This window comes from Coccinella septempunctata, chromosome 1 (assembly GCF_907165205.1).
Source record: "Coccinella septempunctata chromosome 1, icCocSept1.1, whole genome shotgun sequence".
Taxonomy (NCBI): domain Eukaryota; kingdom Metazoa; phylum Arthropoda; class Insecta; order Coleoptera; family Coccinellidae; genus Coccinella; species Coccinella septempunctata.
Window position 1 is genome coordinate 16920951 of NC_058189.1, and position 288358 is coordinate 17209308.

At 34.9% G+C, this 288358-nt stretch overlaps 3 protein-coding genes across 5 annotated transcripts in view; 1 reads left to right on the forward strand and 2 right to left on the reverse strand.

Annotated features, from left to right (window-relative positions):
* LOC123312771 (peptidoglycan-recognition protein LE-like) overlaps nucleotides 1-2145 on the reverse strand; it is a 16059-nt gene extending 13914 nt beyond the window's left edge. The window contains exon 1 of the mRNA XM_044897257.1: nucleotides 1772-2145. Coding sequence (XP_044753192.1) covers nucleotides 1772-2011 — 240 coding nt within the window. The 5' untranslated portion in view covers nucleotides 2012-2145. The remainder of the gene's footprint in view (nucleotides 1-1771) is intronic.
* Nucleotides 2146-5283: 3138 nt separating this feature from the next.
* Nucleotides 5284-230667, reverse strand: LOC123309380 (UNC93-like protein). Of its 3 annotated transcripts, none has more exons than XM_044892480.1 (7): nucleotides 230395-230667; nucleotides 110361-110393; nucleotides 46436-47138; nucleotides 44001-44217; nucleotides 17965-18395; nucleotides 9030-9368; nucleotides 5284-6453 (listed from the first exon to the last, which is right to left on the reverse strand). In XM_044892480.1, the coding sequence occupies exons 1-6, from the start codon at nucleotides 230413-230415 to the stop codon at nucleotides 9034-9036; spliced, it is 1740 nt and encodes a 579-aa protein (XP_044748415.1). In that variant the 5' UTR covers nucleotides 230416-230667; the 3' UTR covers nucleotides 5284-6453; nucleotides 9030-9033. The 3 variants fall into 3 exon arrangements, with proteins under 3 accessions (XP_044748415.1, XP_044748424.1, XP_044748408.1); XM_044892489.1 differs by lacking the exon at nucleotides 230395-230667 and adding an exon at nucleotides 200029-200457; XM_044892473.1 differs by lacking the exons at nucleotides 110361-110393; nucleotides 230395-230667 and adding an exon at nucleotides 88639-88962.
* Nucleotides 230668-237625: 6958 nt separating this feature from the next.
* On the forward strand, nucleotides 237626-239743 carry LOC123322798 (uncharacterized protein K02A2.6-like). The gene has a single exon (XM_044910817.1). The coding sequence runs from the start codon at nucleotides 237902-237904 to the stop codon at nucleotides 239741-239743; it is 1842 nt and encodes a 613-aa protein (XP_044766752.1). The 5' UTR covers nucleotides 237626-237901.
* Nucleotides 239744-288358: the final 48615 nt, after the last annotated feature.

Consider the following 288358-nt stretch of genomic DNA (forward strand, 5'->3'; position numbering starts at 1 on the left):
AACTCAATTTTTTTCGTGAATAAGTATATGATGGCCAAATAGGTAACGAGAGATAATAGTAGAGTGATGTTGGGATGAAAATTTTGAGTACTGCAATTCTTTTTTTAGAAAGAGTAAAAATAAAATTCGATCCATACTACTGTATAGAATTTAATTGGTTGAATGGCTTATCCAGTCAGTAAACTACATTAGGTTTCCCCCATTCCCCCTCAGAGAGTTAAACTAAACTTCTGGTGGCCAAAAATGAGTGTTTTCGTGTTTTTTTCCGTAGTATCTCCCCTGAAAAACTGAATATAAACAAAGTTCTATTTTTTGTTGAATTGTAGATCACTCAATTCTCGAATTTCGAATGAGGCTACGCTCCGCAATCCGTTTCCATATTAGAGTACATCAAAGTTGAGCCAATTTTCAGAGATATTTTCTAATCCAGGCAAACCACTAATACTTTCGTTCAGCTAGAGTATGGTCACCATGAACTTCCACTAAAATATGATATGACTTTCGGCAGATTTTGACCAATCGTAAGAGTAGTGAAATAAATAGGTTGATGTCAATACAATCCAGATATATTATGTGAAATAACAAATTTATGTTGATATTACCTACATCGAAGATTTAATTTTTTTCGGTGAATACTCACAGTCCCTGTGTTAACAAATAATAGCACTACTTTGTTTCTTTGAAAAATTCATGATCACTGGGAATATACATTGTAATTATCGTTTTTCATTGAAATTTCGCGGTACTCCTTTAGAAACATCTAAATAAGTGGAAGAAAAAGAACTCTTCAACTGTAACCAGTATAGCTGATTTTACATTGAGTAACAGGATTTTTCTCAGTGATATAATTAATGAAGATTCTGAAAATATTATGGAAGTTATTACCGATTTTGAATTTTCATCTATTGGTAATGAATTTCCTCCGTAGAGATCGAAATAAAATTCAAATTATTACATTTTGTAATTTTCATCATTTTGAACTTCATTATGAATTTTCGCAGAACATCAAATACATTTATCTATTTCTGAAAAAAAATTATTCTCTATGTTTAGGATTGGATAGGGCATCACCTTTCGGAGACTTATTATTTATGGCGTTTCTTATCGTTCTAATCCGCTATACGTTGGTGAAAAATCGTTGATTAACCTATCACCGGTTTGATAGTGATTCGGACAATGGACATAGGTATAACGTAGGTATAGATTATTTGATGCAAGAATTATAGTTCTTCTGAATACTCATAAGTGAATTATTGATCGAAAGCAAATAACATGGAAACGTCAATCAGATGTTGACTTCGGTATTAAGCTTTGCAAAACCGAGTTTCAGACTACTTGAACGAAAATTGGTGGACATAGTCAAATTTTTTGGAGATGAGGAGGATGAGCCTACTTCTTAACCCTCTAATGCCCAAGTTTTTTTTTCTTTTTTAAAATTATTTCCGTATAGTTTCAAATTAGCTCATGTAATCTACATCTTTTTTTCGCAAATAGTTAACTGATTTACATTAACACCTGTATACTCACAAAATGAACCTATACTGAAGGCGGACATGGGCAGAATAATTTTGTATCCACTTATATGCAACCAGTCTCAAGGCGGACTTGGGTATTAGAGGGTTAATCAGATTCATATAAATCAAAGCAACCTCCCATTCGCTCGACTATTTTATACTGTTATCGTACATCAGCCTGAAATATCACTTGCAACTAGTAGGCGATTGCGGGTAGATGTCTAGCGATAGTATAGATGAAAGACTTCCATACTCACATGTTTGTCTATGGTTATATTTCCTATCGTTGGTTCACTTGTGAGAAACTTAAATCCACTCTGCATAGCTGAATTCTGCGTAGAGTTAGAAGAATAAGTTAAATTAGAAGAACTAGAAAATTCACTACAGCACGAATTCGTTTCGAAACTATCATCAAGGGAACAACTTTCCAACCAGGTACTACATTTTTCTACTACATCATCACTAGACGTAGATGTATGGTCGTTTATTTTTTCCATAATTTCAAAGTAAATACAAAAGGAAGTAGGAGGAAGCTTAACGATGCCCCGAAATCAAACGATTGCTCTATTTAGTTAACAAACGGCATAGCTTTCAAGACACATGAATCATAATAACGATTATAATTATTATTCGCTATCTTCTTCCATGTTGTATGGTATGTATAGTTGTGCAAGGTCAGAGCAGGGGAATTCCTATAAGCGCTATTTATATTCAGTTGCGGTTTATTGCTTCGAATTTTTAGGAGTATTCTAATTTCAAATACAAACACTTATTTAACTGTTGATATTGTTATGTTAATTAGTTGATTAAGAAGAAATTTGCAACAGAAATTGAGCAATGATTCTACAAACTTGGACATAGATGGAGGGAATCAATTCAATAAACTTGAAATTTTACCAAAATTCATTAATAACTATACTTACTACCTACTATAGTGTGACATTGCCGACATTGGAAATATTGATCTATTTCGACTATTCTTCTCGAAAGAATTTAAAATATTAGTATTCAGACATTTATCTACTGTCCCTAGAATTGACTCCACAGTCCACAGTAGGTACCAGTAAGACTTTTCTCTGAATTGCAATTTGATTAAGAATCACTTGAAATCACAATTGGCGCAAAAAAATTACTAACAGCTATTGTATTAAATATCATTGACGATTCTCCCTGGGTAGTGTTTTAGATTGTGGATACATCTTTGTTAGCATTCGAGGCCCTTTTGAACACTGAAGAAAATTCAAGCTTCCACTGTGTACAGTCATTGGTAAATTCAATTTGGTACAGTGAAATGATTAAACTGAATCTGCTAGGATACCTTATATAAAGCTGATGAGATGCAAAATTGAAATCCAGATTATTTTAAACACAAGACTCATTCAATCTCTTGTTGAACATATAATTTTTCATGTAATTTAAAAAAAAGGAATTCTAAGTAAGGTATAATTCACATTTGAATGTGAGAAATTAGGTATAAGCTTATGACTTATTATTTAATTTTAATATATACCATATTATGATATTATACAGGATGTCCCAAAACTAGTGAATCAAACGTCACATTACGATAGAGTAGACCAAATACTATTGAATGACACCAACCAACATTAGTTCAGCAAAAATGTACCATTTCCAAAATAATTACAATTTTATGAAAATACCTGAAATTGCCTATTATTTTCAAACTATTATTTTTTTCAATCACAGGGCCAGTTTGTGATCAAGGATAGTGGATAGTGATTCCTCTCATAATAATCCTAGATTATTGTATTATCACCCTCAATAAAAATTATTTTAAGTAGTTCATCGGAAACCTTAATGAATGTAAATTAAAATTAAAAATTTTTTTTCTACATATTTTTTTTACTCAGAATAAATACCCTCTGGTTTGAAAAAATCATAATAGTTTCATAGACTCATTTTCTAGAGATTGAAAATTGGTAAATAACATTAACAATATTTTTCGATCAATTACTTAGAATAATTTCAATAAGGGGTGATAATACAAAAATCTAAGATCAATATACAGGGCGTTCTACAAGCTCTATGACAAACTTTGACAGATGGTGGATGTGCTTATTCTGAACATTTTTTTTTCTATGAACATATATCCGATTCGATTTTGTTTAGAAGATACAAGCATTTGAAAAATCAAATTTTTATGTTCAAATGAATAATAATCAATGGAAATTTTGAGACTGCAAAAGTGCAAAAATTGTTCAAAGTGTCCATCTTCGGTTTGAATGCAAGCTTCACATCGACGAACTAAAGATGCCGTTACTCGGCGTAGAGTACGTACCACAAGCTCACGACTCGACAGTAATCGCGTTTTCCCCTTTTTTCCCTACCTTATCTTTACTCTAGTAGGTGGAAATTTGTACCACAGATGATCGCTTTCCACTGTATGAACATCTTGTTAACGAAAACGAAAACTGTCGGGTGTAATTAGATTGCCGACAACACCTTATTATCGAATCCGACATCGATAAGTTGTCGAAAGCTTGTCGATCGATCGTGGTACCACTGCTGATTTGGGTCGTTTCGTAATTGGTTTGTTGCATTGTTGGTCCTCCTTGACCTATCCATTCATTCGGGAAATGTTCATTCAGCCAACGGACTACTTGTGTCTCCTTCTATCGTGCTGATACCACATATTTCCAACAATGTTGAGCTCTAAGTTATCAACGAAGTCAAAAAGTTTGTGCTCCAAAACAAATTTTTATACAAATCTGCATTTAAACGATCATTTATAACATGTACTGGCATCAAATCATTGTTGAAAATCCCACCCCAAACGTTTACACTGAAACGTTGCTGACATCGTCTTTGTCTAATGGCATATGGATTCTGCAGTGCCCATACATGTTCATTATAGTTATTGCTGATACCATCCTCAGTAAAAAAAGTGTCGAATGAATAATTAAAATAACGTCGATTACCATATCAAACGATATTTTCTGTCGGCCTACTTAATCAAAACATGAAAAAAAAAAATTTGAAATAGTTAAAACTCCTAAACGAAAACGAATCGGACCTATGTTTATAGGAAAAAAAAATGGTCAAAAGAGGCACATCTACATTCTGTCAAAGTTTGTCCTAGAGCTTGTAGAACACCCTGTATATGGACGGAAAACGCTATCAAATTGGCCCTGTGATTGAAAAAATAATTCGAAAATCTGCAAATTTAGGTATTTTCATAAAATTCTAATTATTTCGGAAACATTTTCGCTGATCTAATATTTCATTCGATAGTATTTGGTCTACTCATATATTTAAGAAAAGATATTGAAATCCCTAGTACATGCAGGAATGAGTGTACAATGGATGTCCATTTTTGGTTATCTATATTACGTCCATGAATGGATGTACAATGGTACAATGGAGGTCTATTATTTTGATTATCTATAGTACCAAGGAGGAATCTTTAATCTTTGATAGTACGTCAATTACTGGATGTACAACTGGACGTCCATTTCAGGTCCATGCTCATATGTACCAATTATGGACTTTTTATGGACGTCCTGTGTCTACTGGACGTTTTTACGGAAATTTTTGTAATAAATAGTAAAATAAGTATCTTTTGGGAACTCTATTGCATGACTATATCTTCGTGCGAAAAAGTACCACTGTCATATTTTCTTTCACAGTGGTTGTCTGAATGACCTCATTTGTGAAGAGGTTACCTAATTGAAATTACAAATGGCATAACCTTTCGAGAATTCAAGAATATACTCCGGGGGGGGGGGGCAATAAGAAACGAGGAAAACTCTTTGGTTGAAATCTTTTATTTCTACAGTATTACCAAACTAATACTGGGTAAATTCATTACAAATCTATCTATTATACTACTAATTCACTTATATAATAATTACAATTAATTTTTACTGTACACAGTGTTTCATAGAAATTATCATATGAGTAAAATAATATAAATTAACTAATAAAAACAAAAGTGAATTCATAACGTTCAACGATACTACATGACAAATTTCATCATTGAGCCACTTCACTCTCTCAATAAAGATCCTGCTGATATGCTTACATTTCATATACTTGAATGTTTCAACTCATTAACAGCAATTTGGTTATATCATTACTTGCACAGTTTATTCATAAACAATTGCTCCTCACTATATGTTTGGTTCTGTAGTGATGGCACATTTTGGAAAGAACATAAGAACAATTAATCTAGATTCAATTGACATTTTCATATGTTTCGTGGAAGCTGAATACTTGTAAAGGATAAGTAAAAAAGTCAATTCAAGCGAGTTTATGAAAAACTAGGGCAAAATTAAGAAGATCAGGGAATATTAATCTATTCAATAAAAAGTATATCACATTTGATTGTTTATGATGACCTTATAAACCTACAGTTTAAGGATTTATATTATTATTTTTAATAATAAAAATGCAACTAAATTATTAGTCACAGTCGAAGCCAGACATCCTGCCAAATCTCCATATCTATATATAGCAGGTTTCTGAAAAATACAATTTTGCAAAAATTGTTTTTCCAGAACACAACTAGAAGTTGCGATACGAAAGGAATCATAATACAGCTCAAAAACTAAATTTAAGAATTTTATTATAATTTGGTGATTTCGATCCTCAAACATCTTCAAGTATAACTAAGTAATTCATTTCTACATATTTTGGCTTTCTGGCATTACCTAATTCTTGCTCTTATTCGTCGCTATTATTAAATCTACTGGAATTTTCGATTAACAGATCTGTGGTTATCATTCGAGATAATATTAAATAGGATTCATAAATACGTATTATATCTTCCTTACAATAATGACAATGAAAGAAAACGCAGAAATATTTATGTACAATTTCATTCTTGCTTCGAAAGAGCCCGGCCAATACTGTCCATGATAATTCACCACCATTGGAGGTTTTGTACGTGCTGATATTCCTCAGATTTTATTGTGAGATCCTGTAAAAAAGAAATAAAGTAATGAAATGAGTTGATAATAAATTTTGGACAGCGGAAAATATTATTTGCCATATTAACAAATATCGAGGAATTTGGGAACTGACAGTCATTTTACTCATTGTATTCTGAATTCTCATCAGAATTTCTAGAACTATCTCTTTCCGAAACCTTTAAAATTATGCAAAACAAGAATATTTCGATGCCAACTGCGATGTTACAATCATTTATAAGGACCCCGTATTATAAGTACAGTAGGTAGCAGTTATAGCACTAAGTGGTATTACATATTTCGCTTCAGCTATATCGCTGTCTTTGATATTGTTGTTTCAGTTTTTCAGACTTCTCTTTTAGCTTGCTCTATATTTGTCGACTCAAGTATCATGAGATCCTCATCTTATACTATTTATCAACATAATTTGACGGGGTGGCTTGTGATAGTAAAATGGAGAGGCATATGAAAAGGGAAAAATAATTATTAAGTAGGTATATCATACTTAGTTTTCGGACAATATTTTTCAAGCGAACTTTCTGCTTCGTCTGTTCCATATTAATCTTGACTTCAATAATTTAAATTATTGAAAAAATCGCTCGTCATATTACCCAAAAATTCGAAAATGAAAGGTATTCTGAAATCCCGATTTGATTTGTCGACGCCACTGGTAGTTACAAGATATTGACTCATATCTTAAACGCCTTTTACTTCACCAACTATTCGTACTGAATTCAAGAATTATTGACATCCCGATCAGAAGTTGGTAATCTTTTGTGACTTATTCAGCGAAGAAAATTGAAAAGTGAAACATCAACGTGTATTTTTCATGATTTATACGAATGTACAATTGGAAAAACTATTGAAAATAGCCAGTTGTTATGGAAAAACCATTTTGTAAGAATGACTGAAGAAAGACTCCTCTGGTTTTCAAAATCATATGGTTCGAATAAAGAATTTCTGTCCATATTTTTCTTATTTGAACTTCCATTTAGGCCGAAAACAGAAATTTTTTGGCCTAATATATATCTACTTGAAAAAAATTTTCTCATATTTTATGAATTCTGAATAATATTATTTAAAATTACCCTGAGGAAATTGAATCAACAACTTCGGAAAGTATATCCATGTTTTCTACGATTCAATAAACACTTCAAGTCAAATATTGAAATTTTATCCATTTCATCAAATTTAACGTAAAGTTTTTTTCTATAACCGTCCGAAAAATGAAACTTTCGGTAAGATATGTTATTGTCGGCGCTAGGAAAGATAGTCGAAAGAGTTATAGCTAGGAGGCCAACTGAAGAAACCTGAACCTCATAAAACAACAGAGAGTTCGGATTCAGAAGAGACCCTTCAACGGAGCAGAAATTACTAAGACTCACAGAATACATAACATAAGGACTCCAGAATAAATAATCAACAGGCCTTATTTTACCAGACGTCGCCAGAGTATTTGTCATAGTGTGGCATGAAGGATTAATATTATACAGGGTAATTCATAACTATTGGGGCAGATTGTTTGGACCAAAATATGGCGATAGGACCAAATATACCTCAATAAAATATTGCTGCGGAAAAAAGATAGAGGGCGTTAAAGTTGAAGATTTTACGTGAAAATGGAGGGAGAATGCTCCACAACCAGATATGCGGAAGCTGGAGTGCCTCAAGGGTTCATTACTTGGGCCACTACTGTACAACATATACATTCACGGTATACCAAAGAATCCAAGAACAATGATATTGCTGTTTGCAAGGCAGCGATGAATAGGCTCTACCCACTGATAGGTAGTCACATGCGCAAGGGACAATATTGAAGATAATCAAAGCCGTTGCTAGACCACATCTGACATATGGATCAGGTGCTTGGGGATTCTCGTCAAATAGCCATATCCAAAGAATTCAGAAAACAGAAAACAAGCTGCAACGATGTGTAATAGATGCGCCTCGGTTTGTCAGGAACAAACAGATTTATCGAGATTTGAATTGGGAAACCATCATCAAATTTATGATGAGGAAAGCAGAAAGGTTATTACATGAATTGATATCCAAACGGAATAGAAAAACATGAACCCCAGTACGGTGTACAAGAAGAAACCGACTAAGAGACCAACGGTTTGAAGGCAAATGCCCGGAACCAATGAAAAAGCAGGTTTAGGTTTTAAGCCAGATTCAGATAAAGCACAGCTACTCGCTAGTCAAACCTAGCCACCGACTCGTGCACAAAGACTCTTCCTCGCTCCGGTCTTCACACGACGCGCAGGCCGTGCTTTAATCCAGTGGCTTGATCAAACGATACGCCGCATCTTCTTTGATGCACGACTAAAAATCGACCAACGGCGGCTCACCCTGAGTCTCCTCGAGGGTGAGTGGCTTCATCACGAAGAGCACACTATACGAGGTAGCACAATATACGGAAGCGAGGCTGATGTGCGAATAGATGCGCTTCGTGACAACGGGGCTTTAGCTCAGGAGAGTAAGTAACCCCACACTTGTTTGACAGGGTGGAGTTTGTCTTGGGGATGATCAAATAGACCTCTGAAACATTGTTTCACTGTTGTGTCATTCCTATCCCTCTGACACTTACCTATTTACAAGTGCGTAACAATAATATCGTCGTCGATATCGTCTTTTTCATCGTCAGTTTCTTCCGGTTCATGTTGAACCACTTGCTTGGTAGCTGCCTCAATAGCTGCAGCCTTCTTCTCTTTCTCCTTCTGTCTGCGTATCTTGCGCATATGGTGGAATTCCACCATCGTGTACATTACCATACCAATCCAGAGTACACCAAAGAGTGCGTAAAGTTTCATTTTTGCACAAAGATGTGTCGAATATGCGTAAGCGATGACGAAGCCCACACTTTCCCATAATCTGTAGTTCGAGAAGGCTGCTTCTTTGTTTCTCCTGAACAGGGTACCATACAAACCTGAAATGGAAAGTGATATTATGGATTTACAGAACATCAAATTTGCCATGGAAAGGACATGTCACGGAAATGATAATTACCTATCATCTGACTATTGATTTATTGGAAAGCTATGTATATCTGAACGGTAGAATGTTTTAGTAATGATTACAAAATACCTTTACAAATGTCCAAAACAACATCGTTAGTGATTTGTGAAGAAAAAATTCAATCCTCCATATGAATACAGAAATTGGCCGATTATGTTCAAATTTGGAACATGAATTTAACTGAAATGCCTTCAACTAGTGGATGAAACCAGTATCAGAGTCTTTTTTTTTCATTATGAGTTTATAGGAATGAATCAACCTGTTTAACTATGAACAAACTGAGCTCAGATTGGAAATCTACATAAAATATCCTATGGGAACTCGTTAAAATAGTTTCTGGCATCATTTCAGCGATTCTGTTGAATATCATTATTTTCTATTATTGAAAAAATTACAGATGCATATAATAGTGTGAGAAGCGGGAGAAATTACCCCCAAATTAATTATTCGAAAGTTAGGGAATTATTTATTTCCTAGGGGCGCGATTTCAAAAATATATTGATTCCAAAGCGATTATTGTTTTTACAAAAAATTGTTGTTCGTTGTGTTTTATTTCAATGAATTTAAATTTAACAATATGTAAATTTGATTTACAAAAAATTTCGTTTAGTCTTTTTTATTAAGTTCCCATACGGTTTTTTCAGTAGATTTCGAATCTGCAAACGAATTATTGATAATTGTTATACTAATTCAGTTATTCTTACAAGAACTCAACATAAAAAAAATCATTCTGGTCTTTATACGAATTTATTCTTCAGTTTGTTTTTCGGTTCAGGAGATTATTTTATAATGTTTTACTTCGAAATTAGTGAAGAAAATAACAATATTCATGCCTCGGTTTCGTTAATTTTTATTCTATTTATTAAATTTTCGAGTGAGAAGAAACTAATAATTTATTACAGAATAATTGAAAAGGTGAATTTCGTATATGAGCACAGATCTTCTATGATTATTCTACAGGGTGGACTAATATCACATGAATTTATCATGGAAAAAATCATTCTGTTTCTTATATTGGTTTCATTCAAAAAACTACTAGATAAAGCCTCTTATTTTAATTCATGTACCAAATGTGAACCTCTGTATTCGATATGCCGGATTGAATTTTTTGTCTTACTTCAGAAACCACTCAGTATTTCAGACAAGTTAAATCGCATTTTGCAGTAATATTGACGTAATGTTAAAGTGGCAGACGCCAATGTTTTTCAAGTTGAGTAGTCTGTGGCTCAATTAGAATGCATATCATCACAAAATTACTTTTTTCTCGAAAATGGTGCTCTGTATGCATTCAATGAAGAATACTTTTTTCTTCGAAAATATTGGAAGATTCTTCTTCTTCGATTGAAATTTCAGTTTATCTAGAAACATTGTGATGAACTCCAGTTTTCTGAGGAAAATTGGAGTTCATCTTAGTGCATTTCTTTCGTTTTAAATTTCCGTCTTTGAAAATATTTTAATTCTCGAATATTCCGACAGGCAGAGTAAATGTAAAAAACCGCTTATCTGTATTTCACGTTGTTTTTCTTACATGCCGCTGAAGATTTCGACGTTTTTCATCTGTTGATATGCGATAAACCGGAGCTGACGACGTTTTTCATTCTTGTCGTATTCTGGAATTTTCAGATTTTTACCGTGAGAGGGGATATGCCTATAAAAGCAAATTTTCCCCCCGCGACGGTCACTTTTCGACTGTTACTTCAGTTCTTCGGCTCACTTTTGAATTTTACTTCAGTGCTTTCCTTTCGCTTGAGTATTTTAGATTTTTCGCTTTCTAACGTGGTGACTTTTTTTTAGATTCAGTTAATTTTCGGTATTCTTTCGCCGTTGAAGAATAATCATTTTGTGTTGGCATCAGTGCTTAGAGTTAATTTTTTAGTTTTTCTTTTAAATCCTTTGAGTTTCGAGTGTTTGAAACAAAGGAGGTAGGTCCCCGTCTGTACCGTTCAGTTTCTTTGTTAGACCTACGCCGTTACTTCTTTAACTTTGACACTGCTGTACTGTATCGTTTTCTGTTGTATTTTATCGTTCTTTACCCTGTTGCGCGAAATAGACATTTTCTTCGCTGTCAGTCATGGCGTGCTATAACCCTTGGGGCAGCGAATAAAAGTCTCGAACAGATCCGCCCTAGCCCTTGGGGTACTGAAGGGAAAGTTCCGTCAACCCCCCTGTCCGCGTTCCGCGTCATAAGTGTTAAATCCGAAATCTCTTCTTTTCTGTCAGTCATGGCGTGCTATAACCCTTGGGGCAGAGAATAAGAGATACCGCACGTAGTCAGTGAAATCCCGTAGTTGCGTTAAAAATAGACATTTTCTTCGCTGTCAGTCATGGCGTGCTATAACCCTTGGGGCAGCGAATAAGAGTCTCGAACAGATCCGCCCTTATTGTGTTTCATTTCCGGAGAAATACAACTACATACCGATACCGTATAGCAAGTCCTTAGCATTCGTCAGTTCTGGTTGGCGCATTTTTATTGAACCGTTAATTTTTCACTACACCCGGTATAAATTTCATAAAGTGCTCGTGACCGGATAAGATTTCCCGAATGTATTTTCACTTATAGAATCACTCATATTTTATATCACACATATCTCCCTTGTACATATAACTAGTTTCCGAAGGTGTGAATAAACTTTTACATAATTCGATTTTGACTTCTTCGTTGTCGCTACTACCCTAGACAACACCGAGCTCTGTCTCCGGCTAGCAGCTACTCTGGTAGGTTTGCTATTCTTCCTATTGAAAAGAATAGCTGGCGCTCGAGATTAAGGCTTCTCCGAGAAACGCACGTTACAACATCTATGTACCGAATTTTGATAAAGCTATCGCGAATTGATTGGTTCTTGGAGGTCATGAGGTTCTAGCATCCGTGAGATGCATTTTAGGACCTAAGTTGATATTTTCTTCTCATATTTCCACTTCTAGAATCACCCGCTGAAATATATGAGCTTATATATGACGATAAATCCGAACACCCTCTTTTTTCAGTCGTACTGTTTTTCTTTTATTTGAATTATTTTCAAAAATGCACCCCTGACGCATGTGCGTATAAGGACTATCGAATGAGAAGTAGAATGGAGATCAGTTTTTGCTCTGGACTTCGCCTGGCTTCGGGCACTACTAACATAAAAAAGACTTGAGCATGTGAAAGAATATTACAACCCATTCTGAAATCTTTATAATTTATATTTCGTAAAATGGTATATCAGAAACGAATTAAAAATTCATCCATCGTCTAAAATTCCTCTTGAAAACTGCTGGAAGTAACTACAGAAAATTTGCTACCATTTTTTGCTTGGATCGATATGTTTTGAAGGTTGAAAATTGCGGAATAAAACATAACAGTTTCTTTGAATTTTGTGAAATTACATTCTTTAAGGTCTATTCATGCAAATTGGGTTCTCAAGAATGAGAATTGATTTACACTCGCATTTTTATATTAGTCATCTGTTCGTCCGGATCTTGGTTCTTATATAATTTTTTTGATGCCACCGTATTTCCACTTACCATTTTTGAGCCGCAGAAGATATTGGAAAATACTTATCCGCAATGACGTTTAATACGGAGAGATAAAGGAAGTTTTCCGTTGAATACTTTTCAATGATTTTCAATTCGGATTGGAAAATCGGTTGTTGTCATCAGTTTCTACATTTGTGAATACATTGTGTAATACTGTAACTGGATAATTCAGAAGACAATCAACATGCTCATCTGTGAAGCATCATTATACCGGTCGTGCATATGTATAATTGAGAACTTAAGTGAGGGAATTTGATTTACACAATGACATCTTCAACAATGAATTGAGCACAAGGATAAAGTTTCATCGATATCAAAACAAATGAATTCCAATAACTGAAAGGATTTGAAAATCAAGGCTCACATCAACAATTAGAAGCGAACGATTCGGCCCGTTTCAGAAAACATATACTGGAAATAGGTTGATTGATCAATAACTTGATGTGATATAGGAATTTACGCCAAAGGAAATTCTGTTTTTATTTCTTCTTTATTGTGGCATTTTATTGGTTTGAAATTGATGCATAGTGCTTGGTATTGAAAACTGAGGCTTATTCATCAATTGAAAAAGTAAATTGGATCGGTTGACTTCATTAAGATGGCTTGTTAGCATAGTAGGTATATTTAAAAAAATTGTTTTCAATGAGTCAACATCTAACTTCTGAAAAAAAATGCTGCAGTAGGACATAAGAACTAGAGGCAGTTGTTTCACATCTTAGTAACTTTTCGCATACAACTTTAGAAGACGAATATTTGCAGACTCTAGATCGGAACAAGGCGTTCATCAATTAAAAATCTTTACCTATTTCTGACATCAAACTATAATTTTTTTTAATCAATTAGCTGACTGGAACAAAATTGAATTACATATTATGTTTTTGATGAAAGAATAATAACGTCTTAACTGGAGGCAATTAATCAATAATAAGAATTAAGATGCATACCCCCAGATGAAACATATAACCATTGTCTTCGTCTGGTTTCAGAACTGGGGAGGATTGAACCGAGAATCTTGTTTCATACCAGATGGCCTTCGAGTACTTCGATAATACTCAGAAGCTGCTGCTGGTATATAATTAGGGTCCGTCAATTCCAAGCGTTTTCCGTCGAAGAAGGAGTTGTTCTGCTCTGACGAGGTCAAATAAGATTAAAACTTGGTCAGCATATACTCGATTTCGGTGGAACGTTCTCCACTTCGTTGTCCACACGATGACAAATTCGCTAGTTCGATTCAGATCGTAACACTTGTTGATATTCTAATCAGCGGGTGGTATGCACCTGAATTATTTCTTATTATTATTTTTGTCAACAGCATTGAAAATGATTCCGAACGATGATGAATTATTGTACTGATGTTCATTTCTATTGGATTTGTAGTTTTACCGATATCTTGAATTATTGTTATATATGTAATTAGTAGTAGCGATACGCAGAATTGTGCAAAATTATGTGAAGATCCTATCATTATTAGAGAATGAAAAGAATTTCCGAAATTTTTTTTTATCGCCTAAACGCCATATGGTGCTCAGATAAAAGAATGTGTTTCATTTTCTGAAAGATTTCGCAGACCGATAAACAGAGTGTCCGGAAAAATGTGGGAAATCTGTCGTATTCAGATGACCCATAAAAAACAAGATGAAAAGTTCCATCATTTTCTTCACAGCGGCCCTCCCTACGGAGAAATAGCTTCCTAAATTTCGCCCTGGAAATCCATTTTACTTTAATAAATCTTAAACTACCTACTTGATTATATTTAATAAAAATTCGATATAGTAAACAGTACAGTAAAGACCTCATAAAATACTGCTCTTAAATTTAAATTACCTTGTTTAGTTTACCAGGGGCGAACTAGGTTGTACATTTTAGTGCTTACATTCTTAACACCCTGTATGATGAGCAGTTAAAAAAACAAATTTGGATACCTTGAACATTAAGCTAAAGAAAAGGTACTCTTGTTCATTGTCGATAAAATGAACCGATTTCGGAAAACAAAATAATGAAAAAATTAATTTTTTATTTCTATTAAAAAATACCATGAATTGTATTCATGGTTAATGTTAATGATTAATTTTTTTTGTCTGCAACAAAGTGTGATACGAGAGTTATTCAAGGCACTAAAAAGTTTTTTTCTTCTTCTTCAACGTGCGGTGCCCCACTAGGCTGAACTGAGGCCTCGTGACCCATTGTCTGTCCGCTTGTAGTTGGAGAGACTTAAACTCTATGACATGCTGACAAAAAGGCCACAAGTCGACAGAGAGGTGTCCCTCTCACCATAGGAGTTGTGGGTGTTGTGTTTCCTAGGTGTGTCATCCTTAAGTCTTCAAGGTTGATACAGAAGAACAGAATGTGTTCAACCTTTTTATCCGTGCTCCTGCACCAGCGGCACAGGGAACAGCTAGTCAGTCCCATTATATTTAAGTGTTCATTAAACAAATGGCCAGTCATTGCTCCAGTCACTAGACTCAGTTGTTTCCTCTCAAGAGCTAAGAGTTTTTTTGACTTCAGGCACAGAGGATGGTCTCTCAATGAGAAGCCTCGACTGCCTAAGACCACCTCTCATGCTCCATCCAGAGGAAAGTTTCCTGTTCAGCCATCTATTGAAGAAGTTCTTGACAGATGTACGACAGATAGGCAGCGCCGGTCCCGGACCAACAAAAGCTGAGCGGGCTCCCCGCTTTGCAAGTATGTCTGCCTTCTCGTTCCCCAGAAGTCCTGCGTGAGCCGGGCACCAGATAACTTTCACAATGTTATCAGAGCCTAGCTCCCGCAGAGCCTCTCTGCATTCCTCTACTAGGTGTGAGTTAACCCTTTCCTCAGAAAGGGATTTCAGGGTTCCCTGACTGTCACAACAAATATAGATGTTTTCCGGAGTAACCTCTGCGGATATTCTCCAGTGTGCAGGCTAAAACAGCATACAGTTCAGCCTGCACTATGGAACAATCCTTCCCTACGGGGATAGAAATATTGAAACGAGGTCCCACTATTCCCACTCCAGTCCCTGTGGGCATCACTGAGCCTTCGGTGAACCAAGTGGGACCTTCAGGCTCAAGAAGCCTGTTTGGTGTAGACCAAAGGTCTCCGTCAGGGACAATTACCCTGTGGGTCTCGGCAAAGGCTGGTGTACGCGCGGTCCCCTCTATGGAGAACGGATGCGTTGGCATCCCTCACCATCTTAAGAGCCCTCGAATGCCCCCTGAATAGTCCTCTATGGCGCCATTGTCCCTGTTCCCAAACTCTAAGAGCTGTCTTCATAGCCACCTGTGTAACTACAAGGTCCAAAGGTGGTAAGCCCAGCAGACACTCCATAGCTGCCGTAGAGGCGGATCTCAGAGCGCCTGTGATGGTTAGACATGCGTTCCTCTGACATCTAGTCATAATGGTGCGGCTGGAGTTCTTCCCCATGGAAGTCCACCAAACCAGAGATGCGTAGGTAAGGATAGGCCTCACCACTACAATGTACAACCAGTGCATAATGTGTGGTTTGAAGCCCCATTCTATACCAAGCACTCTCCGAGTAGACCAAAAAATTACATTAGTCTTGCTCGATTGAGTCTCAATGTGTTTGTTCCACAATAACTTGTGGTCCAGTGTCACACCGAGATATCGAACTTGCTCGGATAGGGTGAGCCTAATCCCAAACAAGCTAGGAAGCTTGATGTTGTGGGACACCCTCCTCCTAGTAAAAAGAACCATGTCTGTTTTACCAGGGTTAACCGAGAGTTCGTTCTCTAAGCACCATCGTTCAATCATACGCAGAGCATTCTGCATCAGATCGAAGATGACAATGATTACCTTACCTCTGATCAGTAGGACAAGGTCATCCGCATAGGCCACAACAACGAGCCCAGCCCTCATCAGCTCGACCAGGAGCCCATTCAGGACAAGATTCCACAGTAGAGGTGATAAAACACCTCCGTGCGGACATCCTTTTTTCGGTGAGCCCCAGATTGTCGAGCCGCCTAGCCGAGCAGTTATGCTGCGATCCCTCAGCAGAGACCTCGCCCAACGACAAAGTGTCGGTTCCACGCGATGTTTGGACAACGCAGCTTGCATCGCGCCAAACGCAGTGTTGTTGAATGCACCCTCTATATCCAGGAATACAGCCAGTGTCCATTCTTTGGACACTTTGGGGTGTAATGGGTACGCCTGTAACGCACCATCCCTGTTTTAGTTATGTTATTGAATCCCATAAATTTACAAAGATTCTTAACAATGTAGTTTTGACCGAGAAAGGCACCTTTACCAAAATAATTTTTAAGATATTATTTAGAAAGCTCGCAACGGTTGAATATAAATACGGATTCAATAACATAAACTGAAACTTTTTGGTTCCTCGAATAACTTTCGAATTACACTTTGTTGCATACAAAAAAATTAGAATTCATGTTTTTTTTAAATAGAAATAAAAAATTACTTCTTTTATTATTTTGTTTTTCCTAAACGGTTCATTTGATCGACAATGAAGAAGTTTTCCAAATTTGTTTATTTTAACAGGGTGTTAAAAATGTACGCATTAAAATGTACAACCTTTTCTGCACCTGGTATACTAAACAAGCTAATTTAAATTTAAGGGCAGTATTCTAAGAGGTCATTACTACTGTTTATAATATCAAATTTTCATTAAATTATATTGAGTAATTTAAAATTTATTTCAGTAAAATGGATATCCAGTGGCGTAATTTAGGAGGCCGTATCTCCGTAGAGTGGGCAGCTAGGAAAAAAAGGTATGGGAACTTGTCATCTTATTGCTTTTCGAACTCTATACTAATCTTTATTCCTTTAAAAACATTTCTATTTAGTTTCAAATGGTTGAAAATAACGGATAAATCGATGTCAAAGAGAAGTAACCTCGTTATCCTTTTTCTCTGGCGATTCTTCTGGAATATTTCTAACAATTTTGCCACATGAGTTCTCATCTTTAGATGATAATGAAGGTAGGCAATGATTCACTTCTTATCTTGAAGGTAAGCAATTGAGATTCGTATACTCACCGTTAACTTGTGTTTGCCACACGGCATCCCCAACTCCCCATAAGCCTGAGGCCATGTAAAAAAGTTTCGAATTGTTGATATTCGGCTTCCAAATGAGGAACCAAACCACCAGTCCACTATGTACAAGAAAACCAAGTCCAATGATGGGTGCCCTACCAACGTATTTCATGACGGATCCGAAGAGCAAACTGCATAATGCATTGACTACACCGAAACAGATCATGACATAACCTACCGAAGGAATACCCAAGGCACAAGAGACGTAGGCCTGTGTGAAATCTGCACCAATGAACGCTTGCTCCATACCGATAAAGATAGTTATCGGTATAAGCAGTTGTTGGTATGGTTTCTTCAGTTGGTTAGCGGTTGCGGAGAGTAATTGAATGCCGCTCAATTCAACGGTACTGGGCCTTCGCTGTCGTTCACCATACCTGTGCAAAAATACGTATGATTAATCGACTTGCAATGAGGATTTGCCTGTAAAAATGATTCGGTGTTCTACGGCTACTCTTTGGAATCGAACAGACTCATGCAGAAATCGTACTGTGCATGCATGATACAGTCTTTCTATTCATACTCCCAATGAGGGTGAATGGGAAGTTCTATTGGGATCGAAACTTTTCTTGACTTTTGTATCGATGGGTGTTATGTGTATCTGGATTTTTGACTATTTTTTTCCGCCTTGAGATTATTTTTTGTACATCACTTTCTTTAGTTTATACAGGACGAATCTTTGACTTCTAAATTTAAATCTGAGGGTTAGGTTCTTCTCATTGAAATATATCTCATTTTCTCATCTTCAACCTCAGCCAGCTTGAAATATTCAGTATTATGGTGTTATGATGAATTTTAGGTCTAGTGACCAGTATATAGAATCAAAATCAAAACTATCTTTCTTGTATTGAAATAACTGAAAACTCTGGGTTATTATATAGTTTTCCGTTACCAATCTAAATCGTCTAATTTATGGTTTCTTCGTTGTTATTTTTGATGATGTTTTTGTCAAAAATTATTATTTTTATTCAATATCTAAAAAATTTAGGTTCTTCATTAAATTAATTTTATTTCTATCGATTTCAGGAAAAATAATGGATGATCTTCATTTCTTGTGTTGGGAGAGAAGAGAGATCTGATGAAGATTCTGAGGATGCAAGCTCCTAGTAAAATATTTTTTTATCATCATTTGGTGGTTATCTTACCAACCTTCGAGTAAATTTTTCGAATTTGGCGAGAAACTGCTAGTATTTTAATTGGAAAAGTTCGTTCATATCGATACTAACACTAATGGTTAATGGCACATTTATATTCTTTAGATCTTCAAATAATTTGGGGGTAAGAACTAAGCAAGACGTTCAAACAAAGGGGCTTCAAAATTTCTTGAAATTAATATTTTTTGAACGATCGTTATAACAACAATTGAGTATTAAACTCAGTGTGAAAATAGGGGTGAACAGAGCCAAAGTAATCTGGAAGGATTCAATCTTAGACGCCCCGAACTACTAGTCTTTCTGGAAAAAGCCAATTCGTGATTCATAACTTCATGAAGCAACTGTGGCCAACAATGTGAAGTCTGCTGCACAATGAAATGGGCTAGCTCTTCAAGGTTAGGAAATATTTCACTCCAGATCAGACTCTTGTACTCGTACTAAAACATTAATTGGCAGTCTCTGATTCCATCAGCTTAGGACTCTGTGGTTGAAATATTTTAAAATAGTATCTAATCTTGAAGAGAATATCGTTGTCGATCCTCTGCTCAGCTGAAGAAAATGGTGCTTGCTGCTGCCAAATTCTCCCGAAGCATATTGTGCACAATCCTATACTGTTCAATCAACAACTCCAAGAAATTTTGTTCGCAGGATTCCTTGTCATGGCTTTCTAATGATGCAGATCATAGAGGGTCTAGGATGGTATAGGGATCTATTTAATGGATGAATCTTCAACTCTGTCGTCTTAAGAGTTATGTATAGGTCATTTTTGTTGTAAGTCTTTATTTTGGGGAGTACTACCTTTCCTTGAAAAAACTCACCTCTAAAACACCCTGCATGAGCCTATAAATATTGCAATGCTTCGCTTGTGAAAACCGTGTTCATTGAACCTTCGAATCTCTATCTATCGTTTAACTAAGCCCTTTATAGCTCGCCTTCCAGATCCAGAGATCTGATGAGGTATTGGATTTCATCAGATCTCTGGATCTGGAAGGCGAGCTGTAAAGGGCGCGATGAAAACAGCTCTGTTAGGGGGCACAATAGACCTTAAGGTCGCAGTGAACTGTAACCCCTTCTCACTATAACTATAACTATATAACTAAGAATGGAGAAAACTATAAACTAGGTTGAATATTGTAAGGCAAAACAGATAAAGTTAAGGTGATTTGTCTGGTCTTTGAAGATTAAAGGTTCCTGTTCCTATCTATGAGTGTTCTCAGATCAGAATATAAGGCCTAGACATATATATTCAGCAATCAAATGAGAAAAAAACGTTATTAATTATTTGTATCAACATATATTAGGATGGTAAAAGGAAGACACACTTGTTTTTTATAATGTGTGGTGTGGAACAATCCAAGAGTTCATCAATTCACTCTACAAAATTAAATTCACTCTAGATATTTCAGAAGAAAATACCATCAACTTCTTAGATCTGAACATAACCCTAAAACCTGATAATACGTTCGAGTTTGACATCTACAGAAAGCCTAGTCAACATCCCACTATCTAAATAAGTGAACTATCAAAGAGAACTAGATAATATTTGCAAAGTAGCAACAGAAAATCACTATACAAAACAATTTGTCTATGATATCTTAGCCACTGTAATGAAGAAAAAACTTCTTAAGGAGATATATCCACAAACTTCTGTCAAGACGACATACATAGCCGTCCCCTACTTTTCCAACCTCAACAGCAAACTGCAATCATTACTAAAGGGCTTCAACTTAAATCTCGTTAATACTTCACATGGGACACTAGAAAGAGTACTAATCAATAATAAGCCCAAAAAAGGCAAAACCCAAAAAAGCGGAATATATAAAATAACCTGCGGTATCTGCCCTGCTTTCTATGTCGGTATGACAACTAGAGCTTCAAAGATCAGATTCAACGAACATATCAAGAATAGACCTGCTTCGGCCATGGGTCACCATCTATTTGAGAGCAAACACTCTACTTCTCTCGATTAATTAACTTCACTTCATCAGCATAGTGATTTCCATAAGTTAACACTCCTAGAACAACTGGAAATTCTAAAATGCAAGAACGACGAACATCTCCTCAATGATATTAAAGATTTCCCGACGGTCAATCTATTCAAGATGATTCACCCCCCTGCTATATAGTCTTTTCCACCTGCCTCCATATACGCGTTCATGTGTACATGTATACATAAAACCAAGAAGAAGAATTGAAAACTGTCGAGGTGTTTTTCATAGGGAATTAGAGATTATACCGACTTAACCTAGAACATCAAAAAAAGTAAAAAACGAATATTCAAAGGAAGACTATAATTTATAATACATCTGATGTCTTTTAATTGTACATGTTTCATTGACGGTGAGTTTGTGATATATTGCTTCGTGTTTATCAGAGAATATTAATGTGAACAAAACACTTGTAAAAATTTTACGTTATTTGACGTCTTGTTAACTTTATTATCTATGTCTTATTTATATTTCAGCTGACCTGATTATGGCCTAGTGCCGAAATCGATAGTCAAAGTATATAATTATAAAAGACAAGTGTGTCCCCTTTTACCAATTAATGATTCATCAGACACACTCATGGAGTTTTTCGTTCAAAATATATATTAGAATGGTTTTGTATTAGACTTCAAAACAACAGTCCTATAAACATACTGCAAAACATATAACATAACTGAAATGAATATTTACAGAAATTGTTATTAAATTGGTACAACAGTATATTCAGTGAGATAAATCCCATTTTCGTTGTAGCAACCGTGCTACTGAGGTTATTAGATACCAATTTCATACTTATACCTATACGTATGCTATTGCTCTTTTGGATTGTTGTATAAACGTCGATACAATAATTACAGATAATACTTTTTTTACTTGGGTAATCTATTCAGATAAGAATAGAACTCAATCAGCGACAAGGGATGGTTTTATCTATCTTCAATAACTGAAACGATGGATATATACCAATACCTAAAGGCTTATGAAAACAGTCGTAATCAAACACCTTTTACTTTCTCACTAGATCTAACGAGAGCTTCGAGCTAGGCGTTGAAGCATAATTTGCACCTAGTGAAAATCGAAAAATTTCTCAAGGAAGAAAATAATATATCCTGTGTGATGAGATAATCATTAAAAACCAATGAAATTAAATTGCATTAATTGAAGTGTAATTTGAGAAGCCTTGTTGATCATGAGTTTACAGTGGCAGAGAATGATGAAATATGTTATGAAATATGATTGTCACTTGTCACGAAGAGAAATGAGAATTGGGTGTATTCAGTCAATTTCCAGCATAAATCGATTCCGGAATATTCCTTAAAACTTTGTAGAAACAAAATTTATGGCAATTGGTGCTCAAGCAATTACTTTTTGTGTCTAATCAATACTCCAGAATTATTAACATTGTAATTATCTACACGCGTATTACGTAATAAGTATGGATTATAGGTATGTATCTTCGTTATAGGATATCATTATCATTACTTCAGGTGATGCTGCCTCAAAAACAAAAACTTTTGGCTGTTCGAACAAACGGTAGGGTAAAGTGGGATGTATGGGATGAAAATCAAGAAAACACTTTCCAACTCCACATTCCTTGAAAAGGGTGTGTTTTTGACCGGTCCATCATACTTGAATAATACAGGTCCTTATAAATGATACTGTAAAATCGCAGTGGGCTCTGGATTATTCTTTGCCGTTCTATACTGAAAAATATCATGGAATTTCCAAATTGCAGTAATTATATTTATTTGATTCTCTATTTTTATTGAGATTTCGTGAACCATCTGTTTCCAAAATGGTAAAAATTAGTAAAATTGGCAAAATATTATAATCGTTTATAATGACCCTGTAGATTTCAGTATATCGGTGGAAGTATTCATATCACGATATTTTTCAGTGTCTTCATGGGACCCTCATGGATTCCATTTAGGTCCTTTTTAATCACATATACAAATGAGGTTATCAACAGTTTCAGGATTTTTAAAATACTTTCAGCAGATGACCTCCAAATGCATTCATGTAATACATTGATTGTCTTACTTTTTGACTTTGTCGAATTTTGTTATTGGAGATATTGCTTCTCAATACGAAATTGAGAGGTGTGTGGAAATAACCGAATGTTGAAAGTGAATTTATTTGCAATTCTCTAAATTTTTCGAATTGTTTTATTATTGTTGAAATTTAAGAAGCAAGTGGAACTTGACATTTCAAGAATCCCGCTAATTGAAGTTCCCAATTTGATTAAATAATTTATCATTCATAATAACCATCACGACTCTCTGTACACATAAGATGTATACTATTACAGTTACTTCCAGGAAAACTGAACGATAATATCACGGCTTCATGGCAGAATAAATGTTTCCTAGAATGCTAAGATGTCATTCATCAAATGAATTCTTGATATGCAAATGAGAATTGGATATAGAAATTCGAAACAACTTGAAACGAGAAGTAGTTTCTCTGGTATCCATCTGCAGCATAAATGACCGACTATTCAATGGACTTAGTGCTGTTGTTTTTTTTATTGTGTTTATGGTCGTTGAAGATTTTGAAGAAGGGCTTCAATGATCAATTTTATGAATTACTCGTACATATGAGTTCAATATTTTTAACAATTCACATTTTTCACAGATTTCTGCAGAGTTGAAATGTCATAATATTCACAGAGAGTCTATACAGGGTGTATTTAAAGGTGAGGCTTTTTTAACAGAAGGTAGAACTGGTCAAAATAAAGCATTTCCCTAAAAATCACCTATACAATTATCGCAAAGCAGTGGAAAAAACTTATCTCGTGATGATTGACTCAACCATATAGTGTCTTTTAGTATATTGAACGTTCGTTTTTTACGTGGGAATGAAAATGAAACTTAGGATTGTTATATTTTTCTCAATATTTACTAACTTAGACTATTTTATGAAATAAACACTTTGCATCATGAAAATATCAGTACCTACACTAGTGACATGTTTTCCATGCAGGAATTCAACGCCAACTCTCAAAAGCTTCATACATATTTAGTTACTCTTCCAGAAATTGTGAACATTGCACACATGAACTTAAAATTCGAACCGATTCTATATTCTACCGACCTATTAATAGTTACAGTACCTACCAAATTCCAAGGAATTTGCGATATCCTTGAATCTTGACGTAAATTGAAGGATTACAAGCATCAATTGAGAGCTGACTTGCCCTATGCATTCTGTCTATCATTTGTAACTTTCACAATTGAATAAATTTTTTCCCATGTTGAGTTAATTTATTGAAAACAAATTCACCCAAGAAATTCAAAAAAACATGTGAATATTGCACCTATCGTATATGTAGAAAATTTATATTTCTTATTTTCTATAAGAAATTGCAAGATAAAATGAATTTTGTTTGGTAAGATACATTCCACCAAAAACAATAGTTATTTGTGCAAACAGTTGGGAGTAGCATTATTTTTTCGTTATGATCGTACGAAAAATACCCGAATAAGAAAAATAGTGTGTACACAATTTTTTTTCTACTTTTGAATAGGATGTGACTGTGAATTCAAATTGAAAATGACATATTGTTTTTAAGTCTTCTAGTGAGGGAAATGATTAATTTTTCACTTCGTTACTATGGAAGCAAGTATCTTTTCATCGTCAGAAATATTTAACTTTTCGTAATTGGTTTCTGTCAAAATTAGAAGAAATTATTGAGATACTAAAGTGTTCTTTCAAATTTCAAATTCATTCAAATCATATTATATTTTGAAAAGAATTATAATAACTCATTTTCTCACTGTTATAGGCGTCATCTCTTTCAGAGATATCATGTTCTTTTTCTTCAATATTGCCTTGATCAATTTGGACATCATTTTCATCATGATTGTGTGAGAAAATTGGCTTCATCTTAACAGGCGACGAGAATTACATGTCAGTTAGTCCACTATACAAGGACCAACTGCTCTTTATTTGCCCATTGCATATGGACATTCAACGTAATGATTGTCCGAAGGCTTTTCATGTAACATATTTTTTTGAAATGTTCCAAATATGGACAGAATGCGTATTAGAAGTCTGTTCCTCCATTGAAGAAATAATTACGTGGTACAAAAAGTTATCAATTATTGAATTAATTTCCGATGTCTAATCATAAAACTAAAAATAAGATCATCATCATGGTTGAATATACGTTTAACACTGGCGCCTGCGCCATTTTGTAACTTATATACAGGGTGAGTCTTTGACTCGTAGCAATATTTTGGTAGTAGAGTCTTTTTTTCTTTACCATTTTATTCCGAATCGGCTCGGTTTAAGAAAAACTGGCCGGTAAAAAAACGAAACACTTTTTTGGAATACTTTTGCTGAGGAAGTTTATTCCAAAGAATCTTCACCATTTTCGATTTTTATATTATGGATTCTGCTGTTTGGACCTATAACATATAGGCTGTTTATGAGAAGATCATCAAAGTCATCAAATCTCAAAATTTTCAAATTATGTACCATCTTTATAGTTTTCATTAATTGTTTTGGTCAATTCTATGTAGAGATAAAAGAGGGGTTACCCAAGTAAACCCTATATGTCAAATGAAAAGTCTAAGAGTTATCAAAAGAAACGTCAAATAATGAAAAACACTCAATTCGAACTGCTTGATTATTCTGTGACTTCCGAAAACCATATAAATACACTAAAATTCGATGTTTCGATGAATTATTTTGACATTTCATGAATTTTTGATTAATTCTCAACAATCCCGACCGCTCATTTTATTTTTCTTCTATGGTTTTCGGAAGTCACAAAATAATCAATTAGCTCAAAATGGCTTTTTTCCCTTGTATCATGTTTTTCTTTGATAGATCTGAAAGTTTCCATTTTAGTAATTTATCTCTGCATTTTAGCTAGAAGGTTTATTTAGGTAACCTCCCCTTTTTATAAACACTCCGTATATTATAGGTTTAAACAGCAAAGTGTGTTGTAATACTTTGTAATGAAAAACTCGAAAAGGGTGAAGATATGGCATACTGTTGAAACTGACATCAAACCAGCTATCTAACTATGCAGAAATATACTGGATCTGTCATTTGGTAATAAGTACGTAGTAGGTTATTTCTTGTATAATCGGAGCAGTAAAGGTCCGAAAATATTTCGGGTATCAATTCATTGTCGAAAGTCGCAAGCAAATTTTCAACACAAAATTTTGATTAGTCCCCATGACGTCCATAGCCATCGCAGTGAATAACCCTGTATATTTATCTAAAAATCTTTATCTCATCACTATAACTCTTATAATTTCGATATGAAGGTTATACATTAGGAGTAAGTCTATATTTTGAACATTACTCATGGTGAAATATATAATATAGTGTTAGATCACCAATATCGTATTGGAGTGTAAGGGCCCGTAAGATTAATCGTAGTTTAAACTTCCGATTAAGAAATCTCCGATTAAAGTTGATCTATGGTTTAAACCGTCGTGTTAAGATTAAGATGTCTAAAACACTGGTGTGTGCACTTGTTACTTTTTGCAAGCATCAACATTTCAGAAAATCGGGGATATGGTATCAGTTTCGTGGCGGCGCCACCATGTCATTTGCTTCGATCTATCCTTGTTTTACCAAAGGAAGTCCAATGATACTCTCTCGTTTTATTTTGTTTTGCCGGTTTTGCGTTGATATCGAATGTCGATCAACGAGTTCAAAATATGAACTCGTCCATTTTGTCAGCTGTTAAGGAATATTTATGCTTTACAGTTCAATTTTCGTTGTAAAAACAAATCTGTCAATATAATATAATAAACTACTTGTACTTAATGGACTCTTTTTATTTAATATCTACTCTACATGTTTCGCCTTGTTAGGGCATCTTCAGGAGTTCTACAAAAGGAAAAAGGAAATAGATATGTGATCCCCTTACAACAACAGAATGGGGACTTACTTGTCTAGTGAGTAACTTGTTAAATCTGTCAATATTTCAACACTATCGAATAAGGGTTCGAAGGAGGATTTACTGATCTTCTTCAAGATGATTTCCGTTTGACATTCGTGAGGGGGGTAATTCAATATGATTTTAATGAAACACAGTTGATTGGTCAAATGCCCAATATATTCAGTTGACGGAAAGGGAATTTTCACTATATCTACTCAGGAAGAATATTTGAAGTAACAGACTCGAATAGATTATAGATTTATGTATTTATGATTCTCAATACATGATCACAATCCACATTACGTATTTCCAATACAGTTTCTTGGAAATATTGCTGAAGTTTCCATGAAACTTAGATATATCGGTCCCGAATGTTCGTTCATCTGATTTGGTTCTGCTTCAAATTCCAACAACACCGAATTCTTAGCTGTAGCTCTTGATTGTCCATACAGAAAACTGAACTTACTGAACGACATGTTGAATAAATGAATGTTCTACACCCCTTTCTCGAAACTAATATATTTTCACACACCAATAATCGCTTATAAATACAACATATTCGTACGTCGTAGGAAAGTATTCAAATTATTTTCAAATATCAAATGACAATGCTCTGTCAAATTCTAAACAGCGCTACCTACAGTGGGAAAAACGAAACTGATCCCATATCCCCACGAAATTAAAAACAAAATCGAATCAGTGAATACACCATAGTTTTAGACATCTTAGTTAAGATCAAGTATAAAATGAGAAGAGATTAACTAATCCTGTGCAGTTGCCAAAATAGTTGGCTATTTGAACTAATTGTGACTCATTGGTTGTCATTTCTTAGTTTTCTGTGTTGATCTTTGGATCAGTGCTTCTGTCAGACTGCAGCGTACAATTTATTGATTTATTGTGTTTTGTTGTGATCTTTGTATCTGCATTATTATTGTTATATTATTATGTGTGAGGTAAAACCTATGGTTCATACATAGCATTCAGTGCTTCGTTTCTGAAAATATCTATATTTAGTAGGTATCTAACGAAAGGCAAATTTCGAAGTGGAAATAAGGAATTGCTTTTGAACATAGCAATTCAGAAGATGGATTGCAAGTGAGACAAAATATGAAATTGAATGTTGATATTTCAGGTGGGGTGGCTTATTTTTTTCTCAATCTCACGCAAAATTGCTTTTGCAGAAGTTTTGGAGATCGAATGAATTCGATATCATCCCAATGATTTTCTCGATCACGGATAATATATGGTCCATCATGATACCTATTGAAATCATTCAACTCGTGCGAGATTTCAATATCTGAATCCGAATCACTATCATATTCTGATTACATGTTCATTTTCAAACATTGAACTCAATAATTCTCTAACCGGCAACACAAACCTAGACACAATTTCTTGAATCAAAACAAACAAGAAACTTCAAAAAACTTCATAGAAGCAGGTAGAAAATAGTTTCGTAGAATATATAGGGTTTAATCCCTTTTGGATGGTTTAAACCTACCGTCCCGAAGGTTTAAACTAATCGATAGTTTAAACTATCCTTGATGGCTTAACTATGTTTGATCTTAAGAAATAATCGTTATCCAAAGTTTAAACCCTCATTCTTGGTTTAAACTACCATTAATCTTACGGGCCTAAGTCGTACATCTTTTTTCTTTATATGTTGGCAAATACAGAACCCCAATGAATGCAATATTGTTGGTCAGCAGATAACTACCTATTACACTATTACAGAGTTGAAGGAAATAAAATCAATATGTACCAAAGGTTCGACATCCCTATAGAAGAAAAAGTAAACACCTACCTAAAATTCAAATTATTCCAATATATCATTGAGTAGATGAAAAGATAAATGAATATTGCTCTCTATTTCATCTCAACTTTTAATAGCCCAAACTCGGTCGAAGAATATGCGAAAAGGTATATAAAAAATATGTTTTTTCGTAAGATGAGAATTCTTTGAAAACATGTGTAGAAGCTTTGGTCTTCTTATTGTTCTAGTACGAATGAATGAAGAAAAATTACATCTTTATTTCAGATTTATTTACCGTATTAACGTTTTTATGAATACCAAAAGTATTATGAATTCATTACAATCTATAGTATAATATTTTTATGCGATGTAATTAGATCAGAGTACGTATCATAAGCTCACGACAAGCGCAGGACTCGACAGTAATCCCGTTTTTCCCTTTTTTCCCTACCTACGTCGAGTAAGTGGTAATTTGTACCACATTACCACATATGATCGGTTTCCTCTGTATGAACATCTTTTTGACACGAAAATTGTCTGGTATAATCAGATTGCCGACAACGCGTTATCGAGTCCGACATCGATAAGCTGTAGATAGATAGTCGATCGATCGTAGTAGGTACCACTGCAGATTGTACTTCCCATTAATAACATCCTCTGTGTATCTAAAATGAAATAAGTATTTATGCGATCTCTCGAAAACATGTAACTTCTCCGCCTGTTATGCTATTTCAACAACATTGCTTTTTCCCGATATTTTTCCCATTGCCTTGTGAACCTGACCATACTCTACCTATATATGCCGAATAACTTCTTGTCTGGTTGCACAGGTGTATCACTGCACAAAATGGAGAAAAAAGCAACTAATGTATCTTCATTGCAAAGAATTTCTATTTTTATCTCGTGGTCCGTGGAGCTACGCCAAATATGTCCGTCCGTACAAGAGAGGAATTGCAGGTGAGTGTTATATTGAACATGGCACAGTCGCACTAATTGTTGAAAACAAGTATTTTCTGTTTGAACATCTTCGACAACATTGTGAGCGGAATTCGAATGAGGTTTGAGTTTCTGAGACGAAGCTAGATATCTTATAATTCACATGAACTTTCATCTTTTTTTTCTAATAATGCCCTAAAGATAAAGAAGAGAAGACTTATGTAGGTAGCAAACCCAGAAAGAAGGAAGTTAGCTAGCATTTGCACAAATTCAGAAAACCCTGTTGAGTATTATCAATGTCAGAAGCTGAGTCAGCTTATTCTTAATGACATTGCTAATAAGCTGACGAAATTAAAGTTGTGTAGATGGTCTTAGCAACCAAGCACGTCTCAAAGAGGACAAGAAGAAGAATTATTTCCACCAAATATACAGCATTAGTCTTTATCTCGTACAAATATTTCAACAGTAGATTCTTGAGGTCAAAAGAAACACTATTTTTTTTACCATTTTTTCCGAATCGGCTCGGTTTAAAAGATACAGGCTATCGAAAAACCATTAAGAATGTTATTTTTGATGGCTTTATGGTTTATTTTTTAGTTTCTGACAAACGGTTCTATCGAATAAAAGGAATTTCGGAATATAGTTTTTTATTTATTTGATGAATCTTTTTCGAACTTTAATTTTCTCATTATGACCCTTATGTATCATAATACCTAATATTCTAAGTGTTCGATCGTGAATTGGGATGCCTGACTCCGGTTTGTCAGGCGTTTGTTGACCAAGTCGCTCCTGACGTTATGCGGAAGAAAGAGAAACTTCGTCGTCTGTCAATAACGATAACAATCGAAACCGTATGGTAGCCGTGCGCTACGAAAAAATAAAGTACTCCTCTATTATATCGCCTCATTTATAGCACCATTTCATCTTTTTATCATCTCAGAAATCATCTATATATTGGTGATATTGAGCAACTTTGAAGTGTGCCTTGTGTCAACTATATCACCGAGGTTAGAACCACGAAGCCGGTACAGAAGGAAGGTTAGTCCTTGTTTTCCTTCCCTTTGGAACCCCCTTTCTGCTACCAGGCTAGTGGAGAATCGCCAGATTCCTTCTTAATCCCGTAGGGGAAAACATTTTCACCAGTTCAGATGCTCAATATCCGCAATAATTATCATCTGAAATTGGTCGCAAACTCTTTCCGGCCAATTACTAAGAAACCTACTCTTGAAACTGAGTTGGTCGCTATCTGATGAATATTTGAACGTTCTGTAAAATAAGAGTATGCTTTATACTTTCTCGTATACAGTGCCTTTTAGGAGTAATTTGATGTTCAAAAATTAAAAAGTAGTGCAGTGAAATCTGCAAAATTGGGTGCTTTTGAATACAACTCTGTTTAAAAGATCCACAGATTTGTAGTGACACAGATTTAGCTAGTTATTATGTTTTATTAAAATATAGCTATATATTTTTATCAAGGCAGAATCGGAAAAATGGTGTAGGAAAAAATTTTTTTCTCTTGACCTCAAGAAGATACTGTTAAAATATTTGTACGAGTCAAAGACTCACCTTGTCTAAGAATTCTTTTTTTTGCTTGATTTCAAAGGGTTAGAAACGAAAACAAAAATAAACCGAAAGTCGGCAATGTAGCGATGAACCGTATGACAAATAATCCTGGTATCTCTGCACTTCCTCTTCAATGTGGCAGTTGAAACATATGAAATATGTCACCAAAATTTAGATTGGCTTGAATTCAGCTATTCACTTTCAAGTGCTTTATTTATAACCAATAAATCGATGATGCATCTTTGATCATCTCATGAATTATGGACTGCGACAAGCCAAGGACGTTCGATATAGGAATTTCCGACTAATATTTAAAATTCAGTTTCAGATGCCGTTGCTGTATCCAAAACGGGCATTTGCATAAATTTATCGTTTTTCGATATTCAACTGAAGTTTTGCGGAATTCAGAAGCGGTCTAGAATTAATTACAATCAGGTTGAACGACAGAAGATGATCTGTTTATCACCGAATAAAATCTGCATCCCGGAGTTGGAGGACACCATGTCACATTTTTATAACTGTTCAGTAGAGCCTATTCTTCACAACTCTGAGCCATTAATATTTGTTTCTTTGTTGATTAAATATATTATATCCGTCATTTATGGAAATATTATATAATGCCATAAACAATTGTAGATATCGAAAATTCCACATTGAGAATATGGTGTGAGGTCCAATCAACAGAAAATCCACATGGTGCCATTCCCCTTCGGGTCACAGAAATGATAAATTTTCTATGCATCCAGATGCTCACTGGCGAACTAATCCTGAATATAAGAATCCAATTCTGTCAGACGTCTGCAACGTACGTTGCAGCAAAGAGATGGTTTGATGGTTCCATGTGCCTTCCCTTTCTATCTATGCATGAAATACGGTCAAAAAAAGTGACAGAGAGAAACTGAACATCGGGCATGCAGTTGTCTTTTTCCAGAATTTTGATTGGTCCGGACTCACCTCTATGTGAACACAAAAGAGACAAGTAATGGACCGACGTACATTTCTCTCTTTCTATAAAATAGCCAATCTCTATGTCTATGCTCGTTACGAACCACACGGAGGAGAAATATTATTGAGAAAAATATTATTATTATTAAGAAAAATGTTTTCATTGTGTACGCGGCAAAGAGACTCTCGGTTAACGTTAAAACGTTGAAGCGTACGGTTCGCACATATATTCCATTAACTTTTATAAAAGTACTCGGTTGGCCATGGAAATTTGACACATTCCACACTGTATAGTACGAAAATATGAGATTATGACGCTTGTCAAAACATTTTTGGGTTTTAAATCAGCGCTTTGTTGTACGTTCTACTTATGGAGGGTAGAGAGAAGGAGAACAAACTTCGGGGCTTTTTGGGCCAAAAAGTCTCCGCAAGAAACTGCCAATAGGCCAGTTGGCGCTGGCAAGTAATGTCAAATGTCAAAAACAAATGTATTTAGTGATTTTAACCTAGATATTGGTAATTTAGTAATTTTCGTAAATAAACCTTCCTGGAATTTGAATTTATTACATATTTGTTGGAAGCTTGTGTTAGCAGTTATGAAACTGAGGGAAAATTATAATTTTTCCAACCTAATGTGGGTCCAACATTTCTTATATTGTAATCGGCTTAATTCATTACCTGTAATTTTTTTTCTATTATTCCTCTTACTCAGCAGAGACCCCCTGAGAAGCTACAAAACTCTATTGAAACCTGAACGAGTTCAACGAAAACCAGAAATTATGCTACAATAAATGGAAAATGTGCAGCAGCATGCAGAACAAGGATAAAAAGTTCTCGATACTTGTGTGCAAATAAATAATAATATATTAAACAAACAGGTGTTTATCCCAAAAAGCAAAGAAAACACATAGATGGCCAAATAGATGATAGCCTTGCATAAGGATGTTTATTGGCACCTAATTCCAAAAATAAAGGAAATTGATTGAAAGCTCTCAATAACATAATCTTCATTTATTATTACAACACTTTCAGTTTGTCCATTGAATGTGAAGGAGTTACTGTTGGAGCTGATACGTACAAGAAAAGCTGACCAAATCCTTGATGTGAATCATGTTATCTTATTTAGCTAGAGGTTGAAGACGTTACATCAGTTGTTGAATAAAAAAAAAAAACAACCCAAAGATGAAATGCATCTGATGCATTGGTAGGGATTGAGCATCTCACAATTAATGGATAATTACAAAAATACATTGAATTCTTCAACAAAAATCATCTTGCAATCTCCCAATAGAAGGAAATTTTTTGGTCATCCTGTTCATTCATAACATTTCTGATTGTGGGAACATTCAGCTAAAATATAAGTCGTTTAGATTCAGATGAAACATAAGGTGTATTTTAGAGTCAACATTTTTCAAAAATATTTCGTAGGCTTTGAAAGATACGTATTTTAGCGTTGCAACGTTGACCAGATTCTTGCATAGTTCATCATAATATAGGGATATGAAGCTTTCAAAACTGTTCATTTTGGGCACTAGCGGCGTCACGCAGAATTCTTCTGAAAATATTTTTGAACACAGTTCAACGTCAAAACACAGCTTCAATATTAATTTAATTACATTGAATATATGTTCGATGATGTCTGATATACAGGGTGTACGGTGTACCGAGTTCGAGAGCGTATTAGACGTTTCTGGAGAACTGGACCTATCTGGAATCTCGAAATTGGGATTATGATATTGTTCAACATCACCTAATAAGCTAAAATATTCTTGAAGCTTTAGCGCTTTCAGTTATACAGGGAATGATAATAAATTTTTCGAAAAATGTTTTTTTTCTATTGTAAGTGTACATTAATGGGAACTAGGAAGGTAAAAAAATCAGCAAATCTTAGCCAATGCTTCAGGTCTAAAAAATACAGATTATCGTGCAAAAAAAAAAACGACAACACACACAGAGGACAATAAATAAATCAACATGTATATATAATAAAATAGACAATTGCAGAGTCACGATCCGCACTCAGACATACTTACCAAAGCCAAATTATGCTTACATTGAGAAACTTATTCTCTTGTCAAATCTTTGTCAAATGAAAGAGACAGAATTCAAATGAATTTATGTACACAGTGCCACCCACATACATATGTCCCACTATCAGATACCAGACCGATCCCCTTATCGTTCTCTGGTTTTGAAAATTTCTAAAACGTTCTCATACATAAAACTCAAATTGTAAGTGTCCACTCCATTATTATCTGTCTCGTTCAACCTTATGAGTACCATAATAATAGAATGATCACGTCTAAACAGGGAGGCAATGAATACAATAATAAGGATAAATTCAGATGCATACCACCCGCCGATATGAATATCAACAAGTGTTACGATCTGAATTGAACTAGCCAATATACCATCGTCAAGGCTCCATCGAAGAAAAGCAGATGCTGACCATGGTTTCGGTCTTATTTGACCTCATCAGAGCAACATAGCATTTTGCTCCGATGGAGAACGTTTGGAATAGATGGAACTTTATTCAATATTGGCACGTGCTACTGGGTACTATACAGTTACCCAGAGCGCCATCCAGTATGAAACGGTGTCTTATGAATACCATTTCGCTAATATTGCGCTTCAACCAGTTGTCCTTAAAATCCAAAATCTTGACATTGTCGAAATCAAAAACTGATGCTCCTGAAAATGCTGATTGGCTAAAGCAGTTTTTGAGTCTTTATTTTTATTATCCTCGTTGCAATCATATCTGATTCTGTTCCTTAAATGTTGTTCAGTTTGATCAACATAACATTTATGGCAATTCATGCATGTTATTCTGTAAACGCATGAATTGCCATAAATATGATACTCCCAATCACACCAACATTTTTTTACGTAGATGGAAGGGCGAGGATACGGACAGGATATGGAAGGAAAAGTGGGAATTGGAAGTTGTATGAATTTGGTGTGGATATGGAAGTGATAGTAGGAATTGGCAGTTGGATAAAATGTGGTATGAATATGGATGTATGCACATACATCCATTACGCATTACTTACCTATACAATATTTTAGGTAGACGGAAAGGATATGATATGGAGAGGATGCGGAAAGTACAGTGAAAATCAACCAAACCCAGAAAAAGGACGTATGAGTATGGCCGGCTATTCTCGTTTGATTCCATAGATTGCTCGAAAAGAGATGGTTTTTTATGTCGAAATTCACCCTATATTCTGTATTCCATATTGTATATGGATATTGGATGGTATTCTGATTAAATGACCTATGTTTCAATCCGAACACGTGTAGTAGTTAGTAAAAGTGTGATGATTAATAGTATAATTTTTTTTACTCCGCAATAAATTCACATGGTGTGACCCTGAGTCATGAACGATATATTTCTTCAAAACATTGTTTGTTTATGGAAATTTTATCTCAGAGTTTCTTAGTGACGACTTCAAAGCTACTTGACAGAAGTGTAAATCTCACTTGTCGTCGGTAAAAACACGAATAAATTCAATGTTGAATACCGAATAAAGATATATGGTCAATAATTACAGCATCGATAATTACCTTAATCCTCCTTTTGTTCTAACAGAGGTTATAAATAATTGGATGGGAATACTATGTTGTTTACAAGATGAAAACGGAAATATGACCGATTCAATAGATTTCGAATTCAACAAAGCGAAACATTTGTAGTCTAGATTGATATGGGAAATAAGATTCAGGATTACAAGAATGAAATTGATTTTTTTCTCACAGCTGCTCGATTTCAATGCACATAACACATCACTAAGTCTCCGGTCCAACTAAGAAAAACGAATTCGTTTTTTTGGTTTTTACTTTATCTCTTTCAAGAGATGTCCCTTTAATTTTTCACCGGCTGCTGTTCACTCAGCTTTCAATCTTTTTGATTCTGGAGTGTAGTGGTGGATATATACTTCATTTCAATTCGCTTGGACATCACCAAAAATCAGCAGTCTGAATTGTTGACGAGTTGTTGTTTCTGGTCCGGCAAACGCGGCACGCACTTCGGAACCAACTTAGGCATGCCTAAATTTTGATGTAAAATTTTAACGACCCTACCTTCTCATATTTTCACAGTATAAGATATTCTACACAACTTTTCTGTGAACATTTGTTATATTTTCCGGAAGAACTGCCGATTTTGGGCAGCATTATCGGTGCTTTTAAGGCCGCATTCAAATTCAGCATAATAGTTGATTTCCCTGATGCGGAGTCCCCATAATGCTTGCTTATCAAGCCTTCAACAGTATTTTTTTCTGTCACAAAATAGTCTTTCATCAACGGATAAAATTGCTTCTTATTCATTGTCTTGAAAATTAAAAAATTGTGTTTCATAACATTGTCTTGAAAAAAAAAATAGTGTTTAATTATTCTGTAGATATCTCAGATTTCACGACAGCGGTCTACTAGATTTCCCAAAAAGCATACACATTTTATATTTTGCAACATATTTCGCAAACTGCATTGTACACCCACCAGCCTTATACAGGGTGTTTCCTAATTGAATGTTTATATTTATCGGGGTGATTTTTGGGCCCATTTTAAGAAAAAAACTCCATATGAACATATGTCCTAAACGTCTTACCTTTTGAGATACAGGGTGATATTATTTTGACAGTCAGTGGCACGCCACTGACTGTATTCAACTATGAGCAAATTTGATCTCTTGAATTTTTTTAGTCCTACGAACGGTTTCATCTGAAAAAAAACTACGTATGTCTCTGTATGGTGATATTGTCAAATGTATGTATTAAGGATATTGTTATGACCATGCAGAGAAACTATTTTTATTTGTTTAAGCGGAAACCGTGAATCGGATTGAAAAAAGTCAAGTGTTGCGTACCATCAATGTCTGCCAAAATAGGAAGGTCAAATTATGTACGAACGCCACTGGTGGAAATTAAGAAAAAAGTGATACATTAAAAAATGCCTCTTGATTCATAGTACACATGTATGACAAATTTCATTAAAATTTTTGAAGTGGTATTGTAGATATTGGTAATAAATGATTTATTTTTGAAAATTTTACCACCCTGTATCTCAAAAAGTAAGACGTTTAGGACATATGTTCATATGAAGTTTTTTTCTTAAAATGGGCCTAAAAATCACACCCATAAATATTGACACTCAATTAGAAAACATCCTGTATAACCGAAAAGCCCTCAAAAATGTCATCCAATGATTCAGCAAAATACTTTGAAAAGAATTATTGCAATTTGAATTTTATCATTTAAAAATATGCTCAGGTATATTCAGTTATATTCAACAGTAGAAGTTTTCGTGAATTATCTCTCGATCTCAAGCTTTTGGAATAAAAATACTACCACTCTCCATTTTTACGTAAAAGGTGGAAAAAATTGATGACACCTGAACTACAACTTTTTAACCCAACGAGATAGAGGAAAATGAATGGCATTGTCTTCTTTTTTCGAGAATCTTATAATGGCATCAACTACATTCCACAAACTTTTTTTGTTTTCGAGTTATAGGCCAAAATTGAAATTATCTCCGTTTCTGTTTGTGCTAGGATATTGAAATGAAACTATTATGGAGACTCTTTTCTGATAACAATTCAGTGGCGTACTATGATTTTTTCCAACAGGTTTATTTGCTGAGCTATAACATAAAGTTGTGTTTTTTCGTATGAAAAAAAATGGTTTAAAATGTCTTAGAAAGAATCGCTATTTTTTCCCGTTTCAGAAATATATCATACATCGCCCTCTTTCTAAGTCATTTTAAAAAACTGTTTTCATGAGAAGAATATATCTCTATTTATAGCTCAGCGAATATACCTGTTGGAAAAAATCATAGTACGCCACTGGATTGCTGTCAAAAAATTGTCTGTATAATGCTCCATTTCAACATGAGGATCAAAGTTGAAATTTTAATTTTGACCCATAACTCGAAAACAAAAGAAGATAGAGGAATGCAGTTGATGGCATTATAAGTTTCTCGAAAAAAGACGACCGTAATGTGCCATGCATTGTTTTCTATATTGATGAGTTGAAAAAGTTAGTAGTTCAGGTATCACCAATTTTGCCCACACTGTACATATATTTTTGATATATGGTCGTCTCGTCGAATGAAATTATTTCTTCAGATTCTACTTCGTTGGGAATATACCCAGGTTTCATAAAAAGAATGAGACAAGAAATAAATATTGAACTAGGATTAGAAAAAAGGAGAGTTATGATACTATCGTATGGGATCAACTGGTCGTCATATTCCACATTGCCCAATTATATTCTTGACAAAATTGAATTGATGATATCTTGAGAATAATCGAAAGGAATAGTATCATTTATTGCTATCACTATAGTAGTGAACGATGAGAATAAATTTTCCTCACTTGAAAGGTACAGGAAAAGAACCATTGATGTCAATTTTTGTCCGAAAATGAGTTAGAGACACCATTCGATTCAGAATGAAAAGTAGTATATTATGGTATATTAAAACAGGCATGAAACTAGCTCAGTCATACGTTAAATCGCTTCCGAAGATTTACCGTGCAGGGAAAGAACTAACGATGTCGATCGATATACGGAAAGAAAAATATCCAAGTTATTACATGTAATGCACTCATTTTATGTATAATAATATTGATAATGTTCATTTCGAGAACAATAGTATTTAATTTGTCATATATCAAATAATATGAACGGATTTTGAAGTTGAAAACGCGTGTTTCTCAGCTATAAGGGAAATTGACATCGATGGCTGTTTCCCTGTACCTACCCTTCACTTGATCTTTTTTACAAAGATAAAAAATATTACGAACACTTCATGCATCGATGACCGAAAATCGAATTTATTGAGGAGAATGTTATTTCGTTATTTTATTCAGAATTCGAATACTTTTTGCGCATTCGTGTGTGAATAACCCTTTATGAGTATTGGAAATCTTGAGAAACTTCTATGAGATGCGAGAGCACTTATAAAATAATATAAAAAATAACATTCATTAGACTATTTCTTGAATTCCTTGTATTAAATACGTACCTATACATTTGAAGCATAGATTAATCCTTCGATAGATCGACTCCTACCAACCGTAATAGATATAATTATTCATGCAGCTTTATACCACTTCTGTATTCCTCAATAATAATCATTATTCCGGTTTCATACTTTACTCATCTTTTTGTCTATAAAATTCTCGTGTACAATCAATCAACGAAGCGATAAAAAGATAAACTCTCAGGCAGGTGGCTATTCTTAAATCGTTAAATCATCCCGGCAAAAAAAAACACCTCCGTACGAATGAAAAACTGACAAATAACAGACGGGTAAATCCTCTTATTAGAGATGGCAATCTTTCGCTCGGTTGCGTTCTCTTTACTCGTAAGAGAAGTTTGAATGTCAGGGGTCTTCAACCTCCGCTATTTTGATGGAGGTTTGAAGGCGATGTCTGGAGATCTGGTTTTCCTAGTAGTAGGACATAGGTATATACTGAGTAATAATGCAATCATTTGCACTCTTGTTGGCTATCTTTATGTTGGTTCGTCTTATCGCTAAATCAGACATCGTGTTAATTTTGATGCAATGGAAGTAACAACAAAATATGTGAAGGAAATAGGAGATCGGAAGTACTCGGGGTAACTCGGGTGTCGTCACACACTAGGTCACTCTGGCGCCTATTAGCATAGCAATCATAAAATTTCATCACTCTTTCAAACGGCTCTGAATTGAATAGCGCCTCCTTTCTATCTCTTCTTGCGCAGCAATATATACATAGGGTGAGTCTTTGACTCGTTCAAATATTTTAACAGTAGATTCTTGAGGTCAAAAGAAACACTTTTTTCCTTTATCATTTTTTCCAGATCAGCTCGGTTCAGAAGATACAGGCTGTTGAAAAACTATAAAAAATGTTATTTTTAGATCTTTCTTACAAACGGTTTTAATGATAGAAATGAATTTCAGAGTATTTTTTTTCATTTATTTGATGAATCTTCTTCGAACACAAGATATCACATACGTCTTCCAGTTTTCGAGATCTTATACCCCACATAAAGACTACTATGATTGCAAAATGGGAGGAAATCTACAACACTCAGACAAACGCTAAACATTATAAATCAATCAAGCCTACACCGGTGAAACACCCTTGGTTCAATAACAAACAATTTACTCGCTCAATCAATGAAGAGGTAGAATCCAGAGATTTTATCCGAATTATATCAAGATTGAGAAGTGGTCATACTATATGCCCCAAATATTTGTACCAAATCAGAAAAAAGACTGACAATCTATGTGATTGTGGAGAGATTGGAGATTTGGAGCATATCATTCTCAGGTGTTCCAAAAACCGACGCAATCTTGAGACGACAATTGTAAATATTTGTTCGATTCTTAAAACCAAATACCCTTTTAATCTCAGCAGCATAATGGCTACCAACAACACAAGGGTATATTATGAAGTCTATAAAATTGTTAAGAATAGTGATCTGCTTATATAGGCAGAATGTTATATTCAGTCCCTTTATTCCCTTCCTCTGGTCCGTTGCTCAGTCTTGTTAGTGTATGAAGAAAAAATCGCTTTGATGAGCACCTCTGCGTATTGTATCCTCGTGAATCCCAAAATGTTGAAATCCTATGTATGTATAACCCTAGTATTTTTAATGGCTAATCAGATGGCTGATATCGAAGGATGAGCCAAAAACACTAATTAAAAAAAAATATCTAATTCACCGTTGAAGTTGAATATTATGCATATATACATAAAGGGTTAAAAAAATTACTCGAACGGTCGATTATTTCAAAATATCTAGAAATGTCTTATAAAAATTACACTGCTGCTGAAAATCTACATATCTGAGATAAACTGAAATATATAGGCTCGCCCATAAAGGTGTGAATAATGGTAATTAATGCAATAATTTGTATGACTGATGTCATTCAGTAAATGCCGGGGCATTTCGACACTTATTCAAAAACAGAACCGTTTTGCCATTATTTGTCATACGTTTTTGTTTGAAGTGAACCTATTTGATGGTCTCTCGAAATTTATTGCGTAGAGTAGGTAAATGATCGAAATATTTAGGAAACTAATGACCTTAGGTTTAACATGTGTTTGATAAAAAATGTTTAGAATTGAATCGAAAACAATAATATAAAAGATGTGCCATCAAAAAAAAACAACTGCCATTATTCTTCACACCTTTGTTGGCAACCCTGCTCATTTCAATTGATCACATACCGATATTCTGATACTGAGGATTTTCGCTGTTACAGGGCTGAATTGAAGTGTGATGGGATATGCTTTATTCTGACCTTAAGTAAACCATTTGAATATTTGAAACTCATAGGCGTCTGAATGGAACGGAAAAATTTCTGGTTTTAACCAATAAGGATGTAGAATTTTCCACTAAATCCGAATCTGGAATGAAAAGATGGGTTTGAATTTGAAATTTTAAAGTTGGTCCTCATATCTCGTATAAGGCATCATCGGGCCCAAAATCTGATCGGACAATTCGATTCTTTGGGCGAAAGACCAGTATCGAAATTTCGAATTTCCACCAGTGCGCCAAATAAATTCACCGTTTCCAGACTTTTGGACCACCCGATATACTTATTTGGTAAGCACCTAGTGGGGGAGCAAGGAGGGAGAATGAGTGCATTTAGAAGGTTTGGATAGTGCTCTATCCGGTGTGTGCGCCGGACGCTTGTAGCTTTCGATTATCCCTGCATGCAACTTTGACCTAAAAGCCATATTCTGCAGTCACTGCATGCGTTTGACGCACAACCGAAACCTTAACCTAACAGTGTATTCCTTTTATTTTGCCAAACAATGAATATTCCCATATTGTCAAACCTTGGCCAAGAAGCAAGCTTGAAATTTTCAATATACCACCCTGTGTTTGATATTTAGGGGAGGAGAGATCCTCTGAACCCTATGGTACAGTTTTTCCTCAAAGTTTAAGGGGCTTGGAACTAGCAGACAGATCATCTCATTTTGCCGATGCCTAAACATGTACAGAATTGTTCTTATATAGCTACGTGGTCGTCAAACACATTATTAATGCTTATTCGTATAACAAGTTCATGAAATTGCTTGCGAATCGCATTTTTTCATGCTTGGTGTTGACTACTAAATTTGACGGTAGCATTTTTAATTTTACGTAATTACATATTGTGTGCACAAGGATGAAACTTTCAGATAGTACCTATAGTTCAGTGGTGGCACAGCATATATAGAGATAAGGTTTCTTTGTCATTCTTCTGGCAGTAGCTACTCCCATTACTCTTTTTTTCAGTATTTCTACTATTATCTTATCCCAACTTTTTCCCTCTTCTTCTCTACGCTTCCCAAATTCTTTTAATTTACTCAATATAACTTGCTTCACATGCCCTATAATGTTAATATTTTGTTTCCATCATGCAAACTATGTTTTTAAGTAAACTTTTTTGTAGTCTCAATACGTAATTACTTCTGACCAATTCATTTCTAATTCTCTCCGCTCATTATACTCCCTTGACAATCACAGCTAGTTCCCACTGGACTACACCCCTGATTTTAGCGAACCTATGTTTCCTATGTCATATTAATCGGAATTATCAGAGTAATTACTCAATTACATCATTTTACTTAATATACTAGATCGTCAGATTTCAACGCTTGTGTCAAGATAAATCTGAAAATTATCCATGAAATGATGTTTAATTGTTCGATAATTAGGTTTAATCTCTGTACATTCTTAGAAGTAATAAACTATTCTGTGTAATGTTGCTCTATTGATATGGTATTCTTATATTTATATTCCACGTATCTACCATAATACACAATGAAGATTATATTTCTGAGATCATTGAAATGTTTTTTTTTTTCAGATGAATGTTCTCATTTGCAACAGCTAAAAATTTTTTTCCTATTTTATGGAATAGCAATTTTTATAGTACAGAAATTATCTGTTTTAGTATTTTCTAGAGTTTGATGGTTCATAACGAAATTTTCTATAAAACTATATGCAGAGGTACCTCATACCTTATGATGATATATTTAGATTTGATGTCAACTATTACAATTTCCTTCGGCTTGTTTTCACCAGAGTAGACTGACGCATATTTAGGTCAGATCACACTGCCTGATATATCTATAGTCCATTCAAAAATGATTGACATCCCAGTAGGCATTGAAAGTCCAGACGCAGCTTAATATCTGATCATAAAAGATCTTCAATACTATCTGTAGTTTCAATCACAGAACTTGAATATATAAATATAACCTAGAGAAATATTTGAAAAAAAGAAATATTCAAATTCAGAGCATATTAATCCGCTTTAAAAATTGAAACAATTATGTTTTCAATCTATGCGATTGAATTGAGAACATAAACAGCAGTACAAAATTCAAATTATTGTTGGTCAGTGCATAGATTCACATATAATGGGTCTATAGACCACTGTTTATTCACAGTACTAATCTGAATTCCACAACACAAAATCTTAACTCTGGGACTATTACCAACTTAAATTTGATTTTCCATAGCCACTCGAGATGTCAATCATTCTTGAATGGACTATAATTTAAAGAATTGACAAATATACAACTTCGACACAAATACGTCAAAAAACGAAAATATATCAATGGAACACTTCAACTAACGAAAACCTAGTAGGGACATGGTGTTATCATCGTATGAAAATACTCAAAAATTTTTATTATCTGAAATTCCAAAGAGTATCCGCGAGAATAAAAAATTTAAATAGATGAGGTTACTCACCTAGACAATGGATCCACAACCAAAGCTATCAAAATAACTGCTCCTAATATACAAACCAAGTATATCGTCATTATTTCATAAATTTCTGAATCAGGTGGTCGTTGTAAATTACCATTTTTGTCACTGTTCACCACACAAAATTCAGCACCGCAATAGTTAACTGTTGAGACATTCTGTGAGGAGCCACCAGCACCACCATGTGGACTGCTACTCAAAACTGAAAAAGAAGTATAAAAATGTAGCATAGTTGTTAGTCCAGTTTTTTATACGAGTATTTATGTCTTTATTGAAACAAGCATTGCTAAAATGTGAAGTTACAACAATAGGTTGGGCAAAAAGAAATCCCTTATTTTTTGTGACGTTCGACTTTATTCGACATGTTTTGGATTGTGCGATCTTTTTTTCTTATCCTCAAAGCAAATTTCCCAGGTAGGGTCCCCACTCCCCTGATACATCAACAGAGACCAAGAATCCACGTAAGGAAGTTTGTGATATTGCTATGAAAATATGGAGGAGACAACGGTTGTAATGGGCAATAAACATCTTTCAACCATATATAAATCACCAGAAGTGAATGAAATATTTTCAGTACGTAGTAAGAAAAGGAGGAGATTCTTCTTCTTTCTTAAAAGAAAATGGAGAATGTCAAAAGTACCCTGCATAACAAAAGAAGATGAAAGATGAGACTTATCCTGGATCTTTCAGACCCATTTAACATCATTACTACTGGAAACTAGTGGATTCTACACAATAACAGAGAATCCGGAGAATGCACCACTTTACGAGTGACAGCATGCTTACAAGGTGAGCTTATCAACAAAGACTACTCTGTATTAGCTGACCGAAGTCAACCCAAGAAATCTGAATCATAAAGAAATAGCAACATTATGTGCCTTCCTGTCGAGTTTCCTGTACATATCTGGGGCACAACACATGTATTGGTCAAAGAGGCACTGAAAAAAGTAGTAGTAAACAAAACCAATATGAAATGGACGTATGAGAAGAAAAATAACTGTGGATAACCAAACCACTTCCAGAAGGAGTGATATCTTTAATTCTGGAGCCTAGTTGTGGACGATCTGCTCCGTAGGTTTACGGAGCTTGCTTTGAATGTATAGGCAAAGAAGTTCCTCTTTGGTATAGGCTATGCCGACGAAATAGTATTCTTCAAATAGTAAGAATAAAATTCGAGAGCATCCTATGCGATTTAATGCAAAGGGGTGTTTTTCTGTAGGGCTAAGCATCAACCCAACCAAGACCACATTTATCCCATCAACCTGGAAAAGGTTTGAGCTATGAAAACTCCCTCTCTCTAAATGGAGACATCATATAGTGGTAGTCTGAAGTTAAATATCTGGGAATAGCTCTTGATAGCAAGGTTATGTGGAATATGTATACTGAGATGGCTGCTAGACAAGCAAGAAAAGCCTTGATGGCGTGCAGAAATCTAGCTGGTCAAGCTTGGTGATGTGATCCAAAACCACTGGGATGGATAAACGTCATGATTGTGAAACCTAAAATGTTGTTTTGGAACAACAGTCTTGCACGCCAAGGCAAGTTAAAACAGTACAGGAAAAATTCTTGATGGAATACAAAAACCTGTGTTTGCATCACTGGAGATATGAACGTGCTCAACTAGGGCACTGGAGGTCTTCAATATAAGTGATTCATTCAAGAAATAGAAGGAATTTAACGGGCATAACCCCCTGAGGTTATGTTTCGAACAGTTCCCTCATTATCCTACGTTTTATAATTTAAGAAATGATATTTGTATTTGATGAAAATGACCCTTTCCATGATCCCAACTAAAACCACTTTGATAATAATTATAATTCTCCATTATTCTACTGTTTGCTACAGTAATTCGAAGAGAAGTAAGATAACACCAACGTAAGGAAACGTTAGGAACCGTTCAGTTTCACTTATGGTGCCATAAAATATTGGCTCTCTATTTGAAAACAGGAAGTAGAATGCTGTTTTCGGTGCAGAAGAAAGTCAGATCTCAAAATAATTGAGTTGAATACAACATTTCCGATCAATTGCTTCTAGATTCTAGTTATCCCAAATACATTAGTAGACGATCTACATCAATCATCCTTAACAATTATTGTTTCTTGGAACCTTTCCATATCCACATCGGAAATTGCGAATAAATTTTGCTACTCATACTCTTTGTCAATTTCTATATTGCCGTTACAAAGCTTATCATCAAATGTAACCTTGTTTGAAGGCACACGGTTATCATTAAAGTGACGTCGTAGTGGGCGTCAAGTTGGAATTGAATGATATTTGAAAATCTTTCAGAATGGAGTTCCTGAGAATTATTCCAAAGTAACTGTGATCTTAAAATCATTTATGAACACCTACTAAAATCTCCACTGAAATCAACAGTGAGTAAGAAACGTCTTCGTTTACGAAAATAAATTGGAACTTACCTAATGATGAAATGAGATTTCCCCAGAGCTCGGCAGTTTGCCAAGCAAGGAAGAAGAATCCAAAGAATCGTACGATAATTCCATCCACTGCCTGATCTGTGAGTTTGGCGTACACTCCAGCGACCTGAGTAAGATAGGTTGCTTTTGATGCCCACATAGGTGCAGCACCAATACCTAAGAGGATACCAGCTGGCACGAGTGTGTAGAACTCCGGATAGAACTGAGCACCGATGTAGCAGGCGTAGGTTAACATCGAACAACACAAGGTCCATTTAACCGTTAACCGTTTGATTAAGAATGTAGGAACAAATATACAACTCAAAACCAACGCGGCATAAACGGCACACAAAGACACTGTACCGAGTCCACCCTCAGCGTTAATACTGCTCTGTAAGTTCGCCGTTCCTTGGAACGCTGTGAAATGAATCATGAAGGCACACGAAAGGGCTGAAACGTTCTTCAATATTCTCCATTTTTCTTGGGTGGACACTTGGAATTTGCCTTGGGAGATTTCTTCGGCAGTGAGCTTGCGATTCGGGAATTTTATGGGATCGCCATTCGTGTCGTCCCTTTTGAAACCCTGATTTTCGTATGCTCCTGTCACTGACACTGTGTAAGCGTTCTCGTCATTGCCTTTCCCGTCTGAGTTTGGCGGGTTGTCCAGGGACGCGGTCATCTCGTGGCCGCGATCACCCTCCTCTAGCTGTAACAAGAATGAATATCAAGGGCGGCTCGTCAGAGGAGGCATGATAAGCAAAATTCATAATGTACATACATTTCTAACCTATCATAATTTTCATGAATAAATTTGAACTGAATATTTTAGAACGCCTGGAGTAGATATTCAGATGAAAATCCTCCGATTCGAACTCGTGAAAATGTAGCATCACATTTAGCGGCTGTGGCGCTATCCTGCAATGTGTTGCATATTAGAGGAGACTCTTCGGCAATTTGACTTCGCCGAGAGCGTAATGCACGAGATCAACGTAAACTCAGAGTTCTCATAATAGAGTAAGATCCCAGAGCGACCAGACATGGTGACTAAAAATAAGTGGTACTTAACTTATTTTCACATGGATGATTTTTATATATGGTTTAAAGAATATCATTCTGAAGTTATATTATAAGTACCAGACACTTTCCATGGGCCAAAACTCTTGCCAGACGCTTTGAAGATGCACAAAAATTGAATGAACTTTACTTATTTTCACATGGCTGATATTTATATATGTTCTAAAGAATATTATTCTGAAGTTATATTATAAGTGCCAGACACTTCTCATGGGCCAAAACTCTTGCCAGACGCTTTGAAAATGCTCAAAAAATAAATGAACTTTAATATCAGATACGCTGTATTTATTTAAAAATATTTGGAGCCGGGCAGCATTAACATCAAGTATACCAGGAATATAAATTTCGCAGATAAATTTTTGTATATTGTTGAAAATATCTATTTGTATTGTCCTATTGGTAAACGACTCTGAATCTCCAAACTGCATAAAAGCTTGCTGATACTCATATTTTTTCATCAATGTATTAAATGGTCTTTGTTTACCTTTTTCAAAAAATGCTGGATTAAAGTCGCATCCAGTGAATGCATGGAATCCTGGCAAACTTTTATACACAAATATGGACCCAATTGCTCGTAAAGCTTTGTTAAATTTAAAAATCTTTGATTAATTCCAGTGCCTGCGTACAACCATACATTTGAATCTTCATTTTTCAAATTATGCATATGTCCTAACATAATTATCACAATATCGGTATCAGATCATCTTATAACAAAATTTGCTTGAGCGTCTATATTACAAATATGAAAAACAATTTTAGTGTCAGCTTCTTGAAGATTGTTTAACAAGGAAAAGCTCAGCAGTTGAGGTGGATGGAGTGGTGGGGATTCACCTATACTTCAATGGCATGTTTTATAATATCAGACATGTGAAAATAAGTAAAGTTCATTTATTTTTTGTGCATCTTCAAAGCGTCTGGCAAGAGTTTTGGCCCATAGGAATTGTCTGGCACTTATAATATAACTTCAGAATGATATTCTTTAAAACATATATAAAAATCAGCCATGTGAAAATAAGTTAAGTAGCACTCATTTTTAGTCACCTTTGCCACCTGGTACCTGCTCAGGTGTCACCAGGTAAGCTCCACAAGTTCGCAGGTATTCAAATCAAATGAGACTCTACTGAGATCCTAAAGTTTCATCTGTGTGAAAATAAGTTATGTTTGGTAGCTCTGGGATCTTGGACTATAAGCTTGCCGACTGAATGGTCAATAGGGTGAAGGCACAGATTATAGAGTTAGTAACTCTATAATCTTTGGGGTAAAGGAGGCAGAGCTCCGTTGGCTATTTACCGGTTCATTTCAATTAAACTGCTTCGTGGTAAACTCGAATTCTGTAATCTTTGCGATTTTGCTGTCAGGGGTCGGATGGATCAAGATATATTGGATATAATAGAGCAAATTAAACATTTCATATCACTATTTCAGTATATTTCAGTTTTATAGGTGATAAATACAGAATTTAATTCATACAATAAATATTGCAGAATTCATCAGTTTAAGCAATTTTAGGGTGACCAGACGACCGTCAATCGTCCACCAAGAAGTCCGTCACTGGAAAACGTCCGTCAAAATGTCCGTCAAAATCTTGAATTTATTTCAGTATTTTTCTCAAGAAAATTTGAGATGGATAATAAAATCAGGAAGTGCAAATTTACGGAAGATCTTTCAAAAGAATTTCCATTCCTCAAAAAAACAAAACTCAGTTCAATGTACGAAGGGTCAATTCAACATTGTATTTGGAGAAAGAAGGTATATAAACATTTTTTGTGGGGGGAGGGACCCCTTACGGAGGTCTGAGGTGACCACCCACAAGGTAAAGATGTTGAGTGGAGAAGTGGGTAAAAATTCTAGAAATGGCTAAAAACGACGAAAAAGCTCAAGAATAGCTGTTTTTACTGCTGTTTCCGTATTTCTCATTTTCTTCTGGAGAGTGGGTCACCATGGATATCTAGTGAGGGGGGCACGGCCCCCTTCCTATTTCCGCCTATGATTATACGGCATGTTTCTAGTTACAAATATAAAAAAATGGTTAATGCAGCAGCGTCTTCCTCCCTGATCAAATATTTCAGACATTCAAATTTTGGGAATGAAGAAGCTTCTCTAGCAACGCCTGAAGCCCTCTTCTCATTCCACAGTGTAATGCACAACCATTGTATTAAGATGATTATTTTTTCGTTTTTGTGTTGTGATGAATTATTTTTTTATCACTATACGGGGTAGGAGTAGCTGGAAGCATATACAGGGTGAGTCTTTGACTCGTACAAATATTTTACAGTAGATTCTTGAGGTCAAAGGAAACACCTTTTTCCTTTACCATTTTTTCCGAATCGGCTCTGTTTAAGAGATAGGGGTTGTTGAAAAACATAAAAAAAATTTATTTTCAGTTCTCACAAACGGTTTTATGGAATGAAATGAATTTCGGAATATAGTTTTCGAGTAATTTGGCGTTCATAAAAATAAGAAATATCTGTAAAATTCGAAAAATTGGGTACTTAGACCTCATGCAACTCTTTTAAAATCTATATCTATCTTTTTATCGGGGCTAAATCGGAAAAAATGGTACATGACAAAATTTTTTCTTTTGACCTCAATAATCTAATGTAAATATTTTTTTTACGATTCAAAGACTCGCCCTGTATATAAATATATACACATTCACCAGGTCCCTCCGTCATTGAACTGGGGATAATCTGGTCAGCCTAAGCAATTTGAGTAATCGATTCCAAGTATTTCCGGTCAAACAATGCTGTAAGTTGAAAATATGATAATTGTTCTGTCGAAAAACTTCTAATGCGTTCAAAATTCAATTTCATTCCATTCCATTATATGTGGAGACATTTCAGACAACTTGCTGGGTTTCATGCCTTTAGTTTCAGACCTGATAATGGTCATGTCGATTGAAACATGTTGCCATAAGTTTTGACACAGTGGTTTTTTTTTACGAATAAATAGCTATATAGAATAGACAGAGCTGTTTGACAAAACAATACGGTTTCCGTTCTAAGCTTCGATGAGGAAGGGTGTAATAGTTTTGTTCGTTAGCTACATATCAATATTTAGGAATGGGAAATATAAGTATACTGGTGCACCTACGGTTCTGCAGGTTCACATCCAATATCCTATGATGATGAAATTTTTCCTCGTAAAATGAAAAGAAACATAACGAGACCTCATCAATTCCTCATTCGAACGCAATGGAACTTTCCTAAACTTGAATTCAAGAGTACAAGCCTAACTGTCATAAAAAAATTTTGCTTACCGTTTGACCGGATGCCATATGTGTGGGGATTTGTACGGGGTCTTTTTGATTGTAACATCGCAGTTGGCTTTGAAATTTTCCCTGCCGTTTATTTCTGAAGGGTTTCGAACCCTTTCACAGAATTTCAAATTGACAACTACTACTACAGTCCATTCATGAATGATTGACATCTCGAGAGGCTATGGTGAATTGAATTCAAGTTGGTAGTAGCCCATAAGTTGAGATTTTGTGTTGTGGAATTCAGATTAGTACTGTGAATAAACAGTGGTCTATAGGCCAATTATATGTGAATCTGTGTACTGAGCGAAGATAATTTGGATTTTGTACTGATGTTCTTAATTTAATCGAGCAAATTAAAAACATAATTGTATCCATTTGGATTGCTGATTAATATGCTCCGAATTTGGATATTTCTTCCTTTCGAATACCTACTTTTCTGGGTTCTATTGACATAGTACAGTTCTGTGATTGAAACTACAGAAATTATTGAAGATCCTTAGTGACCGGATATTAAGCTGCGTCTAGGCATTCAAGGTCTACTGGGATGTTCCATTCTTGAATGAACTATATGTTACAATCATTTATAGAGATTCTTTTTGAGTAGAAAACTACTTCCAAGCTATCTATTAAGATAATAAACGAAAATTTCATCGAAATGGCATTTAACTTTAGTATTCCTAAATCAAATAAAAAAACAGGGTTTTCGAAAGGTGCGTTTTCTAACAACGAATAGAGATTTTCAAAATAAATCATTGCAAGAAATACTGCCTAAAACAAAAGATGACGGATCTATTATACCCTAAAGTCGAATGATATTTCGTGAAATCTCGAAAACGAATTTGTGGGTAGAATACCGTGACGTCATTGTTAGTCAGCAAACTTGACGAACCTGATCAGTGTCATCAGAGGAATCAATTGAACAGTGGACTCAACTTTGTTACTGTTTCTGATTAACGTGAATTTGTTGAGAGATGGATTTACGAAAATATTGAAATCGATTCTGATTTATGGTCAGTGCAAGCAAGAAACGACTGTTCTTTTTTGAAAAACTTGGAGAAAGCCCGTGACGCCTCATGATGAGGAACAAATTCTGAAAATAGCCTCGGTATATAGGGAGACGTACAGTTTGAAAGAATCGGGGCAAAATTTGGAAATTGCGAGTAGTCAAGATGATAATATTGCTTCCGTTTTTTTGTCCCACTGTACGTCGAGCAAAACTGCGGACATCAAACTGAGAGTGACAGCACATGTCACATACGACCAATATATCGATCTTTTTTTCCAGTTGGGAATTTTTTATAGGTAATTTGCTATTAAACGGTTCTGACAAGTTATTAAAAAAGTAACCATCCAATACAACGTGATGTCATACCTCATCTTTCATATGCAATGTTCGACTCATAGATAGTAAATCTGAAATAAATCGAATGAACTTCAGGAAGCATTAACGAATAATTGCGATTATTCATCTGCCACCCGGTATTTAACGGAAAACTGCCCATCTCATTCATTATAGAAATAACAGCTCATTTTACGGGTTGGCGCTTCGAATCGCATGGAAGTAATCGATATTCCTAAAACGAGTTTTCTACTGATAATTAAAATTGACCAAACCCACTGAACTTGGTATAATAGGAACAAATCTAATCTAAAAGGTATAAACAGTTACCAGATTTGTAGGTGCGCACAATGATCGTACACCGTGTATCCAAGGCCGACGGGATGCTGCGAGCGCGGCCAACAACCCTACCATATAGAAACTGAATTATTATTATACGTTGGTGCCATAATAGGCAATAAAATTACAACAACGTACACAACGTGTATGTACGATCCGAGAAAAAATTTATCATGATCTTCTCCTCGGATGCTGCTGTCTTTTTACCTTAAGCGGGTTATTTTTAGAATGACATTCGTTTGCATAACGGCTCGCGTTGAAGAATACTTATTATATACAGGGTGTCTTCTCCGGTGGGACACGCATCCGGAACGAATACTGTTATTGTATCTAATGTATTAGGCTATTTTGGAAACTAAAAACACTTTGAATTCGAAGTTCTTCCAGTAGACCGATTGATTGGGAGGAGGGAATTGAATAGAATGCAAGAGTCACTTACAAATAGTTAATTTTGCAGAAAAATCACCTATCATAAATATGAAAAACGTATTTCGATGAATTTGAAATACACTTATATTCGACTGTTAAATAGATGATACTGCGGCAGCTTTCGACATAGAACAAAAAAGTATGTTAATAAAAACAAATCAATTGATGTTGTCAGTGGTAACGTTGTTGATGAGAAAAAAATCAGCTGATTTAGAGGGTTGGGTAATCGCCATCTGTGAGAGAACCGCTGCATATTGAAAGCCGTAAAAATGCCAAATAAAAGGCGAATACAGGTAAGCGTTCACAGTTCCGCATCCTACGCAACGCACGGATCGCATTAAAAGGATGAAGCGATGAATCCGGGCAGTACGATACATATCAGTGGAAGCACTTATATGAGTTTTTATACAAAGCATTCTGAAATACTTTCGATGCGATCCGTGCGTTGCGTACGATGCGGAACTGTGGACGCTTACCGTAACTCGAGCGTTTCCAGCTAATACTTCCGAATCGAAAGTCACATTGGAAACAAGGAAAAAAAGCAAGAAATTCGTAATTTTTTATGTCAGCCTAACGCAAATATCAACAAATCTACGTCAGTCGTCAGTTTGACACAAGTTGACATTATTAAGGGTGGCGAATGACGGTCATAGGAACATATTCGCCACCCTTAGTGAAATATATTGGAACGAAATACCAAATTGACTTGTTGACATTATTGTTATTATTATTACCATTGGGGAAATGCCGCAAAGGTAATGCATGTAGTTGCCGAAAATGAATTTCGCTGCTGAAAAGTTTTTTCAAGGTGTTCGTTCTTTCGATTCTTTATTTCGTTTGACACAGAAAATAGTATTTTAATAGGTGTTGAATATATAGAATAGTTGGGGAGCCGACGATGCTAAATCGGGATTTACTCGAGCGTAGTGGAGAACTAGTATATTTTGAAGATTAGATGGTAGAAAGAAAAAAAGGTTATATGATGTATGCACTTTCAGCGGTAGGGAAAGCGTCTGCAGGGTCTCAAAGATGTAAAAAATATCGTCAGGTGTACATATTCGAACATGTCAGATTAAGATACTGTATATGCCCTACGTGTCTGATAATGAATTCATGCTCATCTGACAGTTTGCGCGGTGGGACTGGCCGTACGAAAGAGTTGAAAACGGTAAAAAAAATTGTTTTCCAGCGTGTCTGATAATGAATTCATGCTCATCTGACAGTTTGCGCGGTGGGACTGGCCGTACGAAAGAGTTGAAAACGGTAAAAAAAATTGTTTTCCAGCGTGTCTGATTTTTGAAAGATATCTTAACTGGACCCAAAGGAAGGTACTTTTCAAGGGACTGACAATTCGGACGTGACGCAAGGTCACAGCGGTCCTTTGAAAATGTAAAAAAAAATCGTTACTTGTACATACTTGAGCGTGTCAGATTTTCATAAAGATGGTTAATCTCGGTGTTGTAGACGTGTTGACCCATTAATCTGACACTAATCAGGGGGGGTTTTCTTAATCTGGCACTTTGAAGATGATAAAAATGCTTTTTTTTCGAATATTCCCCTGCCTCCCTGCCTGTACCTTGTCAATGTAGAAACTGTCTAATGCACATTCATCGCTATATATCTCGAAAACGTTCAAACGTAGGAAAAAATTGCTTAGGAAAAATTTTTAGAAAATGTTATGCTCTACAACTTTCATAATAAATGCGAAAAAGATTTGAGGCCCACGGGGGGAGATAATTCAAAAAAACTGATTTTTGTGATCTTTATGGCCAATTTCGGCTTTATGGTAGTTTGGGCTTGCTGAAACTGTCAGATTATATTTTTTCCGTTATTCTTGAATCATTAGCTTCAAAATAAGAAAATACGCCACTGCGCTCCAGAATGTACACGGACGAATTTTTTTTTGCAACTGCGGCGCCCTCCCACACATTTTCGACACGCTTGAATTGTCAGATTAAGAGAATGTATACTTTTCAACATGCAATTAACCACATATGTCTTAATTTTACACGCTCGAGGATGTCAAATGACAGGCTCTCCTAGACATTTCCCCCTATATAAAGGTCTAATTTTTGGTAGAGGTACTCTACAGGGTCCAAGGCATGTCCACTTATATTAATCTGACACGCTCGAGTAAATCCCGAATTTCCCTTTTCGGCTCCCCAACTAGGAATGTCGGCATGTCTTTGGAGTAGATTTCTTAAATAAAGATCTCGACCTATCAACTGTGAAGAAAAGTTGACTCAAAGGTCGTTAAAAATTAACATCGCATATTCTAACTTCTTGAACCATACCCGAGGGATTCGCATCTTTCTGTTTCCTCTATTTGGCTATACACATATTTCGGACGAACTAAGGAGTTGGTCAGAAACTTTTGGCAAACTCGCAATTGGGTAACTACTTAAAAAAACTCTATCACTAGAAACGCATTTTTTCTAAAATTCTATCTGTGCTTTGCGGTTGCCAAGATCATAACAATTCTTTTGGAATAATAGCAAATCTGTAGGATGAAAATTTATATTGAAATTTTCTTAGGTGAGTCCGACCCTACTTGGACGTTTTTCCAAGTTTTTCTTCCTCTAAGTATAACTTAGCTACTAAAGTGTTCTATGGTTTTCTGATAGAGTCGAAATTTTATATCACCCCCTTGCACAGTTGCAATAACGGCCAAAAGGTGTGCAATTGATTTTATAGGGGGAGTTTGATAATTGATATGAATTTTGTAATATTGGTATTCAAGGATTTATATATTTTTCCAAATGAAACCTTTTGATATTGTATAATTTTTTTCAGAAATAAAGTTTTTTGATATTAATCAATCAAAGCTTTTTCGCTTTTGCAAAGATAGTCCGATGAAATCTAAGTTTTAATATAAATTTAAAGGGTGACTCTGATAACCCAAGTAAAATGTTACCGCATACTCAAAATCAATTGAGAAGATAGTATAGATTGGCATTGTGGTGTTGAAGGAAATGAAAATCCGATGAACTTGCAAAAAAAAATCAAGCTTAACACCTGCTGGAACTGAGCCTTTCTGAGGGCTTGGAAAATACCAATGTGAAGCAGCGGTTCAATAATGGAATCGAAGAAAAGAATAACCCTCTGGAGAAAAATTCCTGGACTTACTAAGTCAAAGAAATTCGTGATGATTTCACCGACCTACACCAGAAAACTGCTAAAGCTGTCACTAGCTGAGCTTCGGGTGATGGTGGGACTGCTGACAGGACACTGTCGGTACAAAAATCATTTGTACTGTATGGGAAAGTCAGCAGATGAGATTTGTAGACTCTATGGATCAGAAGCAGAAACAGCTGAACACATGGTCGCAGTTCCCCAAAGGCTAATCTTGCCACAACGACCCCAGTGCAAATTATAATAATAAGAATGGGCTTTTCATTTTTTATGACTAAATATTATTATTGAAATTCTCTTGATATCTTGAACGTCTTGCATACTTGGATTTCGGCGTATTTTTTTAATATCGAAATTAAATATAGTTTCGTAATGACTGTTAAATTACCCATTATCACATACCCACACCTTACCTAAAGTGTTATGTGATAAAACCATAATTGTGGGTCAGTGGCGGATTATCCCAGAAGCGCACTAAGCGCGCGCTTAGGGCCCCCAACTAAAGAGGGGCCCCTCGGCTATCCGAAAAATATCCGTTTCCGTCGGACCGAAAACAATGTTATCAGAATTTCATTACAGATCATAAGAATTGCACTCCACCTGACCATGCTTTCTTATCCGTATGGGGGCCTCCAACTATAGCCCCCCCCCGGCACTCCGAAAAATCCCTTTTTCTCATATTTTTTAACATTTTTGAGTGAGTGAGTGAGAGTGAATATGAATAGAAAGTATGAATCAGGGGCTGAAAAGCGAAGAAAACGGAGACAACGAGAGGAGCAATGTGCAAAACAGAAGAATTTCTTATCTTCATTTTTAGTGGCTGCTGAATCTAACTCTGTTTCAAAACAGGGAAATGAAAATTTGAACCCAGGGAGTACCAAAACGCAGTTGAAGGAGAAAATGAAAATTTCGACAACCCCAGCACGATTATTGTTCTCTATAAAGTGAGTGTACTACCAATTAATAATAATAATAACTGCTTTTTAATGGCCATCGACCGAAGCCCTTCAGCCTATACTACCAATCAATGAACCAAATAATGCAACCTTTTCTCATGACATAGCTTCATGGCCGGTAGAAAACACTGATAAAATGATTGAATATCATATAATCAATAAACCCTGTAATATTGGGGATATTTTGAAAATAAAAAGTGAATATACTGAGAGAATTAGGATTTATCGAAGGCTGTTACAAGAAGCAAATTTTACCACAGGGAAAATCAATGGTTCGAAAGAAAGACGAGAATGGCTGATATTTTCAGAGACAACGAATGCTGTTTACTGTTATGTTTGCAAACTAGTTTCAAAAACCACAAAACTGGCAACTGGCTTCAGGGACTTGAGAAATATGTTCAAATGAACACATATCTGCAATGTGTTCATTCAGAAGATGATGCATGACTGTTGGACGCATTGACACAGAATTAATGAAACAGTTAGATGCAGAGAAAAATTATTGGCGTGAAATTCTAAAAAGGATTGTCGCTACTATGAAACCATTGTCTTCTTAGGGAATCGCTTTTAGAGGCCACAGGGAAGGAGAACAATCTAATCGGAAGGGAATTTTTTGTCCTGCATTGAATACTTATCTAAATTCGGTCCAACAGCCTATTACATACCTTGTGCCAGCCACTCTCTCAATTTAGTGGGGAACTAAACTAGCCGAATCATGTCGAGGTGCCATATATTATTTCTGTTTCGTTTAGAATTTATATGTTTATTTCTCTGCCTCAACAAAACGATGGAATATATTCTGCAAAACAGCTTGATTGACAAAGCTAAACATATCAAGAGAATCTGCGATACTAGATGGTCATCAAGAGCTGATGCAGTTTGTGCCTTGGCTGAAAGCTACAAAAATATTAGGGAGGTCCTATTGCAATTGAGTGTAAGTGATCACAAGAAACCTATGTTTATTTATTTTTCTTATTAATTTTATCCCGACTCTTTATTTTTGTTCGTATTGAAATAAAGATATAAGTAAAACGTAGCCTAACTCACTTCATAGACAATTGAAAAAAAGCCCTCGGTATGTATTCACATAAGATATGTCTGTGTCCTACACTTTATTCTTCAAAGGGGCCCCAGGTTTGTCTTGCGCTTAGGGCCCCCAGTTAGGTTAATCCGCCACTGTTGTGGGTTTATGCAGGCTTATTTGATAAAGCAACCAATCTAATTGGCAGACGGTCGATCTACCAACTTTCTATAATGTCAGTTGGATTTTAAGACCGGGAACCATTTTGACAATTTCTTAATTCGGTATCAGAATAGCACATACCTAAAGAATTTGAAAAAAAATGCATTTCCGGTGATAAAATTATTTCGAGTATTCACAAGGATGTGAAGTTTAGGAACTCGTCAATTAAAAAAAATATCAACGTTAAAACTGCAAAATTAATTCATTTTCGAATGCTGGCAGAAAGACTCTTCCATATTCAATAGTTTCAGTGATGCACCCTGATTTATATTTCCATTTATATTCATGATTGTTCACTAAGACGACTACTGCCTTATTCGGCCTGATTCAAGTTATCTTACCCTCCATTCCGAGCAGACGCTACTTGTACCTGCATCATAAATTTGAAAGGTATTTTTAGCAGCCGTACATACAGAATAATTCTCATACAGGCGTATTTCGTAATCCACCTCCTGTCGTCATAATTCATCGACTCAGTCGAATTTCTTAAATATAAGTAGTTGGGTGTTACCACGACGCATCCGTGTTTTATGTGGTCATTCAATTTCATTATTTTTTCTTATTATTTATTCGATCGGTTCAAAGACCTCAACTCAAGTTCAGTGCATGTAGAAGCTGTTACAGGAACATAACAAATTCAACCTTATCTCTCAGTCAAATGTGAATCCTTGAGATTTGGTACAATATACCAAAAAAAGACACATACTAATAGATATTTAAATTTTTATTTCAATCACTGAGAGGTATTATTAAAACACTTTATGATAGAGCTAATTTGATTTCATCCACACCCCAAATTATAAATAATGGTATTGACTTATTCATTAAAAAATTCCTTAGGGATAATCAATACCTGATAGATTTCATTGAAAAAACAATTTAGGAAGAAAAATGTCCTAACCTAACTTAACCCAAATCATAATAATGATCAGGAACAACCAACCGTCAGGAACAACCAAATTTATTGAATGTGATTCCTTAAGGTAATGGTCTTTCAGAAACAATTGGAAGAATCGGTTCCAAATTCAACATAAGAACTGTTTTTAAAAAACAAAATGATTCAAGATCTATACTAACAAAAACTGAACCTTTGAATGGACAACAAAAATCAATAAATTGAATTTACAACATTTCCTGTATTTGTGCTAAAACTTACACAGGTGGAACGTCTAGACCTCAAGAAATAAGAAACATAAAAATGATATTAAAAACTGAGAAATTAATAGATCGCAGATTATGTTTGTTCTAATACAGGAAACCATAGGATGGATTGGAAAAAAATTTTAATGACAGAACCGGATCATTATAAACGAAAGATTAAAGAGTAATTTGGAATGGATCATATTTGGATTAATTCACTGAAGAGAGAACTGTCATTCCGTAATTTCAAAATTAAATGAATCAACGTTTCTGTGTATCGACTATTAATATCAAATAAATAAAGCTACAATTCCAAAGCTCTTCAGAAATTCCTTTTTTCAGTTCATTGTCAGGCAACAATGTTTTCTACTTGATTTGCTCCTGACAAATTAGTGCAAGAATAAACTCAGGAGCAAATCGGTTATTTCAATTTTTTAATTGATTTTGTTAGAGAGGTTGGAAGTGAAATGCCTTAAAAAGTCCAGAAAATAAAGAACTGTATGAAGATATTTGACTTATTGAAAAACAACAAAATAGTTTGTTATTAATCATCTAAGTGCAATTTGAATCGAGATCGGTTTCATCTACTGAAATTTAAATGTTCAAGATCAAATAACAGGAGAAATAAAATAACTTGGAGTGAAAATAAAAAGTTGATTGTACAAAAATTGTCGAAGATCAATATCTATCAGCGTAAAAATGATCATGACCATCAAAATGAAAATTGGACGTATTCCTCTTACACTTCTTTTCAGTTGAGTAGTATCGAAGGGATTCAAGAGTTTTGAACTTCTCAAATGCCTTGTCTGGTGATGAAAGACTTCTTCGGCAATTTTGGTATTGAATTTTATGAAATTGAACCACGTTTTTTTACTACAAATTGCCCCCATCTTAACTCTGTTACAAAAAGAGATACTGTTACGATCCGTTTTATTATACCTTTATTTTATTTTATACATAAACTTGATATTCAAATCAAAGGAATCGCAACTTATCGAAAATATTTAATTCTCAACTAAAATAAGTGACTTTTCTAAAAAATATTCTGACTGACAATTATCTACCTTTTTTTTTATTTTTTTTTCTTCTGATTCCTATTACTCATTGGACATTCTAAACAAAACAATATTATATTGGAAAAACTCAAACCATAACAATAAATTCTGTTGTGCAAGACCAAATTAGCACAACTTGGAAGGCTTTCTATTAAATAATGACTTTTTCCATAAACTATATTTTGACAACTTCCTCTCAAACTCTTCTCTAAATACTATGTTTTCATATAACAATAAATAAAATACCCGCTAGAATAGATACATAAAAATATTTTTCACAAAAACTGTACGAAATCAAATGAATTTTCTCAAAATGAAAACGCTAATAAGAATATATACATGGAGAACAATATATTGAACATAACTTTTTTTTTATATAGGACACTGCTTATTTTTCCATCTTTTGGTGGTTCGTTTTCTCCTGCTTTCCTATATATAAGGTGAGTCTTTGACTCGTACAAATATTTCAACAGTAGACTGTTGAGGTTCTGACGATACCATAGAAATGTTATTTTTAGTTCTATCACAAAAATAGTTTCATCGAATAAAATGAATTTCGGATAATAGTTTATCATTCATTTGATTAATCTTTTTCGAGCACAAGATATCACCAATGTCTTCCAGTTTTCTCATTATGACCATCACGTACCATAAAAATACCAAAAAATTCAAAGAAATCAACTCTTTAAACTAAGTTGAATGGCAACTGAGTATTGAGCTGGCCAGGTGGTTCTCAAAATTTTAAACTATGTAGTCCTCAAAATAAGGGAGATAGGACGACAGATGCATATATATTTGAGATAAGGACAGAAACAGCTTATCCAACAGATGAAAAATAAACAGGGTGGTACCCTGTAAATATTTCTTTTTGTTAAATCATTTTGATCAGAATTCATTTGCACACAAAAATTTGTTGTATTTTTATCTATAACGAAGTTAAAGGGGGTCAAATTATTGTGGAAAACCCGGAACTAATTGGAAGCCTCAGGAGGACTTTCGAACATGTGTAATCTTACAAATTATGACAGACACCCCAGTTGTTGAATTTAGCTAAGCTCCATCTTAGCTTGGCTCTAATTTGTCTCAGGCCACTGAAGAACCGTACGTATATCTGTCATTACCTCAGGTATATAAACATAGACATATAGACATGGATTGAGCAATGCTCGCATAAAATTGGCTATTTTATAGTGAGAGACAAATGACCGTCGGGCCATTACCTGTCTCTTTTCTGTACACATTAGGTGATTGTGGACCAATCAAAATTCTAGAAAAAGACAACTAGCATGCCCGATGTTCAGTTTCTCTCTGTCACTTTTTCTGACCGTAATTTATGCATGGATAGAAGGGGAAGGCACAGTCCATGTCTGTATGTCTATGTGTAAAAAACAGTTCTCTTTTGCTTGCTATCAGTAATATTTTGCCTTTGCTGACAATGTTCCGCAATAGCAGGCTCCAATTGAGTTCGATCTTTTAGTATTTGAGGTTAATACCCAATGGTTCGATGGCAAAATCGGCATATTTAGGGTATACTTACCCTTCGTCTGATTCGCAAGAACCATGAAAAGAATTATGCGGAGAAGGTTAACATAACACGTATGCTATGTGTGAGCATTTTCAGTGCTTTTTCAAGACGAGAACATTTCGACTGTGTCGTGATGAATTGTCTGGCTGAAATAGATTTTGAAATAGCCAAAATGTCACGAATGTTTTTCGCGTGAACGAAAACATAATAAACGTGGAACGAAGTGATAACATATCAGCCTTCGGTGTTTCTCTTGAATATGCCTTTATGATTATTCATTTTCTGAGCTGTTGAACATTTAGTGATCTCCTTCATCCTTTGTAGTGGATTAATAAAATTTCATCAACTTCCAAATTAAAAGTAATCAAATAAATTCAGTCGTTAATTTATTCGGAGCTTCACGGTCGGAATGAATCACACCGGTTGCCACACTCATTTCAATTCAGTCATTATCTTCAATCTTTTAGTATCTTTTGATTCTATTCTAGTCGAACGCCCAACGATTACCATTATGCAGGTTCTTGCCAATTCACCATGCAACAGATCATTCTGCCAGTCGTAAAAGGAATCTGCGATATTTAGCATAATGGGAAGAAAGAATATTTCATTGTTTCATTCTGATGTAACTCGAAAAATCTGTTTCGATTTTCAGAATTATTCCTTTCATTTTACGATAGAATAGAAAAATATATTCTTCGTAAAAATAATTGTTTCAAAGCTAAGAAAGAAAAGAATCGGAGTTCGATGAGATGAATGGCAAAACAGTTTTATGGAAAAACCAAGTTTAATTTTTCTGCCAAATTTTGAATGAATTTTCATCCATCGATAGATATTTTGATCCAAGCTTGAAAAACGAACGTCATAAGGCGCATTTATACCAAACGAGCATTATTCGCGAACACTGTTTGCAAACAGTAGTACGGGCGGTGTAAACAGTCATCGGCGCCGAACAGAGTTCGCAAACCCTGTTTTCGAACGTTTCAGAGAGCTCATTTCGCCACATACCGGTAACGTTTCATTATAAGGCACTGTTTGCGAACAATGCTCGCAATATGCACAGGGGGTGTAAACACTCTTCGACGCCGAATAAAGTTTATGAAGCCTGTTTCAAAAAGCTCGATCTCTTTCCATCTCATGTCGGTTAACCGACGAATCATCAAAGGGATTCGGATTTTCTTGCACATCTGGCGTCATATCATCGAAATCACCGGTGGACCGTGATAAGTTATTGGGTCTTGGTATTTAATTTATTTTGAATTTTGATGAGATCTCTTGAATCGTGATTTCATAATTAATCAATCCATTTGAAATGCAGTCCATTTACGATGGCTTCACGGACAGACGGTAATAATTTTCGATATTGATGGTTTTGAAATTCGGTAAAGGTACATGATGAGACTTACATATGAATCTTCTGTAGCCAAAAATCGAAGTGTTAGTGCCAGTCTAACCGACGCTGGAATGCTCTCTCGATAATTTGTCTTTCTTGACACTTTTTTCTCAATTTTGGCGAGTAATATCTTAAAGTCCGATAATGACATGCGGCAGAAATTTCTAAAAAGTTCAGTTTCGTCCGCTCTCAAGTCATCTAGCAGCTGGGTATAATTTCTTCCTTTCAGAAAAGGATCCACCCAGGTTTTTCGTCTCCTCCTTTGCGTAGTTCTTTTATTTGAGAGAGTATTATTATCAGAGACTCTGATTACTATAGATTCAGTAGAAATTGCAATTTTAGATAATGAGGGCGCCATGTCGGTGCACTTTAGAGAGACCTAGTTGAATTATCAAGAACAACCGCTCGTTCGGACAGGCGCGGGCTGTGTGAACACCTCCCATTCTGAGTTTTCGAACGTTTGAAAACATTTCAAAACGTTCGAAAACAATGCTCCTTTGGTATAAATGCACCTTTAGTCGAATTTTTTTTTGTTGCCTGGATTTTGGTACCGTTCATATCATATATATAATCATAATAATTTATGAATTCTATTTCAAGTTTTTGTCCCCGATTTTTTGAACTTAAAGCAAATTATCACCCAAAGAGTACAGGATGTCCCAATATTAATGCAATAAAATTTGTTCACAGATTCTCCAAACAAAATTAGAAGCTGCATAATTTTAATTTTTGCCAGGCCTATTTGCATCTCTTGTAAATTGTTAAACTGTTAGCAAGTATATTTAACAGAAAAACTTTCTCGTCCCTTGTATTTTTTCATGCAATGCAGGATTTTTGAGAGCAATCTAAAAATCTGATTAAACCTCAGCTACCTGTGATTAACAAGTAGACTTCCATACAAAATTTGAAATGCGATCATTTTTAAATTATTTTCGAAAATCTTGCGTTTCATGAAAAACTTGCAAGAATCCAAGTATTTTAATTGAATAGGCTATCTAAATGTTTGGCTATTTTCAAGGATGTTTCCTCTAAACCCTTTGGCGTACACCATTATTTCAGAAATGAAATGATATATGTTAGCAAATGTTAATTTGACCCCCCTTAAAATATACTGATAATATCCGACGACGAATGTCGAAGGAAGAATAAGAGTATAGAACCTATGCTCTGTGAACTCTGTGCTCCAATGTTACCTGCTCTCTCTTTGGCACAGGCCGAACGCACTATTACTTGTAGAGGTGGGAGTTCTAGTTCACTCAGAGGATATAGTTCACTAGTTCTCGTTCACGATGGTGAATAGTTCACATGAATCGTTCACTAGTTCACAATCGTTCACTTCCATTATGAATCATGGAACGATTGACGGTTATTGGTATGCTATGAACTAGTGATATGCAGTCGTTCTTTCATGTCTGGAACTGGACTAACGTTGAATTGAAACTGAACTCTGATACGGGTTTCACGAGAAAACAAGTGGAAGTGTACATTATTTCAAGCCTTATGCTTTTTGCTGGGTTCTGGGATTTGTTTCGAGAATAAAAGAAAGAAGATCAATAAAACGAAATATATTGAGGTCAATAGTTATAAAATAAAAAATACAGTGAGATTCGATGAACTTTTTAGGGTGAGGGAGATACGAAAACGTTGCGAACTCATCGATCGTTTCTGTCATTCAGGGAACGAGTGAACTATACTTCGAACTATTCGTGAACTAGTTCCTTTCGTTCCTTACACGGAATAGTTCAATTGAACTAGTTCGTTCACGAACTACACACCTCTAATTACTTGAACTTCCTTGTCGGGCGGTACGCTTTGTACCTGACCCTTTGTTAGAGCACCTCCACGTGCTAGATAACCGACCGCCATATTACTTTGTGAATAAAAAGTATCAACCACGTGTTTTATTAAATCTAACATCAGAAGTGGGATTAAATTCCTTCTTTCGAGAAAAGAAATTGAGGATCCTATTTTGTGAGTGAAAATCGTTTGTGTTTTGTCCGAATCTACAAGAATAAGCCAAAATGGACCAGCAAAATCTCAACAAAGCTCCCAAAGAAAGTGAAGCCATTTCGGTAATGCGGATAATGGAGAACCAGGCCCAACTTCAAATGGAGATGATGGAGTTGCTAGCCAACATGTTTAGTTTAAGGAACGACACCGACCACGTGGTGACCGCATAATTATCGTTAGCCCAGTTTGACCCCGACGATACATCCTTTTCAACCAAGGAGTGGATTTAGAAGTTGTTCAAATTAAATTCGAAACAGGTACGTCTGATACTGTTGTAGTATTAAAAGCTGGGCAAGCCCAAGCTGAAGGCCGTGCAGCCAAAATTTATCAAAATTGGAAACCGATTGTTAGAAATTGGTCAACATTTTCTAGGAATTTAGAGATAGCGTTCCCTGAGAAAGGAACTCCGGCCACGAGGCTTAGAGCTAGCATGTTGATAAGTAGTGCAAATTTTAGTTCGTTAATAGAGTATGCTCATGCCAAGTTGAATTCGATCAGGAAATTTTGTGATAAGTTTCCGTGAGAAATAGTGTTGAGCTTGATAGCACATGATATCACTAATGTAGGAGTTAAGAATAGATTATTAGTGCAAGAACCTAAGAATGAAATGCAGCAGCTGAAATTGCCTTCTTCATAGGATTCCGACGCTCCATATTAGTCTCAGATAAAATAGTAGAAAACTAGAAAAATGAAGCAGCTACTGAAAACAGAATCAGACAAAACCTTTCATGGAAATTGTAAGAACTGTGGAAAATGTAGGCATAGAAAGTTAGATTATTGTAAAGAAATGTTGTTTTAATTCTAATCCAGAAAATTCCAGTCTTGAATGTAATTTCTGTCATAGAAAGGGACATACTGAAGATTTTTATTTCGTTAAGAAAAAGAGAGAAACAAGTTCAGTCAAACTTTAGTTACCCAGTGTTCGTAACAATCAATTAGCACATTAGATTTGAATCTAGACTTGTCAGGATTGGACGAGCGATTAGTGTATTGAATAAATCGAATATTCTCAAATAACAAAAATTTTCAAGCATGTCGACTAACTTAGTCAGAACTTACCTAGTGAAAATAAGATACTGGCGCTTTGTTATGTTTCAGGAAAATCAAAACCAATTGCAAAAGTTTGATCTGTTTCGTACGTGAATTCTTATGAAGATCTACACAAGACAAGCGCTCTCAAGAATGTAAAATGTTCCCGTTGAGCAATCCAGGAGTATAGTATAACGCCGGCCAGTCTCGAACATCAGGTTAGGTTACCGATTGATGTTAAACAGAAAATTTCCATGAAGGTGACATCTTTCGAATGAAGAAAAACTGAAGCCAACATTTATTGGACCTTTCGAAGTGCAAGCAGTCCTACCAAACGATCTATATGCCTTGAGAAGAGTAGGAGTCCAGAATAGAACTATATCCGGCCAAGAACCAATGAGACCTTGGCCTAAAAAAAGCAAATAGTGATGAGTGAGTGCTAGTTTCAATGATGCGCCATGATGAAGTGAAATATTCTCATGTCCATCAGATTTTATGTTCTATACTGTTCCTTATGAGATTCTTATTGTTATGTTATGATCCACTGTATTGTCTCATGTTCATTTTATGTTGAATGTTTTCTAAAGCACTTGAAATTCCATGATAAGTTTTCGGTACTTCAAATACGAATATGTAAAATTGACAAGTAAGGCCCGGACGGGAGTCCCTAGTTGAGGCTAACCTCTGTGCAATTTCACAGTAGTGATATTGACAAGTAAGGCCTGGACGGGAGGTCGCTAGTGAGGCTAACCTCTGTGCAATTTTACAGTAGTGATATTGACAAGTAAGGCCCAGACGGGATGTCGCTAGTGAGGCTAACCTCTGTGCAATTGACAAGTAAGGTCCGGACGGGAGTCCCAAGTTGAGGCTAACCTCTGTGCAATTTCACAGTTGTGATATTGACAAGTAAGGCCTAGACGGGAGGTCGCTAGTGAGGCTAACTTCTGTGCAATTGACAAGTAAGGCCCGGACGGGAGTCCCTAGTAGAGGCTAACTTCTGTGCAATGTCACAAACCTAATTTAACAGTTTATATGTTGTAAATGACAATTGTATCAACTTTTGAAATTCCAAGTGTTTTGCTGACCTGATCTGTAAACAGTAAGCGGTGGTGGTTTTTTTCTCGCTTGGCTCTTTTTTCCACCTATAATAATGCCGCAGCGCGAGCCAGCGCATAAAACAGAGCCATGTACACAAAGATTCAACTGTTTTATGTTTACAAGCTCCCTTTAACAATGTTGTTTGATATTAAGATATTGTTTATGCCTACTAAGTGAAACGAGGACGTTTCAGTGGTCAGTATGGCCGTGTTAGCAAATGTTAATTTGACCACCCTTAAAATATACTGATAATATCCGACGACGAATGTCGAAGGAAGAATAAGAGTATAGAACCTATGCTCTGTGAACTCTGTGCTCCAATGTTACCTGCTCTCTCTTTGGCACAGGCCGAACACACTATTACTTGAACTACCTTGTCGGGCGGTACGCTTTGTACCTGACCCTTTGTTAGAGCACCTCCACGTGCTAGATAACCGACCGCCATCTTACTTTGTGAATAAAAAGTATCAACCACGTGTTTTATTAAATCTAACATATATGATATTCTCATATACAGGCTGTCTGCAGACAAATGCAAAGGACTTAGGGAAATGATTCCTCGATGAAAATAAGCAGGTGTAGTTCCTATACATTTTTTTCGAAATCGACCTCCCTTCCACAATACAGCCTTTGGAAGGGGGTGACGAGTTGACAGTTTTTAATTTTTTTACATGTTCTAAAGAAACCGAGTCATGAAACTATACATAATATGGAGTAGATGTTACTCGCACAATTTTTTTAGTTCTCATAACTTTATTATTAGGGGTTGAAAATTACAACCCCTTTTGATTTTCCTTCAAACATTTTTTTTGGGGGGATAGATTTTCGTGAAATAAAATTCTGATTATGATTGTGATTATGATCTCCCATTCAATTCTGGAGAAAAAAGGGGATTAAAGCAATTATTTCCGAAAAATATACAAAAATGGACTATCTTCATATGTTTTCCAAAGAAACCATTTAGGATTTACTGTGTTCGGCTAACTTCACACGACTAACGCCTGTGATAGCCGATCAGTTTTCTCGAATTGAATAAGTACATTATATTCCGCATGAAACGTCGATCGTTTCTTCTATTTCAAATGATCATTATGCACCTGCAGAAAAATAAATTTCATTATACAGAGTGAGTTTTAAGTATGGAACGCCTCAATTATCTTCGAAGCGGATCGCACGATTTTATAAATTTTGGTGTTCAAGAATATTGTGATATGACCCATATAATGGCAGTATCCATATTGTTTTATTATTTTAACGGAATAATAATGAACTCTGATATTACTACCTGTATATTTTTTGCCTTTTGAAATTCTGAAGAAATACAGAATATTTTTCATCGCATGTTCCCTAAGTCTAAATGAAAAATATTTAGTACTTCTTAAGGTTTTTGAAGGCAAAAAATATACAGGCTGATCAGAAAGAGAAATGATCTATCAACAATATAAATACCATCATAATGTAGGCCATATCACAAAATCCTCGCCCACCAAAATCTATAAAAATCGTGCTACCCGTTGCCGAGTTTATTGAGGCGTTCCATACTTAAAACTCACTCTGTATTTTTATATTCGGCAAAGCATCACTGAAAATCGAAAGAGGTTCACTCGTAATTATCATTAAAAATATTATTTTTCATTCATTAAAAATAAATTCCGCTACCTTTTAGCGAAGTATAAATTATTTAATCATTTGATGACTCTAAACCCTGAACCTTCTAAAAGTATCCAGTGTAAAATTATTCCATTCAATAAGTCCACTCATTACGAACAATATCAGGCTGCTGTCATCGAAACACTTCATTCGATTTACCTAGAATCCGACTAAATTATCATCGCATATCCTTGAAGTATCTCGATGTATCGGAAACTGCACAACATGGCTACATTGCCTGAAAGCAACAAAACGGATAGGCAATTTGTTGAGGATGAAAGCAATTTAGTTCCTTTTCGGACAGACGAACTTCTAAATATAAATGAAAAATCATTATAAACAGGCAACCGTGAAGGTTATGCGCAACGGAATCTTCAGTAGGTAGTGTACGTAACAATGTAACTATAGATGAAGAATTGAAAAGGTTGCCAACTTCTAGACTAGTTTGTTATTATTGCCAATTCTTACTCTTTGTTTGTGATCGGTCGATCATAATTGTCGCCAGATTAAAAACCCATTCAACAGATCGAGAAATCATTATCAATGAATAGGTAATCACCAAATGTTTTAACTACTCTGCATTGGAACTTTAAACCTACTCTAGAAATTAGGCTTAATTTTCCTAAGGGCCGACAGGATGGATGGTCAGAATTGCTCTTGACCATATACCGAGATATCGGATTTCAATTCTCCCATTTGAGGTGATATATGCGAAGGACTTAGAGAGATGATTCCTCGATGAAAATAAGTAGGGGTAGTTCCTATAAATTTTTTTCGAAATCGACCTCCCTTCCAAGATTTTTTTTATGGATTCTAAAAAAACAAAGTCATAAAACTATACATAATATGAAGCACTAAGTAGATGTTACTCACACAATTTTTTTAGATTTCATAACTTTATTATTAGGAGTTGAAAATAACAGCAACGTATGATTTTTCCTCTAAAAATTGTTTTTGTGGAATAGATTTTCGGGAAATAAAATTCTTATGGTTTCCCTTTCAATTCTGGAGAAAACAAGTCTCTTGCAAAATTTCGATACACTGGATAATTTTCTCGGAATAAATAAAAACTTATAAGCAGTTCTGATCACTGTTCATTCCATTTCCGCTCAAAATACATGTTGTTATTTTCAACCCCTAATAATAAAGCCATGGGATCTAAAAAAATTGTGATAGTTAAATCTACTTAGTGCTTCACATTCTGTGTAGCTTCATGATTCAGTGTTTTTTAGAACGCGTAAAAAAAATTGAAAACTGTCAACTCGTCATCGCATTCCAAAGGTTGTATCTTGGAAGGCAGGTCGATTTCGAAAAAAAAAATTATAGGAACTACCCCTGCTTATTTTCATCGAGAAATCATCGCCTCAAGTCCTTCGCATTTGTTTACAGACCGCCTGTATAGGTATTTAAAAATGCTTTAGCGTAGCATTTGTTAGTTTGGAAACATAAACTCAATAGTCTGAATCTCAAAAACATTAGTTTTCCGAAGAGAAAAACATAATTTGGTATATGAACAATCAGTTTTTCAATTGAATGTAGCATAATCTAAGCACCAGACGAATATCATGATCATCAGTTGATGTATTAGAGAGATAATTTGAAAACACAACTCATTTATTACTTTTCGTAGTGAAACATCATTCTTAGTTTTCAAAAATTTTATGTTTACATAAAAATAACTTACAAGATTCTAGTTGTGCCCATTGAAACAACAGACGTGTTGAAAAATCTGAGGACTTTAAAATATTAAACATTCCTTCTTCGATACGCAATCACAGCTATGCTATTTTAAGTTCCTGGAAAAAACTCGATGTATCGAAGAAGAATTTTTTACGGAACATAAAAAGACTCTTTTTTTACCTTTCGAAAAGGAGCAGAATGATGTAGCGAAACTATTTGGGATATTTTTTCATGCAAAGAAATTCCACCAACATGCTCGTCAGTTCACGCAAACTTAACGATTTTCAATAATATTTTGCGTTTCAGAGAAGAAACGATGTAAAGTGCGAAACCTTATGCGATTGATTGTATCGATGTGTGGTTTTCCAAATTAGAACAGGGAAGTTAGTAATCTAGCAATATTAAAACGTCCACGGAAAATTACAGATTTTGATAGTCAGATTGGTGAAAGTAGTAGTTATACAATGCGCCTGCAATGCTAGCGAATACACTTATGAATATACCAATAGACTAATGTTACCAGAATAAAATCTCTAGAATAAATACGCCCATATCAAACAGACTTTGTGGAACCGTGCATGAGTTCAAATTCCTGATCGATTCGAAAACCGTTTATATACAAGCTGGCACACATAAAACAGTCAAACAACCAATTATTTTCCTGATTATGGAAAATGCATTCAAGTTTTTATTTTTCATTTTTCGAATGAAAGTTTGTGGTGGAAGGTTTTGCAATTCTAACGTTAAATATTCTGAAAAATATCCGATGTGATATGGTTTGCTAAAGACTTGTTGGAAGTGATCAGTGAAGTGCATCAAATGTGGAGTGTCTGAATGAACTGCCCACCGTTCATATCTAAACAGTAATAGCGTGCAACATTTCCTCTTACATCATGAAACATTTCAGATGTTAGTAAATGCAAACACTTGTTAGTGTTGATCCTTCGATCGCAACTGAAGAATAATAATTTGATTGCTACCCTAAACCAAAAGATCAACAATTTCAAAATCTCTATACATAAAAACATTCAGCAAAATTGAAAAGTGAACCACCAATATTATGTGTATGATGAATTTTTGACACACTCAATCAAAAGGGTATCGTTGTAACAATCCAGCATAGGTATGAAAAGTTAGTACGACATAGCCGTTATTTAAAAAAATGAAAGCTGCCGATTTGACTGCTCTTTCTCGAATGAATGTTAAAGGGACAAATTCTGTCAATTTTTTTTACTTCAACTTCAACTGCTCACCATACCCATAAAACAGTTTCTCTATATTTTCTGAATTCTCAATTCCAATATAATGTTTGTTCTATACAAATTTATTTCAACATATATTATGCCTCGTTTTATTCAAAATGATCCGAGAAAATTCAAAATCGAAATTTAGGAAACATAGGTATCCATTTTGTCTATAATTCAATAAACACTTGATGTAAAATTTTATCCATGTTGTGCATGGTCCAATGATCACTAGATCACTATCAAATATATGATCCATACAAAACATGTCAACACTGCTCGATCAGTCGAAAACTCTTAGAAATATCGCACTAAGAAAATGATTCGAACTCTTGAGGAATCGAGTTTACATAAGCTCAAATTATTTTTACTTCATAGGCTAGTCCGAAAGTGCTGAAACGATACCACTCTGATGGTTTTAACTAGGGATCATATCTTGAGAATCGTTTGGGGTGAATGTATATTTTTTTTTTAATTTAATTCCCGAAGAGTTTTCATTTCTTCTGTAGGTTTTCGGATCACTTCAGAGTTGGTCCCAAAGACACTATAATTTGTCCGAAATGACCCAAAACTTTATTTTCAGCATGCCGTTCTGTCTGTTGGATATCCTGGTGGAAATTTTTATTTTTATGGAAACATATTAAATTAACTGTAGAGTAAACCGCAAAACTAAAGAATACTTGAAAACTCTTTTGGAATTCGAAGAAAAAATCATTCCATGAAAGTGGCCTACGTCATAAAGGCACACTTATGACTTATGACAATTGAGGTATTTAGAAATCAGAATTTCATATAGAGAGAAGATGATATAAAAATAGGATATTCTCATTTGAAAAATCAGGGTAGACCATATTTCATCACTTTCGGATCAACCTATGTAGTCAAAAATAATTTTACCTAAAGTTTGGGTCATTCTCTTAGCTTAAAATTTTAGAATTATTGACCGATAGATCAATGTTGACTCACCCTTTATTTTCCCAATGTTCATTTTGAATTTCCTGTGTGAAATTTGGAATAAATTGCTTGATAACAATTTAAAACTACCATTTTAACTATATATTCGAATTGAGAATTGATTGAAATTGAGAATAAAATTTTTTTCTATATCTTTTGATTGTGAAAACCAGTCAAATGTGCCCAAAATTTGTTTCAGGAAAACGGTTTTTCCGTGATAACTTTGCATGCCAATGTTCGATAGTTCTTTCGATAGCATATTTCAAAAGCATGAAACACACTGTACTGCAGCCATCATCCAAACGAAACGAAAGACAAACTGAAATTTGTTTCTATATTCATCAATAGAATCTCTCGACCCCTATTGGCAATTCAGATTCTTAACAGGGTTTTTGATTCCGTTTACAGTGAATATGCCCTATTGGCAATTCAGATTCTTAACAGGGTTTTTGATCTGGTTTACAGTGAATAAAATAAGTTGATTTGTATCGGCGTTTGGTGGAAAATTCAAACATATGGAAATATCCAGCTGGAGTCCTTCATGTAGACCACCCGATATATTGAACTTATCATCATCGCATTTTTTGGCCACTCTAAAAGTAAAATGAGTAAAACTCATTTCATCATACCTAATTTTCGTTCGACGTAAAGAAGTAATCAGTCAAAATATACTGGTTCGACATCAGCTCATTCAAGTAACATTAAATTTCAACGTTATCTTGAATATTTCCTAAGTAGGTTTGCTTTATTGCAGTCATAATACTCATGCCCGAAAACAATATCGCATTACTAACAATTCGTTTCCTTCAATGAGAAAATCACCATTCGAGGAAAAAATTGCTCACCCTACTCGATACTTGTTTTTGTCGATTGTTTATGTTATCGTTTCCAGCTCTACCCAATTTCGATGCGTCTATGCATGCTTTCGAATGATTGAATGAGAACGATAATTCAGACTATGAAAGGTATAACCTGATAAATATCCTCTAGAGAAATGATTGAAATATTTCAGTGAATAATAATAATTGGATTCGAATATTATGTCCGGTTTGATTAAAAATATACACTTATAATCGAGCTTATAATACTTATGTGTTTAGCACGCTAACTTTATTCGTCAATTCCATTTTTTTTATATTTTGCAGACTATTCTGTTTTTACGTAATTTGCAATTGATGCAGGCATCATGAATTCAAAACAGTCAAGAGAAGACCTGAAAAACTTTGCTTCTTTTGTCCGACAATTGAAATGTTGTGTTGAAGCAAGTTGAAACAGAGAACATATCAAAATTCTCTTCACAATAGTCTTCAAACTTCACGATTTCATCTACCTAATAGTTACTTATTACGAGTTTAGATTTCAAAGTTTTAACTTATCCACAAATATTCATAACTAGTGAAAATATCGGCAATTCGAGTTACGTACATATTTTGAAGAAGAATAAATTCCATCCATGAAGAATTTCTTGTTGATTCAAAAATTGAATGAAAATTAATATCTTCTTACAAATAATATCATTGACAAATGCTTCAGAATATGCTGGAACGTTTCGAACAAAAGTTTGATTATTGTCCAGTCATCAGTTTGTTTATTCGATCAAATTAGTAATTAGGGAGTAACTAAAAGTAACTAAAAAAACTGAATCATAATTTACTCTGAATCGAATATTATTATTCATACATCATTGCATCCGTGCGTCGTCCACAAACTTAGTACCTATAACCTTCACCCTGAACAAACTGTTGTCATAGCAAAACACGTGTAGTGGTAGAAACCTCATAACTAAATAGAATTAAGAGTTCAGAATATATTCTAAGAGGCTCTATGAAATTTTAAATTCGAAGGTCATCTTAAAGTGAAGAGCACGAGCTTTCACATAAAACAGCAAATAAAAAATCAAAGCAGGTAGGCTACCGTCAATTACTAAGTGAAGAAGAATGTTGTATTCGGTAAATGAAAATTGTTTAATGTCTGAAAATTTTAATATAATGAAAAATTTACGGCATACAGACAAGAATTGTATTTAGTACTATTGGAGCAATACATAGACCATAGACCAATATTCCATTTAACTATTTATAACCTTGAAAGTTGGTTGTAGGACTTGTAGGAAGATTGGGATGTATCGCTTAAGTTTATCATTTTTCTATTATAAACCTTTGAAAAGGAGCCAAAAAAATTATGGCTATTCCTGAAATTGTTAGGTACACTCTCCGTTTTGGGATATGAATTTCAAAATAAAAAGGAAAGGATCGGTTCATACGCTGTCCATACCATCAAGACTATTTTTTGAAAACTATTGGTGACAAGCTGATGATATTTAGCTGCTGCTAATTAATTATTGAAAAAATAATCAATTTTATTATTATTTATTCAAATGAGAGTTGCGGATTACACCTTTAAACTCACATAAAAAAATAAATTTAAATTGAACTCCTATAGTCGAACTCAATACATATGATTGTAAATAGCAAACAAAAAATACAGAAACACCATCATTACGATGAGGTCACCTATCTATCAAAGCTGTTCTTGAATACATTCACTGAAGATGATTCTACGACGGATTCAGGCAAGAAGTTCCGAACATTGGACACTCGGTTTGAAAAAATATTTCTGCAGATTTGATTGCTTTTCAAAATGAAATGGTTTGGTGACAATTTCTGACTATTTTATTTCAATTTCAAGTTTTGCTCTTTGGGAAAACTGTGATATTTTTACTACAAGATACATCGACAAAACAAATAATTTATTCAAACATGAATAACATCAAATTACCTCAGGATAATATTGAATAAAATTTCTGAAATAAGGCGTAAAACTATCATTCTATATACGAAGTCCTTCTGAAATAGATGGTAAAAATTTGGGAGCATATATAGCAATGAAAATAATTGTTTAAAATTCCAATGAAAGTTTTCTCTAATGTGACCCCAAGAAATATAGTTTCGATGTATTATCCTTAATACCTTTGATGGCTTTGATGATTAAATCAGAATAGTATAATACATGCACTAGTTATTTGATACTTAAACCCGTTTGCACCGACTTATTTATGACAGGATTAAGTTAATTCGGTGATTGCTATGGTAACTGCTATAGAAATCAGAGAAGTATTAACGTAAATCTCGCCTTAAATAAGTCGGTGCACACGGCTGTTGATGAAATGAAAATCACCCTTGAATTCAATTCAGAGTTGTTTGAAAAGGGGTAAAAAACCTCAACATTACTGTATATCAAATATTCACTAATTCTATACGAAATTATGATGTTTCAAGATTTCTTAGATGAAAAAGATACTCCTATTCGAATTGGATGATAAACGCCATTTTCTGCAAAAATTTATTTTTATATTTCAATTAATTTTTTATTGAGGTTTTTGTCATATTTTTATTGCTTTATATGTTCTGAAATTTTGGCCATATATTTATTTTAGAATCACCCCGTATATTGGAATTGAGTATGGATTGAGAAAATTTTCGAATTTCTACGCGTTTATTTGAAACAAGATTTTATTGAAGAAAGCGTGAAAAATTGGTAGAAATTTATTCTCCACATTTTCATGAATCGAAAACATCATTGGTTGTGACTAACGTGGGGCTATACGAAAAAGATTTTGTTTTATGACATAACAATGGAATAATAAATGAAAACTCATAAACAGGCCAATAAAGATATCATGATTAATGACTTCCATTCAACCATATTCAGCGTCAGCGAATTTACTGGAAAAAAAGAAGTGAAACGTACTGGTTATCGCAATTCGTCAGCATTTTTGGTCGTTTCATGTAAAGTTCTGTTGCGTGGGATAGCGGTCCGGAAAACGTATAGAATTAATTTCAGAAAGAAAAAAATGCACTGTGTGTTTCTATACCGTTTCATTAAATTGATTGTCGTAAATTTTTCATTTAACACTCCAGTACTCGCGCGGGGTACTACAATACCCCAGGCTCCACGTATTGCTTATGTATCTATCGGACGCGCGAGTACTGGAGTGTTAAGCAAACGATATCGTGAATTGCTGCATAGTATTCTAGAATAGAGAACGAGATTCAAGCTTTCTTCAACTCATTTTTATATGCTGTGGCATTTATGTTACCGGAAATGAGTTGGTATACTCCATTCACTTTTATTTTAGCACCTCAACGACGTTTCATGAGTGCCAACCTTACTCCGTTCTAGTTACAAAAACTTGAGAAAATTATTTCATGGCCAACCGAGTGCTGAAATAAAAGTGAATGGAGTATTCAAAATTCAATTTTTAAAAATTTGTTTTAGACGAAAAGCAAGATATTAATATCTTTTCCGGTATACCCTCCTCAAAATTTGAAGTGAATATTCGAGAGAATATTTCCGCTCTTAAATTACTTGTTCAATATTGCTTTACCTATATATAACAGCTGGAGAAGCGTATGTTTTCACATAACACACATTAAAAAATATGGTCCTCATGTCACTGAATGACTTAATTGAAATTAGTGCCGGTTGCATAAAACAACTATCCGTTCAATTGATACTATATAAAAAAGGTAACTTAGTTCTAACTTTTGATACGTTGCTCATCGGGTACTGAACCTTCGTTCAGGTGAACTACTATTATATTACGTTGGCATTACTGCTATTTCGGAAATTTTATATTTTTCAACAAAGCATTTGAGAAATAGGATACTATGCAATTATAAAAGAGCTAAATTCGAAATATTCAAAATTTTAATAAATAATAATAATATATTTTCATATTCAGATGTAGGTGTATTTGAAAAAACAGTCGTCAATAACATAACGGATGAGAACCCTCAGATCTGAAAATCGGCCGAAAGATACTCCATTAGTGGAGTGCTCTGTTCTAAATCAATCAAAAATTTTAATTGGGATTCATTCTGGTGCATTTATACGTAATGAAATAGACTACCTGCATACATAATTTTTCGTGTTGCGTGTTGAATTTCTTGAGGGATTTTTCGAGTAGATTAGCATCGAAATCCAGATAATTGAATCGATGTAAAAGCTAATCATATTTGGCACCTATATCTAGATACATAATATAGAGTATATACAGTCCCTGGCCAGTTTATTAGACGCACTGAGGATTTTTTTTTATATTTACTGGTATTGCTCGAGGAAAAAGCAGAATATTTGAATTTCATTTCCACAGAATGTCAGTTTTATCTACGACTCTCATTAAATTGTTCTATTTGGCATTTTTTTTTGGATGTTGTAATATTAGTAGGTACTAAAGTATGAATCAGTACTCTGTCTTCCAGTGGACGTCTTGCATGCTGCAGGTTCGCACGTTATTTCGATAATCCACATATGAAATCATCATCCTCGAATGCAGCAAACCGAACCACTCTGCATTGATAGTATGAAGCTCTCTTAGCTACACAGAGTGGCTCAGCAAAATATTAGAATTTCATGTTTAATCATCAATAAATCAATATTTTTAATTGAATATGATATATTATATGTATGTGAAAACCATTTACAGATGAAGTCTATATAACTTAGGCCCAGTTGCAGGAAAGTCCATTAAGATTTGATGTCTCATCAAAATTTAAAACTGTCATTTTTGAAGGGGAAAATGGAGGATTAAGATTTTAATGAAATTTTAAATTTTAATGGACTTTCCTGCAACTGGACGATAGACATTCAATTTAATAATTCAATATTCAAAAACCAATAACCTAATAACAAATTTCAAAGCGTGTTTAATTGAGATTTTGCATCGAATTAATGCGTTTAATAATATGGCCAGGGACTGTATGTGTATCTGTATAACACCCTGTTAATCTTCGGTATAACTATTCCGGGGGGGGATTTTCAAGGAATTTTATACCAAAAGCCCACCTTAATTTTACCACAGAATCACCCCCTACATTTTTTCGGTGATATTCAGATAGACCCTGGGTACATTGTCTTTTTGATTTTATTTATGAATACTTCATTGCAAAATGGCGAAGGTGCCAGTAAACAGATTTATTCAATATATGACAGAAAATTGTTATTACAAAAATCCTATTTGAAGATTGTCAGCGATGACAGGTTATCACGAAAAGGATTGCGGAAAATTTAGAAAATTTTTTCGATTTGGTTCCAATTTTTAATGGTGGATCTGCTTAATTATCAACAATCACGCCTGAGGTTAATATTATTGACATGATACGGTATTTTTTAATTGCTGAACAATAAATTTATTGGTAATGTGGGTTGAGAAAATTCGACGATTGATATTTTGTCTTCGTAACGCTCAGATTTTGAAATTTGCGTTTATCTTTCAAATTTTATAGAAATAAGTATTTTTTTTGGGAGACTTTGAGTTAAATTGGATTCATGTTTTTGGCATTTTTTTTGTGGAATACATTTAATATTGCTGAAAGTATCAGGGATAGTTATAGTGATGTATGTATTAGAAAAAAATCCTCAGAAAGGGATAGAGAGGCGAAACAAGTTATAATAAGTGATGTGTCCCATTTGAAATAACGAAGTTTGTTGTAGTATTTTCACGTAGAAGCGGAAACATTGAAAATATTTCATTCAGAAAGATGGGAAGCGTACACAGTAGTACCAAAATTTTCAGAACAATCCGTTATCCGTAAACATATAATATGCACCCACCGTGGGAAACCCTGTATATTCATTAATTTTCTTCAATATTACAAGCACGTTGATTGATATACATATTGGTATGTGTACAGAGAAAGTTTAGCTGTAACAGTTAAGACTTTCTACTGACCACGATAATTTTTCAATTCCTGTTCAGGATAATCGCCCAAAACAAACATAACTTCTAGAAGATAACTATATCAGCTAAATCAGGTATATTCGAAATCTGCAACAATTCAACTGATGAAATTTAGATGAATCTATATCATCTGAATAATATAGATACGTGAGAAATCATATCATTTGAATATGTGAAAAACAACTTCGCTAAAATATGTATAGTTATCTGTATTCAGTCAGGGCAAATTGAATGTCTACTATATCCTCCTCATTGGTATCATCAAGCTTTCGGCAAATAACTTTGTCTTTTTCAGGATTAGCAATTATAAGATCATCGAGGAAATGAAATAACAACCATGGTTCTTAGAGAATGGTCAATGTTGAAATAAAATGAAACCAGTGAATCATCGAGTCCGCCTAACCTCGTTGAAAGCTGAGACTAAAATGAATATTCTTTTAACGTTTGAGTGGCTTTCTTTGAATAAAACTTTTCCAAACAAGAAAAATCTCGAAGATACAGAAGTGTAGTGTATGGAATGTTTGAATATTACGACTAACGGGAAAAATATTAAAAAAATTGTTTAACGTTGTGTGAAAAATTAACAGGGTTGATCAATATGACCTACTTAATTCTTGACATGATTTTCTCATATTCGTAGTGACATTATCAACTGAAAGTTTTATCTTATGATTTATGTGAATCACAATGCCAACATCCTTAATGAATATTCCCGAGTTAAGCTAGTGTTGACATGATGACCCCAAAATTTCACTAGAAGCTTTACATCATTATCTTATTGTCACATGAAATGCGGGAGATAACACTAATTTTCGACGAATTTTAACGCCACTCAATGTCCTTGGTTCTGTCTTGATGCAGTTCGGCTGAAAATAATATGCTCCGAAAATATTTGAATATGGATTATCCCTTATACATTGTTTGTGAAACAAGTTTTGTTTTTTAGGTGAAGGAACAACTTCGCAATTGTTGGAACAATAAAATGTTGATCCTTTTCTGCTTATCGGACTTACCGAAGATTGGCACATGAGACATAATTTCAGAATATGTCGCGATATTTTTTACGAGTTCCTGTTTCCCAATCGACTTTATGGATTATAAAACAGACTTGATGATCACGGAAAAACACGTTCAAAAATCAAAATTGTATAATAGAATCTGAACGTCAACAAAAATAGAGTATATCTGAGAGTATTGCTGGGTACACCATAATTTTTCATGAAACAAATCATGGCTCCCTAGTGATCAGAATTGAATTACATTCAATTCATACTTTTCGTAAATTGTATGAAATGCACTTTTGATATTGTTCGGGGGGGGTTCGGGGTATTGATTCGGTTAGGTCACAAAGGGTTCAACTACTGTGAATTCGATTAAATTTGATATTTTATGTACGATTTTGAGAAAATGTCCAAATAACTTGCTGTAGCTATAGAATAAATAATGAAGTGAAACCTACAATGTAGGCAAAATAAATATCGATAGGTACATTCGTTCAGGAACAACTTTTAGGTACTCTAGGTATATAATTCAAATGTGAATTGTTATGTGATGAAGTTTCAATGTGATCGCGTTGAAACGAATGAGTGAAACGCATTATTGAAAATATGACGACTTTTCCGATACATTTCCCAATTTCCAGCCATTAGATGAGTTTAATTATAAATTGTTTATTTTGAAAACATTCCATTCTAATATTATGAGACGGTGCAAATAAAGGATGAGCCAATTCATGTTAGCGAAGTGAAATAATCTATTTTCAATATGTCCAGTGCCTCGGCACTTCTTGACTCCTTCTGAGTTGCGAATAAAGTTAGTAAAAACAGGAATGCTGAGTTTTTTGCTTACAATGCTCACCTGCTAAGATATGTTCCTCCAAATGGTGCCACTATAATTCAGTTTTTTGTGATAACTTCTGAACGACTCAACCGATTCTGGTAGTTTTTTAAATTTTATTCAATAAAAATAACAGTAATGATTTAATTCCAATACATTCGCCATTGGTGTCCATTCACGATGAACGTAAGTCGTAAAGTTGTACTAAACGCAATGTTGTCATTATTCGTAAAGTTTTCACAATGCAAAAGTAACTTGAACGTAACTTTTGTCGAAACTTTATGAAGTGTCAAATATTCTTTCATGTTTAACCGAATAAAAGCTACGGCCTGTTTCATAATCAAACTTTAAGTCGCTTTAATTTTAAAGCTTCCTACAACCCTACTAAAAATGACATTAAAGAAAGCTTTAAGCTTAAAACGACTGCAAATTTGATTATGAGTTATTACGATATTGCTCATTTTTCAATATTAATAATATTATTGAAAAAGGAGCCAGGAACAGAGCAGTCGAAAAGTGTTTGAGAACGAAAAGTGAATGCAGATGAAAAGTACTTCTTGCCTTGAGAAATGGTCAACTTTTCTTTCGGCAATTAGTACATCAAATGTCATTTTTTGTTTATTTCGACGATATTCAATCATAAAAATGCTGGCAACTCTGAAACTGTGCACCTTTTCGATGTTGCACCGCCATTCCTTTTTTTTTGCAGAATCAATGATAAAATACATAAATGGATAAATTTCTCCGACCAAAACAAGATTCTAACCATTGAGTTCCCTGTCAGTCTGTTTCTGTTGATCCTGAAGACTTATGGTGAAGGTGTTGGAAACAACATATTTGTATTGACTTCAATTCAAAAAACTACCGAAATCGGTTGAATTATCACAAATAACTGAATTATGGTAGTACCATTTTGAGGCTCATATCTTCGCAGGGGGGGGGGAGTTGGGGGAAAAAATAAATTGAAGCATATTCCTGACTCGTTTTTATATTAATTATTCACATCCAGGAAAGAGTCACGTAATGACTTCACTTTCACCCACCTGAAGATGTTATGATAATAGCGAAACACGTGTAGTGATTTAAAAATTCATTTCGTGAAAATCGTATAATCTGTTTTAAGTTCAATTATGGATTTTCATCAAGTATAGGCCACATAAATTCAATAAACATTTTATGCTTGTTTCGTATATCTCTCTTTATTGTGTTTGTTACGGTTATTGTTTTTACAAAGTTTGTTCATTATGGAACGTTATATTTTTAGTTTTCCGCAGTACTAAATTCGAGATGATCGAGATAATTTTATAAATGCCATAGAACACTTGTGTAAGATGAAGTGTTTTGTCAACAAAATTGAGTTGAAATTGATTATCAAATGACTGAGAAGAGTAATATTTGAAAAATAAAAATTAATTGTTTTCTGAAGATAAGCTATGATCATTCAATGGCCAACATTAGATTGAAATTAGGAAGTTATGCAACCTTGAACATTTCACTTGAATCGCTGTAAAAATAATCAAGTTATGAAGAATTGTCTGTAATGAAAAATGCTATTTTTCCCGGTTTTCTCGAAAATCAATTACGTCAGCTCGAAGGCTCTTTGTGAAAATTTCAGAAAATAAAACTGTATTATACATTTTGGCCTTAGAATTGAATACCCCCACTGGGCAACGAAGTGTCCACCAGTATTTTTCTTGAGTACCATTGATCACGTAACATACGATCTCCACTTCTAATTTTTTTTTTGGAGATTCAGGTGCAGAAAATGTGAAAAAAAATGTGTTGGCAATATTGACACTATGTGTAAATTTTGAGATTTTTAAAATGGAATTCATAAAACAAGAAATATTATTTTTTAGTTCTTATGTATAAAGATCATAATTACTCTTGAAGCGTTGAAAACAACGGGAATGAATATTAGGTACTACATTATTCACATTCGAGTAATGCTCAATCAGAGTGTCCACAAGTTTAAAACATTCTTCAAATATTCATCCCTCAGACCAAATTTTCATCTTTGCATGTAATTCATTTAGTTTTAATCAGTCCAAGAATAATTCCTAGCTTTTTAGTCAGCACTTCCACTTATTAGGGTTCATGAAAAACTGGACTAATTAAAAACGTGATAATTGGTGACTTTCGTGCGGCTACTCTCAGAACAATTAAACCTTGACAAAACGCGAATCCCAATTGCAGACGATAATTGTTCAACTGTTTCGAACTGGTAACAACTGGCACAACTCCTCATTTTCATGAATAAGCTCAATTGAATGTTGTTGATACAGTGCAATGATCTAAATGAAGTGCAGGATTAATTGGCATCTTTGTCACCCGAAATGTGAGCCCAACTGTTTAGGATATCTGAACGACTTGTGGTGTGGATAACTGAATATTTCCGCTGAAGTTTCGGAATCGAATGCGTCGGGTTACATTGTATCATTCCGATGACATTCAGGGATAGTCTTCGACTCGTACAAATATTTTAAGAGTAGATACTTGAGGTCAAAAGAACCACTTTTTTCCCTCACCATTTTTTCTGAATCGGCTCGGTTTAAAAGATGCAGGCTGTTGAAAAACCATAAAAAAAATGTTTGTATTCAATGAAATGAATGTCGGAATATAGCTTTCAATTTATTTTATTAATATTTTTCAAACAGAAGATATCACCCACGCAACCATGGACGCCACCTAATGAATATTTGAACGTTTTGTAAAATAAAAGTATTCGTTATATTTTCTCGTATAATGTGCTACTTTCGAGTAATTTAATATTAAAAAATAACAAATATTTGTGATATTAGAAAAATTAGGTACTTTTGTTGAATGCAACTCTGTTTCAAAGATCCACAGTTGTGAAGTGTCATAGATTAAGGTTGTTATTCTAAAGGGAATTGTTGTTTTTCCAGGAGTGGCACAGCTCCAGCTCATAATGAAAACTTAAAATGGCTATATCTTTTAATGAGAGCCGAAAAGGAAAAAATGGTTAGGAAAAAAGTGCTTCGTTTGACAAAAAGAATCTGCTGTTAAAATATTTGATACGTAATATACGTAATAGGTACATACGGAAAAACATTATTCGAATTATATTATTCACAATAGTAGGTGAGCCTATTTATCTATTATTTATTTTAAAAATATTGAGGTCCTTCTCAAAATTGCCCAACCAAAATAGAAATTTCAGAATCGCCTCCGCTTTTCCAACAATCGTTCAGGATTGTCCAAGGGGTTTTTTCAGAATGTTTCCAAGTTTGCTTTGTGAGAGTTGAGACGAATAGTTTCGCATTCCGTAAATTTTGTAGAGAAAATTTTAAATACAGGGTGTCCCAAAACTAGTGAATCAAACGTCACACCACGATAGAGTAGACTTAATACTATTGAATGGTACCAATATTAGTTCAGCGAAAATGTACCGTTTCCAAATTATTCAGAATTTTATGAAAATACCTAAAGTTGCCGATTTTCGAACTATTTCTTTCAATCACAGCGCCAGTTTGTGAAAAAGGATAGCGATTTTAAATCGTATTAATCCTAGATCATTGTTTTATTACACCTAATTAAAATTATTCCAAGTAGTTGATCGAAAACCTAAGTAAATATAATTTAAAACAATTGTTTTTTCTACATAATTTTTATTACTCAGAATAACCCTTTCTATAGGGGTGATAATATGGGCGAAAAACACTGTTCTTAATCACAAATTGGCCCTGTGATTACAAAAATAGACCGAAAATCGGCAATTTCAGGTTAGGTTTTTTTGGAAACGGTACATTCTCGCTCAACTAATGTTGGTGTCATTCTATAGTATTTGATCTACTCTATCGTGGTGTGACGTTTGATTCACTAGTTTTGGACACCCTGTATATGCAAACAATGGATTGGTGGCCAGAATTCTTTCCATGAAAATCAAGATGATTGATTTGCGATGAATCATAAGAAGAATTCATGGAAAGTGAAGGGTTCTTGGTAACAAATCTTCCTGCCTATTCTGTCGAATTGGCTGTTGCCCGATAAACGATTTGACAGTTATTCGGCTTCTAGAATTGAATCATCACAACTGTTTGATTCGTATTGAAGAAGTAGTAATTGTGAGTCATTAAATGGATAAACAAATATCATAATTGGGTGCAACGATGATATGCTGAATGTCCATTAATAAATTATCGACTAGAAACAAATCTATATGGATTTGTCAATCAAGCGGTGATTCTCTGGCCATGCTTTGTGAATTCGAGCATAATAGTGGGTTTAAAAAAAATTTTAGTGACATTCTATATTGCAGTTTTTTGTAATTTTAAATTAACCATTGTTTTTTCGGTATGTTCAATGTGAAGAAGAACGTTTACTCTTGAAAGTGAATATAAATTTTGTCGTCTGCATCACGTAAAGACGTAACTGACAAAATTTAAAGGGAAACAACACTTGGGACTTCGCTTTGGGCACAAATTTCATAATACGAATTGACACGATGAAGACAAGAACTCACGAACATCGACAAATTAATATTGAAATTTTGAGATATTTTAGAATGTATTGAGAATAATGGATACTTTTTAGTTTGTTTCGCCGTTAAATAAGGATTTTTAAGTTGTTATAGCTATACACAGTTATTATATCTCTGAGACTTAATAATTCACAGTTTTTTTCAGAGTTTTTTCTGTAGCTCAACTATTTAATAAACTCTATTATTATTATTCATGGGGGTCAATTCTCAAAGCTTTCAGTTACGTTGCTTCGTTCCATCATCATAGATTCGAAACGAAGTTTTTGATTAATAATTCTTGAATGTAAATGAAAAATCAATCGTTAACTATCCACTTGTGCGACAGCATAAATAAAATATTCCGAACTGAATATGTATAATTGTTAATTATTTGCGAAGAATTATCATTAACAATAATCGTGTGCACGTATCTTGATCTCTCATTAATAAATTTTAGTTAATATCGGGAGGATTCGATTCTTAGAATAAATTGTACGATTGTTTCGATTCAGGTCTTGCATAGGAATCTTATAATTTTTCTTTACGTGCATAATTTGAATTTGATTTCAAAGTCAGGTTTCGGAACCCCCACACATCTTTTCACACTATGAAACATGATTTCTATATGTAAAAACAATTTATTCAAAAACAACAATAATTTTGAAATTTGGCAAACCGAAGGAAAAAAGGTATGGTGAGATATTTTTGGTGAACTCTGTTGATACTGACGAGAAAAAAATTTTTTCTAGATTAATTTTATCATTATCTCATTCACTGTTCGTGGAATAGCACTTCGTTTTTATTTTTTTTGTTATGAAAAATAAAAATGATTACAGCACTGATTTGAATTCGGCAACTTAAAGCTACCCTCTCGTGGAAAAACGATCGATTGAAAATTGGTATATGGTTTTTAAAAACCATCTGGAATATACAGGATGAATCTTTGACTAGTATAAATATTTCAACTATAGAATCTGGAGGTCAAAAGAAACACATTTTCCCTTACTATTTTTTCTGAATCGGCTAGGTTCAAAAGATACAGGCTGTTGAAAAACCATTATATATTTTTAGTTTTATCTCACAAAAGGTTTTATCGAATGAAATGAATTTCGGAATATAATTTTTCATTTATTTTTTGAATTTTTTTCGGACACACGATATCACAGACAGTTTTCACATTATGACCATTACGTACCATAAAAAAATTAAAAATTCAAACAACCCAACTCTTGAATCTATGTTGGATGCTTTTTAATGGATATTTGAACGTTTTATAAAATAAAAGTATTCTTCATGTTTTCTGGTATTATAAGCCATTATCGAGAAATTTGATGTTCAAAAATTAAATATCTGAGATATTTGGAAAATTGGGTACATCTGCTGAATGCAAATCTGTTTAAAAGATCCAAAGATGTGTAGTGTCATAGATTCAGCTTGTTATTCTGAAGGGAATTTTGTTTCTCTAGGGTTGGCATAGGTCATTATGAAAACTCAAAATATTTTTTTATCAGGCCGAATCAGAAAAAATTGTTTCTTTTGAACTCAAGAATCTACTGTTAAAATAATTGTACGAGTTTAATATATAATATTTTTTGGGTAATTTTTTTTAGTGCTGGAAAAAATGTATGGATGCAATTTAAGCAATCAAATCTTGAGTTTGAGATTTAGCGTGACTATGTTGAAATTGGTTTGTTGAAGGATTTGAATGAGAATTGTCTCATTCATAGTAAAAATAACAAAAATGATTTGACAACCCCAATGGTTACCTACAATTATTTTTTTTTCAATTATGATTCATGCTGAGCCAAATGTTGAAGTTAGGTATATTATTATCAACTATTAAATTTCTACGGCTCACTTGACGACCAATTTTGATGAACTCTAGTTATTATATTATTTCTGATTTTTCCATTGAAATGCCTATTCCGTGTAAATCCTTTTTCTGATGAATTACAGAATATTTACAATCGTCTTCAGTTTCTAATTCTTTATTGAATTTTCCTAAAATTTTCGAAGACAAAGACGCATATTATTCTCATTATTCTGATGTATTTTAATGAAAAAACTGCACCTCGATAGCAACGGTCAACCTTATCATCATAGTTCCACGAAATTACTTATTTCAATTAAAATTTTATGAACCTAACCTCGTTTCCAATGTTGTTGATTCATGAAACAATTTGGTGTATAACCAATCAATTTTCCATTTGGAATTTCACCGAATTCGTTCGAAGGAAATTAATTTGAGAGAATTTTCCTGAAATCTAGTGTCCCTTCGTGGGAAAACATTCAAAAATCAACTATTTTTATGGAATTCAAAAGCAAACAAATCGATCGGAATAAATAATGATACCGATTCGATGTTATATTAAAAATTTAATGTTATGAATTCCGATTCGGTTTGACAATCATAAGCAGTACCTACTTGATTATACAGTGTTCTCAGATAAATACGTCGAGATTTCAATGTTTTGTGCTCTCAATGTCGATTGGTAGAATTATAAATATCGGGAATATTCTGTAGGTATTCTAACCGGAAACAGATTCGCGAAAATGGGAGAAAATTGCAAATAATGGCATTATAAATCAACGTTATATTTACCATGAGGGACATCCAATAGAAACTTCTTATAGACATTCTTCTCGGCTGTTGTTGATAGTTCGTTGGTGGAATATCATGGTGGTTGGAAACTGGCGGTACCGCTAGGGAATGCGCCCGTTTCTTGGGGATATGGACGTTGTTATTCATATTTGAAAAATACTCGCGAGACAAAAAAAAATCCGGAACACCACTAGACGAATCCGAACATAGCAAGAGCAGGTAATTAGACAATTAGTTATCAACGATGCGGGTGCGCGGAGCGAATGAAGCTGAGATGTATGTAGCTCGAGCCTCCGGCCAGTTTTAGATGATACTGAACATTTTCAAACATGAGTGCTCTGCAAAACGACGTACTGTTTGATTCCCTTTAGTCTTAGCCTTGAGTAGTAAGCTGAGTTTCATTATGAAACAATACGTCAAGGTGTAATAGTTAATGCCAAATATCGTAGTGCAAACACTTGACCGATCTTCAGTCGCGTGCTGTACGAGCTACGAGGTGTTTGCATTTCCTTACGGTGAGATGCGTGCATTACGAAATTAACACAACTAGATTCGTTCTAGGTTAAGCATGCAGCTTACCGATGTCTCTATGAATTCTAGATGGGAAAATGACGAAAGATAATTACGAAATTATGGTGATTCGTACATTCGAGGAAGGTTCAATCACGGAAGTGCTCGTGATGATTCAGTTTATAATTTCTGAAAATAGAAGCAGAGACGATAGTAAAAATCAAAATTCGTCATGATATTTTTACAATTCACGGTTTGTGACATTTAGATAAGAATAGAATAGAAGAAGGAGCTGTCTGTTCACCCGTTTTTTCATCCAGTGCTATTTGAAATAAGGATTCATTGAGTCTTCAGTTTTTCCGTAGACTGGTTTTGAACCAGAGCTATGCAGGGCTCCGAGGATAAAGTCTCTTCGGGCCCTTTTCCATACCAACTACCTCGAAAATAGGAAAGGAAATTTTTTTCAACCTAGCAAGAAATTGTATGAAAGAAGCTTTCTTATTATTTTTTAATATCTGTAAAAATTGTTCGGACCCGAATAATTATCATCCTATAAGATTATTCAGTGTCCCTTTAAAATTTTTAAAGATATTGATCCAATTTAGAATTGAAACATATGTTGAGGATAATTTACAAAATTGCATTTGATAGAGAAATAATTGGAGGGAACGACTTAGCAGATCAAGCCTTTTTGAATGGTGGAAGAAATCTTTTATAGGCTGATAATGATAGCTGCGCTTAATTCTTGGATAATGTACTCTCGATTGAAAAATAAAATCCTTCGGAAGTTTTTTTGTTGGGCTTGCCTATCAGAAAGGGGGAAGATAATGAAACACATCTCTACGAAGGCGTAAAAGGGCCACATAATTTTTTAAAAATATTCTTTAGTTAAATTCCGACTTTCTCAAGCAGAAGCAGAAGATATATCCAAGAACCTTCTGTATACATAAAATCCTTACATTGCCGTAGCCGTTTTTTTTTGGGGGGGGGGGCTGGGTGCTCAATGTTATTTTATGGTTACTTTATCAGTACTGGGGTGCGGGGAAGTTGTGCCCAACCTGGCCTCTACCTGTCTACGACCATTAATTCATAATTATTCGAAAACATGTACCTATGACCATTTTCTCCAATAAAATACATCAAGTTATTTATTATATTTATTAAAAAACAAGGTGATTATTTTGTGAAATCTGAATCCTCTCATGAATATCTCAGTATATTTGGAAATGAACCAATTCATCATAGAACAGTCTACATGAGGTTTGCTAACCGTTGTAATGAACTTCTCATGTAAGAAACCTAAAGAAACATCAAAACACACCGGGTGTACTGATTTCTTTACCATTGATATAGCCTCTCGAGTACATATGTGAAAGAAGTTTTGTCATAAAACATCCGGAATATACCTAAAAAAAGATGCATGTCGTTATAGAACACCCTGTAAAAGGTTGTCATATCATTGTTATGACCTCTCATAGAAGAAAACTCAAATAATAATGTACACCCTGTGTACATAATCATCCATTCATCATAAATGTGGGAACCATAATATTATATGAATTAGAATATTTGTAGAAAAGCAAACTGTATTGCAGGAACTGATCTACGTCGTCGCAGAACACCTTGTAGAAGTTCGGAACTAAATAAAATTCCAAGTTTGAGGTCGGAATTTAACGAAAAATATTTTAAGAATATTATGTGGCCCTTCTACGCCTTCGTACATCTCTTTACATTTACCTCACGAAGGAGGAACAAGAAGCCGTTGAAGAGATTCACAACTAACGGAAAATAAACGAGAACAAAAACGGTTTTCCAAGAGTGCGACCTACCACTATGTGAAACATGCTTCGCAGATTATCACACGTCATAATGATTTGGTTCAGTCTTTGCGGGACAGAGGGCGCATCGGGATAAGAATTTCTCAAAACTACGCACCGGTCTCGCCACTTGAAATATTTAGGAGTCACTCTTGACAAGAAATTGAGTTTCAATTAACACACCAACGAAGTCTTCAGCAAGTGTTATGCATCAATCAGTGGCGTCTTCCATTTATTTGCAGAAAAAGTAGACTCAACCTTACTTCTAAAATCAGTATTGGGCCTATTAATCTTAACGCAAATCCGATATGAAGTATATATATATATTCTTTTGAAAAAGAGTGTTACAAACTTTTACAATCTGAGAATAACAATGAAGCGGGTGTAAAGAAATGGAACAAGAGACAGATCCTAAAAACCTGTTTCTCGTTCCAGATCTCAGTGTAAGCAGAGGAAAAATGTCAACGGGGTACCATACATATCTTCGTATGATACATGAAAAAACAGAGATAAAAACCTCAGAAAAAACTCTCTGTTTGCCCGTATAAATGTAATGATGATGTATTTGTGTAAAGAATAAGCTGAAAATAATTGAAATTGAAGGACATCTTCTTCATATGACAAAATCCAAAAACTTCTTCCTATTCTTTCTACTATGATGGTTGACGAAGAATAATCTGAAAACAAAAAAGAAAGAAAAAAAACGAGAGGGGTGTATTGAATTTTATATTACTCATTAAATAATTTTGAAATTAGTAACCCAACTCAAAAAAGAATCGGTAACCGAATGAATACCTTCGAAACCACCCTGAAAACGATATATTCGACAACGATATGAAGTAAAACAACAAAAACCAACTATGACAAGCTCCTACGGGTACAAAATGAATTATTCTCAATAAATCCAGAGAAAAAAGACCACCACAAAGTATCTAATACTGAATTTCGCCAAAATTTTATGAATGAAGAAATATTCTGTATTTAAGCTAAAAATTACCAAATTAGAAAAGACATCCCATCTTAGAAACAAGATCCCATTGGGAAGCTGAAGCATAGACTAATTCAGCTTCTAATTTCTTTTCAACCCATCTGAGCGCTAGTTCTGTTTTCCATTCTAGCACTCGTACATGCCTCAGTTAAGATTAATACGATCCTTCAAAACTTAGGTGAATATTCTCTGAAATTTCTAGACTATGTAGTTAGAATTGTGAGATTAATATTTCATCTGAAATCCAGTTGCTCTTGTAAACCCATATTTCTTCTTATTTCTATTCTCACAGTTCCTTGTATATACTTGTATAGTTGCTTTATAAACGCAAAACAGAATGTTCACCAAATGCATAAGCTCTCTAATCTTCATGATTATAACACCAGAGACGGTGAATTGCTATGTATTCCGAGGCACAGAACATCGAAATTTCAGTCTCCTGTTTATCAGATTCAAGAACTTGCCTGACACCCAATGCAAAAATGCCATAACGCTATTTCTTCTGGCAAAATGTGTAAACTTTATGTGCCTTTTTATAATTTATGTGACCTTGTATAATTTATGTGACCTTTTATAATCTACTTGTAATCTGTCTATATTGTGTGTTCTGTTACTTATATACCTATGTTATTATTCTGAATTTTTGATATTTAATTGTTGTATTTTCATCATGAGTGATATTTTATTGTATTTTTTCGTATGACTTCTCCTATCTAGCAAAGCTAGCATAAAGGATTAATAAATTCATATATTATTATCATATATTAAGCCATATGTGAACATTGTATATATCCCCTTGTATATATAACCCTGTAACGTTGATTTTAAATTACAAAAAAAAAAATGTTGTGTTTTTCATTCGGAGGATTCAGTGCTACACTGTACTGACGAGGGACAATGATCCCGAAACCGGACTATAGTTGCACTTGAATGTTTCGACTAGCTCGCATTATTGGAACGACAATTCTTTGGGAATTGTTGTTTCCATGAATATTGATGATTTTCAAATGCAAAATTCATGTTTGTTCACAACTGAAACAGTCACTGAATTATTGATATGTTTTATATACGAATACCGTCTGAAGAAGGTTAAAAATTGACCCGTCTCTTCATTCATCAGAAAAAATAATTCAAATATTCGGTGGTACTCTTTCAAGCAGGCCACGCTGAAGAGCCATTGCCCCATTTATCCCCAGACCAGTTATGTGAATTTGAGTCCTTAAACCACTCTATTCTTCTTTAGCTATACAGCCCTATGTGGGCCTTGGCCGCCTTGGATTAATCAACAATACTCCGCCATATTCGTCTGTCCAACGCTTTCAGTCTCCAATTTCGCACCCACATCTTCTAGAACGTCGTTGAACCATCTTTTTTTAGGTCTTCCTCTGGCTATATTGTAAAGTTACAACTTCGAAATTTAATTGTTTTGAAACGGGTGTTAAAAATGCTCCTGATGCCATTCGACACATAATATAATCAATTCAACATCTAACTATTTAGTATTCGTTCAGGAACTAAATGATGATCGCGCATCACTTTCGAAGAGGTTTCATACCGAAATGAACGCCAAATAGAATTTTTGCAGCTTGTCCATAAAAAGAATTGCAGAACCTTCGAAATGATGTGCCACTCGATTCCTAATAATTGTCATTCAAGGTTCTTCACACTGTTTCCAACATTGAACTCAAGTTCAACGGTTCCCATTTTCCCAAACAACTTGAAAGGCTGAGTACAGCCACGAAGTTACAATCAAAAGATGTACTTCTACAAATGAAAATTGACCTGTCCCAGGGTGAATTGTTTCATGTGGGTATACAGTATACATTAAGTCAGACATATTGAGTCGAAATGGCTTACGTTGATTTCATTTTTGAGCGCCTGCTTTATAGGAATGAGAGCGTTATCATTTGGACCAGATTAACGTCTGATAATTTAGAATTTCGAACCGAAAATATTCTCAAACAGTTTGGTTTGACTGATAGATACAAAAACTTGTGCAGAATATCAGACATATAAGGCGAGAATAAGAATTAAATTTTGTGTGCCAGAAACTATCCTCCAGTTATGGCACGAATTTCCAAAGTCTCACCTATTTTGGAGCCAAGTACTAGTTTTCATCTTGGTCAGATCTGTTTAACTGGAAATTTGGGAACCAAGCATCTCTGGGTGTTTTCAGTATCGATCTGTTAATGAATCTGTAAAAGCAGGAAAGTTCTTATGATTTCACGTCGTTGCTTTCCTCACTTTTCAATATTCGTATGAGCAGATAATTCTTTTCCTTGTTTAGTTTTTCAATGAGTGGGTATAAGTAAAAAACTTGGCCGTTTTTGAGGTCTCATTTTCATTGATTTTCCCTAATGACCGACAGTATTGTAATATTGAGGTGAATCGAAGGAAATATTATCAATCATTCATTCAATCCAATATTATAATAATAAACTAAGCAGCAAATGGAATGGGACAGCTGAACAATTGCCCAAGTATGACTAGTTATAATTTCGACATTACTTAGGTGATGTTGGATTTTCAATCCGAGATACAAATTATTTTTTTTGCCTGTATGTCATTGGCTGAGGTATTTTTTTAATATCTTCTTGTTGTATCTATAGGGTGTGAATGTAAGACAGCCAAAACATTCCGTGTTTTCGACGAAGAATTTGGAAATAGTGAAAGGCCATTCAAAGGTTTTTTCTATGCTGGATGTTAGTTCATCAGCTCGGGACATCTTTGTGTCACCTTTCAGGTACAATACAATATTGCTATGGCAAAATCGCCATTTTATAAAATCAACCCTCATTTTCAAAATTTTAGATATAACTTTGACATTTTTTCGCCACTGTTCGATTTTTCGTCAGTGATGTAGTGCTCACGAAACTGGCAAACGGTTTTTTTTTAAGCTCTTTTTGTGTGCACATAGAGTTGAAAAAATGTCAGTTTTCTGGTTAAGAATATTTTTTAAATATACTGCTCCAGTTTCGTGGAGATTAAGGATGGTGTTCACATCATTAGCGAAAAATCCAACATGGATGTGTTAATGTTATAGATAGACTTTCAAGGAAAAAAGGTTATGTGATAGAATGGTGATATTTCCGTAGCAAAGCAAGTGGCGAATACATCTCGAGGTGTGGACCTAACAATATATCCATAAATAACTTTGTGAGGCCCCCTACCATTCCCAAATTCTTCGTTGAGTCGGAAGTTTTCGGCTCTCCCTCATTCACACCCATTGAACTAAAGAAGTTTAGGTCAATGTTCACACCATGTACAACAAGAAGAGATAAAGAAGAAAAATACCCTGTGTCAGTACTGCCAGTGGCATACAGATGAAAGATAATACTTTGCAATTCGAGGTGAATATGCAACATTACCAAAGTAAAGTAGTCAAACTTAGGCAATTGTTCAGCTTCCCCACTCTATTTACTTCTTAGAAGGAAAAAACGTGTCAATATTATCATTGTTCTCTTGCAAAATTTATGGCAATCGCTGTATATCTCGGTGTCCAAATAATATATGTGTAAAAATGTTTTGTTTTATCATAAATTTTATTCGCATTCCAGATATTAATGAAGAAAGTAGAAATATTTCAATGTTCCCTCGTCCCCCAAATTTTGTAAACATTTTATATAAACCGATTTTCGATTTTTGTAGATCAACAATTACTCGCAAATTGGTGAATGCGCTAGTGAAAATTGAGGGGAACTTATAAATTTATAGGTATATATAATAAAATATTTCGTAATTTACGGCTAGTTTATTTAATCATTTCCTGGAAAAAAGTTCCATGGCCGGTGTCTTTATGTCCAGAAACATAATACAGCTTTTCAAACAATGGTTGACCTGTTCACATAGAATCTCAAGGAAAATTATATGTACGTAGGTACATGCAGTTATTTGCACCTTCCCAAGTGCAACAAAATCTATTCATTTTAAGGACAATTATTATATGTGCTCTATTAGATTGAGTAATGAATAGTAGTAGCGTTTTATGAATGAAGGAATATAACTCCAGATGATTTATGTATGCTTCGCTAGATAATGCTAATGAATATTAAACACTGGTTCTATAATTAACGCAGATTGGTTGAATTTTAAACTACTTTTACAAGCTTTCATTTAACTCCATATGACTTTGTCCATTTCAAATTTGCAAACCATTTTTTAACCACTTGCTGGAATCTGATTGAGCTGAAAATTTGCAAATCGAATTACAATAGAATATAATGATTAATTAGAGCGGTGCACAATTTTTTTGGCGTGGATCTTCGGCACTTGTTCGCGTTGAATAATAACAGTCTTCGTGGCCACAACTACAAGTTGGCCAAGGAGCCATTCAGGACCACTTGCCGGATGAATTTTCTCTCCAACAGAGTCTTCAATGTTTGGAATCATGTTCCGGGGGAGGTGGTAGGTGCAACATCTGTGAACGGGTTTAAAAACGGGTATGATCGGTGGAAGGAGAGATTTTCCTGTGCGGGTTGAGAGTTGATTGTTTTTTTTTTTTTTTTTTTTTTTTTTTTTTTTTTTTGTTTTCATCATATTTAGGTGTAGGCTACTAGTTTATAAGCAGAATACTTTTTTTTTTGGGTGTATAGGTGTTTACCTCCACTTTTATTGTAATTTAATAATAATGATAATAATGACGTCACAGTGTTGCTCTGTTGATGCAACCAGAAGACAATCCTGGGAAAACCAGTGATGAAAAACATGGGGTGTCAAAAATGGAAATTTTTCGGATCACCGAGCTTTTTTTTTTAATTATAATATATCAGGAAGCAAATGATAGATATCTTGATTATATATGTTACGGAGCGTTTTTGAATACTTACTATTCTGAATGTTTAGCTCATTGATCTTGTTTCATTTTTCAGGTTGTCTTTTTTCAGTTTCATGAGTGTACATTGCTACTTCTATCTGATCAGAGGAATTAATATCCATTAAATAGCTATAAAGAAAAATAGGTATTTTTTGAATGGACACCTCATATGATCCATAAGTTTTTGCCTCAGATTCGTTGATTTTATCATCACTCCACCAGTAATTCATAAATGTCAAGTTATTTTTGACTTCATATGCTGGTCCGAAAGTGGTGAAGCACGATACCACCCTGCTTTTTTAAATGAAAATCACCAATGTTTATCTCATATTTTATCATTCTTATATGAAATTCTGATTCCCAAATATCGAATATTATTTTATAATTTACCTTTGTGCTTAACTAGAAATCATATATTGAAAACCATTACAGATAAACGTATGATTTTTTTTTTAATTCTAGAGGAGTTTAAAAGTCTTCGTCAGTTTTTCGGATCACTCTACAGTTTGACGGCAGACACTGCAATCTATCGAAAATTACCATTTTGTCCATAAGTCAATTTTTTCAAATGGCATGCTATGAAATTTTTTGTTTTAGATACCCTAGTGAGTGGTCTTCATTTTTAAGTAAACATTTCAGGCCTGAAAATAATAGTTTCTGAAATTAATTTTCACCATGAGTGACGGACAAAGTCGAAAATATCAGACTCGTGTACTTACTTAATTTTTATTTGCACCACTTCTTCACATTCTCGTGAATCTGATAAAATAACATGATTTCATATCAAATTCCTCCGCCAAAAACATTCTCTACTCATGAAACAATGCCGTGTATTAATGGTAATATAATACTTGTGTCGTGTGGGAGTGGGTACTTCATTAATTAAGTCTATTTAAGTATACGTATATATATAACATAATATATATGTTATTATGGCGCAACGAAAAATATAATCGTTCCTAATATTGCGAGCTCTGCTTTATTTCAAGATAATATCATATAGAACATAATATTCACGATATAACTTCATATACAGGGTGATTCACGAAGACCGTTCGTTAGAATATTTCGAATAAAGATTCGATATAAACACTTGTAATTTTAAAGTTGAGCTCTGTTAAGAAAGATGAATTCTTGGAAAAAATTTCAGATTCGATCTACTTCCGGTTTTACCGGAAATGATAACAACTTTCATGTTTTAAATGTAATATACCCAGTTTTTTCATTGATAATCAGATTACCCATTGAAATTCACATTGTTTTAATGTGTAACTTACATATTATTCTCAGAAAATATGTGTACAATCTGGAAAAACCCTTTAAATTTTCTCGAATGGGGCCTCACTCCAATGGTAATAACCTGTAGATTTTTGCAAGAAAATTCCTAATTTTTTAGCTTCTATCAGAGATGTACCAATGCTTCTCCCTTCGTTAATTAAAATCTCCATTGGACATACAGGGTCTTTCTATTTCACTGTCAAAGTCAGATATGACTAAAACTCATATTTTTCAACGAAGAACCCATTTTTATTGGTCAGCTGGTATCTACGTTAAAAATAGTGTATAAGTGTAATACATGCTTAAAAATGCTTATTTTTGAATTTTTTATTGAATTTTCATCCATTCCTCAGAAGTCATGGTGGAGAAAAGAATAAGAATTTAGTAATCAATATTATATTTTTAATCTTACGTTCCACCAAGCTCATTATTAACTTTTTAAGCGAAGTATTGGAAAAATTTTCAATCCACTAGTTTCAAATGGATGGAGCGCCAGCACATTCCAATATAGAAATGGATCTCGGTAGGGAAATAGTGGTCCTTTTCTCTGGCCTTCTCGATCACCGGATCTCAGTCCTCTAGATTCAATTTTATGGGGTCGGATCAAGGAATTAGTTTATAATGATAATATTATGAATTTCCAGTAAATTGAAATTGTTGTGGCTTTCGATAGTTCGGATCCTGCCGAAATTCGTAGAGCAAAACAATCTGTTGGAGAACATCTTTTAAAATGCCTTGATGGAAACTGTGATTATATCGAACATTTGTAATTAAAACCTCATCATTATTTGTTTCTTCTGACCCTCACTCTTTGAGGAAAGAAAACTGAAAAAAAAATTTAACTTTACCGAATATCTCGGGAAATAAGTATTAAAAGCAATTACTATGGAGAGAAAGAGAGTTTATTGGTGTTCTTACAATTTCATGAATTGCTCACACAGGTCATACACTTATACACTATTTTTGACGTAGATTCCAGCTGAGTGGTAAAAAAATTGATTCTCATTCGAAAAAAATTAGCTTTGAGGTTTTTGTCGTGACTGACTTTGATATTGAAACAGAAACACGCTGTATATGTTAAATGGAATTTATAATATAATCAATGAACCATCCTTGGTACGTTTCCCGATGGAAGCCAGAAAATTAGGAATTTTTATGCAAAAGTCTACAAGTTATTAACATTGGAATGAAGCCCTATTTGAGAAAATATTCAGGGTTTTTTCAGATTTCAGGTGAACTGTTTGAGGGTAATAGTGAAGCATTAAAATAATTCAGAATTTAATGGTTTTTTTGATTATTAATGAAAAAATTGGATATTACATTCAAAAAACGAAAGTTTTTTTCGGTGAAACCGGAAATCAAACGAATCTGAAATTTTTTTCGGAAATTTATCTCTTCTAACAAAGCTTACCTATCAAATTCCAAGTCTCATCATTCATCTTGAGTATTCCTTTAAAATATTTAAACGAACGTTCTTCGTGAATCACCCAATAGATTGAACTAATAGAAACCAAAGAAGCCAATATTGAAATGCGTTTGTTCCAATATCGGTTCTGTTTATTTTATATAGACGATTACATGTCTTGTAGTTTACAGACTATCTCAAATAGTCTCGTTTCAAATCGTCTCGTTCTTCAAATATCTCGTTTCAACTAAATCAAACAAATGCAGTATGTAGACATATAAAAACTGACTGAATCGATTGAGATTGTAATTTGTTGTCAAACCGTTTCCATTGGAGAAGACCTGAAAGTTGATCCAGTTGACATGAGTTTTTCCAAATTTAAGGACCTCTATCTATAATATTGGATCGAGTGTTCTAAAAATAGCGTGTTTGATCTCAATCGCCGCTGAATTCGAAGATTTTCCAGAAAAATCAACGTTGTCTTATTCGACGCAAAATGCGTGAGGATATTAAAATGTCCGGCGGAAATATAAATATGTAAAACCACTTCACTTTTATATCAAACAAGATTCGAAGGTGTTTTTAAAAGCCAATTTTGAAACGAACATTTGAAAATATCTCCAAAAATTTGTCTAAATTTGCGGTTTTCTAGTATAGAAACAGGCTGTTCAAAAACAACGCTTGATTTCATTCGACGTATAATTTTTAGTGCCCTACAACTTTCATGCAAGGAACAGAAGTAGCTAATTGGTTTTTTGGACATCCTCGAGATATACTGCTAATAAATCATAAATACACTGCTTCTGACGTCACATTATTCAGACATAGCATATAGCCTTACTACCACTAGTGACCCATTCAAATAATAAAATTTTTTGTAGTAATTGAATCCGAATCTGACTGGACTACAATTAGTGAACAAATATCAATCCAAAATCAAAATTATCCAGACAATCTGTATAAGGTTACAAATATGAATTGAGTTATAAATTTTTGTGGAGTTGTGAAACATTAATCCATACATCCAGGTTCGCCTAAGAAAAATATTAAAAAACCGGAAGTTTTTTAATTTGAATGATTCTTTCGACCAGAGACGTATCAACTGGTTTGAGTTACATTTTATAACAATTTGTACAATGCTTCGATGCTTCATTATGGGATTCTTGGAAGTTACTTCTATCAATTATCACTTCCTTCCTCTCAATAATTGTTTCAAGATATTCAAGGTTTTCTCATGATCCAAGAGCCGTATAATCACGAATTTCCTCACTATTCGGAATAACCCATATGTCATCATTAATTTGTGTTTTAAAAAGACAATTCCTAATGATCGATCTATTAGTCGTTCACAAATTTACGAACGTGAATTCTATATCTTATATGAATCCATTGATGCTGAAGAATTATTGAATTTTGATAAAATTCGGTTCAAATATATTCATGGTATACTCTACGTCAAAGAAAAATTCATATTAAACCTATATTCGGAAAGACTCCTTCTAAAATTTAGTGTGTTTTGTAGAGATTTTCTGTAATAGAATCTATGATGGTTATTTTTGAAAAACAATGAATAAAAAGAACTAAAAGCCTTTATAGCCACTTCATCCTGAATGGATTGCAAACTATAATTAGTGACAGATAGAAGCGGGTAGGGTTTTCAAAATAATGAATTTATTTTCCGCAGAAAATTTTTGTTATCTCGAGTATGAACTACTTTCGAGGTCTGATGGTAGGTTAGGTTAGGACTGATAGTAGGATTTATAATAAAAATATATATAAAATAATATGAATCTATTTTCAGACATTTCTCATTCCAAATAGCACACCTAGTCTTTCTTTAAATCGTTAAATAGCTTATTCGATGGCGATTTCAACAGTATAGGTATCTTGGATATAAACTCAACGGCTTATGAGTCATTGAGATTCTTATGAGGAAAATCGTGAAAATAGGTAGTCACTCTTTTTGTAATATTTCTGCCGAGAAGGTTTTTTCAAAAATATCTTTACCATTTTAAGTTTAGTGTTTGGACCTAAAATGTACAGGTTGTTTGTGAGGAGATCATCAAGGTGGACTAATAAAATTCATCAAAACTCCAGATTTTCAGATAACAGCCTATATTTTTCATTGTTTCAGTTGATTCTACGTGAAAAATGGGAGTGCGTTATCTTAATGAACTCTATACCTATGTAAAATGAATACTTTCAGAGTTAACAATGAAAAACTTGAAATATGGGAAAAAGGCCATTTCAAGCTGCTTTATTTTGGCATTTCATGAATCGATCGTATTTAACAAAACCGTTAGTTGGGATTGTTGAGAATTCATCAACAATTCATGAAATATCAAATGTATCGATCGAAAAACAGAATTTTTGTTTTTTCTAGGGTTTCCGAAGGTCGCTGAATAGTCAAGCAGTTCGAAATGGCCCTTTTTCCTTATTTCAAGTTTTTTCTTTGTTGAAAAGATGAATTGCTGATGTTGATGAAATGCCAAATAATCCACGCGCTATGAACCACACAATAAGAAAGCGATTTGAGAAAAGAATGAACAAGACAGACCTTTATTTCATCAGAACTTGTTATTATCTTCTGTTCCTTTTGATCGATCTGCTCTGTTTTTTAATTCCCACGTTGAAAATAAAGATCACATGAAACGAAGAATAACGAGAGAAAAGTTTGAAAAAAATAGGAGGAGCGTTTCGGGCTTTCGGCATTCATCAGTATGGTGAAAAAGTGCAAAGATGAACAACACCTGAATTGGTGTTGATATAAATTTTGTTTCACTCTTCCAGAAGTAAAATACATTTTTGCAGAGGATCCCGAAAACAGTGCATCCTTCTGACTTCGTGTAGAAATGCAGCTGTTACCAGATCTTCTACTCAAAATACTCAACCGAAATAATTAAAGATTAAAATAAAGCATTTTTCATATTTTATATAATATGAAAAAATATGTACGGAAGCATGTACCTAGAGTTAGATGTAAAAAAAAATTTCCTATATTTTACTCGAAAGAGCTTATTAATACTATCAGGAGCAAACTCAAGGTACATAAAAAATTTAAGATCTATAAGAATAAATCCGATTATGATCATTTCAAACATCTCAGAACACTTTCTAAACACTTAATGGTGAGAGATTTTCATAATTATTTAGATCAGGTTGAACAAAAGCTCTCAAGGGATTCCACCGAGTTTTTCAAATTCATATCTCATAGGAAAAAGCATGGTAAATTTCCCTCACGAATGAAAAGCGATAATGTTGAGGCTTCTTCATCTGAGGATATAGCCAATCTCTTTGCTCAATTTTTCAGCGGTGCTTTCGAATCATCTGCGAATATCCATAATGTTTCGAATGAGGTCCAAAATCTTTATAATAGTGTATATTTGTCCGAAATCACTTTGACAGAGACGGCAGTGAAAGAGGCTCTAGACGCTCTTAATCCAGATAAAGGTCCCGGCCCAGATGATATTCCACCATTGTTGTTGAAAAAGTGTAGCATAAACATAGTGAAGCCACTCACAATGATTTTCAATTTGTCCTTACATTCGGGCATTTTCCCCCATAGATGGAAACTCTCGAAAATAGTACCTATTCACAAAGGTGGCGCAAAAAATATTATCAAGAACTATCGTCCAATTTCCATACTGTCAGCTATTCCTAAGCTATTCGAGTCACTAGTGTACGATTTCGTTTCTAATCATGTAAAACATATCATAGTGGAAAATCAACATGGATTCATCAAAGGTCGCAATCTTGAAACAAATTTATTGAATTTCCTTGAAAACCTTCATGATGGCTTTGAGAACCAGTGTCAGATAGATGTTATTTACACAGACTTTAAAAATAAATCATGGTATTTTACTGCGACGACTGGCGGAGGTGGGCATATGTGGAAGCTTGTTAAGGTGGATACAGTCCTATGTTCTGAATAGATCCCAATTTGTCTGCGTGAATGAGCAAAACTCGAGAATTTTTCCGAATGGATCAGGTGTTCCTCAGGGATCTCATCTGGGACCCTTGTTATTCATAATTTACTTAACAATATTTCTTACTGCTTTAATGTTTGTGGATAGTTCTCGTTCCTTCCAGAATTCAGTAATTGATAACTTCCTGAGGAAGGCGAAATATAACGCCGAAACGTCGCTCTAAGAGTCCAAAGAGTTTTCATCCAGTTCCTTAAACCGAGAAGTTATCAATTACTGATTTCTTACTGCTTTCGCTATGCTAAGTTCCTATTATACGCCGATGATCTCAAAATATTTCTGAGTATAAGGAGATTCGAAGACTGCATTAAGCTTCAGGAGGATTTAGACAGGGTTTATGAATACTGCTGTCAAAACTTTCTATATTTAAATTTCGAGAAATGTTTCAAAATATCTTTCACTAGGAACGTTAATACCTTTGCATTCGATTACACTTTTGATCAGGTGATTGTAAAGCAAGTGGATGTTGTTAAAGATCTGGGAGTACATCTGGACTCGAAGTTAACATTTGTCGTACATATTAAATGAGTTATCGAGTCATCGAATAAAATGCTCGGGTTTACTCTTAGACATGGAAAGTTGTTCAGGAAAAATGAAACTCTACTAACCCTTTATTATTCATTTGTTTTCAATAGGCTTAACTTTGCAACGTCAATATGGAGTCCAAAGTATAGATGTTATGTGAACAGATTAGAAAGTGTACAGCATAAGTTTCTGAGGTTCTTGTCTTTCAGAAGTAGAATTAAAATTGTTGTTCATGATTACACCGAAATTCAACAAAGCTTTGGAATATTGAGCTTGGAAAATCGAAGAAGATTAAACGATATGTGTATGCTTTTCAAAATAGTTAATGGTTTACTTTATGTCCCGAAAATTCTCGAATCTATCGATTTTAGAGTTCCCGAGAGAAGGCTAAGGTCCCGTGAATTGTTCGCTATTCCATACCGTAGAATTAATATTACTCAAAATTCTCCACTCTGTAGAATGCTATCAACATTTAACTTATATTCCTGTGGTGTTGATATTTTCAATATAAAACTCCATCAATTGAAGAAATTTCTGAAGTTAAAGTTGCCCTACGTTTCTTAGTTTTCTCATCTCTTTTAGATTCATATTATGTTTCGTTTTTAGTTTATAGAATAGTGTAAATTTTCATTTCAATGATTTGTTATTTTGTATGATATATATATTGTTAAACTGTGAATGCTGTATTGGGTGTTACCACCTGTTTGTATTCCTATTTGTCTTAAATAAATAAATAAATTAATAAATAAATAAATACATTGGAACAGTTTTTCACAGGGGTTAGGACCACTAAAGAAAACAACTTTATAGCAAAGCCGACGTTTCGTCCATATATTTGGACTTCTTCAGGGCTGCAAGGTAACAAGTACACAAATTACAAACAAATACAAAAAGGGGGCACTAATACATGGTTAACTCACCGTAAGCTAAATGTCGTTCAGTGTTGTTCTCATCACAATTCAGAAAACAACGTGAGAGGAACGGAAATTCGTTCAAATTTATATAAAATAAAACCATGAATGAACAAATAACAAAATCGTCAGTCAAACCATCAGAATATCACAACAAGAAATTATTCAGAATGACAATTACTATCAGTAGGAAAAAAAGAAAAACAACAAACGAACATCAAGACCTCATGCGCAACGGCAGATGGTATCTACATAGAATTACAATATAAACCATCGAACAAAGAAATTATGAGTTTTCAGACTTGCACTTATTCAATATATTGCAATAAATTGAACTTAAACCCTGAACATCCGTCCTAGAATTTACACAATCATTCAAATTAATATAAATCATCTCACTAATACACCTTTTTTTGTAATTTTCCTCCCTGTCTAAAATTTTAACTCTAGTAAAATCAAAATTATGTCCCACTTCAAAATGATGTCTAGACAATGCAGTTTTCTCAGTTTTTTCTATGTTCTTAAAGCCCGTTTATTCGAGATTTCCATATATTTCGGGATTATCAGAGGGGCTTAATAATTTGTTCAGGAAATATTCCACCTCTTCTGGGTTTGCCTTTTATTCTTTGAAAACTGTCGGCTCTTTGTTCTCGACTCTGAAGAGTGTGACCCCAATACTTCAATGCTCTAATTTAATTTATTATATACCATGTACAAATTGTGATAAGGGATACGTAGGACAGACCAAGCAATATTTGCATAGTAGAATTGCCCAGCACAGATATGATTGTAATATTAAGAACATAGAAAAAACTGAGAAAACTGCATTGTCTAGACATCATTTTGAAGTGGGACATAATTTTGATTTTACTAGAGTTAAAATTTTAGACAGGGAGGAAAATTACAAAAAAAGGTGTATTAGTGAGATGATTTATATTAATTTGAATGATTGTGTAAATTCTAGGACGGATGTTCAGGGTTTAAGTTCAATTTATTGCAATATATTGAATAAGTGCAAGTCTGAAAACTCATAATTTCTTTGTTCGATGGTTTATATTGTAATTCTATGTAGATACCATCTGCCGTTGCGCATGAGGTCTTGATGTTCGTTTGTTGTTTTTCTTTTTTTCCTACTGATAGTAATTGTCATTCTGAATAATTTCTTGTTGTGATATTCTGATGGTTTGACTGACGATTTTGTTATTTGTTCATTCATGGTTTTATTTTATATAAATTTGAACGAATTTCCGTTCCTCTCACGTTGTTTTCTGAATTGTGATGAGAACAACACTGAACGACATTTAGCTTACGGTGAGTTAACCATGTATTAGTGCCCCCTTTTTGTATTTGTTTGTAATTTGTGTACTTGTTACCTTGCAGCCCTGAAGAAGTCCAAATATATGGACGAAACGTCGGCTTTGCTATAAAGTTGTTTTCTTTAGTGGTCCCAACCCCTGTGAAAAACTGTTCCAATACTAAATGAAAGGACGTGAAAAACTATTATAATGTATATAATACATTGTCTGCTTCGTCCTGATATATAGGTTTTTATTTAATTTCCTTTCACAGCGAGTTGAAAGGGTACAAACTTGTTGGAACTTTCACTTGCTTTCTTTCATTCTCTACTACAACCTGTGGGTATCTCAAAAACGAAGCTTTTTCGTATATTCAGGTTGGACGAAGAGGGGAGATTCCTTAAGTAATTTTTAAAAAAAAGGTCCAAAAATATGGTATCGCCATCGTTTAGTTTTCAAGATACAGTTTGTTAAACTTTGAATTTTTTTTTAGTTTTTCCCCATAGTATCTACACTTCACAAGATAATCAACCAAAAGTTGGCACATATATTACAGTTGAGATAATTGACATGCTAATTTCGAAATAAAATCTACAGGGTGATATTGTTCCGGAAAACTGTCCCCGGATTTTTTTTTTGAGCCACTGTTAATTTGAAAAAATGTGTTTGTTGTTATTCTAAATTTTATGGTCTTGTACTATCTGCTACCGATTTCGAGAAAAACATTTGAACGTGTTCTTGAACTCCTCAGAAAAATCCAAATTGTCATAAAATTCAATTAGTAAGCTGTGGTGACTAAATTCATTATTAGTTTTGACACATCTAATCAAATTTTTGTGCTAAATATCTTGTGAAGTGTAGATACTGTAAGAGAAAAACTGGAAAAAATTCAAACTTTAACACAGTGTATCTCGAAAACATGATTCCATTTTGTGACTTTTTTCTTAAAATTACTCAAGGTATCTTCTCCTTTCGTTTGTAACTCTAATTTAGGAACACCCTGTAGGTATATTTACATGTTATGCATAGCACATACAGGGTGGGCTTTTCAAAACGAAACCTTAATTGTTGAAGAAAGTAATTACCAATAATAATTATTCATTTGTCTAATGTTGACAATTAATGGTTACCATCGTAACCACAGAATGAATTAGTCATGATGATTTCACATAGTATGGTTAGCGGAATGACTGGTACTGTACGAAATTCGAAATTGAATATCTCAAAAACAAATGCATTGAATAAGAAAAAAATTAATACGCTGAATTCAGGATGAAAAGACCTTTCAAATGAGGTATCACTCACCCTATCTTTTCTATTCAAAATTTAGGGGTTGGAGTTCTAACACTAAGGGTTGAAGCGATATAGTTGTGAATTTGACCTCAAAAGTTGTCCCCCTCGAAACAAAAATCGACGTGTCCGAGCATTTTTTCTAAATAAATTTATTCCTTCCGTTATTTCGTCTGTTTCGTTTTAAAAAGCCCACCCAGTATAACCTGAATAATAGATAGAAAATACACATCCTAATCGAAAACAAAAAACTCGAGGTTAAAAAGATTTCGTTTGCAAATTTTACTTCACACAAACTATTCACTACAAGAGTCAGAAAAAACTGCAATTTTTTTTTTTCAGAATAGAAATGACGAAAACCTAATTGAACAAGTGAAACAACGTTTGCCTATTCGATAAGAGTCCCCAATCCTGTCTCCTCAAACAGCGAAACAACATACCTATTTAAGGAAATCTTAAAGGTTTTAATACCGTAATATTTTTTCTTGGATACAGGAAGAGTAGAAGCAGGAAATGAAAAGCTTGAAAATATTGGACTCTCAACTACTTAATCTGAGATTATTAATATTTTATATCCTATTAAATTGACGATGCCTTGTTGGAAGCAATAATACTTAGGAAATACCTTAGTGAATCTTGAATATGGTATTTTATCAGAGAGGAACATTTGTTCAGACACCTTAACAGACGTCATAAATTAATGAAAATGCCGTAATAACAGCACACGAGTCTCATATCAATAAACCACCGAGTCAGGTTTTTATTTCGGCGGAGATGCCTCTAGGGAAGGCCGTTTTTTAATATCGGATATAAAGGTGCGCCTGCAGCGATAATACACGCAATCGCCTGCAGTTGATTTCCGTACTCAAGTGAATAATTACAGAAGAGTATACAATTTACGAAACGAAGAATGCGCAGTTGCATCACACCAATCTTTCTTGTCCTCGCAATCCTCAATCACATTCACCTCTATAGGTTTCGATACCATATGATTTCAGCTTTAGTTATTTTGATGGTATTGTGAATAAGTTGGAGAAGATGTCATGAATTGGAACAATGATATCTATTCTTTATACAGGGATGTGCGTCCCTTTTTCATATATCCCTCTACTTTCGAAACCAGCGAATAGACAAAAATTCGCAATTCATAATCATATTCAATTGCACATACCGATGAACAGTAATGATCAGGGACGGATCTACACTTTTTGTCACTGGGACAAAGCTGACAATTATCGAATTTTTTCAATATGTTTTTGGTAGCTGGTCAATGATAAATAATTCACGTGTCTCACCAAAGCCAAATTCGAAAATAGAGCCCGTTTGCTACAGCCGAGAATTCTCTAGAAAATTTACTCGAGATTTCATGCGCCGTGAATTCTTTACCGTTACATACGCACTTATTCTCTGTTCAAGAATGTTCAGTTGCATACAAAATAATCTCTGCCGCCGTTTTCTTACCAAAATTTGGTAGAGAATTCTCCAGAGAATTGTCGGCTCTTACAAACGGGCTTAAGATTTAAACAATCTTCCTAGAGATATAAAAAACGGGCAACACAGTAATTTTCGGCATTTATATAATAATTTCTTAAGCACCTTGGGGGGGAGAAACAAGAGGGGAAAATCAGCTGTTTCAGAGGGCTATTTGACCAAACCGCCGCGTTTCGTGGTTCAAGAAAAAAAGCAGGAGAAAATTTTTATTCTTGACGTTTACCGAACGTAAAACGTAAATGTAAGCAAATCCACATCGTACAACTTCGAGAGGTGACATCATCTCTGCTTTTTGTCCGGGAATCATTATATTCGAAATGTAGCTCAGACAATCTTCTTGAGATAAGAAATAATTTAACAAGAAGGTATAGAAGAAACAGCTTGGCGAATAGCAAAAACTATTTGCATAAATCAAAGGCTTCCTCTGGAAATTGCTACAGAGGTTTTCAATGATTATTTCTCAACAATTTCAGAAAAAATAATATCACAACTTCCCAGACCCACTATAGATTTTGAAGAATCATTCAAAACGCAGTTACCACTGGAAATAAAATTCACATTCTGTTAGGTAAGATTTAATGAGGTACCTGAAGTAGTGAGGAATATAAAAAATAGTAGAAGTACCGATTACTATGGCCTCTCAGTTGAGATAATTAAATCAAATATAAACAGCATTATTCTGCCACTCACTGAACTTATGAACAAATGTTTGATAGCAGGTTGTTTTGCAAAATGCCTGAAAATTTCCAAAGTAGTCCCAATTTACAAAAACGGAGATGGGGAAGACGAAAATAATTGCAGATCAGATTTTTGAAAAACTAATAGCATCCCAATAGCTGTCCTTGTTTACACTCTCTTCACTACATGTCACATGGCGAATTCACAGAGGGAGTTTGGAAACCAGGAGGCCTGTAAAACGGTTTAAGGATATACTGCTCTTCTGAATTTAAAAGGAATAATTTGTGGTAACCCTCATCATCAAAGCAAAGCAATCAAAAACTCCGAAAAAATTGATTGTCCATCTATAAAGTAGACACGTTGTAGTAGGGACACTGTGTATGGAGAACAACTTTACTCCTCATGTAATTCACCCATATCAAGTAATTTTATGCACAAAAAAATTTGGCGGGTCTACAAAACATCATGAATTCATTCATTTTCACATTGAAAAAACCGACTTCTCAGTATTCAGGATGGTTTGAAAAATCATAACAAAATGAAAATTGACTCGGGAATACCTCATCCTTTCTGGGAATTCAGATTATCGAAGATCTTCATTGTGATGTCAATGAATAAAAAATAAGGTATTATGCAGGTAACTGCTGTCGAAATAAATCACGAAATTCGACCAGATAACTGATTAATCTGATGCTTTGCTATAAAAGCAGAAAGTAATAAATATATTTGTCATCTTACCTTTAATAAGTGGCGGCTTTTGTTGAGGCTTTCCTGCAAAAAAAAAAGTTCAAGATTAGGGAATGTTAATTCTAAATATTGAATTGTTGTGAATGAATATTCGGAATGATGGAAATATACACACACCGGCAAATTTAAAGGAATTGAGATATACTTCCGTAAATGGAAGATATTTTTGCTTTATTTGGTTTTTGTGCTGCCTAGGTCTAGAAGCCATGCCATTCTTACACAATTGTCATTCATTTTGCACGTTTTTACCAAGTAAGTCTACGTCAAAGCCAAATCAAAGTGAAAATATCGGTCGATTGATACTTTACATTTGAAACGCGTATTTTCTCCAAGTAGAATTTCCTAGTTTTTTCGTAAGTGATTGTTTGATTTTTGTTTACTATCATTGCTTTGATTGTGAAACTGTAAATAATGAGTGATTTAGCACCCACTGAAATCGCTTGGGCAATAGCAATGATCAAAAATGGTCGATCTTATAATGATGTTGCCAACATGTTTGGGAAATCAAAATCGATGATCCATCGTAGTGTTTTGCGATGGAGTCAAACTGGAGAGTATGTGAGAAGACGAGGTCAAGGCAGAAAACACTCAACCACGGCCATATATGACCGATTTATCACATTACAAACACTCCGCAATAGGCATCGAACTGCAGTTCGAACAAGAAACGAATTGGAAGAAGTTCGTGGAACCACCATAAGTGAGCGTACAGTGAGGAGAAGACTCAAATAAGTTGGTTTGAAGTCATATAGGTCAAAATAGCACCATAACTCCAGAGATGTCATCGAGTAGCGCGACTAGCTTTTGCTCGAGAACACCAAAATTGGAATGATCTCTGGGGTAATGTTTTGTTCACGGATAGCCGTTTCTGTGTAAATTCAATAGATGGGAGGGAAAGGTTTTATCGTCGTTCAGGAGAACAAAACGAATAATATAATTTTACTCCTACACTCTCTTTCATTGGAGGCTCAATTATGGCGTGGGGTGGCATATGTTTAGGGGCACGCACAGAGTTGGTGGTAATTGATGCCGGCGCTTTAGCGGCAGATAGGTACATAAGGGATATTATGTAAGATCATGTGATACCTTTTGTCCCATTTATGGGGGCAGATTTTCTCTTCATACAAGACAATGCTCGCCCGCACGCAGCTCGTTGTGTAACTGAATATTTAAATCAGGTTAAAATATCGAAAATGAATTGTCCTGCATGTTCTCCAGACATGAATCCAATTGAACATGTCTGGTACATGCTACGCAGACGACTTAGGTCAAGAATTCCTGCTGTTCGAAGCTTGGCAGAAGCAAGAACTGCTTTGATGGAAATATGGGAGAATTTGCCTCAAGAAATGATCGACAACGTCATCAGAAGTATGGTAAGACGAGTAGTTGCAGTTATAAGGGCTCGTGGAGGAAATACATGTTATTGAAAAAAATGTTGCTTGTGATTTTGTGTTACCATTAAATGTTTAAGACAACAATAAGTATCCATTAAAATTCATTCTGGGAGAATTCTGCATTTCCTGAAACTTTTTAGGGTTTTCACTCCCAATCTCTGGAACAAACAAAATCAATTCCTGCGTAAATTCTTGCACCAATTTTTCAGCAGCAAATCAACTGGAAAAAATTGTTGCCTGACTACCTTTTTAGAAAAAAAAACGGAGCTTCTGAGGGGTACTTCGGTACCTTCGGAGAATCAGGATAATATAGTATATAGTATATAGTATATAGTATATAGTATATATAGTATATAATACCACGACCCCTTCAATATTCATGTCTGTTACGTATGAAAATAGTGGACATCGGTTAAAATTTTCACGAAGAATTTTTCCAACCGCCTCAGATTGTTTGAATTCTTGTGATCCAATTCAACGTTAAATGCTTTTCCCACTTCCATAGCCTACTTGACGACGAATTCATTTGAACGCAAGTTATATGAGAGCGTAAATACAGGGTGTTCCTAAATTGAAGGTACAAACGAAAAGAGGAGATTACTGGATTAGTTTTATAAGAAAAAAAGTCTCATAAACATGGGAACACGAACAATTCAAGGTATTTCAGTTGGAATTTTTTTGCAAATTTGTAGTTTTGTCGCATCTGCGGTGGCATTTTTTCTCGAAATCGGTGGATTTTGAGATAATTCTATAATGGATGTATAATCCATCTTATTCATTTGTAGATAATTGACTAATTGGACAAGATTTTTAATGTGTACACAAACATTATTCGAAAAGATCGCCATCGCCCTCCTTTCGAAATAAAATTTGATATACACGAAAACAGGTTTATAATTAATGGTGGATGCGATAAGCAAAATAAATTTCTATGAGTAATTTTTTCAAAATATAGTACAGGGAGTACCAATAAACGCTAGTAAAGAATACTGTTCAAGGTGCTAAGCTTCTGATTCCTATTTTAATTTATTCACAGATCTTTGTTCAATACATTTTTGTTTCACATTATTGTGGAAGTTTTTCAATCGGTATCACTACTAGTTCACAATGTTTTCATGTTGGTCCTATAGTACGCAATAATTTAGGGAGATAATTCTCAACCGAAGTATGATACAAGAAAGTAAAGCAAATTGGATTACTCAAATATGCTATTTCGTTGGGTTATTGCGTGCGTTGATTATTATCCATATTGGGGGTTACTTCATTCACAAGTAATACCAGAACGAGTGAAAGTGATAATTTCTACTCATGAAATCGAAAATTTCAGAGGAATTCGTGTAAACTATTATATTGATGCGTTCCAAATTTTGCGCTCAATTGCAGCTATTGATAAGCTGGCTTTTTGTTCTTCGCAATTGGGTTATGAAGTTTTCTACTTCAGAAGGAAGGTGATGACAGAGCGTTAAATGCGTAACTCCTTTTAATTGAGCGAATTTTGAATATCATCTGAAAAATATCGGTCCCGGACTTGTTACAGAAATCGGGTAAATGATCTATAGTATTCAAACAATATAACCTAAGGCAGAGTGGCAGACCCGGGGTAAATTGTTAATTTCTTACAAAAACCAGGTCGAGAATTCATCGCGATATATGTAGATATAGAATTTATTTATTTTATTTATTTATTTCTACACATACACCCAAGAAGGTAATTACATATGCAGAACAACACAAAAACACTATCAACTACTTAACCTAGGAAAACAATCTTCTTACATTTCTCGAACTAGTATTAAACAAATCCAAGTCAAATTTTTCAATTAACTCATTGCATATAAGCATCATTCAATTGATAGAAGATGAACTACCTGGCGTTACATGAAGAGTTTCCCTATTTCTAAGCCTCAGATATAAATTTCTTTTTTGACAAGATCAACAAAATTACAGTCTTGAAATGTTAAATTATTTAAAATCTTGAAAATGAAAAGAACTGCGTTGCACTTGCGTCTGTTAATCAATGTGCACATATCGAAGTCTTCCAACATTGAAATATATGACTTCATGAAAGGATACTCATTGTATTTTTTCAGGTATAAATATCGAAGAAATCTCTTCTGCAATTTCATCAATTTTCAATCATGTCAACATGACATGGCATCCAAAGCACTGAAGCATAATCAAGGTGTGGTCTCAAAAGAGTTTTATATATAGTCCATTCAAGAATGATTGACATCCCAGTAGGTATGGAAAGTCTAGGCGCAGCTTAATATCTGGTCACAAAAGATCTTTAAAAATTTCTGTACTTTCAGTCACAGAACTAGAATATATTGATATGACCTAGAAAAGTATCTGAAAATAAGAAATATTCAAATTTGCAGCATATTAATCTGCATTCAAAATTGACAATTTGTACGATTAAATTAAGAATATTAACAGCTGTACAAAATTCAAATAAGCGTCGGTAAGTGCATAGATTCACATATAATAGGTCTATGGATCAATGTTTATTCACAATACCAACCTGAATTCCGCACCACAAAATCTCAAATATTACCTCAGCTATTACCAACTTAAATTCGATTTTCCATAGCCACCCGAGATGTCAATCATTCTTGAATGAACTATAGTAAAATAGTAATATGGGAATGGTGGTGGAAAAGGTCAAAATATTCGGGATTTAAACTTCCAACTTAGCCAACGTTTCGGAAATTATATTTCCATCATCAGGGCACTGAAAATGAGAAAACAAACTCTGAAAAGTCTCTCCCTTCACGATAGTGAGACAAAAGTGCAAAACATCAATACAAGGATACTTGTTACTTCTTAAAAAATTGGTATAAAAAGTGATTAAAAAAGAAAATTACAAAATTACTCGAAATTACAAAATATCACAAAAATAAAAATGACAAAGTCAAAATCAAGAAGCACAGCACAGAGGAGAAGGAGAAGAGAAAGAAAACATGTAAAAAACAAGAATTACCAAATATATGAATATGCATATAAATATCAATAAATAAATAAATTAATAAATTAATAAATTGAAATGTAAAAGAAATCACAGATCAATTGATACTCACAAGATGAAATTGCTTTTCCCACAGTCATTGAAAAATATCATATATAAAATTCATTAAAACAAAACAATGGTACGCTTTCATCGAGGTAAAACAATGACAACAAAGGGAGATCGGGAACATATGAAGACAAACACAGAGAAATGTGGACGGACACCGAGAAATGTTCACGTTTTCTTTCTTACTTTCTTCAATAAATTATGATATATTATAGAAAGGTGCTGTATGTCGGTTCTGGAATTGACAGAATCGTGAACCTTGATCTGGATCATCTCGTGCAACAATCGTTTGCCGAGGAAAGGATGTCTTCCCAAAAGAACAACATCATCGAAATCAAAACGGTGTCCAGTTGACTCACAGTGGTGGGCTAGTGCAGTCTTAGGGTTGGTGATGGGTAGACTAACAGAACGTTTATGCTCCTCAACTCTAATTTTTAAATATCTGCCAGTCTGGCCAACATATACTTGGGAGCAATCATTACATCTAATCATGTAAACAATGCCGGACTGTAGGGAAACAGGAGTTACGTCCTTGATACGGGTGAAAAAATTAACGCCAACAGTGTTCTTATTTCTGAAAGCTACATGCAAAATATCAGATTTCAATATATGCGCCAACCTTTCCGATAGGGACCTAACGTAAACTAGTCCGTAGAATTTTTTTGTTGTTAAGACATCCCCAACACCATCAACCCCCTGGGAAGCAACCGGGACATTAATCGGAAAACCCTCACCGAGAATACGGTTTATAATAGAAATAGGATAATTATTTTTAAGAAGTATCGATCTTATGTATTCTAAGTTTTTCCCCCAGTATACCTCATCAGAGAGGTAACATAGAGCGTTACACCTCTCTGATGAGGTATACTGGGGGAAAAACTTAGAATACATAAGATCGATACTTCTTAAAAATAATTATCCTATTTCTATTATAAACCGTATTCTTGGTGAGGGTTTTCCGATTAATGTCCCGGTTGCTTCCCAGGGGGTTGATGGTGTTGGGGATGTCTTAACAACAAAAAAATTCTACGGACTAGTTTACGTTAGGTCCCTATCGGAAAGGTTGGCGCATATATTGAAATCTGATATTTTGCATGTAGCTTTCAGAAATAAGAACACTGTTGGCGTTAATTTTTTCACCCGTATCAAGGACGTAACTCCTGTTTCCCTACAGTCCGGCATTGTTTACATGATTAGATGTAATGATTGCTCCCAAGTATATGTTGGCCAGACTGGCAGATATTTAAAAATTAGAGTTGAGGAGCATAAACGTTCTGTTAGTCTACCCATCACCAACCCTAAGACTGCACTAGCCCACCACTGTGAGTCAACTGGACACCGTTTTGATTTCGATGATGTTGTTCTTTTGGGAAGACATCCTTTCCTCGGCAAACGATTGTTGCACGAGATGATCCAGATCAAGGTTCACGATTCTGTCAATTCCAGAACCGACATACAGCACCTTTCTATAATATATCATAATTTATTGAAGAAAGTAAGAAAGAAAACGTGAACATTTCTCGGTGTCCGTCCACATTTCTCTGTGTTTGTCTTCATATGTTCCCGATCTCCCTTTGTTGTCATTGTTTTACCTCGATGAAAGCGTACCATTGTTTTGTTTTAATGAATTTTATATATGATATTTTTCAATGACTGTGGGAAAAGCAATTTCATCTTGTGAGTATCAATTGATCTGTGATTTCTTTTACATTTCAATTTATTAATTTATTAATTTATTTATTTATTGATATTTATATGCATATTCATATATTTGGTAATTCTTGTTTTTTACATGTTTCCTTTCTCTTCTCCTTCTCCTCTGTGCTGTGCTTCTTGATTTTGACTTTGTCATTTTTATTTTTGTGATATTTTGTAATTTCGAGTAATTTTGTAATTTTCTTTTTTAATCACTTTTTATACCAATTTTTTAAGAAGTAACAAGTATCCTTGTATTGATGTTTTGCACTTTTGTCTCACTATCGTGAAGGGAGAGACTTTTCAGAGTTCGTTTTCTCATTTTCAGTGCCCTGATGATGGAAATATAATTTCCGAAACGTTGGCTAAGTTGGAAGTTTAAATCCCGAATATTTTGACCTTTTCCACCACCATTCCCATATTACCATTGTTGATGTGAGGTCACCAGTTTACAGATTCATATAGTAAAATAGTAGTATTCCAATCGAAATCTTTGCTATTTCTAACAACTAAACCTAGCAACTTGTAAGCTTTGTTGGTGATGAATTCAAAATGGGTGTTAAATTTCAGATTGTTTTGAAATATTATATCCAAATCCTTAATTTCTGACTTGCGTTCAATGATTCCCGATTTAATTTCATAACTGAAATATATCGGGTTGGATCTTCGAGTGTAGGTGACAACATGACACTTCTTTATGTTGAGAGACATTCTATTAATCTTGAACCATTGTTCCACCCTACTCAAGTCCTCCTGCAATAGAGAGCAATCAAGTAGACTCAAGACCCTCCTAGACAACTTGAAATCATCCGCGAACAACAATGCCAATGAGAATCGCAAATAGGCAGGAAGGTCATTAACAAATATCAGAAACAGCAATGGCCCCAGTATACTACCTTGAGGAACACCAGAACTCTGTATTATATTTTGTGAAAACTCATCCCCAACTTTCACAACTTGTATTCTTTGGTGCAAATAGGATCCAACAAAAGTACACGCATTCATAGCAAGTTTATTGACTGGAAGTCTGTGATTGACTCTATTGTGGTAAATCAGAAAACGAGATATATGTGCCTATGTACAGGATGGGCAAAATTCGTTGTCTACTGAGGGGATCTCGAGAACTATAGCAGCTAAAAGAAAACGGATGACACATTCTCGAGCTCTTTTTTCTTGATTACTCCAAAACTGAAAACAGATCCAGCCTAATGTTCATATATTTTGAGCTATGAATGAAAATTGAGAAATTGTCATTTTCAATGAAGCTGAATAACTCGCTTATTTGAACTCGTATTTGAAATCCGTTGTTTAAGGAATTTTTCGATCCAGTCATTTTCGAGATACGACAGGGATCTGATTTTTCAAATGTAAACTATAGTTGAAAGTTCTTTCATCTTACTGCAATTTTTTCGCTGATTTGAAAAATGTATCAGATGTTGCTATTCACATGAAGATAACGTAAGGAAAAAAATTCAATACTTTTTCCTGCTTTTCGATTCACTGTTGAATTTTCTGTAGGCTGGCGTAACCATAGCGACCGTTGAAAATGCATTATGGTTCGTGAACTCCACGTAAATCCTATGTGAACTCAACATTTTGCGATAGGAATCACCGACTGACGAATAATTATTACTTTTATACATCGATATCGAGATCGATATCCTTTAAAAGAGAGTAAAAGACTTTCGTCCGATTATTTGAGGAGAAAATTTATTCAATATTCGTTTTTCTATTTATGAAAGAAACTTTGAGGGTCAGTGATATTATGAATAAAATACGATAGCTATCTATAATTATAATTTTACAGAAGTAAGATGATGGAAAATAGGTACTTCTGTCAACGGTACTGTCAACAATAGTTTTGAAATTTTAAACCATCGTAATATAAGCATACCAAACATCGCGAGAACAAACGATGGCAAATTAAGCATTGAAATATTTATTCAGCAATCCGTAATTCCAATCATAGAGGCTCTGCTTTTTCAACGGTCGCTATGGTTACGCCAGCCTACTGAAAATTCAACAGTGAATCGAAAAGCAGGAAAAAGTATTGAATTTTTTTCTTGTGTAACATTTATGTGAATAGCGACATATGATACATTTTTGATATCAGCGAAAAAATTGCAGCAAGACGAAAGAACTTTCAACTATAGTTTACATTTGAAAAACCAGAAATCCCTGTCGTATCTCGAAAATGACTGGATCGAAAAATTTCTTAAAATCATATTCAAATTCCTCATAAAAAAGTGCCTGTAGCATGTAACAACGGATTTCGAATAAGAGTTCAAATAAGCGAGTTATTCAGCTTCATATAAAATGACAATTTCTCAATTTTCATTCATAACTCAAAATCTATGAACGTTAGGCAGAATCTGTTTTCAGTTTTGGAGTACCTAATCAAAAAAAAAGAGCTCGAAATGTGTAATCTGTTTTCTGAGCTGCTATAGTTCTCGAGATTCCTTCAGTAGACAACGAATTTTGGCCAACCTGTACATACAATATTGGACAGGGAGGATCTTTCTTGTGTTCACAGCTTTACAGATAATCAATTACGTGAGAATAATGGTTTTGACTACGTAGGACCGGTATTTTCAAGCTGGAAAGGTGAGTGTTGAAGAAGTGGAGTTTCATGTTGGATATGATGCAAGTCTTGAGTTAAAAGGAAAATCGTTCAAGTTTAGACGATAACTCGCCCATAAGAGCTTCTATATCAATTGAATATTCGAAGATGGCGTTGTAAGAAATAGTAGGTACACTATTAAGTATATTCAATTAATAGCAGAAATTCAAGGCTAGAGTGTGGAAAGAGAGCACCGCAGATGCGGAGAGATCAGGAACCCAACGAGCACTAGAAACAAAGGGAGGAGGAAGGCCCCAATTGACATCAGGAGGCCGAGGAGCGGCCTGGGCCCGACCACCACCATGAGTCCGAAAGGCTCCAATAGAGCTTAATACTTTTTGATATCTGAGATATGTGAATGTTCCTCTGGAGAGGAGTGTGAATAATGCTTTATCGATCCTGTTAGACATCAAACAATGTTTAGGACAAGTCGCATTAATCAGACCGTTACAATTGATCACATAAATATTAAAATATTCACTTACTGAGTAATAAAAGTTCGTCAAAAGCCAATCTTTAACCACTTTCTTCAGAAACTTCAGATTGAGAGATCTTACATTCCCAGAAAGATTATTGAAAAGTAAGAATTAAATTCAGATGCATACCATCCGCTGATATAAATATCAACAAATGTTACGATCTGAATTGAACTAGCCGATTTTCTATCGTCAGGACAATGAACTAAATGGAGTACGTTGCACCGAAGAAAAACAGATGCTGACCATGGTTTCGATCTCATTTGACCTCGTCAGAACAACACAGCTTCTTCTCCGATGGAAAAACGTTGGCACATTGAAACTTAGTTGATCTGTGTTTTGCAAAGGAGAGCACTGTTTTATTTCTGGTGTTGTAATTGTTAAAAAATTTTCTATAGTTCTAACAACCATTCAAATTTTGCATTTGGATCATGTGAATACAATACAGCGTTCAGTAAAACGTGCCAAGGTGGTTCTAAAAACTGTATAAGTAGTAAATGATTGATCTCCAATAGTGAAAAACAAAGCTGCCCTGTACGTCTTTTTCATAAACTAATATAAATAATAAAACGAGGCGACAATCTTACCTCACCACCACTGTTCTTAAAACCAAATCGACTCTGGAAAAATGAAACTGACAAATGGTACGATAATGTACCTGTTGCAAGAAATACTATACATGGATGGACTAAATCTGTTGCTGAGGCAATTGGCTTGAATGTAAAGGACAAAAAAATAACTGCTGTTAGCGAATTGGCAAAAGTGGTGTAGAAGAACAACAATTGTTGAAAATTACTGGTCATAACAATCAAAATTCTATAAAACCATACTTAAATCTAGATACAGAACACCACAACAAGATCATAAATATTATGCGTGGTAATAAATCTTCTTTAGTAGAGAACAGCAACGAATCTAATGTTAAGTTAAATTTTAATAATTACACTTTCACTAACTCTACTTTCAATAAATAAATAAATGTTTTGTTGTGTTGAGTTATGAATTTTTTGTCAAAAAATTTTCCGCCGAATATCCCTCGGACATTGACAAATGCTTTATAATTTTCTGACAAATTTCTTAAGCTCGTTGCTTGGTAACAGCCCGAGCTTTCGATTGTCATAAAATTATCTCGTCTATTTTATCAATGTCCTAGGGATATTACTACTGGAAAATAAGACAGCTGATGGTTTTTATTCTCTTCAACGTATAACAAGCACTTGAAAATGAATATGGAAGCGACACACAAAATATTGTTCTGCTTAAAAATCGGCCTACATGAAAGGCGAAGGTGCAATGAATATTAAACATCATGCGCAAAATACTCTGTTGAGTTATGAAACTCTACCAACGTCCGATGAGTTACCCCATAACATAATATTATAAGAGACTAGCTGACCCGGCAAACGTTGTTTTGCCATATAAATAATTTCCATGTTGTATCATAAAAAAATAGAAATTAAAAATTTTGTCTAAAAAATAAAAATAAAATTTAGGGGTGGACTACCCCTAACATTTAGGGGGATGAAAAATAGATGTTGGCCGATTCTCATAGATAGCTGACCCGGCAAACGTTGTTTTGCCATATAAATAATTTCCTAATGATTAAATTACTAAAATGGCTATTAAAAAATAAGGGTTTATTATTTATTATTTATTTATTAGAAATAAGGAATACAACGGACTATTTAAAGTCCACTACTGTATCCACATGTACATAAATTGAGGTATAACATCATATAATAATGAATAAAAGAAAAACAACTCAATTGAACTCAATCCAAAAATGAAACATCAAGAAAGAGAGAGAAGAAAAAAAAATAGCATAGTACAAAAAAAAACATATATATAATTAAAGAAAACAAGAAACGATACATTCATCGAACTATTATAATGAATAATGATTTTTCAAGGATTTCTTTAACTGTTTAGATTTATTGGAGAATAAATTAAAATGATCATTCACACCGTTACACAAATGAGTCATTCTCTGAAGTGGCGAATTCTGTGCGCATCTGGTATTTCGAAACTTGAGATGGAAAATATCTGGACGTCTGAGTCTCCTATCGGGTACATTAATATCAATTTGACGCAAAAGGTTACTATCATGAAGCTCGAAGTTAAGGAGTTTGACGAAGAATAAGATGTCATTAACCTTCCTGCGATCCTCAAGACTGATCATGTTGAAAAATTTGAGCCTGATATTATAATTTTCAGTATTTCCAGGAACAAGGCGAAAAGTACATTTAAAGCTTAGAAATCTGAGAAACCTTTTCTGAACATTTTCAATGCGATTAATGTATGTCAAATACTGGGGGCACCATACAGTTGAAGCGAAGTTTAATTTGGAGAAAATGAAGGAGTAGTAAAGAGTTCTTAGAGTAGTCAAATCACTAAATGGGCGACATTGACGAATCAAGTACCCAAGCAGTCTATTAGAGGAATTGACTACTGCCTCCACCTGAGCGTCAAAAATCAGTTTAGAGTCGAAAATTACTCCAAGATCTCTAACTTGGCTTACTCTACACAGTTCTTCACCACCAAGACAGTACGGGTATTTTATAGGGTACTTATTTCTTGTAAATGTAATAAACTGACATTTTGAAATATTTAAGACCAGATGATTTTCACGACAAAAACGTATTAGGTTATTAAGCTCACGCTGGAGCTGAACACAGTCCTCAAGGCTCCTCACCCTCATAAACAACTTAAGGTCGTCAGCAAAAAGTAAAAATTTGCAACTCTCGAAGCATTTTGATATATTGTTTATATAAATCAAAAAAAGAAGTGGCCCAAGATGGGAACCTTGAGGAACCCCAGAATTGGTTTCGAAAACTCCAGAGGAATAACCACTAACTGACACAAACTGTCGTCTCTTCGTCAGATAGGATTTGAACCATCGCAACACGACACCACACACACCGACACCAGCAAGAGCCGATACGAGCCGTTCAATACTAATTTTATCAAATGCCTTACTGAAGTCGGTATATATGGCATCGACTTGAATGCGAAGGTCCAAGGAATCGTGGAAAAACTCAGCAAAATCAACAAGATTGGTCTCAACCGATCTCCCCTTCAGAAATCCATGCTGTTCCTGGATTATTTGGTCACCAACTAAATATGAAAGTGAAGTATAAATAAGCTGCTCAAACACTTTTTCAAAAATACACAATTTGCTTATCGGTCTATAATTCATTACGTTACTTCTGTCCCCACTTTTAAATATGGGAACAATACATGACTCCTTCCATCTGTCAGGAAACACACCACTTCGTAAAGACTGATTAAAAATTAAAGTTAGTGGATACTTTAACGAAGAAGAACAAAAAAAGACAAAGTATGAGGGAATGCCGTCGGGTCCAGCTCCCTTATTTTTATTTAGTTTTTTCAGAGCCTGTTCAACCTCATCTACAGAGAACTGAAGACCACAAAAATTTCGAGAACAATGTGAACTCCCAGTTAATTTCGATGATACCTGTGAGCTAGAAGATGGTTCAACGTAAACACTTTTGAAATATTTCGCAAAAAGCTCACATGATTCATGACCTCCATTAGAGATTTCGCCGTTCAAAGTCATAGCGCTGGGAAAACTAACATTTTTTTCTTTAGTGGTAATGAACGAAAAGAGCTTCTTAGAGTTAAGAAGCTCTCAGGTTGATCGTAGAAGGGTGAAAATTGAGGATTGTATGTATTTTTGTATGTTGTATCATAAAAAAATAGAAATTAAAAATTTTGTCTAAAAAATACAAAAAAAAATTTAGGGGTGGACTACCCCTAACATTTAGGGGGATGAAAAATAGATGTTGGCCGATTCTCATAGATAGCTGACCCGGCAAACGTTGTTTTGCCATATAAATAATTTCCTAATGATTAAATTACTAAAATGGCTATTAAAAAATAAGGGTTGATCGTAGAAGGGTGAAAATTGAGGATTGTATGTATTTTTGTATGTTGTATCATAAAAAAATAGAAATTAAAAATTTTGTCTAAAAAATACAAAAAAAAATTTAGGGGTGGACTACCCCTAACATTTAGGGGGATGAAAAATAGATGTTGGCCGATTCTCATAGATACCGGATAAGCACAAAAAATTTCATCAAAATCGGTCAAGCCGTTTCGGAGGAGTATGGTAACGAAAACTATGACACGAGAATTTTATATATTAGATATGGCTTTAAACAAGACTGTAGTAGACATTCATTAGTGATTGCAGAGGAATATAATCTCTTATTCCACTCATAGCGTAGTATGAGCTATTAAGTTTCTTTACAGACATTATCAACACGAGTTCCGCCTCAAGTTTTCATCTAAATGAATCCCGAAAAATTTTGCATGACATCCAGCTTGTATGCCATTTTCCGAGTACCGCATACTCCGTTTTATTAATATTAATCATAATATTATTCTGTCTGCACCAATCTACAAAACAACGCATCAATACATACAGTACCTACTGAAGAAATTTTATTGTTATTTTCGTGATGGTTCATATCACCAATAATTGATTCATTTTGTTTTTGTAAACAAATCTAATGCAATTTTTGAGCAGTGTATTTATTCTCAACCTATTTCAATCCGATTTTCAAGGTCTAGGAAATGATATTTTAATAAGCTAGCGGTAAAATCACTCTGGTGAACATAGTAGTGTGGACTTTATCAATGTAATGGATTATCGAATGGAAATATTTATATACAGTTATACTTGTCATCTAGATCCGTAATCGATTAATTCTACCGAATTTCGCGAATGACTGAAGCAGGATTGTCGACCTGAGCATAACTGTAAGTTTACTATTCAGTTTATACCAAAATTTTTAATGCGACATCCGGGATTCATTATGGTCCTCACTAAATGAGGGTATTGTGTCCGAGATTCAGTGAACCCGAAGAATTAGCACATATGTATTTATTTTTTCGCAGTTCTCAGTTTTCATAACCCTTGAACATTGAAAAATGTTTCAATGTTATGCATCAAATCAACAGAAAAAATGTTCCGTGATATTGAAAGTGATACACCCAGAAAGAATAATGAAATTTGCGAGAAATATTGTCAACACTGTGTGATCCAAAAAAAAATTATATATAACAATCTTGTACTGCCTGAATAGACATCGACTAAATGCGATGATAGATGATTGATTGTGGCACCTCATTCCCAGCTACTGAGAATTCGTAGGCACGACAAAACATAATCCCCCCCCCCCCTTGAAGACAGTTCGTTACTCGAAGAGTAGTGTCGTGTGTTGTCTTGCTGGAGGACATCATCAACATAACGCGAGTTGTCATACTTCCTCAAACAAGAGGATTAAAATGGGCTTCCATATGCAAATGCAATAGCAATTACACAAAAATGTGTAAAAGTCTCTCAGCAATAAACCCAATATCACGGTGCTCTACTGTTTCATCTCAACATTCATCGTCCATCAGTCGTATCCAAACAAAATTGCAAATCATCGCTGAAGGTAATGTTATTTATATCATTTGTAGGGGTCGCCAAGTTCTTGAAAATTTCAAAATCTTGTTTTGAAATCAAGACAAAAAGTAATTTCAGAAATTCAAGACAAGACAAGAAATGTTATGTCAATACAAAAAAACAAGAATAAAAGAAAACAAGAAATCTTGAAATATCTTGCTTAACAATGAAAACGCTAAAATTTGTTTATTTGTGAAAAAGATAACATATTTTAACATAAAATATGACCATTCATTGATCACATTTTTTGCTAGAAAAACGTTAATTGAAAATAATTAATGATAATCTTGTTGAACCTCAAATTTTGAACTAGATTTGCAATTTTTTATTTTCAGGTATACTCTTTGTTATGTTCATGAAAACATGGTTGGAATTTGGCTCATTTATTATTTTTGCCGTTGGTACTTGTGTCCACCTCAATTTCAAAATAATCACCGAATTTTCTTTCTGTCAGTATTGCCACTAGAGCCACTATCCTGCATTGCTGAATTGTGCTGCTTTTTCCTTTTACTGCTGCTCTATCGCAACTTTGGTTTCAGATTCAGTTATTCAGTTTTATCATTTCCACTCACATTAGTCCAACTGATCATTTTATATTTTTATTAAAACTGTAAGGCTTCTGTTTACTGAAGAGTCAATGTCACCCATGGTAAAATAAAACTACCACTTTGTAAAAATAAAACGGATAGAGAAAGAAGTTGTAAGTCAGTTCAAAGCCGATTGGTAGGGTAATGACGTCAAAGGTGGCACAGTCAATTTAAATTGACAGGAGTGGGTCCGTTAGCAGTTGGAACTGTTGCGTAGCGTTAATAGTAATAGGTATTCATAAAAAATATCGTTTTCGCAGGAAAGTTGGTATTTATATCTTTAAATCTTCTCTCAAACTTTACCCATTGTCTATGTTACGCCATTGCTAACGATACCAGTACATTTAAGTTATTACCTTTCTGACGAATTGCTGAATTGCACCCTATTTCTATATCTTCTTGGACCCAAGTTTTTTCGATCTCCTATTACGCTTTCTTTCTATAGTTTCTTGGTAATAATAATAATCTTACTTAACTAAACAGGGTAAAGAGTGTAGCCATAGACAAATAATCCCTCAGTTTATCTATGAGTGTAGCTGCGCGATTTTCGTTTAGTTCGTCTGTTCGTCAGAAAACAAAACTGTACAGAATCATTCTCCCCAAATTGGTATTTTTGAATCTCAAATATCTCTAAAACGCAGCAAAACAGGAAAATATGAAAATACTTCCGTTTTCAAATAGTCGAATATTCAATAGTGAACATTCAAATTACTCATCACATCTAGATTCCGAAAATCATTTTATTAGTAGATAAAACCGTTTGTGAGATATGAATAAAAATAAACTTTCTTTATGGATGTTCAACAGCCGGTATCTTTTCAACCAACCCTGTCACCAGGGTGTCTCTGCTGATATGGGAAACATTTTAATGGGAGATGAAGGAACCCTAGAACATCACGAAAAATCCTCAACTGAAGTATCTAGGAATACTAGGTTCTGATTTAAGGCTGTTGTTCAAATTTGAATGAAAATAAGAACAACTACATATATCTCTTGAACGAACTATCAGATTTATCTGCTTTTTGAAATGAGAATAGCTTCCCACGAGATTCAGGAGTGTCGAATATCATTCGATTTGCAGGACCGTATCTCAAAAATTTGGACAGTTCTATAAGAAGTTCGCCAAATCACCCTGTATAGCCATTTTTATGATACTTTCGATATCTGCGTATACTGTAGAATTAAGTTTTTCGATTTTTTGAATAATATCGCATGCCTACGCCAAAGTTGACAAGGACTGAATTTTTCTTCTTTCTCTCTTTTTTTTTTCTTAATTGAAAATATACAGGGTGTCCCGTAAAGACCACGTCAAACGAAAACGGAAAGTAGATCAGAATGTGCTCTACCTGATGTGAAAAAATCGTCCATATGAAAGTCTCACACTTTTCGAGATATTTGATGTTTTATGAAAATGTTGAATTTTTTCACTTCAAATGCTTTCTCTCTTGCGGAAGCTACAATTAAATACTTTTCGAATCAGTTTTTTTCCGTAAATTTGGTTGAATGATTACTCCAATTCGTGCAATGAAAAATACCACAAAATATTATACAGGGATTCTGAAAAAAAAAATTAAAATTCATGTTCTGAAGGAAGTGTTTTTTTGTGCTGAATTCTATCGGACGTGGTATAAAAAAAAGACACTAGACCTTTTCTGCATATTACGTTGAAAAGTTGCCCATTTTGTGAGGATTCCGAAAAGGTTAAATACAGGTGATAACCTTCTTCACGAAAAAAGATATTTGAATGTTTATCGAAAATGGAGCATTTCTGTGAAAAACTGATTTTGTCACCTTTTCCACAAATTCTTTCATTTTGCAGATTCTGCTGTAACATATTGAATGATTCTCTTGAAAAATGTCAGTTAGTCTTTAAATTACTTATAAAATGAAATTATTCATTAATTGCAATGATATAATGTAATAACGCACAGGACCTTCAACATCAACAAATCTATTGTGGAGAAACTTTATAAAAATATCAATAATAAAAATTCAGGATTCTTATCAGAGCAAATGCTCAAAATGACCACCCCCTTCGCTAATACATGCCCTGCATCTATTGAGAAATGACCTTTTCAAACCATACAAACTTCTCCCCGCTATTTTGGCTGCTAAATGCGATCCCTAAGTTGTACTTCATCTCTTATAGGATTCGAATAAATTTCATTTTTTAAAAAACCCCAGTAAAAAACTCCAGAGGATTTAAGTCTGGTGAATCATTGAATCGCATCACATCATATCGATGTTCGAGAGTTCTTTAGGCAAAGAAAAAGAAATAAAAAAACTCAGTCAGTGAATTAGCATCTTAATAACATTTTATTGATTTGTTGATTGATTATTTTCAGCAGGAAGTGCAAAATGAAAGTATTTATGGAAAAGGTGACAAAATCAGTTTTTCACAGAAATGCTCCATTTTCGATAAACATTCAAATATCTTTTTTCGTGAAGAAGGTTATCACCTGTATTTTACCTTTTCGGAATCCTCACAAAATGGGCAACTTTTCAACGTAATATGCAGAAAAGGTCTAGTGTCTTTTTTTTATACCACGTCAGAAATTCAGCACAAAAAAACACTTCCTTCAGAACATGAATTTCAATTTTTTTTTTCAGAATCCCTGTATAATATTTTGTGGTATTTTTCATTGCATGAATTGAAGTAATCATTCAACAAAATTTACGGAAAAAAACTGATTCGAAAAGTATTTAATTGTAGCTTCCGCAAGAGAGAAAGCATTTGAAGTGAAAAAATTCAACATTTTCATAAAACATCAAATATCTCGAAAAGTGTGAGACTTTCATATGAACGATTTTTTCACATCAGGTAGAGCACATTCTGATCTACTTTCCGTTTTCGTTTGACGTGGTCTTTACGGGACACCCTGTATATATATATCATATATATGAACTCAGTTTCGGATGAAGAATCCAAATATGGTTCCTATTTCCAGTAGATCCTGTTCTCTATGTACTAGCCTTAATTTCGAATTCTAGTTTTTAATTATGACTTCCTTAAAAGGTTGATCAAAAAATTTCAAATAACCTATTCAGCTCCGGGAGTAAAAATATCACCTAAAGCAATCTATCTTACATCGTATAATTTTGGGCGTTAGAGGACAGCCTTGTATAGAATGAATTATTTGCGAATGAGTTATTTGTGATCTATACTAATAGATACTTCATTCATATTCGCATATAGATAATGATCTACAATTGTGCGGAATAGCATGAATACGGAAACGTGTAGTCATAGTACACAAGAAACAATCACAATACAGCCGACATTGTTGTATTTATTAATTTTTTTTCTGCTCCACTGGGACGGAACGCAATTTCTGCCTCACACAAGACGAAGATATGGACAACCTTGGCATTAACCATTCTGAATGAACCTCGTTGGTTATGATGGTGTTTTAAATTCTTCCATCGATTCAAGTGTAGTAATTTGAGTTCGCTAAATATGGCGATACCAAGATTAAAATTTGCTACCTAGTACGCGGAGTTATTATCCAACATGTGATGCTGCTAGAAAAGGTTAATCGTTGCAAAAAAACTTGACATAATGATTCTATATTACGGATGAAAGTGATTCTGATTACCCACTGTTCATCCTTCTTTCTAAGGGACTGTCAATGAATAGAATGTCAATAGCATCGAATTATAGTTGGTAGAAAAAAGACACGCATGACCTGTATACATCCTTCGATAAAATTATTATTGTATGCAATTCTCGAGCTCGAAAGGCTATAAAGACAATTTTTATCGTAACTCTATTACTTTGAATTATCGTTGACTTAAGTAGGATTAGACTGCGTCCAACTATAGGTTCATCACGTTAAACCGACATGAGTGTGAATCATCACTGATCTATGAAAAGATTATTTTAAATATTGAACACTGATTGTTGATTTTTTGTGGAGGATGTTTTTGCGGAGGGTGTTTTTGCGGAGGATGTTTTTGCTCCACATTGGTTCATTACTCCTAATTCAATGAACTTGAAGGTTTTTCGAAATGCTTTTTCAACTGATTTTATTCTTTGATGAAATAAAAATTTTAACATTTTAAATTTGCAGCATTTTTTTTTGTTCTTTGAGGTGATTCAGCGGCTGGCATTTTCAGAGAAATCTCTAAGATTGTACATTACCGAGTTATTACTCCGAACTGATGCAATTAATGTCTTCCGAAGGAATTATTATACCCTACCCTGGGTCAGCATGGCAGCGAAGCAGACGTGGCGTTTCATTCTCTCCATTAAGCAGTGGTTTTATATTCGTTTGATCAATGACTGACAGCCAAGCGCTATGTACTTCAGGAGCCTTTTCTTCTGTTGATATTATCTTCATATTTGTAGATCCTGGAGCCTTTCATATCCCTCTTCGGATAGTGACTCTCAATGTGGAAAATAATGCATGTTCTCTAGAATATGACGTTGTGCATATATTTCAGGGTGGGCTGACTTATCTGTCCGATGCAATCGATAACATATATAGGGGAGACTGGGGAGGGTTGATACGTTTTTTGGAATTTTCATTCTGGAAACGGAATTATATGAAGAAGCAGGACTTTTCTTATATTATATAATTCTTCAATTAATCGCTCAACAAAATAAATATAGAAGTCGCAAAACATAAACATCTTATTCTGTACAGAACGTTGAACAGAAAAACATGCAAACTGTCTCAAGCCTCCCCACATATGGGAGGATTGATGCGATGTACTGGGAGAGTAATCGAGAGGATTATTCAGCTCAGTAGGTAGGTCAGCAATGATACTGGCTTGCTTTGGTCCTATAGGTGTAGAAAAATCAGGAAATTGTCAGTTAGTCACTTCCACACAAGAAAAGTCGGCCTCGTTAAATACATGGGGATTGTACGGTTTTTAAAAATCCCTTTGATATGTTGGATGGTGAAGACGCCTTCATGTAGGCCTATCCAACTAGCTACGGAATATTTTTTAAGATTATACATGTATCAGGCCTCCCCACGACAAATGTCTCGAACCTCCCTGAAAGCAATTTTTAAAGTGATTTATGTTTTCATCTTATACCCATATATTTTGAAAAGCGAATAAAACTGTAAATTGAGTAGTTTTATGCATATTTCCCAGTGAAATGTTTGTTTATGAGGAAGAATTAATGCATGATCATAAAACCCTTAGGTAACTTGAGTAAAAACTTACAATTTCTCACCTCGAAACACTCTTCGTTGAATATTTCAAAAACAAACTACTGTTAGACCTACAGATTAACGTCACGCAATGCCCTCTGCCAAAGAATAGTGTTCACTAGTATAATACTTTTGAAAACGGCTACAGATCGCGGATATAAGCCTGTATCAAGCCTCCCCATGTATCAATGCTCCCTAGTCTCCCCTACTATTTTCTTGAACAATGGTAAAAAAACTCGGAGATTTATAAGATTCTCATCGCAACCGGCCGTGAAAGCCTTCATCAGTATAATGAAAATATCGTCCCAATAAATTATTTACACTATTTATCATCCAACAACCATCATATTTGGTTGGTTGGATTCGTCTGTGTCCAGAATAAATACTAAAACATCGGAAACCTTTATGAAACACAGTTCACGACGAAAACTAATTCAATATTTTGGTGGAAATCTCAATCAGTAACGGAGCTAAATTATTTCCATCTGATTTCTGAACACGAAACATCTTAGGCCTCATCCTCATACTCATTACATCAACTGCTGATTTGGTAATGATTTGTAGAAATCTACCATGTCGTCAGCTTCGCAGTGGACAGCATGCTATTATCTTCATATAACAATGACACACCAAGAGAGTCCATACATCCATCTTTTTCTTGGCGTGACGTTGAATTGGTTGATATGTTGAGAGAAAATATGACCAATGTTGAGCTGCAAATAAGCTGGAGTATCCATTCCCAGTAAGAAATAACTCTTCCCGGATCCGACTTTTTTACTTTTCAAGACCCACATCAAATGAGGACTTAAATATTGCTCTTATATTTGAAGCTTAAAAAACATTTATTGGAACATATTCTATCCAGGAAGGAGCAGAACTGAACTGTCAAATCGGTTTAATTTTCCTATAGAGAATTCACCTCTTGCAGAAGCTTGCACTCTAATTATCACGTCGAATTAGGAAGGGTATGGACCATATTAAAATCTTACCATTCACCCTAGATTGCTATACAGCTCAATATGGATATTGTTTTTAGAACTGGTATAACTAGTTATCAGGACGTCTACGTAGGCTTCTTTGAGTGGTTAACCTCATTTTAATACTGAATATTCCTCAAAACTATCATACTAATTATTCCGAGTCTGAGCACTCACTCCATTGAGATTAAAGCAAACGGAATCTCCAAATCGTCGAGAAAAACTGAAGTTGCCATTCCCTCAGTGGGAAATATTTACCTTCTACAATATTGGTTATTAAGTAATACTCGTACTTCATACTTGACGACGTATGAGTGGCTCCACCGACAAACTCATAATTGGCTAAAAAAATTGGTTGGTTACATAATATAAAAGTCTCATTATCGTCATCAATCTACGGAATATTATTGGGAACCTTGGTCTATGGAAGTCTCAGAATTATGATGGTTTACTCCTAAATTGAAAATTGCATAAGTGATCGAGCTCTGCGATTTAAGTAAATCTAAATATTATCTATGATTTTGGTTATACCATTTCTACGAATTTCCATTAATTACATAGATTACGAAGGCTCCAAACCTCGTTTTATTTTACTATTAAACGATTCCTTGAAAGAAACAGTCAATCATTGTAGAAACTTTTTCGCAACACGATGACCCAATGCAAAACGGGTACTAAAGTTTGTGTTGTATCTATATTGTAAACCTGACAGAGATTTTTCGATCACAATTTTGCAGTCCGAAAGACATACTGTGTTGCCCTGGTAGGAGAATGTGATTTCAGTGTTATTGTATCCACAAATTGGTAGGACTGCTTGGCCTTCGAATATTACATGAAATGTCATTTTTTTCCTCCTTCCAACGGAACGTGTACGGTAGTTCTCTGAAGATGACAATAGTGGGCCCGTGTTTCCTCAGATAACAGTTAACAGTTACTAGTCCAGTAATAATAGACATGATATTTTCTCCAAGAAATCTCATCATGCCCTTAGTCGCTTAAAGTGTTCCTTCTTTTCGTGTCGCCTGACTAAGTTTCACGCTTTCGAAGTGTTACAACCAGAAAAACTCATAAGTTTTGAACGAAAAGGTCGGAGAAAAAGAGCAGGAAAGGTGTGTTGATCTGTGTGATCAACTGATTCAGTTCCATTCGAACTTTGATGTAGGATTGATTGCACAATTTAATTCTGTTTATTGTCAATTTGAAATTGATAAATGCCAGTTTGAACTCGATTATTGCCAATTTGCTTCTGTTTCATGCCAGTTTGAAATTGATGTTCCCAATTTGATTTTCACTAATGTCATTTTGATTCTGATTAGCGCCAATTCGAACTTGAAAACGTATAATTAAATATTCGCCAAAACGAACAGTTTTGAACAACAATTTGCGGTTCTAACTATGCCAGAACCAGCTTTCAATATTCATGAAATATTTTCGAATATTTTTGTGTGTGACGAAATATTTTCGGAAAATTTCACGCCAAAATACGGCTGCGAACGGCTCATATCTGCAGATAGATTATTCTCTATGCATTTGACATCTGAATGACGAGTGCAATATCATCAGCATATACAGGCTGTTCCACAATCTGAGGTACAAACGAGAAAAGGAGATTCCTACCAAATTGAATTCACATTTACATCATAACTGTTAGATATTTTCGTAATCAAAAGCTTAACAAGAGACCATCTCTTAAAATCCAAGTTGTCGAAAAACTACCGATAAAAAATTAATGAACTTAATACCCCAGTTTATTTCAACGTATTCGTCTATGCGCCATTATTATCAATTCAAACAGCACTCCATTCTGTTAGAATTCCATTCAATATAGTAATGAGTGGCGAAAAAACACGCGTTGGATACTTTGAAACAAGCGGTACGTGCTTAGCAATAATACCAGTCTTCTTCTTCACCTATTAAAACAGTTAGGATTGCTTCTGACCAGCTAGGTCGGTTCTTGACTTTTCTCATCCTTCGCCCATAGAATAACTATATCGGTGTATAATATTTGCATACAGCGGCATATTTTCGTGATTTTTCCCTCGGTAGGTACTGATTTTCCTACCACCTTCAATTTTATGTGTGATATCTTAGAAGAAAGGGAATGTGGATTTAAAATTTTATAAAATAAGATGGATGTATTCTTCATAAAGATTGTGATGACGTAATGACGTGTTAACCATCAGGTTCCTTTGCACCTAATATTATAATCTTAGATGGTAATTAGATCGTTCTAATCACGATGAAAATTTTCTAGTGTACAGGGTGGACAAATTTCGATGTTTCAGCGATACAGCTTCAAACCAGAGAAGATAAAATCTGATATCCCATTCTGGTTCTCTTTTTCTGAGAACCTAACAAGAGTAGTAGTCATTTTTGGCCACTTTCTTTTGTTTTCGAGATATAAGCGAAAATTGGAAAAATGACGATATCGAAATAACTTTATATCTCCGCTAATGATAGAGCTGTGAAATTAAAACATTGTACGGGCACTTTTTTACGTAGAATACAGTCGCGTGCTCGCCTTTTTAGCAGGATCTTCAATCACTAAGCTATGACCCAAAGATTTTTTTTAATGGAAACACTAGATTTCTGTGTAATTATTTGAAAGCTTAATTTTTACTGATTTGAAAAATATATAACATCATATGGTTTGTATCAATATAAATAATAAAAAATGGCCAGAAACTTTTTTGCTCAATATTTCTATGGTTTCAACTTCTGATGAGCAAAGAAAATGTAGCATCGTAAGATAACCACAGTCTCCTTCTATTAGTCCTTTCATTTCTATGATTCTCACTCGATTTCTCCAAGATTTAAATATGTGAAAATTGGTAAAAAGCATACACATTGTTGGAAGAAGACTGCTCTTGTTATAGGAGGCTCTATTTTTGTGTGCTCGTCAAAAGTTAAAACCTTAGAAATATTGAGAATATTGAGAAAAATCAAGGTTTTTGACCATTTTCTATTATTCATGTTTTTATATACCATATATATTTTGGAAATCAGTAAAAATCAATTGCACAGAAAGTGTGTCCCCATTTGAAAAAACATAACTGGATCATAGCTTCGTAATTTATAATCCTGCTAAGAAGGCGAGCACGCCATTGGATTTTCCGTAAAAAAATTCCTGTACATATATTGATTTAATTGCAGAGCTCTATCATCAGTATTAGAGGAGATTTAATTCATTTCGATATCGCCATTTTTCCAATTTTCGCTTATAACTCTAAAACAAAAGAAGGTGGCCAAGAATGACTACTACTCTTGTAAGTTTCTCATAAAAAAAAGAGAATGTGGTATCAGATATTGTCTATTTTCTCTGGTTTAAAAGCTGTAGTGCTAAAACATCGAAATTTGCCCACCCTGTACACAATTTTGTGCGAATGGAAGAGTTATGCTGTTATCCCCAGACTTTTCGTATGATCTAGCTATAGTGTAGGGAAAAACGAAAAGTAATGGTGGTAACAAGAGATTCGGAAATAATGAACCATTATGTAACATTATTTCTCCAAATCAAAAAAAATGCTCAGAAATTGAAGTGGATATTCGAGGATCTACTAAAATTTTGCACGAAAATATGGTCCTCATGACACTTGAATGTTTGATTGAAAAAAACTAGGTAGTCAAGTCTTGTAGGTGTATGAAATCTTTTTGTGGTTCGTATGGGCTATTGCAACTCATCAGGTGTTGGTATCAATCAACTATCTCGGTACCTATACCAATAAACGGAGGACACAAATACCAGGGGATAATGATGAATTTATCAGGAAACGTGATTGCTTAAGGAATTAAAGTTTTCATAATGTAAAACGAGTTGTGAAGAATTCTTATCGATATACACTTATTATCTATACAATTGGAAATCTAAAATGCTCTTTCACGTTCTACCTTTAGATTTCCCATGCGAAAGTCGAAAGCATTTTGCAGAATACCGATGATGTCATGAGGAGGATTCAGAGATTAGCGGAATTATAATAATTATAGAACAGCTAATAATCCTAGTAATGAGAGATATGATCCTTGTCCCAAAAAACGCCACTGGGTTGGTCTATGATATGGACATTCTGAAGTACCGGATTAAGCAATTGAAAACGCACGACGAACACTACGATAAATAAAATTATTCACTGTGGATTGGAACTGGAAAATTATTCATGAGTTGTTATGAAATAGTGCGCTTTCGAATTTTAATCGATGGAAATTTTCGTACATTTTAAGTCCATTACGGTATTATAGAATCAGAATTGTATGTGTAGATAGATAGATATCCATATCAATAAGAGGAAAATCATTTTTTTCGAATTTGTCAATGAACAAATATCTTAGCTTTTGGGGCGGGATAATTTTATTTTTTTATTTATTTATTTAATCATATTTTTATCATATTTTTTGGTTGTAAACGCATATTTATGAATAAGCCTCCAAAAATGCGGCTATGATATTACAACCTGTAGAAACAAAGTACAAAACAGAAAAAACAATCTTGCCGATTCTCTATTCAATGATGAATAAGAATAGCATTCACTAACAACTTCTTTTCCTCAAAGGGCTTGCTCAATAGATAATCACATTTTTAGATTCTTTATCATAACTTCAAATCTTATGACCTTGATTATGTGACTGCAGTGATACTCCAGGATTATTTGAGCTCATTCTCTTTCCGGAATAACCAGAAAGACGGTCATAGCCACTTGCTCTTTAAGGACGATGATTTTCAGGAAGTTATACGCCTTTCCGTTCCGATTTTGACGAAAGAATACTATAGATAGGGTAATCGCAAAAGAGTGGCGAATATCAAATCGAATTCTCATCAAAAACTGAAAATTCATATTTTTCTTAACAAAAAATAAATAATGACCTATCAAACATATGTGCAACAATTGACAATACACTGGAAATGAACTCCATGAAAATATAATGGGTGGTTCTCCGTATATTTTTGCACTAACATAATGTATGACACTTTTAATCTTGGCGTTTACAATTTATGTAAGTTATGGACAATTCTTCAGTGAGTATACCTGATTATTGTAAATTAAAACAAGACTTTTGTACAAGGATATTTATTCCATTAACATTATTTTAGTTCTGCCATTGTAGCCATTTTTAAGAGGCTTTCAATGTTTTGCCGATCGTATAGAACTAATCAGCTACTGTCCATCCTACCAATATATAATACATAAAATGAAGCTTATTGATCTTGTGAGAAAAGGAATTTTCTCTTTTTATTTTCCACCAAAAATTTCAGTTCCTATCCTATATTCTGTTATATTAATTAGTTCGGTTAATCGACACCCTGCTCTACTAAAATAAATTATAAATTAAAGGATTCCCTATATCAACTCTGCTCTTTATAAACGTGGGTTCAAAAAAATTCGTCGCCAAGTAGGCTGTGGAATTTTCAAGGTTGATATTCAATCCTTGAACGTGACGATTAGTTTCTGTAATAACATTTTGTAACCTTTCGAATTTGATGAAATTATCTAGTAAATCTTTCGAATTTTTAGAGTTTTAGAGACTCAGCTAAGAATTTATCCTAAAAAAATTTCTTATCGAAAATTTCGCCAGATATTATATATTCTAGATATTATAATGTCATTGGTATATTAAAATATTTTCACTCTTCGAATAATGTGGTGGTAGAAGCTAAAGGATACGTTTTGGCACAAAATATCAACCTTCACAACTCCATAACTCTTTCGGCAATGAATTTATTTGAACGCATGTTACTAGGCTCAGAACAACTGAAGAGAAAAGGCTCAATCAGAATCGTCATGAATCGTTCAATATGAGTGATTGATGGATTTCTACTGCATTTCAAGACAACAAATGAAATGAAAAATATACGAGGCACCCTTTTTTCTATTTAAATTCATAGCAGAATTTTTGCTCATATTCCGTCAGTTCTAGCAAATAAAGACATTACCGATAGTTATGATATTATTTTCTATTCAGAAATAACATTAATGTGCATGAGCCTTTGGAGTAAAACGATTTTACTATATGATTAAATTCATATCACAGTAATTGTTCATGAGGAGAATTGATGACCCTGATGACTATAAACTCTTCATGGATCTTTCACGTTTCCTTCTTTACATTCTTACACCCTATAAAGAGAATGGAATAGTCAGATATTGAAATTTCACAATTTGCTTCACCTCCAAAAAAAAAAAGAATTATGTTGCCTAGAATCTAGGCTTCTAGACGATCAATTTTGTTATTTTACCATACTCTTCCAGTCTGGTTAACTATAAGTGGAAATGGAATTAATTAAAAGTTCATATTATCAGGTTCCTTGACTGACTCATAACCATCCATGAACCTAACAATCTATCTAGTTAGATTGCCAAATTAGCCATATTACTAAGAAGACGTACACTTAGATGAGTTGAAAAACTGGACATTCTGGTTTGCAGCGTAACTGGATCACTTTTTCAACCATCTCGATTATGGCAGATTAAGAAGGCAATGGAGTACGGCAGGAGAGGTGAAGGAAATATTTCTTTACCAATATCCTATAGAAATTTGGGAACAACGGAACTTTTGCGAAATCGAAATTATGTTGGAAAATGTGTCAAACAGATACAATATTGGTTCGATAAAATCAACTTCGAACACAAGCACCATTTAATAATATAAAAATATAAACAACTTCGAAATTATGATACATTCTGTCTATACAGTACCTACATCTTGAAATCAGAAATATCGGAATCGTCCAAGGTATCTTGTCTCCATGAAAAATTTGCTTCAAATCGCATTTCAAAAATATCCTTTCGAATGATTATTTTTATTTTTATAATGCTGAAAAGATGTGAATTTTAGTCATAGTATTTTGTTTTTATTGTATTGATTTATATCATCATTTATTCGATCGGTGGAAATTCTCCACTACCCAACACAGTCAGTATGTTGTGTGGTCACTTAAAAACAATAAATCGAAACATTAAAGGCATCAATAGCAATTCCATATAATATGCATACTGAATACTCATTAATTTCGTGGAGGTAATATATAGATACAATATTCCTTATTATGTTCTCGCAAATAACAACATCGTGAGAATGAATCATCGAACATTGTTCAAATGGAAGTTTTTATTTAATGCCAATTGATTGAGTTCGGATTAAGAGGTTTAATTTTCATGATAAGAGAATTTTTGAGAATTTGATATCTATCTGTGTAGCCCTTTGCAATATTTTATTGCTCCTCCATCTTCATGCTGTGCGAATGTATTCGTCAAAATATAGGACAAGATGATAAAGCTTATATACATAAGCGTGGTATAATCTTTGACTTTCACCAAAATATCATTAGGTAATATGTAGTGTGTGTAAGTAATCTCTGGCCAAATTTCACAGAGCAATTGTACAGTCAACTGACAAAAAAGTTCCTATAGATTTTGGTCCAATTATCTTATCGTAAAGTTATATTTGGTGATGTTTCACACATTTTCAACTGAAAACTATAATTTTAGTCAAAATTCATTTCACATCATAAGACAAATTTCCAATTAGGTTGAAAATTTTCAAGATGTGCCTTATTTTGGGCGAAAAAATTGTGAAACTTTATACAAATATCAACTTTACAATGATATTTGGACCATAATACTCTATAAGAACTTTGAACTAGAAACAGAATTTTATGATTAACACAACATGAGCTGTTTAACCAAGAAACGTGTTACGCTACCGCACCAGCATCTTCAGGTAGGTGGAGGTCAACTGAAATGCATGTAGTGGTTAAAGAATTAATTCAATTAGGTCCTTTCGTCTGCATAAAAAGTGTAGCACTTTCCTACACTCGATTTTAGTATTCGTTTGCTAATTAAATTTACACCAGTGTAGAGGAAGTGCAGTTTATCTACATCTCCTTTTGACTATGTGTAGACAAACTACACTTTCTCTACACTGGTGTAAATCAAATCGAGTGTAGAAAAGTGCTACACTTTCTTGCAAACGAAAGGACCTATAGTGTCCCTATTCCCTATTCTACCAATTCATTTTTGTTGGAAATAATCAATGAGCCATTGCCTCACTAGATGAAAGCAATGAGTGGAGTTCCATCTAGTTGGAAATTAAGTCTTCTTGTAAAAGCAAAACGATGGAAATGTGATTTTAAATTTAGTGAGGCAATTGACTCGTAAAAATATTTTAATGTAGATTTTTCAGGTTAAAACACTTTTTTCATTTACCATTTTTTCCGAATCAGCTAGGTTTAAATGAAACAGGCTGCTGAAAAACCATAAAACAATAATGTTCTTTTTAGTTCTATCTCACAAACGGTTTTATCGAATGAAATGAATTTCAGAATATAGTTTCTCATTTACTTGATGAATCTTTCTCGAAAATAAGATATCACTCACGTCATTATGACCATGACGTACCATAAAAATACGAAAAACTCAAAGAACCCAACTCTTGAAAATAAGTTGGGAGCTATCTAATGAATATTTGAATCTTTTTTAAAATAAAAGTATTTTTCATATGTATAATGTGCCCTTTCGAGTAATTTGATAGTAATTTGTTGGTCAAAAATTGAAAAGTATCTGTGAAAATTGAAAAATTCGATACTTTGACCGAATGCACATCTCTTTAAAAGAACCACAGATGTGTAGTGACACAGATTTAGTTTGTCATTCTCAAGGTAATTTTGTTCTTCCAGCTCATTATGAAAACTTAAAATGGCTATAGTTGGGATTAGTTATCGGGTGAAAACGGAGTCAGAAAAGCCACTATTGGTTTGTTTCTCTTTATTGATTCCTCAATCAATAAAGCCAATAGTGGCTTTTCTGACTCTGTTTTCACCCGATAACTAATCCCAATTACATTATACGAGTCGATAATCTTCCAAACATAGTTAAAATGGCTATATCTTCTTAACACGGCCAAATCGGAAAGAATGGTAGGAAAAATGTTTCTTTTGACCTCAAAAATCTACTGTTAAAATATTTGTACGAGTCGACGACTCACTGTGTATAGATGAAAATATAAAGATGTGCACATTGTAACACCTACTGTTCGGAAAAAACATCCAAGTGGATAGCTGGGTAGAAAAAAATCATGGACCATGTACGCCTCCCTTGGTCAAATATTATACAGTGTGTCTGGGCATGACTTAGCGATATTTTCTAATATAACTAATTGTATCGTCAAAAACACCCACATTGGGGGGTTTACCCCCATATTTTTGGAATAGGTGCCATTTTAAATTAATTTTTTTATTTTTGTTGACCCTTTCAAATATCATCGATTTCTTTGGACATGAAGTTCCTATAGATGTGAAAAAAATATTTTTTGAAAGATAATACTATGACCCCTCATTGAAGTAGAACCATATGGAAACACAAAAATGTTATAAAAAAATTCTTTGAAAAAATTTTTGTCAAAAAATTTACTGAAATTTTCAGTGAATCTTCAATAGTACAAAATCTAGCACACTGAAGTATAATGTTTTTTTCAATGAACTAACACGCAACAAGGATATAATTAGCTACAAACGACACCAACATCATTTCTCAAGTTACATAATTTGAGAGTTATTGCTGTTTGAACATGACCCTTATGAAAATTGATGAAATTAAAAAAAAAATCAGTACTGTACTTTTGATAATTTTTAATGATTAAACTAATAAATTAATCATAAACATTGCTCAAAATGTCCTGCTCACACGCCCGACTATCTATTGTGACAAAAAAAAAACAGTTTAGAGCGCTCGCGTAACGGTCATATAACAATAACTCTCAAATTATGTAACTTACATAAATGGGGTAGGTGTCGTTTTGTAGCTAATATCCTTGCATGTTAGTTCTTTAAAAAAAAATTATACTTCAATGTTGCTTGCGGATTTACTAAAAAATTCTATAAATTTTTCGACTATAATTTTATGACATTTTTAACTTGAATGTTTTTTTATTGTTCTACTTCAATAAGAGGTGGTAGTATTATCTTTCAAAAAACATTTTTTTCACATGTGTAGGTCCTTCATATGCAAAGAAATCGATATTATTTGAAAGGGTCAACAAAAATGAAAATAAAATAATGGCGGCTATTCCAAAAATAGTGACCGGGTGAACCCCCCAATGTGGGTAATATTGTCGATAAAATTAGGTATATTTGATGCCCTCAAATTATGCCAGACACACTGTATATGTTTAAAATAGTGAAGTATCAAAATGTGTTCCTTATAATATGATCGAAAAAATTTAGTTGCTATTCTTGATGAGCACTGATTGCGAAAAAATACAACATGAATGCCTTCGGTGATAACAATAATCACTCACGGATGATGCACAACCTCGCAAATTTAATGAGTAATATTATATTGTACTCCGAACGTGCGCTCTGACTATAACGGCTGATTATGAAATCCATTCCTCTGATCAATGATAATTGATTTAAAATTAATATTCCGATTGAATAGGACGAGGTTCAGAGACAGCGTTTGTTTACAACGTGATGCTAATTAAACTGATTCATTTTCAGAGGATTAGACAGTTCTCGCCGTGAACTCTGACTTTGAACTGCCTCAAAATCTGCGTTGCGGTATTTCCATGAATATTTGAAATAAACTCTTTAGAAGGAAACAAAATGCTCTTCTGAAGAAAGCGTACGACTCTTTCTTTAGCAACTCACATGAACAGAGATTCAGTGACCTTTTTTCTGCATATTCTTTCAGTTTTATTTTCAGCGGGACGGAAGAAAGCGTCAACATTATGAATCTGGCAATAAATTCATAGTCTGATACCTCAATTATCGACTGAAGGTATACAGTATGGTCCAACTAAAACTCAACATCTAGGTTTTCCGGCTTTCAGAAGAAAATATGGAAAATCTCTCAGACCCGTCAATTTCTCTTTCGAGGGGGTACAACTTTTCCGCTTTTTGTATCCCCGTAACTGCAACCCCTAACGGAGGTGAGCAAAACCCTTTGTTTTCGAAAAGGGGGGGGGGTGTTGCGATACTTCATGTTGAAGATCTTGTCGTGTACTATCTGATCCTGAGTTTCGCTTCAAAATTGCCATCGATAACGAAATGACAAGTAAAATAGTGGAAGATTATTTACTTCTGTGATTTCTTTATTTATTGCTCGAAATGGGCAACATTCACTTTTATGCAGAAGTATGAGTTTTGTCGAAAACGTTCACGTCCATTACTCAAGATTTCTGGTGTAATTTGACGATATCCATTAATGATCCGAGTTCGCAAATTATTATCAGGCTGGGTAGCCTAATCTTGGATTTCAGCGTCCAGTGGCGCCAGATCAGGTTATCTGGGTGGCTTCTCAATGTGTTCCCTTCTTCCAATACAGGCATGAGGAAAATTTTCATCCAACAACTGACGCACCGGTTGAACGAAATGAGGTTACTACAGGATTTTTCATGAATGTCATCGTAGAATAAGTTCCCGAAAATTGATTTTTTTATTTTTCATTTGACTTGTTCTATACATTGTAAATATTCTAAGGTACCAATAAATGAATAATTATTATTATAATATCAAAGTATGTACTAAGATAAACAGCCACAAATACGAGACAATTGTCCTGTTTATTGTTAATTAATGTGAAATTTTTGTTCAGAGGTGAAGTTCCTCTCTACTTGAAACTTCCTTTAATTCCTTTTATTTCCAGTGACGCAAAATGATTTTTGTTGAAGAATTTAACATTCTTGTAATAATCTGTTAATTCCTTCGAGAGATACACATTCCCAACCATACTGCATCATATGCATTTCATATTCGGCTAGATATTTTTGAAATCGACAACTGATGCAACGTAGAGAAATGTTCTCCATAATCCACCGAATCAACTCTTATACGAAAAGACAGGAATTGAACCAATAAATCAAAGAATCAAGAGACTCAATATGAAGTTTCATTCTAAACTGATAGAACAGCATGATGTAATTATACAATACCACGACGATGAAACGAATAGGACTAAAAGAAAACATCCCACACAGACTCTTCTGAAAATGTTGAATACCAACTAAAATAATTATTGTACGATATTGTATTGTATATATAAAAAAAATTATAAATAAAACTGTAAATTTAAAAGGCTGAAGGACCCTAGGTCGATGGCCATTTGTTTAAAGACAATAAAGAACTGTTATATATATATATATATATATAATTATGTTTGTCACATACTTTTCGACTTCATATTTTCTGAAGTGATTCGGCATTGTGTTGAAATACGTAATTACTGAGTCTTTTACGTAAAACGGACAACATAGCGTTGATTTACAACAAAAAAATGTTTTGACCAGCGTCTTAACCCCACATTTTCGTACAATACAGAATGAAATGTGTCAAATTTCCATGGCCAACCGAGTGCTAAAATAAAAGTGAATGGAGTATAGTTTTGACTAAAGTTAATCATTTCACTGACCACTTCTCGGAACTGGAGTCGGCGATCGGGATCATCCTCATTCAGTTCCTGAAGCAATAGTATGTTTAAGGATTCTCATGATTGTTGTTCGTAAAACGCCAAATACATCGGACAATTTCCTAATACTAAAGGTCGGATTCATTGCTTCATGACCTAAGATAGCCACGTCCTCACTTCGCCTCTTTCATGCATCCTCTTTTTGTCTCCGACAACACAACGTAAGCAGCGGATACATTAGGGTATTGCGGCGTGGAGAAAGATTTTTGGAAAAAAAAATGTTCGAACCAAATTTATTTATTGAGAATATGGTGGTACTACTGACCAGGCATTTCAGGAAACTCTGTATTAAATATTTACAGATCAAGATAGTGATCGGATAGCTCAATACAATAGAGGAACAGAGAGAAGATTAAATTTTCAATAAGGATAAGCGTTTGAGGCAGAAACACATAATACCGATTTCACCATATAGAGTGAGTTAAAAGTAACGCACAAAGTTCATCTTCAGTATAATGGTAATAGATATTACTGGAAAAATGCACGAACAGATCGATTTTAAATTTAAATCAAGCAACTTATTTTGAATTAATAAATTGATCAGATTTTCCTAGATAACATAATTTTATATGGAAATGATCGGTTTTCTGCGAGATTCATAGTAAGAATCTTGAATTTTCGAAAATTCATTTTTCCTAGAAACTTAGTTTTACATTAGCATTGATTATTATTGAAATGCCTATATACTTAGCCTATACTTAATGGTTCTTGCACGAACATGTTTCTTCAGCATATTCTGTATATTGTGATGCCCTGAATTATTGAAAAATATTTCGACTTGAGATCCAGGGGGATTATTTACTTCCCTAGATTTAAAAAATATTGATTCAACATAAAAACTAAATTCTAGAACAGGTTTTGTCATGTTTGTGCAAACATTGCGTTTTATCAGAGAAACTGTTGTTAGTTGTTGACCTAGTATTGATCTGTAAATTCATATCTGACTTACTCAGAAAAGGAGGAACATAATCGACGTTTTTAAAAAATTGCGCATCCGTAATCCAACACATACCTTCAATTTTAAATGAGGTGGATGCCTCCCCGCTCCCATAAAGTCTTTTTACGGATACATGTTAGGTACTTACTTACTACGAGATTTTAACAGTAATGGATAATGGGATGTAACTCTCATCTTGTTGCGAATAATAATGATTAATCAGTTTCAGTATTTCTGTAATTGAATGAGCACTTAAAAGAATTGTCATTCCGAAATCGTTCAATCCATTTTGTACAAATACATGATTTTAATGATGAGAATTTGTAGTTTCAAGCAGTTTCATCTGGTAAGATGAGTATATATTCGATGTCAGTTTTATGTACGACGCATCATACTGCAGTAGAAGTTTCCGAAGGTCAACTCCAAAATATTCTCGGATGTGCAGTCATTAATGAGAATGCGAACTTTTTCGCTAATTGACCTCAAAACCTAGATGGCTACGGCTTCGTTATGAAGAAGAACAAATCATTGATTCATGGTCGTGAGACGTTGTGATGAACCTCTTTTTCGATGGAAACAAAATAATTCGTTGCTTTTCATTGTTGTTGAAATATAGATTTCCCAAAACTAATTTAGATTTAATTTTATTCGAAACTATAAATACTCAGAAGAAGATCATTGAGTTTTATTTGCAGAACAGAAATTTTTAAAGTGTTATTTCGCCAAAATCTACCTTGGCTTCAAGAATCATACTTAGAAGTTTTATTGTTGCAGCTCATATTCTCAGGATAAAAGAAGCTCCACTTCCATGAGGACATGCTGATGTTGCTTCAAGGTTGCCTTTTATTTTGGTTTGTTATCGGAATATGAAGGCAAATACGTAAATATTCGATAATCGTTTCTTTAATCGGCAGACAGCTGTTTGATGGGTTCATTGGTCCATTTCAGTGAGAAGTAAATTATTATTTATTATATTATTCATGCTATGTTCTTTCATTACTTGTTGAGCCTGCACTGCATGTAGTCAATTTCAATGATACAATTCTTTATAAAGGCTTATTCAACAGTAGTGTAAATTCTAAGTTTGAGTACTTTTTAGTACTAAAGGATTCAATTAATTTTTTATTACAACATAAAGATTTGGGACCACATACACCAGCGACACACCTGTATAATGTCAAATGTCCACAGATACATTATTATGCCTTCCGGTTATTTGCATGTGTATTCCGCTTAATGTTATGTCTGTATCTAGCAAGCAAGGATATTGCAAAACGTTGATTTTTCCAGAAAGATAGGTAGTGGGCTAGGTTTGCCACTGTTTCTGGTATTCTTTTTTTTTTATTCTCTTATACGTTATTTACACAATTTTTACCACACCTCGAGTAGAATCAGGTAAATATTTTGTTTACATAGGTAGGTACCTTCATATTCATAAACAGGGTGAGTTTTTGACTCGCACAAAAATTTTAATAGTGGATTCACTTTTTTCTATACCATTTTTTCCGATTCGACTCTGATGAAAAGATATGGCCATTTTAAGTTTTCATATTGAGCAGTTCAACCCCAGGAAAAACAAAATTACCTTCGGAATAACTAGCTAAATCTGTGATACTACACATCTGTGGATATTTTAAACGGAGTTGTATTAAGCCAAATTACCCAATTTTTAAAATTTCACAGATAATTTTTAATTTTTGAACATCAAAATGAAAACATTGGGGACGTGGTTAATATCTTGTGTTCGAAAACGATTCATCAAATAAATGAAAAACTATATTCCTGAATTCATTTCATTCGATAAAACCGTTTGTGAGATACATATAACTGAAAATAATTTTTTTATGCTTTTTCAACAGCCTGTATCTTTTGAACCGAGCCTATTTGGAGAAAATGGTAAGGAAAAAAAGTGTTTCCTTCGACCACAAGAATCTACCGGTAAAATATTTGTACGCTCACCCTGTATAGTATATCACTTTCGTACAGACCAGAGTATCACAATTCATTTTCGAAAAAATATGTACATATAGATTGTTCGATGGTCTCTTTCGAATCATTAGATAGGTCACCTAACTATGACCAACCAACGTTTGGACTATGGTTCACCACATACCCTGTTATATAAAGTGATTTAAATTACCTCACGTTTTCTGATGCATTGAATATCGTCTCTTGAACATGATTTGAGCATTACGATTATAACGATATTTCTAGAAACCTACGAGACGATAAAATAAAAACGAATTATAAGAAATTATTGATGTTGGTAATGCACAGGTTATTTCAAAAGATAAATAGCAAAATTATCTCAGAAAGACAACGAGGAACATGTTTACATGGTTAACGCAACGCTCCTAAGAACTAAGAAGGGAATCAATCTGATGGGCTTACACCAACGTTATCTGCCAATAAGTTTGGTTCCTTCCTTAGGTTTCCGGGTATACTCATGCAAGGTCGTTATATCAGAATATAACGTTGTTTTAACGTTTAACGTTGTATAAATGCTTCAGGAGAGTTTCTATTTGATTTTATGATCAACACAGTGAGAATGACGAAGACTATGATAGCGACGATGATGCATCAAGAGAGATTCTTTGTAATAATGAAATAAACTCCTCAACAGGGAGGCAATAAATACAATAATATGAATTAATTCTGATGCATACCACCCTTTGATATGAATATCGAGTGCTACGATCCGAATTGATCTAGCCAATTTGCCATCGTCAGGACAACTAAATGGAGAATGTTCCACCGAAGAAGAGCAGATGCTGACCATGGTTGGGGTCTCGTTTGACTTCGTCATAAACACAGCTCCTTCTCCGATAGAAAATTTTTCCTGCAGCGCGCTGGTACAGTTATGAAATACCTATTCATGAACATATCAGATAGGATGAAGATTTTTCGCGACAAGCCATCTTCTCTTAGCAGAATCTCCTGCTTATACCCCTTATCACAACTATACTTCAATGCTACGTAAAAGCGAATAATCGACAATGTACTGGCCGCAAGTCGGCTGAAGAAGTGATATATTGTTTTTTGAAATTCATATTATAGTTGTATGTCTTTTCCTCAAATTCAATTGAATTAGTTTTGCTAAAGTGTAAAGTCGCAAGATGTTGGTGATGCACTGTCACGGTCAGAAAAAACTAGTAGGGCGATACCTTCACAAGGAGTAAAAATGCAATGGGCTGTAATCTGTGGTATTGGGTATAATGGTGAGCAAAAATTATAACTATATAATCTTGGATGGTGACTTTAAGAAAGGTACAGGGTGTCCGAGTTAAAGTGCCCCTATTCCTTATTGTGGAAACTAAAGGAGCTAGTAGACACAGTTGAAAACAAAACTTGTCTGTAATCGATTGAACTTTTATTTTTTATTACCCACCTCAATACAGGGTGCTCCGTTTTTTTCCTGTTGGTATCAACTTTCTTATTTTGAATGAAATGCCCTTTATATTATTGCATTTTTAAACTCGTAGTCAAATTTTAAGATAACTTTGGTATGACAACCATGGTCCTATATAGCACCGATTCTGAGATATTCGACTTTTTCCTAAAATATCGACAGCTGTAGGTGCTCACTAAAATAGCTGATACTAGTTTTCTAATGAATGTATCAAAACCAAATTTTGCCCAGCTCTTGTCTACATAGTGGGTCATACGTTACATATCTATTTTTAGCAATCTGATACACAGGGACTTCAAACATTAAAGTTAAAAATTCAAATAGAAGTTCAATCAAAACTTAATTTTCTCAAATGGCAATCTATATTTTTTTAGTGTTCATGTAGAGCAGGTTGTGTTAAGTGAATAATAATTTCACAAATATGGACGAAAAAGTGTATCTTCCTGTAAGAACCAACTTTAATTAATTAATTAAGCTGATAGAATATGGTAACTATGGAAAGTAGCACTTATTCAATTGTATATTTTCGAGTTTTGTTTTGTGTTGTCATACACCTACTTTATTATTTTGAGGAAAATGTATTTGTTAGTTTGGTCAACCTTTAAAATTGAAATAATTAAATTTCATTGGGAGCGAGTACTGATTATGAGTGAAAGAGCCTTTTTGTCTTTCACTAGTTAATCTAGTTAATCAAATTTATCATAAAAAATCCAAGCCAATCATATAGCACCAACACTAATTGAAAATAATTGATGGTTCTTACGAAAAATGTACTTTTTCGTCCATATTTCTGAAACTATTTACTTTACAGAAAAAGTTTGGATACATTTTTTGCTTATTTTAATTTGCTCTACAGATACACTTTCCTCAAAATAATAAAATATGTGTATGACAACACAAAATAAAACTCGAAAATACACGATTAAATAAGTGCTACTTTCCATAGTTACCATATTCTATCAGCTTAATTAATTAGTTATAGTTGGTTCTTACGGGAAAATACACTTTTTCGTTCATAATTCTATTATTCACTTAACAGAAAAAGTTTAAATACATTTTTTTCTTATTTTAATCTGCGCTACATGATAAACACGAAAAAAATTTAGGTTGCCATTTGAAAAAATTAAGTTTTGATTGAACTTCCATTTGAATTTTCAAGTTTTGAAGACTCTGTATATCAGATTGCTAAAAATAGAGATGTAATGTATGATCCAATATGTTGACAAGAGCTGGGAAAAATTTGGTCGAAGTCGAATATCTCAGAATCGGTGCTATATAGGACCATAGTTGTCATTCCAAAGTTACCTTAAAAGTTGACAAGGAATTCAAAAATGCTAAAATATACAGGGTGTTCCGTTTGAAATAAGAAAGTTGATACCAACATCCAAAAAATGTAGCACCCTGTATTGAAGTGGGTTATGAAAAATAACAGCTCAATCGATTACAGACAAGTTTTGTATCCAACTTTTTCTTCTAGCTCCTTTGGTTTCTACAATAAGGTATAGGGACACTTTAACTCGGACACCCTGTACCTATCTAATTGACAGACGGCATCCACATGTTTGCCACCTTCCCATGCGATTGGTCCCTTTCTTAGGTATTTTTCTATTCTTCTTTCCTAAGTCTGCATAATCTCACCATAACAAAACCACTCTGTAATCTGTGAACAGAAGGATATAACTTCGACTATTCACAGTTATTACGTTAAATTTCTCGTTTATACCCATTGAACTCTAAAAGATCTTTTAGAGTTCAATGTTTATACCCAATGATGACTTATCTATGCAGGTGACAAAACAATAACAGTCAAAATAGTTACTCAATTGAAATAATGCCTTTATGATATAACAGGTAAACGCAGGCCTGTCCTTGATAAAACAGAAACGCCAGGGAAAATTTATTAGCTGATCGCTGCTATCGCATAGCGTCCCAAAAAATTCAGAAACCATTGTATTCAAATTGATTGCAATTCCCACAGAAAGCATCCGAAAGAACTGCCTCTATTTTGAAATCGTTTTTTAGCAGCTGTCCCGAAAATGAAACTTTTGGTACCCATGATTTATTTAATCGAGAGTAACACTTAACTAAAACAGTACCGAAAGTAGCATTTTCGGGACGATTTTGCGCATCTATGAGACTGATTTGACAATAACATAAACCGATGATGAATATGAAAATTGAGAGCCCACCATGTATATTTTCTATATTTTCTGACAAAATGTGTCAAGGCACCAATAACGTGTGAAACTAATACGGTAGTTTCACCGTTTCCTCTAAATTTCGGACTTAATACCAGTAATTTCATTACAGTGATCACATTGGATTATTAAGTCTTCTATGTTTACTGGCCTATGAAAATCATGTATTAATATGAAATTGTGCATAAAACGAGGCCATTATGGTACTATTTCGGGTAAATATAACTAGAATGTTTTTTGAGGTTATCGGAAAAAAAATATCAATGAATTTGATAATATCCGGCATAAGACTGGTTTAGTATTGATTTGTTGTGAAATCCAGTTTTTCTGAGTGAGTTAGTAAAAAGAGTATGAGCAAAAAGACACTTTTTGGTATGATTGCTCACAAATCGTAGGTTTTCGTAAAATTCTATTTTTTTCCGACATCCTAAAGTTATTCAAAATTCCGAAACTATTAGGTCACAAAAATAACACTACCTAATACACTAGTTCCTTGTGTCTACCAACAAAAGATTTTTATTGTTAAATTTCGATGGAGGAAAACTTGGAAATAATTAATTCGGGTTCAATACCCCATTCGGCGAATTTGGTCCACAATTCTTGTACTTACTAATTGGCTGTACTGGACTTAAGAAGGCGCTCTTTCACATGCAAATGAACTGTAAACATAAATCTCACAGATCGCGATAAGGAACACTGAGGGAAGTCAAGAACCTGTTGCTGCAGAAAAATAAAAATATTCGTATACAAATATTGCGTGAGGATCAAGAATGTTGCGGTAACTTTGACAACTTATCTCGATTCAGGTTCCAGGATCGGTGTTTCGAGTGGGCGACCAATTTTATTCGCGGTCCAGTTAAGGTTCAGCAGGTTCAGCTTACAAACAAACGATGCAAAAATAGCTCTTCGTTTAGCGGGCCTGAAGAATCTGATGTCCTGATATTAACAAACTGTTCTTCTTAACATTCAGTACTGTCTTAGGCATGGATAATGAAAATTTTCACATTTACGAATTTATATAATACGATTTGACGGGTTGACGGGGAAGGAAATTCTTCCTAAAAAAATTCCTTCTGTGGAGATTGGGTAATACTCACTGAAATTCGTCAAAAAATTTGCGTTAGTTGTTTTACTTGAAGTGAACTTTCACTGAATTTATGAACAAAATCGGGAATTTGATACTGCTACAGAATTTATTGAACGATTTTTAGATAATATGCAACCACCAAGCTGATAATCAGATTATCAGCCGGGCAGCCGACGATGATAAATCGGGATTTACTCGAGCGTCGTGGAGACCTAAGGGTTAAGATAAGATGGTAGAAAAAAAAAGGTTCTATGTACATATGCACTTTCAGCGGTGGTTTTCAAAGATGTAAAACGTCAGCTGTACAGGCTGGGCAAAATTCGTTGTCTACTGAAGGGATCTCGAGAACTAAAGCAGCTAGAAGAAAACTGATAACACATTCTTTCTTTTTCTTGACTAATCCAAAACTGAAAACAGATCTAGCCTAACTTCATAGATTTTGAGTTATGAACGAAAATTGACAAATTGTCATTTTCAATGAATCTAAATAACTCGCTTATTTGAACTCGTATTCGAAATCTGTTGTTACATTCTACAGGCACTTTTTCATGAGGAATTCGAAAATGATATTATTAAATTTTTTGATCCAGTCATTTTCGAGATACGACAGGGATTTCTGATTTTTCAAATGTAAACTATAGTTGAAAGTTCTTCTATCTTGCTGCAAATTTTTTGCTGATTTCAAAAATGTATCATACGTCGCTATTCACATGAATACTGACAAGAGTCAGTAATATAAAAAAATACGATAATAAAATATAATTATAATTTTTGCAAAAAATAAGATGATGAAAAATAGGTACATCTATCAACGGTAGTGTTCGAATTGTGAACCGTCGTTAGAAAAGCATGACAAACTAATACTACATATGGCGTTGCCGATGTGAATATTGGTGACTTCTCTCAGGGCGTTTTCCGTTCTGTTTCTTAATTGTTCATAATTTTGTATTCTTGTTTCGTAAACTTTATTTTTCAATCCGTGATTCCAATCATAGAGGCTCAGATTCACGAAAGATAATGCGTATTATTATATTAACGGTCGCTATGGTAATGCCAGCCTACTTATAATTGAGCAGAAAAAAGTATTACATTTTTTCCTCGTGTGATATTTATGTGAATAGCAACATATCATACATTTTTGAAATCAGCAAAAAAATTGCAGCAAGATGAAAGAACTTTCCACTATGGTTTATATTTGAAAATTCAAAATTCCCTGTCGTATCTCGACAATGACTGGATAAAAAAATTCATTAACATCATATTCAAATTCCCTATAAAAAAGTGCCTGTAGAATGTAATAACTGATTTCGAATACGAGTTCAAACAAGCGAGTTATTCAGCTTCATTGAAAATGACAATTTCTCAATTTTCGTTCATAACTCAAAATCTATGAATGTTAGGCTGGATCTGTTTTCAGCTTTGGAATAGTCAGGAAAAAAGAGCTCGAGAATGTGTCGTCCCTTTTCTTCTAGCTGCTATAGTTCCGAGATCCCCTCAGTAGACAACGAATTTCGCCCACCCTGTACATACTTCAGCGTGTCAGATCAAGATACTGTATATGATTTACGTGTCTCTGATAATAAATTCATGTTGATCGGTAAGTTTGCGACGTGGGGCTGGCCGTACGGAAGAGTTGAAAATGACAAACAAAATTTTTTTTTCGATCGTGTTAGATTTTTAGAGGATATGTTAACTGAACCAAAGAATGTTTCTCCTCAAGAGGCTGATAGTTCGGACGTGACGCAAGGTCACAGCGATCTTTCGAAAATGCAAAAAAAAGTTACTTGCACATACTCGAACGTATCAGATTTTCATACAGATGGTTCTCGGTGTTGCGACGTGTTGTCCCATTAATCCAACACTAATTAGGGGGGGTTTTCTTAATCTGACAGTTTGAAGATGATAACAAAGCATTTTTTTTTAAATATCTCCTGTACCTCTAATCATTTCTGTATTCATTATGAAAGTTGTAGATAATAAAATTCTAGCCAACATTTGTCTGAATCAATTTCATATACTCAACCGTTTTTGAGTTAGAGGGCGATAAGGGCGAGTAACTTAGCCACACATGCGAAAGGCCAAGGTCAATGTACATTCAACGCCATATATTTCAAAAATGTTCAAACGTAGAGAAACTTGCTTCACACAAAATTTGTAGGAAATGTTATGCTCTACAACTTTTAAAATGAATGCGAAAACAATTTGAAGCCTAGGAGAGAAGAAAATTCAAAAAAACTTATATTTGTGACCTATATGGTCAATTTTTATTGTTTTGGCTTACTGAAACAGTCAGATTAGGTATATTTTTTCAGTTATTCTTGAATCATTAGCTAGAAAAAAAGCCACCGCGCTCAAAAATGTGACTTTTTTTGCAAGTTTGGCGCCCTTCCACACATTTTCGTCACGCTTAGATCGTCAGATTAAGAGAAAAATGAGAAAAAAAAATGAGAAAATCAGTTTCCTGCTCTCGTGTTCTTTCGTTTGGATGAAAATTTTAGTTTTTGTTTTTTTTTTTCAACTTGTTTCGAAACATTTTGATTTAAACTTTTGTTCAAATGTTTTCACTCCTTTAGCCTTATATTCATTTTTCTCTTCCAAGTCATTTATAATAGAGTGCAAGTGGGCACTTTTTTCAAGTTTTTTTTTTAACTATTCTGTGTTCTGCAGTATTCGGAAGTAGCAAGTTTCTTCGAGATTATAACAAACATTTTTGTGCGAATTTGTTCATCAAAAATATTTTCTTTTTGACCATTGATTTCTTTCTGCCTTTGGTGGATTGTGCTGAGCTTAAATTATATTGTTCGTTGATCTTTGTTGGAGTATTTTGGTTTTAAGGAGATTTTCTAGAACCTAATTCCTTCGGCATTTAACAAAATATTGTAATTATTTTTGTGTCCGGTCATGCCCGACATGCTTGTGTCCTTGTGTCCTGTGACACCCGACATGCACCTTGCAATCAATTAGCCATTTACTGGGGACATATTTGAAATGAAGGTAATTTGTACACGTTTTCATTCTCACTACTCATCAATGCTTGCACTATGTAAAGGAGACCATCTGAAAACCTACCAATCAAGAGAAGAGAGGCCTCAAAGTTTATTCTGTCCATGTGACATAAAATATCACAATTTAAAGTTTACTTCCTAAACGGCTAAGGTCAACTAAAAATATGTTTGGGCTCGCATAGAATCAGTTCGTGTGGCAAATTTATGGGAAAATATTGACTTCGAAACTCTCAACTTCAAATAATACTGAAGCGCACTAAGGCCCAGTACTTTCACGTGCGAATAACTAAATTTATTCGATAGATAAGTCTTATTCTTAGGATAAGTAAAAATGCAGTCTTTTCACTTTCAGATAGTGTTATTCATCGAATAAATCTGTCATTGAAACTTAATTAAAAGAGTTTATTTGTCATAGACCGAATGTCGGTACGTCATAATTGGTTGAATTTTTTAGATTCTTGATATATGGTTATTCTTTGTGTGATTTTCACAAAATATTTGCTTTCTAGTTGGAATGATGACAATTTTTACAATGCGGTGTCTTATTTTACATTAATCAGTGAAAAGTAGTATACCGTGTTTTCATAGAATTGCTATTCGTCAAATAATTTCATCTGAAAGCACCGGAATAAGGTATCCTTCAGATAGGAAATTATTTGACGGATACTTATTGACAGTGAATGAAATTTATTCGAAGGTGAAAGTACCGGGCCTTAATCAGATATCAGAAGAAACAACTTGTACAGGGTGAGCTTTTGAAAACGAAACAATCGAGACCACACGAAATTAACTAAATCCGCAAAAATGCTCGTCGATTTTCGATTCGAAGGGAGAACTTTTAAGATCAAATTCACAACCATGAGGTTTTAACCCTTGGTGTTGGAACACGAACACATAAATTTTGAATAGGAAATATGGGATAAGTATATCATTCAAAAGTTCAATCTATTCAGATTTCAATTCGATAGTAAAGCAGTCTAGTGTACTGGTCAGTCCGTTAATAATGCTGTTTAAACCCATCAAATTTTGAAATTTCCACTGATTCATTCTGAGGTTTCGATAATAATCGTTAACTGCCGTATAAACAGGACATAAAAACAGAATAAATGATTGAAAATTCGATTGATTTACAGAGCATTGGGAAAACCCAGCAAGGGAAAAATGCAGTGTCGTTGAAAATTTAAATGGAAATATCTCGAAAACGATTAAATGAAAAAAATTAAATATGATGAACTCGAGATGAAAAGACCTTTCCAATCAAAAATCGAGCATTTTTTCGAAATGAATCATTTCGCCTGATGTTATCCAGTCTGTTTCGTTTTCAAAAGCGACGATATATGAGGCTTGAAAATAATTTTCCTATTGGGATTGCTGATTCTTGTGAAAGGTGTCCTGAACTATTCGGCATCTGTTCAAACATAATTTTTGTATTAATGAAAAATGGGTGAAAACAGCGAATTCTTATCGATGCAGTACTTTTCAACACAATCCCACAACCTTCTTGTTATTTTTTTATCACGGTAAGTTAAACAAATTATTATCTCTAAAATATCGACTTCATTGAATTGATTGCATGGGTTCAAATGTTTAGGTGAGTCAAATTCTGAAACAATAATATTAGTTTCGCATGAATGGCGAAATGACGAAGCTCAAATTGTGTTCCAGAACACCAGACCACTGCATCCGTGAAATTAAAAATGAATTCACCGATTCAAGAGTTATGGTACAATAATGATAGACAATTCGAAGAATTGGTGACCACAGAATAAACAACAAAAACTGCAAGATGATTTTTTGAATAAGAAGTGCAAATTTCAACATAGTAATAGGTATTAATTCCATTCTTCTGTAATTATGCCGCTGCGAGTGAATTAATGCGAACTATTTTTTTAATCTTTTTCAATATCTAGGAAAGTGTAGATTTTTCAAATAGCCTTATTTCTTCGGTATTTCCCTGAAATTTATATCTTCTTTGGTATGATATGCCACGATTTCATTTCTGCGTAGGATGTTATTTTACGACCGACATAATATACAGGGTGTTTCATCATAAACTGGACAAACTCATATGACGTGTAGAGAACATCGGGAGAATCATTTTTTTCTTATGAAATATTTCCCGTTTTCGAAGCATAAGGGAGATACACGGTGTTTAATGTCATTTTCGAGCGTTATTATATTGAGTGTGGTCGGTTATGTATAAGACTGGAAGTAATGGTTTCTTGTCATATCGTAGTATTTTTGGATGCTTCATTCAGAAATGGTGTAGAGCACCGAAAAAAAAATTACAAAATGGCGGAAAACCTGCAATGTTCGTGATTTTTTTTTTTCGGTTGCCAAATTGATTTTCATTTCCTAAATTAACACAATTTTTAAAGGATATCTGTGAAAAAATTTTTTCAGAAATCGAACACAACTTTTTTTTTACATGTCTACAGCGAAAAAAAAATTTCACTCGAAATTGATGAAATTTTTCACGATTGTACTTACTTTCATACCTAAAACGAATATCAAAACAGAATCGAAAAATATCAAACGGTTTCGTTTTTACAGCCATTCAAATGTCCCGTTCGAATATCTGAAATAATAAAAAAACATAACACAGCTTGTGTTCTTAGGCCCATAATTTTTGAATTCGTATGTCGAAACATTTCAGATTACAAAATGAATTTAAAAAAAATCAGTGAAACTTCATTGAGAGTCGAACTCCCTGCTCTGAGTTAAGTACCTATTAAAATAAATGTGGAATCTGAATTGAGACTGTTCAAAGGTTTTTAATTTTCGTTGCCAAGCAATGGCAGCTCATAGAATTTGACCGAGTATTTGAATTTAACTGAATATAATATTGCAACTATCTTGAAACCAATTTATGCAGTTTGAGTAGAAATTGGCGGTTAATACTTCCCAGATATTAATGGCATGGCATTATTGCGGAAATTTCTACGAATAATTCCACAATTTCACAAACGCAACAAAAAAACCTATTAGTATAAAATTTATTCATAATTCGTTCTCAAAAATATTGCCATTTTTCAGGATACACTTTCTCGCCCTTTTCGCCACACTATCCACCGCTGAACGAACCATTTCCGGGTTTCGGCGAATCTCTTCGGCGGTTGATTCGATTCTTTGAATCAGTTCTTCTCTCGAAGTCACTGGAGCTCGCTTATCATAAACAAGACTCTTCATATGACCCCAGAAATAAAAATCCATAGGTGTAAGATCTGGAAAACGAGGAGGCTATGCGACAGGTCCCAATCGGCCGATCCATCGGCAAGGGTATTGAGAGTCTAAAAATTCTCGTACACTCCTCACTGTGTGAGCAGGGCAACCATCATGCTGGTACCATATTCCTTGAAAGTGACTCAAAGGAATATCTTCCAATAGATCGGGCAGAGTTTCCCTCAAAAATTGATTATAGCCATTTCCAGTCAATGTTTCAGGAAGAATGTACGGTCCTATAATGAATCCATCCTTCATTCCCGCCCAAACATTGACAGAAAATCTCTTCTGGCTATTTTTTGCTACTGTTGCATGTGGATTTTCCCTTTGCCATATTATATTATCTTTTTTGTTGAAGAAACCATCTCTGTGGAATGTTGCTTCATCCGTAAACAGTATGAGACGTAGGAAATTCCTATTCTCACGTGTCCTCCTTAAAATAAATTCACAGAATTCTTTCCCCTTCTCAAAATCACCTTCTTCTAAGGTTTGACATGAATGGAAATGGTACGGATTGTAGCGATTTCTTTTCAAAACTCTCCATACAGTGGGTTTACTCTTATTCACACTTGGATGTTGGATGATTTGTTAGAGTTCTCGTTGATACCATCGGATTTTCACTCACTAAATCCAGGATACGTTCTTCGTTATTTCGGATTGTTTCCTTCTTCTTGGGGTGAAGAATACCTTCTTCACGTAATTTACGCACTGTTTCTATGAAAGTTTTAAAATTAGGAACGTTTCGGCTTGGAAATCTGCGAGCGTAAATTTCCCTTGCTTTTCTCCCTGAGGAATTCGCTTCATAATAAGCCTGAACCATATCATTTTTTTCTAAAAGTGAATATTTCATTTTCGTTTGCATACAAATCGTTTCAATATACTCGAATTATTCAGTTAAATTCAAATACTCTGTCAAATTCTATGAGCTGCCATTGCTTGGCAACGAAAATTAAAAACCTTTGAACAGTCTCAATTCAGATTCCACATTTATTTTAATAGGTACTTAACTCAGAGCAGGGAGTTCGACTCTCAATGAAGTTTCACTGATTTTTTTAAAATTCATTTTGCAATCTGAAATGTTTCGACATACAAATTCAAAAATTATGGGCCTAAGAACATAAGCTGTGTCATGTTTTTTTATTATTTCAGATATTCGAACGGGACATTTGAATGGCTGTAAAAACGAAACCGTTTGATATTTTTCGATTCTGTTTTGATATTCGTGTTAGGTATGAAAGTAAGTACAATCGTGAAAAATTTCATCAATTACGAGTGAAATTTTTTTTTCGCTGTAGACATGTAAAGAAAAAGTTGTGTTCGATTTCTGAAAAAAATTTTTCACAGATATCCTTTAAAAATTGTGTTAATTTAGAAAATGAAAATCAATTTGGCAACCGAAAAAAAAAATCACGAACATTGCAGGTTTTCCGCCATTTTGTAATTTTTTTTTCGGTGCTCTACACCATTTCTGAATGAAGCATCCAAAAATACTACGATATGACAAGAAACCATTACTTCCAGTCTTATAAATAACCGACCACACTCAATATAATAACGCTCGAAAATGACATTAAACACCGTGTATCTCCCTTATGCTTCGAAAACGGGAAATATTTCATAAAAAAAAAATGATTCTCCCGATGTTCTCTACACGTCATATGAGTTTGTCCAGTTTATGATGAAACACCCTGTATGTATAATTTACTGCACTATTATACCAGGTGTTGAAAAACAATGTTTCAATATTTTGGGAACTAATTCTAGATCGCAAAATAAGTGAAAAATTTCTTATAGACATGGATCCACAAATGAGCCGTTTCGGAGATATGAGCGATTTTCGGTTTTCAAAATATTACTATCAATTACGAAAAATTACAGAAGATATTTTACAAAATGTGGCAGTTCAAATTCAGGAATAATATATAACTTTTTCTTAACAACAATATAAAAAAAGTTAACAACTCTAATCGGATGCAAAATACTCAACAAAAGTACGTAAATATCATATGAAAAGCAAATGTTTGATGCCAGCTGTGATTTTTTTTTAAAGAACCTACTGAAAAATAATTCAATTGTAAGTTCAGTAAACAAGACATCTGAAAGATGAAAATAAATCAAGTATTGTATTTTTTGGTTGTGCTAGTATTTAATTTGAAAACCAAAAAGCATTTATATCTCAAAAACGGCTCATTTGTGGACCCATGTTTATATGAAACTTTTTACTAATTTTGAAGTCTATAATCAGCTCCCAAAATATCTATGTAAACTATGGTTTCATTATTTCTTAATAAACTTTTTTGGGTTTTCACTCCCAATCTCTGAAACAAAATCAATTAAAAATGAAATCAACGATTTGCTCCTGCGTAAATTCTTGCACTAATTTGTAAGGAGTAAATATAACTAGAAAAAATTGTTGCCTGACAATGAACTGAAAATAAATAACGTTGAAATTATAATTTTAAGTGGTAACGTTTCGGAGTCTATATCAGACTCCATCATCAGACGAAAACTCTATTTTCGAAAATCTTCTGAATTGTGGTTTTTGTTTGACATTAATTGTCAATACATAGAAACAGAGACTGCATAGAAACGTTGATTCATTTAATTTTGAAATTACCGGATGACAGTTCCTTCTTTAGTAAATTGATCCAAATATGATCTATTCCTACCAAACAATTTGTCAAATTATTATCTTGATCTAATAGAATACACGTAGACTCTTTAATCTTTCGTTCATAATTTTCTGGTTCCGTCATTAAAATTTTAGTGTTGTTCCAATCCATCATGTGGTCTCCCGTATTAGAACAAATGTGATCTGCGATCTGTGATCGATTAATTTCTCTATTTTTAATATTATTTTTATGTTCGCGTTTCCTTATTTCTAGAGGTCTGGACGTTTTACCACAAATACAGGGTATGTTGTAAATACAATTTTTTGATTTTTGTTTTTTGTTCAAAGGTCTAGTTTTTGTTAATATAGATCTCGAATCATTTTGCGTTTTGAAAACAGTTCGTATGTGGAACTTCGAACCGATTCTTCTTATTTTTTCTGAAAAGCCATTAACATAAGGAATTACATTCAATAAATTTGGTTGTTCTTGACGGTTTGTTGGTTGTTCCTGATCATTATTACGATTATTACGACTAACCAAAATCGTAATAATGATCAGGAACTACCAACAAACCATCAAGAACAACCAAATTTATTGAATGTAATTCCTTATGTTAATGGCCTTTCAGAAAAAATAAGACGAATCGTTTCGAAGTTCAACATACGAACTGTTTTTAAAAAGCAAAATAATTTAAGATCTATATTAAAAAAAACTAAACCTTTGAACGAAAAACAAAAATCAAAAAATTGTATTTACAACATACCCTGTATTTGTGGTAAAACTTATACAGGTGAAACGTCCAGACCTCTAGAAATAAGAAAACGCGAACATAAAAATAATATTAAAAATAGAGAAATTAATCGATCACAGATCGCAGATCATATTTGTTCTAATACGGGAGACCATATGATGGATTGGAACAACACTAAAATTTTAATGACGGAACCAGACCATTATAAACGAAAGATTAAAGAGTCTACGTGTATTCTATTAGATCAAGATAATAATTTGGCAAATTGTTCGGTAGGAATAGATCATATTTGGATCAATTCACTAAAGAAGGAACTGTCATCCGGTAATTTCAAAATTAAATGAATCAACGTTTCTATGCAGTCTCTGTTTCTATGTATTGACAATTAATGTCAAACAAAAGCCACAATTCAGAAGATTTTCGAAAATAGATTTTCCGTCTGATGATGGAGTCTGATATAGACTCCGAAACGTCACCACTTAAAATTATAGTTTCAACGTTATTTATTTTCAGTTCATTGTCAGGCAACAATTTTTTCTAGTTAATTTGCTCCTGACAAATTAGTGCAAGAATTTACGCAGGAGCAAATCGTTGATTTAATTTTTAATTGATTTCGTTTCAGAGATTGTGAGTTAAAACCCTAAAAAGTTTATTAAGAAATGCAGAATCTTCCCAGAATACATTTCAATCGATATATGTTTTTAACACCCTGTATACATCACATTACACAAGAACAATTTTCTTCTACAGCTGTACAAAAAACATCAAAAAGATATATATATAATAGAACAATTCGTTATCTTTTTAGACTTACACCTAAGACCGAGCAGTGTTTAAAAAATATCGTTAAGGGCGCTTAACGTTTTGTATGGTCGAAATTAATACAATGTATTTACTTTATATTTAAACATTCAGACATGAACAGAATTAATGTGAGTCAAAATAATATTCAGAGTACGTCTATATTTTTTAAAAACTCATGCTTGCACATTTACTATTTCCATATGTACTTATCCACTGTGCTTACTTCAGATTTTTGTATCATTACAGTATATAGTATCCATAAAGGGTGCTTCATTGCGGATAAATCCGCTGTATTTCGGAAACCATAACAAATCCTGAGATTTTTAACAAATCCGGACCGAAAAAAGAGTTGAAATATTTTTAAATTCGTAGTTTTCCAGGGAATGATCTATTACTAATGAAATATATTCGAGTTAAAAAAATATATCCTATTTGAGGTTAGTGAAAATTAATGAACTTTTTTATTATTTTCTCCAACAACTCAAAGTCCTGAAAAGTGATCTCACTCGAGAACATTGGTTCATCCACACCTTCCTTGTGTTAACTTGAGCGCACTCAATACATAACTAATTAACCACAAATACAATGAAGTGCACGAAAGAATACGTAAGTTAATCGGATGGCATTAACGAATCTTGGTAATCATACGGACGAGAATGTACGATCAAATCTTCAATGTTATCCTTTGAAGTGATGATAATGAAACTATTCCACTTTTACCTGTAGTTACTTCCAAGTCAAGTTGCGAAATCTTAAAATAGACGCACACTTTCTAGAATTACTTCTTGCTTCGTAGCCGTTAGCTTCATTTACGGCAAGACGGGTCCGAGAGTTGTTTCGCGAATTTATTTATATAACAAACTCTTGAACAACCACTGGTACATTCTTCGGAACGCACTGATGGTACACGAAGTTCATCCTGGACCGTTAAGGATATTCTATTCATTGAATATTGGGAGAACAGTTTCAGAAAAACAAGATTTTTTATGGGTTCTTAAATCTTCAAAAAACACTCAGAGACCTCAGGTGCAATTTCCTAATTGAATACTTCGTTGCGAAAAAATTTTAAGGGTGGTTCCTTGTAGAAAAATAGTGAATGTCTCTCTTAAGAATTTCTTCCCTCCTCCACGCTAAAAATGACACCTGAAGAGCAATTTTTTTTAAAAAAGAGAGAGAAATGAGACTGAGAGAAATGAAATGCAGCAGACATTATACAGGGTGATTCATAACTATTGGGACATAGGCTAAGAGCAGATTGTTTGGACCAAAATATGGCGATAGGACCAAATATACCTCCATAAAATATTGCTGTGGAAAAAGATAGAGGGCGTTGAACTTGAATTTTTTTTTTTCGTTTTCTGCTAATAATTTTCACATATTTTTTCATCCGTTTTTAAGGAAAACGCAATTGAACAGTTCACAGCATCGGAAGGGGATTTGAAGTAACGATTTATTAATTTTATTTATTTCGACGATAAAGCATAATTAAAAACAATGCAACATAAAAAGAATAAACTTAAATTGAATAATAAGGATAAATTCAGATGCATAACACCCGCTGATATGAATATCAACGAGTGTTACGATCTGAATTGAACTAGCCAATTTGCCATCGTCAAGGCCCCAAATGGAGTACGCTCCACCGAAGAAAAGCAGATGCTGACCATGGTTTCGGTCTCATTTGACCTCATCAGAGCAACATAGCATTAAATTAAATGTTCTACGTGGCCTCCTTCGACTTTTATGCCTTTTCTAATTCTTTCAATAAAGGACTTTCGAACTTCGAAAAAAATATTATTCTGTCTCCTTATAAAAAATTCAACTTTAACGCCCTCTATCTTTTTCCACAGCAATATTTTATTGAGGTATATTTGGTCCTATCGCCATATTTTGGTCCAAACAATCTGCCCTTAGCCTATGTCCCAATAGTTATGAATCGTCGATTTCATTTTTGATTGATTTTATTTCAGAGATTGGGAGCGAAAACCCTAAAAAGTTTATTAAGAAATTCTAATTTTGCCCACCCTGTACAGTAATTTCTTGCTTGAAGTAACAGTTTTGGAGAAAAAAATATAAATAGGAAGAGTTGTGATGAGCAATCAGCACTGTAGGCACTAATCACCGACTAAAAGAGCTCCCGAGTACCCAGACCTAAGCACCGATATCTCACAGAAGGCTCGCGGTTATTAATAATCACTTTCTTAAAGTAATTCTATCTTTCGAGAACTGAGCATTGTTCTCAAAAACTTTTGGAAATTAGATTTTTTGAGATGAAAACCGCATTCGATTTAAAAACCACACCTTGTATATTTAAGACGACTAATCATTGACAGATAAAAAACAGAGTGAAGCCAAACAAACTTTCATGAAACGAAAAGTCAAGTTCTCTCTCACATATGAATTTCATAGCCATATCAATTTTTCATTTCGGGCATGCATTCATCTGTTTGAAAAACAGGTATTAAAAAATGTGATAATGGTGAAAACTGTTTTTGATTTTTGGACACAAGATCAACACATGGAAGAACGTATTAGATGAAAAAATAGGATCTTCTGGACATTTGTACAATTTCATAACCACAGCGGTCGATCATTCAGGTATTGAACATGGCCAAAACTGTTTGGAATCGAGAAGAATACTCTTCGAATAATTCCCAAATAGGTGCTCCGTTCGAATTGGAATTTGGTACTTAGCTTCAAAATAGTGTCCTAAATGTTCTCTTCAGCATTCGAGAGCTATCTGCTGAACGGCCGCTGATGGTTTTCTCATATTTTTTAATGGTACGATTCTGACGAAATTCTGCCCGAGTGTTATCGGCTATGTACAACCACTGAGTTTCAATTTATTTTGATCGGTGTTGTTGAAATATTGAGAAAAGAATTCAGATACATAATAGTTTTTGTGAAGGGCACATTTTTTTGCGTTATTGAAAATATCGAATTTTTTTGTGCACCCACATTCAATAACCAGTATCACAGAATCAGTTCCTGCTTAATGCAAGAACGCTAGTACCGCACTAAATTTTATCGAAATGAAATAACACTACCGCAATGATGAAGTTGGTATTCGCTTGAAGGTCAACGTGTTGGACAAAAGTCTGGTAAGTATGTCTCAATATTCATTTCGAACAGTCGGAGAGACTTCCTCAATCTTCACCTCATCGGTGTGTAAGTAGGTAAAGTAGGTACGTTTTATCGGCTGACGCGACAAGCCAACAGTTTGTTTTGTTATTCGGTCCAACTCTGTCTCTGCGCGGACTCCCCCAAAAGAAGCTTATATGCTATGTTGTCCCTGTATGTTACTGTAACAGCAATTAACAATTGAGTTTGGTTGAAGAAAATAGTTGTTGTTTGAGAAACTGAATTCACACAACAAGAGATGAATTCAGATATCGATTGAAATTTATTTTGGGAGGATTTTGCATCTCTTCACAAACCTTTTAGGGCTTTCACTCCCAATCTCTGAAACAAAATCAATTAAAAATGAAATCAACGATTTGCTCCTGCGTAAATTCTTGCACTAATTTGTCAGGAGCAAATTAACTAGAAAAAATTGTTGCCTGACAATGAACTCAAAATAAATAACGTTGAAATTATAATTCTTCGTAACGTTTGTCTGACATTAATTGTCAACACACAGAAACCAAGTCTTTGGTTTTAGTGGGTATGTGTCTATATATTTCTGTGTGTTGACAATTAATGTCAGACAAAAAGCGACAATTTCAGAAGATTTTCAAAAGTAGATTTTTTCGTCTGATGAAGGAGTCTGATATAGACTCCGAAACGTTACGAAGAATTATAATTTCAACGTTATTTATTTTGAGTTCATTGTCAGGCAACAATTTTTTCTAGTTAATTTGCTCCTGACAAATTAGTGCAAGAATTTACGCAGGAGCAAATCGTTGATTTCATTTTTAATTGATTTTGTTTCAGAGATTGGGCGTGAAAGCCCTAAAAGGTTTGTGAAGAGATGAATTGCCATCAACATTCAAGAACACCCATAAATCCTTGTATTGGAAAATTTTTCGGTATTCAACTATCTATCGTACAGTTTAAGCATCATCGCTCACTATTCATAAATATACAGGATGAGTCATTCACCGTCAGCACAAGAAGAAAATAAATAGAAAAAATTGCAGGCAATTTACTTGTCAGGTGAGGAATATCAAACGGTATATGATATAAAATTAATTCAAATAGAAATTTGGGAAGAGCGAAAAAACTAATGATCTGTTTTTTGTTTGAATGTCACTTGACTTCATTGCAGCAAGTGCAAGTTTTTGAAGATATAATGTTATTTAGTTTTCATTAAAATTTGATAAAGACTCGCAATACCATATTGGCGAACAATGCAACCATATGTGACCCCATAGGTTTTGACTGCACACTCTCTTAACGGAAAACCAATAGGTAACGAGAATAGATATCTGCTACAATTAACTTTCCTATCGAACATAAAGAAAGAACTGTCGGACCATTCATTTGACTGTTATTATTTAACTCATTAAAAAAATGGCTGTGACTAGAGTCCCGACTGACGTCATTGAATTCGGGACTGATATTCGGTCCTGAACTCAACGATTTACTGCACTGGTGCTTTGAAATTATTAAGCAGTGAAAGGAGTAGCGAAAAACTCAATTTTCAGTACAGATCATAAGCTTATACCCAGGACAATAGATATGATGAGTTGTTGAAGATAAATATGTTGTTGAAGTATATTTTATTTTCAAATCATTACATTTATAAAGAGAAAGAAGAAAAATCATGAAATGAAACATTTAAGGTGAAAATTTTAAACAGAACTTTTTTAGCTAAATTTTCATACACTTCAAATTAAAATACATTTTATTGAGGTGCCGCAGCATTTTATCGTTAATTTGTATAAAATATCATACATTGACCAAATATATTTGGCAGCTTCCTTCCTCGATCACATTTTTTTTTTAGCCAAGAATGACCGTAAGGAAGAGGGTCACTTCTGAATCAATGATGACATCTGGAAATTCCTCTGGATCAATTTACACTAAGCAATTCTCAACTTCGTCACCAGTTAGAATTGCATACTTTGCTACTCCTTCCATTCTCAAATTCCAAGATAGTATTTTCTCCTGTCTTCTCAATCTTGATTTAGAAAAAGCCCACACTATTTTTTGATGAGGAATAAAGGAATCACTCCTTGAATTTTGTCGCAACTATTCATAATTCGTCAGCTTACTGCCAAAACCAGATAAGAACATTTAACATTTTGTTAGTTTTGGGTTTTGTGAATTTAAAAATTCTCCTTACAATAAAACAACTACATGAAAGGAAACTTTTAATGTAAGTGAAAAAATAACATAGATTGTAGTTCTGCGTGAACATAATTATGTAGTACATTTATATACCGATTTTGGTAACGAAAATGCACTAACACCAAAATCGTAAAAAATGTACTTATCTTGTTTTGGCAGTAAACCGACGAAATATTATACAATTCGCGAACATAACCTCAAAACCCTTTTACAAAGTCGGGACTGGACAAGGATCCCGAGTCCGGACTCTAGTCACAGCCTAAAAGTCTTCAATCTTATTGTTAGTTCATGAAAACTGTTGTTTGAGTGGGGTCCAAAAATGTTTCTAGTCATACTAGCCGAAAATGAATTCAGAATATAGGTGAAAAGTGCGATTACCTGAAAATTCCAAAAATTTCGACGGCTTTTTCACGGAAACGCTTTTTCACCATTTCACCGATAACGGTAATATACAGTCCCTGGCCATATTATTAGACGCATAAATTCGATACAAAATCTCAATTAAACACGCTTTGAAATTTGTTATTAGGTTATTGGTTTTTGAATATTGAATTATTAAATTGAATGTATATGTTATATATACTTCATCTGTAAATGGTTTTCACATATAATATATCATATTCAATGAAAAATATTGATTTATTGATGATTAAACATAAAATTCTAATATTTTGCTGAGCCACCCTGTGTAACTAAGAGAGCTTCATACTATCAATGCAGAATTGTTCCGTTTGCTGCATTCCAGGATGATGATTTCATATGTGGATTATCGAAATAATGTCCGAACCTGCAGAATGCAACTCTTCATAAACTTTTTAGGGTTTTCACTCCCAATCTCTGAAACAAAATCAATTAAAAATGAAATCAACGATTTGCTCCTGCGTAAATTCTTGCACTAATTTGTCAGGAGCAAATTAACTAGAAAAAATTGTTGCCTGACAATGAACTCAAAATAAATAACGTTGAAATTATAATTCTTTGTAACGTTTCGGACTCTATATCAGACGAAAAATCTATTTTCGAAAATCTTCTGAATTGTGGCTTTTGTTTGACATTAATTGTCAATACATAGAAACAGAGACTGCATAGAAACGTTGATTCATTTAATTTTGAAATTACCGGATGACAGTTCCTTCTTTAGTAAATTGATCCAAATATGATCTATTCCTACCGAACAATTTGCCAAATTATTATCTTGATCTAATAGAATACACGTAGACTCTTTAATTTTTCGTTTGAAATGGTCTGGTTCCGTCATTAAAATTTTAGTGTTGTCCCAAAATCCTCCCAGAATAAACTTCAATCGATATCTGCAGAATGCAAGACTGGAAGACATAGTGCTGATTCATACTTGAGTACTAATACTACAACATCAAAAATAAATGCCAAATAGAACAATTTAATGAGAGTCGTAGATAAAACTGACATTCTGTGGAAATGAAATTCAAATATTCTGCTTTTTCCTCGGGCAATACCAGTAAATATAAAAAAAATCCTCAGTGCGTCTATTGAACTGGTCAGGTACTGTATATAGAAAAATTTTGATAGACTCCGTAAAATTGAAATATTCATTGATAAAATGATGAAACAAGTAAAGTTGTGATAGATCCTTCAAATCGGTGAACTATGGCAGAAAAAATGTCGAAGTATAGCTATAATTTTAAGAAAGAAAAGGTTATTTCATGAATAGGCGACACATTATTCCATAGCAAAGCATTGTATCCGAAAAATGGCGGAAATATCACGTGCATAGATATACTAAACTATAAGTTATATAACTATAAGTTATAATTTCTATGGTTAGGAGGTATTGACCTTGCAATTCACACCGCATCAAAATAATCTTTGGTGGCCCTCTACAATTCAAGAAATCTTCGCCTAAAAACGAAAATTTTTGTCATTCACAACCTGGACAATAAGAAGAAATTGAAAAAAAATCCTTGCATCAGAAGCACACAGATAAAGAACAAAACCCTGCATCTCGGAGTGAAAATACTGCAACATTACTCTGGAGACAGACAGTCGAATTTATTGCTCGTCAAACTTATGCATTGTTTTAGCTGTTTCACTTCATTTGCTCCTTAGTTCAATTTCGAAAATTCTCAGTGCTTTTATACATCAAGATTGATTCTAAGTTTTAGCTATGAGTTCTTTCCATTAGTCTGATGAATTGAGTAAATAACTCATATTTTGTTCAAACACTCAATCAGTTAACACATAGTGGTAAATTATTCATGCCCGGAATTTGTCAAAGAGATACGCCGTCGAAGTATGTGTTGGGGAAATCCAATTTCATGACATTTTCATGGGGACAAGTATTTCATTCTATTAATTTCAAGTATTTCAAAATTAAGTAATACTCTATAATATTCTATCATGATTTTACAACACTAATAATGTATAAAAAAATGTTGATATCAGATTGTTTGTTCGACTTCTATTAACTCCTAAACGAAACCATAAATTGCCATCCTTTTTTGAATGTAGGAAGGTTCGGACTGTTTTTTTACCCTTATTCAATCAGCGTAGGATAGGAGAAAAACTTTTTGAAAAAAATCCATTCTTCAGATTCAGAAAGGTGTCTTCCTCTCCAATCAAATCAAATATTACCCAATAATTATAATTCCCGGCCCTCTTCAACTAAAAAATCCGAATCAAGCAGTTTTTGTGGGCATGCCTAATGGAAATGCCACTTTCAGCACTGAATTAGTTTTTTTATGTAACGTGCGTTCAAAAAACTTCGTCGTCAAGTAGGTTATGGAATTTTGAACGTCGATATTTAGTGCCTAAACGTAATTCTTAGCTTGTGCTGTATTATTTTACAGGTTATAGGTTAACTGTCAAGTTGAGCGTTTTGGACATAGACATAGACACTATGTCTATATATCTATGGTTTTGGATTGTTGTTAAATCAAAATCATCAGCAAATAATAAAGATGGTTTTTCCCGACGTACAAAATGCATTCATTATTGAATCCTATTTCAGGAATGGGGAGAAAATCGAAGGCGAGTGCATGGAAATACTCTCTTGAGAAATGTTTCAGCGACTTCAGGATGGAGTATTCCAACGTTGCTATAGATTACTAATCTTTTCAAATTACTGTTTCGCGATGTTACTTTTTTACATAATTGAAAGTACAAAAAACATAATAAGTTCAAGAGTTCAAGACTCATGTCTGTGACTTATGAAAATTTTTCCAATCACCTCAGATTGTTTGGATTCTTGTAATCTAATTCAATGAAAAAAAAATGCTTTTCGCAGGTTGGAAGAAATCATTATTGAATGTGCAAGTAACTTTTTCTGAGAAATTGCCTTTCAAACAAAATAACGATATATAGGTTAATGTCATTAATTGGAGTGGCAGTGGAGTGATTTAAGGAAAGAATTACGTTCAGTCACCGAACATCAACCTTCAAAATTTCATAGCCTAATTGACGACAAATTTTCTGGAAGCAAGTTAGGTATTGACAAATTCCATTTATTCAGAAAACCTAAAAGTAGATTTTTCTTCACCTTGAACATTATGTTATGGGGACGGAGAGGTTGAATATTCCAAAATTCTTGAAAATGGCTATGGTAGATAATAAAAATATATACAGCGTGCCAAAAAGTAACGTAAACGTAAAAGTAACTCGTCAATCGATTCTTGTACAAAAAATCATTGAGGAAAATCCTGGCACCCATCGATTTTTAATTTCAAAAGCAATTTATACTATGCTTTTTTGAATTTGATATTTATTTTTTCAAATGGGAATATATGCATTGTGATACATCAAATGGCAGATAATTTGAGCACCTATGCTACATTCACATTTTTTTTAGCAGTCGGTTGGCCATGAAATAATTCTTTCAAGTTCTTGAAAGTAGGACGGAGTAAGGTTGGCACTCATGAAATGTCGTTAATGCCATAACGCCGTTGCCACAACTAATATCAATTTTTATTACGAAAATGCCGAAAGTGATTGAAAAAAAGAGACAGGGTTTCAGGAAGTGCTATTTAGAATTCAGGTCCGCTCATTCAAATAGTTACACCCTGATATTCTAAAATCCACAATACGTCAGACGGTAGCGAAGATATTCAATGTGAGAGAATTTATATAATTTGGTATGCCTTCAATCAGTCTGTATAAACTTCAATTATGTTCGTCACATATTTTCCGAAGAGATTCGACATTGTGATAAAATACTTAATAACAGAAACTTTTATGTGGAATGGGCAGCATAGTGTTGATTTAAAACCCAAAAATGTTTTTACAATCGTCATAACCCCACATTTTTGTACTATACAGAGTGAAATGTGTCAAATTTCCATGGCCAACCGACTGCTAAAATAAAAGTGAATGGTGTATATTTAGCGATGTGGGTAAAAGTGGAATTGGTTCAGCGTAAAGGGTGAGATTTCAAATTCAAAAACGCAGAGGCAGACATGCTTTCGAAATTACAAATCGATGGATTCGTGGATTTCCCTTAAGAATAACGATTAAAAGAATAATCGCAAATTGTAAATTATTTCGTAATTTTTTAATGAAAAACGGCACAACCAATTCTACTTTTAGCCACATCGCTGAATGGGTAATCAAATTACCTTTTATTTGATGTATCACAATCCATATATTCCCTCGTATATTCCCAATTGAAAAATAAAGTAAAAGGGTGCGGGGCCTAGGGGATGAGAAATATCAACTTCAAAAAAGCATACAATAAATTGCTTTTGAAAGTAAAAATCGACGGTGCCAGGACTTTCCTTAATAATTCTTCGAACAAGAATTGTATGAAATAAACGTGGTTTAAGAATTTAATCATTGTTTAATGAAACGGAGCAAACGGTCGTTAGGGTAGAGGACGTAGTTTGGAGAACCCTGATCTACAATAAAAAGGTATTGTGTAAAATGAGTGTATTACCACACGATTGTTGTTCGAACTGTTTATAGGTATCACCTTGATCGGCAAACATTGAGAGGAATTAAGTGCTTGCAGAATTCCTATAAAGGCGCATTTATACCAAACGAGCATTATTCGCGAACACTGTTTGCAAACAGTAGTACGGGCGGTGTAAACAGTCATCGGCGTCGAACAGAGTTCGCAAACCCTGTTTTCGAACGTTTCAGAGAGCTCGAGCTCATTCGCCACATGCCGGTAAAGTAACGTTTCATTATAAGGCAGTGTTTGCGAACAATGCACGCAATATGCACAGGCGGTGTAAACACTCATCGACGCCGAATAAAGTTTACGAAGCCTGTTTCAAAACGTTTTAAAATGCTCGATCCCGTTCCGTCTCATGTCGGTAAACCGACGAATCATCAAAGGGATTCAGATTTCCTTGCACATCTGGCGTCATATCATCGAAATCACCGGTGGACCGTGATAAGTTATTGGGTCTTGGTATTTAATTTATTTTGAATTTTGGTGAGATCTCTTGAATCGTGATTTCATAATTAATCAATCCATTTGAAATGGAGCCATTTACGATGGCTTCACAGACAGACGATTATAATTTTCGATATTGATGGTTTTGAAATTCGGTAAAGGTACATGATACCATAAGAATCTCCCGTAGCCTAGGCTGACCAGATTATCCAATGTTCAATGACGGACGGACCTGGTCAGAAGAAAAATTTTTTTTACCATTTTTTCCGATTCAGCCCTGATAAGAAGATATAGCCATTTTAGGTTTTCATAATGAGCTGTGCCATCCCTGGAAAAACAAATTACCTTCAAAATAACTAAATGAATCTGTGACGTCTGTGGATCTTTCAAAAAGAGTTGCATTCGGTCAAAATTACCCAATTTTTCGAATTTCACAGATATCTTTTATTTTTTAACTTCAAATTACTCGAAAACTATATTTCCAAATTCATTTCATTCGATAAAGCCTAGAAATAACATTTTTTTTATATTTTTTAACAACCTGTATCTTTTAAACCGAGCCGATTCGGAAAAAAACGGTATAGGAAAAAAGTGTTTCTTTTGACCTCAAGATTCTACTGTGAAATATTTGTACGAGTCTATAAGACTCACCCTGTATATGATTCCAGCTACTCAGTTTCCTACAAGGTATGGCGATAAAAAAAATCTATTTATTGAAAATAGAGAAATAATAAAAGTCTATTACAACACAAAAACGAAAATTTAATAATATTAATATAATGGTTGTGCATTACACTGTGGAATGAGAAGAGTGCTTCAGGCGTTTCTAGAGAAGCTTCTTCATCCCCAAAATTTGAATGCCTCAAATATTTGGTCAGGGAGGAAGACGCTGCTGCATTAAATTTTTTTTTATGTTCGTAACTTGAAACATGCCGTACATTATCTCTTCTTCCTCCAAATGCAATCTGAATTGGCCCAAACACTTCGTACATTGGACTTCAGAATCAAGTTTTGTGTTTTAAAAAATGGAAATTCTTTCGAAAGATCTTCCATAAATTTGCACTTTCTTTTTTTACTATCCATCTCAAATAATCTTGACAAAAATACTGAATTAAATTTTGACGGACGTTTTCCAGTGACGGACTTCTTGGACGATTGACGGACTGTCCGTCACAATGACGGACGTCTGGTCACCCTACCGTAGTCAAAAATCGTTAGTGCCAGTCTAACCGACGCTGGAAATGCTCTCTCGATGATTGGTGTCTTTCTTGACACTTTTTCCTCAATTTTGTCCGATAATGACATGCGGCAGAAATTTCTAAAAAGTTCAGTTTCGTCCGCTCTCATGTCATCTAGCAGCTGGGTATAATTTCTTCCTTTCAGAAAAGAATTCACCCAGGTTGTTCGTCTCCTCCTTTGGCGTAGAGTTCATTTGAGAGATTATTACTGTCAGAGACTCTGAGTACTATAGATTCAGTAGAAATTGCAATTTATTGCAATTTTTACTAATTGCATTATAGATAATGAGGGTTCCATGTCGGTGCACTTTAGAGAGACCTCGTTGAATTATCAAGAACAACTGCTCGTTCGGACAGGCGCGGGCTGTGTGAACACCTCCCATTCTGAGTTCTCGAACGTTTGAAAACATTTCAAAACGTTTCGAAACGTTTTGAAACGTTCGAAAACAATGCTCGTTTGGTGTAAATGCACCTTAATAAGATTCATATATGGAATCAGGAAATATAATAATGAGTCAAAGGAATTGAAGGAGTTGAACGTTTGGAATATCGTTATCTCGGTCTTTTCCTTAAGTATGCAATGAAAAGAAATCACTTCATGTGTAAAAAAGCTAAAGAACTGATAATCACAATACCACTTAAGATTCGAAGATTGCTTGAAAATAATGATACCTGATGTCTTGTTTTCAACTCGATACTCTTATAGGTCTTGTCTCGTGTGGAGTCTCGAAGTATTTACGTCAACATTTAAACAATAGAGAATGCTTCCGAGCTTTAAAACTTTGGGATCATTTCGTGTGCATAAGCTTTATAAACAAGGGAACCGAAAATTCTATGATTATGTTCAATTTATCTAATGTCGTAGCATATAGTAATACCTCAAGCAAGAATCTCCATTCAAAAACGGCATTCACTAGTTGTTAATTTACGCTTTCATTTTGTACGTCTTGTTATATTGACTAGGACAAGATTATGCGATATACTGTAGAGACTATCGCAGTTTGTTCGGCTATTTGGATAGCTCGTGAAAAATATTATATAATTATTCACTCTTTATACAGGGTGATTCTTTTGATTCGTACCAATATTTCAACAGTAGATTCTTGAGGTCGGAAGAAACACCTCTTTCCTTACCATTTTCCACATTGGCTCGGTTTAAAAGATACAGGGTGTTGAAAAAACATGTCATTTTTCGTTTTATCTCACAAACGGTTTTGTCGAATGGAATGAATTTTGGAATAAAGTTTTTCATTTGTTTGATGCATCTTTTTCGATCACAAGTTATCATCCACGTCTTCCAGTTTTCTCATTAGGACCATCAAGTAGGGGAGACCGTGGATAGTTGAACAACTTTTAGCTAAAAGGCTTCTATTTTAAGTTCTTTAGAGTATATTAATTCAAAAACGGGTTCAGTTAATAGATTGACTATTAAGCTTTGAAAAAAAACCGACAGAAAGTACGTTATTCATTATGGTATAGAGTGCAGGCCAGTTCTTGTTTAATTAGAAAAACTAGTCAACCTACCCCATGCCTGGGCTAGGTTGACTTTTCACCTGGTGTAAGTTGACCTATGAAGTTAGAAGGGCCAAATCTATGAGGAAATCGGATGAAAGACACTAAAAGACCGGTGCATTGCTGCATTATTGAAATCAATAGGCAATTTCTGACACTTTTTTTTTCTATTCCACTTTTCCATATACAATAATATAGGACCTATAGGGGGCTATGTTGCCCGTACATAGGATGGCCCTCACAAACTAAAATGTAATTAAATTTATCTAATATAACATTTTATTGATCCCGATTTTTGTACTTTCTTTTTTCTCCTTTCACACTTATATTTCTATTGAACACAATAAACTTGAAAAGTTAAAAAAAAATGAACAATCCGACGTTTGAAAATAACGCAATTTGAGTACCTGAAGAAAAAACAAGGTAAACATAGTAGTTATCGAGTATTCAGAACAAAACGAAAGAAATTTGTCCATCGCGTGCTCGTTTTCGTTTACAGGAGTCCATTCCTTATGGCTCCTCTACACTACTCGCGAAGTTGAATGAAGTTGAACGAATACGATAGTGTATACAGGGTGTTCCTAAATTGAACGTACAAACGAAAAGGGGAGATTCCTTAAGTGAGTTTAAGAAAAAAAGTCCCATAAACATGGGGTCGCAAACGTTTCGTTTTCGAGATACAGAGTGTTGAAGTTTGAATTTTTTTCAAGTTTTTTTCTCATAGTATCTACACTTCACAAGATATTCAACTGAAATTTGGCATAGATATTACATTTTAGAGTTCTCACCACGTGACATGGCAATTTCGATAGAAGATCTACAGGGTGATATTTTTTCTGGAACACTGCCACCTGTTCTTGTGCAGAACTTTTTTTGGTGAGCAACTGTTAATTTGAAAAAATGTAAAAAGAAGCTTTGTTCTCAAACTAAACTTTTCGGTCTCGTGTAGTTTTGTCGTATCTACCAACGATTTCGAGAAAAAAATTTTGAACGATTCTCTCGAAATTCTCGTAACTATGATAGGAAGGCCAGTTTGTAATCTGTGGTGAATGAATTCAGTGCCAGTCCTTTGCGGTTACTTAGTTTTCTTATTATGATTTTTTTTTCAGTTTTACGTTTCTTGTTGTAATACATTTTTTGTGTTGATTATACGAGTTTATCGAATCTTTATGAATCATCGCTACAGATCAGGAAAATTTCCATAAAAACTGACACTGAATTCATTCACCACAGCTTATAATGTGGATTTGGATTTTCACGAGGATTTCGAGAGAATCGTTCAAAATTTTTTTTCTCGAAATCGTTGGTAGATACGACAAAACTACACGAGACCGAAAAGTTTAGTTTAAGAACAAAGCTTCTTTTTACATTTTATCAAATTAACAGTTGCTCACCAAAAAAAAGTTCTGCAGAAGAACAGGTGGCAGTGTTCCAGAAAAAATATCACCCTGTAGATTTTTTATCGAAATTGCCATATCACGTGGCGAGAACTCTAAAATGTAATATCTATGCAAAATTTCAGTTGAATATCTTGTGAAGTGTAGATACTATGAAAAAAAAACTTGAAAAAAATTCAAACTTCAACACTCTGTATCTCGAAAACGAAACGTTTGCGACCCCATGTTTATGGGACTTTTTTTTCTTAAACTCACTTAAGAAATCTCTATTTTTCGTTTATACGTTCAATTTAGGAACACCCTGTAGAGGCACTTCGGTTTACCTCGTCAAACTTTACTTCTACTTACTCCCGGACTTCGCCAAACTTTCCGAAGTACTTCGCCGAGGAACTTCGCGAGTAGTGTAGAGGAGCCATTAGACACAATTTTCCAAAACTTTTTCACTCGAGTCGACAAGATATTGAATTCGCGTTTAATGTTGTTCCTGAGCTTGGCCAATGTCGCTGGCTCATTCCATTTGACTAAAACTTCTTGATCAGAAATAGGTACCTATGTACGTGTAGAATACGGGTGGTGATAAGGAAAATGATATCGAATAACATTCCTACAGAGAAATATTTACTTAGTGTGTTATCCATAAAGACTACGCATACATATATCTAATGTTCATTCATCAAACACAAATGCAGATAATGCAAAACTCCAAAGAAGCACAGACGAAAGCTGTCGAAGAAACTAGATATAGAAGCATCATAATTTTTGGTCTGTTCGTTCCTCAACATACAGAGTTCATCAGTTCACCTCGTGTTCAGCAGCGTTTACGATTATCGCTCGAAGTTGTCTGATGCGGGCGCATGTCGAGATGATGGGTTGATATGAATGTATCCTCAGCATCTTACCTTCCCAACAGAAAGTATGAAACCGTATATTCTAGCGGAATATTAAACTTCGCCTTCTCATATAGTAGGTATTTATTTCAACCTTGATATCGGTTACAATCCAATAATCACGAAAGTGTCTTAGACTCGTATTGGAAAGCCAAACGGAGAGTTAATCGCTCAACTACTCCTTTGCATTATTCGAATCAATATAGGTTCCTCTGTTTGTTATTACAGCCAAGTGAATTAACATTATGAAGTGAAAGTGGTTTCGCTGCATGCCATAATTTCTGCCCTGTTGAAGTATATGCAGTTGTTTTTGGAATATTGATGAAATGGTTCATTCATTCCTAATTGACTTATTACTTTATTCCTCAGTTGTCCGAATAGTAAGACGAGTAGTAGTATAAGAGGTTGAATCGCATAGATTTATTTCGAAGCGAGTAATGACGAAAATGTGTTGCATTAACAATTACCATCTCTTGTTCTTGTATTGAAATAAAAAGTGTGAAACAATAAATTTATGGAAATGAGTACCCAAACTACTCGTAAACAACAAATTAAGTGGGACACCTGAAAAATGGCCAGCTTACTGTAACTTCGACATTACTTTGATGATGTTGGATTGACACCCCGAGACGCGAAGCCTATATGTCACTGCCACAGAGTAATTTATTTTAATCTCTTCTTGTTGTACAGGGTGTAAATATGAGGCAGCCAGAAATTTTCTTCTTTTGGCGAAGTCACGTACTTGTTTTCTCTTCTCGCTGTTCTTAAATACGACAAGTAAGCATTCCCGAATGTCAACTGCTAGTGCTGTCAATATTCCTAATTGTCGGAATTTACCTCTACAAGAAGCCATAACTATCATCCTTAATATTGTTCTAACAGCTCGTTTTTTGTAATTCGAAAATTTTGCTTGCATTTTTTGAACTTCCATAAAACATAATGCCATATCGAAATTTGGTTTCAACAACAGCCTGATATATGACTTTCAGTGCTTGTATATCTAAATATCTTCTCAGTACACTCAGGGAGTAACATGTGTGGGTAAACTTGTCTGACAGATCTAGTATATGGGACTCCCACGTAAGCTTTTCATCCAACTTACGGTGGTATTCTGCTTTCATCAGTAAGCCAATTTGTAACTTTTCATAAGCTTACTGGAAAATTGTGCATTTCTGGACGTTTTTAGTGATCTGTAGCTTACAGGAATTCGTATCTATTCACGATAAGTAGTTCAAAACTAACAATGTAAAGAAGATAGTTACAGGAACATTTCCAGAATTGCATTATTTACGAATCTGTCAACGGGACACAGACAGATCGATCGTACGCTACAGATTTGTAACTTACAGATGAAAAGCAGAATACAAACATTAATTCCCAAAAACCTTGCTCGCTCAGACAATTGCACAGAGTTGGCAATATGTTGTGAAATCTCTAAGGAGTGTAAGGTTTTCATTAGCATGGCCTTTGTTTTGTTGAGATTCATGCAGATTTGATGCATGTTCTACTTGTTTGTAGAAGACCCTCTGCAATTTCTGTTTTGGAAAGGCTAGTAGGGTCTTTTTTGTGATGTGTGAATTGTTCGGTCGACACCTCGGGACACGTTTGCCACTTTTCGGATACAATAGGTTGCTATGGAAATATCGCCATTCCATCAATTTTTTTTCTTCAAATTCAGGCTATAACTTCGACATTTCTTCGCCTATTTAGGATTTTTCGCCTGTGGTATCAAGCACATTCCTTACTTTTCAGGTAACTGCCACATATTTTTTTTCAAGCTCCTGTCGTTCTACAGACTGTGAACATATAGAAGCGAAAAATTTCAATTTTTCGGCTAGGAATGTAGATACTTTGGGTGCCTTATAAAGTATTCCTTTCTGTTGGGTGGATTATTAGGTCATTACCTTGGTACATTTTCGTCATTTTCTCGATACACCCTGTATCTTTCAAAAGAGGCATCGTAGACCCTTCAACAATGGATTATTTCCATATTATTGTCCTCTACCCGCAGTTGATCTATGTACACTCAACTATGAAACACCCTGTATATGTCGGTATATTACTTCCTTAATCAAGACAAATCACCAGTTCAGTGTAATTTCAATTTTTGATGGAATTCTATGAAACCATTCACCTCAAAATTGTTTACTATCGATAATTCTCCATCTCTATGATACGAACCAAACTTTCCATTCATAGAATTTCCTCTGTTAGCTGAAACATCTATAACTTCAATAAAATCATGTAATTCATATTACATTCAATTTTGATAAAAATCGAGCACGATTTCTATAATCAATTTCAATAAAACGCATAAAATGTTTCCAAATTCAGCATCATTATTCTGTAAAGAAATTCAATTTCTTTTTCTATTCACAACTGCATAACGTGGGAAATGTGTCTGATGGCGTTCCTGACTCTCTGCTCTGAATCAGAGGGATTGATATCTGGTGATCTTGCTGGCCAGGCAATAGGACCATACGTTCCCATCCACTGATTATTTGAAATAACGAAGTAATTTTGTTCCAAAAATAAATATCGTGTGAAAAAGTGCCTGTAGAAAGCTTATATCGTTTTAAGATATTTTCGAAAATAAAAACAGCCAAAATCAAGCAATTTGGTATAGCCTGTACAGGCTGGGCAAAATTGGTGATACCTGAACTACAACTTTTTAACCCAACGAGAGAGAGGAAAATGAAAGTAACGTCTTTTCTCTTCATTTGTTTTTGTGTTATAGGCCAAAATTTAAATTTGGAAGATTTAAACTTTGGTCATTATCTCCGTTTCTGTTGGCGCTACGATGTTGAAATGGAAACACTTTTTTGGTAGCAATCTAGTGGCGCACTCTTTGATTTTTCCTACAACTATAATATAAAGTTTTTTTTTTCTTATGAATAGAGTAGTTAGAATGACTTATAAAGAATCGCCATTTTTTACCGTTTCAGAAATATATGATACATTGCCCTCAGTCTTTCTAAGTCATTTTAAACTACTGTTTTCATAAAAAAACACATCTTTATGTTACAGCTCAGCCAATATAGCTGTTCGGAAGAATCATAGTACGCCACTGGATTGCTATCAAAAAAGTGTCTGTAAAATGTTTATGTTTCAACATCCTAGCCTTAACAGAAACGGAAATAATGACTAAAGTGGAAACATTTAATTTTGACCTATTACTCGAAAACAAAAGAAGATGAGGAATGCAGTTGATGCAGTAGTATTTTCGCGAAAAAAGACGACCGTAATGTGCCATGCATTTTCCTTTATCTCGTCGAGTTGAAAAAGTTGTAGTTTAGGAACACCAATTTTGCCCATCCTGTACATACCTACCCACCTACTAATAAATTCAATATACCAACTAGGTATGGTGCTCTTTGTAGAGACATCGTAGATACCTACTCATATTTCTGCTCTTCTCATACAACTTCGCAACCAACTGAATTCGGTAGAGTTCAATGATTACTCGCATTCAGTTATACAAATATTTATGAAATGGATCAGCCGACAGTCATAAATGACTATGTTTTGATGAATCACGCATGAACTCCACCTCAGGAGTGTAAGTGACTTGTATTTGTCTTTGCGGATAGTATAATAAGTTGTTTTTCTTTATTCTCTCCTTTTATGAATTTGATCAATATGCATTTTGAAGTAAAACTATTTAATCTCCTGACTCAACCAGTTCGTAGTCAGAGTAGAGGAACGTTGAAAAATGTTTCGAAAAAAGACTACCAAGTTCGTGGTTAAGAAGACCAGTCTATCATTACTGAACAAAAGAACCATATGATAAGCAGTTGTACAGTGCATCCCATTTTGGCTGAGACAGCCAGGTTTCTCGCTTGTTATTCAAGATAAAGCCTTGCGGTTTTCACGTTCCTGTCCTACTTTTTTGTGAAACCCAAGTTGGCCTAATCAGATTTTGCATATCTGTTTCCGTTTATGAGATACAGGGCGATTTTGAAAATTGATACTTTTCGGACCCTTCCTTTATCTCCAAAGTTATTAGAAATAATGCTGAGCTATAAACTACGTCTGATACAGAATTCTGCGTAGAATCCATGGGCGTACTCAATATTTTTTTTCGAGGTATGATTTTAAAGATACGACACAAACCTATATTTTTTCAATGGAACACCCTGTATTTTCTTACTTTGTTGAATTCGTTATTTTTTTCCATTCAAAATGATGTATAATATTATATAGGTACGATGTTAAGAAACGATAAAAATCACTAAATCATCACATAATGATGATTTTTTATTAGTGGGCCATAAATTTCCCAAGTTTCAAGAAGAGAATTATTACTTTTGATTATTAAAAGTAATGGGTGATAAACACATCCTTGTTGTTATGTTATTATGGCTAATATGCATTTGGCAGCATTGTTTTATCAAGTAGGCATTTGAGAGAAAAAAACAAATCTGATCTAGCTGTCATCGCTATGGATTATTATTGTCTTTCAGACACAACAGTCCCGAAAAACTTCGTGCATCAAGAGAGGCAGCTTTCCAGGATTTACAAAACCACCCTTTTTTAATATTAAATGCACTCATCCGTATATTGAAAAGGTTTGTCAATTATGTATTAGGAAAAATGGACAGCAATTTGAACAGTTTAATTGGTAAGATATTATGTAATGGTGAAAATTTGTATCAATGATAAATATTTTATTGGGTAGGTATTTCTTCTCTATCTAATTTGTATTATGATTTCATCTCGGTAGGTACCTACGTTTTGGTTTTCGTATTAACGATAAGTGTATTATCTTTGTTCGCTTACTATCCTATGATTAAAAATCACAAATGACAATTATCGAAATGATTCATCTTTTATATGGGAAATCCATGGCCCACTAACAGAAATCATCATGATGTGATGTTTTAGTGTTTTTTAGCATTTCTGAACATCCTTCTTATATAACGTCATTTTGAAGGGAAAAAAATAACAAATTCAACGAATTAATAAAATACAGGGTGTTCCATTGAAAAAAATATAGGTTTGTGTAGTATCTTTGAAATCATACCTCGAAAAAAATATTGAGTACGCCCCTGAATTCTACGCAGCATTCTGTATCAGAGGTAGTTTTTAGCTCAGCATTATTTCTAATAACTTCGGAGATAAAGAAGGGTCCCAAAAGTATCAATTTCCAAAATGGTCCTGTAATCATAAACGGAAACAGATATGCAAAATCTGATTAGGACAACTTAAGTTTCACAAAAAAGTAGGACAGGAACGTAAAAACCGCAAGGCTCTATCTTGAATAGCAAGCCAGAGACCTGGCTGTCTCACCCAAAATGGGATGCACTGTACAATTGGGCGACAGCATTCATTACGTGTAAAAAATTCTGTTATAAACCTGGGGACTAAGGTGGCACATTTAATCCCTATGCGAAAAGTTTGTGCAATTTTCTGATGAAAGTATGTACTTTAGTATCGTGCTTTATATACTATTTTATACACTTCAGGATAGGAAAAACTTAAAAGAAAATATTCACGGGTAATATGAAAAATAGAAATCTTTGTTTTTCAGTTCTGTTTAAGGATTTCTGGTAAACCTAAGTTCTTTGAGCCTAGGAATGTGCATGATGTGCAGCCCCTGTTGTGCGGAAAGCTAGCAAGTTAATATGACATTAAATTATAATAACTTAAACTAAATTTCGCCTCATGATCTTAATTCAAAGGATACGAAAGGCCCTTCATTATTATTATACGCTCTTTTCTGGACGAAATCTAAAACTTGGCCATGAGAGCAATAGGTACAGGGTGGCCCCTATCCCCTGATCTGAGAAATTGTAATAGCAACAAAAAAATGTTTCAGATAGAAGTTGTTCATGCTGCTTCGAACTTTCCTTTTTTGATGAAAAAATTTGAAAAAATAAATGACAGACAGGGTGGTAACATTTTGTTAAATGGAACATATATGATTAGATATTTGAATAGTTCTCGAAAAGACATTTTCAGAAACATAGGACAAAGAGGGTCTACAATTTTTTGTTTTTGACTTATAAGCATTCATCTGTCAAAAACTGTCCAACTTCAAAGGCCTGTAAAATATATTCTATGGAACATAGAAAGTCCTACCTGGTGTCAAAAAAATTGTAATTTAGTCTTCTTCTTATTGATACTTTTAAAATTGGGAATTTACTAACAAGTAATCAGTATTGCCAACATCTGAAAATTGTAGTTTTTCTCAATTTTTAAAGTGGAACACCCTATATATTAATACACTTCCGCGTAAAGCGTTCCAAGAGCTAGTTGATGATATAGCATATCATGGCTTAAGAGTTAACTAATTTACTTTGGTAAATCTAGAATATTGGTATGATTCAGTAATGAATGAGTAAAATCATATCCCTAGCAACGCTTTCTATTTAAAAATCTGCTAATAAGAATCAAATTACATATTTTTTCAACATAAATTGATTAGTAGCTCTTCAATTAAGACTAGGAGACCTATGATATGACACATTAATAAATAGCTCTTGAAATTCTCTATTTGAAAATGTATTGATATATAGGGTGTTACATTTTTTAGATAAACTGCAACTTTCAAATGTTGGCAACACTTATTACGTGTTGGTAGTATTCGAAATTTGAAAGCATTAATGAGTGGAAGACCAAATTACAAGTTTTTTGACAACACGTAGGACTTTCTGGGTTCAATAGAATACATTTTACAGACTTTTGGAGTTGGATACTTTTTGACAGATAAATGCTCATAAGCCAAAAATAGAAAATCACAGACCCCCTGTGTCCCATATTTTTGTGAATACCATTTCAAGCTCTATTCAAATATCTAATAATATATGGGATGTTCCATTTAACAAAACTTAACTTTTTACCACCAGCCTGTATATAATTGATTTTCTTTTAGAAATTTATCAAAAAAATAAAGGTCGAAAGAGCATGAACAAATTTTATATGAAATTTTTTTTCGTAGCTATTATACTTCCACAGATAATGGGATCGGGAGTTTTAAACGGGCCAGCCTGTACTCAAGTTCTGGTTTGATCTAGACCCATGACCCAAATCGTTTTCAACCGAAAGAGTGAACTACATATTCAAAAACACAAGGAATCGCTTTCAACCCAAGAAGGTTTTCTTTTTAGGGAAAAAATTGTAAGACTTGACGGTTCTATCTATCAAATCATCAACGAACTCGCTTCATTTGTATATTTCATTGATTCGATTAGTAACAAAGACACCTCTCGAATGCTGAAGGAAACGTTTTATATAATAACCCTATACACTAAACAGTCCATTAGATCCTACTACAAATTTACCACCCTCAATAATTTCACGTCAACAATTACACATTTTACTAAATGAAAACAGTTTTGAAAAACCCGTAGCGCACAGAAAAAGAGTAGGTACGTAAGTATAAGTAAGTTACCTGACGTGCAAGAGACTATTGATATCAAATTTTGAACATTCCAGTTGGTGATAGAAACAACGAATTGAAAACGTGATAACAATGGGTCAACAATATTTAACCTGCTTTTATCGGTCAAGCTGAACGCGTCTAATTTGCGTTTTATAGATGGAATTTCGTGTCCTTAAACTTCGAACATTATTGATCATTCAACTATTACAATGAATGCATCGATGATTGGCGTCAAGTAAATAAAATCAATGTCTTCCTTGGATTTCATTTCAAGGTGTCGATTTAAATACGCTGCCGGACAATGTTGAATTGATTGACATATTGAATCTCGATATTATTACTGAATTTGATCAGTACAGGATTTGGGCAGTGAGTACTGGAAATGAAAGAATTTAAATACAGAATTTGTTGAATGAGGTGAGGGGAAAAATAAAAATAAATAAATAAGTAAATAACTGTATTCAAAGAAATCGACCTAAGTCCTAAGTCCTTCAGCCCGGGAAAAATATTTTAGTAAAGTTAGTTAGTTTGCCTCTGTTTTCGATCTAGTGCTCTGTTTTGAAAAGAATTATGTGGACTACAATGATGATAGTATCACCGATATACACCATTTTGGAGAACTGTTTGCCTCAGTTCAGTTGACACTGTGCTGTTAAGTGGCGAACGTATCAACCTTATGCCGCCAAAGTTCGTCCAGCAGAGTACAAAGTAAGTTATGGCTTTTTTTTTCGAGTGGGTTTATTTTCAATATGGTTTATTTTGGTTTGCGTGAGTTTGAGTGTCAGTAAAATAGCCCAACTATTCATATTCCTATTTTGAAGTTCCAAACGTTATCTTCCTGATTGTTTTTCAGTTTATAAGAATGTCTTCATCGAATTTTGGGAAATATGAAGCTATATTTCGGCTGAGGGTTTGATATCCCTACAGCATGCGTCAAACTAACAACTGACACTAGAAGCTTAAAAGGCTTCGCTAGATCCACATACTGCCAAGAACTACTCCTGAATCAAATACGCCACCTCTTCAGCCAAGATTCAGGACGTCACAATGACATCATTTAGTCTCTATAAAGTTATGCCCTTGCCGATAGTAGGACCCAGAAAGAATAATGTAAAGGGGAGTAATGACAGGAAAACAGCAATGATGGCTGATACTCCAAGCAAGTTTGAAATTCCAAAACAGGAACGAAGAAAAATCAGGACCAAAGAAGTTAAGAAATGTATTCTGTAGAATGCTGAAACAGCATGGTTGAAATGGGTTCAATGCCTAGAATGTCAGCGGCGGGCACCTGTAGACTGCACTATAAATGAGATAAGTTTTCTGGGCCATAATTGCTTATGGTGGTTATGATTAGGATTGTTAAATTGAGTTGATTATTTTAAAATGTTCTTTCTGAAGAAGTTTAAAAATTTCGTTGATTTTGATGATACTAAGATGAAATTTGAAGGTTATGAATGAAGAGAGTAATTATAAAAGTAGGTAAACTTGTTTAAATTCATGTACAGAAGACTTGAAAATGTTTAAAAATAAATTTTTTTCGAGCATGTCAGATTTTTAGAGGATATGTTGATTGGACCCAAAGGAAGCTACTCTTCAAGGAACTGACAATTCGGACGTGACGCAAGGTCACGCAGCGGTCCTTTGAAAATGCAAAACAAAATCGTTACTTGAACATACTCGAGCGTGTCAGATTTTCATACAGGTGGTTAATTTCGGTGTTGCAGACATGTTACCCATTAATCTGAGCAATTTTGCCTACCATTTCCGAGTAAGGGCGATAAGGGCGAGGAGGTTAGCCACACATGAGAAAGGCCAAGGTCAATGTAGAAACCCAGTCTAATGTACATTAATCGCCATATATCTCGAAAACGTTCGAACGTAGAAAAAATTGCTTCGGACAAAATTTGTAGAAAATGTTATGCCCTACAACTTTCATAATGAATGCGAAAACAATTTGAAGCCCGGGAGAGGATATAATTAAAAAAACTGATTTCTGTGACCTTTATGGCCAATTTTTATTGTTTCGGCTTGATGAAACTGTCAGATTATATTTTTTCCGTTATTCTTGAATTGTTAGCTTCAAATTAAGAAAAAATTCACCGCGTTCGAGACTGTATACGTGACGTTTTTTTTGGAAGTTTGGCACCCTCCCACATATTTTCGTCACGCTTAAATCGTCATAATATACTTTTCAACATTTAATTAACTACTTATATCTTAATCTGACACGCTCGAGTATGTACAATGATCGTTTTTTATTTCTATTCTGACAGGCTGTCCTAGAAAATTCATCCTATTTGCAGGTCTAATTTTTGGAAGATTAATATAAGGTATCTTCCTCTTATATTAATCTGACACGCTCGAGTAAATACCGAATTTGCCTCTTGGGCTTCGCGACTATTTTTAGAGCCACGTCAAGTTTAGATGAAAACCGTAGACATATATTTTTTAATTCTTTGCTTTATTTCCACTTGAAATATGAGAAATTCAAAGACGAAACAGTAATAAAAAGCCTTCGGAATCGTGAAAAAAATATTTACTTAGCTATAACTCAAAAACCGAGGAACGTAATTTAAAAAATCTAGATATATTTCTCGTTCCACAGGAAACTTGTCATCTTTTAATTTTCCTTCATATAAGGAATTCTTGAAAGATTTTACGATCGTGAATAATCAAGGTTAGAAATAAAATAAAGATAACAAACTCCAACCCGTCTACCGAAGTGCTCGCTACAATGGATAATGGATCATCAATATTATTCAAGGTTGAGTAGAGGTTGGGTACTGAGTACCAAAAGTTCTGAAGATGCTATTCGAGGTAAGTTGAAAAATATATTTGATCTATGACTGAGTCGATTTGAATAAATTTTTTAGTTTCGTCGTTTACTAATTGCAAGAACTCTACCTCAAGAAATCACAACGCTATAAATACTGTATGATTCAGCGAGTTAATTGCGAATATTAATAAACTTTCGAAAAAAAATTCACAATAATCCCATCATCATCGGATAGGTTAGATGATGAGTTAAGAGGGAAGCGTGTGATAACTGAATTGGATAGTTTTCACACACTTCATTCTGATTTGAAAATTTATTGCAGTTTATCGTACCAGAATAGATAAATTACAATTTTTCTAATGGAACTCTTCATACAAGTTTGTGTTTTGTGTTAGTTTTTATAGTATTTTAAATCCTGATTTTCATATTCATCTCTTAATCTCTCTGTTTTGATCAATCCAGTGTGCCAGCTATGGAGAGTAGAGGGAAGGAGAACGATCGCCGTACTTAAAATGTGTCTCCAAAAACGGGGAACGTAGGGTAGGAGTCGCTGCGATCGCTACGTTTATCGATAAGGGGTGGGGATTTAAGCGTCAATTTGAAATGAACAACTCTCCTTTTATTTTAGGTTATGTGTTTTTTCTAATGATTTTTCAAATACGTTTCTTAAAATCTATAATGAATATGAATTTTAAGGGGACTAAGTAATAAGCTTATAATCATTCATTGCAGTGAGGAGTGGAACATATCAAGACAACAAAAGATAACAATCTCAGATTTATCACTTATTAGAGTAGATTTTGTTTCCAATACACAGCTGAGAACTGTTATAGACCATATATCACGTTATGCCAACAAAATTCTTCAAGAATATCCACTTCTGTAGTTTTATTGGTTAGATATTCTTATTCAGAAGAATCCACTTCTCACTTGGGATGACAATTTCGATTTCGTTTATAATGAACCCATCATCTTTTTTGATATCTTCATCGCGAACGTGCTCTTGACACACACATTGATTAAGAGTCGATTCATGAGGTAAAGTTTTTTCCAATTTTCTCTCAAAAATGCACTCGGAAATTTTATCTCTTCTCCTTTTCTTTCGATGCCAAAACCCTCTTACACTAGCGCACACTTCAAGATTTCACCATGATCATATGTTGTTCTCTTATCAAAAATCGAAAATAATAATATTATTCCAATCATCTGTTACTAGGAAGACTCAGCCAACTTCATCCCGTGATCGCCAGCGCGGCTATTGGCAAAAACATGAACTACCCTATTGGTACATATTTTAGGGGACAAAAAATCTATGGTCTCAAACAGCGATCGTTCTACTTCTCTCTACTCTCCATAGTGCCAGCTGAGCACTTTTTGAAGATAGAACAAATTCACAACGCTTCATAGCAATTCATTTTATTCAATTTATGAAGGGAACCTCCTGATTTGAAGTAATATGTTCCATTCGATTTCTGATATCGAATGATTAGCCAAAAGTCTGAAATGAAATCTTAATCTACAAATTACTGGATTAGATTATTATTGATTATCCAGAAATGATGATGATATATGAACATAATCGATTTTGAAATGAATGAAATTCTCAATGAGAAAGAGAAATTAATCGATAACAATAAATTCTCGAAATATTCAATGAATTATTTTTAAGACTGAAGTTCAATGTTTCAGTGATCAACTTTTGAACAAGTTGCACATTATTTACGTTATGAATATTCAATGCTGTGGTTTTCACAAAATCATAATTATTAATGAATATTCCGGCTTTATGTTCCACAAGGTGGACTACGGACAGTAATCTCCAGTTCATCACCATTTCATAACGATATTGGGAATTCAAATGTAGATTGCAGCGACATGGTGATGACAGTTCGAAGTAAAAAGTTAATGCAGTCATTGTCATTTTTGAAGAGCATTTTCAGATTTTTGTAAAATAAATCCTTTTTTCTCAGTTTTTAGTTGTTCTTTCTCAATTTTGAAGATTGGTTGTCGAAACAGGATTCAAGTGTATTAATTATTAGATATCAATTTCACGTCAATAAATGTCAAGAAGTGTTAGTATTTATGAAAAAAATTCCGAATATGTTCTGAATCAGCTGATAAAAGGGAGCAATATTTTTTTATTCCTTCTTGGCTCTTCACACGATCATAATAGTAGGAAATTGATTATAGGGAGAGCCACAACTATGATATCTTGCCTTCTCCATTATATACAATGGCTAAATATGCAATATTGACGCTAAGAAAACTTGTCCAAGTTGAACTGGAAATCAGAAATAATTTTCTGAATGAATTTTGTGTGAATGTTATCGAAATTTATATGTATATCAACTTACTAGGTGGAAAAAGTCCTCTCTGGGAAAAACAGATTGGTTTTTTGTGTAAATCCTTTCATTTTGAGTTATTTATGCAGGTTAGTAAATTCACCTTCTGTTCTTCGTAACCAATTTGAAATTTACAAAAACATTACCGTGCTATAAGGACGAGATACATATGTCTTTAAACATTGACTAAACGTTCATTTCATAGTGGAAAATAGTAAAAACTGACATCTTCACAAAAAAGTTATAATCGAAGATTTGCTCAAAGGATGCAACTTATGAAAACTTCACTAAGTTCTCCCCATTATTACGAGATAGATTAAAATATTTTCAACCGATTAAAATATATTTTTTATAAAAACTTTTATTGAAATACTAAAATATTCTCCGTTCCTCGCTGTAAACAAACAAAAGTGCATTAACTTTTTTTTTACAAAAATTGACAACAGGGGGCGTATCGCTTGTTTGGAATTCCCAATATAAAGCAGTTGGAGAGATTGACAGAAAATAAAAATTTTTGGTGTTATTCCTCGGTCTACTGCATAGACATCATAGACATAGAGACATGGACTGAAAAATGCCAGCATAAAATTGGCTATTTTATAGAAAAAGAGAAATATACGTTGGGCCATTATCCTTATCTCTTATGTGTTCACAAAGAGGTGAGTCCAGACCAATCAAAACTCTAGAAAAAGACAACTGCATGCCTGATGTTCAGTTTCTCTCTGTCACTTTTTTTGACCGTATTTCATGCATATATAGAAAGGGAAGGCACAGTCCATGTCTCTATATCTATGGTTTAGTGTCATGCGATTGAATATAGAAGAATAATACCTCCCATCTTTCTCAAGAGAATGGGTTTTTTGAATTTTGATCGAACTTTGAAAATGGTTCATTTTCAGTATCCTTGGCACTGGTATTTTGGCATATTCGTAATTATTTCCTTGTATTTATTCGAATCCAATTCAACATTTTCATCTATGAACGAGTGATGCTTATGAGATGAAGAAAGTTTAATTTCAATTGGATCAGAAATTTTCCATCTAGGTACTGAAAAACATTTCTCCGAAACCGTAGGATAGATTTTGCTCCTGGAAACAATCGCGTAAAAATTTTGCTGCATTTTGCAGTTTTCCTAAAACGAATTCTCCAATCAAGTGGGGGTTAGTGTGTCAAACATTTTGCATTTCAGCTTCAGAAGTTGTAGATTTATCCAAATTAAAGGAAAATGAAGATTTTTTTAGAATTTTTCAAGTAAAGAGTTCTTCTTATCTCAGCCTAATGATTTTTTGAATTACGGCATAGGATATTACATAATTTGATTCCTTTGTACCGTTTTGTACAAGTTCGTACTAACGGAAATAATAAACAGCGCCTTTTTATAAGGATAAGTAATAAAAAGCTCCCAGTTCCTAGTCTGGGCAATATAATGCATAAACACACAAAAGAATTGTGGACCTGAGTGAAGGAAAAGTTTGCATGGTGATTACTTCAGCAATATTTCATTACAAAGATATTGAATGGCTCGAACAGAACGATGTTCATATTCAAGAAGCACAGAAATAGTGAGCAGACATACAACATCAAGCAGAAATTAACCAATGTCGTGGACTGAGCATGATTTAATTGAATTCAGAAAATGTTTCAATATAACAAAATCAATTATTTTATAGTTTCTTAAGGGGAAGTAATATCTCAAGAATCTCCATTCAAAAACGGCATTTACTAGGTCCTTATTTACGGTTTCAATTTTTTTTTCGTGAATCCTTGATTTATATGTTGCAAAGATTTTCATAGCGATATTTGCCAAAATTACGCTGAAATTCAGGAATAACTAAAAATTATTCTATATTCCTAATATTACCTCTCACGTGGTATTTTCTACTTTTCAACTGACTCAGTACGTAATTCAGACTATTGCTAAAAGTGTGACACATTTTCGTATTTGGGGTAGCATTCGTGAAGCAACCAATGTCGATCGTCTTGATCTCGAATCGTATGTACTACTTCCCCTTAAGTTTAAAATATAATATTCCATAATTTGCCTGTATATTGAACGTGCATTATACAGTCTTATATTTTTACTGTTAGTAATGTTAGTATTGTATGATCAGGCAGGACAAAAATACAAGAAATTAAATATTCTTTTTTTGTAGGTAACTCGCGAAAAGCGCGACAAGCTTGAAAATGCAGTTATATCATTTCTGAATTACAGATACTTCGATTTTATTTATTGGTAAGCAAAGATATCCAGCACATCTAACAGGAATCATCTGCTTTGCATATTCAATGCGAAACCAACTCAAGGTCTCCACTTTCTTTTTGAAACCGTGTTTTACAGTTCGACTCGAATTTCTTCGTAGCTGTTTTAAAATGATCAAATATAAATATTTGCACGGGCTATTATTTGATTAGACACATTCGTCGATATTGGGACCTTCGAGACATAATAAATAATGTAAACACTTTGTATAGATATGTCCGTTTTTATTGATATGATGTATTCGCAGATTATTGGCAAATTGAAGAAGCCAATCGAGTTCATCTAATCTAACCGATGTTATATGAACTCGCAATAATCTTATAACCGAAATACTTTTATCTCAACTAGAAGGAAACGCTGTCAGTTAACCAAGAGACGTTTTATTCCAACCAGAGTCCGAATAATTTGATTTTTTTCTAATTGGAAATAATTTATGGGTAGATAACGATAAAATGATGGAAAAATATCATTTACTCATTCGAACGTGTTTTTAATTTTCTTTAGAATATTCTTCTTCTGTGAATAATTCTACAGAATGTTGTGTTTACACGAGATGAATTTCCTCGCATTATTCATCGAGTAATGATGATTTGTTGAATCAATCAGTTCAGTATACATTGAAATGGAATTTCCTTGAAATTACAAGCCCCTCACTTGCTTTTCAACAATCATTTAATCATATTTCAACTTTTGATCCAAATACTACACGAATGTTCATTTTTCGCCTCCAATCCACATCTTCTTGTCTACCACTAATGGTGAGTCACACTAAGGTCAATCTTTTGTACTTTAAGGACCCTCCATGGTCAAGATATATTGACTAAATGACATGATTAATATATTTTGATAATAATAGGCTTGTTCGTAGATTATTTCACAACAGTTGTGAACTGTACAAAGCAAGCGCAGATATATTTTTCCTACCCTAAAATGGAATTGCGCTTGCTCTGTACGGTTCACGACCGTTGTGAACTACTCTACCAACAAACCTATTGAATTCCTACCTCCATTTGAGAATGGAAAGTTCATGTCAGGGTTTTTCCTTTTCTGAAATACAGGATTTTTAATTTGTTGTAAAAATCAAGATTTTTTTCTTTACAACCCGAACAGTGTTATTCAATTGAAGATTTCTTGTCTTATAGACGTGGATCTAAGTGAGTTATCATTTGAAATTTTCATTCTGAATTTCCTCAATCCAATGGCTGATATACTAATAAATATAGGTATGTAAATGCGAACTCACTCTAAAAAATTCAAAATTATAAATTTGGAGCTTTTCCGTACATAAAAACTGCCCACTGTCAGCTGAAAAGGATGATATACATGGACGCTCGAGTTTTTTTCGTTCACAACTCGATGAATTTGAGAAGAACGAAATCTAGCCTTTTTCTGTTGAGCAAAACGTAAACTAGAAACATCGTTTCTGAATAATTTTTCCTCACAAACGACGTTTTTGTTTATTTAAAAAAAGGCCACATAATATTTCAAAAATATTTTTCGCTAAATCCTGACACAGTCAGAACTTTGCTGCATTCAGACTTCAATCTCGGAATTTTATATACTTGGAAACCGATACAAGCTATATGCACAGGGTGTTCTATGAAGACATAGATCATTTCCTGATATACAGAGATATTAATGAAAGGCTTTGGTTTCGTACTCATATATGTGTATTAACAAATATTTAAATTTATTTATATTGTGTGTTCACACATTTATCATGAATGTGAATGTTAGGTATAGAGGGTGTTCTATGATAATCTTCAACTTTTCTTCAATAAAGAGATCATAACAACGATATGAAAATGTATGACGACTTTGGTCATTTTTCGATATACAGAATGTATATACAGAATGTTCCAAAACTAGTGAATCAAACGTCACACCACGATAGATCAAATACTATCAAATAACACCAACATTAGTTGAGCGAAAATGTACCGTTTCTGAAAAAACCTAAACCTAAAGTTGCCGATTTTCGAACTATTTTTTCAATCACGAGGCCAATTTGTGATAAAGGATAGCGTTTCTCTCCCATATTACCACCCCAAATCATGTAGAAAAAACAATTGTTTTAATTTACATTTACTTAGGTTATCGATTAACTAATTGAAATAATTTCAAAGGGGGAAGATAAAACAATAATCTTAGTTCAATATAATTTAAAATCGACATCCTTTTTCACAAACTGGCCCTGTGATCAAGAAAAATAGTTCGAAAATCGGCAACTTTAGGTATTTTAATAAAATTCTGATTATTTTGGAAACGGTACGTTTTCGTTGAACTAATGTTGGTGTCATTCGATAATATTTGGTCTACTCTATCGTGGTGTGACGTTTGACTCACTAGTTTTGGGACAGCCTGTATATACAGAATATTCAACAACATGTATTCATTCACTGTTTATATGAAATCATCACATTATGCAAGTGCTCAGCTAAGAGCTTCATTGAAGGTTTTCAAGTCATAAATGAAAATTCATTTTTTTGCTCTTTGAATTGCTGCCTCTATTTCGTAAAGTTTCAGTGCTACTAAAAAAAATGTTACATTCTACCACGCATTCTACAGACACTTTTTATGTAGAATGCAGTGACGTAGTCAAAGATTTTTCAATCTGAAACCTCAGTAATGTAATAGTAGTGACTTTCATTTTTCTTTAACATAAACCCAATGTTTTTTATATCTTCAAGTCCGATATTCTTTTCTGACTCAAAATTTAAAATATACGTCGTGTCTCAAATTTTTCTTCCAATAAAAAATACTCAAAAACTAGTTCGATCAAGTTGGTATATCATTTTCATTGATAATATGATAATGCGTATACAACTTTATTCTTCTATATTGTGTCAGGTATGAGAGACTTTGAAGATCACTTTCATTCCAGATATTTGAAAGGATGAAAAATTTTCCAATATGGAATGCATCACTTTCAGGAAACTTAGTAAACCTGAGTTCAAATGAATGAATGAAACTTTTTCAACCAGTACCACAACTGTGCTGTGCTAGTAGGTATAGGTAAATATGAAGTCGAGTATGAAGTAGTCTTGGAAATTCCCGTTATTTCCTCAATGAAGACGTTAACTGAATACTTTTCAAACATTTTTGAAAAACCAGTAGCATGATATTTGAATAATCTGAAGATTGAAAACTATGTCGGAAAATATAGTCTAATTTCAAATACACCAACTTTTCTTTTATAACTCTTGAAGGGAAACCATTTTCTCTGATTTGATAAAAGCAACATCAAATGGATAAAAATCTGCTATCTGATATCTTATTATTTCAAGCAAAGAATTCGGGGGTTTGTTTGAATCATACAGCACTCGAGTTTGGTCACAGCTAACATCGAATTTGAAACACCCTGTACGTACATTTCTGATAACGCTAACCTCAATATGATGAAATTTCTGGTAGAAAATAATTGAACAGATTGTGATAGGTCTCCTATACAGTGAGACAAAATTTTAAAATTTTAATCTTATGGTCAAAAGAAACACTTTTTTTCTCCACCATTTTTTTCGAATCGGCTCGGTTGAAAGAAACATTAAAAAATGCTATTTTTAATTTTATCTCACAAACGGTTTTATCGAATGAAATGAATTTAGGACTATATAGTTTTTCATTTATTTGATGAATCTTTCTCTAACACAAGATATCACCCGCGTCTTTCAGTTTCCTCATGATGACTATTACGTACCATAAAAATACCAAAAATTCAAAGAACCCAACTTTGAAAACTAAGTTTGACGCTAGGTTGGATGTTATCTGATGAATATATGAACCTTATTGTAAAATAAAACTTTTCTTAATATTTTTTCGCATAATGCGTCGTATTCGAATAATTTAATGTTCAAAAATAAAAAATATCTGTGATTTTCGAAAAATTGTGTACTTTGACCGAAGGCAACTCTTTAAATGATTCACAGATGTGTAATTTCTTAGATTTAGCGGGTTCTTCGGAAGGTTATTTTGTTTTTCCATAATGTAAACTTTAAATGGCTATATTTTTTATCAAGGCTAAATAAGAAAAAATGGTATAGGAAAAAAATGTTTCTTTTGACCTCAGGAAACTATTGTTAAAATATTTGTATGTCAAAGACTCTGTTTACTTCACATCAGAATGTAGAGTGAATACCATTTTTGTAGCAAATCTAACATGTTTTGAATTTTTTCATCAAAGATGAAGAGAAAAAATAGCAATATAGGTATGATCTCATTTGAACAGATTGATGATGACCGAACTAGCCGCACATATGAAGACTGGTTCTATGTTATTTTCGAGGTTATTTTACGCAATATGATCATATTCATCGAGAGGTCATTCATCTTAACAACTCGATCAATTAATTACCAGTATTATTTCAAATTTTTATGGTTAATAATGATGGAGAATGACTACTTCTGTTTCATACAGGTTGTTCCAAAACTCAATTTCGAATCGGAAATGGTTGGTGGCCGAGCCGGTGCAATTTTTTCTCATATTCTTTAGATAGGTAAATGAAAAATTTCAAGGATTTTGTGTATGGAGAAAAAATCACGAAAACTCACTCTTTTATGATTTTTATTGTGACTATAACAGGTCTTAATTGCTATTCATAATTTTTGTAGGATGTATTCTAGAAAAACCTTGAAATAGACTGAAATTAAAGCAAGAGTTATAGTTCATGTTCCTTACATACCTAACATGTGATCTGAAAATCGTGAAGCACTCGCTGGACAAATTGAACACGGGAACATCCGAAAGAAATTCGATTTCATTAAAAAGCATAATGCATAATGCACGCTAGGTAGTGTCCTTTATGTCAAAGCAAGAATTCAAGCATATAAAATGGTGATCATCATCAGACCTAGGAAATATATATTTTTTTCATTCAATTCCTTAATATAAATCAATAGTCCTGTGGTGCGTAAATATTTTAATAAATGTTTAGTGTCAGGTCCTAGAAGAATCGAAATCAAAAGGAATGAACAACTTAGGAAAGCAAATTCAAAAATAAGCGGAACAGTTGAAAGTACTCGAGTATGAAAAAACGAACTTTTCCAAGTTGCTTTACGGCTGAGCTCGGGGCTCAAAAAATCGTAAATTGAATGAGGATCTTCTAAAAATATTCCCGTCATTCAAAGAATAATTGAAATAATACCATTTGGAATTTGAAATAACCATCATATTTTCCGAAGCACTCGTTGAAGGTATGACCCTTTTCCGCTAGGACGATTGAGTAGATTTCAGGATTGGGCGTTTTAAGGTTTTTTGTCTAAAAACGCTCCAGATTACAGTGTCTTACTTCACAGAAACGTTATTTTGTGTTGTATAACAATGGGAAAAATGTAAAAAAATTTAAAATTTTGTTCACAGTCCCCGAAATATCATCAGGGATTGTCGGTTTTCTATGAAAAGGGCGTAAGTTCTTAATTTTCTTAATTCTTAATTTTCCAGGAAGGCTGCTTTACCCTAGCATTATTTTTATTACAAACTTCATTGAACACTTAATACTGTCTCGCATACACAGTTTCCATTAAAAAAAATCATTTTAATAGTTATGCATCATAATTCAACATTAGGAAAATGTTATACCATATCAGAATATGAATTATTATTAATTAGTCCAATGGTTATTCCTTGTATATATTGTGGAATAGAACCATCAATTATGATGAGTTTTTTTCCCCGAAAACAGTGAATGCCATTCCCAAGATGAAATTGCTGCCCAACAGCTAGATGGAAAAAACTTTCTTCCGATTAAAACATTGCGATTTATGAGCATTTCTCAATTTTTCCATCTTGTATAAATACGAGCATGAATATGAATCAGATGATGAGTTTATCCAAGGTTTTTCACCTAGAACTTTGTACTGTAATTGAATGTTTTATGACGTTTTGTTTCGAATCACGGGTTGATTACACCAGAACGTTGCCACAATTTTTTTTGTCAATCTCAGAGGAGACTTCTCAAAACATCTGAATGAGTCAAGAGGAAAATTCTTCTTCTCACCTTAGATACTTCAAATTTTCCAGAAAATTCCACTAAATATATTTAAGTGCTATTAAATTGAGTTTGTTTTTTTCGTAGTAGGTTATAATAGGTCGGTTTCAGTATAAAATTTGTAAATGAGTTTCTTGAGCACGTATCACTTGGGTATTAGATTTAGATATGCGAAATTATCCAGCAGTTTGCAATTGAAATTTTCCAACTATAGAAACAACTTGTTTTCTAGCATCAACTATTGATAATGACAGTTGTTCATCAGATCACCTGGAAACACCTACTCTATTCTTTAGGAATATGACTTTCATTGAAATAATCTTATTTCTACTTCATTATGATTCACATTGCAGAAAAAGCTCATTGAAAAATTCTGAATGATGACGATTCCAGTTTTAGGATCAAGCAGTGTTGAAGTTGGCACTAAACTGCTAAATATATGCAAGATAGCGTGTGCCTCGAAGAATTCGAATTAATTAGAATTGATATGTAAAGAATACCACACGGGAGTTTATTCTCCATATCTATTCACCAATTTATTCCCATTTGGTTTCTTGGCCAACTGGACTGAAAATTTAATGTCAATACGACTATAAAACGTTCATCAAATTTTGCGGATTAAGTTTTTGTCGAATTCAAAAATTACTTTCAATCGGCTTGTAAAGCCCGACTAAATCGAACAATGATTTTCGATTCATGTTATAATGAGCTCAAAATACCTGAATTCATATAATTTATCTAGACTAGACTAGCTCTAATAAATCGAGACACAATCTCGAGCGGTTTCACATTAGATTTCTCACATAGTATTGAAAGAAATATAATTAAGTCCATTCGTTATCACAGAAAGATCACTATTACATTTCCAGGTTCGACTTGGAGTTACAGGAAATTATCTTGTTGTAAATGGATGATACCACAGAATTCTTCATCTAGAAAGAATGCACTCAATGAGGCTTATATACCCAAGATTGCTATTATCTTATCGCAGTAACATTGTCATTATTCCGAACTGATGGGTCAGAATTTATCCGATATCTAAGAAGAGGGTAAAACGTCTGTTAACAACGTCTATATTTTTTCACGTCGAATCCGAAAACATGAAACATCCATTGTTCACGTTGATACTATCTCTCTAAACTTCTAATTTTATTATTTATAATCAATTCGGACAGACCTATGGTAATCTAAATCATTAACAAAAAAAAAACCGCTCTTTGCCGGATCGATGACACTCGTTGAATTCATGATCTAGTGATAGTAATAAACAGTAGGTACTCACCGACTGCTAATGAGAATGAAATCGCAGCAGATCAGACTGAAGAATTCCAAAGTGAGAAAAGTGGATCAAGAGAGGAGAATCCCGCAAAACAGAAAACAATTTCCCGATTCCGTTACGGACTAAACGGCACAAATCACACAGTAAGCAAAGTCACAGGGCAGAACTAGCTGCTGAACTCACACAGATCAGTTCTTGGGTCTTGATTGATGATTATCGATGAACGCTGGCCGACTACGATCGGACTCGAGAACCAGTCGCGATGAAGTTCAAGCACTGTTTGCGATCGATGTTCGAATAATCTGACTTCACTGGTAAACGGAAGGACTACTAAGCTCCGATGTAGTTCTAGTCTGTGTTAGTGGTAGGCGGTTGGAGTACAAAAATGCAGAACGTTTTATCTGCTCTGCTACCCAGAGTGACTGTTATTTCTTTCTAGATGCTAGTACTTTTTACTGAGATGGTTCACGTGCTGGCCGATTGGACATGTCGTAGGTTTATGTTTGCTAAACTTGACTTTCAAGGATTATATCAAATTTGATAACGTCTTGTAAATCTATCGCTGCTCTTGTTGAATTTGTCCTGACAATAGGCAAACAGACCTTGCTCCATAATATTTCGCGAAAACGGTAATTTTATTGCATTGTCACTCAAAACAGTGTATTTACGAATATTCAAATTGAAGAGGATGAAGCAGAAAATGTTTACCATTTTCTGTTCTTGACATTCTTGGAAATTCCCCACCTCTTCTCAGGAAAAATGAATGTCGCAATTTCACCTTACTGAAATGTGTTGATTCCTATAACTCAGCTTGCATTTTTCTCTATGCTTTTCTGAGCATTTGAGACTATTATTTGAATTCAACAGGAGAAATACATTCTTGCGCTGTCATGAATGAAATCAAGAAATCAAATTTCACTTCTTCATTCAACAGGACATTTCCGTCCAATAAGGGTGCAATTCTACGAAGGCGTAGAAGGGCCACCTAATATTTTAAAAATATTTTTCGTTAAATTTCGAGTTTGAATTCTGAGTTCAAAGTCGGAATTTAACAAAATTCCGAGTTCAAAGTCGGAATTTTTTTCAGTTCAGAACTTCTACAGGGTGTTCTACGACAACCTAGATCAGTTCGTGAAATACAATTCTCTTTTCTACAAATGTTCATATTCAGATAATACTAGTTGTTCCCACATCTATGATGAATGAATGATTATGTATACAGGGTGTACATTATTTTTTGAGTTTTATTCCATGAGAGGTCATAACAATGACATGACAACCTTATACAAGATTAATTGTATAAGATTTATTCTTATACAAGATGTTCCATAATCTCTTTTTTTTAGGTATATTCCGGATGTTTTATGAAAAAACTTCTTTCTCATATATATAACGGTAAGACAACCTCATATAGTCTGCTCTATGACAAATTGGTTCATTTTCAAACACAGTGCGCGCCAAAATTATGGAACAAATTCATTTTCTGAGAAGAAAAATATTTGGCAACAAAATCCTGAAACAGGTCAATTTTTGATTCACTTTAACCAAATTTTTATGAATTTTTGAAGGATTTTTGTTGCACCCTGTGACATCTCCATCAACCCTCTAAATTTTTTGAATACGGAAAGTGGGTCATGTGGTACTTTTTTGGCAAGGTCTTTGTATCTTCTTTACGGGCGTATAGAAATTTTCAAGAAAAAATTTTTATTTTGAAAACTTAGTTAGTTCAAAGAGGTTTTCAGTATGTGCACTTTGTCATGGCTCATCTACTTTGAGACGATGGTACCTGATGAAATTTGTCACCGAATGAGAGTCGACCATTACAGTTTTGTTTATGCACAACTTTCTACCCCTTTCAACCCCCTCACATGAAAAATTGGAATTTGTGAAACACTGCGTTTTGTTCGTAACAAATTTCATCAGGTACCATCGTCTCAAAGTAGGTGAGCCATGACAAAGCGCACATACTGAAAAACTCTTTGAACTAACTAATTTAAAAAAAAAAAAATTTCTTGAAAATTTCTGCACGCCTGTTAAGAAGATACAAAGACCTCGCCAAAAAACTACCACATGACCCACTATCCCCATTCAAAAAATTTAGAGGGTTGATGGGGATGGCACAGGGAGCAACAAAAATCTTTCAAAAATGCATAAAAATGTGGTAAAAGTGAAACAAAAATTGATCTATTTCAGGATTTTGTTGCCAAATATTTCTTTTGAGAAAATAAATTTGTTCCATAATTTTGACGCGCACTGTATACGCAGATATTTATGAGAGTATTCAGATTTCACGTTGTTCTTAAATAAATATTGAACTTAAATTTTATTGAATCTATAAAACATTCTGTATATCGAAAAATCACCGAAAGAATTTAGTGAAATTCCGACTTCAAACTCGAAATTTAACTAAATTCCGATTGTAATAATTGTAAACATACAGGCTTCTGAAAAACCACGACAAATGTTATTTTCAGTTCTATCTCACAATAGTTATTTGTGCAACCAGTTGAGAAAAGCATTAGTTTTCGTAATGAGCGTATTTCACAAAAGAAAAATAGTGTTCACAACATGTTCCACCCAATATTTTTTTTTTAATTTTAAATAGGATGTTGCTCTTGAATTCAACTTGAAAATACCAGACACGTCTTCAAAAGCTTCTCTCGGAGAATCCTTGAAAATCGTCTAGTGACGGAAATTATTCAATTTTTCACTTCGTTACTATGAAAGCAAGTATCGTTTCATCATCAGTTGCGTAATATTTTACTTTGAGTAACTGGTTGCGAAAAGTAAAAACTTTCAAAACGTCAATGAGCGTTAAAAAGTGTCACTTTATATGTCAAAATTAGAAAAATGGTTTTACCGAATGAAATGAATCTCGGAATATAGTTTTTCATTTATTTGATAAATTATTTTCTGGTAGAAAATAACACTGATCGACAAAATTATGGCTTTGTTCTCCCACCTAAGGAACATATATATATTTTTAATCTTCGTAGCCAAGGTATAAACGAACGATAAATAAAAAGTGGAAGTTAGCTCTTGTTGTTTTTTAATAATTATATTCATGATTTTTAACAAAAACAATGCATTGTAATATTTGCAATGCTGTAAAAGATTCCGATCGCTTAGATCTTTTGTCTTTTCTGCTGTAGGACGACTCCAGTACTTCTCTAACGATGGACCAACAATAATCAGCAAGCATAGAGGGTTCCCCTTTGCCTTGGTAGCGTTTTTCGAATGACGCGATGTCTTGATGGAATCGCTCTCCATGCTCGTCACTTACGGCTCCCATATTTTGTGGAAAGAAATTAATATGTGATTGCGAAAAGTGTATTTTTAAGCCCGTTTGAAACAGCCGAGAATTCTCTAGAGAATTTGCTCGAAAATTCATGCGCCATGAATTATATACCGTTGCATACGCACTTTCGGTAGAATTCTCTGTTCAGTTGCATACAAAATAATCTCTGCCGTTTTCTTGCGAGAATTTTGTAGAGAATTCTCCAGAGAATTCTCGGCTGTTGCAAACGGGCTTTAAGGACATGTTGCATCCCATTTTTTGATGAGCCTGTAACATCGTTTTGACGATATATACATATTGCGGAGATTTGTGATTGCCAAGAAAATTTTTGGTCACTTCTACAAAGGACAACCAGGCTTCTTTTTCAAAGTCATTCAATGCTGCCAGAAACCGAACTTGTTTCAATAGTTTGTTTATTTTATAAAGTATCGTAGGGTACAGAAGTGCGAACATGGACAATTCACGCATGTCTTTTATTTTGATAACGGGAGCTAAACAAAAGTAAGTACTATTATTTTTGTAATAAGGTGAGGAATACCTAACAAAAAAAAATATAAATCTCTTAGGTGGGACATGTTGCATCCCATTTTTTGATGAGCTTGCAACATCGGTTTTGACGATATATACATATTGCGGAAATTTGTGATTGCCAAGAAAATTTTTGGTCACTTCTACAAAGGACAACCAGGCTTCTTTTTCAAAGTCATTCAATGCTGCCAGAAACTGAACTTGTTTCAATAGTTTGTTTATTTTATAAAGTATCGTAGGGTACAGAAGTGCGAACATGGACAATTCACGCATGTCTTTTATTTTGATAACGGGAGCTAAACAAACGTAAGTACTATTATTTTTGTAATAAGGTGCGGAATACCTAACAAAAAAAAAAAATAAAACTCTTAGGTGGGAGAACCCTTGTTGAATAGTGTAATTGAACAGATTGTGATAGGTCTCCTATAAAGGGAGACAAAATTTTAAAAGTTGAATCTTGAGGTCAGAAGAAACACTTGTTTTCCTCACCATTTTATCCGAATCGGCTCGGTTTAAAAGATACATAAAAAAATGCTATTTTTAGTTTCATCTCACAAACGGTTTTATCGAATGAAATGAATTTAGGATTATAGATTTTCATTTATTTGATGAATCTTTTTTTAACACAAGATATCATCCACGTCTTTCAGTTTTCCCATTATGACCATCACATGCCATAAAAATACCAAAAATTCGAAGAACGCAACTCTTCAAACTAAGTTGGACGCTTTCTAATGAATATTTGAAAGTTTTGTAAAATAAAAGTATTCTTCATATCTTCTCGTACAATGAGCCGTTTTCGAGTAATTTGATATTGAAAAATTAACAAATATCTGTGAAATTTGAAAAATTTGGTCGAATACAACACTGTTTAAAAAATCCACAGATTTAACTAGTTATTCTGAAGGTAATTTTGTATTTCCGAGGTTGGCACAGCTCATTATGAAAAATTAAAATGGCTATATCTTTTTATTAGTTCCGACTCAGAAAAATGGTATATGAAAAAAGAATCACCCTGTATATTTCAATTAGAAAAATCTTCCTAACTTGTGTAAATCCGAACTTATTGCTATCAGTGTTGAGGAAGAGTGAATTCGACTCAATAAAGAAATAATAAAAATATTCAATAATTTCTCTTCTTGAACTTCTGAGGTTTCAAGGAAGCAGAAAAACGCAGTAATGAAACTTCAGTTATTCCTCTCACTCAGCTAATCGGAGTTTAAAATAATAAATTATATTCACCATTATCATTTATTCATTTACTTTTTTATGTACTTGATTAATGTGCACATTACTTTAATAGATGCCCCCTACCCCTACTCTGATACAAGCCCGACATTTGCAAATAATCGTTCCTTCCAGAAGTCACGCATGATATATGATCGGAAATCTTTTGAGATACCAACTGGTATCACTGGTACTGGTGAGTACAGTTGGTATCTCAAAAGATTTCCGATCATATATCATGCGTGACTTCTGGAAGGAACGATTATTTGCAAATGTCGGGCTTGTATCAGAGTAGGGGTAGGGGGCATCTATTAAAGTAATGTGCACATTAATCAAGTACATAAAAAAGTAAATGAATAAATGATAATGGTGAATATAATTTATTATTTTAAACTCCGATTAGCTGAGTGAGAGGAATAACTGAAGTTTCATTACTGCGTTTTTCTGCTTCCTTGAAACCTCAGAAGTTCAAGAAGAGAAATTATTGAATATTTTTATTATTTCTTTATTGAGTCGAATTCACTCTTCCTCAACACTGATAGCAATAAGTTCGGATTTACACAAGTTAGGAAGATTTTTCTAATTGAAATATACAGGGTGATTCTTTTTTCATATACCATTTTTCTGAGTCGGAACTAATAAAAAGATATAGCCATTTTAATTTTTCATAATGAGCTGTGCCAACCTCGGAAATACAAAATTACCTTCAGAATAACTAGTTAAATCTGTGGATTTTTTAAACAGTGTTGTATTCGACCAAATTTTTCAAATTTCACAGATATTTGTTAATTTTTCAATATCAAATTACTCGAAAACGGCTCATTGTACGAGAAGATATGAAGAATACTTTTATTTTACAAAACTTTCAAATATTCATTAGAAAGCGTCCAACTTAGTTTGAAGAGTTGCGTTCTTCGAATTTTTGGTATTTTTATGGCATGTGATGGTCATAATGGGAAAACTGAAAGACGTGGATGATATCTTGTGTTAAAAAAAGATTCATCAAATAAATGAAAATCTATAATCCTAAATTCATTTCATTCGATAAAACCGTTTGTGAGATGAAACTAAAAATAGCATTTTTTTATGTATCTTTTAAACCGAGCCGATTCGGATAAAATGGTGAGGAAAACAAGTGTTTCTTCTGACCTCAAGATTCAACTTTTAAAATTTTGTCTCCCTTTATAGGAGACCTATCACAATCTGTTCAATTACACTATTCAACAAGGGTTCTCCCACCTAAGAGTTTTATTTTTTTTTTTTGTTAGGTATTCCGCACCTTATTACAAAAATAATAGTACTTACGTTTGTTTAGCTCCCGTTATCAAAATAAAAGACATGCGTGAATTGTCCATGTTCGCACTTCTGTACCCTACGATACTTTATAAAATAAACAAACTATTGAAACAAGTTCAGTTTCTGGCAGCATTGAATGACTTTGAAAAAGAAGCCTGGTTGTCCTTTGTAGAAGTGACCAAAAATTTTCTTGGCAATCACAAATTTCCGCAATATGTATATATCGTCAAAACCGATGTTGCAAGCTCATCAAAAAATGGGATGCAACATGTCCCACCTAAGAGATTTATATTTTTTTTTGTTAGGTATTCCTCACCTTATTACAAAAATAATAGTACTTACTTTTGTTTAGCTCCCGTTATCAAAATAAAAGACATGCGTGAATTGTCCATGTTCGCACTTCTGTACCCTACGATACTTTATAAAATAAACAAACTATTGAAACAAGTTCGGTTTCTGGCAGCATTGAATGACTTTGAAAAAGAAGCCTGGTTGTCCTTTGTAGAAGTGACCAAAAATTTTCTTGGCAATCACAAATCTCCGCAATATGTATATATCGTCAAAACGATGTTACAGGCTCATCAAAAAATGGGATGCAACATGTCCTTAAAGCCCGTTTGCAACAGCCGAGAATTCTCTGGAGAATTCTCTACAAAATTCTCGCAAGAAAACGGCAGAGATTATTTTGTATGCAACTGAACAGAGAATTCTACCGAAAGTGCGTATGCAACGGTATATAATTCATGGCGCATGAATTTTCGAGCAAATTCTCTAGAGAATTCTCGGCTGTTTCAAACGGGCTTAAAAATACACTTTTCGCAATCACATATTAATTTCTTTCCACAAAATATGGGAGCCGTAAGTGACGAGCATGGAGAGCGATTCCATCAAGACATCGCGTCATTCGAAAAACGCTACCAAGGCAAAGGGGAACCCTCTATGCTTGCTGATTATTGTTGGTCCATCGTTAGAGAAGTACTGGAGTCGTCCTACAGCAGAAAAGACAAAAGATCTAAGCGATCGGAATCTTTTACAGCATTGCAAATATTACAATGCATTGTTTTTGTTAAAAATCATGAATATAATTATTAAAAAACAACAAGAGCTAACTTCCACTTTTTATTTATCGTTCGTTTATACCTTGGCTACGAAGATTAAAAATATATATATGTTCCTTAGGTGGGAGAACAAAGCCATAATTTTGTCGATCAGTGTTATTTTCTACCAGAAAATAATTTATCAAATAAATGAAAAACTATATTCCGAGATTCATTTCATTCGGTAAAACCATTTTTCTAATTTTGACATATAAAGTGACACTTTTTAACGCTCATTGACGTTTTGAAAGTTTTTACTTTTCGCAACCAGTTACTCAAAGTAAAATATTACGCAACTGATGATGAAACGATACTTGCTTTCATAGTAACGAAGTGAAAAATTGAATAATTTCCGTCACTAGACGATTTTCAAGGATTCTCCGAGAGAAGCTTTTGAAGACGTGTCTGGTATTTTCAAGTTGAATTCAAGAGCAACATCCTATTTAAAATTAAAAAAAAAATATTGGGTGGAACATGTTGTGAACACTATTTTTCTTTTGTGAAATACGCTCATTACGAAAACTAATGCTTTTCTCAACTGGTTGCACAAATAACTATTGTGAGATAGAACTGAAAATAACATTTGTCGTGGTTTTTCAGAAGCCTGTATGTTTACAATTATTACAATCGGAATTTAGTTAAATTTCGAGTTTGAAGTCGGAATTTCACTAAATTCTTTCGGTGATTTTTCGATATACAGAATGTTTTATAGATTCAATAAAATTTAAGTTCAATATTTATTTAAGAACAACGTGAAATCTGAATACTCTCATAAATATCTGCGTATACAGTGCGCGTCAAAATTATGGAACAAATTTATTTTCTCAAAAGAAATATTTGGCAACAAAATCCTGAAATAGATCAATTTTTGTTTCACTTTTACCACATTTTTATGCATTTTTGAAAGATTTTTGTTGCTCCCTGTGCCATCCCCATCAACCCTCTAAATTTTTTGAATGGGGATAGTGGGTCATGTGGTAGTTTTTTGGCGAGGTCTTTGTATCTTCTTAACAGGCGTGCAGAAATTTTCAAGAAATTTTTTTTTTTTTAAATTAGTTAGTTCAAAGAGTTTTTCAGTATGTGCGCTTTGTCATGGCTCACCTACTTTGAGACGATGGTACCTGATGAAATTTGTTACGAACAAAACGCAGTGTTTCACAAATTCCAATTTTTCATGTGAGGGGGTTGAAAGGGGTAGAAAGTTGTGCATAAACAAAACTGTAATGGTCGACTCTCATTCGGTGACAAATTTCATCAGGTACCATCGTCTCAAAGTAGATGAGCCATGACAAAGTGCACATACTGAAAACCTCTTTGAACTAACTAAGTTTTCAAAATAAAAATTTTTTCTTGAAAATTTCTATACGCCCGTAAAGAAGATACAAAGACCTTGCCAAAAAAGTACCACATGACCCACTTTCCGTATTCAAAAAATTTAGAGGGTTGATGGAGATGTCACAGGGTGCAACAAAAATCCTTCAAAAATTCATAAAAATTTGGTTAAAGTGAATCAAAAATTGACCTGTTTCAGGATTTTGTTGCCAAATATTTTTCTTCTCAGAAAATGAATTTGTTCCATAATTTTGGCGCGCACTGTGTTTGAAAATGAACCAATTTGTCATAGAGCAGACTATATGAGGTTGTCTTACCGTTATATATATGAGAAAGAAGTTTTTTCATAAAACATCCGGAATATACCTAAAAAAAAGAGATTATGGAACATCTTGTATAAGAATAAATCTTATACAATTAATCTTGTATAAGGTTGTCATGTCATTGTTATGACCTCTCATGGAATAAAACTCAAAAAATAATGTACACCCTGTATACATAATCATTCATTCATCATAGATGTGGGAACAACTAGTATTATCTGAATATGAACATTTGTAGAAAAGAGAATTGTATTTCACGAACTGATCTAGGTTGTCGTAGAACACCCTGTAGAAGTTCTGAACTGAAAAAAATTCCGACTTTGAACTCGGAATTTTGTTAAATTCCGACTTTGAACTCAGAATTCAAACTCGAAATTTAACGAAAAATATTTTTAAAATATTAGGTGGCCCTTCTACGCCTTCGTAGAATTGCACCCTTATTGGACGGAAATGTCCTGTTGAATGAAGAAGTGAAATTTGATTTCTTGATTTCATTCATGACAGCGCAAGAATGGTATATACGAGACTTGAAAAAGCCGAAGCACTTGCCGACTCAATTGAGAGAGAAGCCAGAATAAATTACAGAAATGATGATGACAATGAAGATCTAGAAGAAGAAGTGGGGGCAAACGAAGAACTGATGATGGAACCACCGGAAACCGAAATCATTCCAAAACCGGCTTCACCAACAGAAATCAAAGAGATCATAATGAAACTGAAAAACCGGAAAGCACAGGGAGAAGATAGGATAACGAATTATATGTTGAAGAAATTGCCTAGAAAAGGAATAGCAGCCTTGATGAATATAACAAACGGAGTGATGAGGACCGAATACTACCCAAAGAGATGGAAAACTGCACAAATGATAGTTTTCAACAAGCCTGGAAAGGAACGGAAATTTCCTCAAAATTATAGACCAGCCTACTATCAGCACTAGGAAAAGTCGTCGAGAGGGTTATCGCCAAAAGGCTGAATGAGGAAACAGAAATGTTGAAGATAATTCCACCCGAACACTCCAACTGAACTCCGACTGAACTCCAATTACTACGGCTCATAGAATACGTCACCGAAGGAATGCAGACCAAACAGGCCACAGGATTAGTTCTGATGGATATCGAGAGAGCTACCAATTATGATTTTCGGGTGTCTTCCTTCTAGTAGCATTTTTAGATCCTCTTCCAGCATGTCCTTATCCGGTGATTTATAAGTCGAAATAATCTTCACTTGTCCTCGATTGGTATTCACAATAATCGATATTGCTTCTACTTCTTGACCATTGAATATTTGGTCGAAATGGTGATCCATATTCCTTCTAGCCAGTATAGCAACGCCACCTGTGCTGTTAGGTCTATCATTTCTGTAGATATCGTAATTGGGAAATGCTATCCGAACGTTGGGGTTAAGTCTTGTTTCTTGGAGAGCTATGACATCCGGTCTCTTCTCTTCAATCAGTTCTTCGAATTCTGATCTGCGGGCTCTCAATCCTTCGACGTTCCAAGAAACGATTATGAGATTGTTCTTTATCGTCGTATCAGCCATTAAATATTCTTAATAATTTTCTGCATCTTCTTCTCAATCTCTTTCTCCAGATTCTGCATCATCGTGCTGAGGAGGTTTTTCGTGAACTTATCCAGTTCCTCAGTGATTCCAGAAATTCCTTTTCTGGTTTCGGCTTTTTTGACGGTTTTTGCCTTTTCCGTCTTTTTCTCTGGTTTCTTCGTCTCTTTGACTGCTTAAGTTGCAGTTTCCTGGGGTTTCTTCACTTCCGAAGAGTTTTGGGCTGGCTTCGGAGTATTTTGTGTTGGCCTCGAGCTGGTTTGGTTTGATCTTGGCGATCTCTTGGCCTTTTTAGTGACCAATTTTCATTCGCTACATCCCTTGTAGCTGGCTGGATGTCCTTGCTCTCCACAGAGAACACAAGAAGCATTTCGCTCCTCGTTCTCCCTGGTAAGCGTACACTCCTTGGAGCTGTGATTACCGGAGCATTTCACGCACCTCCATGGAAAAGTGCACTTACTTTGGGCATCTCCATATCGCTGACAGCGATAACATTGTCCAGGCCCGGTCGTCCTTCTCTTAGGTTCAACAACACAGTTCATGTTGTAGAGCCTTCTCACCTCGAAGATACCCTTATTCTGGGTTTTAACCAGCAATAAGGGAATCGGCTTTTTTGTTATATTTGAGGTCATCCTTATGACCTCAGCATCGACGATCCCTTGATCCTTGAGGTCGTCAAGGATCGTCTGGATATCTGCATCCAGCGGTAGATATCTCACTACCGCGTAGATTTTCCTTTCTTCCTCCCGTTGAAGAGTGTAAAACTCCCTATTTATTTTATGAAGGAAGTCCGTCATCCTTCTATGATCATCGGCGGTTTGTGGGACGATTCTTATACCGTCCTTTACTGTCGTCGCTCTTTGGTATTTAATACCGTTCCGTATCAAGGCGTTTGAAATTGAAGTCCATTCGGAGGTACCCCTCAGGGTGATTGGGGGAATTTTTTCTTTCCTCTCCTCCACTGGAGTGGTTTTCTGTTGGGCTGGGGTTTCCAAGACTCTTTTTTTGTTCGAGTCCTCATTGGACGAGGAGCTATCCTTTCTCACTCTTTTGGCGGGTGGGGAAATTTTGTTTTAAGGGTTTTTGACCACCTCCATCTTCTGTTTTTGAACCGGTAAGGTTACTTCTTGAACATTTTTCAAAACAATGTTCTTTTTGAGTGCTTTGGAGTAAGGACTTTCCTTATTTCCCTCCTGCAACTCGAGCCTCTCCCTGAGATTTTAAATCTCAGCAACTAAGCTAGATACGTATCTATCTAGCTCATTCACCCTCGCTTTCAAACTTGCGTTCTCCTCTCTCAAAATATCGTGTTCGGACACGACATTAGCGATTCCTAGCGCATCTTCTTCCATTACGGAATCGCAGTCCGAATGGTCAGACATTTTAAAATCTAATTAATAATTACTATGCTACTCAAAGCAATTTGAAATAAAATTTTTTAAGACAAAAAAAAATATATCTCATGCATAAAAACAAAACGACTCATCAAAAATTCTCTACGCTATGAGAAAAATCGGAAAAAAGGTACGAAAAATAAGCTCACCTGATGTTTTCTGCAGTACCAACGAACAAAAGAAATTCTGGACACTTAGGAAGAACACCAACTTTGAAAATTTTAACGAATTAAAATTCCAATAACAAATATAGAATCTACACAAACTTCACAGACGGAATCAAATATGAATAATGACTATTTTCAAAATTTCAGGGCTGTGTTTTATACACAACCGACGCGTCGGTTGCGACGTTAAATGTCCTAAGAGGCAATAATCAAAAGGTGTCAAGTTCGTGGAGCGTGAAGGCTGTTCAATTGGCCCTCTTCTACCAATCCATTTCTCTTGTGAATGATCAGTGAGCCATTGTCTCACTGGATAAAAGTTACGAGGAGGAGCACCATCTAGTAAGTTAAACGTGAATGAGGTCTTCTTGTAAAAGCATAAGGATGGAAATGATTGCGAGGCTATGGATCACAGATTATTTTCAAGAGAAATGGATTAGTAGAAGAGGGCCGATTGAACGGCCACTGCGCTCAACAGACTTGACACCTTTAGATGTTTTTCTCTGGGGACATTCAAGTCCCCAGTGAATAAAACACATCGCCGAGATGTAGAAGAATTGAAAGTTGATAAGGATACCCTACCCACAGCATACTGAGAAATTCAAGTCGAGATGTCCCAAAACGTAAGGGCCGAATTAGATAATAAAATATATTTTTTTCCACAAAATAATGGACAACATTTTGAGAATTTTTCCCAGTAAAAAATTTAGTGAAAAATTATTCTCATGTTTCATTGCAGTTCTTGCTATCTCAAATATTCTTTTTTTTTTCTATAAGATTTAACATAAAACGTCAAATATGTGGGTTTTTGGAAAAGACCATCGAATTACCTTCAATTACTCTTCCCATTTTAGATTTTAGGAGTTACTGACATCATGCTCACAGGGTTAAAACAAATTGATTGGGACCAACCGTACAAAATATCCCCCTAGGTTGCTTTTTTTATTATTATTCCAGATTTTACATGGGAGCAGACGAATTATTAAGGGTAGTATCATTTCAAATTGACATATTATATACGTGTAAACTTGAAGAACTTGAAGGATTATCAATGTCATATAATATTATTGTGTCTTGTATCTTCACTGAATATGAATTGAAGTTTTCTCTACACCTCGTGCAAAAGGCTTGGTGCTAGGAGGTGGATTACACTGCTTCCCAATAAGAAAAATAATAGCAAGTAATCATTACAATTATACACCAATTGACGATAGAATAGGTCACTGGGATAATCCCATAATATTAACATAAATCACTTGTTTCTGATGAATGAATAAATTTGTTTTACTAGCATATGTTTCGACGCTCAGACAAACGACCTTGAAAAAACTGAATGAAAGGAACAATTAAGTAATTATTCAATTGCATTGAATAGTATGCTATAATTTTTTATCTAATTAAACTCAAAGTTACATAAGAATATGATGATCACTTAACGAAATTATGTGTACCTCTTTGATCCTGGGCTAGCAATTATTCCATAGTTGTGACTTAAAATAATTTGATTTCTTCCATAGTCTGCGGTTGATCGGATTCAAAATATACCTTATTTTCGGGAATATTTGCAGTTAAAGTTCTGGATCCGAAGCTGAAGAATGTTGAAATACTAGAAGAATAAAAAATATAGATAAGGATCCTCCAAAACAAAACAAAAAACTGCAGTAGACTCGACTAAAAGTGAAGTCTAACTTGTAAGTTCTGGATCGGATGCGGTTCGAGTATAGCTAGCCTTTGGTAGTAGGTAATTTTTGGCCTGGGATCTCTGGAATAATTTGATATCTTTATGTTTACTACACCTACTGAGATCGAAGCTCTGCACTTAAGCATGGTTCAGCGCGATATGCGAATTTTTGATCGGCACGCTCGCCAGCGTTCACAGTACTCAAGTTTAGTTAATTTTCCAACAAAATATCAACTCTGACAAGTATTCTTTTACTTCAGTTGATCAAATTTGTAATCGACTAACACAATTTTTGTCCAGGAAAGTGATTTTTTTTTTTTGGTGTAGCTGGGGGAAAATCTGCAAATCAGACGAACCACCGTCTCCTGAAGGGAAACAAGTGTGGGGTTTCTCACTCTCTTGAGCTCGAGACCCACTAAAAACCCTTAACTGCTTCTTCATAGGTTCCGGGCATTTTGCCTATTAACCAGTTGACTCTTATGGTTTCTGGACTCTCACACGATCATAGTCGTGTTGATAGTTGTATGCTGCCTATAGCTTTTATAGGTTAAGCTCTTCTTTGATTACATTTAAATCCTTAACTGATCTCTCGGTCTTCGGTGGTAGGTTCTTGACCTTCTAGCTTCTTCCGTTGGATCGTAGTCGACTAATCTTCGTAGTTCCTCATTTGGATGTTGTTTGGCTTTGTCGAATTTTGTTCCATTTATTTGGATTTTCCATTAGATGCACCATTTGAGTAATTCATCTATGGCTTCCTGCAGTCTCTGGTGTATGATCTCTGGGCGTCGATGTCTGAACGCTATTCCCGTGTCATCTGCGTACAAGGTGAGCATATTTCTAGCATTCTTCGGGATATCATAAACGTATATTACGTAAAGCAGAGGTCCAAGTACCGATCCTTGAGGCACTCCCGCTTCCAATTGTCTGGTTTGAGAGGTTGCTCCATCTATCTTCACATGAAAGTTTCTATTCCTCAGATAGTTCCTTATAATCTTGCATAGCTTGGTTGAATATCCTGCTTTTTTCATCTTGTAGATTAGGCCTTCGTGCCATACTCTATCAAAAGCTCTCTCGATATCCATCAGAACTAATCCTGTGGCCTGTTTGGTCTGCATTCCTTCGGTGACGTATTCTATGAACCGTAGCAATTGGAGTTCAGTCGAATGTTCTCGTCGAAATCCAAATTGTTCGGGTAGAATTATCTTCAACATTTCTGTTTCCTCATTCAGCCTTTTAGCGATAACCCTCTCGACGATTTTCCCTAGCGCTGATAGTAGGCTGATTGGTCTATAATTTTGAGGAAATTTCCGTTTCTTTCCAGGCTTGTTGAAAACTATCATTTGTGCAGTTTTCCATCTCTTTGGGTAGTATTCGGTCCTCATCACCCCGTTTGTAATATTCTTCAAGGCTGCTATTCCTTTTCTAGGCAATTTTTTCAACATATAATTCGTTATCCTATCTTCTCCCGGCGCTTACCTATTTTTCAATTTCATTATGATCTCTTTGATCTCTGTTGGTGAAGCCGGTTTTGGAATGATTTCGGTTTCCGGTGGTTCCATCATCCGTTCTTCGTTTGCCTCCACTTCTTCTTCTAGATCTTCATTGTCATCATCATTTCTGTAGTTTATTCTGGCTTCTCTCTCAATTGAGTCGGCAAGTGCTTCGGCTTTTTAAAGTCTCGTATATACCATTCTGTCTGCTCCATGCAGTGGAGGTATAACTGTCCGTTCTCGTCGTAAGCGTTTTTGCATTTTCCAGGCTGAGTGTATTGTATTCAGTTCACTTAATCTCTTGTGCCATCTGTTATTACACAGTTCTGTTTAAGCATTTTTGAATATCTGACTATGCTTATTCAGTTTCTTCTTGTCTTCTTCTCTTTTTGTTGTTCTGTAGATTTTTCTGAGTCTTATGTTTTTTTTTATAAGTTTCTTTATATTCCTTGGCGTATCTCCATGTGAATGTTTCGGAATTGGTTTCCTTATTCTCTTGGTGCTTTCTTCATAGGCTTCATAGGCAAGTGATAAATCACATGAATCTATTTTATACTCGTATCTATGTAAGCTGAACGCGCCTGACGTGAGTAGGTATATTGAAGGCTATAAATTGTTGTTATCGGTATGAACTAGAGCGGTATGCATTGTCTTTCCGAAATATACAATGGACAGGAAATAAATTTGATGTAGTATGATTCGGTCTATATGATAAAATTTAATGGAACAATCCACAAAATCTGATAAAGCATTGAATTAAGAAAAGGAATGAAAGATATGAATTAATGGAAGATAGTTGGGGAGCCGAAGAGGGAAATTCGGGATTTACACGAGCGTGTCAGATTAATATAAGGGGACATACCTTGGATCCTGTAGAGTACCTCTACCAAAAATTAGACCTGTATATAAGGGGAATTGTCTAGGACAGCCTGTCAGAATAGTAAAAAAAAACGATAATTATTGTTCATACTCGAGCGTGTCAGATTAAGATATATATGGTTAATTACATGTTGAAAAGTATATATTCTCTTAATCTAACAATTTAAGCGTGTCGAAAATGTGTGGGAGGGCGCCAAAATAGCAAAAAAAAAGTCACGTGTACACTCTCGAGCGCGGTGGCGTATGAAGAGAAAGGCGGAAACGATATTCGACAAAACCAAACAACATCCAAATGAGGAACTACGAAGATTAGTCGCTTACGATCCAACAGAAAAAGCTAGAAGGTCAAGAACATACCTCCGAAAAACGAGATATCAGTTAAGGACGAGGTTAAGGATTTAAAACAACCAAAGAAGAGCTTAACCTATAAAAGCTATAGGCAGCATACAACTATCAACACGACTATGATCGTGTGAGAGTCCAGAAACCATAAAGCTGCATTCACAATCAATTCGCGGGCCGAAGTGCACTTCGGCACGAAATTTACCATTCGCAATAATCTTGGAACCAAATACTCAAATGAATCAAAAATGTAACTGATCAAAACATAAGCATCAGCATCATCTATAGCCGGCACGAAATTCCTTGCCGAAGTGATAGTTTGCAACTTGCAAGAAATTTTGTCTTGAATTTCATTGTGAATGGTAACGAAGAACGCCATCTGCTAAGCTTCCGTGCCGAAGTGCACGTGAATTGATTGTGAATGTAGTTTTAGATTCAACTGGTAAATAGGCAAAATGCCCGGAACCTATGGAGAAGCAGTTTAGGGTTTTCAGTGGGTCTCGAGCCCAGGAGAGTGAGAATCCCCACACTTGTTCACCCTCAGGAGAGGGTGTGTTCGTGTGTCTTGCAGATTTTCCGCCTGCTACACCAAAAAAAAAGGTGCCGCGTCTTCTTATTTTGAAGCTAATGATTCAAGAATAACGGAAAAAAGAGAATCTGTTTTAGCAAGCCGAAACAATAATAAGTGGCCATAAAGGTCACATAAATCAGTTTTTTGAATTATCTCCTCTCCTGGGCTTTAAAGCCTTTTCGCATTCATTATAAAAGTTGTAGAGCATAACATTTTCTAAAAATTTTTTCCTAAGCAATTTTTTCCACGTTCAAAACGTTCTTGAGATACATGTATGGCGATTAATGCGAGGTGTTTAGCGATAAATGCTGAAGCGAAAATTCACTCGTTGGAAAAAAGTACGTTCTAAGGTTCAGTCAGGGACAACACTAAAATTTTCGTGACTAATTTCGAAATTGTCATCATAGAAATACCTTGTCATTTTGACAATTGGATTAATGTAGATTAGACTGGGATTCTACATTGACCTTTACCTTTCGTATGTGTGGCTAAGCTCCTTGCCCTTATCGCCCTCTAACTCGAGAATGGTTAAGAGTATGTAAAATTGCTTCAGACAGAAGTTGTGTAGAATTTTATTATCTACAACTTTCATAATGAATACAAAAACGATTAGAAGTACAAGCAGGGGAATATTCTGAAAAAAGCATTTTTATCATCTTCAAAGTGTCTGATTAAGAAAACTCCCTGAATAGTGTCGGATTAATGGGTCAACACGTCTAAAACTCCGAAATTAACCATCTGTATGAAAATCTGACACGAGCGAGTATGTACAAGTAACGATTTTTCTTTACATTTTCAAAGGACTGCTGTGACCTTTCGTCACGTCCAAATTGTCAGTTCCTTGAAAAGTAGCTTCCTTTGGGTATAATTAACATATACTCGAAAAATCTGACACGCTGAAATTTTTTTCCACCATTTTCAACTCTTACGGCCAGGCCCACCGCGCAAACTGTAAGATAAGCATGAATTCATCATCAGAGACACGTAGGGCATATACAGTTATTCTTAATCTGTCACGATCGAGTATGTACACCTGACGATTTTTTTTTACATCTTCGAGACCCTGCAGGCGCTTTTCCCACCGCTGAAAGTGCATACATCATAGAACCTTTTTTTCTTTCTACCATTTAATCTTCAAAATCCACTGGGTCTCCACGACGCTCGAGTAAATCCCGATTTAGCATCGTCGACTACCCAACTAAGGCCCGTCATTATTCAACGAATAATGACGTACCGACATTAGATCTATGACAAATAAACTCTTCTAATTAAGTTTCAATGACAGATTTATTCGATGAATAACACTATCTGAAAGTGAAAAGACTGCATTTTTCTAATCTTACGAATAAGACATAATAAATGCGAATAAATTTATTTATTCGCACGTGAAAGTACCGGGCCTTAATTGAAAGAGTTTATTTGTCATAAATCGAATGTCGGTTCGTCATTATTGGTTGAATATTTTAGATTCTTATATATGGTTATTCTTTGTATGATTTTCACGAAATATTTGTCTTCTAGTTGGAATAATGACAATTTCTACAATGCGGTCTTATTTTACATTAATCAGTGAAAAGTATAATAGTATACCGTGTTTTCATAGAATTGTTATTCGTCAAATAATTTCATCTGAAAGCACCGAAATAAGTTATCCTTCAGATAGGAAATTATTCGACAGATACTAATTGACAGTGAATAAAATTTATTCGAAGGTGAAAGTACCGGGCCTAAGAGGATTGAACAAAGTAATAAGATCGAATGACTGCATTGTTCACTAGTATTGAATATACTTTACTCTTTCATTGTTTTGACTTCTTCGTCAGCTTTCATCTGGCCTAGTGAGGTTTTTTCCTTAAAGTGTATTATTTTTCATCCTCGGAAATATTTTATATTGAATTTCTTTGATATACGAATGATATCCTGAACTAGTTTAGTTAGTGTTCTGTTACTGTGTGTGATCGATTCTTATAATTCTTTGTATTTTGAAGGCCTGATAAAGAATCTGTAAAGATTCAAAACTTTGTCAATTTCAACAAGGGTTTTAGTTTTTTTTTATTGTTTCACGGGTATTCAGCTAAGATTACCCATTCTTGATTAATAACAGGGACGGGATTAAAAACCAATGTTATCTGTGAAATCAGTAAGTGCATCTGCTAAAGTAGTAACCAACCATATACTACAGGCCACTATAGGGTGAATCTTTGACAGAGGAAACAATTTTTTTCTTTTTTTTCAAGTCGGCTCGGCTGAAAAGATACAGGCTGTTGAAAATCTTTGAAAAATATAATTTTCAGTTATATACTTTCATTTCACGATTTTATCGAATGATTCTGAAAATATAGTTTTCCATTGATGTGATGAATCTTCTACGAACACAAAATTCTACACAAATATTCATTTGTTTTATAACAAGGAGACATAGGACCGAAGGCGCAGGTCACCAGTTCGTCGGAAAATTGATGACGTCATTGGACTTTAGGTCAAGCTAAATTGACAGAACTGGTGTCGTAGATTAAATGGACGTAAACTGTTTAGGATAATCGTTAGAAATGATAAACGTTGTCGTTAGTGGGTGAATGTTCAGTCTTTAATTAATAATTATTCAATTTTTCTTGCAGATCCTCTTTCGAAATTCGCTCGATGGAATTCAACATGATTTGCAACATTTTTCAGGTACACAATACAAGAAGAAGCCAGGATTCAAAGGTTGATTTAGATATTCCGAACGAAAAATCCCGAATATAGATATATCGACAAGATGAAAAATATCAAAAAAGGCCTGTTGACAAAAATTAACAATAAATTGTCCGAAAGATTTACTGAGTTGTTTTCTGAATCTGGGAAAAGTTATTTGTGTCGCATATCTTAATATGATACTTGAAAATTCGAAGGATGAAAACAAAAAAGGGATCTCTCTTTGCACCGAAAAATTAGCAACAAAGTGCACAAAATAATTGATAAATTTACTGTCAAGTGTTTTGCTTCCATCATAAAATAAAATTTTTCTATGGATCCCACATACACAAAACAACACTTCATTTCAGAATCCTCCTATATATAAAACATCCTCTGTACATACATAAATACTGCCAATGACTATAGAAAAAATTCGGAACCCATCATTAATCTGTTTTCCTTGTGCACGCCATATGTCCGAAATACTCAATTAATATCTTTAGTGCCCTTGGAATTTTCCCAGCTCCAGTGCAGACATATATTGGGGGCTTTATGCAGAGAAACAAATTTTGATCAAATAGAACATGGTTGAGATTACAAAGAAAATCTCCACTTTTTTTGTTTCATTCACAGCCTGTATACATACATGAAAGAAGGTATAGCTAATGATGCATCCCACCTCCTCTTCAAATAATTGTAGACTAGAATATTTAGGAGTAGAGAAACTACTAAACTCATGTCGAAAATTTTCATCGAAATCATAAGGAAATGAATTCAAAACTGTTATATCAAATTCAAAAATTTCGTACAGGATAAGCGTAGTGGCCCTTCGTAACGCGATATTTCCTTGAACTGCCGCAGCTAACCATTTAAACTAAAACAAGCTTAACAATTGTGAAACCTGCTTTCAGGAATGATTCAACAGACACGATCATCTTAGGTAGATTAAACATTAAACCTGACATGGAATAAATTGGTTCAACAGGCTATGAATAATGAAAAATCATAACTTCTACCTCATTCTCAATTTTCGTAATAGCACCGTTGTAACCTATAAATGTCTGTTTACCGAGAACAAATCTGCGGAATGACTTCATATATTTCAACTGTAACAAATTATCAAGTCATTTTTCATGGTGTCATTATCCACGAACGTATCCGGATTGGGATTATCACCATTGAATTGTGAATGAATGGTTTGATGGATTCGAAAAGGTCGTTTCATCGAAATAATTAGTGAGCAGTCCCCATGAACCCACCATGTTATGCCAATTATTGTTGAAATTTCTTTACAAGTAGTTATAAACATCAAATTATAGCAGTCATATAGGAATTAAGATATGACATTCTGTTGATCCAGCGAGATGAAACACGCTCACATATTTTGGAAAGATATTGCGTGAGGATGACAAATTATCTCAAATTAGAGGCTTCCCATTACAAATTTAGAAAATCCGTTCTTTTCGACTTGATAGAATACGTACTGATTGTAACAATAGATAATCGAAATCTTTTCGTTAGTTGGAATTTCATTTCAATTTTCACTTTTCAGCAGTTGCAGAATCCGGCAGAATTCAATAAATTGTTCGTTACGGTTCATTGTTTTCAGCAATGAACATAAAGGTTTCAGATAATGAATAAAAAGGTACGGGAATCGAATCCCAGGAACTGCTGGAGAAAAATTGGGTAGACCACTCTTCTATTGCCCTGGTGAAGTTTACAGGTTAAACGACATATTGGCCAGTACATAGTTGGTTTCATTCATAATTTAACCACGGAGAAAAAGATGATAAAGATTGGAAATAAAGAGAAACGACAACTTAGTTTTGTATTCAGATGAGATAGGATAAGCTGCAGCTATAGTCCATTTACTTTGATAAAAGAAGTCGTATGACCTATAAAATTGGACACATTCCCCACTGTATAGAACGAAAATGTGAGGTTATGTGGCTTGAACAAGCATTTTTTGGTTTCGAATATTTCCGTTCTACATAACTATTCGATTTGTTACGTATTTCCCAGAATAATTAAAAAATTAAAGGATTCGAAAAGGTGTGTTGAACATGAATAACGTTTACATGGACAGATTGATGAGATTCCCCATTTAGTTATTCGCATTGAAAGTACAAGAGATTAGTGTTCAAATATATTTATTTCTGGTATAAAAGAAAATAATGTTGGTTATGATCTCGGACTAACAGTTGCAAACTCATTTAGTCCTATTGGTGGTGAGTTTCATCTAAGAATACATATCTAATATTGTCATCCAGAGATTTATTTTATATAATGTAAAAATATTTGCAAGAAGATAATTTCGACCGCTTTGACACGCTTTTGTTCACATAAAATTCTGCTTCGTTCAACCTTTTGTATTTATAATCAATTGATTTCAAAATTTTTTGAATTGATTTCCGTCCATCATTATATTCTAAACTTTCCTTCGATATTTTATCAGTTTCGATTTTTCAAATTATAATTACTATAAGCCGCCATTTAAAAAAAGTTAGTAGAGTACTTTTCGCAATTCTTTCAAGTTCCTTCAGATCATTGTGGTAAAATAATAATACTGTGTCGTCTGCAAACATATAGTATTTTCCTGGTAGATTCACCTTTGATAAGCTCTCAACATACAGCAGGTATAATAGTGGTCCAAGAACTGATCCTTGAGGTATACCGGTTTTGACTTTTCTTTTTCCACTTTTTTTTCCATTTAATGCAACATATTGAGATCTGTCTAGTAGAAATGATTTTATAAGTTTCAAGGCTGGTCCTCGTATTCCAAGTTTCCAATAAGCTTGTGATGATCTATTGTATGAATATTGAAGCAACATAATAACCGACGTCTGTTTTTTTTTACTATATTTTCTACCAGGTCTGCCACTGGTCCCAGCGTTGAACTATTTGCTTGAAAACCATACTGTTTTTGAGACAATCTGAAAAAACCAACAAATCTCTTTTTAATTATTTTCTCAATAATCTTTGAAATTGTAGAATTTAATAAAATTGGCCGATAGTTCTCCACTTCTTCCTTACTTCCTTTTTTGAAAACCGGTATAATTTTGGATAATTTACATTTTTTGGGAAAAACGCCAGTTCTGAATGAAGAGTTTATAGTGTTCAATAGTGTATCCTCCACAATATTGTAGACTGATGAGATGTCTCTTGCTGTCGAGTCGTCATCTCCACTAGCAGATGAAGTACCGAGGGAGTTCACTACATTTTTCAATTCTTCTTCAGTACATTTTTGTAAATAGATGGATTTGTCACTCATTATTTCTTGAAATGTATCAGGAAAAACTTTGAGTTTTCTATGCAACATTGAAGGATTCTCCGTGACATATTCATTTAGTTGTTCAGCATTTTCTCCATCCTCGGATATAGTTATATTACCCTTTTTGACTTTATTGATTTTATTATTCTGCTTTTTATTTTCAACATTAAGTGTTTTATTGATGACGGACCATAACTGTTTGCTATTAGTACCAATTTCGTTTATTCTATTTCTTGGTTCTTCTTATCAAGTAGTGAGTTTCCTTTTTGATGGCTTTAAAATCATCCTCATATTTGTTTATATGTATATGTTTTCGTAGTGAAGTTGATTGAAGATGTCCTCAATGGAAATTTCACGGATGATGAAGATGTACATCTTGTGAATTCGGTGTCATAACATCCAATGCTATATGATTTGAGTGCTCGAGATTATAAATATATATATATATATATAGGGTGTTTCATCTCAGACGAGCCACCCCGTATATTTCTTATCCCATAGTGATTGGAAAAATTTCCTGAAACACATCGAATTATTTTGTTTGGGGGGCATCTTTTGACGTATATGTATTTGCAACCCCTCAAAATTGAATAGGAAGAGGGGTTTAGTGATACTTCATTTGAAAGGTCTTGGAAGCCTCTCTAGAACGGTGTATGAAAAACGTAATTTTGATGAACTTTATTCGTTAAAAGTAAAGTGAAAATCGGTAAAAACAACCCGCCTCACTTCAATAACCCATGGAACGATGTCCTGCATTTTACTGTCCCTTTCAATAACGATAAACTCCACTTATTTCTATATAGTCTACATACATCACTCTAGCCAACTTGTAGAAGAGAACTTGTTAGTGAAAGCATCTCAATGTAAATATGGTATAATTGTAGGAGACTTCAACGTAAACAAGCGAAGGAAAACCCAAATTGACAATTTTCTCAGAAGCTCAGATTTCATCAAGATTAATAGACCACCAACATTCCTAATGGAAAACAATTCAGATTCCACTCCAGATCTGCTAATGTGTACAAGAAATATAAGAGATAATATTCTGAATGTAACCCTCACCCCAGACTTAGGATCAAATCACCTTGGAATCGAATTCTCACTAGATACAGGGAAAGAACCTGAAGAATACACTCAAGAAACCATAACACTTTATGAAAAATGCAACATTAAAGAAGTGAATAGAAGAATGCTTGAATTCATTGAACCCCAAATGGAAATCACTCCTGAACATATTACACTTTTCCACAACGCTTTATCAAGAACAATAACAGAGGAAACACCGACACTAAAGAAACAATACTTCAGACAAACGCTGCCCCCCTACATCATAAAGCTGATAAGATCTAAAAAACACTTATATCGTGAATATCAGAGCAACCAAGAACAAAGTCTAAAACGACAGTTCAATAAACTGAACAAGGATATACACAATATGATCTTGCAATTTAGATCCAATAAATATCTAGACGCATGTAAAGAAATCGAAGATCAGAAAGGCAGGACATATTGGAGAACGATTAAAAAACTTGCTAAGTACTCAACCCACCAACATTCAAATCCGATTCAAGTCGATAGTGAAACTCTAACTAAGGAAAAAGACATTGCTGACGCTTTCGCAAAACATTTCAAAAAGTTGTTTAGAAGAGCTACAAACAAAGAATTCGACGAGGAGCATAGGAAACAGATAGAGAATTGGTATGAGAACGAACTACCTCACATTTCGTTAGAGGACACATTTGAGCCCATATCCGAGGAAGAATATTATACGGCGCTCAATCATGGAAATAACACAACTCCTGGCTTCGACAATATTTCAAGAAAAACTTTGAGAAAATAAGATCCATCAATTCACAATGTTATAATCGAAATCTATAACTACTGCCTCTCGCACGCTTTCTTTCCAAAGGAATGGAAAAAAGGCATTCTCATCACCATCCCCAAGGCTAAGACAGACCATTCCTACATAGAAAACTACAGACCTATCACACTTCTACCTACATTGGGAAAAAACTTTGAAAAAATATTAGGAGAAAGAATACGTAAGGAGATAGGAAAACATATACCATCATACCAATTCGGTTTCAAGAAGAAGACATCGACTATTCACCCTTTAGTAATACTCACTTGAAACATTCAATGTAATAAAAAGATGGGAAACAAAACAGCTGCTATATTTATGGACATCCAAAAAACCTTCGACAGCGTCTGGCACGCAGGTATAATCTCCAAGCTTTTCCACCTAAAATGTCCCGTTTATTTGACCAAAATAATCAACAAATTTCCGCTGAACAGAAAATTACAGGTACGGGTTAAAAAAGAAGCTTCAGAAGAATTTACACCAGCACAAGGTCTACCACAAGGATCGCCGATCTCTCCTCTGCTTTACAATTTGTTCTGCTGCGACATGTATAGACAATACAATGACAGGGACCAAAACATCAACAAGCATGCATACATCCTACAATTTGCCGATGACACAACCTTAATATCCCACCACAAAACATTGGAAGAATGTATGAAAGAACTACAGAAGTTGGCAGATGTTACGGTGGCATGGATGAGACGATGGAGAATACAACCCAACCCTGCTAAATCAAAACTCATCATCTTCAACCACAAAATCAACCCAAGCTCTCCCAATATAAAACTTGGAAATGACACAATTACTCCAACAAATTCATGTAAATACCTGGGCATACAGATCGATAGCAAGATCAACTTCAAAGCACACTTAAAAACCCAAAAGAAAATAGCAACCACACGTGCCGGGCACTTCAGGTCTCTAACATATAAAAACCAAGGAATCAGCAGTAAAACGGCAACTATGATCTACAAGATGATATGCAGACCTTTATTGGATTATGGGCATACGATTTTCTCAAATTCACCAAAAACAGCTTTGGATATTATAGGAGTAGCAGAAAGAACTTGCTTACGAAAAATTACAAAACTAAGACATCCCCACAACACACTCCACAACCCACCCAATGAACTTTTATACCAGGTAACAGAAGTAGAACCAGTACTGGAAAGAATGCAAAGACTCGACAAGAAATTCATCGCTAACCAACACAATATCAACATAATCGAACCATTGATACACCACTACAATAGAGAGTTTGCACCAAAGGCAAATTTACCAGCTTTGCCACTTTTCGAACATCTGAAATCATTACCATAAAAATAATCATTACCTCCCAATAGTTTATAATAAGCTTCATGTGAAACAATACTGTAATTAACTGGCTGGAAGACTCCGGTCGATAGCCGTTTGATTGTCAAATAAATAAATTTAATTTTTCTCAAATTTTTTTTTTATTCGCTAAAAATCAAATTTTCAGCTCAAATGAGCCACCTTGAATATTTTGGTTATTTTCAAACTTCAAAAATCTTACAAAAACACACTGTTAAAACTTGAATCTGCGGATTTAAATCAAATGTTCAAATTGTCCTCCATTGACTTCCATACAATAATACAATCTTGACTGAAGACCGTCTCTAACAGTTTGAAATAGCCCTTTTCATTCCAACTGGAAAACAGGGAACTAGTAGAGGTTCTTTCTACACTCAGGAAGTATGCAAGTAAAAGATCATCGAGCTTCTTCGATGCATTTTTGATGGATTTCTATTCGGAAACAGGTAAATATTAATTTGACAATTTCGAGTAAACTATACTTCATTCAATTTTATTTTAGCAGTCGGTTGGCTATGGAAATTTGACACATTTCACTCGGTATAGTACGAGAATGTGGGGTTATGAAGCTTGTCAAAACATTTTTGGGTTTTAAATCAACGCTATGTTGCCCGTTCTACGTAAAAGTTTCTGTTATTACGTATTTTATCACGATGTCGAATCTCTTCGGAAAATATGTGACGAACATAATTGAAGTTTATACAAAATGTTTGAAGGCCTACCAAATCAAGTTATTTGCATGGAAAATATAAGAGATCAGTATAATATCATAATATGCACTAGCTTTAGGTGATTTAATGTTCGTTATCTTCTTTGGCTTACATCATTTGTAGATTTCAAAAATATTAACCCGAAAATGAAATGCATATGATGCAGTTGTTGGGAATGGGTATCGCCCGAAGGAATTAACAGATAATTACAAAATGTTAAATTCTTCAACAAAAATCATCTTGCATCAATATATGAGTAAAAGGAATTAAAGGCAGTTTCAAGTTAAGATGCAAAACTTCACCGTTGAACAAAAATTTCACATGAATAAACAAGTAACAGGGCAACTTGCGCGTATTTGTGGCTATTCATCTTAATACATTGATGTAATAATAATAATTGGGTATTTATTAGTACCCTAAGACATTTACATTGTATAGGACAAAGGACAAGTCAAATGTAAAATAGAAAAATCCATTTTAGGGAACTCATTCTCCGATGATATTTATCGAAAATCCTATAGTAAATTTTTCGCATTACTTCACTCAAATAAAAAATTCTCAAATGCCACCACTTTTTTGGGTCTCCCAATAGAAGGAAATTTTTTGTCATCCTCTTCATTCACAATCTTTCTGATTGTGGAAATATTCAGCTGAAATATAAGTCGTTTAGATTCAGATGAAACATTATATAAATTCTCTTAGATTGAATATGTTCGCTACCGTCTGACGTATTGTGGATTTTAGAATATCAGGGTATAACTATTTGAATGAGCGGACCTGAATTCTAAATAGCACTTCCTGAAACCCTGTCCCTTTTTTCAATCACTTTCAACATTTTCGAATTTTCGTAATAAAAATTGATATTAGTTGTGGCAACGGCGTTATGACATTAACGACATTTCATGAGTGCCAACCTAACTTCGTTCTAGTTACAAAAACTTGAGAAAATTATTTCATGGCCAACCGACTGCTAAAATAAATTTGAATGAAGTATACCTAGTGCCGCCGAACGACTGACGCGGTCTGACATCAAATGACAGTTATTGTGACAGGCATTTATGTTTTTATCAAATTCTGTATTCACAAAATTGATTCAATCGCCCCGGGATCTAATATATTGCTTAGTGACGAAAGCCGGACAAAAAATAAATCAGTACTCGCCTTCAAAAATAGTCGACTTTTCGTTCGGAAGTTAGTACGTAAAATGTCAGTTTTTGTTCAGGTCGATCTTAGGATTTTGTCTATGAATTGTTTAGAATATTGATTGCCCCTGCCTATTTGATAAATCATTGTCGGCTTTCACAAAACTTCATCGACGATTTGACATTCACTCGATTCCCAGAATGGAATCACCTTTTATAAGTATGCTGAATATATCGAAGAAGTAGCCATTGAGAATCATTTAATGGTCATTTTTAATGCTTTTAATTGCATTATCGCTTTAAGTCTCATCAACATGGATCCGCCTATCCATTGATTCCCGGAGCAAGCTGTGTGAAACCAGGCCTTAGTCAATTTCTCCCTCATATTTTTCTGGAGTTAGAAATAGGAATTTGAAAACCCATATGGATGGTGCATGATGAGAGAATTTTCAAAGAACATATTGGAAAACTAGAAGGAACATTTAGATAAATAACACGGATATAAAAGACGTCATTCATTTCATACTTGAAATAATGTTTAGTTGTGCACTCCAACCTAAAAAATTTTCGCATAAATATTCTTTCATCGCGAAAATCATTATATTTTACTGTTAACACATTGACGGACAACGACGTCTATAGACGTTCAGGTCAGTGTGCATGATGTGACGGCACAGTTTTCAGACGTTTATAGACGTCTTCCTATAAACTCGTCTAACATCGACAGGACGTTCATGGACGTTGGAAAAACGTGATATTATGAAAAAGCGTCACATCGTTAACACATTTTGAATTTTGTGAACCCGAAAGATGACGATCTTGATTGGAATCATTCGCTTCGCCATACCGAGTATTCAGTCGCGACACAGCCATTCAGCGTGCTCAGTATTTGTTCAAATGTGAGAGTGTTACGCTCGAAAATTACGTAGTTTCCGTGTTGAACTTTCATTATAACTTTCATACCAAATCTAATGAAAAGAAATTCTTCTTTTTCTGTTGAAAAAATGAGAACGCCTTTGGACGTCCATGTCATAAAAAATGAAGAAAAATGTTCATGTTATGACAATGATGTCTAAAGCCGTCTGTTGTTTTTTTTTTTCCATATTCACATCCTCTAAATCACAACTAATATTTTGATATATATCACGCCAATTTTGAACCATATTAAATCAGTATACATGCGCGTCATATCACAAGCAACTGCCAAATAGGTACTGTCCGTCAATGTGTTAAAAAAACTTTCATGCCTGATGATAGTACAAAAATGAAATCTGTAGCCTAAGAAAAAATATATAAAAAATAGTGCATATTATGGAAGAATTTGAATCCAAAATTGATTTACAGGTTGCTGTTTAGACCTAAACCTAATTATTAGGTTTAGAGTCCGGACATGGTCATTATGTGAATCGATACCACTTGGACAAAGAACATGCGAATCAAATATATAAAAATGTATAGGGAGGGTCATATAAAATTGATTAACTACATGAAAAAAGTGGGAGAAGATTAGTGAATCAAATGCAAAGAATGGTTGACCTATAAAATAGGTACATGTTATTTAAAAGCACCTCGGTTTCCTCCATCCACCTTTATTGTATGCGCATTTTCCAATGAAATTTTTTCTTCATAGGTATTCCTGTCCCATCTATTCACAATTCGAATAAATAAATATAATGCTGGTTTTTTCAGTCCATGTAATTTCATTCAAAATTACCCTCAAGAAATTTGAAATTTATGTTCTCTATGAATGAAAACTTGACATCAAATTTTGAAGTTTTATACAGGTCTAGCATTTATGAAACCATAGATATATTTTACGATTGTTCAGTCTTTATTGACTTCCCCAGGATAATTTTGAAGAAAAAATTCGAAAACTGCTGTGCCTATTCACATCCATCTTCAATGGGATTTTTCAACGAAGTTAGAATAAAAAACTGTTATTCTATTTATACTCGAATTGGGAATTTAACATTCAGAAAACATGAGAAACATTTTTCTAAAATTTTGCCGTTTCTGGGAAAAGCGGCATTTATAGGTGACATGTGAAAAATACTGTTATATAATGGTTCCGTTCTGAATTTTTTCCATTGAATAAACCACTAAATTTAGTTACACAATAACGTGAACCACACTACTATAGGTGCTTTAGATCTTTTAAAATCATTCAATAATTTCTGCTGATACTAAAATCTTACCATTTGCTTCAGCCATGTCATTCGTCGAAGGATCGCAACCAATAATTTCCAACAACACACTTTTCATTCTCGGAACGCCACTAAGTTTATATTATAAAACACTGTTGTTCACATTGTAATCGACTAAAAATCCGAACAGAACTGAGAGTATAGGTTATGATAATATTTATTTGCAAACAGCTGATGGCAAAACGAGTGAATTCTGGCACATTTGTTTTTTTCATTTATGACGGACGAAATCGAACACAGCCGGAAGAATTAATTCACGTCTCTTTTTCATGTGTAAGTCGGTAATAGAAATGATCAAGTTCCGAATACCCAACTAATTGTTTCAAAAGATATTGACACAGTTGCGGAATTTGCTGACTAGGTCTGTTTGATGTAGGGAAATATTCACTCAGTTGAAATCGATTTCTGAAATTTTACAGCTTGTGCATTTTGATTCGGAAACATGATTTAGGTTCACATTGTGTATAAATGAATGGGGAGTACCTATACTGGGTGTTTCACGAGTAAACGGACAAACCGTCACTTTTGAGCTGTATTCATATGTGAGTCTTAGGTAGTCCGTTTCCGATATACAGGCTTTCCTCAAAATTCTCGAATTTTCGTTTGGCTATAGATAACTCCTGATATTTTTGATCGATTCGACTGGAAATTTATTATCAGGTTGAAATTGTTAGTTTCAATGAAACAAGACATTAAAATTTTACAAAACTCGGGACCGGATTAGTTGAGTCTATATTCAAATTCAAACTCATGAAAAACACCCTGTATGTAGTTTTCCATCATAATTTTAACATTTTAGTTATCTGCATGTCTAAAATTCAATGAATCGGTGGTATTCCCCATCCGTTCCTGAACGCCTTTTGAAAAAACAGCCCTGCATAAAAATGGATTTGGAAATGTTCAACTGACTTCAAGAAAAAAATAATTATAACTTGATAACTTCAACATGAATCGCCTTTTATAGTCAACTCGGACCCCAAGTAATTTTCCGGATTCATTTTCACCTCATTCGAACTTTTAGTGGTGGTAATAATTGAAAATTCGAATATGGTAAATATATTTTTGAATTCTCCATTGATTCCATTATTGCCGTTATTGGATATATCAAGATTATGGTCTTATCACTCCTTGTTATTGAAACATTGATCATATTCATGCACAGAAAAAAGTATTTATCAGTATTTCAGGTCCCTATATCAAGTTAAGTAGTTAAAAATTTTCAGAATGACCCACAAGTTTACTAATAGAGAATAGGTATGCAGACGGCTGGATTGAAAGGGGTGGACCACAACATTGGCCTGCTTGATCCCCTGATTTGACACCTCTCTATTTCTTGCTTTGGGGTGATTTGAAGACCAAGTTCTATGAAACAGATATCCTGATAATGGAATTAGATCGAATAAATGCTGTTTGCGACGAACTTCGTAATAATCGTAAGAAATGTAATGTAAGAAAACGAGCAATTATGAGCCTCATAAAGAGGGCCTAAAAGTGTTTAGAATGTGGAGGAAATCATTTTAAACACCTACCTGACAGAACTAGTTATCCACTTAAAGACGATTCATTCTGAAGATCAAGTTTCAATTATAAGTTTCAAGATAGCGTAGTTTTTCTTTCCATATTTGTGTTACACAATTACACAACATTTTTATCGTTGTGAATTGATAAGAATAAAATATGGTATAATTGTTGAATACATTCAACACAACATTTGTTAAAGAAAAAGTTGCAATAAAAAATTTCCAAATCCATTTTCATGAAGAGCTCTATTATTTAGAGGGGTCAATTATTTATAAAATATGATCCACAGGTGGGGCAACCCAATGCAATGATTCATTTATTTCGAGACAATCATACATGCAGATAACGAAAATGTTGAAGTTATGATGGAAAACAACATTAAGGGTGTTTTTCATGAGTTTGAAGTTGAATAAAGCCTCACTGAGTCTGCTCCTGATTTTTGTAGAATTTTAATTTTTTTTTCATTGCTACCATTATAATAATTTTATTCGTCCCTCAGACAAAGTACATTTGTATAGGAAACGTCAAAGAAACCAATTGCTACAATTGAGAAAACAATAAAATAAAATTAAACTCTATATAAGACATATGTAACAAAACAACGATGCAGAAGAGAATGCACCCTACTCCATGTTTTTTTTTTTCGGGACTTTACTTGGTTTCCATTTTATTTAATACATTTTGTTACATACTTTCTAATTTGTAAATGAGGGTCATAGGTGTTTACCCTCCCCTCTTCTCTTTTGTATAATAATAATATAATGATTGTTTGAAAATATTCATTCACATCATAGAACCACTCACTTATCAGGTAGCAAAGCCTTGATCTCTCTCTTGAACTTTCTGTACTTCAAAACCTTCAATCTATCAGGCAGATGGTTAAAAATTTTTATGCCACTGTACACAGGTGACTGCTGAAATTTACTGATCCGGTGTTTCGGAATACAGAGTGTTTCTTTATGCCTCGTGTTATAATCATGAAATTCAGAGCACTTACTTAGTAATGAAATATTTCTGCATGTGTACAATAAGCAGTTTTAGATATAAATACATGGAAAACACATTATTTTATTCTGAATGAAACGGGTTTTACAGGACTACCTAGGATTCAGATTCAAGCTGAAATTAAACGAATAATTTTTTTTTGGGCAATGAAAACTGCATAACTGAATGATGCAGGTATGCAGACGGCTGGATTGAAAGGGGTGGACCACAACATTGGCCTGCTTGATCCCCTGATTTGACACCTCTCTATTTCTTGCTTTGGGGTGATTTGAAGACCAAGTTCTATGAAACAGATATCCTGATAATGGAATTAGATCGAATAAATGCTGTTTGCGACGAACTTCGTAATAATCGTAAGAAATGTAATGTAAGAAAACGAGCAATTATGAGCCTCATAAAGAGGGCCTAAAAGTGTTTAGAATGTGGAGGAAATCATTTTAAACACCTACCTGACAGAACTAGTTATCCACTTAAAGACGATTCATTCTGAAGATCAAGTTTCAATTATAAGTTTCAAGATAGCGTAGTTTTTCTTTCGGAATACAGAGTGTTTCTTTATGCCTCGTGTTATAATCATGAAATTCAGAGCACTTACTTAGTAATGAAATATTTCTGCATGTGTACAATAAGCAGTTTTAGATATAAATACATGGAAAACACATTATTTTATTCTGAATGAAACGGGTTTTACAGGACTACCTAGGATTCAGATTCAAGCTGAAATTAAACGAATAATTTTTTTTTGGGCAATGAAAACTGCATAACTGAATGATGAACCACCCCACAGGACAACGTTGTAATTGAGGGGAGCGTTTGCGAGTGAGTAGTATGTATTTATAAGAGAATCTCGTGGTAGTATGAGCTTTATGCGTCTCAGAGCGTAAAAGCTAAGTAGTGCAGCTTTGTACAGGGTGGGCAAATTTCGATGTTTTAGCACTACAGCTTTTAAACCAGAGGAGATAGACAAAATCTGATACCCCATTCTCGTTCTCTTTTTCTGGGAAACTTACAATAGTAGTAGTGATTTTTGGCCACTTTCTTTTGTTTTCGAGTTATAAGCAAAAATTGGAAAAATTGGCGATATCGAAATAAATTTATATCTCCGCTAATACTGATGATAGAGCTCTGAAATTGAAACATTATACAGGCACTTTTTTACGTAGAATCCAGTGGCGTGCCCCCCTTTTTAGCGGGATTTTTAATTACGAAGCTATGACCCAAAGTTATGTTTTTTTAAATGGGAACATTAGGTTTCTGTGCAATTTTTTGAAAGCTTAATTTTTACTGATTTCAAAAATATATAACATTATATGGTTTGTATCAATATAAATAATAGAAAATGGTCAAAAACACTTTTTCCCAATATTTCTATGGTTTCAACTTTTGACGAGCACAGAGAAATGGAGTTTCCTATAACAAAAGCAGTCTCCTTCCGGCAATGTCATTATTTCTATGCTCTTTACCAATTTTCACAAAATTTGAATCAAGATATATTTCATAAATTTTCATGATAATGAAAATACTTATAGAAGGAGACAGTGGTAATCATACGATGCTATATTTTTCTATGCTCATCAAAAGTTGAAACCATAGAAATATTGAGAAAAGAGGTTTTTGATCATTTGCTATTATTTATGTTGATAAAAACCATATAATGTTATATATTTTTGAAATCAGTAAAAATTAAGCTTTCAAAAAATTGCACAGAAAACTATTGTTCCCATTTAAAAAAACATAACTTTGGGTCATAGCTTCGTAATTAAAAATCCTGATAAAAAGGCGAGCACGCCACTGGATTCTACGTAAAAAAGTGCCTGTATAATGTTTCAATTTTAGAGCTCTATCATCATTATTAGCGGAGATATAAATTTATTTCGATATCGCCATTTTTCCAATTTTTGCTTATAACTCGAAAACAAAAGAAAATGGCCAAAAATGTCTACTACTATTGTTAGTTTCTCAGAAAAAGAGAACGAGAATGGGGTATCAGATTTTGTGTATCTCCTCTGGTTTAAAAACTGTAGTGCTAAAACATCGAAATTTGCCCATCCTGTACATACATAGTCAGCATGATCCTTTCAGTTCAAAATTTTATGTACGTGCAAGCCAAGAAACTTCGTAAAATCAGATGGTTTCAAAATACCGGATTGCAGATTCAATGTGAATTGATGATCTGAATCGCGCACTTAAAGATAGACAAGGTCTGTTTTGTTTACAAATAGACATCCCTACTTTCTTGGAATTTCAAGTTTCTTAACAACCAATGGGAGGTTTTTGAGATTAATACTGGCTTGCCTGATTTCATCGGAGATCCAGTAACTTTTACGATTAATGAAACATTTTTTTGTTCTGATCGGAAAAGTAGAATCCAACAAATGGTTTAATATATTGTAGAAGTCTTCAAAACGGCGTTCGAAATCAATTTCAACATAAATACCATCGAAGCACGCAGAAGCGGCTACTAACAATTGATTTTGCAAATTATTTTCAGATAGATATCGGTATGTACGAAAAGCTGTATCGTCCGCAGGATTTGGTGTGAGACACTCAAAAATAAGTGACATAATTCTGTGATCCCCGATGTGAGTATCAGCCACCAAACAACTTCAACCTAAGTATGAATTTTCAGTCGAATCGATCGAGAATTTCTGCAGTTATAGACAAACGAAAATTTGAAAATTTTGGGAAAACGGAGTACTTAAGACACCCATATGAGGTGTTTTTGAACTCAGCTCAATGCCCTCTATTCTCAGTTTCCGGTTACTCGTGAAACACCCTGTTTACGAAAGATGATTTTGTGATCGGAAATTCATTTGATTTTTCAAATAGGCTGCTCCTTGATACGAAATACCTATGAGGTGAATTTTCGGATTATTCTATAACAACTAAAGTCTCATATCAATATTACAATATTAATCAATAAATTTTCTCAGTGTTTTATTTGAGGGGTTCAGAGCTGAAATGAACCAAGTCCATGCAGCCTAGTTTTGAGATGAATGGCTTAGAAGTTGTTTATCACCAATTAATTCAAAAGTGACTTCTTTAGATTTTAGAAGGTTAGAATATAAGCATATGCTTACATAAGAATAATAATAAATAGAAAAGTCACTTTTGAATTAATAGGTGATAAACAACTTCTAAGCCATTCATCTCAAAACTAGGCTGCATGGACTTGGTTCACTTCAGCTCTGAACCCCTCATTTATAGCTTCTGCAGTATTCCAGATAGCTTAAGGCTTAGTGAGGCGAGGATCGAAAAAATGATATATTTTAATTCGCTTAATGAATAAATGAAAGGAGGTTTCCTGGCAGAAACCTCCTCAAGAATAGAAAAAGCCCAGGCCCAGATGACACCACTAACTAACTCCTCAAATATGGTTACGGAAGAATGGTTCTTGAGTTGACTTTTTTATAGCAGAAAATTTTCGAGCATCAGACCTGACAAGTGGCTAACAAGTACGACAATCCTACTTTTCAAGAAAGGCAATAGAAGGATACCCGAAAACTACAGAGGTATAAATTTATTATCATCCACTCTGAAACTAGTCAGTAAAGTGATTACAAACTTATCTATTGAATGAACGAATCACACTATCTGACGAACAACAAGGATTCAGATCTGGGCAATCATGCACTGACGCGGTGTTTGTCATCAGGCAAATAGTAGAAAAATGTAGAGAGTATACTAAACTCGCATTCCTTTGCTTCATAGATCTAGAAAAAGCGTTTGGTCGGATAAGATGGTACACCTCCTGTATGATAGAAAAATACCGAGTAATATCATAAAAACTATTGAGGATATTTACCGAAATAACCAAATACAGGCAAAGGTTCAGAACGAACTCACAGAACAAATAACCAGTGGAAAGAGCCCACTACTTTTCAACATTATTATGGATGATATCATAAGCAGAGTTCGCAAAAACAGAAGCTATCGAATGGGAAGCAGGGAGGTGAAGGTTTTGTGCTATGCTGATGGTGCTGCCTTAGTGGCAGCAAAAGAGGATGACCTGCAAAGGCTCCTCTACACATTTGAAACGATCGCAAAATCACTAGGGGTAACGATAGCAGTATTTGAAACGAAGTGCATTACCACATCAAAAACACCCCTAAGATGTAAGTTAGCAGTGGATGTCAGGCTAATCCAGGAGAAGAAATTCCGTTACTTGGGTATCGAAATTTCGAGCTTTGGCGACCTAGAATCTGGAGTGAGAGGGCAAGCTATCAAAGCATCAAGAACAACCGCATAACTAGATGATATCATATTCAAGAAGAAATATTTGAAAACGGAAACAAAAGTACGTATCTATAGGACTGCAATTAGGCCTATACTCACATATGCAGCCGAGACAAGACCTGAAACACCTAGAACACAACAAATTATGGAAACGACTGAGATGAGAATACTTAGAAGAATAGCTGGAAAGGAGTGAAGATGTCAGACGAGCCTGACGATCCAGAATGTTAACGAGTGGGTGCTGGGTAGAAAAATTGAATGGAATGACCATATTACTCGGATGACGGTGGACCGAATGGTTAAGGTAGCCAGAGGCAGATCACCGTCAGGAAGGTGAAGCATTGGGCGGCCTAGAAAGCGCTGAAGTGACAACCTACCCACATAGGGCGAGTTACGATGAGGAACAGGCACAAGCCTATTTGGAAAAAGGAATAAGAAGAAGAAGATTACTGTTGTATATTCATATATTCTAATAGTTTATATTGCTCTATGTTTTGTCTATCTTAATGTACACATGTGCAGAATACGTGTCAGCAACAGGGAATAAATCAGTCCATCTGGATACTTCATCGACGTCTTTCATTTTCTCACCTGAACCTACCAAATTAATAAATTATTATAAAACATGGCGCAGTCGGTAGTCCGTGTACAGTTTAGTGAATCTAAATGAGTGAGAGTATTGTTACGGCAAATAAATAAATAAATAAGTGGACTCAAGGAAAATTAACAATTCACAATGGAGACTCGTACATTAGAACCAATGCCGATGAAGGGAAATTCATCACATAATTGGATGGTATGGAAACAGAAATTTTTAAATTATCTGATAGCAACAGAAGCATCGGAAAAACCGGAAGCTGTTCAATGTGCCAAGCTCATTTACTTCATTGGTGATGAGGGCCTAGAAATTTACAATACGTTCTCATTCACTGACGCCGAAAAAGATAAAATTGAACCTCTAATTGCAAAATTCGAGCAGTATTTCGTACCAAAGAAAAATGTCGACTTTGAGCGATATAAGTTTTTTACCCTGAGACAACATCACGAAACAATTGAACAATTTGTAACCATTTTGAAAAATACTGCTAAGAATTGTGAATTCCATCCGGAAAATGAAGATGGACTCATAAAAACTATGTTTGTGATCGGTGTGAAAAGTGAATCATTACGAGAGAAATTATTACAAAACATTGACTTGAAATTAAATAAAGCAGTAGAATTGTGCTTAGTGTATGAAAGTGCCAAATCACAGTGCGAATTAATGAAGAATGGAAACCTTTTCGAGGATGGTTTCACCAAAGTTGATGATGTTCGTGAAAATTCCAGAAAACATCGACTGCAGGCATCGACATCCAAGGTCAAATCAGCGGCCCAGATGAAATTTTCAGAACACCGACGATATCAGCGAGATAAGAGCGGTATGAATAAAAACATAAAGAATTGTTCTCGTTGTGGATATTCACATCCGATAAATAAATGTCTTGCATATAAAAAAAAGTGTTCGAAATGTGGCAAATTGAATCATTCTGCTGCTTGCTGTAAAATGAAAAATATAAATTTTATTGATGATTCCAACGAACAAGAAGGTGATTTTATTATAAATTGTATTAATGAATTACATCAAAATAATAATCACAATAAGGATTGGTCAATTACACTGCAAATAGAAAATATAAAAATTAAACTTAAAATTGATACGGGGGCTTGTGTAAATATAATTAACTATAAAGACTTTTTAGATCTCAAGAAAAAACAAAACACAAAAATAGTTAGGGCTGATAATAAACTGATTTCTTATACAGGTAACAAAATTCCTGTTATTGGTAATTGTTTTCTTAATATAAATTATAGAAATAAATTGTACAATTTAGAATTTTTAGTAGTTAAGGGTGATCAATACCAAGCGATCATTGGCCTAGACACTTGTTTAAAATTGAATTTGATTAAGAAGGTTGAAGCTATTGAAAATAATAATTTAGATATTGAAGAATATAAAAACTTAATTAACGAATATGAGGATATTTTTAAAGGAATAGGAAAACTAAATAAGCATTATCATATTGAATTGAAAGACGATGCAGTACCATGTATACATCCTGTTCGAAAAGTTCCATTTGCGATTGAATCAAAATATAAAGAGACTTTAGAACAATTAGTTAAGAAAAAAATCATTGAACCAGTGGAAGGAGTATCCACCTGGGTAAATCCTGTAGTCATTGTAAAAAAGAAAAATGGTAATTTGCGTATATGTTTAGATCCCCAGGATTTAAATAAATCAATTAAAAGGGAATACTTCAAGTTGCCCACAATTGACGAGTTGATTTCGAAATTAAACGGTGCATGTTACTTTTCGGTGTTAGACGCAGCAAGTGGTTTTTGGAATATACCCTTAGATGAAGCTAGTAGTGAATTGTGTACATTTGGGACCCCATTTGGTCGTTTCCGTTTTTTGAGAATGCCATATGGTCTTAAATCAGCTCCTGAAGTTTTTCAGAAAAGATTTAAAGAAATTTTTGACGGTGAAGGTACTGAAGTTTATATCGATGATTTATTTGTACTAGAAATGAACATGATTTGAGATTGAGAAAAGCTTTGGAGACTGCGCGTAGGCATGGCATCAAATTCAACTTAAATAAATGTAATTTTGGTTTAAATCAAATTAAATATGTAGGGCATATATTCAGCTCGCGTGGAATTGAAATGGATCCAGATAAAATTGAAGCAATAAAGGAAATGCAGGTTCCGACAGATAAAAAAGGTGTTCAAAGACTCTTGGGTTTAGTAACTTATGTAGGTCGATTTATTAAAAATTTATCCGAGATAACTCACTCAATTCGACAATTATTAAAACATAATGTACTATTTCAGTGGAATTCCGAACATAATAAAGCTTTCAATAAACTGAAGGAAAAAATAATAAAAGGCACAACACTTCAATATTTCAATCCAAGATTACCTGTTACAGTGTCAGTTGATTCAAGTCAATTTGGTTTAGGTGCCGTGTTGATGCAAGAAGGTAAACCGTGTGCTTATGCGTCGAGATCTTTAACTGAAACACAGCGACGGTATGCTCAAATCGAAAAGGAGCTTCTAGGAATATATTTCGGAATAGAAAAATTTCATCAATATGTATATGGACAAAAATTTTTTGTGGAAACTGATCACAAACCGTTGTTACCCGTATTTAAAAAACACTTAAATTCATGTCCTGTTCGTTTGCAACGAATGCTTTTGTCTTTGCAAAAATATGATTTTGATTTAATATATAAGCCTGGAAAAGAGCTAGTTATTGCCGACACATTATCAAGAGCATATGTTAATAAACCGTATATAAATGATCTAGACCTAGAAGAACAAATTTGCATAATTGAAAGTCAAATGAATATTACCGATGAAAGAAAAAAACAATTGATAGATGCAACACGTAACGATGAAGAGTTGAACTTTAAACTTTTTAAACTATATTCGAAATGGATGGCCAAACTCAAATAACCGTGTTCATCCTCTAGTTAAAAAATATTATAATTTTAGAAATGAAATTACTGAAGCAAATGGTTTAATTTATAAGGGTCAAAAAGTGATCATTCCGTTAAAAATGAGGAAATTGATACTTGAAAAAATACATGTTGGCCACTTAGGAATAATTAAATGTCAGAAAAGAGCCAACTCTACTGTTTACTGGCCAAAAATGAGTGTAGAAATTGAATTAATGATAAATAAATGTCGCGTTTGTCAAAAATATGATAAGTCTAATACTAGAGAACCTCTAATTTCACAAGTTATACCGAGACGACCATGGTCAAAATTGAGTATTGATATTTTTGAAATAAATGGTACAAAATATTTAATAGCAGTAGATTACTATTCAAAATTTTTCGAAGTAGAATGTCTCAATAAAAGTATGACCGCCGATGTTGTTGTAAGTAAATTGAAACGTATATTTAGGACGCACGGAATTCCTTTCACAATTGTATCGGACGGTGGTACTCAATTCTCTGGTTCGGTGTTTGCAAAGTTTGTATCAGAATGGAATATTCATCACATCATAGTTGCTCCTCATCATCAACAATCAAATGGATTGGCAGAACGTACCATACAAACCGTTAAAAAGACAATTAAAAAATCAATCGAAAATGGTGACGATTTGGACTTGGCGTTGCTGGTTTTGGTAAACACTCCCATTTTTTATGATACAAGTCCTTCTGATATACTGATGTCAAGACGTTTGCGTGATAACTTGATTGTCAATGATAATATCTTGAAACCTAAAATTGTAAATAAAAAAATGTTGAACCATAAAATTGCTGAAGATCAATTCAAATCAAAAAGTTATTACGATAAAAAATCTAAGAAATTACGTGAATTAAGACTTTACGAAAATGTGAAATACCAAGAATATCCTAAATCAGTTTGGAAATTTGCGAAAGTAGTAGAAATATTACGAAATAGGACTTACAGAATAAAAAGGGAAGACGGATCAACCCTGATTAGGAATAGAGTACATTTAAAACCAACCTCGATTCAACCTATTGTAGATCTCAATTCGTCTAATGGTGATATTTTTGACAATGTTTTAATTGATAAATTGTTGCAAGAAGATAGCTATGATAATTGTAAGAATAGTAATACCTCATTGAATGTTAAACAATGTTCAAGTACTGGCATTGAAAATCTTGTTACGAAAAAGCATGAAAGAAGGCCAAACGAAAATCTAAATGTAACTAGGGAAGAGTGGTGAAAGCACCCAAATATTTTTGATATGTAATAATTATTGCTACTCTGTCCTCTTATTGGTTATTTTGTAATATTAGTTATAATTTCATTGGTAGAATAATAAAGTTCATTATTGGTTCACTTTATTTCTATGGTTTAGGAGCTCAACCTGTTTAAATGATAATTCGTTTTTATTTGATGTTAAATATTGAAATTATCAATATATCTTTATTTTTGAGGAGGGAAGATGTTGTATATTCATATATTCTAATGGTGTATATTGCTCTATGTTTTGTCTATCTTAATGTACACATGTGCAGAATACGTGTCAGCAACAGGGAATAAATCAGTCCATCTGGATACTTCATCGACGTCTTTCATTTTCTCACCTGAACCTACCAAATTAATAAATTATTATAAAACAATTACCAAATGACAATCTGAAATGAAATAGTGTCCAAAGATCAAACTAATCAACTAAACCTGCATTGAAAAAATCTCCTAATTCATACGGTCAAGATTTATTTTATAATCAATGATCTCATTTTATTTTGAAACATTTTTGGGCTACTTATATTCTTAAAGCTGTTAAGTAACTGATTGAAAATTCTTATAGAGCTATATTCCGGATGTTTCTAACTCAGAGTTAATCTGTGAATTGGAAAATTTAAATTTTGTGTTCTTGTATTATACTTGTTACTAGAGATATGTTCAATGAATTTATTATGGTTCCTATGAAGAAATACTGAACATTCATAAATATACAAACCATACACTGTTAATATATTATTTTGTTTGAACACATCCCTACATGTTTCCTCAAACTCTAGATGGTGAATTGTTCTCAGTTGTTGCTTCTGTAGAATAAACATTTCTTTTAAAATTTGGTTAGTATCCCAGAAAATTATACCATATTTGAGCCTCGATTCGCGTGATACAAAATTTTCACTGTTTTTTCATTCAAATATCATTTAGATATTCTGATGGCAAAGTTAATTTGACTTAGCTTTTGACTTAAATATTCTGTATGCGCTCTGAAGTACAGAAAATAGTCTGTGAAGATCCCCAGGAATGTTGTGTTATTTGTTACGAGAATATCTCCCTCTCCCAATGTTATGCTTAATGGTTTGCTCTTATTGTTTCTGTTGGTGCTAAAAACCAGAAGGTTTGTCTTTTCGACATTCCATATCAGATCGTTCCTGTGCATCACCAACCTTATGGTCGGATATATGTAATTAGATTGTTTTTGATGTCCAATTTTTCATATTAGTGAATATATTGTCTATGCGTGACCTGGATTTTTCTGTTATTCGTGTGTTCATCTGTAGTTTGGACTGAAGTGAAAGAATTGATCAGATTGGTAAATCTGGATTTTGGTTAATTTTCTGTCATCATATCAATATTGAAATCGCTTGTTATGATATTTTCTTGTTGACATCCATTACCCTGTTCTAGTAGTTCTTCCATTCCATCTAGGAAAACATCCACGCTTCCTTCTGGAGTTCTTTATATTGCGATTACCATAATTTTCCTTGATCCTATTTGGCAATCTCCAGCTACAGATTCGAAATCTCCTTAAGGGTGAGATTGTTTATACTTGTTTTTCTTATCTTTTCCATGATTTATCACCAAAGATGACTGATTCTCCGTATCCATTTCGTCTGCAATATGTAGATGTCAAGCTGTAATTGTTTATTGTAAAATGATTCAATTTCTCCTTTGTCTGCCAGTGTTCAGAAATACATATTATTTTGCAATTTGGGATTTGTTTGATACCTTCTTCTATTCTGTCTATTGCGTTTGATATTAATTGAACACAACACAATACCAATAGAGTTTTCAGATTTGGTGCTTTTTGTTTCCGTATGAATTGCGAAACCCCTCTTGCCTCATCATATCTTTATGCTTGGAGAAAACAATCTTGTGGTGCCTACTCCAGCAGGTGCTGTTATTAAAAATCTTTTCGATCTTTTTTCGCTCGACGATATCTTTCACTGTAATTTCCGCCTTTTCAAATCTTTGTTTATTTGAAGAGAATACCTTCTCTTATCATTATCTCTGTTGTGTTTCTCTTTACTCAGTTCATATAAACCCATAAGGTTTTCTCTTCACCCAGAATGCATTTGAATTTTGTCCTGTGCCGATATTTTTCCCGTAATGAGTTCTTGTATTCCTTCGACTGTTTACTTCTACGTATTCGTCTACTTCGATTTGTTTGCTTTGTTGTTCCATGTTGTTCATGTATATTTTCTTTCTTCCTATTGGGGTTATATGGTCATTGGAACTGATCGGCTCTGTGTTCAGAGTGTTGTTCTGATGTGTATGTTCTGAACTATTGCCCTGTGTTCCCCTCTGTTGACTAATTTTATTTTTTTTATAGCAGGGGGAATCTGCGACCGTGAAAACACGGGGCTCTATCTCTCGCCCAGAGGAACCCATTTCTAGGGAACACTGTGGGGTTACTCACTCTTTCGAGTTCGCGACCCATTAAACCTAACCTGCTTTTTATTGGTTCCGGGCATTTGCCTATAAACCATTTATCCCTTAATCGGTTAATTTCTTCTTGCACATTGTCGTGCTAGGGTTTTCATGTTCGTCCATTTCGGATATCTCTTCTTAGTATAGTTTTAATAAGTTTCCGTACTCATTTTAATCTCTCCTCAATTGATCTCGCGGTCTCCTTTTGTAAATTCTCATTCTTCTTCTGTCTTCCTCCGGATCGTAGTCCACTAGTCTCCTGAGTTCTTCGTTTGGATGTTCCTCCGCTGTTTTGAATAACTTTTCAGCTTTCCTCTTCATAAATTCGGTGATGGTTTCCCACTTCAAATATCGATAAATCTGTTTGTTCCTGACAAACCAAGGCGCATCTATGGCACATCGTAGTAGCTTGTTTTCTGTTGCCTGAATTCTTTGTATATGGCTCTTTGCCGCGAATCCCCAAGCACCTGATCCATAAGTCAGTTGCGGTCTAGCAACGGCTTTGATTATTTTCAATTTTGTCTCATTTGACATGTGGCTCTTTATACCTATCAGCGGGTAGAGCATATTCATCACTGCCTTGGTTTTGTCAACGGCTTGTTTGATATGGCTTCTCCAAGTTAGACCTTTGTCTAGGGTGATACCTAAATATTTCGCTTCGTTTTTCCATTCGATTTCTTCTCCATCTACCTCTAGATTTGTTGTAGTTCTTAGTCTCCTCTTCTGCAGTAATATCGCTTGGCTCTTTTGTCCGTTGAGTTTTATTTTCCATTTAATACACCAGTCGTTTATTTCATCTATATCTTCTTGTAATATTCCTTCTATGATTTCTGGCTTGCGATGTCGCATTGCGATTCCTGTGTCGTCAGCATATAGTGTCAGCATAGTCCTTGGAGATTTTGGTATATCGTGAATATATATGTTATACAGTAACGGCCCAAGTACTGACCCTTGAGGCACCCCTGCTTCCATATATCTGGTTGTGGAGTTTTCTCCTTCCACTTTCACGTAGAATCTTCTGTTCCTCAAATAATTCCTAATCAACTTGCACAGTTTCATTGAATATCCAGCATATCTCATTTTGTAAATCAATCCTTCATGCCATTCTCTGTCGAATGCTCTGGCGACATCTAGTAGTACAAGACCTGTTGTTTGTTTATTTTGGAATCCCTCTGTTATGTATTCTGTGAGTCTCAGTAATTGCTGTTCAGTTGAGTGATCTCTTCTGAATCCGAATTGCTCTGCTGGAATGAGATTCAGATTTTCAGTTTCTTCTGTAAGCCTCCTAGCGATTACTCTTTCTACTACTTTTCCTAGGGCGGACAATAAACTTATCGGCCTGTAGTTTTGGGGGAATTTTTTATCTTTGCCTGGTTTGTTGAACACTATGACTTCTGCAGTTTTCCACTTTTCCGGATAGTGTTCAGTCCTCATTATACCGTTTGCAATATTTGTGAGAGCAGCTATACCTTTTCTAGGTAATTTCTTCAACATAGCATTCGTTATTTTATCATTTCCGGGAGCTTTTCTATTTTTCAAGCTTCTGATTATCTCTTTTATTTCAAATGGAGAGGTTGGTTTTTCTATTTTGTCGTCTACTGGTGGTTCGTCCATTTCTTCTTCGTTGTTCTCTACCAGTTCTTCCAGATCGTCATTATCGTCATCAGGTCTGTAATTTATTCTCGATTCTCTTTCGATCGAGTCCGCCAGTGCTTCTGCTTTATCGATATTCGTATATGCCATTCCTCTTTCTCCGTGGAGAGGTGGTATTTTAGTCTTTTCTCTTCTCAGACATTTTTGCATTTTCCACGCAGAATGATCGATAGTATTTAGTTCTTGAACTCTTTTGTTCCATCTATTTGTTCTCATGTCCTTCAGGGCATTTTTTAGAACTTGGCTGTGTCGGTTTAGATTTCTCTTATTTATATCTGTTTTGTTGAGCGTGTATGTTTTTCTTAGTCTCCGATTTTCCCTGATGAGATCTTTGATTTCTCTGGGTGTATCACCGTGTGGATGTATCGGTGCTGGTCTCGTTATTTTCTTTGTGCTCTTTTTGTAGGCATCTAGTATATTCTTTTCTAGTTTATCAACTGCTCTTTCTAGGTCTTCCGGTGTGTTGATTGTTGGTATTTCTGTTAGCTCCGATTGTATCAGATGGCTATATTTAGTCCAATCGGTGTATTCTCTTGTTTACATTAGTTCTCTTCTTGGCCCTTCTCCTATTGTTAATTCGATGGGGTTGTGGTTAGAGGTTCCGTCATACAGGGTCTCTATCGAGAATTCTCCAGTGATATTTTTCATAATTGCGATATCAATTATATCTGGTAATCCATTTCCGAATGCGTACGTTGGTTCTTCAGGTCCAATAACGATAGCTTCATGTTTTTCAGCGAGATCTTTCAGTTTTCTGCCATTTCTGTTTTCCATCCTGCTGTTCCATTCTGGAGATTTGCAATTAAAATCTCCGATGCAGATTTTCGGGTTTGTTCCATCTAGTAAGTTGTTGATTTCTTCTTCTAATAAGTTATTTGGGGGTCTTTTATATGCCGATGTGACTTCGACTCTTTGTCGATTTATTTCAGCAACAATCGTCACTGTTTCTATTTGTGACTCGTCAGATCTTCCTTTAAAATAGTGTTTCAGATCTCGACTAACCAGTAAGGCAACACCTCCTCCAGTGTTTGCGATTCTGTCACATCTATATATCTCATAATTCATGATGTTCAATCGCGTATTTGGTTGTATTCTTGTTTCCTGTAAGGCTATAATATCAGGTTTTCTCTCTGATATTATTTCTTCTATCTCGGGTTTTCGAGTTCTGGCCCCGTTTATGTTCCAGGAGACTATTTTAAGGGAATTTTTCCTAGTTGTATGTTCCATTATTTCAGTTTACTGAACATTCCTTGGAGTTTTTTCTCCATCTCTCTTTCAATTTTCAACATGATTTTGTTAAAAATTTTTTTCAGTAAAAGTGTCTAAATCGTCGGCGGATTCAGAGACTTTTCTGTTTTCTTTCGTTTTGTTGATCGTAGGTTTAGCTTAGGGCATTTTCGGTTGCTCCTTCTTCTGTACTGGTTTGGGTACTTCTTTTTTCTTGTCGTCTACTTTGGAGGGGGTGGGCTTCTTTTTCTCCTGGACTTTTTGAGGAATCGTGCTCTGCTGAGCCGATTTCTGGCCTGTTTTCCTCTTCCTTGTAACTAATTTGAATTCGCTACATCCTTTGTAGCTTGCTGGATGGCCTTCTTCACCGCACAGAACGCATGTGGCATTTCTCTCCTCACCTTTTCTGGTAAGTTCGCAATCTTTTGTACAATGATTGCCCAAACATTTGACGCATCTGTATGGAAAAGAGCACTTGTTTTGGGCATGTCCGTACCTCTGGCATCTGAAGCATTGGCTTGGATTTTCTGCCCTTCTCTTTGATTCCACTAAAATGCAGAGATTGTAGAGGCGTCTTATTTCGAAAATCTCCTTTCTCTGAGTTTTTACCAGGTATAAGGGTATAAACTTTTTGGTTTTATTGGATGTCATCCTGGACACCTCGGCGTCATGGATTCCTTGGACCTTTAGATCATTTTTTATTATATCTAGGTCAGCATCTATTGGGAGATGTCTTATAACTGCGTAGATCTTTTTCTCTTCCTCCATCTGGTACGTGAAGTACTCCTTACCAATCTGGTCAAAATATTTTGTTATGTTCCTGTAGTCGTCCACAGTCGAGGCTACGATCCTGATTCCGTCTTTTACGACGGTTGCTCTGTTGTAGCTGAATTTCTTCAAGTAGAGAGCTTTTGAGATCTCTGCCCAATCGGCTGTACCCATCGTCGTGATGGGTGGAATTTTATCTTTTTTAGGTAACTCCGTTGCTTTTTTTGCGGTCTCTTCGTCTGAAGAAAAACTTTCTTTACGCGCGCGTTTTGTGGGCGGCGCGTTCTGGAAAAATTTTGCAACTCAAGTTGCAAAATTTTTCTTCTTTTCCGGTTCTGGAGCTACTTCCTGTTTGGAGGAATTTTTGGGGACCGCTACCGGCTTTGCAATTTCTGCGAATGTGGGGGATTTATGTGCCGTAATCTGTTTTGCAATTACAGCAAAACTAGGGGATTGAGGTGCTTTATTCTTGTCAACTTCTTCTCTCAAGAAGCGTATCTCCCCGACCAACTGAGACACGGTTTCAGTCAGTTTATTTATTTGAGCCTTCAACTGCCCATTCTCTTCTTTGAGCCTTACAAGCTCCTCTGCATCTCCATCGCTGATTTCTTCGGTGTCCGTAGCTTCCATTTAGGAGCTCTCATTGTCTGAGACCTCCGACATGGCTTTTTGTCCGTATTGAACTATATGGGGTATTTCAGAATAATAATGAATATTGGGAATCCTTACTACTATGTTACTATTAAGCTATGTGGCTAAGTTAAATATTTTCTATACTATCAGAAAAATAAATCGACTCACCAGTGATATCCGTGGAACCAGCGATCTTGGAATTGATCTGGACTCGACACTGAATACACTGAATTTGAACGAATTTCCGCTCTATAACACATACACTCATAGAACAAAAAAACTTCGGAAGTTTCTTAGACGGAATCACAAATTCCGTAGCTTCGCTAGTGTGCACTTACCCTTCGACTTTCCCTTTCGCTTTCACTTTTACGGCACTGTGAACACGCTTTCTCTTTTATAGCACTAGAAGCACTTTAGCACGCCTTCTTTTGTCAAGCGAATAACACTGACTGTTGACTAATTGCGGACATAGTCGCTTCAGCCTATGTGTTTGCTTCTGTTGTTTTATTGTTTGACGTATCGTACCTTGGCTACTTGAACGGTCTGTTTGAGGTGGGTGCGTTCAAAATTTTTTGGATTCTTTATTTTCCAGTATTTTGATTTTTTCGTTCAGTAGGTTGTTGTTAAGTTTCAGTATTTCATTTTCGTCTCTTGTTTTTTCTAGTAACTCTTTGAGGTAGCTCATTTTCATTGCTTTTGGCTCTGTTCTTGTTTCCACCGTTTCTTTTTATTCACCTATCACGGCGCAACTCAAAACTTCGTTTCCGCCCAGAAATTTCAAGTTTGTGTTTGTTTTCGCGCATGCTTTATGAAATATCTAAAAGCATTGTACGCACACTTTGAACTTGCAACTTTCGGTTGCACAACATTTATAGAACTCTGAATCTCGGTTGTTTCCATCGGATTCATCCGATCTTCGTCCGCCATATTCCTGAAACCCTGTACAAGGGTTCTTGTTCTGTAAGGTTCTGATAAGGTTCTGTAAGCCGAAACCGCAAATGTCCGGCTGGCTTCTGTTTGTTGATTCCGTTGGTTTTTATATGATTTTCCAACAGGTGGTGTTCATCTGTGTACTTTTTTATCGTCTGATGAGGGCCGAACGCCCAAAACACGTGTCTACGGTTAATATTTCCCAGGGAGTTATGTCCGTTGAATTTCTTCTATCTGTTTCAATCTGTTCTCTCATTATCCTACGTTTCAAAAATAGTAATTTACGTAGTGATATTTTACGGAACGAGTATGAACTTTCCAGTTATCCTGTGTGTCCCGTAAAATTACTAAATTTTTTTTTTATTTAGTTGGAGAAGAAATTCACACCAATGTCACATGGTGAGCGCTGTCATAATAGAATACCAAGTTCATGTTATTGTTAAATCCATCTCAAAGATACGCAAAAGCGTCCCGAAAGTGGAATTTAAAAAAGGTGGTCTCGAAAATGCTACTTCCGGTACTGTTTTTGTGAATATTTCTTTCGATTCAATGAAGCATACCATTTTCGCGACGGCTGCAGAAAAAGTTCATTTTCGAAAACCCCAAATTTTCAGCACACGATTTTAGTTGAGTAATTAGCTATAAAGGTCTAATAGGACATCGCGGTGAAGCATCCTGTAACTTCTGAAACTTTTTAGAGCTTTCCCTCCCAATTTCTGAAACAAAATCAATTAAAAAAATTGAAACAACCGATTAGCTCCTGCGTAAATTCTTGCACTAATTTGTCAGCCGCAAATCAAGTAGAAAATTTTTTATTACAATCATCAAGTAAGTGTCAAAAGAGATATTATTAAAACTCTTTATGGTAGAGCTCATTTGATTTTATCTACACCCGAAATTAGAAATAATAAAATTGACTTCATTAAACAATTTTTTAGGGATAATCAATACCCAACATATTTCACGGAAAAAGCAATATTAAATTTAGAAAAAAAAATGTCTAACCAAAATCATAATAATCATCAACAAACAGTCAAAATCAACCAAATTGATTGAACGTAATTTCTTATGTTAGTGGCCCTTTAGACAAAATTAGAAGAATCGGTTCCAAATTCAACATGAGAACTGTTTTCAAAACACAAAATAACTTAATATCTATACTAACAAGATCTATACCTTTGAATGAAAAACAAATACCAAGAAATTGTAGATACAACATTCCATGTATTTGTGGTAAAACTTATACAGGGGAAACGTCTAGACCTCTAAACATAAGAAAAAGCGAACATGAAAAATCTTCAAAATAGAGAAATTAATAGTTCACAAATCGCAGATCATGTTTGTTCTAATTCAGGAGTCCATCACATGATGGATTGGAATAACACTAAAATTTCAATGACAGAACCGGATCATTACAAACGAAAGATTGAAGAGTCCACGTGTATTTTGTTGGATCAAAATAATAATTTGGCCAATTGTTCAATAGGAATAGATCATATTTGGATTAATTTACTTAAGAAAGAACTGTCCTCCGGTAATTTCGTTTTTGTGTATTGACAATTAATGTCAAATAAATATTATTATTATATTATTATAATTTCAAATTTCCTTTTTCCACTTCATTGTCAGGCAACATTTTTTTCTTCTTGATTTACCCCTGACAAATTAGTGCAAGAATTTACGCAGGAGCAATCCCCGATTAAATTTCAATCGAATAAATCATCCTGTATATTTAGATATTAGACTGACATTGTGGAAGTATTTTAAAAATTCAAAATGACTCAAGAATAGCGATTCATTTTCTGAAAACGGTTTGTTTTAGAGGGTTATTTGGACAATGAAAAGATTAAAAAATTGGTGCTCACGCTATCTGAACTGGAAAAATGCCTTCTCAATTTATCGATTAGAAATGAAAATTCAAGAGGAATCTCCAGCAGAAATTATTCTTACCAGATTAATAAGCAGAAAGTTTCATTGACAACAAAACTTGAAATGAATTTTGGACTACTTACAAAGTAATCATCATCATACCTGAACAGGAAATGCTCGATTATTCTCCAAAAATGAGAAAAAAAGCACTGCGAAAATATCCAATTGGTCTTTCAAAACAAACTATTGAAACTAGCACGATGAACATTCTCCAACGAACAACTGAGGGTTAACGAGTGGACTTTTATTAATTAAGTATCGTGCTTCAGTTTGTCACACAAAAACAACGTTTATTTTCCCAGTGGTTTCAACTTTCGACGATGGGATCATAAAAAGCGGACGCACGCTCACCACTACGTTTAATTAATATTTACCATCCTACCTTTCCAGACTGATTAGGTGCAGATTTCTAAGCTTTTAATTAAGCACAAAAATCACATTTGCAGATTCATCGGGAATTTTCGGACATTCAAACTAAAGTGGACAGTAAGATATTAAGATTTCACTCATTCATATTTTGCATTTGAAAGTTATGTAAGTATATCCAAGATAACATTATACAAGTTCTCAATTGACTTTTATGAATACGGGGTCAGTTACGAAGGATACTTGATTAGGAAAATGACAATCGCCTTAATGACACAAAATGAATTCACGTGCATAACATTCATCGATATAACGAACGAGCCATACACCGTAATTCAGAGAACCAAGGGAAAAACCACATTAAGAGTGCAAGCTGCGCGGTGTTTCGGTCCTACTTAACCTAATCAGAGCAACATAACCCCCAACCTTATGTGGAAGACATAGAGTGGCACATCCTGTGTCACATCCCATAGGATATTGTAACGTTATTCCACATTATTGAGATTTGAAAAAAATTGTATAATTTCTCCAGCATTCTGTCTAGCTAACAAACGTTTCAAAATTTTCCTTTTGTTTTCTTGGAACCTATTCGATACAACTCCTTCAATTCGAAGTTCATAATTTAGTTCATTTAACAAAAGATGAATTCATGGTAAAAAAAATATGAGTTATTTAAGAGAAAAAGATAAATAATCAGTTCAGCTGATAAAGCAACTACAGAAAATACAAAATATATGTTCAGTCGGCAGCAATGAATTATCCAGACCTGCAATCAATATGGGCACTCAAAAACAAATTTCAGCAATCAATCATGAATACGTTCATAGATAACAAGAAACATCATGTACGTAAATATTCAACAAAATTTCAAATTATTAATGACGATAATATTAGTCGTGCCCCACGTTATGGGCGTCAAATTAGTGTAACGTAATTTCACATTATTGAGATTAATAAAAAATTGAAAATGAAAACTGTTACACTGAGAACGGCAATTGTTGACCGGAGAACAATGGAAGGTGTGGGTTTCTTTTTTTTTGTTGAACTCATTACTACTATTACTACTACTTATTTAACTGAATCAATTGATATTATATAGGTATTAAGGGGAGCCAATTAGTTTGAGAATAATTAAAATGATCCAATTTGTGATAATAATAATAATAACACCACTTTATTTCAAATAATGAACATGTTCACATAACGTATATAAACACAACAATAAATGAAATGACGTCAAAAAAAAGCAGGAAAGATTAAACTAAGTTTGCACCAAAATACTCTGCTAGGCTATATGGCTCTAAGTTTAACAATAGAGAATAAATTTCTCTCTTGAATTTTTTTAGATTACAGATGGATTTTATTCTTTTTGGTAGTTTATTAAATATTCTTATACACAGGTATGATGGGTTGTTTTCTGTTAATGTTAATCTGTGTATAGGAAAGTTTATGTCCAATGATCTTGATGAGTATTTTTCAGTAGTTATGAAGTTATTTTTATTCTTAAACAGGAAAAGCAAACAATCATTCAAATATAAGCCGCTCACTGTTAGAATACCTTTTTGTTTGAATACTCCTCTACAGCTTTCTCTGTATTTCATTTTATATATAACCCTAATTACCCTTTTTTGAATAACAAACACAGTTTCTAAATTTTCTCTAAGTCCCCAAAAAATTATGCCGTATCTTAATACTGACTCAAAATTAGCATGATACAACATTTTGAGTGATTCTACTTCAACATATTTAGAAGCTGTTCGTATAGCATAACAAATTCCGCTAAGTTTCTTTGACACGATATTTGTATGGTGGTCGAATTTTAAAAATTTGTCAATGTATACACCTAAAAATTTGGTGGACTCTGAAATAGAAAATTCATTATTATTTATTGTTATTTGACCAGGTTTTTCTAATCTACTTCGGTTTGTAGTAAAAATGACAATGTTGGTCTTTTTCTCATTTAAAACCAATTTATTTTGTTCGAACCATGATTGTGCTTTTTCAAAGAAAAACTCGCTTCGATTAGTTAGATCGACTATTGTTTTCGCCCCCACCAGCAAACTTGTGTCATCGGCAAAACTTGAAATAATTAAATCTGAGTTCAGTGCTATTTTGCATAAATCATTGATGAAGATTATAAACAGAATTGGGCCCAGAATACTGCCTTGTGGCACTTCTACAATATTCTCTATTCGTTCTGATCTTTCTTTGAAACCATCTTTTATTACTTCTACCCTCTGATACCTAGCTGACAGATAGGATTCAAACCATGCCCCAGCATTACCTCTAATGCCATACAAATTAAGTTTTTCCAACATATGCTTTCGATCTAAAGTATCATAGGCCTTGGACAAGTCTAAAAATAGTCCCAAAGCAATGTTATTACTTTCAATTAGTTTGACTATACTTTTTGTGAATTGAAAAATAGCTGTTTGAGTTGATCTTCCAGCAAGATAGCCATGCTGTGTCTCAGTAAAAATACCACAATCATGAAAAAAAGAGAGCACTCTTACAACCATCACATGTTCAAATATTTTTGAAAAGCTCGGTAACAAACTAATAGGACGATAATTATTTATATCTGATGGATCACCTGTTTTTAGTAAAGGTTTGATTAAGGCAGATTTTAAACCTTCTGGATATATTCCATATTTGAGCGAGTTATTAATTATATATGATAAAACATATTTTATCTTTTCTATGCATAACTTCACAATGAATATGGGAATTTCATCTTCTCCACTACTATTCTTGTTTTTCAAAGATTTTGACAGCTTAACAATTTCATCCGGAGTTGCAGGTCTTAGAAAAATTGATTTATCATTCCTAATAACATTACTGTAATCATGAAATGAAAAATAATCAAATTCATCCAGCAGCTTAGATACACTGTCTTTAAAATGCACATTGAATTTCTGGGCTGCATCAAGTGCACTATCTCCAATTTCACAGTTAGTTTTTATTTTTTGTTTACCATTAATCTCGTTACATATCTTCCACATAGTTTTGTTTTTGTTGTCAGATTTTTTAATTTCTTCTTGATAATTTTTTGCCTTCAGATTTCTTAATAGCCTATCATATTCTTTTTTTGTTTCATTATATAATTGTTTATATCTAGTATCCCGTTTATGCAGAGTCAACAAAATATCTAGCGTATTCTTACATTGTATTAACTGAGGGTCTTGATTTAGTTTTGATGTACTCTTTTTTTTTTATTTCAATGTTAACGGAAAACATTCATTAAACAGTCCAAAAAACTTTGAGCTGAAACTGTCCCACTGTTTATTCACCTCCTTCTCATCTACTTCGTACACCATCTTCCAGTCTTGCTCTCCCAGTCTTGATATGAAAGCCTGCTTCGCCTCTTCGTTGAAGAATCTGGTAAACTCCCTGACATTTTCTTTTATTCTCTGTGATCCGATAGATGCATTTTTACGATACTACTCTTAGATTCTATTATGTCCGTACAAATATTGTCCAAACAACTTTCTGACTCTGGTGTTATCCTGGTCATCGCATCTACAGTGAGATGTAATCCAAATGACTCTAACTGATTTATGAAGTTTGTTCTGTCCTTGTTTGTATATTCGATATGTATATTGAAGTCGCCTGCCAAAATCATGTGATCAAATTTATATTCTCGCGCTGCTGACAAGAACAATTCCAGCCTCTCCAAAAACATATTGATATCTGAGCCACTGGGACGATAGATCGAGGCCACCATAACAGTACCCCCAACACAACACTCAACAGCAGCACATTCGAAGACACCACTGACACCCAACTTTGACAACTTCCTCAATGGTTTACATCTTATGTCTTCTCTTATGTATCCTGCTGATCCTCCGTGTTTATTTTGGTCTCTACAGAAACTTGAAACCAGTCTGAAATTTTTCATTGCCATGACTTCTAATTGCTCTTTACTCTTCCAATGTTCGGTTAAACACACCATAGCACACTCCGGATGGTTCTTCAACTCAAATTCCAATTCGTTAATTGCAGTACCCAAACCTTGGACATTCCAGTGAAATAGACTGAATATTGTTTTTCCTTTTTTGATATCTTCAGTGGTATTTTTGATATTTACTTCGTTATTCTCATTTGATCCAAAAAATCTGCTCCCTCATTTAGTTCTCGATGTTTAATGAAACTGAAACGTTTAACTCCAACACCAACCGGCCAGAAGCTTGCCTCATACATCTCCTCCCTTTTTCCAAATGGTGCAGTGACACAAAAACTCTTACGTGCCCCATTTGTTGCTAGTTCTTTAACAGTTATTTCTTTGTTTTGGAAACCAGGTTTTTTCATTAAGTAATCTTTTATATTATTTTCTGTCACCTGGCTTTTAACTCTGTATATGTAAAGCCAAACCTTCTTCTCTTCCCCGCAGAAATCATTTTTATTCTCATAATTTTCAGCTGTTCCAATTGTTTTTTTCTGAAAAGGTTTAACCTTTCTCTTATTTTTGTGATTGACTTCCTCCCAATTGCTGGTTTCTGTTTCAAACTCACTATTTTGCTGGTAATTTACGTCATTCGAGTTTCCACGAATTTTACTGGAAAATTCATTGTTTTTATTTCCAACATCATTTTCCGGTTGTTTAGAATGTGAAGAATTTATCTGGGTATCTTTATCTATCAGTATTTGTTGCCAAACTGGTGTTTTATTTTTAATGCGATCAGCCGGGTTTGTTTGTGTTCTTGCCCCCTTGTGTCGAGTATGTTTATCTGTTGTATTTATTTCTGGCTCCTTATCTGATTTCAAACCAGCTGCAATTTTTTTTGGAGAAATTGATTATTGATTTTTAATAAATTATTATTTTCTAATAATAGGTTATATTTATCCTCTTTTTCTTGCAACAGTTTTTTTAAGAATTCATTTTCTACTTTTATTCTCTCAAGTTCACTTATAGTCCGGGAGGTGGTGTCACTTTTTTATTAGTGATTTATCTGCAACTCAAATGTGATTAATTAGAGAGTTGCACTATTACTGTACTCGAAATCGAAAGTCAGTCAGCGCGACCGTGGTGGGCGTGGGCGTGGGAGGCGTTGAAACTCGTCGGAAAAATCTCAAAAAAAAGTGATCGATCTGCACGTGAAACTTTGTAATAAGGTAAATTATTCATGATTATGAGTGAAAATGGGTGTCAGTCACTTACCCAATGGTGGAAACATCGTCAGTTAGGCGGTTGAAGATGGTCGGAAAAATCTGAAAATTGACAAGTGACCGATCTTCACTTGAAATTTTGAAAAATGATTATTTTAATCAAATTGAACGTAAAAATGGCCGTCAGTACGTTTATAGTGGTGGATTCTGCGTCAGTCAGGCTTCCAAATTCAAGGGCAGTGACCAGCTTCCTTTGGCGCGCTGCACCTTATGCAGTTCGACTGACGCATATTCCGCCGGCATCGTGCTGGCTGTACGAGTGTACATAACAATTACTTGTTTATACAGGGTGTTTCATCATAAACTGGACAAACATATATAGTGGGTAAATGATACCGGGAGAATCACATTTCCTTATGACATATACCCCGTTTTCGACGCATAAGCGAGAAATAAGGTGTTCAACGTCGTATTTGAGCAATATTCTATTGAGTGGGCTCAGTTATGTATAAACCTCAAAGTAACGGTTTCTGGTCACATCAGAGTATTTTTGAGTGTTCAATTTATTAAAGATGAAGAACTCCGAAAAAAAATTTCAAAATGGCGGAAAACCTTCGATGTCCGTGATTTTTTTTTGTTTCCAAATTGAATTTCATTTTCTGAATGAACACAATTTTCGAACAATTTCCTTGTAGTTTCCTACAATCAGGAAACGTTTCAACAATTTCGAGTTTTCATTTCTCAGAAAAGCGTCATAAGGCTTATATTCAAACTTCGGCAACGTGATTCATGTCGTCCGATTTTCAGTTAGTTTCGTATCCTTCCCTTCCCTTGTAAATTCATCCTTAATTGTCTTGTTTATATCCACCTGAACATCGGAAAATACAGGAAATGCTCTGATTTTTATGGGTACGAAACATGACACACTGATTCCATAGCCTTCCCCAGGCATCATACAGTTAAATATGTGTCCTCATAGAGGTATATAGGTATGAAATTATATAACCATTAGCCCAGTCGCTTGAAATCAATGAGTGGAAAATCTTTCAAGAGAGAAGTTAAGTTCCTTTTAAATAACAGGTGTTACTATAGTGTGGAGGAGTTCCTTAAGGACTTCATTTGTTGAATTTGTTATTTTTTTTCTCTTGTATTCGTCATAATATATGACTTGTCCTATACATTTCTTAAGGGTCCAAAAGGATCAATAAATTTTATATATTTAATTATATGATGAAACACCCTGTATGAACAAGTAATTGTTATGTACACTCGATAAATAATCGTCAGCCGGCACGATGCCGGTGGAATATGCGTTATTCGAACTGCAAAAGGTGCAGCGCGCCAAAGGAAGCTGGTCACTGCCCTTGACTTTGGAAGCCTGACTGACGCAGAATCCACCACTATAAACGTGACTGAGGTCCATTTTTACGTTCAACTTGATTAAAATAATCATATTTCAAGTGAGGATCGGTCACTTGTCAATTTTCAGATTTGCCGACCATCTTCAACCGACTGACTGACGATGTTTCCACCATCGGGAAAGTGACTGACGCCCATTTTCACTCATAATCATGAATAATTTACCTTATGACAAAGTTTCACGTGCAGATCAATCACTTTTTTTTGAGATTTTTCCGGCGAGTTTCACCGCCTCCCACGCCCACGCCCACCGCTATTGGACTGACTGACGCGCGGACCTCATATGTACAAGTGAAGAACTACTCATCCTAAAAAATTCGTGTGAAGATCGATCACTAGTTCAAAAGTGACGCCACCTCCCGGACTATTACTTCATTTTCGGTGTTTTTGTTCTTTGCGGTTTCACAGCACACTATTCTGGTGTCACATATTTTCTTGCACTTCATTTTATTTCTAATAACACAGGATTGATGATAGATGTTACCACACTCTACACAAATAAGTGTTTTATTTGTTTTATGCTGACAACATTTAAATGATTTTTCTCTGAAGATCATTTCAGTTATCATTGGGAGATCTTCCGACACATCTTCAGAATCTGCCATCTTGAATGATCTAGTTAATTCACCAATGATAGTTATGATGAAGAAATAATAATCCTCAAACTCAAAATTAAAATATTGTGACGTTTTCTTCTCTTTATTAAAACGTCCGACTGATTAAGATTATTCATTTACACTCCGCTGGGCTTATATAGGCGCAGGAAACATTCCCGTGCCTTCGCCGTCTTTCTAGCCCTTGTTACAATATTCTCATTTATTTTCTTGATGTTATGGACGCATTGCTTGGTAGGTACTCACTTTGAAGAATATCAGGGTGTTGTCCGAAGGTGCTGACTTGGATTTGGCTTCTGCTATAGAATACAGTATTCGCTGTGACGGAGTGAAATTTTATGATCTTCTCTCAAGGGCGGTCCTACGGGGGGGATTAGATTTAGATTAGATTAGAGGGGGGGCGACAGGTCATCCAACTATAGTGTTCCAACCATAGTTCCAACATAGTGTTCAACAAACCAGGCAAAGATAAAAAATTCCCTCAAAACTACAGGCCGATAAATTTATTGTCTGCCCTAGGAAAAGTAGTAGAAAGAGTAATCGCTAGGAGGCTTACAGAAGAAACTGAAAATCTGAATCTCATTCCAGCAGAGCAATTCGGATTCAGAGATCACTCAACAGAACAGCAATTACTGAGACTCACAGAATACATAACAGAAGGATTCCAAAATAAACAAGCAACAGGTCTTGTTTCACTAGATGTCGCCAGAGCATTCGACAGAGTATGGCATGAAGGATTGATTTACAAAATGAGATATGCTGGATATTCAATCAAACTGTGCAAGTTGATTAGGAATTATTTGAGGAACAGAAATTTCTACGTTAAAGTGGAAGAAGAAAACTCCACAACCAGATATATGGAAGCAGGGGTGCCTCAAGGGTCAGTACTTGGTCCGTTACTGTATAACATATATATTCACGATATACCAAAATCTCCAAGGACTTTGTTGACACTATATGCCGACGACATGGGAATCGCAATTCGACATCGCAAGCCAGAAATCATAGAAGGAAAATTACTAATAAAGCTATAGAAGAAATAAATGACTGGTGTATTAAATGGAAAACAAAACTCAACGGACAAAAGAGCCAAGCCATATTACTGCAAAAGATGAGACTGAGAACTACAACAAATCTAGAGGTAGATGGAGAAGAAATCGAATGGAAAAACGAAGCGAAATATTTAGGTATCACCCTAGACAAAGGTCTAACTTGGAGAAGCCATATCAAACAAGCCGTTGAAAAAACCAAGGCAGCGATGAATACGCTCTACCCGCTGATAGGTAGAAAGAGCCACATGTCAAATGAGACAAAATTGAAAATAATCAAAGCCGTTGCTAGACCGCAACTGACTTATGGATCAGGTGCTTGGGGATTCGCGGCAAAGAGCCATAATTCAGGCAACAGAAAACAAGCTACTACGATGTGCCAAAGATGCGCCTTGGTTTGTCAGGAACAAACAGATATATCGAGATTTGAAGTGGGAAACCATCACTGAATTTATGAAGAGGAAAGCTGAAAAGTTATTCGAAACAGCGAAGGAACATCCAAACGAAGAACTCAGGAGACTAGTGGACTACGATCCGGAGGAAGACAGAGGAAGAATGAGAATTTACAAAAGGAGACCGCGAGATCAATTGAGGAGAGATTAAAATGAGAACGGAAACTTATTAAAACTATACTAAGAAGAGATATCCGAAATGGACCAACATGAAAACCCTAGCACGACAATGTGCAAGAAGAAATTAACCGATCAAGGGATAAATGGTTTATAGGCAAATGCCCGGAACCAATAAAAAGCAGGTTAGGTTTAGTGGGTCACGAACTCAGGAGAGTGAGTAATCCCACAGTGTTCCCTAGAAATGGGTTCCTCTGGGCGAGAGATAGAGCCCCGTGTGTTCACGGTCGCAGATTCCCCCTGCTATAAAAAAAAAAATGTGCACCCCCGCGCTGTTTACCAGTCAGGCAGTAAAGTCTCAATGAACTCCACCACCTTTCTGGGGGCCACATCCATTACTTCTTCCGGCTCTAGGAACCACGAACTAAGGTGCTGTAGCCTTCTCCGATGAACAGATTCGCACTTGCATAACAAGTGTTTGGCTGTTTCAGTGGCTTCTTGACAGAAGCGACATGTGTCATCGGGCGTTTTTCCCACATGTTTGAGATGATACCTCACGGGACAGTGCCCTGTGAGTGCGCCCGTCAATTTCCTCAGTTCTGGCCTACTGAGTGAGAGAACTTTTTTGGTCCAGCTCGTCGAATAAGAGAGAAATAACTTTTTTTTTTTGGTGTAGCAGGGGGAAAATCTGCAAAACAGACGAACACACCCTCTGCTGAGGGGGAACAGTGTGGGGATTCTCACTCTCTGAGCTCGAGACCCACTAAAAACCCTTAACTGCTTCTTCATAGGTTCCGGGCATTTTGCCTATTAACCAGTTGACTCTTATGGTTTCTGGACTCTCACACGATCATAGTCGTGTTGATAGTTGTATGCTGCCGATAGCTTTTATAGGTTAAGCTCTTCTTTGGTTAAATTTAAATCCTTAACTCATCTCTCGGTCTTCGGTGGTAGGTTCTTGACCTTCTAGCTTCTTTCGTTGGATCGTAGTCGACTAATCTTCGTAGTTCCTCATTTGGATGTTGTTTGGCTTTGTCGAATATCCTTTTCGCCTTTCTCTTCATAAATTCTGTAACTGGTTCCCATTCCAAGTCCTTGTAGATTTGTTTGTTCCTAACAAACCAGGGTACGTCCATCGCCATTGTAAGGAGTTTATTCTCAGTGGCCTGTCTCTTCTTGATGTGGGTCTTGGCTGCGAAGCCCCATGCCGCCGATCCATATGTGAGTTGTGGTCGCGCAATAGTTTTAATCATCGTCAACTTGATGTTCTTATTCATATGACTTCTTCTGCCTATGAGTGGATAAAGTTTACTCATTGCGGCTTTTGTTTTATCAACAGCACATTTGATGTGGTTTTTCCATGTAAGTCCTCTGTCAAGCGTCACTCCTACGTATGCTGCTTCATTTTTCCATTTAACCTCTTCTCCATCAACTTCAAGGTTTTCTTCCATCCTCAATCTTCTCTTTTGCAGTAATATTGCTTGAGTCTTTCTTCCATTGATTTGGATTAACCATTTGATGCACCATTTGAGTAATTCATCTATGGCTTCCTGCAGTCTCCGGTGTATGATCTCTGGGCGTCGATGTCTGAACGCTATTCCTGTGTCATCTGCGTACAAGGTGAGCATATTTCTAGCATTCTTCGGGATATCATAAACGTATATTACGTAAAGCAGAGGTCCAAGTACCGATCCTTGAGGCACTCCCGCTTCCAATTGTCTGGTTTGAGAGGTTGCTCCATCTATCTTCACATAAAAGTTTCTATTCCTCAGATAGTTCCTTATAATCTTGCATAGATTGGTCGAATATCCTGCTTTTTTCATCTTGTAGATTAGGCCTTCGTGCCATACTCTATCAAAAGCTCTCTCGATATCCATCAGAACTAATCCTGTGGCCTGTTTGGTCTGCATTCCTTCGGTGACGTATTCTATGAGCCGTAGTAATTGGAGTTCAGTCGAATGTTCTCGTCGAAATCCAAATTGTTCAGGTGGAATTATCTTCAACATTTCTGTTTCCTCATTCAGCCTTTTGGCGATAACCCTCTCGACGACTTTTCCTAGTGCTGATAGTAGGCGGATTGGTCTATAATTTTGAGGAAATTTCCGTTCCTTTCCAGGCTTGTTGAAAACTATCATTTCTGCAGTTTTCCATCTCTTTGAGTAGTATTCGGTCCTCATCACTCCGTTTGTTATATTCGTCAAGGCTGCTATTCCTTTTCTAGGCAATTTCTTCAACATATAATTCGTTATCCTATCTTCTCCCGGTGCTTTCCGGTTTTTCAGTTTCATTAAGATCTCTTTGATTTCTGTTGGTGAAGCCGGTTTTGGAATGATTTCGGTTTCCGGTGGTTCCATCATCAGTTCATCGTTTGCCTCCACTTCTTCTTCCAGATCTTCATTGTCATCATCATTTCTGTAATTTATTCTGGCTTCTCTCTCAATTGAGTCGGCAAGTGCTTCGGCTTTTTCAAGTCTCGTATATACCATTCCATTTGCCCCATGCAGTGGAGATTATATCTGTCTGTTCTCGTCGTAAGCGTTTTTGCATTTTCCAAGCCGAGTGATCTATTGTATTCAGTTCCCTTAATCTCTGGTGCCATCTGTTAGTACGCAGTTCTGTTGAAGCATTTTTCAATATCTGACTATGCTTATTCAGTTTCTTCTTGTCTTCTTCTCTTTTTGTTGTTCTGTAGATTTTTCTGAGTCTTCTATTCTTTTTTATAAGTTCCTTTATATCCCTTGGCGTATCTCCATGTGAATGTTTCGGAATTTGTTTCCTTATTCTCTTGGTGCTTTCTTCATAGACTTCTTTTATTTGATTTTCCAATTTTTCAACTGCTTCATCTAATTCATCCCGGGTGTTTATTTGGGTAATTTCCGTGATTTTCTCCTGAAGTAAATTCTTATATTTCTCCCAGTCTGTGCGATCCTTTGTTTGTGTCTCTTCTTCGTTTCTTGGGTCATGTCCCACTATGAATTCTATGGGATTATGGTCTGAAGTTCCGTCTTCTATTGTATCAATGCTGATTTCTTCAGTGATATCTTTCATTACGACAATGTCCAGTACATCGGGTAGTCCATTTACTCTTGGTATGTAGGTCGGTTTATCAGGTCCTATCACAACTGCATTAAGTTTTTCAGCATAAATCTTCAGTCTTCTCCCGTTGGTATTTTCCACCCTACTGTTCCATTCCTGCGATTTGCAGTTAAGATCACCAATTATGATTTTCGGGTGTCTTCCTTCTAGTAGCATTTTTAGATCCTCTTCCAGCATGTCCTTATCCGGTGATTTATAAGTCAAAATAATCTTCACTTGTCCTCGATTGGTATTCACAATAATCGATATTGCTTCTACTTCTTGACCATTGAATATTTGGTCGAAATGGTGATCCATATTCCTTCTAGCAACGCCACCTGTGCTGTTAGGTCTATCATTTCTGTAGATATCGTAATTGGGAAATGATATCCGAACGTTGGGGTTAAGTCTTGTTTCTTGGAGAGCTATGACATCCGGTCTCTTCTCTTCAATCAGTTCCTCGAATTCGGGTCTACGGGCTCTCAATCCTTCGACGTTCGAAGAGACGATTATGAGATTGTCCTTTATCGTCGTATTTATGCTGCATCTTCTTCTCAATCTCTTTCTCCAGATTCTGCATCATCGTGCTGAGGAGGTTTTTCGTGAACTTATCCAGTTCCTCAGTGATTCCAGAAATTCCTTTTCTGGTTTCGGCATTTTTGACGGTTTTTGCCTTTTCCGTCTTTTTCTCTGGTTTCTTCGTCTCTTTGACTGCTTTGGTTGCAGTTTCCTGGGGTTTCTTCACTTCCGAAGAGTTTTGGGCTGGCTTCGGAGTATTTTGTGTTGGCCTCGAGCTGGTTTGGTTCGATCTTGGCGATCTCTTGGTCTTTTTAGTGACCAATTTCCATTCGCTACATCCCTTGTAGCTGGCTGGATGTCCTTGCTCTCCACAGAGAACACAAGAATCATTTCGCTCCTCGTTCTCCCTGGTAAGCGTACACTCCTTGGAGCTGTGATTACCGGAGCATTTCACGCACCTCCATGGAAAAGTGCACTTACTTTGAGCATGTCCATATCGCTGACAGCGATATCATTGTCCAGGCCCAGTCGTCCTTCTCTTAGGTTCAACAACACAGTTCATGTTGTAGAGCCTTCTCACCTCGAAGATACCCTTATTCTGGGTTTTAACCAGCAATAAGGGCATCGGCTTTTTTGTTATATTTGAGGTCATCCTTATGACCTCAGCATCGACGATCCCTTGATCCTTGAGGTCGTCAAGGATCGTCGGGATATCTGCATCCAGCGGTAGGTATCTCACTACCGCGTAAATTTTCTTTTCCTCCTCTCGTTGGAGAGTGTAAAACTCTCTGTTGATTTTGTGGAGGAATTCAGTCATCCTTCGATGATCTTGTGGGGTTTGTGGGACGACCCTAATTCCGTCCTTCACAGTTGTCGCTCTGCTGTAGTTAATGCCGTTTCGCATTAACGCGTTGGAAATTGACGTCCATTCGGGCGTACCTCTCAGGGTGACTGGGGGGATTTTTTCTTTCCTCTCCTCCACTGGAGTGGTTTTCTGTTGGGCTGGGGTTTCCAAGACTCTTTTTTTGTTCGAGTCTTCATTGGACGTGGAGCTATCCTTTCTCACACTTTTGGCGGGTGGGGAAATTTTGTTTTGAGGGTCTTTGACCCCCTCCATCTTCTGCTTTTGAACCGGTAAGGTCACTTCTTGGACATTTTTCAAAACAATGTTCTTTTTGAGTGCTTTGGAGTAAGGACTTTCCTTATTTCCCTTCTGCAACCCGAGCCTCTCCCTAAGGGGTCCATTTAACAAAAGTCGGGGGTCCATGACCATTCTGTCTCAACATTAAGTTTGAAACTGATGTACATTGCGTACTTATTATAAAGTTTTGATCTGTTTGAATTATTCGCGCGAAAGAGTTGCAGGCGTGTCTACCACCGACCGAAACATCCGCGTCCCGTCCCGATTAGTCCCGACTCGAGTGGCTGTTCCGTAATCCGTTCATTCAGTCACTAACAGTACTGTGCAGAAGTGTAAAGTGTAGATATTTGCGACGACCTACGACGACAATACATACAATATCATTTCGTTAATATTTTTAATCACGCATAAGTGAGATTTGTACGTACTGCATATTCAAGTGTGCTTATTAAAATTTATTTCACATGTAAGTGTTTTTGCATGTTCTCATTTAACAATCATATGTTTTGCTGTAATTTTACATAAACTATTGAAGGGTAACTATCAATGAAATTGTTTGTTACAGATTGTTTAATTGTTCCAAAAAAATGTCAAAAAAAAGAAAATATGACGATTCCTATGTGAAATATGGATTTACTTTCATTACCGAACGTGACGGAACACAGAAGCCGCAGTGCTTCTTGTGTGGAAAAGTACTCGCGAATGGAAGTATGAAACCTACAAAATTGTTTCTTAAAGCCGTTCACCCTGGCAACGTGTCAGATAATTCGGATGTTTTTCATTCTAAAAAAGCACGTTTCGAAAAATCGGGTACTTTGCCCAAACTTGGATTTACTCCCACACAAAAACCTTGTCTTTTAGCTTCATACAAGGTTGCATATCGTATTGCCCAACAAAAAAAGCCTCATACTATTGCAGAAACGTTAATAAAGCCTTGTGCACTGGATGTGGTTGAACTTGTTTGTGGACCTGATCAAAGAAAAAAAATTGAAGGTGTGCCATTGTCGAACGAACGATGTCATTCATTCAAGAATTGTTGATATGTCGTCCAATGTGCTCCAACAAGTGGTTGACGAATTGAAAGCCACCATTTTCGTTCAGCATGCAACTCGATGAAAGCACCGATGTGTCACATTGCAGTCAGCTCTTTGTATTTGTTCGTTACGTACATAATGCAACGAAAACGATGAAAGAGTAATTTTTATTTTGTAACTCCCTTACACTTACTACAAAAGCGGTAGATGTTTTTGGGATGATCAAAAGTTTTTTTCTTAAACATGAAATAGATTGGAAGGATAAGCTTGGCAGCATTTGTACAGATGGAGCACCTGCAATGCTGGGAAGTACATCTGGTTTTGCTGCTTTAGTAAAGAGGAAGGTACCTAATATTACTATTACCCACTGTTTTCTGCATCGACATGCGTTGGCTTCTCGAACTTTACCCACTTTCCTGAAGGAGGTAATGTCTACTTGTGTGAAAATAGTCAACTTCATACGGAGCCGAGCCTTGAACCACCGCTTATTCAAAAAAGCGGTGGGCTCTGATCACGAAGTGTTGCTCTATTACACGGGGGTGCGCTGGCTTTCGAGAGGATAAGTCGTGAAGCGTTTATTTGAACTACGTACAGAGGTTTCAATATTTCTGCAAGACAAAGATAACTCACTATACGAGTTTTTTGAAAAAGAAGACTGTGTACAGGTGCTTGCTTACTTAGCTGATATTTTTGCTCATTTAAATGAGATAAATATGTCTCTTCAAGGTCCCGCAGTAACAATTGTAGATGCAACGGAAAGATTGAAAGGATTCTTAACAAAGTTACCACTGTGGAAAAGAAGAGTAGATACAGGCAACAAGGTGAATTTTTTTCTGCTGGAAGAAGTGCTCACTCATAAAAGTGATGACGATGCAATGAAATCCTTATCAAAAAAAAAATCAAAAGGATATATCTCAGCATTTAGAAACATTGCAACCAGCTTTCGAAGGGTATTTTTGTCCTGAAGAACTGAATCAGGAAACATGGCCATTTTTGATTGACCTTGAAAAAATTGACGATAAAGACCTCGTGAAAGACGATCTCATTGATTTGAGATCAAAAGAAGTGTTGCGAGCGGAATTCGAAGCAAAGAACCTTGTCGACTTTTGGTGTCATTTAGCTCCAGCTTACCCTCGACTTGCCCAACGAGCTATGTCAGTACTTATTCCGTTTCCAACGACTTATCTCTGCGATGCCGGGTTTTCAACTCTAGTATCAATAAAAACTAAGAACGGAATCGATTGGAAGTGAAAGATGACATGCGGCTCGCTCTATCAAAAACGGCTCCTCAATTTGACGTCATAATGACGAATAAGCAACAGCAAACGTCACATTAGCTATTAGTATATTAACTACAATCGTTAATAATAAAATCTGGCAAAATCCAAATCTCGTTCTTTTTATTTTTTCAGAAAGGGTCCGTGAGCTCTGCGAAATATTGAAAGGGGTCCATAGCTAGAAAAAGGTTAAGAAACCCTGATCTAGCTCATTCACCCTCGCTTTCAAACTTGCGTTCTCCTCTCTCAAAATATCGTGCTCGGACAAGACATTAGCGATTCCTAGCGCGTCTTCTTCCATTACGGAATCGCAGTCCGAATGGTCAGACATTTTGAAGTCTAATTAACAATTACTTTGCTACTCAAATCAATTTGAAATAAAATTTTTCAAGACAAAAAAGAAAAATATATCTCATGCATAAAAACAAAACGACTCATCAAAAATTCTCTACGCTATGAGAAAAATCAGGAAAAAGATACGAAAAATAAGCTCACCTGATGCTTTCTGCAGAACCATCGATCGAAACCTGGACGCCGCAGATGAACACCAACTTTTTTAACGAAATAAAGAAATTACTTGGCCTGTCTTTGACCATTTATCATGTGCCAGGACACAAGCTTTCTCTTTTGTTACCAGTTCTTAACCGCCGCAGCTTGATGGCTAGCAGGGAAGCCGAAAAACGGCTTTGGCCCAGTGGAGGGGACCACCCCCCCTTCCCTGGTCAGTTGGTCTGCTGCCTCATTGCCGTGTATCCCGGAGTGACCAGGCACCCAAATAAGATTGACCTGGTTCTTTTCTCCGAGTAAATTGAGTGACATTTTGCATTACCAGACTAACTTTGACTTGATAAGTGGAAAGTCAAGTGCTAGTAGGGCTGCTCTGCTGTAATAAACTATATATATTTAATTTTTCCAGAATTTGCATTCTGCGCAAAGCGCAACGTACTCCCTTATACCTACAGGGGGGAAGTAAAGGGGGTAATTACCCCCCTCCCCCCAAGAGTACTACAACCAATTCAATTTTTTTAATTTTATTTATGACAAAACTGAGAAAAAACAATGTAATAATGAAATGAAAAGGAGAGATTCCTTCTTACAATTGTAAGAAAAAGTTCTATAAATATAGGACTGCAAATGCTTCGTATTCGAGAAACCTACAGGGTGTTACTTGAAGTTTTAATTTGAAATTTAAATTGTTTATTCAATGGCCAAGTTTCCTTAAACTCCAAAATCGAATTTAAGATTATCTATGGAAACATTTTTCTATTAGTTATCCAACAAGATTCGCTACAAAATTTGGAAATTTCAGAAATACGCCCTTCGAAACTTACTAAACTTTCGGATATGTGAAAGCTTGTGACGTATTCTTCTGTGCATAATTATCGCGAAACATTAGGGTTTTGTTCTATGCGCTCAGTATTGACGTACGTTATTATTTTAAAGTTTAAAATAGCGGATTGGATAGCATTTGTTTTGAAGTTTCCAATGATAAGCCACATGTCATTATTTAAAATCCAATTAAATGGCAAATCAAAGTAGGTTAAATAAGAAATCGCCGAAAGTGGATGGCCGCAAAACACTCCTTTGGCTATAAAACGCTGGCCAGGAAGACCGGAAATACCTGGCCAGTGCAACGGGAGTACATCTGTCTACAGTTTACCGAACTATCAAGAGAATCCAAAGCGGTGAAGCCAGGAGCCGAAATACCTTCAAAACTCAACGCTAACGACCGAAGAAGGATATCCCAATTAGCCAATAACAACCTGATGATGAAACGCGCGACCATTGCCGCAGTGGCCAAAGACCGAGGAAGTCCTGAAGTGTCTCAATGGACGATATATCGGGCATTGAAGAACTGATTCATCACATGGCTGCCCAAAATTGTGCCGAAGATGACACCTCTTCACATGAAAAAACGGGTGGAATCGTGCCGGGCCAACTTGAATCTGGATTGGTCCCCAAGGTCGTCTTCACCGATGAAAGTTATTTCCAGCTCTACCGCGCCAAAGTAAAGGTATGAGGAAAAGAAGGGCCAGAATTCCAGTGCTCTAAGCATGGACCTGCAATTATGGTTTGGGCTGGAATTACTGCGCGCAGGACCACAACAATAACTCACACTGAGTGCCTCAACCTGCTTCATTACGAGATGAGCTTCATTGTCTCCAACCGGACTTGCAATTATTGTAAAGGCGGCTACAGACGGCAAGGCATGCCTTGGCGTTTTAGCAAACGTTTGTAGAAACGTTGTTTTATTCTCGATATTCATGAACCGACAACCATATACGCGACATGCTTATCTTGCCAATCGAGGCAAGTGAGAGGGCGAACGTTAAACAACCGTGCTTCTTCGATGCTTCAATTTTAACGGACATTGAGCGTATAGAGACAGTGTTTTCTAGCAAACCGTGTTTTTGAACTTTCGAATGGTTTGCCTCCGTCAGTGTTGGGTTCTGTGTCTGTGAACGGGTAAAAAAAACAGTTAGGAATTTATGTTAATTTACTTTTCTTTTTCTTCGAGTTGCGCCTTTTTTTTTGTTTTCTCGCATATGTATGTATGCATATTTTGAGTTATATATGATGTTATTATTGTGAGTTTATAGTCACTGCCTGAACTCTTATCTTATTTGTAATAATAATAAGTAATCAATGACGGATTGACGGATCAATTGAAAAGTATGGCTGTGATTTGGAAAAATTCTCTTCGAATCAATGAATTGAGTGAAATCAAATATCTTGACGAGGGGCTACTTGATGAAACTATTTTGAGACTACATACTGTCAATTTCAAATTATGAAGGTTTTTCGGGAAAAATTACAACGGGCTTTTAGGTTATTTCAGTTCATTTCATCATTATATTCATTTTTCCTACAGAAAACTGCTGGTGAAACAAAAAGTCCCACAAATTTCATAAAGTCATCGCTCCAGTCAAACCATAATTGCAAAAATGAATGTCGACTCCCAAAAATATTTTAACGAACGGAATTCTTGTGACAGCCTGTATTTGTGAATCTTCGAAAGTTATCAATTTTTTCTTGATTAAAGGAATAATAGCTGAAAGATCAGCGGAGACCACTGCTCAACTATCTGAACGATTGAACTGGACGAACATTCCTGGTACACTGAGCTCACCTTCTGTTTTTGCTATTTCATGCCATTGATAACTTCATTTCAGAAAAACGAATATAAGACTTAAGACGCACTTGTATATTCAGGTTTAAAAATAATTAAGGTCTAGGATGGAAACGATGAGTACTTGTGATTTGTAAGGCAGCAATTTATTGTGCCCGACGATGTGCCTTAATGAATTATTTCGAATTTCACCAACAAATGTAACACGGTGTAAATGATTTCACAACTTGGCTGATTTTCTCAATAAAATTTTCCACGTGCAGACGACTACCATTGTTTTTATGTTCTATTATTAATAGTCGTAAAGATACATCATTAGACTTATCAAAATCGATATACTTACATGTGCTTGCAGTTCTACCTATTATTAAATCTCATTATGATCCATTTGCATAATTGACCTTTACGAATGAATCAATATATCCTTTGTAATTTATGCGTTCTGAAAAAATTATTATTCACAAAACCAAGAAGAATATGAAGGTTTTCCGTTCATCAAAAAGAGGGTATTCTTAAGAGCTGTCACAACTAATTGGCAATGGCAACTAGAAGAGTGAGTCCTGAGCTGAAAATATGATTATAATTCTTCGTTCAAAAGTATATGTACTAAAAATTGCAGCCCCCTGAATCAAGTTGGACAAAGAAATTTTCCAAATTTTGACATATATTTTTTTAAGTTCATTGACATTTTAAAGGAGCAGAATAGAACAATCGCGGCAAACCTTCATATAGATGAAACCACTCCTCTGTAAAGGCTAGAGACGGCATGGCAAGCTTTGGCAAACGTTCGCTCTTGCCAGGGTTCGCCTAGGAGGCGGTATTTTCAATACACCTCAAAGGGACTTTTCGAGACTCGCCAGTGGACTTGATCACCGTACACACGACACGCGAGTAATATTTGAAATTATAAGGTACCTACTTCTACAATTTCTATCTGGCTTGTATGGTTTGGGGAAGGTATACCTCATCAAGTTCGTAATTTTTGGTGTTTTGTGAAGTACGTCGTGTCGTCGTGTATGGTTAATACTCCAGTGGATTCAATAATGCCTCTTTTTGTCAATTATTATTGTTTTTTTTTCAAGCTAAAATTACTGAAAACTGTAACAATTACCCCATTATAGAGTTCCTTACTTTGTATGAAAAGTGCTCCATTCTTTGGGATTCACAAAACGTCAATCATAAAAATCTGACTCCATTTCTTCGCACGCTGGTTCAACGTTCGCCTCTTTACTTGCCTAGAAAAGACTTGTAATGAATCCCAGTTTTCTGAGAAAATTGGAGTTCATTTTAATGCTTTCCTTTCATTTCACATTTCCGGCTTTGAAAATATTTAATTCTCAAATATTCAGTACATTCATTCCGACAGGCAGAGTAAATGTAGAAAACCGTTTATCTGTGTTTAACGTTGTGTTTCTTGCATGCCGTTGAAGATTTTGACGTTTTTCTGATGTTGATATGCGATAAACCGGAGCTGACGACGTTTTTTACTCTTGTCGCATTATGGAATTTTCAGATTTTTAACGTGTGGGGGGGTTTGCGTTTTTTTCCGCAAGTGCCTTGAATAAAGGAGGTAGGTCCCCGTCTATACCGTTCAGTTTCTTTATTAGACCTACACCGGTTCTTTCTTTGACACTGCTGTACTGTATCGTTTTCTGTTATCTTGTGCCGTACTTTACCCTGTTTCGCGAGTCTGACTTTTTCCTTCGCTATCAGTCATGGTGCGTAAGCCCTTGGGGTAGTGAAGAGAAAGTCCCGTCAAACCCCTGTTCGCGTTCCCGCGACATAAGTGTTGAAATAGAAATCTCTCATTTTCTATCAGTCAGGGTAGAGAATAAGAGACACCGCTCGTCGTCAAGGAAATCCCGTAGTTACGCTCAAAATAAACCTTTTCTTCGCTATCAGTCATGGAGCGTAGCCCTTGGGGTAGCGAATAAAAGTCTCTAGTAGATCCGCCCTCGTTGTGTTTCTTTCAGTTCTGGAGAAAATACAATTAATTACATCCCGATACCGTATAGCAAGTCATTTCACTTCCCGAGGTCATCCTTAGTATCCATTTCGTCAGTTCTGGTTGGCGCATTTTATTGAACAATCGTTGATTTTTCACTGTATCTGGTATAAACTTTATAAAGTGCTCGTGATCGGATCGAATTTCCAGAATGTATGTTTGCTGATCGATTCGCTCATATTTCATACTAACACATATTTCCTTTGTTTATATAATCAGTTTCCGAAGGTGTGAATAAACTGGTACATAATTTGATTTTGACTACTTCGTTATCGCTACCACCCTAGATAACAGCGAACTCTATAGGTTTGCTATTCTTCCTAGTGATAAGAATAGCTGGCGCTCGAGATAAGTTTTCTCCGAGGAAACCACGTTACAGACTTGCCAAATTAACATGTCGTTTATATGGTCGTCGGTTCACGAATATCGAGAATATACCAACGTTTCCACAAACGTTCGTTCAAACGCTGGCCAAGGCTTGCCAGTCCGTCTGTAGCCGCCTTCGGAAGAGGATACTGAGATGCTACGTATTTCCAACAGTGCTATATGCATTGGGGCGTGGACTTTGACAGAGGCAACAGCAAAGCGTATAAACGCATTTGAAATGTGGACTTATAGAAGGATGCTGCGAATTTCTTGGATGAACAGAGTGAGGGATGTGGAGATGCTTGCTAGAGTAAATAATGAATTTCAATTAATGCATACTATCCAGGTTAGGAAACTAGAATATCTCGGACATGTCATGCGCAATCATAAGTTCTCTATGCTGCAATTGATCATCCAGGAAAAGATTCAAGGTAAGAGAGATTCTGGACGGAGGAGGGATTCTTGGCTCAAAAACCTCCGTAAGTGGTACGGACAAACCACATCGCAGTTATTCGAAAGTCCAAATTGCCTTATTGATCGCCAACCTTTGACAAATAGAAGATGGTACCCAAAGAAGAAGAAGAATCTCTAAACAATTAATTTGACAACACCAAATGAGAGTTATTATCACAGGCACTTATGTTTCTAACAAATAATGTATTCACAGAATTGATTCATTCACCCCGGGATATAATATCCTGCTTAGTGACAATATTGTAGGGTACTGAGGCTATTATTATTTTCAAATTGCTTTTTTCACCATCCATGAAAAACTTATGGAATTCATCTGATATTTAGATGTATTATACCCTCGGTTGGGTAAACGCTTTTTTGTGATTGATCATTATTATTGGTGTATAGTGATTCGGATTGTTCTTCCTTATCGTTCAGTGTGCTCAGAAACAGTTTGGAATTCTAGATATTCCTTTATATCCTTTTTTACTCTCTAATATTATTTCACTTCTTCCTCTTTGTCCCTTACATATCATGTTCAACTACCGTAAACTTACAACAGCAATCATAGGCTTAATTTATTATTATTATTATTATTATTAAAGATATTGAGACGAGGCCAATCGACCCATAAATCTCATACAAAGATAAAAATAAAATTGACGCTTAAGAAATAAAACAAAACAATAAATTCTAAGGAGTCTAATCTGTTTTTAAATGCGTTCACACTCCCGTCACTCACAACACTTTCCGATAAAGAGTTCCACCTGCCAAATATTCGGTTCGGCAGGAAAAAGTCTCTCACACAGGTATGGTACCTCATGGTACAGTTTGAGCTGGTGACCGCGCAGATGGTCGTTCATCGTGAAAATGTCACCGAGATTACCACCAATGAAATTGTTCAACATGCGATACGTCAAGATGAGGTCACCGCGAACACGACGTTCGTGGAAACTGCCCAACCCGAACAACCGGAGTTTATCCTCAAATATGATGGTCAAACTCTCCCGAAAGGGATCCTAGTCGCAAACCGCCGAATTCCCTCCAAAAGCTGCTGATCAGAGATCAGGTAAGGAAACCAGGCGGGGCCGGCGTATTCGAGGATTGGACGAATGTAGGCTACATATAGCTGCCTGCACGCATTTACCGAGCATCCTTGGAATACTCTTCGGATCAGGTACAGGATCCTATTTGCTCTCGAGGATATATAGCTCACGTGAACAGACCAGGATAGATCCTCTGAAATTATCACACCAAGGTCATTTCGCTCCGTACATGTTTCCAGAACACTGCCATCAACAAGACACTGGTGCCTCGGATTGCGTCCACCAAGGTGAAGGACCCTGCACTTGTCCAGGTTCAGCGGGAGAAGCCATTGGCGACACCACTCATCCACTCGCCTCAGCTCCTCTCGAAGGGCATCAGGAAATCGAGCCATTTAATATAATCGGAAATAACAGAAATTCCAACAATAAGCACTCCAGACGATCTGGAATGTGCGGTTGATAAACGGGAAGAGATTATATTGAAAGCTTACGAAAAAAGCACGAGAAGAGTGATGAGACCAGCACCAAGTCATCCGCATGGCGATACGCCTGAAGAAGTAAAAGATCTTATACAAGAAAATCGAAGACTTAGAAGAATATATAGGATGAACAAAAATGATCTAAATAGAAGGAACCTCAACCGACATAGCCAAGTTCTGAAAAATGCCCTGAAAGATCTAAGAACAAGCAGATGGAACAAAAGGGTTCAAGAACTGAATACAATCGATCATTCTGCATGGAGAATGCAAAAAATCCTACGAGGAGAATGCAAAAAAGCCTACGAGGAGAAAATACTAAAATTCCACCCCTACACGGAGAAAGGGGAATGGCTTATACCAATACTGATAAAGCAGATGCATTGGCGGACTCGATCGAACGAGAATCGAGAATAAATTACAGGATAGACGACGATAATGAAGATTTGGAAGAACTGGTTGAAGAAAATGATGAAGAATTGGATGAATTACCAGCGACTGCTGAAATAGACAAGCCAACATCGCCTAATGAAATCAGGGAAATAATTAGAAGTTTGAAGAAGAGGAAAGCTCCCGGAAGCGATAAAATAACGAATGTTATGTTAAAGAAATTACCTAGAAAAGGCATAGCCGCTCTAACAAATATCGCGAATGGAATTATGAGGACAGAACACTACCCAGAAAAATGGAAAACAGCAGAAGTCATAGTATTCAATAAACCATTCAAAGAGAAGAAGTTTCCACAAAACTACAGCACTACACCAGAACAGTTCGGATTCAGAAGAGAGCATTCAACAGAACAACAATTATTAAGGCTCACAGAGTACATAACAGAGGGATTCCAAAATAAACAAGCTACAGGTCTTATTTTACTAGACGTCGCCAGAGCATTCGACAGAGTATGGCATGAAGGATTAATATATAATATTAGATGAGATGTGCTGGATATTCGATCAAAATATGCAAGTTGATCAGGAATTATCTCAAAAATAGAAGATTTTACGTAAAAGTGGGAGGAGAATGCTCCTCAACAAGAGATATAGAGGCTGGAGTACCCCAAGGATCAGTACTTGGGCCACTTCTGTACAACATATACATCCACGATATTCAGAAAAATCCAAGAACCATGCTAACGTTATATGCTGACGACACAGGCATAGCAACTCGACACCGAAACCCTGAAATAATAGAACGAGTTCTACAAGAGTCGATTGACGAAACAAATGACTGGTGCATAAAGTGGAAAATCAAGCTCAATGGACAAAAGTGCCAAGCAATATTACTACAGAAGAGAAGACTGCGACCCACAACAAAACTGGATGTTGACGGCGAAGAAATCGACTGGAAAAATGAAGCCAAATATTTAGGAATAACGCTTGACAAAGGACTTACCTGGAAAAATCATATCAAACAAGCAATCGACAAAACGAAAGCAGCGATGAATAGACTCTATCCTCTGATAGAAAGAAGGAGCCACATGTCGAAAGAGACAAAATTGAAGATAATCAAAGCCGTTGCTAGGCCTCAACTGACTTATGGATCAGTTGCCTGGGGTTTCGCGGCAAAGAGCCATATCAAAAGAATTCAGGCCACTGAAAACAAGCTGCTACGATGTGCAATAGATGCACCTTGGTTTGTCAGGAATAGACAGATTTATAAGGACCTGAAATGGGAAACCATAACGGAATTCATGAACAGAAAAGCAGAGAAATTATTCGAAATAGCGAAAAACCATCCGAATCAAGAACTCAGGAGACTAGTGGACTACGACCCAGAGGAAGACAAAAGGAGAATGCGAATTTACCGAAGGAGACCAAGAGATCAATTAAAAAGAGATTAAAATAACAACAGAAACTTATTGAAAAATTCAATAAAGTGTTAATCCAATAGAGGATAAACACATAAATCCCAGCACGATAGTGTGCGAGAAGAAAACCGACCAAGAGATGAACGGTTTATAGGCAAATGCCCGGAACCAAAATTCAAGAAGCAGTAGGGTTTTTAGTGGGTCTCGAGCTCAGGAGAGTGAGAAACCCCACACTGTTCCTCCTCAGGAGATGGGGGTGGTTCGTCTGTCTTGCAGATTTTCCCCCTGCTACACCAAAAAAAAAAAAAAAAAAGAAATCGAGCATCATAGAACAGTTTGATGTCGTCGGCATATTGTGAACAAGAGGCTGAAAGTAACGACGGGAGGTCTGAAACGTAGGCCAGAAATAGAATTGGGCCCAAAACCGAGCCCCGTGGGACCCCACCGACAACTGCTCTGAAGTCCGAGAAAGAATCGGTCACTCTGACCGAAAAATACCTGCCACTAATGAAGGAGCGTAGCCAGGCCAAAACGTTGCCTCTAACTCCAAAATGCTCAAGCTTGTAGAGCAAACGATTGAAAGGAACACGTTCGAAGGCTCGGGAAAAGTCTAAATAGATGACATCTACAGGTATCCCACAATCCAGAGACTTCGTCTAGTGCTGCAGGCATTGTAGGAGACACGTGATGACTGAACGTCCTGGAAAGAAACCATGCTGGCACTCGGGAACGATGTTATTTGTAAGTAAGAACTGAAGCAGCCTACTACACACAACTCTCTCGGCAACCTTGGATATGATAGGAAGAAGGCAGATGGGACGGTAATTGCTCGGGCATTGCTTATCTCCCTTCTTGAAAATAGGAGTGATCCGAGATTTCTTCCGAGCAAATGGTAACCGACATGAAGTGAGCGACAACTTAATAAGAATAGTTATTGGCAATGAGAGGGATGTGGAGCACCTTTTCAGCAATCCAGCTGAGACATTGTTCAATCCAGGAGTGGTAGATGGGTCCAACTCTGATAGAAGTTTCAATACCTCCTCTTCGCTGACATCAATTGATTCGAGTGAGTTCATCGTACGGGTTGAAGAAATCGGTGGCAAAGGGCCATTTGGTTCTAAAGAAAAGGAATCGGCGAAAACATCGGCAAAAACTCCCGTTCTTAATTTTTGAGCCAAGTGTATAAGAGTAGTTCTGATGGACATAGTAATCCAGCTCAGACCTACTGCGAAGGTCGCCACTGGTGTAAATCAAATCGGCTGTAGAAAAGTGCTACATTTTTCATGCAAACGAAAGGACCTAATATTTTATTGTAGTCCTAGGAAAGTCGAACTTGATCAAATCAGAAATCTATTAATTATGATTTTTGTTGCAATAACAAGTACGGGTATAACAATATGTTAATAACTCTCGTCCACTATTCGAAATCATCATATGAAATATGTAGGTAAACCAATATGATAATACATTTTTGTTAATCACTGTTGGCACCAGTATAATTTATCGATGCTATTACCTACTTCCTGCAATAATATTTCTTCTAATTGCTCTGGTTGTATTAGACAATAATATTCTTATCATAATTCAAAGAAGAGCTATTAACTAAAGTTATGTCACTATGAACTTGATTATGTCCATTACGAAATACTAATAAATTACTCGAGAAAATTGTGAAATATGCAGGTGCTATCGTACAATGACGAGTATTCTTAAAAATCAACTCGCAAGGTGAACAAAATAAAATAAAAGATTGTTTGATTAGTTTCACCTAATTTCGTTGTGAAATATTCAATTCCGTTTTTTAATGGATAATTACCTGAAAATACAATTTTTACGCTCTGTACACCTTATTGCTGAGTGGGAACAAAATTTTATTATCTTATAAAAGTGACATGAAGGAAAATCAATAAGTTCAGTTATAGCATATTATTCAATGAGCGTATTATGATAGCTATTATTCACGAGGATGACATCATACAAGTTAAAAATAGCCATAATGCTGTGCACCTGTCTGGCTAGACAGCGCAAATGTCCACAGAGTAGACACTCAGCTGAACCAGAGCAGCCGACCCCCGCTTACCAATTCAACAGGACATTCTGTATCTCACCGTCCAAAGCTCTCCTATCAGAATACTAAGAGGTTTGACAAATGGCTTTGATATCATGAAGCAGCGGACATATATATTGACCTCATTCGATTGCTCAGCCCAATATAGGGACTAAATCGTATCCTCACAGGACAAGATCGATGTGCTGATTCTCTGCTTAGGTGAGGCAGGGCTGAGACACCAGCCTATGACTGCGGATTTCATAGGCAAACTATCCGCCATATTGTTTTCAATGTACGATTCGTGAGTATCAGGGAGACCTAGGAGACGATGCTCTTCCAATACAATCGTGGGGTTACGGAACTTATGTAGATGTTGATTATTAAATTTGCCTGTTTGTATACATTTCTCTTTATTTGTCTTGATGTTTTCTTATACATTTGTTATGTGTTATTTCTGCAATATTATTTATATAATCTGTGCTTTATCCACAATTACGAAAAGATAAGAAGTTCTAAAATACTAACCACCTCATAAATACATAAATACTTGAAGTGACAGCCTGGATTATAACCTCTTTTCCCAACCCGCTTTGGTGTTCCTGCTCTTGATATTTAGATTTAGCCGACTTCTTACAATTGCGCTTAATATGACCTCTCTCTCGCCGAAATTCCAGCATCTAAATTATTTTGTTGCCCCTGAAGAACTCGCCACTCTACCTCTTCCATGCTCTCATCGCTGGCTGAGGTTTCTTTGACGGTACGTCTCACCTTCCTCTTCCCCTGTGTGAAACAGCTCCGAATTCTAGTGCTTGGGATAGGGCGTCACTCAAAGTCTAGCCATTCGCAGTGTCTGCTCGGTCTCCATTCTCTCAACTCATCGACGAAGGTCTAAACACCGAGATGTTCCAGGAAGTTGATCGGTGCTTCAGAATAAGCTGGTCTTGGACCTTGCTACGTCTGCTTTGAATTCCTGCAAGATTTCTGCACCCTTCTGATGACGTGATACACTAGTTAGAGGTGATACACTAGTTAGAGGCATCATAGATTAACTTAAGAATATAGATAAGCCACTCTTGCATCTGGCGCCTTCTGTTGGGATGGTACACTAAACACGAAAAGTTATTCTACAATTGATGGTTAGATGTCGCTGCATTCGGAGCAAGCAGATCGTAACCACTCGTGAATGATCGTGATCTGTACTGAGTTTGACACGAATAATGTCCGTTTCACCTTACTTTTCAGACAATTAATTGAGCGGACTATTTTCAGTAATCGCCTTATTTTAATTCGTTTGCACCAACCTCAATTACAATTCACTCAGCTAAGTTTCGAATATTGAAGAAAAGTTCGAGAGATCACGTTATGATGAAATCATTTCCATGGAAACATAACCCAACTTCAAACTTCAATAAAATCATTCGAAAACTAGAGAACAAAGATTATAGAGTAAAAAGATAGGAAACGCTCTCATATCGCTAGTACTGAAAACATTTTGGCCAGTGAAAACACATTTGACAATGAGATGGCGCTGAAAACGTATCGTCAATACAGAAAAACTGTTTAATAACAGTTTTCTGTCTTATAATTGAGGGGCGCGAAATTCGAATTCTATTCCTTGTATTGAATTTCAATATTGACCTTGTTGAGACCAAAAAACAATCATCCTGAGCGACAAAACAAAAGGATGGTTTTGTTTTGTGACAAGGATGTTAGTTTTCATCTGAACATTGTTTGGAATCAATAGGTTTGGTACCAATGAAATACGCAAATTTTTATCTGCAATCTATAAAAAATTCACAAAAATTCAAAATTATGGACAACGAATAGAGCTTTGACTAGGACACAAGAGAAGAGTATATGGTTATCTGTTATAGGTACGTCAAAGGTGGTTTTTCTGTGAAAACGTTTTGAATTAATAAACTTAGTTGAATAACTTAGTTGAATTTGTAGAATTTATATCAGAAATTAATATGAACCAATATTCAATTTACCGTCATAGGATACACATTTCCGTTACTTACATATTATTTACAAAATTTTAAGAACCACAATTGAAAAAAACCTCACAGAGGTATACAAGACCTGTATTCAAGTACGTCAGTATAATTTCTTCATGCTTTTTTATGATTTCTTCATTCATTCTCTTATGGCAATATACAAATTGATTATTGAATGAACAAAACACTCACAGAAGATTTCATAAAACTTTTTTTTTTTGGTGTAGCAGGGGGAAAATCTGCAAGACAGACGAACCACCCTCATCTCCTGAGGGGGAACAGTGTGGGGTTTCTCACTCTCCTGAGCTCGAGACCCACTAAAAACCCTACTGCTTCTTGAATTTTTGGTTCCGGGCATTTGCCTATAAACCGTTCATCTCTTGGTCGGTTTTCTTCTCGCACACTATCGTGCTGGGATTTATGTGTTTATCCTCTATTGGATCAACACTTTATTGAAATTTTCAATAAGTTTCTGTTGTTATTTTAATCTCTTTTTAATTGATCTCTTGGTCTCCTTCGGTAAATTCGCATTCTCCTTTTGTCTTCCTCTGGGTTGTAGTCCACTAGTCTCCTGAGTTCTTGATTCGGATGGTTTTTCGCTGTTTCGAATGATTTCTCTGCTTTTCTGTTCATGAATTCCGTTATGGTTTCCCATTTCAGGTCCTTATAAATCTGTCTATTCCTGACAAACCAAGGTACATCTATTGGACATCGTAGCAGCTTGTTTTCAGTGGCCTGAATTCTTTTGATATGGCTCTTTGCCGCGAAACCCCAGGCAACTGATCCATAAGTCAGTTGAGGCCTAGCAACGGCTTTGATTATCTTCAATTTTGTCTCTTTCGACATGTGGCTTCTTCTTCCTATCAGAGGATAGAGTCTATTTATCGCTGCTTTCGTTTTGTCGATTGCTTGTTTGATATGATTTTTCCAGGTAAGTCCTTTGTCAAGCGTTATTCCTAAAAATTTGGCTCCATTTTTCCAGTCGATTTCTTCGCCGTCAACATCCAGTTTTGTTGTGGGTCGCAGTCTTCTCTTCTGTAGTAATATTGCTTGGCTCTTTTGTCCATTGAGCTTGATTTTCCACTTTATGCACCAGTCATTTGTTTCGTCAATCGACTCTTGTAGAACTCGTTCTATTATTTCAGGGTTTCGGTGTCGAGTTGCTATGCCTGTGTCGTCAGCATATAACGTTAGCATGGTTCTTGGATTTTTCGGAATATCGTGGATGCATATGTTGTACAGAAGTGGCCCAAGTACTGATCGTTGGGGTACTCCAGCCTCTATATCTCTTGTTGAGGAGCATTCTCCTCCCACTTTTACGTAAAATCTTCTATTTTTGAGATAATTCCTGATCAACTTGCATATTTTGATCGAATATCCAGCACATCTCATCTTATATATTAATCCTTCATGCCATACTCTGTCGAATGCTCTGGCGACGTCTAGTAAAATAAGACCTGTAGCTTGTTTATTTTGGAATCCCTCTGTTATGTACTCTGTAAGCCTCAATAATTGTTGTTCTGTTGAATGCTTTCTTCTGAATCCGAACTGTTCTGGTGGTTTTAGTTCCAGATTTTCGGTTTCCTCATTAAGCCTCGTGGCGATAATTCTTTCTACTACTTTTCCTAACGCCGACAGTAGACTTATCGGTCTGTAGTTTTGTGGAAACTTCTTCTCTTTGAATGGTTTATTGAATACTATGACTTCTGCTGTTTTCCATGTTTCTGGGTAGTGTTCTGTCCTCATAATTCCATTCGCGATATTTGTTAGAGCGGCTATACGTTTTCTAGGTAATTTCTTTAACATAACATTCGTTATTTTATCGCTTCCGGGAGCTTTCCTCTTCTTCAAACTTCTAATTATTTCCCTGATTTCATTTGGCGATGTTGGCTTGTCTATTTCAGCAGTCGCTGGTAATTCATCCATTTCTTCATCATTTTCTTCAACAAGTTCTTCCAAATCTTCATTATCGTCGTCTATCCTGTAATTTATTCTCGATTATCGTTCGATCGAGTCCGCCAATGCATCTGCCTTATCAGTATTGGTATAAGCCATTCCCCTTTCTCCGTGTAGGGGTGGAATTTTAGTCTTTTCTCCTCGTAGGCTTTTTTGCATTCTCCATGCAGAATGATCGATTGTATTCAGTTCTTGAACCCTTTTGTTCCATCTGCTTGTTCTTAGATCTTTCAGGGCATTTTTCAGAACTTGGCTATGTCGGTTGAGGTTCCTTCTATTTAGATCATTTTTGTTCATCCTATATATTCTTCTAAGTCTTCGATTTTCTTGTGTAAGATCTTTTACTTCTTTAGGCGTATCGCCATGCAGATGACTTGGTGCTGGTCTCTTCACTCTTCTCGTGCTTTTTTCGTAAGCTTTCAATATAATCTCTTCCAGTTTATCAACCGCACATTCCAGATCGTCTGGAGTGCTCATTGTTGGAATTCCTGTTATTTCCGATTGTATTAAATGGCTGTATTTAGTCCAATTGGTATATTCTCTTATTTCCAGCAGTTTTTCTCTTGGTTCTTCTCCAATTGTCAATTCCACGGTATTGTGGTTTGAGGTTCCACCTTCCAAAGTTTCAATCGAGAGTTCTTGAGTTATATTTTTCAATATCGCGATATCTATTACATCTGGTATTCCTCTTCCAAAAGCAAGATATGTCGGTAGCTCTGGTCCAATAACTATGGCATTTTGTTTTTCGGCGAAATCCTTGAGTTTTTTGCCATTTCTATTCTCTGTTATGCTATTCCATAATGGGGAATTACAGTTGAAATCTCCGATGGAGATTTTCGGGTTTGATCCTTCCAACATGTTGTTTATCTCTTCTTCCAATAGATTGTTTTGTGGTGGCTTATACGCCGAGGTTATTTCGACACTTTGCCGATTTAATTCGGCAACAATCGTCACTTTTTCTGTTTTTCCTTGTGTTTCGTCGGATCTACTTTTAAAGTAGTGTTCTCACCAATATTGCTACTCCTCCTCCGGTGTTTGTAATTCTGTCACATCTATATGTTTCATAATTCATGAAATTCAGTCTTCTGTTCCGGTTTATTCTTGTTTCCTGTAGGGCTATAATATCAGGTTGTCTTTCTGATATTATTTGTTCTATCTCGGCTTTCCGAGTGTTGATCCCGTTTATGTTCCACGAGATTATCTTGAGGGATTTCTTCCTAATATCCGTAAGGTCCATTAATTCAGTTTACTGAATAATGCTTGGAGTTTTTTCTCCATTTCCCTCTTAATTTTCAACATTATCTTGTTGAAAATTTTTTCTGTGAAGATATCTAAATCATCGGCTGATTCAGATATCTTTTTCTTCTCCTGTTGACTGTTCACAGCCTGTTTCATTGTAAGTTTTTTCTGTCCTTCTTTTTTCTGGACGGGTTTTGGAGTTTCCTTCTTCTTTTCCTGCTCTGTAGGTTGGGTCTTCGCTACTTCCTGAATTTTTTGTTCAGAATTTGTTGTTTTTGTTACCTTCTTTTTCTGTTCAACTGATTTTCGGGAATTTTTCTTTCTGGTCACCAACTTGAACTCGCTACATCCTTTGTAGCTAGCTGGATGGCCCTCTTCTCCACATAAGACGCATGTGGCATTTCTCTCTTCACCTTTTCTGGTGAGTGTGCAGTCATTGCTGCTATGACTTCCTGAGCACTTCACGCATCTCCACGGGAAAGAGCATTTGTTTTGTGCATGTCCGTACCTTTGGCACCTAAAGCACTGGCTTGGACTTTCAGGCCTCTTTTTATGTTCAACCACAATACAGAGGTTGTAGAGTCGCTTCACTTCGAAGATTTCCTTTTTCTGGGTTTTAACCAGGTAGAGAGGTATTGGCTTCTTTGTCTTGTTCGATGTCATTCTGGACACCTCAGCGTCTGATATTCCCTGGAATATCAGGTCGTCCTTAATCAACGCAATATCAGCGTCGATTGGTAAATGCCTAATAACGGCATATATCTTCTTCTCCTCCTCCATTTGGTAGGTAAAAAATTCTTTACCATGCTGCTCGAAGAATGTAGTGATTTTTCTAAAATCATCTACGGTTGACGTGATGATTTTTATACCGTCTTTAACTGTAGTTGCACGGTTGTAATTTATCCTTTTTGTGTAGAGAGCTTTAGATATCTCTTCCCAATCTGAGGTGCCCATCATCGTGATGGGTGGAATTTTATCTCTTTTAGGCACTTCCGTTGCCTTCTTGACAGTCTCCTCATCAGAAGAGGAGCTTTCTTTTCGCGCGCGTTTAGTTGGGGGCGCGTTCTGGGTTTTAGCAACTTGAGTTGCAAAATTTTTTTTCTTTTCCGGTTCTAGAGCTACTTCCTGTTTGGAGGAATTTTTGGGGACGCTACTGGCTTTGCAATTTCTGCAATTGTGGGGGCTCAGAGATATTATCCGTTATACTACTCTACAAGAAAGTGCAGTGGCTTTGAACATAGTCGAAAATACGAGTACCTACTGATAATCGTAGAAGATTCGCATTAGCTCTCATTCTTTATTGAGAACAATTTCGCAATCAACAGCTTATGCGAATATTTCTCTAATTTTCCTTCGGAAACTTCTCAAAGATGTTTGTCTGGTCTGGATTTTTATTACAAGAAAATTTGAAAATTGCCATAGAATCCTTTTCAATTTATTTTTTCTTCAAATTAGTACCTGTACCGTAAAAACAGATGGCGCTGAGGCTTATTTCTCCATACAGTGACTCTATCAAACACAGTGGCGACAATTGTGGTCTCGTTTTTTATCGTTTTAGCAAGAATATGGCGAATTTGGTTACATGACGTAACGTGAGCCAATCCGCATTCCGAATTAGAGATCATAGCATTAAAATCTGTGCATCTAAGCCGCTATATTCTTCATTCCGAGTCATTCGCTTGACAGGAGAAGACGTGCTACAGTGCTCCTAGTGCTATAAAAGAGAAAGCGGACGAGAAAGTCGAAGTGTCACAGTGCCGTAAAAGTGAAAGCGGAGGTGAAAGTGCCCACTAACAAAGCTACGGAATATTTTATTCCGTCTGTGAAGTTTGTGTAGGTTCTATATTTGCTATCGAAATTTTAATTCGTTAAAATTTTCAAAGTTGGTGTTCATCCTAAGTGTCCAGAGGATTTTTTTTTCTCGTTGGTACTGCAGAAAACATCAGGTGAGCTTATTTTTCGTATCTTTCTTTCTGATTTTTCTCATAGCGTAGAGAATTTTTGATGAGTCGTTTAGTTTTTATGCATGAGATACATTTTTCTTTTTTGTCTTGAAAAATTTTATTTCCAATTTCTTTGAGTAGCAAAGTAATTATTAATCAGATTTTAAAATGTCTGACCATTCGGACTGCGATTCCGTAATGGAAGAAGATGCGCCAGAAATCGCTAATGTCGTGTCCGAACACGATATTTTGAGAGAGGAGAACGCAAGTTTGAAAGCGAGGGTGAATGAGCTAGATAGATGCGTATCTAGCTTAGTTGCTGAGATTAAAAATCTCAGGGAGAGGCTCGAGTTGCAGGAGGGAAATAAGGAAAGTCCTTACTCCAAGGCACTCAAAAAGAACATTATTTTGAAAAATGTCCAAGAAGTGAACTTACCGGTTCAAAAACAGAAGATGGAGGTGGTCAAAACTCCTCAAAACAAAATTTCCCCACCCGCCAAAAGAGTGAGAAAGGATAGCTCCTCGTCCAATGAAGACTCGAACAAAAAAAGAGTCTTGGAAACCCCAGCCCAAGAGAAAACCACTCCAGTGGAGAGAAAAGAAAAAATCCCCCTAGTTACCCTGAGAGGTACGTCCGAATGGACGTCAATTTCAAACGCCTTGATGCGGAACGGTATTAAATACCAAAGAGCGACGACAGTAAAGGACGGTATAAGAATCGTCCCACAAACCGCCGATGATCATCGAAGGATGACTGAATTCCTCCACAAAATCAACAGAGAATTTTACACTCTCCAACGAGAGGAGGAAAAGAAAATATACGCGGTAGTGAGATACCTACCGCTGGATGCAGATATCCCGACGATCCTTGACGACCTCAAGGATCAAGGGATCGTCGATGCTGAGGTCATAAGGATGACCTCAAATATAACAAAAAAGCCGATGCCTTTATTGCTGGTTAAAACCCAGAATAAGGGTATCTTCGAGGTGAGAAGGCTCTACAACATGAACTGTGTTGTTGAACCTAAGAGAAGGACGACCGGGCCTGGACAATGTTATCGCTGTCAGCGATATGGACATGCCCAAAGTAAGTGCACTTTTCCATGGAGGTGCGTGAAATGCTCCGGTAATCACAGCTCCAAGGAGTGTACGCTTACCAGGGAGAACGAGGAGCGAAATGCTTTTTGTGTTCTGTGTGGAGAGCAAGGACATCCAGCCAGCTACAAGGGATGTAGCGAATGGAAATTGGTCACTAAAAAGGCCAAGAGATCGCCAAGATCAAACCAAACCAGCTCGAGGCCAACACAAAATACTCCGAAGCCAGCCCAAAACTCTTCGGAAGTGAATAAACCCCAGGAAACTGCAACCAAAGCAGTCAAAGAGACGAAGAAACCAGATAAAAAGACAGAAAAGGCAAAAACCGTCAAAAAAGCCGAAACAAGAAAAGGAATTTCTGGAATCACTGAGGAACTGGATAAGTTCACGAAAAACCTCCTCAGCACGATGATGCAGAATCTGGAGAAATTATTAAGAATATTTAATGGCTGATACGACGATAAAGAACAATCTCATAATCGTCTCTTGGAACGTCGAAGAATTGAGAGCCCGCAGACCAGAATTCGAAGAACTGATCGAAGCGAAGAGACCGGATGTCATAGCTCTCCAAGAAACAAGACTTAACCCCAACGTTCGGATAGCATTTCCCAATTACGATATCTACAGAAATGATAGACCTAACAGCACAGGTGGCGTTGCTATACTGGCTAGAAGGAATATGGATCACAATTTCGACCAAATATTCAATGGTCAAGAAGTAGAAGCAATATCGATTATTGTGAATACCAATCGAGGACAAGTGAAGATTATTTCGACTTATAAATCACCGGATCAGGACATGCTGGAAGAGGATCTGAAAATGCTACTAGAAGGAAGACACCCGAAAATTATAATTGGTGATCTTAACTGCAAATCGCAGGAATGGAACAGTAGGGTGGAAAATACCAACGGGAGAAGACTGAAGATTTATGCTGAAAAACTTGATGCAGTTGTGATAGGACCTGATATACCGACCTACATACCAAGATTAAATGGACTACCCGATGTACTGGACATTGTCGTAATGAAAGACATCACTGAAGAAATCAGCATTGATACAATAGAAGACGGAACTTCAGACCACAATCCCATAGAATTCATAGTGGGACATGGCCCAAGAAACGAAGAAG

What these genes read in the sequence shown, in the direction of transcription:
- LOC123309380 (XM_044892473.1), bottom strand. Translation starts at nt 88,785, where the DNA reads ATGAATAACAACGTCCATATCCCCAAGAAACGGGCGCATTCCCTAGCG. An exon ending in TCTATTGGATGTCCCTCATG is followed by an intron (nt 47,139 to 88,638) that starts GTAAATATAACG and finishes TTCTTGTTACAG; the next exon opens with CTAGAGGAGGGTGATCGCGG. An exon ending in GTGGCAAACACAAGTTAACG is followed by an intron (nt 9,369 to 17,964) that starts GTGAGTATACGA and finishes TTTCCATTTCAG; the next exon opens with GTTTGTATGGTACCCTGTTC.
- LOC123322798 (XM_044910817.1), top strand. Translation starts at nt 237,902, where the DNA reads ATGGAGACTCGTACATTAGAACCAATGCCGATGAAGGGAAATTCATCA.